Below are 262,476 nucleotides of genomic sequence, written 5' to 3' on the forward strand. Positions count from 1 at the left end.
AAGTTGCCCTATCAATATGTGCGATTATATATTTAGTAAGATTTTTATTTTTTTTATTTATTAGTGGCTTAATTCTCATGTTCACATTCAAATTTAATGAATTGGATATACATCTAATGTAGTAACTTGTTCCCAAAACACACTAATCAGATAATAGTGCAAATTTAGAATTACATGTATACATTTAATCCATTTTTGAAATCTTATTGAGATTTATAATTACTGTAATATTGTTTTGATTCTTTATTAAATACACAATAACTTGTTTTTATCACCAACCCCCATTAGAAACAAAGAGATGTAACTGGTATAAATGGCTGCTGTTTGAAACTCTGAAATTTTAAATAAATTTACTGATTTTAGTGAACTTTTTTTTTCATAAGAGGAAAAGTCAGAAGGTTTATAGTAAAACAGTGTTTCATTACTATCCTGCATTTAGAGGTTAAATTTGAAAACTTCTTTATGGACATTTCAGATAAAGATTATTTAATATAGAAATAAGTTTTAAAAAGGATGCTTAACACAAATACTGATTGATGTATATGACATTCTTTTATTCTGTAGATTTCTATTGCAGTTTTCTTGATTCAAAGATCTCAGGCAACAATGTCTTTGTTCATGGTACAAGTACAACTGTAGCTGTTGTAGGGCAGTGGCTTGGTAGAGTATCAAAGAGAAACTGCTATTTGAAGTAAAATTAGTTTGAATGAGTCTTATATTTGAGTGAAGTCTCAGGTGAAGTTAATTTAAATAACTTCCTTCACATAAAATCTAGTGATAACTATCTGTATCAGTCACACATATAAATGTATCACAGTACATGTAGAAATTGAAGTCTCAAAAATGACAGCTTCTTTTAAGTGAATTGAAAGATATTTTTTTTTAAATGTGAAAAAAAATTATACAAAATTATTTTATAAAATTGCCCAAATCTTTGAGGGTTATTTTTATAAAATAACCTTTGGTGGAAACTATGATCGACAATTTATTTTAATGATTTCAATTTATTTCATACGATAGATGTGGAATGTTGACGGTTTTAACAAATAGAAAAATTTTCTTAAAGCCAAATCAAAATACTTCTGACTTAATGAGAAATACTACCTTATATCAAATAATATGATGTCGGTATCAATGGAATCTTTCATATAAGAAATATAAAATTCCTATTAATACAGCAATGAAATTAGAATAATGAATATATGATTTTCATTTTGTATAAGTTTTAATAAACTACCTAGGTTTGTTATTTGAAATGGAGACAGTTCAATACAAAATTTATAATTTTTCTGTGACTGAAAACTTTCTCATTTTATCTTTTAATTAGTTACATCAAGCACAACGTGACCTCATTTTATGAAAATATTGTGGTCTCAAAGAAAAGTGGATTTTCAAAATAAATGAAGAATATATTTTCCTGGCTTAAACTTAATAGTGATCTCCTGAATCCTTGATATTTTAGTAAATATTTATTGATTGACTGATATGGTGTAATGTGGTTTAAACTTTAAACAATTCACGATATCATTTGCAGTGTTTTCTTTTTCATTAATTTTTTAATTCATGGATTTTGTTCAGTTAAATAATTTCTGATTTTCTTCTCTGTACCCTGGTAATATACATTTTATCTTTTATACCAAACCGAGTTTTTTCTTTTAATAAAGTACCTATCATGTGGTTCCTGAACTTACAATATGCCGAATGCTGGTAATAGAAAAATGATGGGTTCAGATCACTGATCATTACAAGGTACTTCCTCTGCAATTGGTATGAAAATGTATTTAATACTGTGGAACTGCATGTAAAAGAAGAATTGCATGTAGAAGAAAAGAAGAAGCATGTAAAAAGAAGAATACGTTAGGTAAAATAAAAGAAAATAAGATTAGATTATAAAAATAATTTATTTTGTTCTTCATATTAAACAAAGAACAAAACAAAGTTAAAAAGAAATATATTAATTTTTTTTTCATTTACAACATATAGGTTGCTGCATCCCTTATTTATAAGATTAACAGTGTGCACCGTATCAATAAATAATGCATTAAAGGGCGAGCATACATATAACAAATAGAATGTGGTCATGTTTAAGGCCAAACATATCAAATGTACCTCTGTGTTACAGCATTTCAAAGTTATATCTCTTTGAATGAGCTTACTTCTTTATTAATTTCACTTTGGAAAGAGAATACTATTTTTTCAAAAAATGTTTTATTCAGTTTAAGTTTTTTGTTTGTTTCTAGTAATTTTATGACAGAGGTGTATGTGTAAGAATATTACAATTTTATCAGAAATCTTAAATAAATTTGTTATTATAGACTTATCAACATATTTAACCTTAGAATGTCATGGTAATAACATATATCTGCACATAAATATCAGGAATAATTAGAATTGTTGTTGTTGAACACACAAAATTCTCATATTACTCAGTTTTAGTATTTTTTTTTTTAAATGCATCGTAAATGAGATCTTTTTTTCAACAAGAGAGGGTAGAACCCCAAAATAATTTACAAGAAGATATAACAAGAGTTTAATTTTCACCAAGATAATCTTCCCCAGCAGATTTTCTAAAAATGATTTAAAGACATTTTCTACCTAAATCAAGAAAACACAGATGGACAAGATCTTTAAAATTTATTAAAACTGTTTCTACATTACTGTAAGTATCTAACATTAAGTATGGATTCATATTTATACATTCAATGTGATTTTCAGACTGACATAAAACTGCTGATTATGCCGATAGTATTCCTATTATATGATTTTATTAGTATTTCCATTACCACAGAATATATTTTTGTAGGTAACCAAATTGATTTATTTGTAACAAGATTAAACCATTTTGTTTTTGTCATCATTAATAAATATTCAACATCCTTATGTACATTACAGCCTAATATATAATGCTACGGGCACTTCAAAACCATAATGAATTTAAAAGAAATAAAAACAGACTATAATATCTAGACTGAGGTACACCTAAATATCATTCTAGTTAAAAGAAAGCTTGTACAATCCTAAATAAGAGTAATTCTTACTTGTATCGAATCATATAATCAAACTATTTTGTTATATTATTACTACGCAGTATAAAAATTTGGTATAAGAGAAAAGACATCTCTTGAGTTTCTATTATTAAATAAATTATGCAACACTTGAAAAAAAATCTTCGACCAATTTATCTAAAAATAAATTTTCTTTTTTTACAAAAAATAACTAAACCTAATTTTCGGCCTACTGTTGTACTTAATATGTTTCTCAAATATTTACAACCTTCTAAACTATTATTTCATTCTATATCAGTTTAATTAATTTATTAGCTCCACATAGCAGGATCAGCATAATTTCATGCAAATATTGTGTTTATGAATTATAAAGACTAACTATTCTCTTATTCATGAATTAATTTTGTACTTTGTGATACTATTCTGATTAAGATTTTTCCAGAATTTTCCTTGTTACTTAATAGGCAAATCCTACAGCAACTCTTATTTGTTCTCCAAAGATTAACACAACTAACATTCTTGATATAAATTCTATATAATGTATGATTTAAATAAAATTTAATTTTTGATTACTAGCATATGTTTAGTATTTTGACAATACAGCAAATTAATTTCATTTAATACAGTATTTAAGTATTACATAAACAAAACTCCAGTAATATGAAAAATTTGTTCCCCCAAAATGATCAAAAATAATTTTTTTTTCAAACGTATCATTCATAATATAAATATTTTCCTATAAATTCACTTTTAAGGTTTTAAGGCTGAGACGAATACATTATCAAAAATGTTTCTGTTTGGACATTTGCCAAAAATTAGTGTTAATCACAACCATTTGCACTAAAATATTTTAATCTCTCCCACAACTGGATAGTAGCATACAGAAGAAATTTGTGATTTTTTTTTTCAAATACATATTCCAGTAGGTGGTTCCTTCAAAAGAAAATCTGCAAGTTTTTTAAAATGACAAAGGTGTGCAATGTAAATGACTTTAGTCTGTGAATTACAAATATGGCATGTTATGTTATTTTATTCCAAGGCTGCATAACAATATGTTAAATTAAATTTCAACTTCTAATTTTCTATCTCTTTTTATTATCACCTCTACAAATTAAAACAGTAAAAATTGATGCTGTTTCCAAAACAGAATATTACAACAGAAGCTTATAACAAAAAAAAATATTTGGAAAAAAAATTTTAATCTTGCAAGATATTTTTATACTAATAACAAACTCTTTCATTAAATAATCTTTCATATGTTATGATTTTTTTCCTACAATAAATAAAATTTCAAGTTTAAGAATGTTTTCTAAAAAACATAAATGTGTTAAAAGCAGAAATTTTGATTTTAGAGAAAAATAACTTTTTTAAATTATTATATTTTAGTAATATATGACTTTTATTATAGCTGTCATCAAAATTGTTTTTCTCTTGAAATAAAATTACAATGAGCAACAGAATATTATGAAATAATTATATTCAATTTGGAAGGTTAATTACATATAAAAATTTGAAAGATTTTGTAAACAAGTGTAAATGGTAACATAGCTACCAAACTATAGCCTCACTTTGCATGGTTATACGACCAGCTATGATATTTTTTTGCTAATGTTTTTTCTTATGTTCAATAATTGTTTTTTTTTTTTTTTTTTTTACATAGTAAATAGATAAGTTAAACTTACCACATTAATTCCAAGAATTGACTTTCGCAGGATCCCGCTTCTTCAGTTGTAAATTCTAAAAACACCTTAAAACATATTTATTTACAATTTTATTAATTTGTTGAAATTGTAATGAAATTGAGTGAATGAATTATTCATTCCAATACTGAACAGCAGAATTTGCATATTCGTCGGTAATAAATTTTTAAATTTTCAAAAAAGAAAACAGTCAATAAATTAACAAAATTATAAATAAATATGTTTTAATGTAATCAAATATATTTAATAACAACTGAAGATACAGAATCCTTCGAAAACAATTCTTGGAATTAATGTAGTAAGTTTAACTTTTATCTGTTAACTCTGTTTTGGTGGTTTATATTTAATTTAATATTAAATTGTATTAGCACAGCGATCAATATGTTAATGAATTATTTGAATTTAAAAAAATATATATATAAATTTACACAACATTTAAACCTCCTTAACCTTTCAATATTTATGATGAATGTTTCCTGTAGATATTATGGTATTAATAATTTAAAAAGTAAGTTATGCTTAAAAGAAGACATTGTGACCTAACTGAAGGTTAATACTGCTGCATTACATTGTTATAGTAAGGGGAAAATGAGATTAATAGCATAATAATGGATCTACATCCATAATTTTCATTCGCTTAAATGTTCTAAAACTTAAGTCATCTGTACTGAAGATGTTAAGATATATATATATATATATATATATATATATATATAAACAGATAAAAGTGATGATGCTACAACTTATTTTTAGTATAAAAATGAAAAATGTGTGGCTTATAAAATAAAAAACCACCTCATCAATTAACAAGGAAAATAAATACATTTGACTTTTATCACTAACAAGAAGCTATTTATAATAATATATATTCAGTGTACTGATTACATTTTATGCATTTATTATCTCATATCGTTAAGGTATAATGTGGCCTCAAATCTAATTAAAAATAGTCTTATTGTTTTGTAATTAAATATTGATAAAAATAATAAAATAATTATAAGTTTAAAATTCATTATGATTGGTCTGGTAGAAAAACTCTAAGAATTAAAAACTAGTTTTATAGGCTTTATAACTTAGAGAAAACTTTTATTTGTTCACCAAGGTGTACAATAATTTTTCACAAGCATCATTTCTAACTTGCTGACTCACATTTGTCTGATATAATAACATTTGATTCTTAATTTGTTTTAAATTTTCTTGAAAATGTTTAATAAAAGAATTCAGTAAATTTAAGTTATAGAACTGGGAATTTTGTAGTCTTCTCTATTCCTCTGCTTTTTTAAAAATAATAATTTATAAAAATTTAACTTGGACACCTATTGAAATCATATTTAAATCCCAAACACATAGCACTAAATTAGGTGGATAAACATAACATGTAGCATCCAATGCAATGGAATCAGGATCAGAGTTATTATCAGTCATGTTGTATTCAAACAAGTTTGCTCAGAAATAGTTAAAATTGTAACTAGTTTTATTTAAATTTTCCGCAAACTATTTTTTTAATAAAAATTGAGACCAAAATAATCTAAAAGTAGTCATCTGTGGTATTTTCATACATCATTTCTGTTATTCACAAAAATTACCATGAAACTGGAATTTCTAGTCTTGAAAGAGTTTTAATGAAACAGTGAAATTCTTGAAAATACAGACATAACTATGTCTACATAAGTAGACATAACTATACCAGAAATAATGTAGAAATTTTACATTTGTTTAATTTCTCAGTAATACACATAGTTTTAAAAAAAGTAAAAAATTTGGTTCCACACAAAAAGATTCTAGTTTTTTCAGTATTGTTAACAGTAAACAAAATAAGTTTTTTTTTTGAAAAATGTATTATCATATATTTTTAATCCTTCACTTAACTCACAATTGCACACCATAAATTAACTAATAAATTTTATTCAGGATTTGTATCTGATTCTGCCAGACTAAGTCATAGATTTTTTCCAAAAAGGATTTATAAATAAAATAAAAACATTACAAAATATGTTATATTATAAAAATAAAAGTGTTGTCTATCTTATAACACTACTCCTTATGTACAGTATTGTTATAAGTAAACTATTTTATAATAAGATAATTATATTTTTTATAATCGATGATCAAAATCTTCTTTTACAAATAATATCTAATGTTCATTCCCATTTTTTATATTGTTATAATATTATTAAGTATTCATTACTATTAATAACCTATTAATTACAATCATTTATTGCATTTAATAGTAGCATATTTACAATATTAAATTTAAACTTAAGAAATAACGCATTGAAATTTGTAATGATTTTCAAATTGTTCAATATAAAAGTTTGGAAGATTTTCTACTCTTAATGAAAAAAAAGTACAGTAAATAGAAACAAAATAATGTATAAGAAAATATAAATTCTGACTTATAGTATGAAAAATAAAATTCTACCCAAAAATGTTTCTCACACTACAATTTATTAAATATTAAATAACTACAAAATAATAATAATCTGGTACCGATTATAGACTGTAAATCGGATTCCTTAAAACTAGAAATCTGAGGCACTCTTCCAATCTCACAAATTCCAAATATGTATTAATTTGTAAAGTCTACTTAACCCTACTTCATCTCTCATCATAAAAATGTCTATCAAACTCTGATCTTAGCATCAAGAGTTTCTTATGAAATCTTATTTTATTTAAAAATTAAATCATTAATTTTTTTACCACATCTCTTCTTGTTTTTTCCTTCTTATGAATTGCTAACCATCTTCTCTCTCAGAATAAAAGTAATCTTTCATTCGAACAAACTTGATATCCTCAGTTTCATTTTCCTAATATCTTTTTCATTTAAATGCTACATCTACTTTCTCTAAAATTAATTAATTTTCTAGTTCTTAACCAACTGATCTATCTTCTTTTATTCAAACAGCATATTGTTGAGATTTTGCAGGAGAAAAAAATTTATCAACAAAATCACTTTGTTTTAAACCATTCACTGCCAATAAAAATAAGACTGATTTTACTCCATGCCGACTGAAAAAATTTCTTTTTATTTATCTTTTTTTTTACAAAATTCCTTGCCTATAATCTTTATAAACTAGCCTTTTATAAAGTAATTATTAGTTTCTGCAACTATTTTTCAAAATTATTTTGTTTAAAAAGGAATTTTAAATCTCATAATTAAAACAAAATTTAGTCAAATAAAATAAAATTTATAAAATAAATTATATTTACTAAATAAAATTTAGAAAATAGTTTGGTCAATAAACAGAAATAGTTTCAAATTAAATAAATTATTTTCTATATTTTCCCATTAAATTTTTCATTTAGTGTTTACCAACTTCAGGTTTCTCAGAACAAATATGAGTAATGAAAGTCACTAACATTTGAAGCGCACACCATTATATTCAACTCTCTTTCTCTCTCTCTCTCTATCTTAGTTTACTAATATAGAACAGAATAATGTAGCATATATTTAAAATAGGGTGAGAAATCTGCTGCTTTATTCTGTAGAATTTAATTTGATGTGTTACATGAAAGTAATTAATAAAACAACTACGACATAACACGATGCTGAAGTTTGAAATTATACATGAAATTATCAAATGAAAAATTTATTTCATGTAATTATTACATGAAAAAAATGATTTTTGCATATCAGTAGCAGTGAATGGGTTTCTATTTCTTGCAAACAATGAAAAACAGAAATAGGGTTTTATATATAAAAAAAACAGCAAGGGCAATCAATTAGTAAATATTCCAAAACAAAAGTATAATAGTAAATAAAATAAAAAAATCTGATAAATAGTCATTTCGATATTAAATTTCAGAAAACAAAATTTACTGCAAATGATAAGTTTGCTTTACCTGCAAAAAAATGGAGATGAATTCTGAAAAAGCCAATAACCATAAATTATCACACATGTTCATGTTTCCTTTAACCTAACTTAATGTTGTATTTTTATATATTACTAAGTGGTCAGTAAACATTTTTTCTCCAAAAAATAAACATTTTATTAGTATCCAATTACCACTTAAAAGTGTAACATAATACATATTATATATGTACCTACTAATAAATATATATATATATATATATATATATATACATAAATACTTTGTAAATAAACATAAGATTATAATACTATGTTACATTGTTACTCGATAAATATATATTACATTGTTGAAAAAAATATTATTGTTAAAAATATATACTGTTGTACACCGAATGTTACATGTATGTTTTATTTTATTTATTTATTTATTCTGTTGTAATAGTGTTAATTGTAATTAAAGAATAAAAATGCCCTTATTATATAAATATAACATTATTATATCACTATTTTTATTAATAATACAACAAATTAATTATTTAAAACAATATACTGAATTTTTTTGCCTCGTACTATTATTTGTTCGTACTGATTATGTGTAGAGCTAAATATAATTAATAATAATAATAATAATTAATGTAATTATTTTTTGTCAAATCAGAAATAAACAGTTTTAATAAAACCTTATAATTAGTTTTTTTCTCATTGGATTATAGTAATTTGTTACACTGCAAATTTCAATTTGTATGATACAATGTAAGCCATTTCAAGGCTTACATCTACATCATCGTCATTTCTTATTAGCTTTGAACTCTAAACATAAAGTTAAATGGCAAACATAACCCACCAAATTTTGTAAATTAGTAGTAAAAATACATTAATATTATAAATTGAGTAGAATACAGGCCCCATAGGATTAAAATCTTATAATCAACAAAAAAAATAAATAAAAAGCTCAGGAAATTGGTGCACTGTGTCCATATCTGTATTCTATAAGTCTTCTATTTAAAACATACAAGGGTGAATCAAATATAAATGGTAATTTTTTTTTTTTTAATAAATTTATTGATTAATAATATACACAATTCATACCTTCATCATTTCTCTATATAGTCTCCTGCATGACGTGCCAATGATTTGTTCATAAAACGTTTGAGGATGAGTCGTCAACCAATTGTGTGGGCACTCCTTGACGTCTTCATTGTTTTTTAATTGTTCCCCTCCAAGCAATTCTTTCAACGGTGCAAACAAAAAATAATCAGAGAGAGACAAATCTGGACTGCAGGGAAGGTGGTTATGGGTTTCCAAGTGTATTTTTCCCTTGTCAAAATTGCAGTGTGTGGCATTGTCATGGAGAAAAAATGACATTTATGATGGGTATACCCTCCTGTCTTTTGTTGACTACAGCAGCTGGAAAAAGTAGCTGCATTCGCCGTTCACTGATGGTGAAAAAAATCAGTGAGTAAAACTCCCCTTGAGTTATAAAAAAATCATTACAAGAACTTTTCTGGATGACAAACTGTGGTTTTGGCTTTCACTGGGCAGCTCTCATCCTTCCTTCACCACTCCTTACTCTCCATTTTTGACTCTGGAGAGTAATGATGGATCCATGTTTCATCACATGTGATGATGCACCTCAAAAAATCGTCCCCTTCTTGCTGAAATTGATTCAGAAGTCTCTCACAGATCTCCAACCTGATCTGTTTTTAATTTTTGGCCAATAACCTCAGAACCCAATGAACACTAATTTTACTAAACCCAACATGATCAGTGATAATGGATTGAGCACTCCCGTAGCTGAACCCACTTCTGACACGATTTCTTCAACAGTGAACTAGCAATCACCTTCAATAAGCTCTCAAACAGCATGGATGTGGTCAACTGTGAGACTTAACCTTAGTTGTTGACCGTGAATTTCGTTTTCTAAACTTTCTTGCCTACCCTTAAATTGTCTGACCCACGTATACACTCAGTTTTGGGACAATGTAGCGTCCCCAAATTGTACCTATAAATGAGTTAAAATTTCCACAAATTTATCTTCATTAATTAAAATATTTATGATTATACATTGTGTAACAGCCACCATACCTCTTGATCACTATGGCTTTACAGAACAGAGTGGAGAAGCTAACCAAGCTGGTTCCCCCCCTCTCACACACCGAACATTAACCCCCCACTCCGCCATCAAGCTTGGAACTGCTTGCTGTGTAGAACAGTAAAATTACTGTTTAAATTTGATTCATCCTCATAGTATCAGTAGATGAATCCATAAACCAATCTCATGATGACATATTCCATAAAAATAATCACCATTACAATGTTGGTAATGTATTGCTGTTAAAAGAGATAAAATAAATTGTCAAACATTTCTCAGAATCTTTAACTAATTACACCCCAATTTACATTTCACTTCAGAATATAAACATTATTCCTTCACCGTACCTTAACCAAAATAAATAACAAGAATACTTTAATGTATAAGAATATGTACCATAACTGGCATTAATCAACAGCACATATAAACACACAAAGTGCAACCATTCAACATCTTCAAACTCATATATGTTTATTTTATTCCATAGTTTACATATGTGATTAGTTATGATTGAACTCATCTAAGCAATCAGATGAGGTGAAGATACTCTAACATTATTAATTCATTCTCATTTTGCATGGCATAACAAATTTTCAGAAGTATCTTCCTCATTAGTATTTTTATTGAAAAAAATGAAATTTTTTCTAATAAATTAATTATTAAAAATAATATCTCATTCTATTTTTTTTTTTTTTTTTAGAAACTTTAGGGCAGGTAATTTTAGAGTAAGTAATTAACTCAGCGTCAAATAATGGGCAGGCAGGAGTAGGTTTCGTGATGAACAAGAAGATAGGGAGGAGAGTGGAGATTTCAAGACGCATAGAGATAGAGTCATTGTAATAAGGATAAAATTAAAACCTAAACCGACAACGATTGTTAACGTCTATATGCCTACAAGCGCCCATGATGATGATGATGAGGTAGAGTGTGTATACGAAGAGATTGATGAAGCAATTAAACACGTAAAAGGAGATGAAAATTTAATAATAGTTGGAGATTAGAATGCAAGCATTGGAAAAGGCAAGGAAGGAGATATAGTGGGTGAATACGGGCTGGGCAAAAGGAATGAAAGAGGGGACCGACTTATAGAGTTTTGCACGAAGTATAATTTAGTAACTGCCAACACCCAATTTAAAAATCATAATAGAAGAATATACACTTGGAAAAAGCCAGGCGATACTGCAAGGTATCAGATAGATTATATCATGGTTAAGCAAAGATTTAGAAATCAACTCGTTGACTGCAAAACTTACCCTGGAGCAGACATTGATAGCGACCATAATTTGGTGATAATGAAATGTAGATTGGAGTTTAAAAACCTGAAGAAAAGGTATCAGATGAATCGGTGGAATTTAGAGAAGCTTGATGAAGAGGAGGTAAAGAAGATTTTTGAGGAGGACATTGCAAGAGGTCTGAGTAAAAAAGATAAGGTAGAAAATGTAGAAGAAGAATGGGAGAATGTTAAAAAGGAAATTCTTAAATCAGCAGAAGCAAACTTAGGCGGAATAAAGAGAACTGGTAGAAAACCTTGGGTTTCAGACGATATATTGCAGCTGATGGATGAACGTAGAAAATATAAGAATGCTAGTGATGAAGAAAGTAAAAGGAACTATCGGCAATTAAGAAATGCTATAAACAGGAAGTGCAAACTGGCGAAAGAAGAGTGGATTAAAGAAAAGTGTCAGAAGTGGAAAGAGAAATGAACATTGGTAAAATAGACGGAGCATACAGGAAAGTTAGGGAAAATTTTGGGGTACATAAATTAAAATCTAATAATGTGTTAAACAAAGATGGTACACCAATATATAATACGAAAGGTAAAGTCGATAGATGGGTGGAATATATTGAAGAGTTATACGGAGGAAATGAATTAGAAAATGATGTTATAGAGGAAGAAGAGGAAGTTGAGGAGAGGAAAAAATTCCTGTTAACAAGGCAGTCAAGTTAAATGCTTCAAAAGTTGCTTCTCATTTTGTACTGTTTAGCTAATTTATTGTTAATAGAAAAGGAATCAAAAAGGTTAGGTAAAAAACTGACGGGCAGATTATGAAAAATTTTATAAAGGATCAAGCACGTAAAGAATTAAGAATTTTTTATTTTAAATCATTCCAGCCAATTTTTTTTAAAGTTGTTTAAGACACCCAAAGTATGAAAAGAAGTCTGTAATTTTATTTATTTTTTTATAGAGATCTATACCTCCAGGACAGAAGAGCTATTTTAATAATAACCAGTACATATTTTAAACTAACATTTTCAACAAGATAAATAAATATGGAAATTTTATATTTACAAATTTTAAAATGGGAACCATTTTAATTTTTTCCCCTCAAAGAATACATCAAGAGTTACTGATTGTTAGGAAGTAATTGTCCATTAAATTAAAATTCATTGTAAACAAAGAAACATAATTACTTTCCAAATTGGGCTTCAAATAGCTAAGTTGTAACAGAAAATGTTAATATGAGCAAATGCACAGAATTATAGAATAACTTCTTGCCAGTTCTGATGTACGAGGGTCATTCAATAATTAAAAAGACAAACATTTTTTGTGAAGGAAACACTTAATATAGGCAACTGAAACTTTTCTAAGTGTTAGTTGGCAACCTTGCGAAGAGTGTTAGTAAATATTAATCAAACAGTGCAACACGCTGTTCAATTAATATTTATGTAAAGATAACCTCTAAAGTCTTAGTTACAATGCTGTGTCTGCTCGAACATTTGAAGAACAGCATTCTGTGATCCAATTTTTACTTTTGGGAAGTGTACAACTGTCAGAAATATTCTCTCAGATGAACAAACAATATGGCAGTAGTTATATGAACCGTGTGAGTTTTTACACATAAGTGGAAAAGTCTGATAATAGTGTAGACCTCAGCGTTAGATTCTCGTATTGATTAACTTATCCAAGAAGACCAATTACCTACAGTTGAACAAATTGCTGAAAAATATCGAATAAGTGTTGGCACAACTCATTCCATCATTCAAAACAATCTGAACTGCTATAAGACTTGTACAAGGTGGGTTCCCAGAGAGTTTACTGTTCATCACAAAGCCGAGAGATTATGTATTTGCACTGAACTCAAAAATCAATTCAATAATGAAGGTGACACATTTTTGGACAGAGTTTTAATCTGTGATAAGACTTGGATACATCATTTTGAGCTGGAGTCCAATCATCAGACCATGCAGTGGAAACACCCTGAATTGTCTATCCATAAGAAATTCAAAACACAACCATTGGCTGGTAAGGTCATGCAAACCATCTTTTGGAGTGCTCTGATTCTCTGTGATTATTTGGAGGAGCAATGCACTATCAACAGTCTGTACTTCTCAGCTATGACTGAGAACAAAGTCAAGCATTGAAGAGGAAATGTCCAGGATGGAAGAGGAAAGGCGTGCTTCTTCATGACTGTCGACCTCATGAGGCACAACTGATGCTGGAAACTATTGGCAAAGTGGGTTGGGAGCTCCTACCTCATACTCTTTATAGCCCTGACCTTGCCCCTTTGGATATTTATTTGTGGTCTAATGAAAGAAGCTTTGCATGACATCAAGTTCAATGACAACGACAGGGTAAAGAAAAAAGTACAAAACTGTTTTCTTATCCCCAATTCACAGAGGGGATAAGATGACTCGTAAAAAGATGGGACAACTGCAGAGTAGTTGCAAAAATTGTATTTATTTAATAAACCATAATCACTGTACAGCTATTTGTCTGTTTAATTATTGAATTACCTTGGTATCCTTTATATGATAATGTTAGTGAATACCACTCAAACTACTGATAATGCTTAACACTTTAAACAACATGTGCATCACTTTGATAAACAAAAAACCTTTCGATTAGTTCATTTTATAACAATAAACTGATAAATATAGGATGTTCTAGTATTTTTTATCCTTAATGGAAATTTTAATGTCAAGTTGATAATGATAATGATATTTCCTGTATATATTGCGTTTGGTATTAATGAGTATTGGTCTTTAAGACCAATTTCATATTTTGATAAATTATGAGGTTTTTTAATTGGATAAGATATAGTGCTAACAGAATTTTGATGGAATTCTGTTTGTACAATAAAGTTAATTTAAATAAATTTAATTTCAATGATAATGAAAATATAAATGAAAACGACCAGTTACACAAAATTAGTCAATTACTTACTATTGTAAATAAAACATGTCAACATGCATTTACACCTGGGGGAATCTGTTTGCATAGTAGAATCTATTATGCCTCAAGAAAGGCTGATCATTGAACAGTTTGTTCCAAATAAACAACTTAAGTATGGTGTAAAAATCAATAAACTTTGTGCTCCTGGAGATTATACTTAGAATATTAAAGTTTACAGAAGAAAATGGGTGGCTGGAAGAGATATAACATTTAATACAGCGCTAGAAGTTATGAGATCACTATTAAATTAAAATTCCATAATGTACAATGATAATTTTTATATAAGTGTACAACTCACACATCATTTAATCAACCCATCTTTTGGAAATATTGGGTACCCATAGGAAATACAATTCAAAAGCCACTGTGTAAACTTAAAAAGGGCGAACTGTATGCTTTGCAAAGCAATTAAAATGTAATAGTAGACAAGTGGAGAAACAAAATGGATGTTTTGTTTTTGTCAACAAAACATACACCTGAACTTCATAATGCTGTTACTAGAAAAAAAACAATAAAAAAAACAAATATAATTATATTATGTAATAATACTAAATAATTTATCTGATCAGAAAAAAATCATATCTATCACCATTCAAAAAATTATCTAATGGTACCAAAAAGTATGCCTAGAACTGATATTTAACATGACAATCACCAATGCACACTTTTTTTTTTTAAAAAGTCTCAAATAGTAAAATGAGTATCAAATTCTGCAAATCTATAACAATTGCTTTACTAAAAGTTGGTGATAATCTCTTACAAAACATTTAGTAATTTTTTCAGCATGAGACCACCACAACCTCAAATGAAAAAGGTAGGATTGTGACAGATCATTTTGAAGTTCATAAAAAAAAAAATATCTTATGCCCCCTGATGTAAAGAACAACAAGGGTGAACCAAATACAAACAGTAATTATTTTTAAAAATGTATTAACTAATAATATACACAATTCATACCTTCATTTCTCTGTATAGTCTCCCGCATGAACTACACATTTTTGCCAACGATTTTGGAAGCTTGAATATTCCTAAAAGGTTTTAGGGCGAATCATCAACCAATTGCACACGCACTCCTCGACTCTCCACCGTTCCCCTCAAGCGATATTTTTATGGGCGCAAACAAAAATAGTCACAGGGGGACAAATCTGGACCGTCTGATTTAAGGGTGTTCAAGAGTTTCCCAGTGCATTTTTTCCAATTTATCCCTTGTCAAAATCGCAGTGTGCGGCCTGATATTGTTATGGAGAAGGATGACATTTCTGATGGGCATACCCCATCTTTTGTTTTAGTAGGAGGCTTTTGTTGACTGCAGCAGCTGGCAATAGTAAGCTGCATGCACCATTCATCGATTGTGGAGAAAATCAATGAGAAAAACTCCACTAGAATCAAACTTTTCCAATTGATACACGGGTTTTGGCCTTACTGAGCAGCCCTCATCTTTCCTTCACCATTCCTTATTCGCCATTTTTGACTACAGAGTGTAATGGTGAACCCATGACTCATCACATGTGACAATGCATCTCAAAAAATTGTCCCCTTCTTGCCGAAATCGATTCAGAAGTCTCTCACAGATTTCCAACCTGACCTGTTTTTTATTTTCGGTCAACCCTTAGAACCCATCGAGCACTAATTTTTCTAAAGCCAAGATGATCAGAGGTAATGGATTAGGCACTCCCATAGCTGATACCCACTTCTGACATGATTTCTTCAACAGTGAACCGACGATCACCTTCAATAAGCTCTTGAAACAGTACGGATGTTGTCAGCTGTGAGATATGACCTTGGGCATTGATACATTTCATTTTCTACACTTTCTCTCTCACCCTTAAATTGTTTAGCCCAAGTATACACTTGGTTCTTTAACATGGATTTAATATGACAGGTATTTGTTTAAATTGAAAGGATTTTTGAAATAATGTAAAAATACAAGTGTTAAAAGTCTAAATATTTTATAAAACAAATCGTATATGAAGTTATACAAAAGTTTTCTGCTAATTATATACATAAGTTTTGTTTCATTAGATTTTACATGAAACATGGTCTTCAAAAATCTGAATTGATACTTACAATCCATTAATTATTTTGAATTAATAAATGCAATTAATTGGAAATATTAACATATAATTATGCGATTCACAGCGCAAGAATCAACATATGCTCAAAATAAAAATAATTACTCTTTCCTTAAATACTTTAGGATAAATTATTAAAATATAATTTTATTATTATTCCATACAACTTGGAGCTAAAGAAAAAAACACAATTGCAATTATGACATAATTTTTCACTGCTAACTCCAAATATTAGGGAACTTAATTAATTTTTTTTCACTCCCAAACAGATGCACATGAAAGTAAATAAGTTTGTTTGAAAAAAAGTTTGCTTTTCAGCAATTACTTTTCAATGATTTAATACTGCTTTCAAATAAATATATACAATAAAGAAAAAGTAAACAAAAATAATTTATTAAAAAACTATACATTTTGAAAAAACATATCTAAAATCATGACTAACTAATCAACTGAAATTGAAATTATCTAATTTCACTTTTTTTTTGTCAAACCCAGAGAGTCAAGTTGTGACTTCAGCTCATCCAGCTCATAAGCTGGTACATATCTAATGTCTTCATGTTCATCAGTGTGAGCATGCAAAGTCACAGTCAGTCCCTGTGGTAAACAGCTATGTAATAATTCTACCAATACTGCAGCTGTTGATGATGGCAAATCAAGCACCTACAAATAAATCACTTCCATTAATTATATTAATGTAACACGGATAACCCATTTACTACTACTAACTACAAATTTTGTTTCATTGACATAATTATTGCACTTCATAGAAAAAAATCAAGTAATTATAGAAAACGGTAATTTTTAAAAATAAAAAATAACTTCATATAGTCCCAAAACTCCCTTGGACATTCAATATCAAGTTTGTACGTGTTAAACTTACACATATTCAATTCTTTTAAACTAATTTTATATTTTTCTTTTGAATGGGTAGTTTTAATTTTAACATAGCTTCAGAATGAATTCCTTTTGACTAATAGTTAGAAAATAGCAGTCAATAAATGTACACCAATTTAATTTGAAAAAGTTAATTTTTTAAATAATTTCATTAGAATTACCTGCGCTGCTAAAAATAAATGACATTAAAAGATGAAACAAGCCTAAAAATAAAAATTTCCTAAAAATTAAAAAATAATGCTTCTTCATTTCTTTAAATTCATTTCAATCTTTAAATTTCATTTGAAATCTGAACCAAATTATAAACAAACGATCGAAAACTTGCTGCCCAAAATTTAGCACCAAATTACATAAAAAGCTGAATTTAAAAAAGAATATTTCTTTAAATACTAGCACAGTGTTTTAACATGTTTCTTTTCTTTAACTTTTTTTTTTGTTTTTATTTAAAATCAGAATACACAAACAAAGAATGCTCCTATATGAAAAAAGCTTCTTATAAGAAAATAAGGTCAGGAATGAATTCTCTTCATAAAAATAAGAATAGGTAAGGAAAAGAGCAATTTTGAAAAGAAAATTACTATATGTGAGTTACATCTCTCTCTTGAATGCAGAATATGAATTGTTTTTTGTATGTTTCTCTATTAGTTTTCTGGAATTTTCATGTAAAAATAATCTGAATATCAAAATAGAATTATATCAGGATCCCATCAACTTAATTTTTTTTTTCCCAGACATTTACAAGACTCTTTAGACAGCATGTGAGCATGTGACCTAGCAAACTTTCAGTACCTCCCTTTAAAAATATCAGTTAGCAGATAACACAGGTAAAATTATATTCCATGTTCTACACAGTAACATTTATTATACATAAACAAAAAGCAACAATTTCAACATTAAGATATTTTATTACAACTATATTAATTTTAATAATGCAAGCACTTAACTCTTCTACACTTATTCCAATGTAAGGGATTTATGTATAATCTAATCTTAACCTAACACCTAAAAATCAGATGCAGTAACGGTTTAAAACCTGTCTGGAATGCATATATCTGTCTATAGATTAAAGGCAATATAAAGAAGAATAATTCAACTTTCTCACTATATACTGTCATAGGATGAAAATGAATGGCCAAGTATAATTATGGAAGTTTCGAAGTTAACATTACTAGGGTCAAATAAAGGGACCAGACATGTGTTTTTCCAAAAATTTATCGATATTAACATTATTTTGTACATATTAACATTATTATCGTTAAAAATTATATTGCAGATTAATACAATCATAAAAAGTCACGTGTACTGTAAATTATGTATGCTATATATTCATAAACTTTACAATAAATATCTACAAGTAATCAATTAAAAATAAATGCGTTTTGATCAAAAATGATTCATGAAAAAATATTTTGAGTGAATTTTTGTTTGAACTTCATTATTGTTACATAACATCTTTATCCCTTTAGCCAAACATTATAGTTAATTTAGTGTAATGAAATCCACAAATTTGAATAGATGCATTAAGTTGCATGAAATAAGTGATTTTTATGATTTATGTTACAAAAAAACTCAAATCAAAGAAGCAGTACACTATGAAGGTACAGTTTATAAAATGTTTTAGACTATTTTCGGAAATCTGGTTGTAAGAAAAAATTTTATATATGATAAAAAAGAACATTAAACCAAACACCTAAAAAAAATATGCTCAGCCTGATGAAAATTCCTGATGGGAAATAGGAATTCTCTACCACTTTCTACAGTATTCCTAGGTCGTGCGTTCCCAAAACTGATTCATTTATTCAATCATAATAAATCTTTACAGTTCTAAAAAAAAATATGATATTCCAACAATGAATTCACAACAGAGACCTATAATATGCTACAAAAATAATAACCTACAAAAACCAAATTATATTGTAATAATATGAGGGTTATTTTTTTTTCAAGGCCCGATCGGTCACGAAATTAAAACCACAGTGAAAATAAAAAATTTTTTATTTGTATTAAATACTTACATAGTTACGCTATTTCTCTACGTAGTCACCACTCCGAATTAGACATTTGTCGTAGTGTGGTACCAACTTTCCAATACCCTCGTCACAGAACGGAGCCGCCTGTGTTTTCAGCCATGTTTTTATATTGGTCTGCAACTCAATGTCTGTGCCAAAATGTTGTCCTCCTAGCTAGCGTTTCATGTGAGCAAAGAGGTGAAAATCGGATGGAGTCAAGTCCAGGCTGTATGGTGGGTGATCAAATACTTCCCACAACGAAAACACTGCAGGAGCTTCTTTGTTATAGCTGCAGTGTTCGGCCGAGCATTGTCATGGAGAAAGACAATCCCTGATGACAAAATTCCTCTCCGCTTATTCTGAATTGCCCTTCGTAGACGTTGAAGAGTCACGCAGTATGAGGCTGCAGTGATGGTCTTGCCACGTTCCATGAATTCCACAAAGAGAACCCTATTCCAGTCCCAGAACACAGTAGCCGTACACTTTCTGTTGGAGAAGGTTCGCTTGAACTTCTTTGGTTAACTGGGAGAATGAGAATGCATCCACCGTTTGGATTATTATTTTGTTTCTTCAATTTTGAAATGGACCCATGTCTCATCCCCTGTGACAATTTTGTTCAAAAAAATCTTCTCCTTCATTGTGGTAGCGCTGGAGAAACGTTAGGGAGGCGTCCATTCTCATTGTTTTGTGATGGTCGGACAGCATCTTGGGAACCCATCTCGTACACGGTTTCCGGTACTGAAGTATCTCACTCACAATGGTGTAGAGAGCTGACCTTGAAATTTCAGGAAACGAATCACTCAATACAGAAATTGTGAACCGATGATTTTCTCGAATTGCCTCATGGACTCGCTCAACAAGATCATCAGTTGACACTCGCTTCCTTCCCTGACCGCCTGCATCATGAACATCTGTACGTCCTGCTTTAAAGTTCCTGCATCATTGTCGCACTTTGCTGTCACTAATTGAAGTTTCACCATACGCATTACTTATTCGTTGATGAATTTCAGCTGCATTACACCCTTCAGCCTGAAGAAATCAAATTACCACATGCACTTCACACTTGGCGGGAGATGCTATTGTTGTAGATATGTTTACGTGCTAGCTGCGTGATCAGAATTAAACGAAGTGACGCGGAGTGATTGAAGGCCTTACTAGAGACACTGCACAACCCATATGCGCAAAGGTTCATCCGATTTTTGCATGGGTTTTATTTCGTGACCAATCAGACCTTGAAAAAAAATAACTCTATATTACATTAAGATATGATACAAGAGTTATTTGGCATATTTTCTCAAAATTACAGTAGATACTACACAACACAATGCAGAAAAATGAGAATTACAAACAAAATCTATCCGTTTTCTTTCTCAGACTTTTAGTTGATCACCCTTACACCTATTCAACCACCAAATTGTGGAAGCTTTATTTTCGGTATACATTTCACTAGAAAATTACCTTTCTTAAAAAAACAGTTTCGAAAAAAGAAAAATTTTACAACATTTCTAGAGTACTAATAACAATTCAAGGGCAAATGAACAAACAAAAGATTCCTTGACATTTTCAATACTGCAAAATGTTTTTTTCAAATTCCAGGTTTTCCAGGACATGTGGGAATCCCGTATATGCATGATATACAATATATACTGTATGACAATGCACAATTATGACAAAAAGGAAGATATCTTTAAATCATATGTGTAGAAAATGTAATTTTTTTTATTAAAATTTACAAAAAAACCCCTAAAGGAATTTCCTTAACATTAGAAAAACAAGGTAAATCAAAACATACAAAAAAAATATGTACGGGTTGATCTGGAGCCTCTTACTTCTATTGAAGTTAGCCAAACAAGTAGTACTGCACAAAATAATATTCAAATTCATAAAAAAACAAAATCATCATATAACAGAATAGTAAATATCAAGATCATAAAAATTATTTTTTGAGAAAATCACAATTGAGATTTTGCACTTATCAGAGTTATCATGTGAAAATAATAACTTTAAAACAATTAGGTTAAATTGAAATAAATTACTCTGGAAACAAACAAAATTTTCATATTTTTTTTATCTACTTCTAGTTAGGAACTACTTTCTTCAGAGTACACAAATAAAGTTGAAAATGGAGTTAACTTTTAAGTAATTTACTATAAACTGAACTAGTAGTTGAAAATTACTTCATTAATTAATTACAGTGTTACACCTAATCTAACAATAATTAATATTTTCATTGGTTTTTCAAAAAATAAACCTAAAAAAGCGGTGGAATATATTTTTTTTAAAGATACTATATCTGTCAAACTGATATGTTTCATCACATATTATCAAGACACACAATTCACTTTGTCTTTATTTCAAATTATCTCTTGTTTAATATACTCAAAAAGAAAATAGATTACTTTTAATAAATTTTATCGTAATTAGATATATCATGTATCAGAGTGTAAGATTTATTTCTATAATTATTTTAAGGTTTACCAAAAGGCAGACTTTGGAAAAATTAAAATACAAAATTGAGTCAGATTGTCATCACTAACTGTATGATAATAATACACTAGTCACCAACAGACTTGTATATAGAGGATACATTTAATTTCATTTTTAATTCATGCATTAAGGATACAACCTGACTAGAGCATTACAAGAGTCAAGACTTCATTTACAGAGCACATACAAAAATTTATGGACATCATTTATTAGAATAACTCTTATCTAATAATTACCTGTACATTCCGTTCATAAAGAGTCAAGTTGAATTCAGAATCTACCACAGTGCTTAAGGGTTTAAATTTGTTTACTTTAGTCGTAGTAGCTGGAGTTGCCCAACTTAAACAGAAAAGATTTCACGTAAATAAAATTAAAACCTATAATAAACCAAATTATGTTTCTACTACTAATACTACCACTCCTATTGCTAGCACTATAGTAATGGTAACTTGGCATTACTTAAAATTAATCTATAAACTTAAAGTAAGATTTTACGTAACAATAACTTATACACAAATATGTACAAAAACACATCATGTTAAGAGTCCTTAAAAAAAAAATTTTTTTTAAATAAGTAAATTTTGTTTCTCTAAAAAAGAAAAAATTATTTCAGTATATAAGTGTACCCATACACCTGGCTTCATCCAGGTCCTAAAACAGCAAAGCATTGTAAAATATTTCAATGAAACCTTGCAGAAGACTGAACCAAATTCATGTTGAAAATGAACTAGTTCCACCTAAGAAACACTGTATAAGTAGCAGCCAACAATCTATAACCTCATCATACACCCATTCTGTTCAGCGCTGATACCAACAAACAACTTGATGAACCACACAACTTATTGTCTCGATAGATATGCACAATTACAAGGAAAAGGCATTACTCAATTGTGACTGATGAACTAAATAAAAAACCTGAACAAATTTTGTATTAACAATAAATGACTGAAATATCCACAGATTTTTCTTGAACCTTTCGAGCAGGGAATTTTCAACAAAGCCGAAAACAAATCAATTCATTCAGATAAAAAAGTAGTAAATAAATGATCAGCTGTTATTTCCAAACTATGGACAAAATTATTTATTTCATGCTATTACATTTTTTTTTCACAATTCAGTCTGTTTTGTTTTTTAATAAAATTAAATCTCAATATCCTGTATTCAATTTTTTTCTACAGTAATTTACATGAATATTTTTGTAATTAAATTTGGGTTTTTGATCTTAACAGTATTTCTAGTCTTGTCCCTATAACTATAGTCAGGGACAACCGATGATTATTTACGCCAAAGAATATCTCAGGAGCATTAAAGACAAAGTACATCCAAACAATAAAATTTTACAAGTTAAGAAAATGGGGAATGATTCAACCTATTCTTATGCTTTCAGTTACATTTGCACAAAATACTTGCAAATATATCCAAGTAAAGTAAACATGGCTATGAAAACAAATTAAATTAAGACCAACCTTCTTTAATGAAATCAGTTAATTATTGGAAGGGTTATATTTTAAGCAACAGAATTCAGTAAGGTTTTTAAATTCTTCTCAAACTCGATAAGTTTTTTAGCGTATTCAATATTACAAGTAAATAATAAATACAAAATATAAAACCTTTACCTATCTGCCACATCCAACTCCATAGTTTTGGCAATATTATGTACCAAACTCTGATAAGACTCCACCAAAGCAAAATCATAACCTTTTATTTGGACATTAATTACTTCATAGACCGGTACCTTAGGTCTCATTGCATCCAAATACGGTGGATCAAACTTTGTAGAATAAGATTTCAACTGTCGACCAGACATTAAGTCTTTGGAAACGCTGCATCTCTTCATCATGTATTTTGAAACCTGAAAATATTAAAATGTACAAAATTACACACCTATGAAGTTAAATAAATTAACACCTGAAATGAAAGAAGGCATCAGCACTGATCACATACCATTTGGTAGATGCCTAAAACATAGGGATGAAATAACAGCAGAAAATCATTTTATTGTCATGAAATTAAAAAACTAATATATATTTAGGTTGAATTTCAAACTTATACAAATTGTAACAAATCTCATTAATGACAGCAAAGAACAGATCAATGCCAACCATACTCATAGTAAATATTATAGAGAAGTGCAAATGCTGCTCTCATCATTAGAAAATCAATATCCAAAAGACTGCATATAAGCAAGCAATAGGCAATTGAAAGAAATAATCTCATGACAGGAAGAACATTATTTCATGTGCATCATGAAGGTGAAATTATTTGGGGAATACTGAATTATCCTGGGCTTCTCCTAAAACTAGCAAAAAAAAAAAAAAAAGACTAAAACTAACAAGTTCTTTAGGATAAAACTAGCAGCAAAATATTTAGGATAAATTCTCAAGAATGCAACTATAACTCTCACTGACTGTAGAAACAGAAAAGTAATGTTGGTTATAAAAACAAAACACAATTACACACCTGGAAAAGAAATGAAAGTTTATTCCAACAATGTTTCATTCAAAAGTCTACTAAAACTTTATTGAGACAGAGTAACGGCAAAATGGTAAACATAGAAGTACATGCACGCATAGTAGAGGCAACTTCATAAAAATGCTAGAGTACATTTTTGTAAATAATTTGACATTCCCATACTACTTCAGATCTAAATAATATTACCATCTGATTTACTGAAATCAATATCTGTGTTATGCATCCAAACTTTTATTTTTACCTGCACTGCAAGTGTTTAATCATTTTATCAATCTACAAATTTACATCATTACTATTATTCATTCACCCATCTCATCAACCCTTATCATTGCTTGCAACAGGAAGATCACAAATAATCCAATATGATCCTGATAAAAATATATGTATAAAGCACAACTATATGGGCATCGTAAAATAAATTAACTTAGAATTAGCCATAATTTTAAGCAGAATCAACAAAGGAAACATACACTGTTGATAGTTTATAAAAAAATGTAACTTTTATATTTAAGGATAGTAACTAATACGCATTTAAGGGAAATGGTTTTTTACAGGAAAAGGTGGTAAAACATTTATAATAAATGTCAATATTGATTATTGTGTTGCATAACCAGTCTGAGAAGATGGCTGCTACTCCTGTGCAGAAAGATTTTTGCTTGCTTGAATTAGCCAAAATAAACTTCATTAGTATCATACAGTGTTGTTTCTGAACAAAATATGATACACAACCATCAACAAGGCAATCCATTTAGGACAGGAAAAAAAATTGGAAAATACAGCATTTCTGTGTAAAACGAAGTTTTTTTAAGTCCCCTGTGTCAGTAGAACAAGTTTTAGAGTTCATGCTAAGTACCAACAAAACCTGGGTAAATCAACTAGATCACAAAGTTTAGAAATGGAAATTCCACAATGATCATGTGGAAAATTTGGCAAACTGTTGAAAATGGCTTTAGAAAAGCCATTGAAACCTGAAAATATTAAAATGTACAAAATTACACACCTATGAAGTTAAATAAATTAACACCTGAAATGAAAGAACGCACCAGCACTGCATCTATAACATATGTAAGTCTTATTAACTAAACGTACAAATAGGTAAGTGATTACATATCATGTGGTAGATGCCTAAAACATAGGGATGAAATAACAGCAGAAAATCATTTTATTGTCAAGAAATTAAAAAACTAATATATATTTAGGTTGAATTTCACACTTATACAAATTGTAACAAAATTTTTAAGTGACGATGACAAAGTATTACGTAAAACTTTCTGTGTGGGTATGTAGGAATGTATTGATCAAGAAGTTTTTTCTTTCATTACCTAATTTTTAATACAAAGTGTAAATTTCACAATCGTGAAAAAGTCAACGAACACAACCAATGAATATGGGAACAAAAAACACTAGAGAAACTGTACAGTATACATGTGATTCACCTAAAGTGAACTTGTTCTCTGGCATTTCCTAAGAAATGGAGGGTCAAAATTTTTGTTCCTTCCCTTCCTGTTGATGCAGATGACTTAAAAAATTACACAAACACTGATTATAGTGTTCAGTAGGATCTGATTTCATGAGTTCAGGACAAATTGAACAACAGTGTTGATCTGTCCAGTGGCTCATGGTGCACACATAAAATAAATGTACTTAAAAATTTAAAAAATTAAGAAGAAAAAAAAATTTTTTTTAATTAAAATAAGAAATTTAAAATTTTTAAGAAATTTCCCGTAAAATCATGATGTAATAATCTAAAGTAGCATGGAAATTAATCCAAACATAGATGTTATTTAATAGAAATAACTTCATTTAGAAAAAAGTCATACCTGTACAATTTGTGAATACCTAGTAATTAATACCGTAACGTCCTTTATTCTTAATCACTTAATACACAAAATGTGCATCGATTCAACAAGTGCACTTCACATTTTTTTTATTAATCCATCATGAAATCATACCATTATTATTGCTTTAATGAAGTTCATTTTTGTTGTACAACCCATTTCTTAGTCGTTTTTTTAACTACTGCCCAAAGATTTTAAATTGGGTTTAAATTTGGGGAGTTGTCTGGCCAAGAGAGCACTTAATGTTGTTCTTCAAAAAACTTTTTCACTCTTTTGGAAATATAGCATAGCACCAAATGCTTTTGGAACAATCTGTTGCCTTGTGGGAATTTGTTTTGAAATTGTGTCACAACCCTTTCCCTCACATCTTGATATATCCATCACTTTTCAATATACTGGAAGTATTGAACTTCAAATGTTAAACAACCTAAAAACATTTTTTTCTTAGATGCTTAAAAATTAATTATTAAATATGAGCCAACAATGTATTTTCATCTAATATTTTTCTAATGTATAGATCCCTTTGCCCCTAAATATAAATTTGTGACTCATCAAAAAGTATAACATTTTTTCAGTTTTCTTTGCTCCAGTCAGTATGTGCTTTGGCCCACAAGAGCCTTTTTTTGCACATTGCTGGTGTTAAAAGATGGTTTTTATCTGGCTGACAAGCTTTCAGTCCAGCTGCAACAAGTCTGTATCTACAGTTGTCATGTGTAAATCTGTTGACTAGCAACTAATTCTCAATTTAAGTCCCAGCAGATAATTTTGAATCAAATTTACTTTTTATCACTAATAACCAATACTGTGCTGGAATAGTTTTTCTTTTACAGTCACATTTGCCTTTCCTTTGAGGTGAAAAGGAACCAATTTCTTTAAATTGTTTTAATAGCTTTCACTGTCCCTAGTCCAACACCACAGTCTGAAGTTATCTATCACTGTATAATACTGGTATGCTCAGAAAGAGAAACAATTTTCAAACATTCCTTGGAATTATGTCCATTATTTTATATTCAAGATACTCCAAAATATAAAGTATGATTTTGTAATAAAATGAAATAAAACTTTCACAAAACATTATTTATAACATGAGAATTTGTAAATAACCAAAGAATAATAACCTCACTCATATTACATGGACAACTTAAAGAATGAATATGGTCAAATAGTGTAACCACAATTTGCAAGCTACTGTATACATTTGAAAAATAATTTTTTTACAAATCATTTAATCATTTAATTTTTAATCACCCAACATAATCTAAAACGATCATTATGTTAAATTATGTATGTAGTATGAAAAGCATATGAAACACCAAAGAAAGCAAAGTTAATTGCTTTCATCATTTTTAAGCAATTGCTTTACATTTTCGGAAAAACAGGACATTGCTACTTAAAATTGCTCATAAATATGCTAAATAATAATCTGTTCATAAATAGTTGCTAAATAACAAGATTTATACAATCCATATAATGTAAGAATCTCTTATAAAAAGTCAAAAGGCATTTTCAAATATGCATAATAAATAGCATATTGCATCTTGTTATTATCCGTAAACAAATATTCTCATGTCATGAGAACACTATATTACACATAACAGCTGATACTACAGTAACCAAAACAAAACAATCAAAATGAATTTTTCACACTGATAAATGCTTAAAGTTACTTATTTTTATTGTTAAATAAATACAAATTTAAATATATATATATATATATATATATATATATATATATATTTTAACCAATCAATCCTTTATTATAACTCAAAAGTCATTATTGTTAATTGCTAGTAAATCTGTGAATAAGCACAAGTTTAAAATAATTTTTTTATAATCTTTTTTTTTCTTCAATTGTTTTAGTTCATCAGTCACAAAAACGTTTCCTCAATTTGTCTGTTAATGCAGAAAGACATAATTACACAGTCACTATCAAAAATGTAATGATTATTTTATAAAAATTCATCAAAAAGAGTAATATTGTTTCTGTAAAAGAAAATCTTTTAAGTTTATTCTACATAAATAAGCGCAAAAAGTTTTTAAATGGTTTGGGAATTTATTAAAAATGGCAATGAAAGTATAATAAGGCTCTCTCTTCTAAGCCAAAATATTATACTGAGTTATATAAAAACAGTTTGTTGTCGGGCTTGTTAAAGGCGGATATTGTTATTTTTTTTTAATAACTAACTATTATCTTTATAGCAGAGGTTACATATTCAAAAAAGTAATATAAAAAAACACATAGATAAATTAACATAGGTAATTTTCTAAATATCAGTCTACACGATTCATATTTATGAACGCCAAACAATGATTTGGCAGCACATTTGTATATCTTTAAATCTTGTTCCGATAGTTTAGGAAGCCTAAGAGATTATTTATATTTCAGACGGGAATAAAAACAGAATAAATAATTAATAACGATGGCAAGATTTGAGTTTTATCGAGGCGCTTTAAATGAAACTAAGATTTCATTCTGTTGCAAACTAAATCAATTCAATCATCTCAAGATATTTTGTCACCTAATAAAAAAACTGGAACTTATTAACTCACTTTATCATACACTGCCCTTAAATTAAAAATACATGGACATAAAAATACAAATTTGTCGTGTTTTTATTACAATATACGGAAAGTATAACAAAGATTTGATAACCTTAATCAAACATCTTGAATTGTAAACAAAAAACGTACTTTTTTGCGGCAAACTAAACAGGCTTTGGTAAAATGATAGAAATAAACATGGAATGTAATTTTCTTCTACGTATTAAAGTAAACAAAATAAATAAATACCAACTGACCGAGCTGAATAAAGTTTTGAACGCCATTTGAATGTTGTCGAAGCGATTAGCCAAACATAACCTACACGCTACTGATCAAAGAACTTGTATTATGCTAGTACTGAGTGCAAAAGATACCTATTTCAACTGAACGATAACTTGAACTTGTTTCATTTTCCTTTTGCTGAATCCTGTCTTTTGATAGGCTTTATCAGTGTGATAGTAGCTTGTCTACAATCCGCTATTTTTAAAAATAGAGAATGTATTTGACAATAATTAAAGTTTGCTTGCACGAGGTAGACAGTCGCGTGCAGGTCATTATATTTCTCTTTTCTCGAAACATTAGGCTCATTCAGAAACCGAGTATTCTTCAATACAGTGCGTTTAACTATTTTCATACATAACAAACCCCCTTTATCCACAACTTATTTTTTAGCCATCACACCCCTCAAGCACCGTAAGAGGTAACTCAAAAACTTTTAACATAGGATAGGGTTTATTTAATCATTCTGACTATTTTAGGGAAATACACCCGTCTTGAGATGATCCCTGTCGCCAAACCATCCCCGTTCCTAGCCCTGATGGACTTTTCCGGAGGTTATCTTTTAGACCCTTGTAAAACTAATAACACAACACTGTTATCAGTTTGGCCTATGTCAGGATGAGAATGTCTCGGCAAACAAATCCGTTAATGTATTTACACAACCTACTAACGCCTTCGTATGGTCCCTTCCAAACACGATCACTTACCATAACTTACTACCCTCAACTATCAAATTAACCGATTTGCAGAGGCGCGATACTCGCTCCTTCCCTGACATCGAAGGTTCACCCGAAATGTTTTTCTACATCTAACTTCAGTTAGGCAATGCACATACCAATAAAACAAGTGTTGACCGCATCAACTATAATTTACTCAAAGTTTTCTTGATTTACTTAAAAATCAAGAAACAGATTCAAAAATTTAACAAACCTGTAATAAAAACATAAAGTATCTATCTCTCTCTGCTCAGATCCGCTTTTGGGAGCGAGGTCAATGCCTACCCTCCAACACAGCAGCTCCATCGCAGAGTTCTCCACATTCATTCCCATCCTAATAGCAAATACATCAGTTAATTGGGTCTCGATGCTAAAACCCCTCACCAAATGGAAAAATTTAGACCCCTGCCTTTGATAGTCATCTACCAAAACCACTCTCCTGCTGAGCAGTTCTCCTGAGATGGTTCAAGGGCTGTTTCATCAAAGTCAACTCTTTAGTCTACCAAGGAACAATTCTCTCTCAACATGAACTATGGGGAACTGAATTCTCAGCGGTCTTGATGAAAGTCAGAGAAAATCTTTCTTCCAGGTCTTCCAATTAAATACCATCCAGACTTCGGTCTAAGACATGCGTTCTAGTAGAGAGAATATTAACAAATTTAGACTAATCCGCCTTTATTTTATGCAGGAAGCATTCATGATGAACAGGAACATTACATCTATAAGTGTCTCACAACTCCCTAATCAACTCAAAGATAATTAATCAATGATCATTAGAATAATCATCCTTGGTAGGGCATCAACCCTACCAAGGATATTCCTACCAACAGTAATATTAATATTCATTTCTGTAATCTCCTACTATCTGCCATTCCAGCATATGTTGGTAAGTCACCAAAAACAGTAAAGACCACCTCTAAATCCATGCACAACAATGCCTTCCCACTATCATTAGTGACTCAACTATACCAAAGAAGCGAATTAGCATTTACATCAGCAACTAGCTCTAAAGTTAAAACAAGACCAAAAATGGTATCTCATTTTTCTAAATGTTCCTTAGTGGAATCTTTATATTGAAAATACAAACTAACAACACAAAAATCAAGACCATCAATAACAAGTTTAACATGATGAGCATCAGAAACTTGTCTCAAAAAGACACAATCCAATGTCCTCCTACACAGAACTGTAGACATATGTTACTGCCAGTATAAAATTTTTGTCAACCAATAAAACCTGGCAGATCGCCCTATACCATACATGAACGTTGCAGAAGAATTATACCACAGGACCTCCTGCTCAACAATTTCACCTAACTCAATCTGAGCAATGTAACACCTTGAGAACTTATCTGTCCAAATATAACCATACACGAATACATCTCAACAGCTCTCAAATAACAACCATATTCAATAGTACTTCATCACCTCAAATTATAATGGACAGATTTACAGACTGAATACTTAAAAATGTTTGGTGACCAAATCACTTGTAGTATCAGATTGAAACATGAAACTCATATTAATAATTCTTTAGACTACCTAGTCAGAATTATCCAAGGTGCAGCAATAATACTCAACACCCAACAAAACCTTTCCTAATATAGTAACACATATTCCCAGTGAACATTACAATTTCATCCACTGAAAAATGGAGGGCAAGGAGAGACTGGCAGTTTTAACAAAGTCCTTTAGACAAAAGAAACTACAGCAGTGCTGCTTGTAAATTTATAACAATGTTAACAATAAATTGTTACAGGAATATCTGGGTCAACTGTCTCCAAACAACAATATCAACTTAATGTTTTAGTTTCATCTAGTTAAAAGATGAAATGTATTAAATGCACTATTTTACCCTTCAGACTTCCATATGGAGATTTAGCAAGAAGTTAAAAAGAAAAGAACGAGGGATTGCACATACTTACTCAGATATTTTTTCTACATTTCCTTCTAATAAAAATAATGAAGGTGAGATCTTTTGTTTATTTTGTCTCCATTTCAAATGTCCAGTAAAACCTTCCTTAACAAAATTATGAATATCATTAATAAAATCTTAAAAAATCTCTGGATTAGGACTTAATTACTTTAACTATATTTAAAGTATTACTACAAAAATAATTTGCAGTAATTAATTTGACTTTTAAAACAGAATTAAATTTTTCCCAGATATATAGAAAATGGTAGAAATCATTGTAATTAGCAAACTAGGTGAACCATTTAATGATATTACTTCGGTCAGTTAAGTTACTGCCTGTACTTTCAGAAGTTTTTGATAAACTTCTGCTTAAAACATATTTACAAATAAAACAAACTAGTACCGGTTACCAATTTAGCTTTCGAGAACCACCAAGTAGATTCACAGTCGTTGCTTTTCAACTTAGAAAAAGTCTGCCTGCCGCTTGTTTGACATCTACCTAGAGTTCCATAAGGCTGCCATACCAGCCTTATTTTTAAGATCAAACAGCGATTACCTTATCAATATTTAGTATCTTAAATTCTTTTAAATAGATACTTCATGGTTAAATTCTACACTGAAACATTAGAATTGTTATCCATAAATACAGGTATTCCTAAAGGTAGTAACGGTACTGACGTATTAACGCCACCGCAGCTACAGCTTTATTTAAAAACAAAGTAGTCAATCAGATTTCGGTGGAAAATGAAGTCTCTTTATTAATTTTAATAAATGGTTATTTATAATAAATATAATTTAACCAAACTTAACCTACGCTCGCTAACCTTGACTAATTAACACCGTAATTTTTTTGAGTATTTATTTAATAAATTCAGCAATTATTTAAATAATCAAAACACTCCTGTTAATTAGTCAAGGTTAGCGAGCGTAGGTTAAATTATATTTATTATAAATAACCATTTATTAAAATTAATAGACTGTTTTGAATCTATGTTAAACTCTATATCGGCCCATTTTCCACCCAAATCCGATTGACTACTTTGTTTTTAAATAAAGCTGTAGCTACGGTGGCGTTAATACGTAAGTACCGAAGTGACTTATACGCGATCTTGAACTCTATATACATTTTCGGAACGTATATTTTTCCAAATAATATACAGCTTCTTTTTCCTGGTTTTAGCCTTCGAAAATTACCGTTCAGATATTACTTCAGGGAATGATATGTGTGGATGTAAATGAACTGTATTCTTGTACGGTCTCAATTCGACCATTCCTGAGATGTGTGGTTAATTGAAACCCAACCACCAAAGAACACCGATATCCGCGATCTAGAATTCAAATCCGTATAAACGTAACTGCCTTAAATAGCACTAGAACGCTGGAACTCTTGACTTCCAAATCAGCTGATTTGGGAAGACACGTTCACCACTAGACCAAACCGGAGGGGTAAAATACTAAATAGCTGCTTTCACTGATGGGGCATTGCAGTGCAAGCAATTCACGAGTCATAAGACACTGAATCTAAACATCTTTAAAAACAACCTTGATGAATGGCAGAAATTGTGGGGTATAAAGTAATGAAAATAAACATTTACATTAATAACATTCAGCTACATAATGTATACCAAAATACCTGGGTATGCACCTGGACAACAGCCTCACATGAAAAACTCACATTTAGACAAAAAGAAAATAATAAGTTTAGTAAAAACAAAATTTTGTATACTAAATTTTGTCAAATGTAGTGGATTCTAAATAGAAACTCAAAATTATCTCTGAATACGTTAATAATTTACAAACCCATCCTTAAATCGATTTGGAGCTGTAGTATCAAGTTATGGGAGAACATCAGAAAAAACAAATATGAGTTTATTCCAGAGTTTTTCGCTACATTGCAGATTAACTTTCCCACATTACAAATAATACTATACACTGAGATCTCAACATCTGCAGTCTCAGAAGACGTCTCAAAGTTTGATTCAATGTATCATTCTGAAAAGTGGGACCCTCTTATAGTCTCCATCTAATTTACAACGATTTAATTACTTTATTTTAGTTTTCTTGACAAAGACATTATGACTGAAACGTAATTCACGTAAAAACTAGATGTTTAAAGTGCTGATCGTTGTGGCATAAGAAATGATCAACAGCTGTAGATTCACAAGATTCAGTCATTAGAAGAGGATTATATACGATTACGTTTAAATGAAGCTGTGAACTGTTACCGGCGGTTATTATTTTGAATGAATAGTTCAATACTTCGCTTTTGGGACTCAAAAGGTTCCATCAGCTTGTAAACTAACTAACCTATTTGTTATGTTTTTTACATTATACGGTTTTAGAATTCGTTACTAAACTTATTTTGCAGCAGTATAAACGTATGTATTTTGATTCACATTTTCTTTTAGATAGTTATAATTAAGTTCATTGCTGGTACCACAATTTTTATTGTAATGTTGCGAAATGAAGTTTCTTCATATTTAAATCTCTCACAAGTTGCTGCCAAGCGTTATATTTTTCGTATGATTGCTACCTCTCTTAATTTATTACTATATTTTTATTGGTTATAGGTTTACTTTATTCTGTATAATTAAATTGCATTCAACAGTTGTATGGTCGTTTACTTATATTACCAAAGTAATATATTCAAAATATGTGTGCATCCAGACAAAATGCTCCATTATATTGATTTGAAACTAGTGGAGCTTCATTGAATAGCTCACCCACTTAATAGGTTAGGTCACACTTTTACTCATTACTGCAATGAGTAAATAAACCCATTATTATTTTAATTTTGTGTATAGAAAATATGATTTTTTTCATCATTGTGTAAAACTGTGTTGTTTTTTTGTTTTTTCATTAAATTTAAGACAGATTGAACTTTTTATTTGGTTAGTAATATTACAAATAAATATTGTAATATAATTACAATATGTTGTTATTTCATATTATGGAGTAGTAGGCTTATTATCTATCTAGAAGATGCATTGTGAATGTACATTTCTCATTTTATCAGTGACCTTTCACATTTGTTTTCAGAGATAATGTTACAGGTTGGTCACCATAAAATTTTTACCCATATAAAGAAGTAAATACAAATTGTTTATTATTAGTTATTTAATATTTTTGCACATAAAACTTGCTTGAAGTTAACAGATGTATCTGTTCCCGTATTGTTTGCACACAGTTTTATCAATCACAAAGTTTAAATATTCTCTTCCATGTTGACATAACAACAGTCTCTGATAGTGGTTTTTAACTCTCAACATTCCTCAGTCATAAGTGGGAGGTTTTTCCTTGATTATTTGATTATGCCCCTGTGATTGAATTATCACAGGTTGTTAAGTCTGGACTTACAGGCTGACACTGAATTTTGGAGTTCCTTCATATCCCTTAAAAATGTTCAGAATCCTTCAAAATGATGGTTTAGAAAGTCTGTAATTGACTGAATACAATAAGCTGGAGCTCTATTTTGCTGTAAAATGGCAATTCCTTACCAATCAATTGAATAATTTTATAAACTGAATAATAAAAAAATTGGTACTTGTGCATTAATTAGCACATATACTTTTTGTTACATATATATTATTATTTGTACTATTATTACATATTATTTTTGTTGTGATGCTATTATCATAGTTACTTTATTTCTCGTTATTTGCTTGACTAAAATAACAACTCTGCTATAAGCAGTAATTCCTGAATTTATTATTAAAATAATCAAAATATTACAGTTAATTAGTTGAGGTTAGCAAGCGAAGCGATTATAGGTTTTGTTTGGTTAGATTATGTTGATTGTGTGTACTGTCAAATCGTATGTATATCAACATAACCTATGTTCGCTTCGCATGGTAACTTCATATAATTAATGTTAAATATACAAATTGGGAACTTGTGCTTATATTAGATAAATAAAAAATACATAATAATTAGAAAATTATGCATATTAGTTGATGCACAATACCAAACGCATGTTAAGCGTATGAAATTCTGAAATACTTCCTTTAAAAAAGTATGGCCCCTATCAGATGCACCTCAGATATCACTTCCCACATCATTGCATGTAGTGGGTATCATACCATGTGTAAAAAATGGAGATTTTCATTATATTAAAAATACATGTCAGAGATCTATTATACAGGTGAATAGCGCACTTGAAGAAGAAAACTGTTAGCATGTTTGATTGTTCAGAAAATGCCTTAGAAGAGTTTTGCAACAAGTTTCTCTTAAAACCATGTCCACCACCAAGTTCCATGACCATGTCCATTCACCAAGTTCATTAACATGGGCTGACTTAAAGACTTTAAACCCAAGATCTCTTTTCATTATTTTTGGGGAATAATTAACTCTGAAGGCCTTCTCCTGGTTGACTTACAATGAGTTTGTAAACAGAATTTTTTTAAACTGACCTGGTGAAAAATAATTTTTCCCCCACTTTCTGAGTGTTACACCTGATAGAACTTTCTTACCAAAATGCTAAATGAATCTGTCTCTTATGTTTTCATTTTACCAAACATTTGTTTGTTGTGTTTTTTTTGTTTGTTTTTACACGCATGCACACACACACCAACATACACACACACACACACACACAACATACACACAACACACACACACTATATGTCTAGTGTTTGGTTACATGAAATATATTCCATATTAACTAGTCTTTTTTCAATTAAATACTCACTTGTGTCTGTCATTTTAATTGCACAAATTAAATTTCCCACTGAACATATGAAAATAACATCAACTTTTAACAAACCTGGAACTTTATTATGCAGATGATGGCAGATTTAAATTACTTGATAAACATAGTGTTACCAGTTTGCATATTATTTCATGGAAATTTTGTGCCCTATGTTTTAAGTTCATTGTCTTGTTTTGATCAGTATTTACATCTTAATTTTTACTAATGATACTAAATATATTTTCTCTTTATTTCAGCATCATCATGTGTTTCTACATTTTTAAAAATAAAGGATTTGCTTTTATCACTTAATAATCACAGTGAAAATAATCCACAAACACATACAAAATAAACAAACTGTTTCATAATAATAAACTGATACAGAATATTGATGAGTTAAAAATTACTGTCAGAGACTGTTTTTATGACTGATCCTTCAGATCAGAAGAACATCAGATTTTAACAAAATCAGAAGTTCCTACCAACACAGGTAGTAATTTAAACAAATTTGTAAAAATAGTTATTACTAGCAATTATAAAAAATGAAAGTCAGTTTATATTATGTTATTACTTTATATGATTATAAATTACTACCACAAAAGAAATGTTTGCTGTCCCTGTTGGTGATTTCTTTACTCTTTGATCATTGCTAATTAAACATATATTTTCTTTTCGTGGTAAATGATTTAAAATTATTAACAGACATAGTTAGTAATTAGTTTGATGCTTCAGTCTTTAATGTTATTTGATTGCTAAAAGTTTTTGATTTATTATACTTTTATTCATAGCATGCAATGTAATTTAAACTTTTTTTTGTATTTAATTGCAGATTATCTTAAATACTGAGCAAAGTACAACTTTTGGTAAAGGAGGTGTTATTAAATAAATATATTATCAGCTTTAGATTTATTATTCATGATTAAATAAAAACAGTGTATGTTTAATTCATGAAGTCATATTCATTTTAAATATGACTTCTAATGAAACAGAAGTAGTAGAAAAACATGATGATATCAGAAGTAGTCCAAACACTGGAACATTTGATGAATCTAATGTAACTTATGAAGGGGATAAATGTATATATGTTGACCCACAAACAAAGTACAGGTACGTTTGGGATGAAAATAAGAAAGAATGGGTATCAGAACAGCAGTCATTACCTGGACCGGCAAATGATTACAATTTTGATGGAACAACATATACATACACTGATAAAAACACAAGTGAGTATTCATTTAAATTAATATTTTGAGTATTGTATCTACAGGTATTAACATATATTAAAAATAAATTTTATCAGTTAGATGTGATGCAAACATTTTCTTTTAATTGATTGATTTAAATAATTATTGCTAGACTTAATATTTATTGAAATACTTAGAGATTATTTTGAGTTAAAATGGTTTTTCAGCTTTACACATACAGTGCTTCATGCTTTTGAAATTACTTATCTGGCATCCATTTGGAGGTTGTTAAGAAGCCCCTTGAGTCGAGGCATTAAGTTATTTTTTGGATATTTCATATTTTTTCCATTTTAATATTTTTAGTAATATCTAATTTTGTGCTTATTTTACAAAGTGAGCCAAAAGATACACAACCCTTAATTCAAAAACATATTGCAAGGAAATTTAGTTTTGTTCCAATGGGAATGTATGTGTTTGCAACGGGTGCCCTTGTAGTAGATTTTTTCTGGGTAAAAAATGCTTTAATGTTATTTTTGCTTGAACACAATATGTTGTAAAAAGTAAATGTTAAAAACTAAAATCCCGGAAATGCAAAAATACTTCTTCAAAGTAAAAATCCTGTAACGCATCCTAAAAGCGAAATAAAAATACAAAGATATATTACAATAAAATTACCATCTATTTATGGCAAATGGCATGAATAGTTATAATATAAACAGACAGCCCTAAGAAATTGTAAAACATAAGGTAACATTCCATTATCCTCTAGAATAGTTTGCATGTTAGCCCCTAGTTTAAACTTGGTGTATACATATAAAGCCTCTAGTTATATAATTCATTTAATTATTTTACATATAAAAGCTCTCCACTACTTAAGCATTATTCCTTTTTTCTTCTAAAAAGAATCTGGTGTTAAAATGATTATTTATTTTTCCATATTAATAGCTCTGCATTGTGATATTTTATGAGAATTTTTCAATATATCTAAAATATATATATTTATATATATATGTTTAATTGTGTGAATCATGAGCTGCTGTTCCAGAAGCTTGAGTACTGTGGTGCTTGTGGAGTTGCATGTACTCTGCTTAAGTCTCCTATTTAAAAGACTAGGCAGAGTGTTCATGTCAGGTTATTAAACAGTAGTAGCACCTATGAGTTGGTACCTGATGATGTTCCTCAAGATCTATTCTCAACCCAGTATTATTCCTGATTTATTAAATGACTTACAAAACTTGATGTGTCTGTCAAGGCCAGTTATGTTTGCTAATGATTACATGTTGACTTGTATAAATTTAAATTAATTTAGTGAGTAAATTAATTAATTTAGTTGTAATTAATTAGTTGTAAATTAATTAATTTAGTGTAATTTTTCTAATTTAGTGAGTAGTGATCTTATCAGAATTAATGAATGGTTTGTTGTCTAATGGCTTGCTGCTTAATTCCAATAAAACACAAACAGTAAGGTTCCATTTGAATTGTGGAACAGTTACTCTATTTATGGATGCTCTAAAATTGTCAAGCTCTGCTGATTTTCTGGGTCTCACAATTGATGATACCCTTAGTTGGAAAAACCAAGTTCAATCTGTCATCTAAATTAAACTGTGCTTTTTTTGTTCTACTTATACTATTGAGTATAATCAACAGGAAAACTCTGTGACAGTGTATCATGCATATGTATATTCCCTTTTAAATTACAGAGTTATTTTTTGGGGTAATTCTGTTGATAGCAAAAAAATATTTACTATTCAAAAGCATCATTCAGATGATTTGTCAACTGAAACCTACTGATTCATGCAAGAGTTCTTTTAGATATTTTAGGATCCTCACTCTTCCATCCATTTATTTTTCCAGACTACTGTTTATTAAAGATTAGCAATCGGAATTGAAACATAACTCCGACTTTCATACTAGTGACACTCAGCATAAAATGTCCTCTTCTATTCAAAGCATAGGACACAGGACATTCACCTATGAACATGTACCAAATTATGCTCATTTATATCTTTATTATCTTTATAATAAGCTATTACCACTTTAGAAGGGATTTAGGGAGGTTTTTGCGGCTTTTTGGTGGACAGATGCTATTATTTGGTAAGCGAATATCTGTCTGATGAGTAGTAGTTCTCCATCTTCCATCATTTTCTTGATATTCAAGCAAGGATAATAAATGTAAAATGAGCTTTAACTTATGGAAATTATTTTCAGTTGTTTTTGTTTGTAATATGCTATTAGAGTATGTTTCGAAATAGTATGCGTTATAACTGTAATTTTGGTATTAAATTGTGACATTGTTGTGTCGTGTTATTTTATGTATATTTTGTGACTATCTGCCATACAGATTTATTATTTCTTCATATGTGGTGTTACACAATAGTGATCTAAAATAAAAAATTAAAAAAAAAAACATTTTTTCTGATTATGATTTAATTAAGTCACTTTAAGAGCTATTTTGTTAACTTATTGCCTAAAGTTATATGTTTTTATATCATTTCAGATAAAGAATACAAATGGAATACTGATAAGAACTCATGGTTACCAGTAGAACCTAGCACTGGTGGATCTAGTGAAAATGAATCTAGTTCGGTAAAAAGTGGTAATGGTGATGATGATGATAATAATAGAAAGCAGAATGAAGTTAGTAGTAATATTACTGGTGCTCCTAATTTTGGCAAGGGAGTTTATGGCTACGAAAATGATACACACACATACACCGATCCGACTGACAACACTGTCTATGTTTGGGATCGTGATAAAAATGCATGGTTTCCAAAGGTAAAGTCAAATTTTTGTATTGTCTGCTTTATGTTTAAAAGTTTTTTCTTCACATTGTGTATAATTTCTCATATATTTAACCTTTTGAAGTCATGTACATGTATTTAAAAAAATTAATAATAAAGATTTTGATAAATATTTTAAAGAAATATAATTGACATAAATTAAAAATGATTGAATCTAATTTCTGTTCTGTTAAAAGAAATATTTTAATATAAAAACAAGATTTTAGGTTTCTTTATGTGATTTTATTAATAAAGCAACTTAAAAAATCGATTAAAAAAACCTGAATTATATCCAGTCTGTGAAACACATGTAAAATACATATATATTATTGTTTTGTTTATTTTTTTGCTCTGTGTATCATAATTTATCTATTTATCTGTGTTTGCAATCACAGGTTGTTACCCAGTTATGGTTGGTATTATTTTTTTTTGGGGGGGGGATGAGAAGAATTTTGTTAACTATGATAAGTGCTAATCCTGACTGTAATTCGAACCCAGAACTTTCTTTATGAAAAGCAGACACTACTACTTTTTCATGACACAAGATTCTGTTTTACTGTAACTTATTACAATGTATTATTAGAAACAATCTTTTTCTCCTTTTTACTTGTTTTAATAACCAAAGAGATATGAAACCACACACCTAACTGATCAGTGATACCAGCATCTGATAATGAAGAATTATATTTTTTATGAAAATTGAGTATGTACTGTATTCTAGGGTTTTCCCTTTGTACTTGTAATTGTTGCATTAGTTAATGATATATCTTCTTAAAAAAGTGTATTTTAAAATTTAAATAACCTAATTATCGTCTATTGCTCTTTAAAGTTATAATAGTTTTTGTTATTTTCACGAGGCACATTAACCATAAAAGCTGATCAAACATATCTTATTTAAAATAAAGTTGACAAATTCCTCAGAAATTTTACTGAATCTTTATTTTGATTTCATGAAGATTCCTCAATTATTTATTTTAGTGTCTGAAAGATTCTTCATCTTTCTTTACACTTGAATACAGTCTTTATCAGCTGTACAATTTCCAACTTCTGGGACCTTAACTTTTTATCTCTTATGAACAAATGCACACGTAAACCTTCAATAAACATTATAAAAACCAACTGGATTGTTTATTATTTGATGATTGCTGCATGTGACATAACATAAAGTCATCTAGCAATCCTTGAAAAATTGTTAAGCATATTGGTCAAAGTTTTTAACCTCCCGTTGGGTCCTTAAGATGGATTGAAAAAGTTGCTGAAAGTATGTTTTCACATATTAATAATTAAATATGGCCATTAAAAGTAGTTTTGTATGGTCATAACTATAAAAATGAGTTTTAATTACAAATAAATTTGATAATTGTTACAGAATTAGAAAGTTTATTTAATTTTCTTTCTATAAGTAAGATTGATTTGTTTTTATTTCCATTTCTAAAGGTTGTAAAAATAATTTCATACCTTATGAAAGTTTTAGTCAGATGGAATCATGTGATAAACTATATCTTAAAAAACTGTTTTTTTTTAATGTTTGTATGTTTACTCTTACTGGTTTCAGGTATAATGTATTTTTTTTTTTAAAAAGAGGTACACTAATTTGTTGCTTTGAAATATCAAAATTCTGTCCATTCGATGATGTGCACTTGTCCCAATGGTTTTTCCACTGTTTTTATATTCTATTGAATTAATGCTGTTAAGTACCTCCAGCAATGTTTTTTTTCTTAACCTCTTCTATGTCCTGAAAATGCTTTCCCATTAAGCTTTTCTTCATTCTTGGGAGTAAGAAAAAGTCGCAGGGGGTTAGGTTGGACAAGTAAGGTGGGTTGAGAAACCATTGTCATGACATTTTTCATAAAAAAATAGCTGATTGTCATTGCTGTATGGGCAGGCGCATTATCATAATAAGGGAGCCAGTCCCCCGATTGCCATAATTTTTTTTCTTGCTGCCTCACACAATCGCTTCAGTGCTTGCAGATAGTAATGTTTGATAGTAATTTATCTGTGTTTGCAGATAGATCATGACTACACTTCATTTGCATTCATACATATCATCCTCTGAAATATTACCTTACAGTGGTTCCGGCGGCTAAACAGAAAAAACAAAAAAGAGAGATATTAATGTTGGTGAGGTGCCCAGAGAAACAGATTCATTGTGAATGTCTTGTTTGATATCAAAAAACAAACCATGATTGACTTTACATTTGATTTCACTTGCTGCTTTCTTTGGTCTGGATGATGACGCTGTCTCACTGGCTGGACTGCTGTTTTGTTTCAGGGTTATAGTCATAACACCAAGATTTATCAGTGTTGTAACTGATAAAAATCTGGTTCAGTTTGTGCCTATTCTTTTATTCTTGGCACACTCTCAGATTGTTCTTCCTCTGGTCATTAGGAAGCAGTTGTGGAACAAACTTTGCCGTAATGCTTCTCATGTTCAAATTTTCAAATAGATTCAGATAGTATAATTTCCTGGCATTCATGCCAGGAAATTACACTTATTTCATCTAATTTGTCGATTGTTTTGCAGCAATCAAACATGATGGCATCTCCTATTTTTTGAACATTTCATCTGTTCTGGACGTTCAGCAGCAACCTGAATGGGATTCATCTTCAAATAGCATTTGACCACTTCTGAACTGGATAGACCACTCCTGAATTCATGCCTGGCTAAGAGTTTCTTTCCTATAAGCTTTCTGAAGCATTGAAACTCTTTTTGCCACTGTTTTCTTTAACAGTATACAGAATTTGATGTTAGTGCGTTGCTCTTTAAAGTTTGCCATCACAAGATCACTGAGAGTGTTGGGAGGGGCTTAAGAAAACAATCAGTCTGTTCCCCGTGATTGTATTTCATGAATGCTACCTTGTCAACTGAATAGGAAGAGTGTCTAGTTAACGTATCTTGGGGGAAAGGGCAGCACTGCCTACAAAAATAATTCTTATTTTTCTTTGGGTACACCCCCCTCCCACGATTGTACTGATCTAAATAAAATATTTGTTTAGCATTTTAACCTTGACTGCTGTTGGTCAGAACATGCTTTTATAGTAAATAAACTGAGTTAACATTTCCTTAAAACTTGATGGTTATTATTGTTTTATCAACATATAACATTTTTTATTAATTTTATTTCATTCAGTATTAGATGTTTAAAAATAAACTGAATCTTTGCTGAAGTAGATTCCTATCAACTATCAACAAATGTAGACTTTGGAATTCAAATAAGAAAGTTAATGTTCTTGCCTGAGATTATCATGGATAATCTGATAAGGTAATCTGATTATCCTGACTGTTATGCTAATTGGCTTATAATATGTCAATAATATAATCAGATGAATAATCAAAATGTACATTTCTTGTGTATGAAAAATATGTGTGTTTTCACATTAACAGTTTCATGTGTTTAGTGATTTAATTGTAATTTAGTAATAAAGGTAAAAATATTGGTGTGAAAACAAACCTTATTTTATTTAAAACAAATTTTATTATATTTTGGATAAAATATTAAACTGTGGTTTAGTGTTCAATATTATCAAGCCTTATCGTTCCTCACATGATCTGTATAATAATTACGTACTGATCTGAATAAAATATTATTCTATTTATTTATAATTTGTTTATAAAATAAAGATTTTTTCATAAAGTTAAAGTAAAAATGATTTACTTTTTAGAAGAATAAAAAACAGGAAAGGGTGTTTTTCTGTTAGAATTTTCATATGTTTTTTTCTGGAGGCAGGTTGATGAAGACTTTCTGGCACAGTATCAGATGAATTATGGTTTTGTTGATCCCAATAAGGATTCATCTCCTGATGGGAAGAAGAGTGAAAAAACCACACCAGATGAAGCTGAGGATAAAGATATGAAAGACATTAGACCAGAGAAAAGAAAGGCTCAACAGCAACCACCAAGTAAGCACATCATAATTTTTGGATAGAATACTTTTTGTAATGGTTATAAATTAATATATCGTTACTAGCAGACTCTCTGCAGGAGAGTCTGCTGTTATATGGGAGGTAACACATATTTGAACAGATCAGGAGGTTCAATTTTGCCTAATAAACATTTCAGCTCCATATCAGGTTGTTCATACAGTCACCAGATAGGAAACAAGAGTACCCAGGTGGCAAAGGCACAACTGCCAGCTTCAAAACTATAGTTCAGTAGCTGCTCCACATCATTCTATACCCGTAAAACAGATAGGATGGGGATCTAGCCAATACCAACCAAACACTTCTGAAGAATTAGAGATCAAGGATAGTGGAAAGTAGTGTATGGTAAGAAAGGGCAATCTGTTCACTAAGTGATCATGAAATGAGACAAATGGATCCTCCTAAAGATAGAAAGCGCTTCAAGGTTCTTGAAGTATAGTACTGTAAGTATCTGAGTGTGATTTTCACAATTAAGAAGATCAAGGTTTCTTTAAACATACAGAAGCAACAAATTACTGTTTAATGATCTTGTATTGACCAACAGGTATATGCTTCAATAAAAAACTCACCTGACTTTTCTTAAGAAAAACCTCTATTTATCTCCAAAATTATGTGGTATGAGGAATGATTCAGCTGTATTGTGAACCCACTTTGGTCTTCCTTTTAATATGTCTGATCAAAGTTGTTGCTGTGACTTGAGTCTGTTTTGGTATTTATTTGAACCCGTGGTCAAGTGTGTACCTTCTGCCAGTGTTGAATTCTTTATCAATTAAGGCTTTAACAGTATCTGTATCAAAAGCTTAGAGCTTTTCCTCAACAGGAAACCTGTTGAGATCCTTCTTGGTATCTGGTGTTTGATTTAGACATGCAGCCGCCTCATAGAGGGCCTTGTAAAGCAATTGAGTTTTTGTTCTATGAGGCACGTGGTGATGAAGAGGTAATAACTGCTGGTGTAAGTACCCTGTAACAAGCAAGGGTTCGCCCTAGTCCTGCTTTCGCTCTTTTGAAAGCTTGAGCAATAATTAGTGTTTTCATAATTGCTTGCACTTGTGTAAATGATCGAGCAGCAGCTAAGAGGTGCGAAGAATGACAGGAGGACAGTCAAGCCTCTGGCTGCCTGAATTTTACAGCGGGCAGGTGTCATATTTGTGGACTTTTCCTATGAAGTAGTAGTAAAGCTATTAAGTAGAAGTTTTCATCATGGTTCCACTGCTTGTGCTTATTATGGCGGAATAGAAATGCTACATTGAGGTGCTTAAAGGCAAGTGGGAGGCCAGCTTAGCCCGCAAGCAACCAGAAATCATTTTTCTAAATAGGAAGGAGAGATCTAAAAAAACAATTAAGGAAATTATAGAGGAATTCAGGCTACTCTTCAGAGAAAGAGGTCAAATTTGAATATTAGGAACATAAAGGACTGTAGGGTCTGGTTTTCATAGTGGATGACAAAGAGACAGAGTCATTTCAAAATCTGTTGTCAGTGAAAAGTTTATAGTCAAGGTAGATCAGAAACATAAAAGGATGCCTCAAGTCATTGTCTATGATACAGATGTCGCCTGTCCAAGGAGGAGGTTGTATCTCTTGTATGGGAGCAATACACCACCTTGGATGAGATGACATTCAAGTCTGAGTGTAGGTTTTTTTTGTTCGAAGTTGGTAGACAAGATGCTGAAAGGTATCATAGTGTATTTGAAGTTGGGCCTAGTCTGTTTAACAAGTTTGTTGCTGAGGGTAGGTTGTTTGTGGATTTCTATTCTTGTAGAGTCAAGGAGTACTTTGATGTTTTAAGTGTTATAGATCTGGTCATAGAGCTAAATTCTGTCAATATTGTTCACTTTGTGCGCTTTGGGGTGATGAGTGGCAAGCTTAAAGTGTATCATAAAAAATCTGAAGCTTCTACTTGTGTAAATTGCAGAAGGTTATGCAAGGATTTCAAGCTCTCTTTCAATAGTAAGGACTGTGGTTGTTATTTGATAGCTGTTGAGATGTATTCTAATTTATCATATAGTTAAGTTTGGACGGATAAATTCTCAAGGTCTCATTGCTCAGATCGAGTTAGGTGAAATTGTTGAAAGGAGGTCCCTCGTTATAATTCTTCTACAACTTCCATGTATGGTACAGGGCGATCTGCCAGGATTTATTGGTTGGCAAAAATTTTATACTGGAAGTAACAGTATGTCTGCAGTTCTGTATAGGATGACATTGGATTGTATCTTTTTGGGGCAAATTTCTGATAATCATCATGCCATTGTTAAACTTGTTATTGATGATCCTCATTTCTGTGGTATTAGTTTGTATTTTCAATATAGAGATCCCACTGAAGAACATTTAGAAAGGTGGGATAGAATTCTTGGTCTTGTTGGTAACTGTCCTATAGAGCTAGACGTTGATCTAAAAGCTAAGTCGCTTCTTTGGCATAGTTGAGTTTCAGATGATAGTGGTGAATTAGTTGAAGGCTTTGTTGTGCAGTATGGATTAGAGGTCTTCAATGGTTTTGACGAGTTACCAACATATGTGGAATAATACATGGAAGGAGATTATTTGCTGGAATGAATGTTGATATTACTATTGGTAGGAATATTCCTGATAGATTTAAAGCTTGTTCTAATCCTCATTGATTAATTATTTTTTGAGTTGGTTAGGGAGTTGCAAGACACTCATAAATGCAATGTCCCTGTTCATCAGGAGTGCTTCCTGCAAATTTTGGCTAGTCCACTTTTGGACTAGCCTAAAATTGTTAACATTCTTTCTGCTAGACTGTGTTTTAGAGTGAAGTCTGGGTGATATTCAGTTGGAAGACCTGGCAGAAAGATTTTCTCTAGCTTTCATCGATATTGCTGAGAATTCAATTCCCCTTAGTTCCAGTTGGTGCTTGTTTATGAACTAGACAGTTGTCTTTGTTGAAACAGTCAATGCACCATCTCAGGAGAGTTGCTCAGCAGAAGAATGATCCTGAATGGCAAGCAGTTTTGGTAAATTGACTATCAAAGGCAGTGGTTTGAATATTTACATTTGATCAGAGCATCAAAAAGCGATTCTTGGTGTTCTTTTGTTGGAGAGCCATGAAATAAGGATCCTTGGGGTAGGGCATAAGAATAAGAAAAATATTCTTTTGTCGACCCTCAACTCAGCATGGTGTTGTTTCTAATAAAGCTGAGATTTTAAATATTCTATTGAATGATTTATTACCGAATGATGGAATGTCATTTCATCTGTGAGTCTGAGAGGAAGTTGCTACTTTTTTCTCTGATGTTTTATACATAGAAATTAGAGGCAGAGGTATGTCAGGTAATTTGCATTTTTGGTAGGAATAAAGCTCTGGGTTTTGATGGAATCACAGTGGAGCTCCTTGTCTGTTCTGTCAGAATTTGTGTTGGTACTTTGACTAGAATTTTTAATAGAAGGATCTTTTCGGGCTATTTCCCTGTTTGTTGTAAAAAAGGTGTTCTGAACTTGTTGTTTAAAGGTCATGACAAAGACCGCACTGTGAGCACCTCTTTTATGCCTTTAATACTCCTGTCAGTTATTGGGAAGGTTTTTGAGGTTTTTCTATCTTCATATTATTGATAGATTGTTTTCTAGAATGTTGTTGATGGATGATCAAGTGATGGTTTTGCGTGGAGGGACATGGAAGATGCTATTCTAAGTTTATGAACATTGCTTCTTCTAGCGAGTCTGAGTTTGTCTTAGGTATCTTTTGTACATATCAGGAGCTTTTAATAATTTGTGGTGGCCCTCTACCCTATTTCACCTGCAGAAGTGTGATTGTGTGCATAATGTGCTGAGTGTGTTATATAGTTTTCAACAGTCGAGATGGCGTCTCAGAAGTAGGAAAAACACTATCTAAAGGTTGTCTGGAGTATAGTGAGAGTATAAGTTTTATGACCCTTGCTCCAGGTTTTTGATGTGGTTAAGGTTTCCCAGTGGATGCCACATCGCCACATCATTGCACATGTGGATGATGGGCTTTTGCTGGTTAGATTCAAAGAATGAGATCGAATTCAGAGCAGCCCAGGTTTGCAAGTACTCCACTTGCAGAGTTTGCAACATAAGATGGTGTTTAGCTCAGAGAAAACAACAATGAAGTTGCTCAAGGGCAGACTAGCTGTTACACTACAACCTTGTATGTCAATGGCAGCTCATCAAATTAAGTATGTCCTGCTGCAGAAGTATCTAGGTGTTTTCCTTGTTGAGAATTTTCAATTCAAGAAGCACTTTCAATATGCTGCCAAAAAAAAAGCTTGTTCTGCTTTCTTCAGTGTTCATAAAGCAGCTCACTCCATTTGGGGGCTTAATTTGAGAACCATGCATTTTCTATGTAAGGATGTATGCGAAGCTATAATGCTGTAAGCTGCACCTGTCTGGGCTCATCGAATGAGGTATAAATTTTACAGGAATATTTTCCAGCAGAGTCCAGCATCTCTTATTGTTATTTGTGATTGGTGCCTCGAGATACAGTCCTTGTTATTTCTGGTATTAAGCTCATTGATATCCTTGTGACTGAGCACCAGTTATGTTCTGATGCCAAAAAGATAGATCAATTTACCTCTGAGTGCATAAAAGAAATAGATGACCAAGGTTTCCATTTATGTCAGGTCAGGTGGACTGAATCGTCTGATGGCCATTGTACACATGGTATTTTTCCTTATGTGAGAAGTATGCTAGTGAGGTGGATTTCCCCCAACTGGCATATTACACAGTTTCTTTCTGGACTTGGTGGTTTTTAGACAGTTGCTGGCTTCCTTAGATTCTTAGCTCTGCAGAGGATGGCTGAGGGGATCTGATGCTGTTGTTGATGAGTAGATAGAATAGCAACCCAGGTGGTTAGGGACTTACCTGGGACTTACCTTATTTTTACTTCGTAAAAATAAGCATTTTGGCATTGGCCCTGGTTAGCTGAGATATTCACTGTTAGGATGAGAATAGATGTGTGGAGAGCTTTTAATGGAGCTATGGTGAGGGAAAGTGTAAGCATTGACCTCCTCCTGAAAGCGGACCTGAGCAGAGAGAAATAGGATATGTTTTCCATTAGAGGCTTATTAGATTTGTGAATCTGTTTCTTGATTTTTAAGTAAGTCAGGAAGACTTGGAGTAAATTGAAATGGCTATTCATTATTTTGAAAATCCTTCTATTTTTTATCAGTGAAAATTCTTATAAATTTAACAGTAAAGAAAACACGATCTATTATTTCTATTGGTAAGTTTTTTGGATCTTTTAAAGTGGTGTTGTTAGGTTATTAACACACTTTTTTTATTAGATGTCATTTTAATTTGTCGTTTATTATTTTCAGCATGGTTTGAGATCGATGATCAGAATAATACTAAAGTATATGTCAGTAATTTACCACTAGATATAACGGAGAAGGAATTTGTTGATCTAATGCAAAAATGTGGTCTCGTAATGAAAGATTTAGATAAAAATAAAATGAAAGTTAAATTATACTCTGAACCTGGTACTAATCAGTTGAAAGGAGATGGACTGTGCACTTACATTAAGGTATGTCCTCAATTCAGTTCATTTTTTTAATATTGGTATTTTTTGTTAGAAAGAAACATTAAACATCTAATGGTTTGTATTATACTTATTTTTTGATGTCTGATTTTACATTAATTTTTTTGTTAATGCAATTACTGTTGGAGGAGAGTAGTGTAATCAGGTGGTTTGTTTGTTTGCCTCTCTGACTTCATACTGTCTACACTAGTGTGTATGATTATTTTTTACCAAAGCCATTAATTAAAATACATTTAAAGAATATGTAATAAATGATTAAATATTAAAATTACTATGAACTTGATATGCAACTTAAATTTACACTGAATTTGTAAATATCTTCCTTAGAATTGAGATTAGTACAATGAAAAACTAAATGGAGCATGTTATAAGTAAATTACTAATGTGGTTTGAATATAAAATTAAAAAAAGTTTGAATTTAAGTCGCCTAATTCTTTACTTATTTCCTGTTTTTAACTGACAGGTGGTGCATCCAATTTAAAAAAAAAACATTGTCTGAAAAGTGTGTATAGCCAGCCACTTTTACTATAGAGAAATTCACCATTTCTTCTTTCATAATAAAAATAACTAATAGTATTATTACTCTACTGTAATTTAATAAAACATGCTTATAATTTTTTTTAAAATACAGATATAAAATAAATGAATTTAAAATATGACATTTTAGCGCCATGGAGGTCGGCTATTCTATTTTATTTAGATTTATTTATTTCAATTTTATTGATGTTAATTTTTTTTTTTTGTTTATTATTATTAGTGTTGTTTTTTCAAGTTTGACTTACATTAAATTTTTAATTTATAACCTTTAATTTTGAAGGTAGTCTTTTATATTAAATATTTAAATTTTAGTGTTATATTTTGTGTCAGTTTGAAATTTTAATATCGACAAGCACTGGGATATTATTCTAATAATTTAATTTAATTTTAATCTTTAATTTAATGTTTCATGGATTTTGCTGGATTGTCCTGGCCTTGATTTGTTCTAGGCGCAAGATTTGTTTCATGTATTAGCTCCCTGGTGTTGGCTGCTGGTTGTCTGCTTGATTCAGTAACAAAAAATTATGGCTTTTGTCTTGACATCATAAGGATGCTTTAAAGGATTTTATTTATATATATATATATATATATATAAACCTATATATACTACCTCCCCATTGCAGCTTCACCTACGGTATACTGTTACTTGCGTTTCCCTGTAGAGATCAATTCTTTTATTTTATGTTCTTTAGTCAAGTAACTGGAGATAGGTGCAGCCAGTCACACATACACTTACGGTGGCGTGGCTGTGTTGGTTGTTGAGCCACAGTGGTACAATTTGCACCTCTTAAAAAATCGGAATTAAAAAACCCTAATATGGTTTTTTAATATTTATCTGAAGAGTATTTGCAAGCTCAAATCTACTGAATATTATCTATTTTACTATAGTCGGGATTGGGTAAATTTACAATCATTATTCAAAATTTTGTTTATTTTTTTCATCCTCTCTCAAGGTCGAATTTCAAACATCTAGAAATTGGTTTATTGACGTAAAGATTATACACTCACCAAAAATTAGGTTGATTCTTCATTTATTACTAAGAAATTAAAAAAATAACAAGGTCAAAATAAAAAACCATTTTAAAATTTTTAATCTCAAAATTTCAAAAAAATTATAAACCAATTTTTAGATATTCATATTAAGATTACACACACCAAAAATTAAGTTGATATCTATATCTGTTACTGAGAAATCAAAAAAAAAAAATTTCATTGTTACTCCATTTTAACCTATTAAACTCGGAATTTGAAAGTGGATTTTAATAGTTTGCATTTATACCATAAAGAGAAAGTTTATACAAATTTTCATCAATTTATCTTCAGTAGTTTTTGCTGGGCGTTGATCACTCATGACAAATTATTTTATATATATATATATATATAGCATACCCCATCTCGGCTTTGCTGTAGCCAACCCATTTTTAACAGTATTAAATTGATAGAACTTTTGGGTATATATGATACTTTTTGCAGTGTTTTGATTTTCTGGTAGCAGAATGTATTGACTTTCCAAATTACCAGTTCTGGAAAAGTCCAGAGCTGGAAAACTGCAGGATTAAGAGAATTCAAAAATTCTGTGGACTGCATCTTCACTGTTGATTACAGATTCTACAGATCGATATTTCTTGCTTTGCCCTTCAATTTTTTCCAAACATATTATTAATTTCAAATGCAGAAATATTTCGAGGATTTATGATAGATCTTTCGCAAAGCCACTCACACGCTTACTAATTTCTGGAAATATTGGAAATGAGATTATCCATTGAATGCACAATGGTACCAATATTTTCAGAGACAGAAATGTGTAACCATCATTGTGAGGAAGAGTTCCATTTCCAATGTTTAGTAGTTGTAAAGGAAAGTTAACATTGCCATTGCCACCCCCAAGATGAACTCTCATATTAGTTCTTAAGTTATTAATGAAATCAAATTTCCATAAGGGTGATGATTTATCGCATGCCTGAACAAAATCAGCCATAGTTCCTCTATTGACAGGCATTGTTTGCTGAAAGTCTCCAGCAAACATGAAAGTTATACCAGCCATTAATTTACTGCATGATCTAATATCTTGAAGGGTTTGATCAATGGCTACAATATGAGCTCGATGACTCATTGTGCATTTATCCCACAGTATAAGTTTAGCATCTTGTAAAATTTGTCCGAGTGGACCATTTTTACGAATAGAACAAACAGATTCTTCCCCACACGCAACATTTAATGGTAACTTAGAAGTGGAATGTGCACTTCTCCCACCAATTATAAGTGTTGCAGTTATTCCTAATGATGCTACACAGATTGCAATGTTTTTAATTGAGCAAACAAGAAGCAAGAAGCAGATTGACTAAGAAAGTTTTCACAGTGCCTCTTGGAGCATCTAAGAAAAATATTTTTGGGTTGTTGCTAGCAAGAATCTCATTTATTTCATCAAACGCCTGACCTTGATCTGATACTAATTTAGGAAGATTAATACTTACAAATTCTTTCTGTTCATCAACGTCGAAAGAAAGTCTTGACATTGTATCATAAGCATTAATAACTTCTTGATTATCACGTATTGGTGTTGGTAAACCGAAATCGCATAAGTATTTCTCACTTAACATGATGACAATATCTTCAGTGTCAATGAGACCTCTATTCAATATTTCTTCTGAAACAGTAATCTCAACATTATTGGTTTGATGTCAGATTTGATATAAAATATCTATACAAAACTCTTTATGGAACATTTCCCACAATACATTCAATTAGACAGGATGATAAAAAACTAATATAGTTGCAAATGTATATTTCTCTCAATTTAGGCGAAGATTAACAGATAGAAGCATCAGCAAGCATATCTTTCCAGTGATTATCATTTTCCAATAAGTCAAGTGCAGCACAAGCAGCTTTATATGTTTTTTGTTTTTCCTGTTTAGCCTCCGGTAACTACCGATTAGATAATACTTCAGAGGATGAATGAGGATGATATGTATGAGTGTAAATGAAGTGTAGTCTTGTACATTCTCAGTTCGACCATTTCTGAGATGTGTGGTTAATTGAAACCCAACCACCAAAAAACACCGGTATCCATGATCTAGTATTCAAATCCGTGTAAAAATAACTGGCTTTACTAGGACTTAAACGCTGGAACTCTTGAAGACGCGTTCACCACTAGACCAACCCGGTGGTTTTAGTTTTATATGTTTGGTGTCCTTTTACATTACGCAATAACATATACAGATGAAAGCATTCATTTTGATTTGGATGAATTGTATATACTCTACCCAGAGCAGCGTCCTTTTTGAGTCCAAGAAATCCTTTGATGCAATGTTCTGCACTTTCTTCTGTTAAACTTATTATTATAGGTATATTAGTTAAGAACATCAGGATATAACAGTTCATAGCGAAGTCATTGGACTGACAAAGCTTAAAAAGTGCAATAAGAGTGGACTTCTGTGGGCTTTCAAGAACTTGTTGGAGGTTTTGTTCACTGAAATAAATATATTGATATTTTTCTAAGTGAACAATAGTGGGATAATGTAGATGTATTGGAAACTGGCCTAACGTCATTCTGGTATTAAAGTGTTTCCATGTAAAAAATAAAGAGAATGAATAAAAAAATTTTTTATTTTTATGGAACTTAGTCACGCCATTTATCAAAAACCAAACACAATTTCTGTTTATTTTAAAAATCATTTTTTTTCTAAACTTTTTCTCCCATCACTTCTATAAGGCCATACATTTACTACTTATCAGACCATCTTCTTTCCACAGAACTCAACTGAACTACTTTTTAAGCCATCAATCTCCAACCATCTAACACAAACGACCATAACATTTTACCTTTTTTCCTTCAATTTCCTCCACTGTTTCATTCATTCATTCATCCTTCTTCAACCTAGAGACATGAGCAATTCTTAATAAATCCATCTGAATAGCTAAGATCCTATTTTTATTTATTTCTGTTAGCACCCGTATCTCAGTACCATTTTTAGCACAATCTCTGGATAAAATTTCCAATTCTTTTTAGTCTCATTCTGAAATTCTCTTAGACCACAAAATTAAATACATTATATATATAAATATTTTTTGTTTTTAACTTATTTTATTTTCATTGGTTAAGTACGTAAGACTTGTAGCAATTTTTTTTTTGTTATATTGCTTCATTAATTCTTATTGTAGACAGTGCCAAGTTCCTTATTTTTGCTTTCTTATGTATTTTGTTGACTTTGAAAAGACAGAATAGCTGGATTCAATCTTATGACTGATTATTTTTAAGAAGTAGTGGATCAAACTTATTGTAAGTTTTAGCAAATCCATATAAAATTTAAGAAATTTTTTAGCTGCAATTGCTTTAAAAGTTATTTTTAATAAGATAAAAAGTAAAATTATACATAGGTAGACTGCTTAAAATAATTTTATAGTTTTAAAAGCTAAAATTTCATAGTTTCAAAAAAAATATTTGCTTGATTTAAACAGTGTAATCATAAAGGTAATTTTTTCATTAAGAGGTGAGAAATAAACATTTTCTTTTATTTAATGGAACTAGTATTAGATAAAGTTTCACATAACTAAATAAATGTAAAGCAAGTATCTGTTTGTTGTTTAGTATTTGTTCTTTTGAAGTATGGAAATATATATTTATCTTATACAAAATAAACAATCATTTTTTACTGACTTTAAACGAATAAAAGCAGGATCTGGATTCTTTGCTTTTTATTTCACAATTTCTGTTAGTATATTTAATTTTGAAATCGATTATGTTCTTTTTGTGTTATCCATCCATTACGGAATAAAATTATCTTTAAAAACAAAAAACTAATTAAATAATACTACACTGAAATCTATCATTTTTCCAATTCTTTATTTATCAATCAATTTATCTTGGAAGTTAGTGTATTCTTCCAAGAATGTACAAGCTTTTTTTGTGACTTCAAAGAGTCTAAATTAAAAAAAAAAATAATTGTAAAAGTAATTTTTTTTTTTTCAAGTTAGTTTTTATTAAGTAGTTGTATTTATTTTTCTAATTTTATCTGATTTTACATTTTTAATTTGTGTAATTCTATAAAAAAATGCATATTTATGAAAAAAAAATTAAAGACATGCAAATGTAAAAAAATTTATGTCTTAATAAAAATTATAAAAGTACTGCAAAGTAACAGTATATTATTACTCGAGCTGAGAGCTTCATGCTGACACCCAGTACAGTGTACAGACTGCTACTGGGTGTGATCTAAGGACATGTGCAATGCAGAAATATGAGGATTATTTTTTTTTCAAGGTCTGATCGGTCAGAAAATTAAAACCACCGTGAAAATGAAAAATCTTTTATTTGTAACAAGTACTTACATAGTTACACTTCTCTACATAGTCGCCACTCCGATTTAGACATTTGTCATAGCGTGGTACCAACTTTCCAATACCCTCATCATAGAATGAAGCCGCCTGTGTTTTTACCCATGTTTCTACGCTGGTCTGCTGCTCGATGTCTGTGCCAAAATGTTGTCCTCCTTGCCAGCGTTTCATGTGAACAAGGAGGTGAAAATCAGATGGAGCCAAGTTCGCAGATGGAGCCAAGTCCGGGCTGTATGGTGGGTGATCAAACACTTCCCAATGAAAACACTGCAGGAGCTTCTTTGTTACAGCTGCGGTGTGCAGCCAAGCATTGTCATGGAGAAAGACAATGCCTGATGACAACATTCCTCTCTGCTTATTCTGAATTGCCCTTCGTAGACGTTGAAGAGTTAGGCAGTATGAGGCTGCAGTGATGGTCATGCCACGTTCCATGAATTCCACCAAGAGAACTTCATTCCGGTCCCAGAACACAGTAGCCATACACTTTCTGTTGGAGAAGGTTTGCTTGAACTTCCTTCTTTGTTTTACTGGGAGAATGAGAATGCATCCACTGTTTGGATTATTCTTTTGTTTCTTCAGTTTTGAAATGGACCCATGTCTCGTCCCCTGTGACAATTTTGTTCAAAAAATCTTCTCCTTCATTGTGGTAGCACTGGAGAAACGTTAGGGAGGCGTCCATTCTCATTGTTTTGTGATGGTCGGACAGCATCTTGGGAACCCATCTCGCACACAGTTTGCGGTACTGAAGTCTCTCACTCACAATAGTGCAGAGTGCTGACCTTGAAATTTCAGGAAACGAATCACTCAATACAAAAATTGTGAACTGATGATTTTCTCGAATTGCCTCATCCACTCGCTCAACAAGATCATCGGTTGACACTCGCTTCCATCCCTGACCGCCTGCATCATGAACATCTGTACGTCCTGCTTTAAAGTTCCTGCACCATTGTCGCACTTTGCTGTCACTCATTGAAGTTTCACCGTACACATTACTTATTCGTCAATGAATTTCAGTTGCATTACACACCTCAGCCTGAAGAAATCGAATTACCGCACGCACTTCACACTTGGCGGGAGATGCTATTGTTCTAGATATGTTTAGGTGCTAGCTGCGTGTTCAGAACTAGATGAAGTGGCGTGATTGAAGGCCATACTAGAAATGCTGTGCGACACATATGCACAAAGGTTCATCCGATTTTTGCACAGGTTTTTATTTTGCGACCGATCAGACTTTGAAAAAAAAATAACCCTCGTATGTATTATTTTTTTATCTTATGTTTTGTTTAATCTGTTAAAAATAAATTGGAACAGATGGTAAATATCACTGAAGAGCGTAGTGGTTTTACTGCCAGACAGTCATATTGTGACAACAGCTTGTATAGAAAAATTCAAAAAGAAATAGCAATGAATTTTGACCGACAGTTAATACTGGCTTAATAAATAAGCTTTTTGAAATATTAGGTGGCCAAAACTGTATCTATAAATCATGGAATAAATTTTCTGATTCCTTTGAAATATCTTAAGGTCTTAATGATGATAATTTATTAAACTTTTCATTTGCAGATGATCAAGTTTTTATAGCATCTGATAAATGTTATATAGAGGGTGTTATAAGGAAATTAATGTCTTACATTGGGGACTAACTGTAAATTTTAACAAAACAAAATATTAAGTAATAAAAGTGCTAGTACAAAATCTAGAAATAGAAGGCAAAACAATGCCAAAGATATAAATATTTAACTGTGATTTTAAGAGTAGAAGGTCAAATAAAATAGGGGACAGGATTTGCACTAGGAAGAATTACCATGATGTATTTAATTTTGTGGTCTAAGAGAATTTCAGAATGAGACTAAAAAGAATTGGAAATTTTGTCCAGAGATTGTGCTAAAAATGGTACTGATATACGGGTGCTAAAAGAAATAAATAAAAATAGGATCCACCCAGAGGTCCTGAGTTCGAATCCCGGTCAGGCATGGCATTTTCACACACGCTACAAATCATTCATCTCATCCTCTGAAGTAATGCTTAACTGTGGACTCGGAGGTTAAAAAAAAAAAGAAAAAAAAAAATAGGATCTTAGCTATTCAGATGGATTTGTTGAGAAATGTTCATGTTTCCAGGCTGAAGAAGGATGAATGAATGAATGAATGAAACAGTGGAGAAAATTGAAGGAAAAAAGGTAAAGTGTTAGATGGTTGGAGATTGATGGCTTAATAAGTAGTTCTGTGAAAAGAAGATTGTCTGATAAGCAATAAATGTATGGCCTTATAGAGGTGATGGGGAAATAAAAGGTTTAGAAGAAAATGATTTTTAAAATAAACAGAAATTGTGTTTGGTTTGTGAAAAATGGCGTGACTAAGCTCTATACAGCTAAAAAAATAGGCTCTATATCATTTTACTGTAATAATCAAATTCTAAGCAATGATGATCAAGATGCTGATGATAAAAACAGTCTTCAAATTCAAATTGTCAAAATAAATGATATATTATTTTGCCAAAGATTTTTTGGGTTAAGGTGTGGGGTAAAACTTACAAAAAAAAATTCAAAACTTAAATGGATTGAATTGTGAATCTCCACCTGTTTTGAAATCATTAAATATGAGGTTAGGTATTATTTAAAAATTAATAAGCGCTATCTTTTCTTTAAAATTTAGAGCTATCTAGTTGTTTTTTCTTCATTTTAGTTTCTTTGAATGTATTTTTACATCTTGTACATAAGTAGAGAAGCTGTGATGTGGTCCTTAGACCCAAAGGAAATTTTTCTACCATGAGATCATAAAGTTTGGTTGATTTACTTAGTACTAAAATAAAAAAAAAATACATTGTACTGTATTGAATTTATTAGTGAATATTGGGTGTTCTTGGATTCTTTTAATTGGTTTTTGACTGCTATTAATTTGAGCTTATATACCCAATGAACTGGTAGTAGACTCGCTGGACACTGGCAGATCCCTTACCAGATCTAATATACTCATAAATGACAAGGAAACATTAGCTTCTCATATCTACATCATATCACATCACCAAAGAACCCAATGGGATAAAAGGAATCAAAGATTGGGAGATAGGCTGGACATTTGAAAGATATCCTTAAAAAACTAGTCACCTTTGTGAACAGGCTCAGGCGCTGTTAAGGAACACTAATTTTTTCTTGTGTTTGTGCTCAGTATTTAAACTATATATGTCTTAACTATAGATGTCTTCATTTGTAATTAGTGTACTCAGCAACTTCTAATTGATGTACCGTAACTCTAAAGACTTAATTTTGAGGTAATTTTTTCACTTTTTTAAAAATTATCGTTTTTCACTTTTGAAAAGAAGGATTGGTTAAAAAAATCGATTTCGTATATTCTTGTCATTGAGTTATGCCTTTACAAAATTTTATTCACTTGGCTTTCAAAATTTTATTTTATTGCACTTGATTGCAGGATACTCTAATTTATTATGAAACAAAACAAGCCATTGCATCTCATTGAAATAAAATAGGGAAACTACAGGACTTTATTTTTGGGTTAATTAAATTATTCAAATGTAGAAAGCTTAAAGAGAAGTTAGGCTATAAAATTAAGTTGCAAAAAAAAATAGTATGCATTTTAAATAAAAGAACCATTAAATTAATTTGAACGCTAGCCAGATCATTAAATTTTAATGCATGTTGCCAAGCTGCATCAGATTGTTTGAATGATCCAAAATATTTTTGGATATAAAGAGAGAAATTAATTTTTCTCTCATAAACAATTGTTTAGAATTTATATATTTTGGGGAAATATTTTCACAAGGATAATAAATTACTTTTTTACCTTTTTTTAAATCATTTAATTAATTTATGTTGATAGTTTTATTATTTGGCTATGGTTTGTTACATATTTTATATTTGGGATGCAATGAAATTACTATGGAATGCATTTTAAACTGAATGCACTATAAATATAAAATTTCTATCACATACTGTTTTAAGTGTATAAGTAATGAATGTTTATCTGTCAAATGAAGGTGTAAAATATACAGTTTTTAATTGGATAGATAATGTGGAAGTTTCTCAAAAAAATAATGTGGCTTTTAAAAATTTCACCATTACATACTGCAGTAAGAGTGTAGGCACTGAGTTTTGTTTGTTTATGAAAATTGTGAGGTTATAGTTTGGTGATAAAAGAAAACATGATTTTTAGCTTTAATAAGTTTGCTAAATTTTAAAGACTTTTAAAAAGTCATTTTATGTACCCGTATTAAAATCAATTATTTTGATTCATTTTAATTAATTTAGCAAAACTGTATTTATATAATTAAAAAAAATTTTAATGCAAAATATATTACTTTTATAAAGTTTGTCTATATTCTTAAAAAAAAAAAAAATGTTCTGTTGGACATCTTGCACACATTAAATTTCAGGATGTTGTTTTTGCCATTATTTTAGCATTGGTAAACCTTTAAACAAACTGAAATCTTATTTCTCATCTACTATGTCCAAATAACCTTTAAACAGTGTTAACAAATTTAATAGCAGAGATTTTAAAATTAAAAAACATATTTATTAAGAAAATTGAAAATAATAGTTGTGTCATTGAAATCAAGTATAAATTTTATTCCAGTGACATTCAGGTATGTTTGTTAAACATGAAAATATGATGATAGTTCTAATGCTCCATGATGGTTATTTCAATCCCATTTCAATATCCATTAGAATGATGCAGGCCCGTTAAATTTTAAGTGAAAAATTTTAAAGAAATTGGTTCAGTGTTAAGCAAAAACCATTTAACAAGCCTTCTGTTAAATGAAGTTTTTGTACCTGAAAACCTGATGCTGTAAGAGCTATGATTTTATGAAGCCAATATAATAATATGTATTTTTAAAGTAATACATATACCGATTGTCTTCAGTAAATGTATTGTTAAATTATAACAGGCCAGTATTGATTTGATAACAAACAAAATGTGCTTTCAAAATCTTTTCCTGTGTTAACAAGGAATATTATGATGTAAGGATCATGAGAAAAACTTATTCAAAAATCTTCAGGATTGGCCTATTTGGTGTAGAGTGAAGCTTAAAAAAAATGAACTGTACGTCAAATTTAGAACCTCCTCCATTTTTGAAGTCATTTAAAAAATATAAGGGTTTTCAAAAAAAAAAAATTACATTGTTTTTTGGATCTAAGAAGTTTCTTTCAAAAATTCAGGAAATGTTAAATTTTGTAAGCTGTGTTAATAAAATTCTATATGAGTATTTGTAATACTGCATTTATTAAAATAATCTTACTATCTTTCTTGGAGTGATCATAACATCAGTAGTTTTCACTACGTTTTTACACAAGTGTCTGAATCACAATATTTTTCTGAGCAATGTTAATTGAATGGTCTTCAGAAAAAATGTAACACAGTAAGATCTGGGAGTCCTCTAATTATTGAGGAAATTTCTAACCCCTTTGCTAAAATTTGGTGATACTCTATCCTATTTATATGCAGCCAGGATCATAAACTTTATAAATTTCATCTGTTTACAGGAAAGCAGATTGTTGCCAGTAATATCTATCTGTAGTTTTAATGTTTGGTAGTTGTGATAATTTTTTCTGTGAAGAAAAACAGTCCTGTAATGTTTGTGTAACTCAGTTCTCACCAGACTTGCATTTCAGATAATTTTTGGAACTTTCTCATTCAGTTACCTTAATTCCCAAATTTAACAGGTATGCAGATTTATGCTGTGTGTGACACAAAAGTCACATCATCTGTAAACGTAACATGTTTTAAGAAATTTTCATCACCTGACTTGTCTAGAACTGAAATTGACATATTTTGTATGGTCCTTTGGTTTAATTTTATGTCTTGGTTGACATTTCTATACTTATAATTGCAATCTCCAATGTGTAATGTTATTTAAAAAGGATTTAGGATTACCAAGCTTCAAACAACAGGTAATTGATGACTGCAGATAGCTAATAGAAGACCATTGAACACACTCAACATGTTTTTTGACAGTGCTTGGTTTTCAGGAGATTTATCCTTTTCTACTGTTCTTGGCTCTTTAAAATTTTTAAACCATGAGTTATCAAGTGATGTTGAAACTATTGTACTGTATATTTCCCTAAGTTTACACTGAACAATAACAACAAATTAAAATGTCATGACCTGTGAGATGTGCTCTACTATTTCTTATGCATACACTTGTTATCATTAAACAAGCAAAATGCTGCTTGTGTAAGATTCAGCATCGCTAATTATATATAACTTAATTTCTTTTTAATATAATCAAACAATTACCTTTGTTGGTCCATTGAATGAAAGGTTACAGGCAGTTGAATGTTGTGTTTCTTTTTTTGGAAACCCTTTATTTCATTAATCATGAATAAATTAGGATATATGGATTGCTGTAATGCAGTGATTCTCAATCTTTTTAGCTCCTTAAACCCCAAAAAATAAAAAAATATATATAATGAATATTTCATGACCCCCCACCATGAAATGTTTTGGGGGTCCCCCCACCATGAAACATATGTTATATATCCATGAAACTTATGTTTTATGGTTTCTTAGGGCTGTCTGTTTGTATTCAATATTTGAATTACTATAGTGTGTGTGTGCTTCAGCTATTCATGCCAATTGCCATAAAGCAGATTGTAATTTTATTATTTTAATTGATTATATAATGTGATATATCTTTGTTTATTACAACAATTATATTGTGCCCAGGCAATGATTTCATGGAAACAATTTTCACCCCCCCCCCAAAAAAAAATCCTACAACCCAATAAAATCTAGTTAAGACTGTTTAGATGTGTTGATAGCGACAGGTATAGACATGCATTTATGAGCAATTTACAGATTTGAACTTGTGTGTGTGTATGTGTGTGTGTGTGTGTGTGTGTGTGTGTGTGTGTGTGTGTGTGTGTGTGTGTGTGTGTGTGTGCTCCTTGTAATTTGATCTGCTTGCATAATATTCTCTGTGAGACCATCATGTTCGAACATGCATACATGTTTGAACATGTCGTGCTCTGAACAGTATTAAAAAAGGTATAAGGGATTGCAGAATGTTAATTCGGTTTCAAATGCAAAGTGTGCATTTTTAAAAGTATAGTTTCATTGAAAATAGTAATAATAATTGAGGTTTCAGTTTTTTGGGTGTGTGCAGTTAAACATCATAACTGGTTTTTTTTTCAATTAGATTCTTATGCAAAATGGCTAAATTTGTGAAAAAACGAAGTGAGCCATCTACATCCACTGAATCTGTTGGTAAAAGAACAATATTTACACTAACAGTTATTTAAATTAGGCTTTATCTCATTGAATGGAAAGCCACATTGTGTTGTTTGCTTTCAAGTCCTCTTTGATGACAACATCCGAATCATAAAAGCAAACCCTTGGAATCTTTTGAAAAAAAATTACTCACCACAACAAGCTTCTATTTGTAAATCAAGCCATACTGATAAAAGTACATTTGAAGTATCTCATAGCATTAAGAGTATGGCTTATATACCCATATGCAATTGATAGGATTAGTGATTTAATATGCATAGGAGAAGCAAAAAAATTGAAAAAAAAATTCTACTTTCTAATGACACAGTATCAAGATGATGTGACTGCCGTTGTTCATGATTAGATAATTAAGCAAGTAGTTTCAAGTGAAGTTTTTAGTATTCAGTTTGATAAATCAACAGATGTGGCCAATATTTCTTTCAGTTCTTTTCTTTTTGTTAGATATGAATGCGATAGGGACAGACGAAATGATTTTGCAAATCAATACCCGGTCATGCAACAGGACAATGTCTTTTTGATGTTTTTTATGAAATTACTAAAAACCATAACATAGATTGGACAAAATGTATTGCAGTTTATAGTGATGGTGCGAAGGCGATAACAGGAAAGAACAGTAAATTTCTGGAAAAAATCAAAAAATCCTCTTATATCAAGGGGAAATGGACGCACTGCTTCCTTTACAGACATGCTCTTGTCACAAAAATATATGCCAGAAAACCTCAAACAAATTCTTTGTAAAGATGTAAAAATGGTTAATTTTATTAAAAGTCAACCAGTACAGAATAGACTGTTTGTTAAACTATGTGAAGAAATGGGCGAAAAGAAAAGTTTTCTTCTTTTCCATACAGAAATTAGATGGTTATCGTGAGGGAAAGTGTTAACCATTGGAAGTTCGAGATGAATTAATAATATTTTTCCAGAATAAACAAACATCATTCTCAATGCTTTTAGAGAATAATGAGTATGTATTGCTGTTGGCTTACTTAGCTGATGTATTTTCACATTTAAAAGACTTGAATATGAATTTACAAGGACATGATAAAAATATTTTCTTTATGACATAAAGTTCATACTTTCATTAAGAAGCTTGATATCTGGATTATTTTCCTTCAAACTAAAAATTTTGATATGTTTCCACTCAATTTCGATTAACTTATATTGAGAAAAATTTGGAGAAATTAAGACATTATTTTTCATCTCATTTTGGATAGCATGAAGATGCAGTTGCTGCATGAGCTGAAAATTCAATTGGCGGAGTATTTCCCAGAAGATAAAAATGATTTCTTGAAGAGATGGATACTGAATCCATTTATTGAAAAGTTTGCGAAGTTACCAGTTCAGATACATGACTCACTCATCGAAATGTGTGCCGATAAACTAATACAACTGCAATTTACATCTGAATATTTATGTATGTTTTGGCTTGCTCATCAAACTGAATGTGGAAATTTTGTCATAGAAGCATTGAAAATATTAATCCCTATTGTCACTTCTTACCTCTGTGAAAAGGGTTTTTCATCTGTGCTAAAAACTAAACATAGGAATCGTCTTTTATCACTTGAAAACAATTTGCTTTTGTGTGTTTCTGACATAGATCCATGTATGGAAAAACTTTTAAATGAAAAACAAATGCAACCATCTCGTTAATTTATTTTCTTTACATGTGCACTTATAAATGTAAGCAAAATAGTTGTAATAATTTTTTTCTCATAGAATGATCTCATTATTAAATTTTAGCAACATGGCACCATTAGTTTTTATATAAAAATATAAATAATGAAAATACAACTTACCAACAATTATAAGTGTTAAATTTATTGAAGCACTTTCAGACCATCGTCCATCTTTAGGAATATGAACCGGATTAAGTTTAAAAATGTTAAAATATTTAAATGTTTTATATCATAACATTTGGTTATCACTGTGTAAAAACATAAGTGCCAAAAGTATAGTAACAGTCAAAGTAAAACATGTCATATCATTAAAGGAATCTCAATTGTTGTGTTGTAACAATTGAGATTCCTTTAATGGCATTACATATTTTTACTTTGACTGTTACTATATTTTTAGTACAGAAGTTTTTATACAATGACAATCAATTGTTGGGATATAAAACATTTTTAAACTTATTCAATTGCATATTCCTGATAATGGACGAAGATCCAAAAACACTTGAATAAATTTTATCAAAAGTGATAATTGTTGGTAAGTTGTATTTTCATTATTATTTATGTGTAAAGTTTAGGTGAATTTTGCAACCCCCCCTTTCATATCACCAGGGACCCTCAGGTTGAAAAATGCTACCATAATGGAATATATTTTTAATGATGAGAGTTATAACAAAAGTTTTAGTGAATAATTTTTTTTATTTATCAATAAATTAACTATTGAACATCGGTTTCTATCATTTAATTCTGTATTAACAAGGTTAACTGTAATCATGAACACGGGGTTCATTCTGAGCATCCTCACATTTACAATAATAAAAGATGAAATGTAGTTTCTAAAAGTATTTTCTTATAAGAAGAATAGATAAAGTACCAATTAAGACAACAGAAAACATACCAACATATATTAAAAATAACCAACATATTTTAAAAATAATGCCAACTGTAATGAAATAATATATTTATTGTAGTTTGTTATGCAAACATTTCAAATTGATATGTTAAAAGTATGACGTGACTCATTAATAATAATTATTGTTATGACTTATTATATTTTAACTTCTCATTAGATGTTAGGTTATATGTTCTTTAGAATTACTATTTATTTATGAGGACTTCAACAACATAATATATGATTCTGTAGCAAGCAATATAATTCTTGTTTTTATAACACTGCTGCTGTTAATTTTACACTAGATTAATTAAGTGTATCAATTTTTATGAAATAACTATGTATAAACCTTCGATATCTAAAAAAATGCATTTATTTTTTGTTGTTTAGAACTGCTAGATTGTTTTAATTTTTTTTTTTAATCTGTTTTCAAGTAAAACAGGTTTTTATATAAACTTAATTAAATATTAAATTTGTGCAATGAAATAATTTATAATAAATCACTGTTAAACTTGAAAAGTATGTTGTTATTCAGTAACAAATAAATATTATAATAAACCTAATACAATAATATATACATATTTGTATATCAAATTTATACCTAATACAAATTTATATCATTAATGATAAATTGCTAAATCTTTTAATTCCTGTTGTTACCTGTTTATTATTATAAATTATTTTGATAGTTGTTATTATTATAATTATTACTGGGGACAGGTAAAAATTACTTTTATTAAAAATGAAGGAAATTAAAGAGAGTATATATTTCAAATACAAAAATAAAGTGTGCAGTCATCCTTTACATTGAGTATGAAAATATAGTAGTAGAAATACCTTAACTATAGCCATTATTTTCATAATATATTTTTTCTTATATCTTTTGTTGAAAACCAAATGTAAGGTTAATGTCCATATATATGATAGTAATTTGCTGTGGAAATGGGTAGGCCATTTAACCAGATGGAAGATGGTTGGCTCCCAAGATAATATGTATGTTTCCGGACCCATACATACATATATATATATATATATATATACATGTGTGCTTTTCTGTAGTTCTTGCTACAGAACTAAGAGATGCAAATTGATACAGCCACAAATTCAACAAAGTTGAACAAGATTTGTGGTAATTTCCGAGCCAATCAATTTACTGAAACCTGTGCACATGGCAGTTATTGTAGCTGGGAATTATTGTTGCCATTTAAGTTATAAAAGAGGGTATGTGCAAATGATTCCTGACATATAGCCAGTTAGGTTAGTAAAAACAGCAATTATAATATATCGAAAACTGACAAATAAGTCATGGAAATATGTTTTCTTTGTCGATTAACATCATTGCTTGAACTTAATGAGATTGTTCATTGCGAATTTGAATTCAGTCATATGATGGAAGAAGGGTTTAAAACCAACTCTCTACTACATCATTATTAATGTAAAAAAAATTAATAAATATTTATTATAATACTTGTTAGAATATATATTAAACAAACATGTTTATGTAAATTTAATTCAAAAGTATAACAGTAAAAAAACACAGGATGTAAAAAAGGATTAATTTTTTTAAATTTATACTGTATTGTTGTTTGTTATACTTTGTTTACGATTCTTTTGTTTCTTGCCTTTACCTTTGTTTTTTCCTTTTTTTTTTTGTTTTTTAACTTTTTTCAATATATCTTCTGGTTTTGAACCGATGTTTCGTAATGGTGTCTCGCATATATAATGTTTACTTTCTAAACAACTCGCCGATTTCCACCTGTATAGTACCATTGGATCCATCGCTATGCAGTGCCATTCGTTGTTTCCATTTTTTCTTGATTTTCGGGTGAAACCTTGATATTTCAGCCGTTTACCGGTTTCTCCCCAGACCCAACATTTTTGTTCCCAGTCCCAGATTCCTCCAATCCATCTCTCCAGTCGTGCTGAAATCAATTATTTTACATATTAAAATTAATAATTATAAATAGACTAGTTAACTTATTAATTTGTCTCATAAAAATGTATGTTTCTTTAATCTCTTGGGTTTTAATTTACAATGGACATTTAAATTCCAGATCATTAATTTATTACTCTTATTTGAAGCAAAAATAAAAACAAGGAAATATATTAATAAATTTATAGTTACAGTGGTCACTAACAGTTGTGGATGTATGAAATAATTATTTTTATTAATCTGTGACTTTGAAAAGACAGTCAGATATCGATGAATGTTATAATTGAAATAAGATGTAAGTTATTTGTATTGACTTATGTAATATAATTACAATATATATAAAATCTATTTCCATGGAATAAAGGAGCTATTTGAAAAAAAATTAATCTAGTGTAAAAATAAATGCATAAATGCACGAGTAATAATGAAAATAATTTCGAAAGATTCTTATACTTAGCAATCTGGAATAATGTTTCTTGTAGTCGTTTACGTTTTTGCCATACTAACAGAGTATTGGCATACATTTGCCCATATTAGAGCAGTACATTAGAATATTATTATCATATATTAGAATATTAGGCCAGTTTAGTTTTGAAAACCTGTAATGTCTAGGCCAGGCAGATATTTAAAGCAAATATTAAAATCATTAAATTTGAGAGTATTATGTATATTTTGGGTTGTTGGAATGAGCTATCCATGAAATTGAGTTTCAATAAAATTTTGATACTAGCTTTTTTCGTGGGTACTATACTAAAAGAAAATTTGGTGTTTATTACCTGCTTCAGGCTTCTTTAATAACGATCTCATGTTCCTATCTTCCCATTTTCTTTCAAGTGTTGCCAGTTGGCTCGCCATATCTGCACATGCGAAATGTGCATCACGCCAAGAAGCCATGTTGGCACTTAAATAATAACAGCTGTTACCGACACGTACAAACCGTGCTGGACATTCATATCTTCTTTTGTCCATCCCATCCACTCTTGTACCTATAACAACAACAACCAATTATTGTTAAAAAGCCTTCAAATTTGTATGTATGGTACGTGGATTTTATATCCCTGCTTGTTGTATTATGTAGTAGTTAGAAAATATTTAATATCATTAAAAAACACCTAACTTAATGCTGATTAATTCTTGGCAATTTTTTTTAAGTCCAGAAACACTAAAAATCTTGTTTAGAAAGTTCTGTATGTAAGCATTTCTATGTATGTTAAGCTCTAGTTTTATAACTCGGATACAGTTTAACTTACAGAAATTTAATATATAATAGCATGATTGATTCTATTAAATTTCTGAAAAACTGGATGAGGAAATGGGTAGAAATACTGAAAACACAGATATCAGTCAGGTCAGATTTTATGAAGTTTTTATTTATGCACACGATATAGAACTTCAAAAATAATATCATTGGAAATATAATTGAAAAGTTATCAATTGTTTTCATTAAAAGCTGTCCCACCCATAAAAATATGAGTTTTAACAAGTTTTTTCCAAGTCAGATTTTTTCAGAGATAATTGTACAAGAAAAAATTGATTTTTAAAAACAAGGATGAAGTTATTATTAATTCAAATTTACTTATAAGATGAAAGCATATGATTAATTGAGCTGGAATCTGCTTTATTTACTTTTTTAAGTAATGTTTTTGGCAGTTACTTAAAAATAAGTATTTAAAACGTTTTACAGATAAAATAATGAATGAAAGAAATTTTGATAACTTCACACGAAATATTTTTGTTTATATCACATACAAGTGTCTTGATGAAAAGGCAGAGATATAAAACTGTAAGTGGTGTAGTTTGTTTTACTTACAATATTAATAAATATTTACAGCCATTTCATTAACACATTCTTAATTTCAATTTATAGATTTATCTGATCGTTGCACAAAATCTTGTATTATATTTTTTATGAAAAGTATTATTACTTCATTTAATGCACAAAATTTTCTCATCTGTTTTTATTCTTTAGTGGTTTTATAGTTAAAGTACTACGTAATGAAACATGAATGCAATAATTCATACTCAAGTCAGATTGACTGTTTTTGTTTTATTTTGTGTCTATATGTTAATTTTATATTATTAGATAGGTAATTTTGAATCGGTTGTCATACATTCTATTGTTACCATATCGTTGACCTTTGAAGGATGACTAGCATTAGATTTGGTAGCCACCATTCTTTACATTCACTTGTTACATTGTGAAATTACTATTGTTACCGTTATATTGTTTTTTATTATTATTGTGTATTGTGTTGCCTGGAGTTTGTCTGTTTCAATTAAAGATGCAATTATCATCATTGTTTTGTGTTAAACAATAGGATTAGGGATGGAAGAATTTAGAATACATCTGAACGCTTGAAGGAGTTCGAATACTTTCTCCCTTACATTTCCTTTTCAACTTTTAATTTGAAAATAATAATATTTTGTAAGTGAATGAATTATTATTTCCTGTGAGCAATTTGTAATGACTTCTTTTAAAAAAATGTATCATCCGTTAAGAGGGAAAATAATAATATTGATATTTATAATTTTTATTAGGCTTTATATCATTGAAACAAACATTTTTATGACTCTTCACAGTTTTCTGATTTTAAAATATTTTAATCATTCAACGTATGCTTTTATTTACGTAACTTAATTATGTAAATACGTACAATGTACGTACTTAACTTAAATACGTACAACGTATGCTTAATTTTTTCGTAAGATTTCTGTGTTGAGAAAAGATAAGTTTTAATATAGAAAGGAATGAGACAAGAATTTTGTTTATCTCTGTTTGTTTTTAAATTATACATAGAAGAACTAACTGAATGAGTTTGAGGAAAGATTTGAGTAGAGTAACAATCCAAGAATAAAAAAGTGCTAGATTGTAATATTTTGAAACAGAAAGTGAATTTTGAAGAATATTGAACAGTATTGATGTGTTGAAAATTAAATTTTAAAATACAATAATAGAATGTAAGGAATTTAAACTAATTTGGATTAGGTCGGTTAAAGTTTTTATTTGTTCACATTTTCTAACATAAGCTGTCAAAGTGGAGAGAATAATAGAACATTTAAATTAATTGTGGTAAAGCAGTAAATACAAGGTTATATTTAAATATCTTTATTGCTATGAGAATGAAACTTGCAACTTTTTTTTTATAAGCAGCATAATGTACTGATGCTTGAAACCAAAGGCCAAAGACGAGTTAATATAATATTGCCGGACTCAAAATTGAACAAAAGAAATCAGAAATGATATTTGCCACTTTGGCAAGTTATTTTCATTTTCCCCCAATTATTATTTCAATATTATAAATTTTGCTGTATACATTATCAGCATCATCGTCATCGTTGTCAAAATGATTATTATTATTATTATTGTAATTTCCAGATTTACAAAAATGAATTTGTTAAAATATTTTTATCTGTATATCATCATTTAATTCTTAAAATATTAGGATACCTACAAAATGCCTTATGTTGTTATATAAATTAAACAAACCATCATTACAATTTAATTGTAAAAAATTTAAAGTAAAAAATTGTTTATTTTAGATTAGAAAATTAATTTAATTTTATTAAATGTAGTTTTGGATAAAAAGTACATAGAATTAACTGGAAATATATATATATTTATTTATTTATGTATTGAAATAACAATTAAATTCACACAAATCATAATAAAGTATATTTTTACTGACGAGTTTTAAAAAAAAATAATGAAGCCTTGACTCCATGAAATTTATACCTCAGCCAAGATATTTACCCACCTTATGTAGGTAATATATTTATGATCCGATAAATGAAATATTAAATTTTCTAATAGTTTCATGGTAATCATTTATTAATAGCGAAGGTGTTGTATTCTTATTATGTAGTTAAAAATTAAAGTAAAACAATAATGATGCAATCAAAGAAAATTAGCGTATTTGGTCTGTGAAAAGAGGTGGTAAAAAAAAAAACAAGATAAAGAAATGGATGGAAATGTTAAGGTTCAGTGACCATGGAAGATGACTGTACATCTACATAGAAAACTGCTTCAGTGACATGAAAAAAATTCAAGGTTACTGAAGAGAGTTTAAAAACATTTTTAATATTAGGCTACTGAAAATTCTTCTTTTTTTTCTACAAAAGAAAGTTGTTTGGCATAATTGCCAATCTTTTTATTGCAGCATCATAAAAACAAGATTCAGGTTGATGTTTATACACAGGGAGCAAAGTCTTGACACTATGAATGAAAGCTTCACTATGAATAAGTCTAATATTGATGTCATCTACTTCATAAGCTTCATTAAAATCACTCTCTAGCACAAGTTTCTTTACTCAGTTGCACAACGTATTCATCATTATTTAAAAGTAGGAACCCTGCTGCGTCAGCATCTTTTTATTACTTATATTTTTCATCTTCCTCATCATCATAACTGGCTATTCAAATATTTGACAATTTGATTTCTGAAACGTTATTGTTAAAATAAAATGAAATTAGTCAAGTTTAATGGAAAGGAAGGTAGTATGAATCAAATATTGATTGTATTAGAACATATTACATCAGAAATTAAATAAATTTGTTATTAAAAAATGAAAACGGCAAAGATTGGACAAAATAAGGTAAACTTCTGAAATAAAAAGTATGTTAAATATCTGTAAGTTATTTTAAAAGAAGTTCTACTTTAAAGTAAGTAATTAAAAAGAAATTCTAAAAAGTATTTGTGTTAATTGTACGTGTCAAAAAAACTGTTTGTTATATAATCAAGGTGTTTTATTTTTATTGTTTTTGTTTTCATTCATAATAGAAATTTTTCTTGTTTTAATAATTTTATGATGTTAAATATTTTTCATATGGGAGTTCTCTGGTTTATCACTGGTTAATGTTGGGCTATTTACGTGCTTGTAGTTATTAACATTAGAAAAATACATGATGGATGTATTGATGATATGTGGAACTGAAATAATATTCTGTTCAGTGTAAGTAGTTGATGTAAAACAAAAGCAGTAAAATTATTTTCCAGGGATTTTTTAAAAATATGTTTGCTTTTTTTTCTTTTATGATGTCATAACAATTACAGACGGTTTATATTTAGATGTATTTTTTTTACTTTCAAGAAAGATTATGCTGAAATCATGCCAGATTCTATTGTGTCATATTACTCTCTTCCAATATCGGCGACAGTTACGTTATTCCGTTACTAAAGAGAAAAATGACATAAGAGGTCTGTTCAGAAAATAACTGAACTTTATTTTTTTAATCTTTATTATTAATATTACAGAATATTTGTCCTTGTTCCCTTCAAAGTACTCCACTCCTCTATTCACATACTTTTCCCACCAGTGATTGCATTTCACGAAGTATTCCTGGATAGCTTCATTTGAAATGGCCTTTAAGGTCTGTGACAAATTTGCTTTAATGTCATCAATAGTCTTAAAACAGCATCCTTTCATCAATGATTTTAATTTCAAAATCAAGAAAAAATTGCAAGGACCAAGGTCTGATGAATAGGCAGGCGGAGGGAAGACAGTCATCTAATTTTTGGCACGAAAAGAATTGACAAAGTTGAGCGTGCGGGTGCATTGTCATGTTGAAGGTACTATGAATTGTCTCCCCACAACTCTGGTTTCTTTTTGAGAATTTTTTCATGTAACCATTGATTGTAAAACACCTTGTTAGTATGCATGATTCAATGATTCACCTTGAGGCAAGAACTCAGAATGCACAATTCCATTAAAATTTAAAAAAAACACACAGAGAATCACTTTGACATTGCATCGTGACTGACGTGTTTTCTTGGGATGTGGAGATCCTTTCCCAATCCGTTGTGGTAATTGAACTTTTGTCTCAATGTCATAACTGTAAACCCAGCTTTCATCTCCTGTTATTATCCTTTGCATGAATGTTTCTTCATCGTTGGCTTGTTCAAGAAGTTGCCAATAAACGTCCACTTGATGTTCTTTTTGCTGTTCTGTCATCAAACAAGAAACAAACTTTGCTGCAATTTGATACATGTTCAATTTTTCAGTCAAAATATCACAGCATGATCCAATTGAGATGCTAACCTCTTCTGCAAATTCTCTTTCAGTCGATTGCCGATTTGCATGCACCAGGTCGTTGATTTTTTGATTGTGGTTGTAATCCAAGACCTTCCTGGTTGAGGGTCATCTTCAATCAAATGATGACAACTTTTAAATTGTTAAAACCATTTGTAACATTATGTATTACCCAGATTATCATCTCTGTAAACTTGATTCAAAAGCTGAAAAATTTCTGTGATAGTTTTCCTCAGTCTCGAGCAAAATTTTACATTGTATTATTGCTTCTAAAAATCACACATTACAAAAATCACTAGTGACACTTAGAGTTATACACAACAATCCAAGAACATGTGGTTACAGAGGAGGTTATGTGGAACACAATGCCAACTGCACTTCATTAAATATCTCCATTGGTGTGTAATTGAAAATGTTCAGTTATTTTCTGAACAGAATTTGTAATAATTAATCACTAATTTTGGTATTTATAACTAGTTTAACTGAGTTAAAGATGTCCGTAGAGTTCAGATGTAAATAGGGGATGGTTTTCCCATTTACAGGGCATGGCAGAATTGAATTAAACAATTAAAATTTCAAAATAAATAACTTTTTGTTTGATTTAAATATTAATGCATACATAATTTGAAAGCCTATAGAAACACATTTTATTTGACTGCTACGTTTTAAAAGTCTCATCGCTAAGACGGGCTCCATCGTTCAGCACAAGTCTCTGCATGTTGTTTGAATGAGATCATAGTTTTTCTCAACATTTCTGTTGGATTGTGTTGTGAATCACACTCTTCATCGATTCTTTTAACTCATCTATTTTATGAGGTCGAGTCATAGACTTTATACTTTAAATGTCCTCATAACGAGTAATTGCTTGGTGGTAAATCGAGTGAATTTGAAGGCCTAGTTACATCACCATTATTAAAGTTGACATACTCTGAAAACATTCATGGAGTAGGATATGCATTGTTGTGCCATGAGGTAATTGCACTATATCTTTCAAACCATAACAAGCATAAATCAGCAGTGTTATCTTTAGTTTTGTTAAGAGAAAATTATCCTTCGTCACATATCACTTGCATATTATTGTAAGTATATTGTATATGTACATATTATTGTTACTGTTCTTCATTGTCATTTTAAAAAAATTCAGTCCAAAAATCCCAAATGAATTCACTCCACATCAAACTTTTCTCATTATGTAAAAGAGGTTGTTGCAGTAGTTGCAGATTTTTCTGTACATCTGAAAATTCTGTTTATTGTCACACTTGCTTAAATGAAAGTGGTTCTCATCTGACACAGGGAAAATGTATAAAAGTTCTGGTTATTTGTCAATAATTTCTAGAACTTTGTGAAAAATTCTACTCAGTAATGTAAATGTCAAGGCAGTAATTCTTGAACTTTGTGAATTTTTAATTGATAAAATGCAAATCCATATTGTTTTTACAATCCAATCTGGTATGCATAGTGTTACACAGAATGTTGTGCAGCAGAACATTGTGGAGTGTTCTGTAGAGCTGCTCTCATTCTCCATATTCTCTGGGGTGCGAACTGTTCATGGTCATATCTCATGATACATATAAATTACATAGATGATGTTCATGCTACAAAACAAATTTTTTTAAAAAAAAAAGATCACAGCAGTTTTTAAAAATGTTTTTATTATTTTCAATCCTTATAGAGATCTTGGTATAGTGAAAACCAAGATAATGTGATTTCGTTATGTTTCATGTCACTCAGTACTCGGAGTAGATTCACATACAGTAATCAAATAAGATGTTCCAGACAAAATTTGGAGTGAAAATTAGTTTATTGAACAAAAGGCTGACTAAGGATCATTTTTATTTAGTTTTTAAATATACTGTAAATGTCATCTGATGTATTCCATCAGAATACAAATTTATATATTTAAATTTGATTGTTTGCTAATTCAAAGTAAGAAATATACATATATAGACATTTAAACAATTTTTTTTTCTTTTCTACTTTATTTTTAGTTGAAATGAGTTAACCAAAGTAAGTTAAAAGACAAAGATATATCCTTTTAGTGATCTATATTATTGTTGTGTTAGCTTAAAAATCACCGAGAGTGTTGTGGCCTATTTACATTAGGAAACATGCCATTTAGGCTCATGAGACTAGTGTTGTAACTCTAGCAGTGTCAGATACATTTAGCAGCAGTATACATTAAGTTAAGAACTGTTCATGAATATATTTAGCCTATTGAAATTATTTATGTTCCGTGTGTGTGTGTGTGCGTGTGCGTGCATACTTTCTCTCTCTCTTGTTTGTTTGTTTTTTGTGAATGTATGCGCGCGCACACACACACACACACACACACACACACACATCATTTTATTAGTCTTTCAACAATTAAGTTGTTAACTGTTCATTTTGCTTTATTTATTATATACTGATTGCAGTATTCCTTTTAAATTATAAAATAATTATTAGTCCTTAATTCATTTTTTTGTTTGGTTCTCTCTGTCTCTATTTCACACACGAGCGCGCGCATACACACACACACACACACACTTTTGTTTGGTTGTGTCACTTGCTTTTATGTGATAAAGTTCATTTAATTAGGCAATATATTTGTTTTTAAAAATTATGAAATAAATTATACTATTTCATTAACCTAAATTGAAAATATTTTTAATTTGAACTGATATTGTACATTTTTTAATATTTTCTATATTGATATAGATAAGAAACTTAACTCCTCAAAATTTAAAATATTATATAATATTTCTTATAAAACCTGTACACATATTCTTATGAGTTTCAGTATTTTATCTACATTAATTTATTGTTCTACATTTGGACCGGTTTAACATCTGGTTTTGAGATTTGGTGCCGTAGTATTTGTGTTAATAAAATATATTCTATTTCTTTCCTTTAATTGGGTCAAGACAATTGGAAAAGTAAGAGGAGGTGCTGCATCTTGAAGTTGAAGATGTAAAAAATTCGTTTTCTTTTTTTTTTCAGCTAGAACATAAGAGATAATCTTTTACAAATGTTATAAAAGCACATATTCCACAAAAATGTCAGATTTGAAAATATGTCTACTTTTTTTTAATGTTTTGATCTAGCAACTGAGTTTCTTTGGGTCATTAACTGCAGTATCATAAGTAACTTTGGTGAAAGAGCCATATAATTAGGTTCAGGTTTTTTTGTGGAAAATTCAAATTTCTTGCATAATTTGAGAACGGATCATAAATCATTTTTTTAATATCTAAAAAAAGTAGAATATTTTATTATAAGATTCGGCATTCTACGCATTGTTGTTATTCGAAACAAATCCTCTTTACTGAAGTTTCTATGAACAACCATCCGATTGACTTAATCTATATTAATAAATATAAACTATTATTAATTTTATTCGATTCTTTAATTTTTTTATTTTATTCGAGAGATATTAACCTTTTTTTAAGGTCAAGTAATAGAAATAAATTGAAAAACGTTTACTATATTCAAAAGTTACATACATATATTACTAATATTACTATTTTACTATTAAGTATTACTTTTACTATTAAAATTTAGGCGGGACTATATCCCCGCCTAAATTTAAACACTTGTATCGTAACAAGCTGATTTTATAACCTCTTTAAAAAAGGAGCCGCCGAAGTACACTCATCCATTTGTTGACTCCATCCATAAGTTCATCATTGTTTTTGAAGTGTTGATTAGCTAGCCAATTTTTCTTGTGAGCAGGTGAAAATCAGGACTAAGGGATATGGTAAAAAATCTGCCGCTTAAACTTGTTTAGTGTATCCTCATTGGTAGTGGCTGTGTAGGTCGTACATTTTCATGTAAAATCGAACTCCTTTAACGTTCCTCACCGCTTATGCCGTATGGATTCCCCTAAGCTTTTGTTAAAGTTTCATAATAAAGTCTGTGGTTATGGTTTACCCTTCGTAACTGCGCATCAATATTTATTTCTTTACGATCCCAAAACGCGGTAACCATCATTCTTTTGTTTGAATTTTTTGGGCTTGTTCGGTTTGTGTGTATGTGTGCACGCGCGCGCGCGCATACACTGTTTACACTGTTCTTTTATCTAATCACAAATGAACTGAATTAATATCCCGGTAACAATATTGTCAAGAAATTCACTGTCCTATTACGGTATTGATGAAGAAAATTCAATATTACTCCCACTCTCTCCGTTTTGTGGGGATTTGTAAATCTCTTCGGTACCCGTCTTGCAAATTGCTTACGAAAAAACACTATCCCTCTGTAACAATTCCATAAAAAATAAATCTTGAAATTTGAGGAACATTTTCACGAAGTTCAGTAATCGTTAAACGGCGTTTATCCCGAACGGCAAGTTCAATTTTTTCAACGAATCTTCCCTCACAATGGAATTTCGCCCTCTTCTTTCTTCGTCGTCCACGTTAGTTGCCCCCTTCCCTAAATTTCCTGTATAATTCTCTCGCAGAACCATTACTCAATTATAGTAAACTACGCACCGTCAACGGTGAACCTCGGCTACAGATTTTCCTTTTGTTTGCAAAAAGCGAATGACGCTACTTTCATTCTATCTGTCGAGGGTTGCATCAATCGCCTGTATATTTCACAACGTACTGCTTAAGCGGTGCAGAACAAAATGGCGACTGCTGATTGTGTGATGAGTTAAGCTTAGCGGATGTCTACTTACCCACCAGGTTGGTCTAGTAGTGATCGCGTCTTCCCAAATAAGCTGATTTGGAAGTCGACAGTTTCAGCGTTCAAGTCCTAGTAAAGGCAGTTATTTTTATACGATTTGAATACTAGATCGTGGATACCGGTGTTATTTCGCGGTTGGGTTTCAATTAACCACACATCTCAGTAATGCTCGAACTGAGACTGTACAAACCTATACTTCATTTACACTCATACATATTGTCCTCATTCATCCTCTAAAGTATTATCCGAACGGTAATTACCGGAGGCTAAACAGGAAAAAGAAAGAAGCTAATGTCTGCTGCACATGCGTTATGTTTTTGTGAAGATCGGTTAGCGTTTAACGTCCGGCCGCAGGTTAATTTATAACTAGCGTAGTACGTATTATCGTCTTAATATATATATCTTGTTCTTTTTGTGGTATTCTGACTCGATGAACGTAAAAATATTTTATTTTTATAACTAATTTACAGTCTTATTTGTTAAGGATCTTTTGCTTAAAACGAGTTGGAAAAACATTTTGAATTGTAACCGACATTTAGTTTAAAGTGAATAGCATTACTACTGTTTGCGCGCGCGCGCGCGTGTGTGAATCAGAAATAGGAAGTTTGGCTTTACTGGTTAAGCAACTTTCTTAGATCGTTCACCCGAGAAACTTCCTTAGGAAAATTCTTGCTCGCACACAGGATTTTTAGACGGATGAAGTATCCGACAAAATAAAAACGCATTCAAACAGATCTCTTTTGATGATATGTCTCCTTTTGCCTGCTTTTACTATGAATAGCACTTGGAGTTGAATGACGTGTATAGAAAATTAAACGATAAAGTCTTGCGTAAATTATTTAAATTTATTTTTGTTGCCGTAATTTTATTCTCGGCTGTTGTTTGTGAAAAGTATATTAAAATTTCGGGTTACCGACTTCATTAAAAACGGAATATCTTCTCAAATCAACTGTTATGTGTGTTTAAACCTAACGTTTCATCAAATGAGCCAATTTCGATGATTATCATTACTCTGGCGGGGTCCCCTTGTTGTAAGTATTTTAAAAAAAGCAATAGACTTTGAAACGAAAAATACATCGTTTACACAGAGATTTGAGGATATACTTCATATTTTGCCGTCGATGTACCTTATTGGTGGATTATTACAGTTTATTGATGTATAGCCTTTCTTTTCTTTCTTTTTATTGTTTAGCCTCCGGGGATTACCGTTCAGGTATTACTTCAGAGGATGATAAAGTATGAGTTAGTCTTGTACAGTCTCAGTTCAACCGTTCCTGAAATGTGTGTTTAATTGAAACCCAACCACCAAAGAGAACACCGGTATTCACGATCTAGTATTCAAATCCGTGTAAAAATAACTGGCTTTACTAGGATTTGAACGCTGGAACTTTCGACTTCCAAATCAGCTGATTTGGAAAGACGCGTTCACCACTAGACCAACCCGGTGGATTATTGATGTACAGCCTGGTTTTGATATTCATTTTATTGCGATAATTCAAGAAAAAAATTTATCAAGATTCTGTTAAAAAAGTAACATTTATTTCAGCATCATAATGATTTTTACCTCACTCGTGGTATTAATTACATTTACATCTTTTTTTTGCAATTCTTTTCTTATTTTTATCAAAATGCAGTTATAAAAATATAAAGATTACCTTATTTCAGGGATCCGTAATTGTGCGCGGTAATGGATCCACGCCGTTTATTTAAATGTTCTTTTATTATTTTTATTAAGATGCTTGTTTTTGTTGCGTTTTTTATTTTTCGCGATCGGTATATTTTCATGCGACACAGTTTTTCTAAACCTGTAGAAATTTAAAAGAAAAGTAAAAAGTAGAAAATGTAATAATGTTAAATAAAATAATAATAACCGGCTTGAAGAAAAAAAATTTGCGCTGTAAATTTAAAGAAATAATAGTTGAATCTTTTTCTAATATTCCCTTTTTTGAAAATTCGAGATTAAAGATTTCGGATCGTTGCTAGTTTTTTGGTTTTTCTTTTGGCTAATTTTTACTGTAAGTCGATATTTAAAGAAGAATTAAAAATTATTGGTTTTTAGCGCAAAACTGTGTTATTTTTTAACAAATCTTTTTTTTCATGTGCAATGCGAAAGAATCGAAAAGAAAACGTTTTATCAAAAGACATCAGTAACAGGATTTAAATAAAAAAGATATTTACATAAAAGTTATAAAATGTATGAACTTTTTTACTTTAAAAATTTTTGCAGATTGTGAAATAAGCTGAGAAAACAAATCAGCATTTTATTTACGTGGTGGCATTTGTCCTAACATATTTTTTAAATGCTATATAATGTCATCTTATAATTATACATTTTCGATGAAAATTTCACTAAAATCGGTTCTACGGTTCTAAAGCTGTAGAGTAGTAAACGTATAGGAAATTCTTTTTAAAAAAAATGGTGATAGAATTATTTTCTTGAGATAAGATTATAAAAGGAAAAGCTTTAAAAGTCTAAGAAACGTCAGTCTATAGAACATTAGAATTTGTTTTATTTGTATGAATTATTGAAGATGTAACTTGGTTTTACGTAGTAGATTAGCGAAGGTTAGGAGAAATGAGAAATGCATCGAACCGATAATAAAAAAAAATCTTTTAAGTGTCCTGTATCGTTTGCTTTATGAGTGGGTCATGTAAAGTTTACCGTAACGGACTGAACTGTGTAGGTGGATGATATTCCTGTCCAGCAGACGGTATTTATTTGTTATTATAATAAAAATAAACATTTTGACAATGTTTTATTTTTGTTGCAAAAAATTCGGTTTAGAATTTTTTATATTTCTATTAACGGTAAATTGTTGACACCATTTTTGTGTAATGTTAAAAAATTGTTAATCGCAAAACTTTTATTCCGTTCACATCGTCGTATTGTTATTGTCGGTCGAGTGAAAGTATAAGTGAATGTGCGCATTTTCATACCAGTTGTTATTGAGCGAAAGCAGCGCGTGATGATTTACGTACCATTTAACGATTTAATAATACTGTATAAAAAGTTCCGTAATAAAGATTTTTTTCTCAGTCTGTAAACAACGATTCGTTATTTTTAATTAATATTCAATCTTTTAATAGATATGGAAAGATATTTACGCGTATTTAGATGATGAGGGTCAAAACAAATTTATTTCTTTTTTTTACGTACGTGCGATTCCTTCCGTCGGCTGTGTACGTATATATATATATATATATATATATATATGTATATATATATATATATGTATATATATATATATATATGTATATCTTCGATTACAGAATAAAGAACGCCAGTCTACTAGACAGACTAAACAGATATTGTGATGATACAACTAGAGCATTCGTTCTGAAAGTGGGCGATAACGCCCCGTTGTGGGCGCTGAAGCCTTCAAGGCGACAGCTGATATAAAAAGGCAAAAATTATGTTTTTCTGATATTTCAAACTAAAATAAAATACCTACTACACTAGTACAAAAAATTAAAGGACACTTATATTTTGTGATAAAGAATGATTGTACTCAAACTACTATATCTTTGCAACCAAGAGGCCTAAAGGGACGAATAAAAAAATATTAAAGCTTGAATACTCTACTTTTTGACAGTATACTTCAGATTTTAAAAATCATCAAATTAAAAAAAAATCAATGGAAATAATTTTTTTTTAAATTTGAACGGTTTTCTTCGTGTTTGATCGAGCGCATGGGGGAAACGAAATTTTTTCAATAAACTGCATTGAAATCGTTTAAAAGCTTAAGACTTTAGCTTTGTTTTGTTTTTCTGTACGTCTCTCTACTATTTCTCTGAACCGAAATATTCCACTTTAAATATGATTAAATATGCGTTTTAATTGCTCTCATTTAAAATGTAAGTTTCAACTCAGAAATAGGATATGCCATGTTTAAAAACAATAATTGTAATTGCTGTTATTAAGAGCGCATCTTAAAAACGGCAGTTGAAATTATTTTTAACATATGTTAAGTTTAAACATTTTGGGGGCGCTAGAAAAGTTTTGATTCTTAACGTGGGCGGTGGGCGAAAAAGTTTGAGATTCAACGAACTCGAGAATGAAATTTAAATAGAAATTAATTTTTTTTTGGTTCTTTATTAAAAGTTTTTTTTTTTATTGGGAACTTCTTAATTCAGTATATACGAGCGCATAGAATGTCCTCGACTAAATGAACATTAATTTACATCGGTTATAAAAATTGATTATTTATACATTTTAGAATTACGTTATTCCTAATATATAAACTATGTATGCGTGTGATAAATACGACTCATTATTACGTAATTTGTAAACATTTTTGAATATTTCTTATCGATTAACTTTTACGGCTTTCTTTGTGTATCGAAATGTAGATAACACACTCCATAATAAAAAGCAGTGTTCCTAATTATAGAATTAATGAATTATTGTCTGCCCAAATATAAAATAAAACATCTTTATTAAAACATACTGTTATTATTTCTGCGTATAAACTAGAATGTTATTTTGACGGCCATAGTAAAGATAAATAAGTATTTAATGTGTCATAGGGTTAGTAACGCATTACTGTTTTAGGTTTGTGTGCTCTTTTTTAATACAGAGTCCGGCATATAAACCTGACGATTTTTGAAGGATAATAATTAAACTGTTTCGTACTATTAAAACATTTAATATACAAATTAAAGATCAATTTTTGCAATTTATAGTGAATTACTTACATAGATTTTTTTTTATTTGAATATTATGTCGTCCAAATGTTTTCATTACTCCTCACACACTCGCTTAACCTCTTTCTAAAATTTGACATTGCTCGCTCAATCATCACTTGTGGAACCGGTTCAATTTCTCGTTGAATGGCCTCCTTGAGTTCTGCAATCGACTGTGGTCGACTATTGAAGACTGTATGTTCGAGATACCCCCACAGAAAAAAATCACAAACAGCCAGATCAGGTGAACGCGCTGGCCAAGGAATGTCGCCAAATCGGGAAATTAAACGTCCAGGAATGGTTTCTGGCAGAACATCCATTGCGATTCTCGCCGTGTGGGCGGTGGCACCATCCTGTTGAAACCTAATTTCATGTACTTGAAAATCATTCAGTTTCGGTCGCAGAAATTCATTCAAAATGTTTACGTATCGATGAGATGTTAGTTACTCTGCGATTTAACTCCTCAAAAAAGTACGGGCCAATTATGCCGAACTTTGAAACCGCACACCACACTGTAGTATATTGACTGTGAAGTGGTTTTTCAAGAATTTGCCGTGAATTATGCGAAGCCCAATAACGGTATTTTTGTTTATTCACAAATCCTGACAGATGAAAATGCGCCTCGTCACTTAAAAGAATAATGGCATCCTGGTGGACATTTTCGAGGATGACATCGCAAGCTGCTTTGCGAGACACCCAATCATTTGCCTTTCCGGGACGCCCAATCATTTGCATTAAGTTGCTGCATTAACATCAGCTTATACGGATGGAATTTCAGGTCGGCATGAAGAATTCGTCGTACACTTCGATCAGAAATGGCTAGCGCAGCAGCATGTCTCGCTGCTGAACGTCGTGGAGACCGCGTGACAGCTAACCTTACAGCGTTAATGTTTTCAGGCGTTCTCACAGTCCGTTTTCGTCCTGTTGGTTTCATTTTTAAAGCAGACGTGTTCCTAAAAATCTTCACCCACAACAATATCGTATTCCTACTAGGAACAGACGCGTGTCGATTTAAATTGAAATGTCTGCGAAATAAACGCTGTGTTACAATAACCGAGTCATTATTTTTAAAATAGGCTTCAATCACACTCGTTGTTCACCCGACCACGACATACTGGCTACTGAAATAGCATGAATAGACCTGTCGATGTACAACGCTCCCGCCTTCTCATTGACAGTGGTGCCAACATAACAATTACTACAAAATCGTCAGATTTATATGCCGGACCCTGTACTTCAGGGAATGTATTGAATAAACTGTGGTTCACTTGAGAACCTTTTCTTTTTCATGTTTAGCCACCGGAAATTACCTTTCAGATAATACTTCAGAGGATGAATGAGGATGATATGTATGAGTGTAGTCTTGTACAGTCTCAGTTCGACCATTCCTGAGATGTGTGGTTAATTGAAATTCAACCACCAAACAACATCGGTATCCACAATCTAGTATTCAAATCAGTGTAAAAATAACTGGCTTTACTAAGACTTGAACGCTGGAACTCTCGCCTTCCAAATCAGCTGATTTGGGACGTTCACCACTAGACCAACCCGGTGGGTTGGTTCACTTAAGAACCAATCACATACAAGCTTACGAGTAGGCTTCTATTTTCCAAGCTCATGATTGTAATTGTACTATGAATAATAACGGATGTGATTTAAAATTTTGTAAAATGTAGTGGAATTAAGTTATTTAGGAATTTTTTAAGATAGTAAATTAAAATGGAAAAGTCATATAACAAATCTAATAAATAAAATTCATACTTAGTAGAAAACTTTACTATCTCAGCGGTATATTATCTTAAAAAAATGAGTTTGTTATATAAATCAATGTTAGAATCATTAATTAAGTATGGAGTTGAAGTATGGATTGCAACAGCAAATTATGTAACTGAAAATATTAAAAAGGTTCAAAAAATAATAATTCTGAGTAAAGACCGTCGGACGATAGGAAGGAGAAACTGTTTTAATAGCGTTTTAATCAATGCTATCATTGCTTATACCTTCAGTTAATAATCAATGCTATCACCTTCAGTTAAGATTGATTTGTATGTTCCATATAAAAAATGAATTTAAAACGAAAAAAATTATTCATCAAACTAGGTATAAAGATATATATTAGTTGTTTCTAAAATAATTTATATGGTAGAAAGAAAGTCATTGAAAGTTATTGTTCTTAGTTTATATAATATGTTACCACAAGAAATAAAAGATATGATAACTTATAATTTGTTTAAGAAAGAAGTATTTCGATTGTTAGCCTATTAAATTGAAACTGTAAATATCTGGAATATCTTTTAATGTTAAAGCAACAAACAGTTAAATCCTTTTAATATTTTGTTACGATCGATATATTTTTCATTTTTACCGGGACCGCTTTACGAGGCCGTCAAATAGTTTTCATAATTAATAGTACTACGGTGATTACAAATTAAATATACACTTTCGATAGCTAATTAAGAATTTATTTTTTAAGAGTTGAAATGATTACTTACATGATTATATAGAAGAATTGTTTAAGTTTCTATTTATAAATGTTCAACGTATGTACCGTTTGTAACACGACAGATATAAATACGGTAGCCGAATTCGTCCCAAACACGTGCGGGCATATGTCGGTCAACGGTAGCAACAGAATTTGTGATGCCTTGTTTTAAGTCGTCTATATCAGCAGGAAGGTGCGGTAAAAAAACGTTGTCTTTTACATAACCCCGTAAAAAGTAGTGGCAAGGCGTTAAGTCGGGACTACGTGGTGGCCAACGCTTAAACGCTATGTTTTTTTTCCTCAGTTGAATCGCTAATCCATCGTCTGGGAAGGCGTTCATCCAGATAATTTCAGATCTGTAAGTGCCAGTGAGGCGGAGCTCCATCTTGTACAAAAAAGAAGTTGTCACTCGCTATCTTCCTCGAGTTGAGGCATTTACCTTTCACTAAACATCTCCAGATAAACTACAACGATTACTGTCACTTAGTGAAAAAAGAACGGCCCGTACACCTTTTCACAAGATTCAGCGCAAACCACGTTCACTTTAGGAGGATCGCGTGTATATTGTAAACTTTCTCTTGGATTTTCTCTACCCTAAATTCTTACATTATGTTTATTAACTTTTCCACTAATCTGAAACGTACATTCATCACCGAGAATTAGACGATGAAAAAAGCCATCGTCATTTTCAACAAATTTCCGCAACCCCTCGCAAAAATATTTACGTAAGATTTTATCGTCGACATTTAAATTTTGTACCTAACTGTAATTTATAAGGCGTCATTTTCAAACGTTTCCGTAGAATTTTCCACACAGTCGGCTGAGGAATTTGTATTTATAAATTTGCCGATCTAGTCGATTTGCCTGGGCTAAGTTGATACACATCACGAACGCGATCGATTTGCTCTTCTGAGAGGCGATCTTCCAGCGCTTTTCTTTTTACACAGATACCTTGTGTTTTGAAACTGTTTATTCCAGTCATAGATTGATTTTCTTGTCGTCGATGATTTACCATATTTTGTTCTGAAACGTCGCTGCACGATAGTAACCGAGTTTGTTTTGGCTAATTCGAGCATACAACACGCTTTCTTTACAGGAGTAGCGGCCATCTTGGCAAATTGGTATCATGACACATCAATCAGTGACATTAGCAGCAAAGCAGGTATACCAATATAAAAGTTAAAAAATTCCCTGTGAAACCATACAAAAAGTTACTTACAAAAGTAAGCTTAAGTTACTTTTAAAGTTACTTAAAGTAAAGTTACTTAAAGTTAAAGTTACTTAAAGTAAACTTAAGTAACTTTTAGTTACAAAAGTACTGTTTTTATAAGCTATCAAAATTTTTAATTTTTTATAAGCTATCGAAAGTGTGTATTTCATCTGTAATCACTCTGTATTTTTATTTTGTTCTGTAATTGTATTTTTCATTGATAATGTATTTGTACTGTGTTGAAATGGGCACTTGCTGATAAGGCTTAGAGCCTTGGCGAGACCGAAATACATATATTGAGGAATAAATTTTTTCTGTTCTGTTCAAAACTATTGAATAGAGTGTATAAATAAGTACTGACGGTACCGAATAACTACTGTTAATAAACTATTCGCATACACATTCATGCGAATAGTTTGAGTGCGCATACTCTTGAGTACCGCTTTTATAAATTTGGTCGACCTGTACTTTGCAAGATATGACAGATGGAGGCGTGGTTTTAATCGCTACCCAGGTCGTCGGTGAAAATTAATAAAAAACCTTTAGATATATACCGTTTTGAAAGGTTACAGTATGTAACCTTTCAAAAGTCTTTATAGGTCACTGTGTATCCAGAAAACCTGTAAACCTGTATCGTATTTATTCGGTATTGTGCTCTTTATAAAAGTTAATTGTTGACTTTAATGCTGTTAATAAGAAAACGTAGCCATTTTTAATCCATTTTGAAATATAGGTTGGCTTTAATATTTACTTGCACGTGTAATTTCTTATTTATCTATATGCTCGAAAATGTGTACACACACGGACATGTGTATTTAATTCTTGTAGAAAACACATAGACATACATACAAGTGATGCACACACAGAACATTAATAAATCAACTTCGATTCAACAAATACGAGTACATTATCATCACTTACTTATCTATACGAGTTGTTTAACATTACAATATGAAACAACGTTTCTATTTATTAATATTAAAAGAAGCATTTATTAAAAATAAAAAGACAAAGAACAACCTCCTTGCTGTTATGAAACTAGGCCTCGATTTCTATACAAAAAAGAAACGCTTTGAATGGAATTCAATAAAAACATTTAATAACTCAAGACAGATTCAGAGTAGTTTGATGAATAAGATAAACGTTTAAGGAAAAAGTTAGAGTAATGACTCATTAAATTAAATTTGTTAATAGAGATAATATAATTGTACGGCTTATCATTACAACTAATAAACGTTGCAGTAAGTAGTAATTTATTATTGATTTCCATGTATTTTGTACAGCAAGTTTATCGTTACTTTTTAAATCTTGAAAAGTATTTTTTTTTATTGCTGTTCCGATCGCATTTTTCTTTGACGATGAATTTCAAGTTGACCGACTTGATTTTATTTCATCGTCGAAAAACGGAGTTTTTTTTTTAAGACTAATATTTTGTTTATTGAAGTAATTCTTTATTCGATTAATTTTTAACTCAAGCTTAACATCACTAAGCTTGCGTAAAAATATTGAAATATTTCGTATTGATTGCTTATAATCAGTTATCGCTTCTTGTTTTCCTTATAAGAAAATTTGAGCTTTTTTTTAGACTAAATAGTTTACAGTAAATAAAATTATAACTACAAAATTATTACGTTAATAAAATTGTCTTATTATTGTTTTTTTAATGTAAATACCATTTTTAGATGAAATAATTATTACTTGAAAAATAATCGTTAATTTGATTGAATACCTCACATTTTGCTAGGACGATTTGAAGAAATTTGTTAACAGAGAATATTCTTTAAGCTTTTTAATTAGGTTTCTTTTACGACGAAATTCAGTAATGAAGTGAAGTTTCTTAGTTTGAGAAAGTGATCGATTGATTTTTCGAATACTTAACTCGAGCTGTACAGTAGTGTGCACAGATTCATCGGTCCCAATAAGTCACACACACACATTATTATATACGTATATATATATTTATGCGCGCGCATGTGTGTGTATAAAAGAATTTGGGTTTTTGTTTACATTAATTAAGTGCTTTTAGGCAAATTTAGTAATGTACTGTTCTTGAATATAATTCGAATTTTTCAAACTTTTCTTTGTTTTATTCAACTTATTTTTAACCATTTTGTTCAGAATTAAATTCTCTTCGAGTTTTGTTTAAAAGTTTTATGTGTTTATTTCCCATATAACAAAGTTATTGTACGTCAAAAATAAAAAAAAAAAAAACACCGTTTTTTACTCCAGCCCACCGGGTTGGTCTAGTGGTGAACGTGTCTTCCTAAATCACGTTATTTGGAAGTCGAGAGTTCCAGCGTTCAAGTCCTAGTAAAGTCATTTATTTTTACACGGATTTGAATTCTAGATCGTGGATACCGGTGTTCTTTGGTGGTTGGGTTTCAATTAACCACACATCTCAGGAATGGTCGAACTGAGACTATACAAGACTACACTTCATTTACACTCATACATATCATCCTCTGAAGTATTATCTGAACGGTAATTACTGGAGGCTAAATAGGAAAAAGAAAGAAGAAAGGTTTTTTTTAATAAAATTTATTGGTTTTCACCCCAGATTTCTGAAAACCTACTACAGATACGATTCTGGGATATATTTTATTGGATTTTTCATGTGAAAAACCATAGGGAATTGCTAATTATGCCCCTTAACTACCTTTCTAAAAATTTCAGTACGACCTCATTTCACCACCGGCGTAGGTGAAATCCGAGTGACATCTTTTACTAATCGTAACTCGCAAACGAAGCATTTTAGATCATATGTTTATATGAATTTTTACCATTATATTCACGAGCAAAATAGGTTATGAAATTCCTGGGAGAACTTTTTGATATACTCTGGATAAATATTATTCCATAATATATAGCCTATTTTTAGTAAGTAATTAATGATAATGATTATTAAACACGCTTCATTTTTTACGAGGTTTTCCGATTTTGGATATGCTATCTTTCACTCACAAAAATAATGATACGAAAGCATAAGTTAAAAAGTACAAGAACTTTGTATACGACTAAATCTAGAAACGATTGATTTAAAGACAGAACACGATAACCGCTTTACTGATTGACATAGTTAATTTACTGTTTAGATTACGGTAAATATCTTGTGGTGTTGGCGATAACCATTTTCTATTAATTTTCGTAAAATTATTTTTAACACGATTTAAATTATTAATCAGCTAGCAGATAAACAGATGCGATCATATTTTTTTTACAGTTGCTTGTTATATAGCCTTCTGAAATCTTTTTACAAAATATTGTTTTCTACGTTTTATTGCTAATAGTATACTGTGGTATAAATATCATCGAGTTCAGAAGTTATGATTCAGTGGCAGAGATGTAATAGAAAGAAGGTTTTTTTTTGTCGTCTTAGTACATCGTAAAACTGCTTCGAGCCGTCCTTGAAAAAACCAATGATTGACGCCCGTTTCTTGTCTTTTTTTTCGCTTTTACTACTCTACAAGTATATCTGTAATCTGTTTTTGAATTACATTTTTCATACGTGAAAAGATTCGATATTTTATTTTAAAATGGTCCTGTAGAACAATAAAGGTTTACAATTATTTTTTTTTCTATTCATTATACGCTTAACGTTTCCGTTTTATTGAAATAAATAATAAATTTTGTTATTATTATTATTGTCAAAGATTTTGCCTTTGTCTCATCGGATCGTTTTAGCAGTTGCCGGCCTGAAACCAGTACTCTGATAAACGATTTATTTTATTTAATCATTAAATAAAATAGTCTATCAAAGAATATAATCTTAAGAATTTTGATAACGTCTTTTTTTTATAACGTTTTAAAATGTCTGCTTTTATTTCAGTAATTCGGCTGCTCTGTACTTGTAAGACTGAAATTTTTCTACGCATTCGATAAAGATTCTAAAATCTTATTTGTCAAAAATTTATTGCATAATTCTTAAAAGCGAAAGGTCCGATTATATATTCTGAACAGAATCGGTCAAATAGTGTTGCGGTCTACAGTATTTAAACTACGGTCATAACAGACAAGGGTCCATGACCTCCGCAACAAGCCTCCTGCAGTTCGATCGGTCCTGTACCTTGTACACAGATCTTCTGACCTCTCGTTCTCCTTCCCTCGTAGATCTTATTCGTTGTACTTCTGGTGTTTTTTTTCCGTTACCGCTCACCTGTATGTTCGACCCGTATAATCATTCTTTCCCCTACCGTTGATACTTTTTTTGGGTACTCGTAAAGCTCTTCTAGTAGATCGTCTTCCTTATCCCGTTATCTGGTAATCCCGTACCGGTATATATAATTTACGCAGGACCTATTTCTGTTTCGATCGCGAACCTTCCTACCGCTCTCTTTGGTGATGGTTCTACACTCATAACCATAAAAACGGTAGAAATAAATGTTTCCAGTGTTATCTTAGAAAATAGTATATTGTTTAGTACGTAGACTTTAAATATGCAGTATATCGACTCGCTTATTCAATTTTTGAGAAAGCCATCTAGCGGTATATGTTTCCTCTGTATATACGATTCCTTATTATTATTGTTGTTTAGAAAATTAATACATACCATAAATTCTTAGCTCGTGTTGCGTATGAAGAATGCCAAACTTTGTGGTGATTTGAATCTAGGACCTTCTGAATGGAAGGCTTGGTCCGAGGTCGGCAGATTAATTTTTTTATTAGTTTCCTTCTGTAAGAATTGTGTTTAAGCAACGTAACTTTCTGAACTTTTTTTAAAATTTTTACCGTTCCCTCTCTGTACATATGTTATTAAAACTTTTCCAGTTACAACCGTGTATACAATTTTATCTTTATCTTCGAAAGGTTACACTTTGGGTACCTCTCAAAATACTGTATTAATTTATCGTCTCATCTTTATTTGTTCTTATCTGTAAAATGTCATTTGCTTAACGTGTAATCAACATTTCTTAATCTGTTTTCCCTGTAGCGTCTTTCCAATATTCGTTCTGTAGGTAGGGGATACAGCTCTTAAAGAATTTCAACCGTGTATGTTTTTTCTTTCTTCCCGATCAGTTTCAGTAATGTTGTATTCTTTCTCTATTCAGTTATTTTCTTTTATATATCTCCCTAATGATGAAAATATGACCGTTAAGCGATTTTTTTTGAACGTGTGTGATGTTCTCGGATAATCTTCATCGCAAAGCGTTTCAATTTATTCTAAACAAACAGCAATTTATAGGTCCTGTTCGTGAAGATAATTCCTTGATTTTGAGGTGTTTCAAATGGCTTTCTCCTCTTCATTACAGGCAAAATTAAATAAATGAAAAAAATTACTGAAATTGTCTCTTTCTAGTAAGATTGTGAAAGACTGTTCAAAACGGTATCATAACAATTCAGGAAAGTTTATTTGAGCCTAGTCCATATTTCTTGGCAGGCTTACAGATTATGTACAGGTTTGATTTTTTTATTTACAGAGCCCTTTTTTATTTAAATTGTTTTTACATAATAATATATATTACATTATAAAGGTAACACTTTATTTTGCCTATTTGAACGATACCAAAATTTAAGCTGCAGGCCGGCGCAGTACGATTGTAAAATATCGGATTAATTTGAATATTCTATCGTAAAATTTAATTCATGATTTGTCAATTGTTTACCGTTAACAATACCGTAACGTGGGTCGTAGTACAGAAGATAAACTCATTCCATCACCTAACACCGTATAATACTATGTGCTGCGTATACTTATTAAAATACGTAGCTGTCTGCTACGTATCAACTATCGCAAAACTTGTGAATTCTTTCTTATCTTCTTGTTTGTTGTATAAGCAACTATTCAGTTGCTATCTCGAATGAGTTTTTTCTTTTTTCAGAAAAAAGGGTCTTCCGATTAAAATTGGCTTTCGGAACTTCTTTTACCATTACCGATCGAAACATTAGCATTTTAATTTTTTTTTGTATTCTGTATCACGTAAGTAAATAAGTACGAGTAAATACTTCATTCAGATTATGACATAATTATGCGTTGCATAGATCACGTCAGGAACGACAGGTTTCCTATTTGGTTTATAGTAAAAATTAATTACTCCATTACTCGCCTGGAAGGTTCAAGTGGCATTTTGATACGGGCAATATTACAGAGTAAAAAATTATAAATAAAAACAGTTGTAGTCATTATTAATGCTGTACATAAAAATAATAACGACAAGGTGAAGTATGAGGGCTGTTTATATAGTAAACATTCGGTCGAGTAATAAAAATAAATTAAAAAAATTAATATATACAAAGATTTACATTCAAGTACTTAAATTACTTCTCGCAATAGTCCGCCCGAATTCAAGTACTTATCATATGACATCGACTTATGTATTCCCTCTTCAAAGACCGGCGCCGCCAAATTATCCAGCAATTCGTCGACTCCATTTATGAGTTCATGATTTCTTTTGAAACGTTGAGTAGTCAACCAATTCTTCAATTTTATTGACATATGAATGAAAATCAAGGCTGTTAGGGATGGTTAAAAATCTACCACCTAAACTTGTTTAGTACACTTAGTGCTGGCGGTGGCGTGAGGTCGTACGTTTCATGCAAAAAAATCCCCTTCGTTAGCATCCCTCGCCGTTTGTTCTATATAGCTTTTCTACGCTTTATTAATGCTTCACAATAGACCGCTGCAGATTGGCGTAAGCGGCTTCGTAGATTCTGCTAAAAAAATTTCTTTACGCTCCCAAAACACGTTAACCAGCATTTTTTTGTCCGAGTTGGTTTGCTTGAATTTTTTGGGCTTGTTCGGCGAATTTGTGTGCGTCCACTGTTCGGATTTTTCTTTTGTCTCAATATCTATGATCCGAATTCATGCCTCGCCCCCTATAACATAATTCTGCCAAGCAGTTCATTGCCTTGATTCTGGTATTGATGAAGAAAAGTCAATGCTCCCATTCTGTTTCGTTTTGTTGGCATCTGTGAATCGTTTCGGTACCCATCTTTCGCATTACTTATGAGAACGTAAAGATTCCGATAAAGAGATCTTGAAATTTGAGGAAATTTTTCTCTAAGTTCCGTAGTTGGGAAAACGGCGTTTTTCATGAACGGCATGTTCAGTTTTTTCAACGAATTCGTCACTTACAATGAAATATCGCCCTCTTCCTTCCTCGTTGTTGACATTACTTCGCTCTTCCCTGAATTCCTTGCACATATAATCACAGATTCATTACTTATTACAATATTACCGTAAAATACGCACTGTCGATGGTAATTTTCTGCTGCAGATATTCCTTCGTTTGCAAAAAGCGAATGACGCTACTACGTACATCCCATCTGTCGGGGGTCCAAACAATCGCTTCTATATTTTGCCACATACTAGTTCAGCGGTAGAAAAAGAAATAGCGGCTCCTGTATGTGTGACGATAAGCTTACGTCTACTGCGCATGCGTTACGTTGTTATGGAAACCAGTAATTTGTAACGCCCGATTGGAGGTTTTTTTTACCCTACCCCCCGGGCCGGATCCACAACAAAGCAAAGCACAGCCCAGGTGGTTGTCTACTCAAACGGGCCTCCCCGTCCGCCGAGCATAAATCTAGTCCGACAGGCCAGCCCGCCGGTTAGATCTTTTCATTGCCTGCCTCTAACCCCTAGGGCGGGTTATCCAAGCCCGACTACGTCGTTCCTGGATCCCACCCCAGAAGCCGGGACTCGATCTTGACGCCAATGCCTCTAGTGAGAGCATTCTGTGTAGGGCACTCACACCGGGTCTCGGTCTTTTTCGCTAAGGGATGAGAGTCCCAGTGCTCATCACTGCCGCCTATCTGTGCAAGCATAGACGAACGGCAGTTCCGCAGGGGGCTGTACCTCAACCCCTCGCCGCCCCATCCTCCATGGCTTTGTGCTGGAGTGTCCGTGTTATAAAGTCAGTTACCGCATGAAACCTCTCTACCTCTGATAGGCCGATTGAAGGTTAATTTATAAGTAGCCTACCTAATAATGATGCAAATGTAAGAACATAACAAATAAATAAAAGTTGACATTGATCAGTAAACGTTTATAAGAATACCGGTATACGTTATGTGATTGTTTAAAATATTCCTTTTTTTTATTTTTTATAATTTAATAGTTTTTGGGCAGGGTAATATTGTTTCTTAGAAAGGAAATATTTTAATTAAATCTTTTGTGAATTGATCGAAATATCTTTTAAATCGTCAAGTAATTTATTACAAATAAAAAGTCCGGCATGGTCCTGTCTGGTAGTCGGAAGTTTTATATTTTGTACTCGAATACTCGTAGTCGTGGCCCGTATTTGTTCCCTGAAAAAGCTTCCCGACCCCTTCAATCAGTACCAATGGTATTACATTTATAATTATTGTAATTTTACATGCGAGAATAATAAATATTTTTATAATGTTAAACTTAGAAATCGATACGAAGCGGAATAATACGCTTTGATCTTAATGGAAACAATTATTATTAATTTGGTTATTTTACGAAAATGTATAATGTAACAAGATGCACAAAAATTTTACGATTGTGGCAATAAAAATAGAGCTGTTATCATTTATGTGCGAATACTTATTTACGTAGAGATGGATATCCCGAAAAGGATATCATACTAGTTATTCGTATATAATATTAGATTAATAATTTACATTCTATCCGATAACTGATATTTTTTTTTTTTTTTTGTAACTACATCTCTCTTAACGAAGGATTTTCCTGTTCAGTAATTAAAATCGGATATGGATGAGTTGTATCGTTTTGCAGTAGGGATAACTGCGAGTAATGTGATATTTTGAGAGGGAAAAATTATTGTCGTAAACACCTGTTTCTTTCTCATAGTAAAGATTGATCTTTTTGTCTTATTCGAAAAGTATTTTATGAAACTACGTACAGCCCCAGTATAACGCGATAAATTTGCCCGTTTATTCGATAACAATCCACCAGTGCTTTGAACTCTGTTAAATGTTCGTAAAAATGAATGTTTCACATTTATTTTAATAAAACAATAATAGTATCACATAAATATGGTTTTGTATAACATTTTTATATTTCTGTTTGTTATTTTGTAACTTAAGAACCGTTGAACGGATTTGTATGAAGCATTCGTTCTTGGAAATAAACGATTCGAAAAGTACAGGCTTTACAGAGTTTTTGCCGGTAAAATTTTTTTTTCTCTAAATTTCTTACATGTTTCTGTCTAAACACTTCAAAAAAAATTTAATAGAAATATTGATTTAAGGTTTCTCTATTTTCTTCGACTGTTTTTTAGATCAGGTATTTAATTTCTGTTTTACTGTTTTCAATTTATCCTCGCTTATGCATCGTAGTGAAGTTTTGGGTAAAATTTATCATTCCATTAGAGAATTTTTCAGCGATGGAAAAGTTTTAAATAAATGTAATCGTTTTATTTTTTTCGTGATAACGAAAAACAGTAGCCTTAAAAACTAAGTAATTATCTTACTGTTGAAATTGTCTTAAAGGGTTTGCCTATTTTAACCGTGTTTCTCGAACTTAACGTTACAACAGATTATTTTATAAAGATGTAAATACAGATTTATGCGTTCACTTACTTCAGAAATTGTTTTTCTTAACCGTATTAATAGAAATAACACCTATTGTTAAAAAATAACCTTTATAACATTTCGAATATGTTTTAATTTGAAATTAATATCTGAACTTCTCTTTTGTTTTTTTTTTTTTTTTTCACTGGTTTTATGTTACAGAGATTTCTTAGAGATAATTAAATGTTATGTAATGGATTTGATTGTATTGCAGTGTTGTTCGGTCGATTAGATCTTGTTTAGTTAAGTTGTAATTTTATAATACCTATTCATACAGATATTATGAAATTACGTAATACAATATGATAGTTGATTAAGAGAACTACGTTAGTTGTGAACGGCTGAACCGGTTTCTCTGTAATAGTTTTCATACGTTTCGTCTTAATCACAAGAGTGACATTATATTTATTTGATTTTTGGAGAACTAAACGGCGGACCCGGTTGTTCTTTCAAGTACCATAATTTTTTTTATTAACCGGAACAGAATCCACAACCAAAATATTTCTTATGAAAATTGCTGAAATTGTCTTTTATTCTACTCCCCTAAAAATCTCGTGTTATAATAAATTACGTGAAACTTGTACAATTCAGTTTTTTAGAACTTTTTCCACAGTTAAAGAAAGTTTTGTTATATATGTCTGTGGTTGCTAAACCCTTCCGAGTCGCGGTGCTCTTTTTCAATTGAAATTTTTCCACGTCGTCCTACCCTAATTAAAAGTACGACTACTCGTAAGTAAGAGATAAAAATAAATAAAACTCTTGTATCGTCATTATATTTTTACTTTATTAACATTAAATTAGTAATTATAAATATCTTGGTTGAATTAATTATTAAGCTTTTACAATATTTCGCGGGTCCCCTGTGAAGAGACCTCGGCACCCCGGGGCGCCGCGGCGAACAGTTTGGGAATCACTGATATATATCATTTATTCGAAATATTCATGTATATACTTAAACAAGTTACTAAAACGAATTTGAAAATTTCTTTTTAATATATCCTGTTTCAGAACACAACATATACACGATAGATGTATCGATCTCGTTATCCTCAGCGCGATCCTGTTCGATTACTACCTGTAGAACCCGAAACGAGGAGAAGTTGTAAAAGATAAAGAAAAGGGATGGATTGTAATAAAAAAACGCATTTACTCCCGGAGCAATCCTTACTAGAAAAAAACAACCCGATTCAGAGGAACGCTCAAGGCGTCATTTCTTCAGGAAATGCACGCAATTTTACCCGCACGTTAACAGCTGATAAACTATTACGCGTTGATCGAATTAAATAAATACTCGCTTCCGTGAAAATCCCGTTTCTTTAAACAAATTACGATTCATCCGAGAGTGATACATGATTTATGAAGGACAATCTTGTCCATCCTGTGAATTGTGCGCCGATTATAGGAGTATATAGAATAAAACCATATCCCCATTGGATATAAAAATTTGTGGTAAAAATTTTTATTGTATCCTAATAGCAAATACAGGTTTTTTCGTATCCGTTTGAATTTTTTTATTTTGTTCACTAATTTTGGATGGTTTAATGATGTTCCTGTGAAATTTTTATGATAAAAATGCATCTGTAAAGTGTTTTTTTTTCTTATCATATGTTATATTGTTTATAATTAATATTCTTATTGCAAAAAAAAATTCCTTGTTATCTTTGTATAAACTTTCAGTTTCCTCTTCTGAATGCAAGGGTTTATAATTCATATTAACTAAAAGGGGTACTTTAACCTTTTGTTTTATTCATAAATGATGTAATTTTTATTGTACCTGTAACTAATTTAAGGTAACCAGTTACTATCGTTTACTGTAAATAAGCCGTAAATATAATCCGGACTAATGTCATTTTTCCTGTTTAGCCTCCGGGAATCACCGTCAGGTATTACTTTAGAGGATGAATGAGGATGATATGTATGAGTGTAAGTGAAGTGTAGTTTTGTACAGTCTCAGGTCGGCCATTTATGACATGTATGGTTAATTGAAACGCAACCACCAAAGAACATCGGTATCCGCGATCTAGTATTCAAATCCGTATAAACGTAACTGCCTTTACTAGGATTTGAACGTTGGAACTCTCGATTTCCAAATCAGCTGATTTGCGAAAACGCGTTCAACACTAGACCAACCCGGTGAGTTCCTGTATAATATCTGTGTTATTTTTTCTGATATCAATGACATGTGTTATAGAATTTCTCCCGTGAAATGAGTGACGGTGTTACTGAAAAAAAAATCGTTTTTACGGACTTAGCGTGCTGATATGCGACCTTGTAACCCATATTTTTCTTGTAAGCCAGACATTGTATGCTTATGATTCTTAGGAATTGGTGTGCCGTTTTCGTGTGATTGGTGTTTCGTTCAAGTCGCTTACGATTCTAAATTTGTCTCGTCTACTAATATATATAATTATATTTGTATAATATGCAATTAAACGGCGAAGTTTTATATTTGTTTATTTGTATTTGTTTCAGGTAAGCAGACTGTTACTCGATGGTATTCTAATTTAAAAACTACTGCCGTATAATGTAAGTTCTTTAGAGTATTTATAATAGTAATAGTATAACCGTTGGTAGTGTAAATGAGCTGGCAGCAGTATTCAACTTCGGTTGGATCCCTGATAGCGGTTTGTGTTAGTATCAGCACCTAATCGTGGTAATTAATTTTCCCACAAATGAAGTACTGTGTAACACGTAGATTATATCTACAGGAGGACACGTTCACCACTAGCCCAACCCGGTGGGTTTGGCATGAAGTATCTGGGATGTCATATTTAACTCCCTAGAATCGAAAAGAAAATAATAAGAGTTAGGGTAATATTCCTACGGAAGAAATGTAGTATGAGGCAAATAATCCTCAGAGAAGGCAAATAATCCTCAGAGAAGGCAAATAATCCTCTAGAAAAGGAACCGGGCGCTGATCTTGTTCACAATCGTTCAAGATTGGATAATAATTAGAGATTAGGATATTTTTACTCAGAGCCGTAATACTGACGTATACATATCAAGAATGATCTTACGTGTGTTAAAAACATATTGCAACAAAAATTGCTTTTGCTCGAGATGAGCCACAGGGCTCCTAGAGAACGATCTCGCCCAGCTCCAACCGTTTAATATGTACAAGTTTACAGTTGAACTATAAACCGTTCAGTTAGATCACTGTTGGAGATTGTCCGTGAAAATAGAATTTTCAGCGTAAATATCGCTGTATTTAAATTTTTTCCGATTAAGAAAGTATAGGAAATTAAGAGGACGGGTGTGAGGACTTCAAGCTTTCGTTTCTTACCGTATACGGTACTTGTTTAAAAAAGAAAGGGTATAAAATCGTAATGTTATTTTTTTCTTTAATTAAAGGATCAACACGGATCGAAATTTTTGGTATACTTTAGGGTTTTGCCCAAATATAGTTTGAAAGAAATGTTTTGTAAGTCGGGATGGTAACGAGCTCATAATATTTTTTCGGGGTACTGCGAAGTAACTAGAAGATGAAAAAAAAAATTCTCAGTCGCTCAAATTGTTTATGAGCTAATGTGGAGAATAAAAGCTTAAAAGCAGATTGGTGTACAATTTGATTCGTGAAATTGCTTATGAACTGTAGTAAAATTAATATCGTTTGTGTATTTTATGGTTTTTTGATCGTTTTGAGTGAGTATGTCTTCAGATTTGTTTTATAATACATTCGTATTTAAAATAAATCTATTTATACCACCTTTTTTAGGGAAGTTCAACCACTATCTAGAAGAATTACGACGATTCCTGACCATCCTTACCCCGTAGGGGAGGAGACCTTCCATGTGGCAGTTTCGGTCGCCACGCATCCCTCTCCTTATCTAGCCCTTACGGACTTTACCGGAGGTCATCTTCAGAACCCCGGCAAAAGGCATATCTGAGCCTTGTTCTTACCTCAGTCAGGATGCCGCCTATGCGAATACCATATGTGATATTTCCGTCGGTGTCTACTAGGAAATTCGTTAAAACAAAACACATCTATTTCAAGTCTTTAACAAGACTGAGGTACATGAATGAACTGAAATTAAAAACGTAACTACCTACCCGATAGGTTGGAAGTTGAGTTCAACACGCAACCGTAACATAATACAAGACAAAAAATAAAAATGATTTAAAAATAAAACTAAATAAACAAAATACTGCAAAAACGTCAAACCTCATAACACCAAAATAACGAAACCACATCACAAGAAAGACCAGACGAAACCCTAAATTCCATCGGCAATCGTTCTCTTGTCAGATACCCGATGAAACTTTTAACGATCACCCATTCGGCCCGGATTTTCCAATTTTCACGGAGATCTAATGTCGAGCCGACAAATAGTCTCCGTGTGCAAAAGTTTGTATTTCGCGCATTCGTAAATTACATGGTATCCGTCATCTAGTTGTTCTCAATCTGGACATACACCTGAATCCAGGTCAAATCGTTGGGGGTCTGTCTCGCAAGGCGCCATGACCAAACAGAAATTGCGTCACATACTTGTTAGGGTGGACCCAAAGGACGTCCCGCAAACCAAAAACGTCTGGGAAGAGATCATGCGTATAACGCCCACCCGCTGCCTCATTTCATCTGGCTTGCCATAAAGCATTACCATGCCGTTCTATCTCGCGAATTTTTTCTGAAGTCAATTCACCTGACTTCTTAGCAACGTAACGCTGCTGCTTTTCTGACGCAATTAAATCTATCGGTTTCACGCCTGCAATCATCAACATTGCCTCCCGAGAAATAATACGGTACTGTTACCATTATTAATATAAGGCATTGAGGTTTAATAATTCATCCCGATAGCTTTTAAATTTCAGTCTATCCGCCCAAACAGGCGCCGCATACAGCATAATTGCCTCGCACACGCCCTCCTTATACAGGATGCTCGTAGTCTTAAAATTAAGACCCCAATCGTGACCACCGTGTAAGTGTACTTAATCTTATATCGATTAGGATGATAATCCAGAAATCCTAGTGAGTCGTGTATAGCTTTGTTGAATCGGAGCCCGGTTGGTACGATCGCCTTGTTATTGTAGCGAGTGGTGTACTTGTCTTCCGGAATCGGCGGGCTGGAACGTGTCCCAAAAGAAATACAGCCGACACAGTATAGTGATCGGGAATCAGTATCGAGAAATCGACACCGTTAAAATATTTCTTGCCTAGTTTGTCCTCGGACTGCCAATTTTTCACACAGGAAAATAAGCAATAACTTCAATATGTGCTAATAGCGTTTCGTCCCGAAAAAGTTTTGAATCTCAGTTTGTACTTTGTACTCAATCTTAATCTTTTTTTCAAAATCAATTTCATTATTATTTGACAGCCACATAAATATTATTATAAATATTAAAAAAAAACATTTTTGTATAATTTGTTTGTATAGACTCTTAATTACTGTTAAGTGTTTATTGTGAATGAGTAAATAATAGTTGTGAGTATACATTACTTTGAATAGTTTTTAAATTTGTTCGATTAGCGGCTTCGGATGTAAAAGGAAAAGATTGGTTCTTCCTTTCTTGCTCGCTACCGACCTAAATTTAAAAGTACAGTTGAATATTGGACTCGCCCACCTAAATTTTCCGTCCCTATTGAATGATGATATCGACTTATGTTTATTAAATGCCGCGCCTCTTCATCTCACGACCAGGTTTCAGTCAAACAAAAGACGACTAAATGAATACGGCTTACAAAAATTTCATTTTATGTGAATACTAGCTTCATCACCTTGCTTTTTACATTATAATTTAGTATGTTAAGCGAACCGGAACGACCCAGTCGAGCTGACGTCGCCCCTCTTGTCCGTAATTACTGTTCGTCTTTAAATCTCTGTCGATTGACTCGACGTTGTCCTGTAATGACGTGATTTGTATATGAATTTAGTCGTCCTACAGACCGTTTAACTAATCTTTATTCTGTGCATTCATGCGTAATCCGTGTGAAGTAGATCTCATTTTCCATCTAATGTATTTTATTTACCTTCAAATTTCCGTCTTGTTCTACAACATTGTATGCATACTGATTTTTTCATTAGTTAATTAAATTTATTTCCTGAATATGTAAATAGATTGTTCTCAATTACATAATTGGTGAATGCATAAAACTATTTTTATCGTTGTATCGTATTTGCATATACGGCTGTTACAATTTGTGTTCGATTGTCGTTAAATTAGGAATTTAGGTTATACTTTAAATGTTTAGGGATAAAATTAATCGACCATACTTCCGTTGGTAAATGATTTTACAATCATATATATATTGTCGCCAGTTTGTCAGTTACCTTTTATACGCTTTTTTTTGTTATTATTATTACTGCTATTGTTAATAATGCTGTAGTTTAAAAATGATCGTCAGTTTAGATTCTCAAATTCTGTAGTATAAAGTATATTTTAACTACGCGTAGACTTTAAAAAGTCCTCCTTTGCCGCCTGTTTGGCGTACGATGCTTTGTCGTTACTGGGGGTTTTGAAAACCGCTTTTAACACGGACCACCGAGAATACAGGTTGAACGGCTATCGAAACCGATTCGTCAAGAAAGGTTCGACGTTGGACACGGATACTTGTCGGCAGATTGTAAATTTACAATCGTTCGAATCTGAATCGTATTCAACGTTTGGTTAGTTTTTTTTTTTTAACAAATGGTACTAAATATTTTGTTCCCCTAATAATTTCCCGTATGTCCCTTCTTACATTTTGTAACCGATGGTTTCTGTACAGAAGATGTTCTGTGATGTCTCAGGACGCCGGTTCATAACAGATTTAATGTTTAATTGCTTTTAACCTGAATCGAGCGCCTACGATAACGATTTGTTTGGCGGTTGGGGTTCAGTTAACGGTAGCATTTAAAAAATGTTCTGTTTCGGTTCGGGCAAAACCGAACATCCATTGGTAATCGGGCTAAACATTCCTGTATGAGGCTGCACAGTCGCGGCAAGGAATAGATTTAAAAAAACATTATATTTTGTATATTTTAGGCGTGAGTGTAAATACTGAGTTTGTATTTGACGTTAGCTTGCGAATACGTTTAATACTAAAATTGGAAATTTTGTATTCGTGGGGAATCGTTTGTTTCCAAACAGATAAAAATTTAGTTATTTGAATAATTGTTTTCATTTTGATTGCGGAGAGGCCAGAAGGCCGAGGTATTTGGGATGCGGTTTCCGGCCGGGCCAGTACCGGAACCGAACGGTGATCACAGTGCACCGGATCTAAATTTCGTTCAGTTGCCCAACTCCCGCCTGCGGAAGAGGGTGCAGAGCCTCGCGATGGAAGCATGACAACTGGAATGGGACACCACGACCAGGGGAAGATTCTGTACAAGTTTATACGGGATCTGGGAGGATGGTATGCCTCGAGTTCGTTTTTAAGGACAACGGGTGCCCGGGTGCTCACCAACCATGTTAATTTGAACCAATATCTCTTTCGGTTCCGCCTGGCAGCTGATGAGCTGCGTCTGCGGGGAGATTCAGTCAAACGAACACCTGATGTTTGACTGCCCTGCTCTTGGGGGGGAGGGCCAGAGACCGGGCCACCTTGGAACTTAGAGGTCAAGGGGAAAATTGGCCATTCACAAGCGGCGAGTCAGTGTGGCGAGAGATGCATTGTCGGACCGTGTGGGAGTTCCTTCATGCAGTTGGTATATTCAACCGATATTAGCAGTTTACTTAAGAGAAAGATTCCTACCGCACTGCTGTGGGAAGCTAACCTAGAGATATATGGCTGACCACCAGCCAATGAAGACTCTAAGCGCTTACGGTGGACAGTTAGTTGCTGGCATTCAGCGACCTAGGCGTGGCAACGAATTGCTGCCTAAAAGAAGTAAATTTTAATTTATGGATGTCATGTATGTTTTTAATAGTTGACGGAGTGCGCCTACCCATTTTAGTAGATATATGACAAGTGAGCGGTTGGGACATGTAAGCCGGGGGTGTATGGCGCCGCGCTTAGTCCGCTCACGCTGTGGGTAAGCTCGATGAGCTGTTTAGGGCACTGGTCGCTAAACTGTTTCGTGGCTCATTAGCCGTTTGCGGCACAGACATCTGGTCTTATGCTTTAGGGCGACCGAAATTGAAATGGGAGAAATGCCAAGCAAACCAAATTGTTTTCCTCGTTGCGGCAGTAGTTTTACGATGTACGGAAACAATTTTGGTTCGATAACGGGAACCGTTTTCAAAGTTTACTGTAAGCGTGTTAGAAATTATACTTCTTTGATCGGCGTATAAGCGTACCATTTTTTTAACACTCGAACGAAACGGAGTTTGATTTATCTTGATCTCATTTTTGCTACCTGAATCACCTTTCGTCTAATGAATGTATAACTTAAGTGTAAAGCGTGTATTTTATTAATATATATTTTACGATTTCAGTTATAATAAAAATGTTAATTTACCTAGCGAGATTTCTTAATTCAGCCTAACAGTTAGGAAATACTTCTAACCGAACATGTTGCACGCAGTTATAAAATGTGTTGTCGAAATCAAAATTTGAAGTTTAATCTTTTAATATTTAAATTTTAGAAAAAAAAAAACCTTATTAGACACTGGAGAAGCCTATTGTCATGTATCAGAATTTCAGAAAATGTTTTAAATAAAAGTCTGGCAAATTTTTAGGCTTCGTAAATATAAATAGCTTAAAAACATTGAGCTGGAATTCGGAAAACTGTATACAAAAAAAAAAAAAAAATACATATCGAAACTGGTGTAACTTTTTTTTTTATTCCGCGAATCACTTTTAAACCGGGTCGTTCATTTTAGTCGATATAGAACGGACGAACGCCAGCTACGAACGAAAATTATTTAGAAAAGTTTCGTAACTTATTTTACCAAAGCACAACACAGAAAAATGTGTTTTTAAATAAGATAGGTTTCTTTTATTTTACTAATAATTAATCTTTTCTGCCAAAAATAAAATTAAGGTAGAATTTAAATAATAAACGCGTGTATTTGGATGGGGCTTTACATAACTATTTAAACATCAGCCGCGTGTGCTGTACTCGTTATATTAATCGAGCGATTGTGAATATTCGTTCTGTGGTATGCTAGTGCTGCGATTACGTGACGGTATATGAAACCGGGCGTGACGTAATGTTAACGAAGCGTAATATTTGCTTATAAACTTTGTAGCAGGATGAGTTGCGGGCCGTCATAAAATTTAATCCTTTTCTTTACTCTATCTGTTTTTTTGATATCTTTCTATGATTACTCTCCCATTCTTTGACTGTGCACCTGTGTTTTTTCAATTTTTTATCGCGTTTTACGATACGTACAGAGAGAAATTACTAGTGTTTTCTTGTTTACTTCGACACTTATCACATTTAACTACTGTGAATTCACACGCTGCATTTCCATCGTTGATGGAATTTTATTCGTATATAATCGTTGTACGTGTGCTGCGCCCTGTTCTTCAACGGGTTCGTCTTCTATGCCCATCGATTTGTATCGCCGAATTATTTCGGCTGTCTTTATATATATTCTCTTTTAAAAATTTACCGATTAGATTCTTAAAATTTTGTATGTAACACGATCGGCTTTATAAAATCGATATAAAAACTAAATTAATAAATATTCTACGAAACGAGATGGAGACGTTAATTTTGTTTTATCCGCTGCTCAGTTTGTGTGTGTATTTTTAGTCGACTTTCGTAGCTTGTCGCAACAACGGCTCATATTTTAATTCTGACGACATCGATTAAGTAGGGAACAGTGGATACGTGATAAAATAATTGACCGAGTTCTTATTGTATTAAGTTGTAAATAGGTTTTCTTTTATATTTCAAATTAGGGGCGATAAACGGTTAGAGAGGGAGTGTATCTTCCGCATACGCGCATAAAAATGAAAGTGGTTATGATTGGGTGATTACTGTGATCGCAAGCGGTAAAGAAGTTCGTACGAATTGTAAAAACGAAAAAATTGAACGGTTTTTAAAATGATTTATAGGAATATGTCGCTACGCTAGCTCAGTAAGATCTCAAGACGCAGGTTGTTAAGCAGATTATTTACCTACTAGTAAGAAAAGATGGTCAGACTTCGCTTTCTTTCGATCGCTTTGAGTAAATTAAATCGGTCTTGCCGATTTCTTTGATATTTTCCTTATGCTTGTTAAATTTTTCTATTTTTTCTTTTTGTTTGATAAATAGTTAGAGACTGCGTACTCTCTAATCTTGTCCGTGGGAATTTAGAAATTTTCCAATATAGCGATTGGAAGTTAGAAATGGACGAGATGCAAGCATTTCCATTTTTATTTATGACGAAAATAATTAAAGAAAGAGCGTTAGGTATATGAGTGAAACGAAAAGCACTAGAGAACTGGTACATTCGATTTTACCTCCTTTAATAAATAATAAATATTTTCCAACAAAATGAATTATTTATGTAACAATAATAATATGTAGACAATTGAACGACTTGTATGCGTATACGAAATATGTATTCGTTTATGACGTCAACTTTAATTATTTTAGACTATAAATCCAGCACAGTACATTAATTCATATTGTGCGAGGCATTTTTGCAGTCAGAAAATCATTTAATTATTCAGATTAATTTTTTCTTATTTGCTTCTTTTATTTTTCTTCATGTCTATCCTTTCATTGTGATCATTAGTATTTTTGTGTTAATTAAAAATATAATTTAAAATTATATGGATGCGTGTTTACCATCTTAGTCATCGATATAAAACGAACTAATTTGCTGCTTTTACAGTCTGTTGGTAATTCTTTTTTGTATTATAATAATTTGAATATTTAATAAATGGAATGTATACTATTTTTCGTAAATCCTTCATCGTGTCCAGATTCTACTTATTCATAAATCGTATTTTCGAGATTCTATATTTTATTTAGTGAATATTTTGATGTGTAGTAAGGGTTTCTGAAATTTTTGTTTTTATACCTATAAAAAAAGCCTTCAGGAAATCCGAGCATATAAATAACCTAAACAACAATCTAATCATGTTTTTCACATTACGGACAATAAACGCTTATTTTCAAGTAGAAAAAAAAAATCTAATTTGAGATCAGGAGCAAAAATTTTAATTTCTTATTCTTGAGACCCACGTTTCAACACTCATTTGCTTAAATTCATTCCTAATTCACTGAATTGCAGGCGGTGTTTAGCCCTAGAAATATCATCTTCATTTCTTTCACGAAAAAGACCGGTCGTGCGATTGAAATTGATTTGAGAAAACAACTCTAATAGATGTCGAATATAAAGTATCCGGTGCTTTACAGAGGTAGTAGTCATAAGAAAGCCTCGGTATGAAAATATGTATATTTAAACGAAATCATTTATGTACACCGTTTGGGAAGATGCATTTATTATACGTAGATTTCTGCTCGATTTAGGTTTTATCCGTTAAATGACAGGAGACTGAAAAATTAAAAAATTAAATCTATCGTTAATTTCGATTACTTCGCGTAAGAGCTGAAACTTTCAAATTAATTGAGTTATACGGCTTTTGCACTTTTTTTTGTGATGAACGAGCATTTTTCAGAGGGATCTAGGTTTTATAATCGTAGCGTTTACTAACAAAGTTGGCAAAGTATTGAATGACTTTCCCGGCTACTAATAATTACCCACCGGGTTGATCTAGTGGTGAACGCGTCTTCGCAAATCAGCTGATTTCGAAGTCGAGACTTCCAGCATTCAAGTCATAGTAAAGTCAGTTATTTTTATACGGATTTGAATACTAGATCGTGGATACCGTTGTTCTTTGATGGTTAGGTTTCAATTAACCACACATCTCGGAAATGGTCGACTTGAGACTGTACAAGACTACAATTCCCTTACATTCATACATATCATCCTCTGAAGTAATACCTGACAGTAATTCCCGGATGCTAAACAGGAAAAAGAAGGCTATTAATAATTAAAAATAAAAGTGTTAGAGCCAAAAAACAAAATGTACATTTTTTAGATATGGGAAATAAGTTAAAAAAGTTTTGTTTTTAAATATTCATATATAATTAAGCGTAATAAATTTGCTTAACTAAAGTTTCTCTAAATATTAACACCCCGTTCAATAAAGGTTAAAATAATTACGTTTTCAAAAAAAAACTTTTCTATATTTAGGGTCTATAATTTAAATGTACACATTTTTTAATAACTCTATAAATGAAGTATAATAAACTTCTTTCAAAAAACTTTTGAAACATATTTAAACGAGGAGAGGTAGAGCAAAAGAACAAAAAACACATATTTCAGTTTTTAGGATGGGGGTTGATTTTTTTGAAAATCTTTTTGAATTACTTATATACAAGTATAGGTAGGTAACAGATTTGCTATAATAAAGTGTTCTCTAAAGTGTCTCTGAAGAAAATCAAAATCGATTTTTTCGCGATATCTCCCACCTTCTTGAAGAATTAAAAAAAAAGAAAAAGTAATATGATAAATGCTCTATTTATAGAAATATCGGAGCCTGATTTGAAGAAAATCGTTTCCGTGAATCCTAAGATATACGAACAAAAACAGACGCACGTACGTAGGCACATGCATACTTATGTTTTTATTTTTGGTCTAGAGAAGTAGTTGGCTCTTAAAACATAAAGATTTGCAAAAAATCTGATACCTAATTTTTGACATGATCACCATACTTTCTCCTTTAATATAGATACTAAATTCACCGGGAAAGTAAAAGAAAATATATTTGTCCAGCTGCTAGCGGCCAGCGGGTAGGACATAGGACATTTGTTTTTAATCGAAGCCTTCTCGAACCTTTTGTCCGTGGATTTTTACCTGTAGGTTTTCTTACCCGTTTTGCAAAAAAAGGATTTATGTAACGCTCAGCCGTTCTGATCAGCAGAACTAATAATTAATCTGCTGTATATTTTTAATTATTTAATTGATAATTTGCTATTATTTTTTTGCAGTTTATTTATAAACGGTTTTTAATGTTATATAGATCACAGTTTATAGAACAGTAATTACGATCGATCATTAAATTGCCGTTTAGACCCTGGAATTACCGTTTTTGGTTATTTCTGCTGCTGCGGGTTTTTATTATTAGTCGATTATAATCTGTTTATTAAAGGTTTGCAAGAGTGATAATGACATAATGATTCTAATATTATATATAATTGTGTAAAAAAATTAATCTCCGACAATTTAATTTAATAAGAAAATTAAATGAATACCCGCCGCGAGGTAATGTTTATGCGTACTCTCTTCTAATATGAATATTTAAAGGTTGCGTTTGGCATTCGATTATCCTTAACCCTGTTTAATCTATTATAATCTTATTAGTAGGCCTGTAATATCTTTCTATAATCTTAGTAAACTGCGTATTGTTATTTTATAATTTTATTTATAAATGTACTCGTTTACTACAAATTACGAATACTGAATATGTGGAAACATTTATTCTTATTATTTATTGTTTTTTAAGCCTTGACATGAATATTGATGTTTTTGTATTTCTTTTTTTTTTAAATTGGACACACGAACAGGTAGGCTATTCGAAATCGTGCATTTAATTTCGACTAGTGTTGCTATCTTTGAAAGCGATTGAAAATTATCCTGACATCACTTCTGGTACTGTTTGAGTAAATTTAAGTCTGTCATTGAATGTTTTATTTCGATTTCAATTGTGTATCTTGAAGATAAGGAAAGGATATGAATAATGGACTTAACCGCATAACAGCCGCGAAACGAAACAGGTTTTACTGTTTTAAGACTCCTTCCGGACACTGGATATCTCGGGCGCTGTTGCTCTGGAGATATTTGGAAGTAGTCTTCCCGGTACGGGACCAGAACGTTTCCGATCGACGAGTTTAAATGAGAAAATTAAGGACTTGTCGTGAGAAATGGTTAAAATATGTTCAGAATATTCCAGAATGAAAGATTACCGAAAGAAATAATAGAATAAATTCCTAAGGGAGGTCTTTAAAACTTTGATACGATCGATGAAATGAATTATTATGCTAGCTTCAGGCCAGAAGGTCTAATTCCTGAACAATAAATTATATTTTAGGTGATGATGTAGATGAAATGAAAGATTATTTAAATTCTTACGTTAGACCGGTTAGATAAAAAAGAATGTTTCCTTCATTCGTCGTTATTGTTGTCTTTGATATGTACGAAGTGTGTGAGAAAATTATTGAGATTGGTAACACTGCGAGTGATCTGGCAACGCTGTTTTTACCGGTCTGTGCTAGACCGGTTTGTTCATCCCTTCCACATGCTCAGTACGAGTTTCAACTCCGTTCAGCCAACACATTATTTTCGACAGCGCCATCAGTGAAGCTGTGATTTTCTAGTGTGTTACGAAAATGGAGCATTGGAATTTAGAGCGAGGTTGTGCAATGAAGTTTTGTGTTAAACTTGGGGAATCCGCGAGTGTGACCTTTGAAAAGTTGAAACAGGCCTATGGGGAACATTGCTTATCAAGAGCACAAGTTTTCCGCTGACAAAAATAATTTTTAGAAGGCCGAGAACACGTTGAAGATCAACCTCGCTCAGAGAGACCTTCAACTTCAAAATCTGACGAAAACGTTGAGCGCGTGAGGGTTCTTGTGAGATCAGACCGTCGTTTAACAATAAGGATAATGAGTGAACAGAAAAATTTAAACACTTTCACAGTACATCAAATTTTGACAGACGATTTGGACATGCGAAAGGTTTGTGCGAAATCGGTGCCGCAAAAACCTCACACCGGAACAGAAGGACAATCGAAGAAACGTGTGCGTTGATCTTCTTGAGAGGATTGACAGTGACCCAGAATTCTTCAATCGTGTGATCACAGATGATGAATCCTGGATATTTGAGTACGATCCTGAAACAAATCGGAAAAGCGAAGAGTGGCACACTCCGTCATCTCCTCGACCGAAAAAATGTCGAATGAGAAAATCAAAGATCAAAACCATGTTGATTTGCTTTTTTGACAGTAGGGGTATCGTGCATAAAGAATTTGTTCCTCCAGGACAAACTGTAAACCAAGTGTTTCACAAAGTTGTCTTTGAAAGGCTCAGGGAAAGAGTGATTCGCGTGAGACCAGACATTGCAAGCAAATGGATGTTTCATCATGTCAATGTCCCGTGTCGCACGGCCATTTCCATCAGGGAATTTTTGACCTTCTGAATGCAAATGCAGTCCTACGGTTCCTCAACCCCCCTACTCACCTGATTTGAGTCCTGGTGAATTTTCCCGAAATTGAAACATGTATTAAAAGGACGTCATTTTGGAACTCTAGAGAACATTCAAAACACTGTGACCGACCAGTTAAAAGCCCTACCAGTTGAAGCCTTCCAGCGCTGCTGCCAGAGGTGGGAACAACGACTCCGCCGGTGTATAACTACCTAAGGGAACTGCTTTGAATATTGTCGTTTGAAAAAAATAAAAACTTTGGTAATTAAAAAGCCAGTCTCATTACTTTTCTCACACACCTCGTATGTAGAATAGTCTAAATATTTTGATGTAGGCCGTCAAAGTGAATCGTGTTCGTTGTTAGATTCATTCGCAACAAATAATCACGGTCGTCAGTCGTGAATGTGCATTATGTAATAAAAATTTTTTTTTTTGTGAAAATTGTATTTGCTTTGATGACAGTTATAAAAAAAATATCACGTCGGTCTAATTGTCAAAAAAGAATATTGTTTTAATGTCTAAAGAAGGCCGCTCTATGTCAGTTTTATGACATCCGAATAGAGTGAATTCATTCGGCGCGATGGCAAACGACATACAGTTTGGAGCGTTTCTGAAGTAATAAATATTGTCGTCGTTAACGTTAAGTTTATAATTATAACTAACACATTAGATACATAAAGATTCGATTCTTTATTAGTAGTGGACCGTGTAATAAGAAACAACATTAGTAGACTAGAAATTAACAACGCCTACTGCTTTTAATAATGTTTTTGATATATGGTGGTTACGCGGCAGATGATATCGGTAAAAATGCAAATCTTAACATTAAGGAAGTTCTTTTCAAAAGAACGCTGTTATTAGTGACGATGTCTGTCGTTCTCGTTTTAAAAACGGTCTAAGTTGGTATAGAAGAAATTTTTTTAAACTAAATTAATCTACGGTAATAATCAATCGAACGTGCTTTGTAAGGATGATTTATCGTACACGGTAAAGGCGAATGATTCTCTTTGGATAAATTTTTAAAAGTGGAATTTTAATTATGATTGTATTGTCGATAGACGATGAAATTAAAATTAATGTATCCGTTACGAGAAATATTTAATAAAACACTCTGCTCTACAATAGGGTCGAATTGCTACTTCAAACCGAGTATTGATTTTAAACTAAAATTTTTTTATTGGAGTTCATTTAACCGCCTTGTAATTCTATCTTAGACGGAGGAAATTGGTCATAATAAAGTAGAAAAACCTTATGCGATGATGTTGTAATTCAGTTATAAAGTAATCCTTGTTACGTACACCCATCTTTCTAGGAAGTAATGTAGTCGATAGAGATCGTGTATACGAGGTGTGTGAGAAAAGTAATGAGACTGACTTTTTACTTACCAAAGTTTTTATTTTTTTCAAACAACAATATTATCGCCTTCAAAGTAGTTCCTTTGGGCAGAGAGTCGTTGTTGCCGGCGGAGTCGTTGTTCCCATTCCTGGTAGCTGGAAGGCTTCAACTGGCAGGGCTTTTAAGTGGCCGGTCACAGTCTTTTGAATGTTCTCAAGAGTTCCAAAATGACGTCTTTTTAAGACATGTTTCAATTTCGGGAAAAGGAAATAGTTACAAGGACACAAATCAGGTGAATAGCAGGGTTGAGGAACCCTAGGAATGTGTTTTGAGGTCAAAAGTTCCCTGATGGAAATGGCCGTGCGACACGGGGCATTGTCATGATGAAGCATCCACTTGCAATGTCTAATCTCACGCAAATCAGTCTTTTCCTGAGCCTTTCAAGGACATCTTTGTAAAACACTTGGTTTACAGTTTGTGCTGGAGGAACAAATTCTTTATGCACGATACACCTACTGTCAAAAAAGCAAATCACCACGGTTTTGATCACGGATTTGCTCATTCGACATTTTTTCGGTCGAGGAGATGACGGAGTGTGCCATTCTTCGCTTTGCCGATTTGTTTCAGAATCGTACTCAAATATCCAGGATTCATCACCTATTATCACACGATTGAAGAATTCTTGGTCATTGTCAATCCTCTCAAGAAGATCAACGCACACGTTTCTTCGATTGTCCTGTTCCGTTATGAGGTTTTTCGGCACCCATCTCGCACAAACCTTTCGCATGTCCAAATCGTCTGTCAAAATTTGATGTGAAAGCGTTTAAATTTAACTGTTCACTCATTATCCTTGTTGTTAAACGACGGTCTGATCACAAGAACCCTCACGCGCTCAACGTTTTCGTCAGATTTTGAAGTTGAACGTCTCTCTGAGCGAGGTTGATCTTCAACGTGTTCTCGGCCTTCTAAAAATGATTTGTGCCAGCGGAAAAGTTATGCTCTTGATAAGCAATGTTCCCCCATAGGCCTGTTTTAACTTTTCAAAGGTCACACTTGCGGATTCCCCAAGTTTAACACAAAACTTGATTGCACAACGTCGCTCTAAATTCCGATGCTCCATTTTCGTAACACACAAGAAAAACACAACTTCACTGATGGCGCTGTCAAAAATAATGTGTTGGATGAACGGTGTTGAAACTGGTTCTGAGCAAGTGGAAGGGATGAACAAACCGGTCTAGCACAGACAGGTAGAAACAGCGTTGCCAGATCGCTCGCAGTGTTACCAATCTCATTACTTTTCACACACACCTCTTAATAAAAGAAATAATACGTGTACAAAAAATAATATCGTGGTATTAATATCTCTTTTAAGTTTTACTTATTGTAATTGACCATAAATAAAATGAAACTGTATATCTTACAGTTGTTCCCGTTCAAGAGTTAAGTGTGAGCACCTTTTGTTACGCGGCGCACATTTAACCAGTGAGAGAGATCGTCTCGTACTCTAACCGGCAATATTTGGGAGTAATGGTAGCGACAGCTGCTTTAAATCGGGTAGATCAGTAAGTAGCGGAGATGCGTATTCAAGATCGTATGTAAATCTATAAAGAAAAAAAATCATATCCTTGGAGGCCACCAAAAAACAAGCTCTGTCATAAGAGTCCGTGCCGACCGATCCGGCGGTCGGGGAAAACGTGATTCAACCGATCCCGTACAGAATTATGCCGGTGAGGAGGCGCATCATCTTGTCGTCAAATAAAAGTCTCATCTTGCAATCGAGAAGGTATGCAGCATATCCAAATAAACGACTCCTGCTCACGGTTGCTTATGCGAAAAAAGAACGGGTGTAAACTTGCCGTCGGAATATCGCACAGAAAACATTTAATTTTGAGTAGTCCCTTTCTCATTGTAAGAGTTCATCAGGATTTTCTGACTCCCAGATAGGACTTGCGTATTTTTTCCATTAAAATGAAATGTGAAGAACTTTTTTTCGCTTTCAAATAACCGTAGATAATCTTGTTAGGTATCACGGGTGTAGAGGATTTAATCGAAGAAAACCATGTAACTGAAATCTGTCAAGCGTGTTTAAAAAGAGGGTTATTACAATTATTAGAGAGTGTAATTTAATCGATTTATATTCGACGTAATTCTCTAGTATACAATTTTTTTTTTCTAAAAAGAAACAAAAATTACAGCTTTTGTAGCGAAAGTTTTACAATCTTATTCCTACTCTTAAGATATTTTTCTTATCTTAAAATTTATACAAATTTATTTTTTTCGATCTTGGTATTTATTATATCGATGAAGATTTTTTTAAATAATAATAATTTAAAAAAAATGAAAAATCCTGCATTTTTTGCATCTCCGTCTGTCTAACGAGTACATAATTACGTACACAAGCGATTTTTATTAATGTTTTCTTAATTTTATTTATCATTAAGTTATTTTATATATTCACGTACTTAACTTACTGATATGTAATGTAATTTATGTTTTAAATTGTTAATAGACAGTTCTTTTAATTGCTTCGATGAAGATCTTAGAAATTCCATTGAATTATTCCTGCGATTAGTGGAGCAGTCCTTTTTTTTCTGCGCGGAGTAATATATCTGTCCATTTCTGTCGCGATCTTATTATTGTATTGTTATGAACCGATCAGAGTAAAGGATTTATTTTTAAAATGCAGAAATTTTACATACGGAACCGTATTACAAATCGAAATGAAAAACTGTCACAATCAAATTTCAAAATTAAGCACGGATATAGATCGAAGAATAAAGAATCGGTTGGTTTTACAAAAATAATAACTAAGTATATTATTTATACTTAGTAAGAGTATTATATATATATATATATATATATATATTTGGTAACTACGGCGAGTTAATTCAGTTGTAAAAACATTATAAAATATAAAAGCTATATGGGGGTTATTAAGACGGCATAAATAAAATAAATTATTAAAGATGTATGGAATATTTTTAAATTAAAAGATTTGCGTGCAGTAGAAATTAATGAATAAGTTCATCAAACCAGAGCGATGACTCTAAGAAAAATCTTGTTGAAATTATTACCGGTCCGTGCGCGTAATTTCGTGGAATCTCTGTTCTAAAACGGATATAATTGATACTGAAATCGGTTATAGCGAATAAAATAAAGCTGGCTTTACTATTTTAGTGTCGTATTTAATCTAGCGAGTACATATTAGTCTATTTCTAGTATAAACTAGTCTCTTATTACTTTTACTATTAAAATTATCACGATACTAACTCAAGGTCATTAAATATACGATGCCACACACTCCTAGTTTATTCAAATAATATTTAATTTAAAGAGATATAATATACCATTAGCGGGGTTTAGAAGAGTATTTAAAGACTCATTGGCCTATATTTAGATTCTTCGAATTATCTGGCTGTGTACTCCCTTTGATTATTATCGTTTACATTACTAAGTACGGCATATTGTACTATTCGTTGAGCGCATAGTTTCTTCGCTATAAATTTATCCAGTTACATACCCGCATATATCTAAACAGCCTCCATTAAATCTGTTATTGTAGTACATAAATGTATCCTCCTCATTATGACAGAAAAGGGTACATGAATTTGTCGCGGCACACTACCTTTTCTTTCTTTTTCCTGTTTAGGCTCCGGGAATAACCATTCAGGTATTACTTCAGAGGATGAGTGAGGATGATGTGTATGAGTGTAAATGAAGTGTAGTCTTGTACAGTCTCAGTTCAACCATTTCTGAGATGTGTGGTTAATTGAAACCCAACCACGAAAGAATATCGATATCCACGATCTAGTATTCAAACCCGTATAAAAGTAACTGCCTTTACGAGGACTTGAACGCTGGAACTCGCGATTTCCAAATCAGCTGATTTGCGAAGATGCGTTCACCACTAGACCAACCCGGCGGGTTACGGTACATTACCTGTTGTAAATTTAATCAACCCAGAAACATCCGTGGTGTCTTGTACAATGATAATGAAATTTTAAACGGAATGTTTCTATTTTAGTACTGGGTTAATACAAAAAAATTTATATTATCGTTTATATTTTTTATGCTAGAAGAGTTTTTAATAAGTTTGTTTTTTAATTTTTATTTTTTTTGTTCTGTGTTTTTGATTTTGTTATCCGAGTAGGGAGCCTTTTACATTCCCCATCGGAATATGTTAAATTTTATATAGTTTCTTTTTTTATTATTTTATCTTTTATGTTTTAAAGACTCCGTCTGCGATATTAAAGTTTTATTTCACTTTTTTAATTTTTGTTTTTAACTTAGTTTTAATTTTTTATTATATGCTTTATATTAGTTTTACATTTTATTTAATTTTGTTATTGTAGTTTTTAACCTAGTTTTAAGTTATATGTTAGATCTTTTATGGTTTTTAGTTTTCTTTTTAGTCCTTTTGTTTTCCGAGAATTTACACCCATCTCGTACTTTGTTAAATTCTATTCACTTTTGGTTTTATTTTAGATTAGTTTTATTTTCTTCTTTTTTTTTATTAAAAAAAATTCCGTGCGATGATAACGCGCAGGCGTTTTTCGCCCCCCCCCAAAAAAAATAAAAAAAAACACTGCCTGTTGTGGTTTTTTTACGCCTAACGCATGTTAACCACTGTAAATATTCGAATTTGAGCCGTAAAAAATATGTGTAAAAAATAATGTGTAAAAATGTTATGCAACAATATGTGATAAAACATTATCCTATAATTTTATCGTTGAAAATGTTCACGTTTACTTTATTCATTATATTTGTCTTAAATTTTTTTTTAATAGGTTACCTTATAGTAAAATTTGGGGCTCATTATTAGTATCAGTATTTGGTTTTTAATTATATCTCGTATTTTTGCCTATTATGTAGTAGATGCGTGTGGTTTTTTAACCGTATTCACAAAAAGAAGCTGGTATTTTATTTTTTAAGTTTTCAGAAGAATAAGTTTATTTCAATAGAACCGAATTGAAAATTTTATTTAATACTAATTCAATTAACCCACCGGGTTGGTCTAGTGGTGAACCCATCTTCGCAAATCAGTCGAGAGTTCCAGCGTTCAAGTTCTAGTAAAGGCAGTTACTTTTGTACGGATTTGAATACTAGATCGTGGATACCGGTGTTCTTTGGTGGTGGTTGGAATTCAATTACCCACACATCTCTGGAATGGTCGATTTGAGACTGTACAAAACTATACTACATTTATACTCATACATATCATCCTCATTCATCCTCTGAAGTAATATCTGAACGGTAATTCCCGTAGGCTAAACAGGAAAAGAAAGAAAAATACTAACTGAATTGCTCTTTCAATTTTAAAGTCGGCGCCAAATTAAAGACTACTAACAATTGACTAGCCCTCAGTTTGGCGCCTACGTAAGAAAGTTGATATAATTGAAAAAGCATATTTTTAATACCTTTTTGAAGTTTGTTTTTCGCAAGAAACGTTAAGGCGAGAAAGTTGGGTTTTGAAAATTTTAAAGGAAACGATGTGGACATTACTTATTCGACATAAGCTGTGGTTTTCTGGAATGCGGAGGTGTATATATTATTTATTTCCCTAAATTTTCCGAATAATTTTCTTGAATTTGCCCGTGAAATTACTCTCGTTATCAGAATGATATTGGGTTATGTATATTTACGCTATAATAATTTAAGATTTTAATTACAACGACAAATATATTTGAAATATATTTCTCTGTAGACGGTGCATCGCTGACAGAATGACAAGACGAACAACTTTAAACGTAATCTTCAGAATCCGTATATTTAGGCTGTTCATAAATAAACGAACATACGAGACGATTGAGAACCTTTTCTTTTTAATGAAATCTGTTTAAAAATGAAATTAATCATCGTTCAAACGATAAAAATAAAAAAACTTACAAAGAAGTAAAGAATAGTAATTTTAAATTATTCGTTAATAATTGTAATAATAAATCTTTATTTTCTGTTATAACAATTGTTATGAGAAAGGTTTTTGAATTTTGACAGATTCATCTTATTACATGAGCTACATAATTAGTAATAAAATTTATATTTGTAATATTACAAATATTTACATAAAAACATATCAAAAATTAAAAAATAAACACCGGCCAAACATAGTAAGGTGTACAAAAATTAGTAATTAGAATTACGGTGAACATTTCCAGCAAAATGATACTGTAAGGAGAGTGATTTAATTATCCATCCCCACGTGGTGTTCAACTTAACCGGACTTAGCAAAAAAATAAAAAATAAATAAACCCACCGGGTTGGTCTAGTGGTGAATGAGTCTTCGCAAATCAGTTGATTTGGAACTCGAGAGTTCCAGCGTTCAAGTCCTAGTAAAGTCAGTTATTTTTACACGGATTTGAATACTAGATCGAGGATACCGGTGTTCTTTGGTGGTTGGGTTTCAATTAATCACACATCTCAGGAATGGTCGAACTGAGACAGTACAAGACTACAGTTCATTTACACTTATACATATCATCCTCATTCATCCTCTGAAGTATTACCTGAAAGGTATTATTACCGGAGCCTAAACAGGAAAAAGAAAAAAGGACTTAGGAAAAATAAAATAACAATTAACTATAACTTTGTGAAGTCTTCGCTCATGTATACTTTCACAACTTTAAAAAGTAATTGAAATATAATTACTTTTTAAGTAATTATATTTTTATCTTTTAGTACATTTTTTATAAAAACGTTTTATTTTTAAAAGTTTATTTTTTTAAAAATAAAAATCATCCTTTCGTTTCTGTAAAATCAAAGGATTGAAACGACAGAAACGCGTATTAAGTCGCTAGTAAAAAGAAGCCGGCCAAGAGTTACATAACTTTTCCGGTTTCTCCCGTTGCAAATTTTTTTTCATAATAATAATGTTTCCTTCATTAATTTTTCTTTAAATGAAACATTTATGTAAAAATAATTTGGGTATATCGTTTGATCCACTTGATATGAGTTAAGTTCAAAGCGTTTTACCTCCTTTTCCCTGATCAGGCTCCAGAATCCGTATTAAAAACTCGTACGGTAGCTTTAAGGAAACATTTTAATTAGATTTCGCGGTTTAATATAAGTTCTGTTTAATATTAGAAAAATAAAAAAGAATTAAATATGAAATCGGATACCGCTTTACCCAATTATCTATAGCGGCGTGCAACTTTATGCGATTAAGATTTCACGCGTAGAACTACTTTGATCTAATTCGGTGCTTAATGGTTTAGCAGGTTTAGAAACAATCCAAAAAATAATTATTTTGGATTCGGCTTTGTCGAATTGGGGCCAAATTTTAACCAGAATTTAGAACTTATGTAGATTTATATTTTTCCAAGATTCATACGTATTTAGTTACCAGTTTTGGAAATATATAACAAATATCTCTAACGGTGAAGCTAGTTATATATCCTCCAGCCTTAAATCCGATGGACTTAAAATTTCAATTCTGTAAATGACTCCAACTCGTAATTGACTGCGTCAAATTATATAGCATTACTGGGCAAATTTGAACATCCCACGTTGCCCCTGTAAAAGGTTTTAATTTTAAAATAGTTTGACTAATTACATTCAAATATTTACGGCAACCTAACTCGTATACAGAAATATTGGAGTTAAATTTCGCGATTTATCGTTGAAGCTGTCCGAAGATAGTTTTTAAGATATAGGCAATATATATACACATACAGCCTTCCGGAATTTTTAAAAGTTTAAAATTATTTTATCATTTAGTTTTTTAATGTTTTTTTAGTTAATTTTATTTAAAGTAAAAACAGCCCTTTCAGTACTGTGAAGTCAAAAGGGTTCATGTTTCGGCCATCATGATTGCCGTATGTAAACCAATTGAAATGATAGAATGTCTTACGTCACTCATTCGTTCGGTCGATGTTATTTTATGTATGAAATTTTGGTTTGATCTTCTAAAACTTAGTGTACATTAAGCGAGTTGTACGCGGCCTGATAACCATTTCCGGTATCCTAACCCTCATCTGGCTTTATGTATGATGTCTTCCTCGTGCAAATTTTCCTCCGCGAAACGATGTGCTACAATTCTACAACGCGTTTTGGAGCAAAATCTTTTTTTACACCTGACCAAAACAAAATAATATTCTTTCAAGGAAAGTTTTTCATCAACCATTCTCCTCAGGCGGTCGTACCACTCTTCTTTTTTTACTAAGGCTTTCTGTAACTAAATCTCTCATTCCGAATCTTGACGCTCGAAGTAGTATTTTCTTCGTACATGGGTTATTTCATTTTTCCTCCGTGTGCTTTGTCGTTATTCAAACCTCTGAATCGTACAGACCGCACTTTCTATCATTCTTCTTTTAGTACGTTTCTGTAATTTATTCTCGATTCTACCGCACCGAATGAAGTAAACGTGTGAAACACTTGCCTTTCATTACTTTAAGTATATCGATATCGTCTCGGTCGTGGGAACGAAAAGTCGCTCCAGAATGTTCGAATTCATTACGCATCCTGATTGTATCCATTTCTCTGCAATTTCCCTTTCTTCTCTGACAACCACCTTTTATTTTCAAGATTTAACTTCCCTCTACTATTTGTAGTTTTCCACCGGCTTTCTTATCGTGTTAATTTTACCGTTTTTTCCTTCAAAAACGACCGGTCGTCAGCAAACCGATCTTGCATGTTTTGTTTCTCGTGGACTTTTCTTTAAGGTCAGTCCGTACAGTCGAGTAATCGTCGCAGTTATTTTTGTATTGCGGTTGTTTGCGTTTTCTTCTTTCTTATTTTCATATTTAAAAGATTAAGGCCGGTATATCCATTCCCCGGATGGATCGTTCTCATCGAAACTACTGTTGGAGACAGATTTCAATTCATTTATCATCTTCTAAGGGCTGTACTTGACGAAGGAGAGGATTGCTGAGGGGATCTAGAGCCCTGCTTGGATTTCTCTTATATTCTGTTTTTGTTGCATAAATTATGATTTTGTCGTTTTTGTACTTTGTTGTAATCTTACTGTGTTGTTATTGTTCCGCGATATATTTTTACGTTTCGTGTTGTGTGTTTAACTCACTTTTATCTTCTACGGATAGGTAGTTCAGTTCCTTTGTTTCGTTAAGCCCTTTCAGTCTAACTTAAGACTCTGTAAGACGTGTTTCCCCTATTGGGGTCAGGATGTACTTCGTTACTTCGATCGGCAATCCTACCGGATCGGGTGTTGTTCTTTCCATATCGTTCCAGTTGACGATTTCCAAGCGTAATTTTCTCAACGGTCCGGTTTAAATTTCACATATTACATCCTCCTTTGAATAACGTAAACTTTGATAACGGATACTGTAGTTGATAACCGCTCAAGTAATCGTCACCGAACGATAGAGAAAATACAGAAGATGAGCGTTCTAGGGATCGGTTCGTAACGTACTAAGGACTCAGATCTGACCGAGATATTAGGGCGGCTTCAGTTGTCAACATTTTGTCGTTACTTTATAAACTTCAATTTTCAATTTGATATCGTTCCAAATATTGGATTGGAGCTGTCCTATGTAAGGAGCAGTTTAACTTTAAGTTGTCGAAGTCTGAGTAAAATTTTCGGAGTCAAGTAGACTCAGGATCCAATAAGTTCTTTATTATTTACTGTTATTGTACTTTTATAGTAACAAATCGTTTTATTTATTTATTATTTTTTTTCTAGTTAAAATGTTGGAATTTTATTATACTTTTTTTGTGTACGTTTGTGTAAAATAAACGAGAATAGCTTAAGTAAATATACAACTTCTGACATTTTCCAGTTTAATGCCATCTTGTTTTAATAATATTTTTCCATGAACGATTAAAAATTCGATGTGAGATTGAACCCGATTCCGATCCTGTTTTAATTTTTGTGATACTTTTTTGTCATCCCCCCTCTACGGCTTTTTTCGATGGTATTTTTTCAGTTCCGCGTCCACATTTCCAGTTTTACGCGGATAAAAGTTGCGGAACTCAGATTATAAAAAAAGCAATAAATTCAAGTTTTATTGAAGTTTCATAGATTTATTTAACTCGTAAATGTAATCGGTCGACACCGGTCGGAAAGCAGCTGTCGGTAGTATTTTTACTCTAAAAGGTTACAGTAGTATACATACACATGCACACGACATCGCTGACTTCTGATAATACTGAAATATGAAATGTATAATTTCATCGAACGGGTTCTAAACGTGTCGGCAGAGTTCAACAGTACCTAAATGATACTATTTCATCAGATTTATTCGTGAACTGATGTGAATAAACAGATGGGAAGCAGAAACAGTTAGTGTTTGGATTTTTGCATATTTAAGCACTGATTCGAGTTTGGGTGTGTGAGTGAGAGCGCTGTGTCTGGCGAAGAATGCATTGCTCCGTTTGAACTAATCGTCGTCAAATTTGTTAATTTTATATAATTATTAAATACAAATAATCTTGTTATTTTTTTTATAACGTTTTCGCTTAATTTTTTCAATTTCTTTGAAAAGCATGATTTTATATATACTAGTTACAGAAATCTACTCTTTCTCTCTCTCTCTCTCTCTCTCTTTTGTGACCATGAGATTTGATGAAACTTGATATAACGGAAAACATATATGAAACGCCTTCTACTAGTCGCATTATATCTTTGCGACGAATTTGAAGGGTAATAAAGACAAAACGTCAAGTTGTTCTTTTTTTATTTTTTGTACTCCCTGATTATTTATCTTTTCACTTATCCAATCTCATTTCTATACCAAAAAGTCTTTTAAAAAAATTAAGAAAATTTTTTTTGATTAATTTTAATTACCTCGACTTAACGATAATAATGGTTTATCTGAAGATTATAAAAAAAAGCTGAGTATACAATTATTATCTTAAAATATTAATATTATTATAAATCATTTTATTTTCAATTTATCTATTTTTATTTTTAATTTTCGACTTATTTATCTTCCAATAATGCCCTTCGCCGTTTAATAATATTCCACTTGAATTTATAAATCTTCTTTCATTTTCCTCCATTATTATAAATTACCAGTAAAAAAAATTTGTATCATAAAAATTAATTTGACTAAACGACCACGAAATACCTTGCCGTGTATATATATATATATATATATATACACACGAGTTTAACATAGTCGAACTGTCTTTTATCATTTATCTCAACAACTGTGTCTATTTCCTTTAGAATTCTACTCTTCTTTCCAAAAGACAGAATATATCTTGATCACAGCGGGGGAATAAACCCAACATTCCAAGTAGTTCGGAAATCTTAGTTCTTCGGGGTCCTGCGTATTATAGATTCTACAATTTTCGTCATCTTCGTATTTCTATAATTCTCTTAAAATAAATTTGAAGTCTACGTGTCTTTGTCTCATTACCGAAGCCGACCATAGAAATGTTTTTTTGAGACCAAAAGCACCCTTAATCTTAGGTAATTTTCCCCGATTCCAAGAGAATTCCATTTAACAACTTACGCCCTTGAAATATACATGTAAAATCATAGTAAATCATATAGTAAAAAATATTTTCCATGTAAAATCATAGTAAATCATATAGTAAAAAATATTTTCCCACTTTTTTTTGTAATAACCTTTAAAATGAAGGAAATACCATAACGGATGCTTTATAAATGTTAATGTACTTTGTTACTTATAAGACATAATAATTTTCTTGTGAATTATGTTTATCACTCGAATCGGCAAGAAGAATATTTAATCGCGTTTTTATTTACGTATGTAGACTTATCTGTCGTGTAATAACAGTCGTTTATTATTATAAAATCTTTTTTCACTCGGCTTATCGAAACTAACAGTTGTATCAAGAAGGAAAATTTCACGTTATTCATAAACGAGTTAAGTGTTCTTAAAGAATGTAATATATGTTCACGCATGAATTGCAGTACTTGTAAATTATCCGGGTGTTACTGGAAAATTTATGTTGGTATTTGTTTTCTTATTTTATATATACAGTTTGTAAGATTGTTATGTTGACGTCATAGGGGTTAAATATCCGTGTCGATTACTATCCTCTAGTTAATTTATTATTAGTTGTAAGTCACCGTACCTGAAAATTCTTCGCTTAATACTCTGAATTTACGTATAACTCGAAGGAGAAAACGCCCGATTTACCGCTGAACTCTAGTTGTAATCCTTATCTAATACACAAAATTTAGTAAATTTTATAAAAAAATTAATTACACCTTGGTGAGTAGTTAATCATTTCATTTGAAGGAAAATTAGTTCATAACTTTTTAAACACCGTAAGAGGGTTGCATAATATTCCCTTTTTTGCCCTTAATAGATTGTTTCAAATAAGCCATACGTTTTTTTAATATTAATGGCTTAATTATGCAATATTTAGTGTACAATTACGAAAGAAATCAAAGTTTTTAGAAAAAAACTTTGATTGACCCACTTGATCAAATTAAATTTTTACCTTAAAAATTACACAGTATTAAGTATAATTAAGAAAAAAATTATTAAAATATTTTTTCACCAGTTGAGCCCTTACAACATTTGACATTTTTATCATCAAATTTATACTACTGTGTATTCTTATGATTTCTAAGAAAAAAAAAAATTGTAGTAAAACAATTTGTCCCATTAATTTGTTCGAGAGCTGTCTCGTATATTTTTAACAACGGGCACCATCATTATTAAAAATTAAAAACATTTTTAAAATTCCTAAGTCGGGTCCCATGAATTCCCTTTTTTAAAAGAGGTGGTTCCCATATCGTTTACATTAGGGCTACAGGTGGATTTTCGTTCTTGAAAATTGAAATTAAATTATTATTTTAAGTTTGGGTTCCATTCAGTCTCATTTTAGGCTTAAAGTTTATTTATCGGAGTAATTTAATAAAGTCGATCCGATTTGTTGCAACGTTATTCAACAATGCTAAAACAATGCGGGTACCGTGAGGGTTCCTTATCCGATTTGACCTAAAATCAGGCAAGACGGGAGTTATGTTGGGGGCATACTCGGACCCCGACTAGGAGTAACGACGGGGAGCCCTCCTGAGGAGAGGCATCACAGCATCCAGAAGCGGAGGAGGGACCCCGTTGGGTAGGTCCAATGGATGGACAGCGCTGAGGTGGTGGCTAGACATGCCGCGTCACATTAAGGTTAACCGAGGCAACGTCTTCTAGGCGGTTACCGGTTGGCCTTGTGTGGTTAAAAAAAAAAAGACGGGATATGTATAGCCGTACATTTATGCCGCCAAATTTGAAGGTTTTTAATCAACGAGTTTTCGAGATATGAAGCGGAAACTGTTTAGAAATAACGTTGACTATCCCTCAACTCCTAAATCCGATCGTCTTAAAACTTTGCCGTTCACAAATAGGGCACTCTAATCTCACTCATGGATATCTGATGACGCGAACAGATGTACTTCTTTGTGCTTGCTGCGACTGCCAACTAACAGTGCCACCACATCCTTGTAGATTGTATCTGTTATGACGCATTGCGTCTCAAGTTTCATTTAGGGGCTAACGTACGAACTATTTTAGGGGATAATGAAATGTTGCTATTTTATGTCTTACGATTTCCTTACATTCAGCTTTTTAAATTACTGTAGTGTGTTTCAGTTATTCATGCCGTTTGCCGTAAAGTAGTGGTAATTTTATTTTCTTAATTTAGATAAATCTTTTTTTATTACAACAATTATATCGTGTCCGGGCGATGATAATGAAAGCGTTTTTCTGCTGTAGCAAAAAGATAGCTACAATCGGGAAAGCAATAAAATACTAAATTAATGTAAACCGTCCGCTTGTCAATTAGAAACTAATCGAGCCTAGACAGGTTACACTTGCAGATTTAATTTTTTTTTAAACTTAGACTTTCTATTTATATATCAAAATATTACTTCTTTTAAATGATGTATAAAAAACAAAATACTATAATGTTAACAGGTTTAAAAGATTGAATAAATCGATACCCCTTACCAAGCAACGAGGAAATTTAGGAAAAAGCGGCGCTTGGTGTTGTCCCCTAATCGAAAAATTTGAAGGTTTCATTTGCAAGTCTCATCACGTTTACTTTAAATAAATCATTATTTTAGTATTCTCCGACTGACCTTTATTATTCTTTTTTTTTTACCTTTTACTTTACAAATAATGTTTAGTAGAAAGGAAAGTCATACGTGTAGAACGAAAGTGTCTTGACGGCAAATGGCCAACTTAGCCTGCCGTTGTTGGCTTTAACTTAATTACTGATAAACAGTTTTGCCTGAAATTAGTTTTCTTGATAGAGTCTAAACTTAGCTGAATGAAATGTTAGAATCATTTCTTCTTTCGTATTTAATCAACAGGAATACTCGTAATAGCTGTTGCTTCCAGTTGTACTGCCTCACTACTCCCCATGTCTATCTTCTCTGAAACCGAAAGTACTTTGTTATTGACCAATTACAATACAATTTGTATTGGTAAAATTTTTATATGGAGATTTAACAGATTTATTTTTTTTGAAAAAATTCAAATTTCAGTTAATCATTTTTTTTTCTATAATTGCCTCGATCACATATTTTTTTTGTACTTTAATAAATGTTTTTTTAATTATTTTTATTTTTTGGTTGATGAAATTACACAGAAGCTTTGAATTGAAGTTTATACGTAGAATATGGAAATGAAATTTTGTACCGAATGAAAAATGCCATGCCTGACCGGGATTCGAATGCGTGACCTCTTGGAGTTCGGCAGTTGTTTCCTTCAGTTAATCAGCTTTTATGTAGTAAAGAATAGAAAAGAAATTGATTGGTTGCCAGTTATATTGTTCCGTTTCTTTAATTTTTTCGTGTAAAAAATTACGTGACATATTTTACGCGCAAATTAAACAAACTGTATTGGTCGCTTAGTGTTATCCCGGACTTTGGTGGTTGGGTTTCAATTAACCACACATCTCAAGAATGATCGAACTGAGACTGTACAAGACTACACTTCATTTACTCATACATATCATCCTCATTCATCCTCTGAAGTATTATCTGAACGGTAATTACCGGAGGTTAAACAGGAAAAAGAAAGTTTTATCCCGGAAATGACGTATTATCGTAGCCTTTTTTGAATAGCCTATTATTGAAACTATTCATTTGATTAACTTTATTACATTGTTTTTAGGGCAATTTTTTCTCAACAACAAAACTGGTAACTTTATTGAGGGAATCAATTGTATTTCAAAAGTTGTAAATAATCTAACAAGCTAAAGTTTTGATAAGTTAACGCATTTTAAAAGAAAGGACGAATTATCGTTTACATTTTTGAAAATATATATTTTCAAAATTTACTGGCTATATGGATCGTGTTACCGAATGACAGATTATCATTAGCTGAGTCAATAGAGATTTTAACCTCGAATAAATTTACTGCAGCAAATAAATTGTTGGAATGGATTCGGAAAAATTTGTAGAATAAAAGTGATATGAGCGATGAACTATTTAACTTCTTAATTAAAAAATTAAGGACAGGTTTTTCGCTCGTAGCTGTGTTATTTTTTAATCGCATGTAAAAATAAAATTTTATTTAGTTTTTCTACGAGCAAATCTAAGGGCGTTGGCAAATTTTACAATAAATACCAAAATTGCGTTATAGCTATCATAAATATTGTAGGTAGCGTAACTCGAAGGCGCGCAATAAAGTTTCATAATTCTGTCCCAATTAAAGATACTTAAAAAATTCAAAAAGGTACCGATTCATAAGATCCAAGGCCATAAATTAGTTAAATTTTCGAAGTATTTTCAATTTATGATCGCCCGTTAATTCGGATCTCCTGTGAACATTTGGAAGTTGTTGATAAAACGCCTATAAAAATAAGCAAATTGCAAAAAATAAAAAAGCCAACACGGCATTCTGTTCTCAGCATACTGTTTACTGATTCGATAAGGGATACCTTTATATCTTATTTGTTTATTTATCAGCATTTGAAAATTGCATTTTTTAGAAAACGCTTGATTTGGTACCTTGGCTAACGTTCAAAACTAATCGTTATTAATTCTCTTTTTTCAAATATAAAAATATTTTAATCGTTATTTGCAAGATAAAATATGCCCTTTAAGATGCCAGAGATGGTTTTTCAAAAACTAATTTTTCAATGACTTTTAGAAAGTAAATGTTAGTATACGAGGGTAAGTCAGTTATTATCCGCAATTTATTTATATTTTTGTTTATGTTGGTAGTACTGTCGTATTGCGTAGATGACGCGTGCGTGGTTTAATTGTTATGTCTGTGCAGGTTTGAAGCTGGTAGGTTAGTTCCATTATCGCTGCCCTGTCGTTAATCATGGCTGTCCGCTTTCTGTTTAAACCAAAGAAGTGCAACGTTCAGCGATCCGTTTTTTGTGGCCGGAAGGTGTATCAGGGGCCGAAATTCATCGAAGACTTTCGGTACAGCACGGGAACAGTGTGTTGCCGCAACGGAGTGTCTACGAACGGATTGAAAAATTTAAAAACGGTCGCACAAGTGTTACGCACAACGAAGGAACCGGACGACCGTTTACCGCCACAAATGAGGAAAACATTGAGCGTGCACGTGGCACGGTTTTCTTAGACAGACGAGTAACTATCGATGAAGTGGCACATCTTCTGCAAATTAGTCACGGTTCTGCCTACGAAATCATCCGCAACAGACTTGGGTTTCATAAAGTCTGTGCAAGATGGATCCCAAGACAACTCGCACAGTCGCAAAAACAAACGCGCTTGGACATCTGCCGAAAACATTTGGATCGCTACGGTAACGAACGGCACATCTTCTTAGACAGAATCATCACCGGCGACGAAACACGGATCCATCATTACGAGCCGGAGAGTAAAAGCCAGAGTATAGAATGGAAACGTCCAAATTCGCCCTGCAAAAAAAGCTTCAACACTCAACCGTCCACAGGAAAACTGATGCTTACGGTTTTTTGGGATTCACAAGGCCCAGTACTAGGACATTATGAGGGAAGGGGCACGACAATAAACAGTGCGCGTTACAGTGAGATGCTGAAGCCTGCGATTCGAAGCAAACGCCGAGGACTGCTGTCGAAAGGTGTTGTGTTGATGCACGACAATGCGCACACTGCTGAAACGCTCCAGAAACTCGACTTTGAAGTACCGGCTCATCCTCCGTATATTCCTGATCTTGTCCCTTCTGACTACCACTTGTTTGATCCACTCAAAGAGGCCGTCGACTTACCTCGGACGAATCAGTGAAAGAAGCGGTGCATTTGTGGCTCGCAGCTCAACCGAAAACCTTCTTTTATGAGGGTTTCAGGAAGCTTGTGCAACGATGGACCAAGTGCGTTGAAATGCAAGGGGACTATGTTGAAAAATGATGTACATGTAAGTTTCCTATTTATATTGCAATAAAATGTATAACTACATTGCGGATAATAATTGACTTACCCTCGTACTTCGTAAACACATGAAATTTACACTGTAATCAAATTGTTATATAAAATTATTGAAAGCAGACACTTTTATGTAACTTTGTAGATTTATGTAAAAATACGTCATTCATCTTAGATTTGATTGATTTTGCAAACTTTTTGCTGTTAATGGAAAAACGTAATTTTTGTGAAAAACTATTTAGTTTTTCGTCAGTATGTTGTTTATTATTAATCTTATGGAAAAGTAGATACTGCCAGTAGAAAACTAAGACAATTTTGCATAAAAAAGCTCCGAAACACGTTTTTGTAAAAAAAAAAAAAAACATGGAAAAATTATAAATTTATTCATTTAGTACCACTGTACGAGAAGGTATGTATAGTAATCGGTTTCCAAGCTACTCGATTTTGGTACTTATTGTAAAATTCGCTAGCGCCCTTAGTTTTGCTTGCAGAAAAACGTACGCGAGAGGTTATTTATGCAAAATTTCCTCAAATATCTATTGGTGCTTTTTACTTTTACGTGTGATTAAAAATAAGCCGCTATCGGCGAAAAATAAAAAAAAATCCTTAATTTGCTAATTAGTAAACAAATTAAATAATTATTCGCTCGTGTTCGCTAGGGCACACTGTTATTCTACTTAGTATTGCGTACCCTTTCCAATAATTTATTTGTTGTAGTGAATCGTTTCGAGGTTAAGGCCTTTTTGAGTCTTTGTTGACTCAGCTACATTGCCCGTATTGAAAAAGTTTAAATTTGACAATACCTTTGTAATTGAATTACAGTATAAAAGATTTACATAATAAATTATTTATTATGTTGTAGTGGGACAATATTTAAGGGAATTAAAATTAGAAGATCTGTGTGCTTGTTTACTTCTGCGGGCCCTTTTGTTTCCGTAGAAAGATTAGTCGATGAATCAGTTGTTTCATAATTAACGGGTCTTTTTTTACGATCCTGCTCAAAAGTTACGTTCTTCGTTGAAAATTGCGTATAACTTCATTTCCACTGTGATCGCTTAAATGTGACCAGGATGATATGTATCTGGTCTAATTCTGGTTATAATTTGTGGGCTCTGATTTTTTTTCTTTCTTTTTTCCTAATGCTCGACCTAAGTGTGTTCTGGCGAATTTAATTTGTAATGTAAACTAGAGGTTGTTAAAAGGTTTATAGTTTATGTTTAAAAGATTTTTTCTTTTATTTTTAGTTAAAAGCGTGACGTTTTAGTCTCTTGATCGCTATTTTTATGAAATTTATTAGTTTTATTTTCGTATATCGTTTAATTTCTACAATACCTTGTTTTGTTTCGATCGATTAACGAGTTCTACGGAACCTTCAAATAAGAATTAGTTCGATACTGCAGTTTATTAATAAAAATGATATTATTTAACGGGTATCCGAGAAAAGTTTATAGATATTATGCAGTTTCATCATTCTAGTTAAATTTTTGCTCTCTTTTACAGCATACGTCATCCATCCTGCTATAAATTTTTAATGTGCTCTGTTAACGATTTAATCGTTGTATCTCAGTGATGTCGCATCGGCTGTAAACGTATTTTGCCTTATTGATCTATTTTTTTTTATAACGTTATTAAATGTGGAATAAATTCTTGCCGGTTAACATCATCACTATTTTATATATATATATTTATATAATCTATTATATATTTATTTTATATTTTAATTATATATATATATATATATATATATATATATATATATATATATATATATATATATACGTATTTATTTGTTTTTTTAATCTATATATAAACTCTACAGGATTTTTATTCATTACCATTTACATGATAAAAGTCCAGTTAATTATTTCTATAATAATCTAAATTACACAATAACTACCTGTACTAGTCGTATTAATTTAAATTATTTTGTATTCCTTTTTTGAATCTATTCATTTTCTAACTGTTTTATGAAAGTATATATAAATGTTAATATTATTTTTAGCATTTTGATCTCGATAAATCGTTAAATTAGCTATAAACTCGACGAATGGTTAAATTCTAATGCTGGACATCCGTAAGGTGTAATGTTCAGAACTTAGTTTTTTTTTAAGTACAGTTAAATTTTTTAAAATAAACTGCCGATTTGTAATAGAAGTTCGTTTTTAAATGTATAAATAAATAATTATTAATTTTATTATACTGTAAATCTAAAAAAAAAAACAAATAAAAACGATATTGATGTTTTTGCATCCTTCAATTACATCAGTGTTTCGTTAAACTTATTATATTTTAACGGTTATGGTAAATGAAAACGATTACCATATTAAAGGCTGCATTCCAATATGCAGAAATAAATGATTAATGATAAGTAAAATGTGGGCTGTATGGATTGTGGTAATTATAGGTTTTAATAAACACTTTACTCGATGAGAATAATGAGCGATGTCGTCCGGGTTTACCCGTCCGTATGTTATTAAACATTATTGAAAGCTAATACAAAGTGTGATAGCAGATTCCGCCCGCTGTAAATTTATCGTCGAAGGTGAAATATTCATAGGCCATCTGGTGACCTATTGTTATATGATTAATCTAATTTCGATCGCAAAAAGGTGATTTAAATAAGTCCTTTCCGTAGGCGGACTGTACGCTTTTCCTGTATAAATTAATTAGTAAAATTTGCTCAAGAGAAAGTACGAACATTTAGCGTCTTGAAAAATGATAATTTAAATCGAACGTGTAAAAATGTTTAATTAAATTAAACTATTAAAAATAAATTGTTCGCAGTTACTTGCGTTACATAAAAATATTCTTCCAATCGAGCGATGTATTCTTTCAAATCTACGTACCATAAATGAAAGATCTATACATTCACAATTCCAATTATAGATTCGTTATGAAAAACTGCACGTTAAACTTCGATAAATCGTTTGTATTCTGTTTGTAATGATGCTAAAACATCAGCTTTAAACGTGACAAGAACTTAAAAATCATTTCGGATAATTAAATAATACAGTAATTCATCGTATGCAATTAAAAAAATTACATTTACTCTCAGATCGATTTCAGCCGAATACATGTATAATGTGTCAGCTTTCCTTGATAGGTGCGGTCTTTATTTTGAGAACTTGAAAGATAAATTTTTCAAAAAAATGTCATATGATTTTTAATAAAGTAATATCTGCCGGATTTACGATTGGGTCCGACTTCCGTGCGATTCTTAGAATAGACAAGAGTTTTCCTTAAGGAAGACTAAACCTGACCTCGAAGACTGTTAAATATTTAAAAGAAAAACAATTTATTATAGCTCGTGAACAAAATTCATCGATCAGTAATTTTCTGCTCACATACTGCGTAAATATCTCCGTAGAATTAATTTGCGGACTGCAACCGACTATCTAAAACATGACGTTTAAATACTGTTTGGGTGAATAAGTTTATTTCTTTTTGCGATCCCTATAACGATTTATCGACCGTTTTTCATTGCCCATCCTTTTCCTTTAATGTTGTTTCCTTTTTCCACATGGTTTCTAATTTTTAAAATTAGGTATTAGGATTGGTTTTAATTAAATAAACCGTCGGATTCGTGTTAAATATTTGTGTATCTATAAAACTAATGATTTTTTGTTATTTCTATGGATCCTAATTATCCGTGAACTCTTATATGTATTATCCGGGTTGGTATAAAAAAATTCGTCTTAAGATCGAGTTAATTATCGGGTAAGCTCGGCAAATCCGTTCAAAAAATACACGCATATAAATTAATAATACTTGACAAGTAACTGATAAATCAGACGATTGTATTACTAAACTTGGTTGTAATGAATCTGACATCACTTTAGAAAATCTCATCATAAATAGACTACTACAAAAATTGAAGAAATTTGAAAAAATCAGTTTAATTATTACTGGTATTGTGATTTTAAGAAACATCTCGTTTGTCAACTATAAAATGTTATCTGATTTGTATAAAAACAAATATATTTCAGCCGAGAAATTTCACTACATTTGTTTTTAATATTAATTTATAGGTTCAACTAGTACAGATATTATTACGAAATTAATATTTTGCTGCATTAAATATTTTCGTTTGAATCGTTTTCTGTGAATATCGGGTTCCATAATATAAGGTTGTAAACGAGTAGTTTACAACTTGTGATGACCCATAACTTACTTTAAAAAATCTATAACCGTCCTTACAGATAGCGAACACTTCATGGAAAACGTATTAGGAAAAGAGGAGTGAAGTAGTTTCTCGTTTCCTTCTTCACCGAGCGGAATATATCTAAGTATATTAAGCCCTTCTAATCGTTGTTACGTTCAACTCTACAAGTGACAATTTTACTTCACATTAGAGAGCGACGTATAATTAAACCAATACCCTCAGAGAAGACCGAGTCCCGGCGGGGATGCCCCATTCGGGGTGTCCCCGTTAGTGGCATTGGCATACTGAGTGGGGACCCAGGGACGGGATAGCCGGGCCTGATGGATCCTACTCTGGGGGTTTGAGGCGGGCGCAAAGTGAGATCCGACCGGCGGGTCGAGACGTGGAGGCCCGTTAGAGTAAAGGGTATTCAATTCACCACGGATGATGAGATAAAATATGAAGTGAGGTCGTAGATCTCATCATACCCACCGGGTTGGTCTAGCGGTGAACTCGTCATGGCAAATCAGCGAAGTTGAGAGTTGTAAGGTTCAAATCCTAGTAGAGATAGTTACTTTTATACAGATTTGGATACTAGATCGTGGATATCGGTGTTCTTTGGTGGTTTGGTTTCAATTAACCACATATTTCAGGAACAGTCGACCTGAGACTGTACAAGACTACACTTCATTTACATTCATACATATCATCCTCTGAAGTAATGCCTTACGGTGGTTCCAGAGGCTAAATAGAAAAAAAGAAAGAGGACTTTACCCCTTCTTTTTATCCTGTTTAGTCTCCAGGAAGATGTATGAGTGTAAACGAAGTGTTGTCTTGTACAGTCTCAGTTCGACCATTCCTGGGATGTGTTGTTGATTGAAGCTCAACCTCCAAAGAACACCGGTATCCACGATCTAGTATTCAAATCCGTGTAAAAATAACTGACTTTACTAGGACTTGAACGCCGGAACTTTCGACTTCCAAATCAGTTGATTTGGGAAGACGCGTTCACCACTAGACCAAGCTGGTGGGTTAAAGGAAAGGACACTCCCTTGGGCTGTGTAATACTTAACTGGAGGATCCGGCCCGGGGAGAAGAAGAAATGAAAAAGATACCCTCAGAGAAATCGATTCTGGGTCGTGCCGTTTGTACCTAAGAGAGTTTATTTGGTCAACGATAAGATAAATCGAGACAGATAGTGTACGGCAACAAATTAATGTATCCCTTTCTATGAAAATATTACACCGTAGGCGTTGTCTCCATTCGATAAATGAAGTATAATAACTTACATATGTGATCGATGTTACAACTTACGGATGATCGATTGATTTAGGTAGAAACGGACATTTTAATATAGAATTTTTATTATTGTAATTTTGCATTTTGTGGTAGATACGAGGGGTGGCTCAATTGTAATAAGACCGTCGTTCGTAGCTCTCAAATGAAAAGATTTAGTCAAATTAAACAAATGCGACCTAAAAATATATTTTATCTGCTAATAAATCTTACATTAATTTTTCCACGTAGTCGCCATTTGCAACTGCCCGTTTCTCCAGACGGTGAACTACTTTTCTCATACCAGTCGATGAAGAATGCCAGCGGTCTTTCCTTGATCTACGACCCCTCTCTCTTTTCTTTCTGTTTAGCCTCCAGAACCACCGTAAGGTATTACTTAAGAGGATATGTATGAATGTAAATGAAGTGTAGTCTTGTACAGTCTCAGGTCGACTGTTCCTGAAATATGTGGTTAATTGAAACCAAACCACCAAAGAACACCGGTGTCCACGATCTAGTATCCAAATCCGTATAAAAGTAACTGCCGTTACTAGGACTTGAACTTACAACTCTTGACTTCGCTGATTTGTCATGAGGAGTTCACCACTAGATCAAACCGGTGGGTTTAGTGAGATCTACGACCTCACTTCATCTTTTAGTTCATAATCCGTGGTGAATTGAATACCTTTAATACCCATCTTTAATTGCTGAAAGAACTGAAAATTGCGGACGCCAAATCTGGTAAATTTGGAGGTTGTGAAATACGTTCAAATTTCAACTTCACAAGTGCCTCGGCAGTTGCATGCGATGTGTGTGGCCGAGTATTATCGTGTTACAGAATTATCGATTCCGAGGATTGTCGAACACGAAACGCACACGTCTTCTAAGACGTTGTTGTGTAGTAAGACGGTCATTTGAATCGATTCATCCTCCTCCTTTTCCTGCTTGTCGTCAGTCACAGAAGTAGGTCGAAGTTCATCCTCATTTTTCGTTTTACCGGATTCTGACGCACGACATTTTATTGCCGAACTGCTCACAGTTCTTAAATCGACAGTTTCATCTCCGTAAACGGCTTTTAGAGGACGGTGAAAGTCACTGGCGTTCACCTTTTCCGCTGTTAAAAATTCAGTTGTTATATGTTGTTTTAGACAAGTTGACGTAGTTTGCGTATTCGACTCCATAAAAGTCGCGACTGACAGAAAATGTGAGAGCAGGTTAACGAGTTTTGGAATGTAAGTAGATGGAAAATGAAAGTGTAAGATGGTATAATCCGTCACTTTATGGGGACATGTTCTCTTATCAGTTCCATTGTGCGTTACACTTCAGCCGCCCCTCGTAATAACGATTAAAATATAACTTAATCGTAAACAGAACCGATACCACTCCCTCGCTTGTATATTGATGCAGGCAAGGAAGTTTGTCAAGTAATACTTACGTAACGTTTCAACCGGGACCATTTTCTTAATATTATTGAATAATATTGTTTTCAGTGTGAAGCATTACTTTTTATTTTATTTTTTATAAATAGTAATCGGTTACCGGCCTCCGTGGCGCGAGTTCTTAAGATAGTAAGTTCTTATATATATATATATTTTTTTTTTTGTTCATGTAGCTTAATTTTTAAAGCTTAAGATTGAAAATGTTTTTATGTTATGATTTATTTTCTCTGGACATTTATAACATTTTCTTGGTAGCCTCGGCTTTTCATTAGGAGAACCCGGGTTCGAATCCCGGTCAGGCATGGCATTTTCACACGTTACAAAAATTGTCATTCATCTCATTCTCTGAAGCAATACCTAACGGTGGTCCCGGAGGTTAGAAAAAAAGTAATCTGTATATTTAGTACGAATGTGATGTGATTGAATCCTCAGTTACACATTAAAAGAAAAAAATATCTTTTTGGACCAAAATATCGGTCCATAAAGTAGTACACGAACTCACATGTAGTCAAAAGGTACTGTTTTTGTCTACGGATTTAAAGTTACTTCTCATTGTCATCCGTATACGTATCAAAGGTCTGAAAATAAACTTTTTTTTCTTTTTTTTTTTTAACAGAAAGTAGATGGATGCTGCAGATTTATAAACGATCTGCCTTTGGGGAAAATGCACTATAATAAACATTAAACATTTTTAACTTATCTCTTAATATATATTTCTATTTATTAATGCATAAGATTCCAAGGGCGTACTAAATAAAACGACTAGTATAAATGGTGTTGAATGTTAAAATAAAGGTCCGAATACGTACGTTGTTGTGTGTAGGGCATGTAATGAGTGGTGACGACCATTACTTATTGTGTGTGTATATATATATATATATATATATACATACACATTCATATATATTAGTGTGTTAAATTTAATGAATTATTCATATTTGTATTAACATATAGTTATAATAATAATGATATTTGTAACACAATTCAGAATAAATTTTGCTCCAGTCGTGTCAATGCAACATCTCCGACCCTAGTTATTGTAATCGTAGTTTAATAATAAGATTTCATCTCGATGGCTGAAAATAATATATTAGTTGCTAAGTAAAAATTGCCCGTAGATTGTAAACGATGTTTTTAAAAATAAAATTGTCACGTTTAATAATGTATGTCCTAAATATAAAACACTTATTTTCTTTTAAGCCCTTTAAAAAACATAAAAGGTAAGAAATCATTCAGCGCGTTGAAAAAAACAACTTATTGTTATCGTACTGATTAGTTTTTGAATCGATATAAAAAAGTTTCTTTCTTAAAAATGTTAAATTATTAAAATGAAAGTATCGATTGACGTAGCGCGTCGCTTGTGTACTCTTTAAGAATTGTCCGCCTTTATGTCTGCTGTGAATCTAGTCATTGGTATTGCAGTTATTATCTCTGACTGGTACTATTATTTGAAAGCGTTTTAATAGGAACTCGTCGTTACAACTATATTATAAAGGCCTTTCGAACAATTTTATATAAAATATTGCGGGTAGTATAATGCATTTAAAACAAAAAAAAAAAAAAAAACTTTAATTAATATTATGAACATTGGTTGCAAATTATAGAAATGCATGCACCTTTCAGTATTCCTTAAAATACCAATTATATAATTATTTTATCAAAATTCAATTAATATGTTTGAGAATTTTTATGACGATTCTGTTAGTAAAAATAGCTAAATCATAATGGAAATAATAAATATAGTATGAACGTAAAACGATACTTAACCAAGAAGCACTAAAGAGTACCGTAAAGATGAAAACAAACGATTAGCTGAAAATTAATTGTTCACTATAAAAATTTTCGATCAGATAGGCCCCTAAATATGATTGAAAATAGAAATAAAATGATTAAAAATGTTGAATAGAATATATTTAAAAATATCTTAAAGGGTAAAGAAAAAAATTTCTCATTCTTTAAATTTTAGTTTTCTGAAGTCAAATTAAAACTACCCGTAACTAATAGCATCTTTAATTTGACATCTACTTTACAAATTCGAAATTTAAACAATAATTTAAAAATCATTATTTATAGTTTTTTTCATTGACATTTAAAACAAGAATAAATGTACAGATAGGCGGTAAAAAATTAAATAAATTTTTCGGTGAACTGAGGGATTCGCCCTTGACAAACTACTAATTAGGAAGCTGGCGGAATACTGAAGTATGCAACTAAAGAATTGTTCAAAAAAAATATTATTATAAATTATATAATCATCCTATAAAATTTCATAAATATTGTTGTATCCAACTTGAAGCTATTAAACAAAATGACAACTTAAAAAAAAGAAGCTTTTAAAATCCCTAACCTTGAATGAAATTGCTCAAATACATAACCAAAGTTTTAGTCGTCGCTCTTTTACACGGGTACAAATAAAATCAAACGCCATTAGAAAATCAAAAGTATATTAATTACTAAAGGAATAAATTGTTCTACCCTTTTGAGTAAATTGTTAAGTGTTACGGGAACCGTAAGGTCGCTGCCCCCATGATCGATTGTGATCAAAATTAAATTGTGTCGGTGCTTCAAATATACAAATATTTTTGTATAAATTGGTCCATCCGGTCTGGACAGGATAAGCAAGAAAAAATCAGGTCAATACACTACATCTGGAATTTTTCAATGCTGCTGAAAACTTTGACGTGCAAATGTAACTGAATTAGCGTAGTTTTTGTTATAAAAGTGCAACTTGTATGAGAAAAAGCCGTCTGGAAATAAAACAAAATGGAGAGAAATATGCGAGTCGATAAACACAAGATAAAGGGCATAATAAACGACAAAAATATTACTGATCTCGAACTATTATATTTCTTTGGAATGCAATACGTAATATACATTATTTTTTTAAATTACAGTTTCCGAATAATTTTTTTGAATTTTCGCGAAAAAATATTTTGTGAGTATCCGTATGAAGTGTAAAAAAAATCAAAAAATTAAAAGAAAAAACAAATTAACAATATTACATTATAAAAGTCCAATACAAAGCATTGACTACAAACAGATTATAAAAAAATCGTCTACGTGGATGTATTGTGTATTATTAAAAAAATAATACATCATCACTTATCTCTCCTAAAAATAAATAAATAATAATACTGTGTTCATTACAGGTGCTTTCTATACAACAAAAAAAAAAATCCTTACGGCTGGAATTAAGAATTCCTCCTTTTGTCGAAGCCTTTTATTAAATAAAAAAATAAATATCTCTTAATAATAAAGATATTGAAATTTTATAGACCATTTTTTCTTCTTGAAGAATTTCGTACGACACTGCTGCCCGAAGAATCTCGTTAAACTTAAACGAAACTTAAACACTTCAAAAAAAAACTTTTCTTTTTTTTTTTGCCTTTTGGTTGGTAATGTGTTCGTTTGTGGTGTTTTGTTTGATTAGGTTAATTACTTTTTGGCGACCTCCGTGGCGCAAGTAGTAGCGTCTAGGCCTTTCATCCGGAGGTCCTGGGTTCGAATCCCGGTCAGGCATGGCATTTTTACACGCTAAAAATCATACATCTCATCCTTTGAAGCAATACCTAACGGTCGTCCCGAAGGTCAAAAAATTAATTCTGATTGATATATCTAATTATTCGCTAAGCGACTGCAGTTAACGACAGATTACTTTTTTCTTTTTAGATACGTAAATTTTTTTTAATTTAACGGACCGGGTTTCGAAACCGAATTCTATCATATTGAAATATATTAATGCGTTCTGTTAATTATAAACGGTAAACTATTTGCACTATTGGATATTCGATTAAGTTTAAAAAATTCTCTTAACATTTTTTTCCTTTAATTTCTATTAAAATATTTAAATTTTCTGTTAATCTAATTTTAAACGGTTGAATATTCAGGTAACTAAAACGACACGTGATTATGATTTACGTACGGTGTATTTATCTAGACGTTCGCTTTTCTGATTGAAGTCAAGATGTTTGTATGTACAATAAGATACGCGGGTTCATTTTACGTCTAAAGATACATTTATCTATTTTACAGATTTTATCCTTAATTCTGTTTTTATACATTTCACATTCTCTCTGTTTCTCTTCCAGTAGTCGTTTCGCTTCCTTATTTCTATTCTAATTCTATTCTGAATATTTATTATTACTTTACTCCGTTACAGGATACATTCCTGTGATTCCCCTTTCCGTATTCCTTTGATCGTCCTCTGCTGCTGCGGATTTGAAAAGACTTTTGCACCTAATAATAATAAATTATGTAGGACGTACGCCGAGATTAATCTCGTTTCGTAAATCTAGACGAGTGTCAACGACCTAGCTGAAAATATTATGTAATTAGGCGGGGTCTACTGTTTTTTTTTGAAAAAAAAACACACTTTTTTTGTTTAAATATTCATTATTTATCCGGTTAACAGCGGCTGTTTAAACATGCATTTTAAGGTTAAAATCTATCCGTGGCTGTTTGTTATTTGTGTTCGTAAACGATCGATCTGGATAACTTATTAAGTTATTAACGAACCTTTTTTTGGAGTCTTTTTATGTTTACAAACTGAATGAAATTACTCTGAATATTTTGTAATTTAATTTAAACAAATAATTGTAAAAATAGTGAAGTTCTTTATTTTTTTCTAGGTGAAAAGTTGTTTCTGATGAATGTTGTTATATTAAGAAAGATTTTAAAAAATTACAGTCCCCTAAAACATTTATTTATTTGTTTGTTTTCAGAATTTTTCAGTTCCGTATTAATTCAACTCATTCATGTAAGTTGGATTTCTTCAAGTGATGAAATTTTACTCTTTTTTTGGTTTTTTAATGGAATTGTATTTTCGGAATATTTCATTATTTTGGTTATTGTTTTAAAAAGTTTTCTTTTTTTTCATCTTAAAAGGTTTAAAACGCTTTAAAATCAGTGCTCCCTGATCTGTCAATCTCGTTGTTCTAGTTAATAGATGCAAAATAATACACACATTGATAAAATATTCGATCATCTGTCGTTCTGCCTATCTGTACTATAAGCACTGATCTTTATACAGAGTGTCCCATATAAAACGCAATCCAACCTTATATTGGTAGGTATTGAAATAATAAAAAGGTATGTGTAAATGTAAATGTAATTTTTATTATTACCATCTATTACCTTACATTTAGAGTAAATGTTGGAAGTGGCCGCCATATTCTTGAATACAAGCTTCAATTCTCTTTACAGCGTTTCTTGCAACTTTTTTCAAAGTTTGTGGCTGGATATTTAATACAGGTTGTTCAATATTGACTTTCAATCGTTCAAGTGTTCGTGGTTTGTTGCTGTAAGCTTTTTCTTTGAGGTAACCCAGTAGAAAAAACCAGTAGTTTCTCTAATCACATGTCCTAACCAGTTTCCGTTTTTTTATGCACTTCCCGCATAAGTGATCTTTTTACTCTAATCCTGTTCATTACTTTTTTTTTATCCTCACTTTATCCGTCTATCTTACTTTCTCCATACATCTCAAAAGTCTCAGTCAGTTCCTTGCCCTCTTCCTTATCGTCCATCCTTCAATTTCAGACAAGACACTGTATTCGATAACATAGAAATTAATAATTTTCGTTAAAAAAATTAAGTTGGCCGCCATATTAAAAGATTTCAAACATGCCAGTAGGGTATTTTAATGCTTTTGAGGAGGAAGGCGTTTAAAGTATCTTTTCTTGTTAAAGAGATACCCTCGCGTTAACCATTTAAAATGAACACACCTGTGTACCGTTGTAACCATTATTATCTTTTGTTTCGGATTCCAAATGATACTACTGTGCATACTATATTTTACGTGATTTTTTTTTTATCGGCGGGAAATTAAGTAAAAATTAAAATTTTATTTATTTTTCTATAATTTAAGTCCGTTATTTCTTTTTTTCTGAATTAATTTATTGGTATACTGGTATATTATAACCGGTAATTGATTGATTGCTATTCTAGTATTTACACGTTTTCCTTAACTTCCCGGTTGTTTGTCGGAGTTGTTACCAATAATTTGGTGTCGATTCTTTTTTCTCATTATACTTCCAGTCCGTTATACGATTTAGCAAATGGAAGTCTTATCTAAGAAAATAAGTGGCATGTGGCTCTGTAAAGATCGGTTTGGTTGAATACTTTATGTAGTAATTGATTTTGTTTACGAATTATCAAAAATTATGAAAGTTACTGAAATAAGTAACTAAAAAATTAATTGACCATTAAAAATGTGTAAAATTACTGTTGTAATATTTTTTTTTTTATGTAATACCCTGCAGTTTTCGGTAAGATTTTAAATCTTATCTGTCGTTTTGTGTTGTTTCTGATAATATATTTTTAAGAGCAAAAGAAGTGTAGTGTGTGTGTGTTATATATATATATATAGATATCTTAAAATCGACAAAAATAATCTTAATTTTAAATAAATTCACACCCGCATCATCGACAATATGTATTCATAGAGTCTGTAAATACTACATTTTATCGTAAATTAGATTTTTATTAAGTAGATAATATATTACCATCTTCAGTAAAATCTCCCTTCGACTAATAGATTTATTGGCGAGTAGTTTTCGTTTAGGAAGCGGCTATTCCGAATTGATGAAGGGATTATGGTGAGTATTTTTAAATAAATTTTTTTTCGTTAATTTCTTAAAATTGTGAGCAATAAATAGTCATTTTTCTAACAAATTTACCTTGATCGGTATTCTTTGTAATAAAGGCTACGATTTTAATATTTTTGTGTTTTGTTTTCCAATGATATGTTGTACATTTTAACTTCGTTTCTGTTATTTCTCCTCCGGTTAGCCTCTTTACCTATGATCCGGAAGAAAACCGACGATCACAATGTAAAAATATTTTGTGCAAGTTGTTTAAATTTTTAATCGATTTTATTCTCGGCTTCTTGAAATTTGTTATTTTAATAGGAAAAATTACTAAAATGGCAGTGGAGGAATGAAACCTCAAAACGGAAATCACAAACTTTATTTCAAATTTCACGGGTTGTAATTTTACAAACTCTGCCATCTTCAATAAACGTATACTTATAACCTTTGAATCACAAGAAATGCAAATCTTTTACATCGGTATGAAGTAGTTTCTAGGAAGTCTAGTCTCCATTCGATATTTCACGGAAGTACAAGTATGCATATGCACATGTGAGTGTACGGATATTTTCGTGTATCAATATATTCTCGTAATACCGTCTTGATAATCGTTCCTTTAAGTGGGTTGTTGTAGAGAAATCAAAATATTTAAGAACAGTAAATATTTAAAATTCTTTATAATAATTTTATGAATATTTTTTGCCGGTTTTAATAATAAATAACGGCAAAAACCCAAAGCGTTCTACTTTAAAATAAATAAAATTTTATCAAACTTGTAGGAACTATTTTTTGAAAATTCGGCTGTCAGTATTATCTATTAATTTTAATTCTGTAAGCGTTTGTTAAAATTGCCGGACAATGATAAAGATGCACCTTGCTAATCGAGCTGTTTGTTTGCCGATGTGTTTGGAAACTTAATTATTCGCTTCATAATAATTAAAAACTCATATCGGTCTTATTTTATTACGCTGTAAGTACTGAATTGTTTTGATTAAGCGTCTACTTCCGTTCATTTTCTTTCTCTGTTCAGTACATCATTAAATTTTCTCTGAGCTCTTCCATGTTCACATTTCAATCGCATCTAAGCTTTCTATTTGTTGCTAAGCTTTTTTTTTTGTTTTTAATACCAGATGGCATCGAGATAGGGTAAACGTTTTGCATCCAGAGTTATTATACCTTTATGACATTCTTATAGTCTAGAGATATTTCAAGAAAATTATTTAGAAAACTTATACATAATTAATATTTTTCTATACCGGGAGTATTATATCCGCTATGTTCTATTTATTTTCTTTTATCTCGTTTTTTGGGGTTTACAATGATACTTTTATTTAAAATTTGAGTTTTTGAAGTCGGCGCAAAATGTAAGAGTCTGTTTTTTTGTAATTGTGTTCTATTTGGTGCCGACTACTTGAACGATTGAAAAAGTATAATTTTTGAGAAATTCAGCCGTGAAATTTTCAAAATCGTAGTGGTAACTGACGTACAAAAGTGACGATTACACTTTTGCGTTCGGCTTAGGACCATTTTCGTACTGTACTTATTTATTTTTATTTTTTTGGTGAATTAATGAGTTAGTATGTCACGAATAATGCATTTTTTCGTCTACAGCAGAGATAAGATTTTATGAATATTTTGATCTCAAATTTCGATTTTTATCGTGGTTAAAGTAGATTAATTCTTTTTTCTTCGTTATTTATGCGGCGGCCGTCCGCTGTGTACTGCAATTAGAAGTTTTTTCGCGCAAATTCAATTACGGCAACAATAATTCCGTTTTTTTATTGTTATATAGATACATTCTTTTCAATACTACAAATAAGGTGGTATTATATTGCTGTAGTCGTCTGTTGCGGCCTCAAATCAAAATAAAACTTTTACCTTCTCTCTACATCTCATTAAAATTATTCTAATTTTATTTTTACCTGTAATTTTTTGTGCATTAATAATAATAATTATAATATATTGAAGGCCGATGCTTTAAATTTTCTGAACGATCGACCCTTCATCAATCAATGTCAGCAGAGTACAACGTTAATCTCAAATGCATCAATGAAGCCATACAATTTTTATATTGTAATTTTCATTATTAATAATAATATTAGGACAGTATTACCTTTGGCTGTATGCAGGTGGTGTGTTTAAAAAGCATATATAATAAAACAATAAAGGGCACTTACGCTTTATTTATCAGTTATTCTAATCATAGCCATAAAACATTTTTTTTTTTAATTCCACATGAATAAAATATAATTATTTGTAGGAAGCGATTAAAATAGATTACTTTGTATTTTTTATTGTCACGTGATGTGTAAATAATAATTCATCCGATCCGATAAAACTTTTGCTACGGCTTTTTTAGTTGGTTATCTCAGCATCTAAGTTTAAATCCATCTTTGTAATTTTAATTCTTAAATAGTTTGCAATTCCTTTATTACCGATTTACTTCGATAGTCGAGGTTAAACTGACGTACAACCGAAGAGTAATAAGAGTTAAGACGGTCTGCGGTGATGCGGTTCTGTCTAGCTTGTAAAAGGCTACGAACGTCGAACGGTATCATCTGTCGAGTTTGACGTGCACTTCAGCAGCAGTTCGTGATCGAAATTAGAAATTAGAGCGGTCTTGTTCGTTTATTAATTGTATCGATATTACACAACTTGTCGGGGTGTTAACACGACAAATTCCATTGGCAAAAGAATAATCGTGTATATTACTGTTGCAAACCGATCGTCTAAAATGTAATAAACTACAGTTGTTAATTTCAGTTTATTTTATAAGTAAATAAACCAACAGATTTTCAGGGTATATTAATCATTCAACAAGATAGCCCGGTTTAAATGTCTTAAATGTTGGGAGTTAAATGAATATATATTTCGATACTTTATTCTCTCTTCGACCTCCAAAAATCGGAGTTTGTACTATATATACAATTCGTGTTGCCGGTAAACAGTTTTTCATAATCGTAATCGCATTATTACTTTCCCGTTTAGATAGTTCTATAGAGAGCTATAGCTCTGGAAGTGAAAGTATTGTAATCGGTCCAATTTGGGCATATGCGGTTTTCATCTTTGGGATCTTGACGTTTTGACGTCTAAGGAATCCAAAAATCCAAAAAACCGGATGGAAATTTTCTGAATGTTACTGTTCGTACGTACGTGTCTGTGTTCGGTGTTAGCCTCTAAATCACCTTATATCACCAGAACTACTGATCCGATTTTTATCAAACATGGTCAGATTACTTCTATATATGGGTATTGCCATTCAGTTTTCAACTTAAAAGATCAAGGAGGTGCGGCTATAGAGCGAGGTCACCCTTAGTATCTCGAAATTTCCCCAAATTAAGGTCATATGTTTCTTAGGCGCATTTGTTGACGATTAAAAAATAACAATATTTGCAAAAAGTTATTTTTGAAAATTGCACCCCCAACCAAAAAATGCTTTAAACTTGAGGCTAAGAGGGCTTACTGCGTCAATAATAACCTCTGTCACCCGAAGGAGCGCTAGTGTCGCAGTCTGCCATCTTGCAATTTCACTTTATCCCTGTAGGAATGTCCCTTTTCCTTCGTCCTTTTGGACCGGGAAATTTGAAATTCCACAGGGTTGCCAACCAAATATTTTTACATTAAATTTGAATTATTTATTTAGTTTAATTAAGTTAATATTTGAAAGGTCGGTATCATTGACGTACAACTGTTGTAGTCGACTGCTATGTTGGGACGTCACAGGTGAGCGGTAGAATTAAATAAATGAATAATATGTAAATTGTAAAAGAGTAACTCGGTCTGGCTGGGTCTCGAACTCGATCGTCCGGTTGATTCGGTATTTGGTGCGTTAAGCCCCGCGTCTACACCAGTCTGCCGACCGTACAAGCGAAATTGTTCTATGTAAATTATGAAATTACATTAGCTTAGTTAGTGCCGACCTTCGCCGCTAGTACCGCCTCACCCGCGCGAATTAAATACGATATGCGCAGACGTGCTTTAGTTAGAATCGTCGAATTAAACGAAAAAATATTATATTTAAATAAAATGATAAATATTTTAAAGTAAGTTGTGTGTATAAGCCGTGCGTCAGAAACAACGCACAGTTGTAGGACTTTTCCGTCACACGGTTAAAGCCGCGTTCTGGGAAAGTCCTACAACTGTGTTGTCAGCTTTTTATCTTTGCTGATGATTTTCTTAATAAATAATTCGCTTCATAATAAGATTAAAAAAAATCGAAGTCGATCTTATTTTATTTACTTATCTTTTCCTGTTATCCTTTGCAATTTAATTTCATTACTTTTTATTTATTATTTTTTTCAACAAAACTTATTTCAAAAAACTAAAGAAACTTATTTTTTATCCTAATTCGACCTAACAGCCGTGCAAATTGTTAACTGATAATCTTTTTTTTTTACAATTGTAAAGCAACTGAAGTATAATTTATGCTCATCAGTGTTGCTTTCTCTGAAAGTAATAATGTCATTCCCGGAAGTGAACGTAGTGAAGGTGTAACTTGTAAGTCTGCTTATATCCGTACTTCGATAAGCTTGGCGTGTAAATTTGGGACAGTACACGTTCGGTTCGGTGAAGAAACCGACTGGAAACCGCTTTTCGTTAGTTTTCGGTAAATGTTTGTTAACTTTTGCACGGTTATACCGACTTCAGTCGTGTCCTTTATCTCGCATCGAGTAACCTGTGATTTTTTTAATGGTAATTGGCATATATTCATAACTAATTTATTTTGATTGTATTCGCCCGCTCCGGCGTTTGTTAGATCATCAGTTTTCCCATTTGGCCATTTTCTAAGCTTTTTACAACTGTCGTTTTAAAAGTTAATGTTACTTTTATTTGTTTTGATTCTGATAAGCCTAGTAGGAAACTACAGTTGTTAATTACCACCGTATTACCGTATGTTTGTAAATAAAAATGTACTTAAATATCTCGCGGCAGAGCGTTTGATGTTCAGTAATTTTCTCAACAAAATTATTAGTCGGCGGCTTGCCTTACGCGAGCAGCCACCCACAAAATTATGAAATGATATAAAACGATTGATTCAGTACTTTCATCTCCGCAGCCATTAATATAAAAATTATTAATATTTTTTTCCAAATACGACTATTAATGTGTATTTTTAACTACCATACTCTTTTTTTTTTTTATTCACCGTGTAAAAATAAAGGTAGGCCTAGAAATTTTATTTAATTTTTATAAATTTTGAAAAATATTTGTAATCGGATAAGATTAGGTCTAAAAATCGCTAACATTTAGGGAGGGCAATGGTGTAAGCATATTAATTAGATAGCTGATAAGTTGAATCAAAAAAAAGGAGTAGGCGTAATGGAGTTAAAGGTCGGTTACTTTTCTGCAGTTCATTTAACAAAATCTGATGTGGGCATCACATGACTTCCTTGTACGCCTATTAAATTACATATACACATTCTTTTACAATCATAGGTTAATAAATCAATATATTTAAATAAAAAAATAAAAAAAAAGTTAAAAAAAGGAGATGAATTCGGATTCGAACCGATGGACCCCTTTCCTTTCTAAGATCCAAATATTTCATTAATTAAAATTTAATTTGGCTATAACTCTGGAACCGATGAAAATAAGTATCACATGATATATTGTTAGAAAGCTTTCAATCAGGGCGTATTACTGCAGTTAAGAAAAAGTCCAAAATCCAATTTTTTTTGGGGGGCTTTTTTGGACATTTTTGGTTCAGTTGATTGCAATCAAAAGGGGAGGTGCACAATTAGATGTTACAACAGTCCTAAATCCTAAATTTCAACATCCTGCGGCTAATCGTTTTGAGTTATGCGAGATACATATGTACGTACGTACGTACATACATACATACATACAGACGTCACGTCGAAACTAGTCAAAATGGTTATTTCCGTTGAAATCTGAAAACCTACATTTTTCACGATCACAATACTTCCTTTACTTCGTAAAAGGAAGTAAAAATTTTCGTTTACGAAGTAAAATTGTGCAGTCGAATAGAAAAGTGGTCGGGAAATATAAGGCTATCCACAATTTTTTTTTTATTGTTACTATAAACCTATTTATTAAGTTTGTATAAACTCGTAGATAAATACATAACGCAAGTTCAATTATAGGTGCCACAAACAATATTTTTCTTTGAAATGCTAAAGAGAGCTGCTTTAAAACAGGTTCGGCCTTAATAAAAAAACTTCTCTCGCTCGCCCCTGGAACTGCAAAAAAATATCCGCCTGAAATATTCTCACCGATTTATAAATTACTGACTAGTCGATAAAGTTTTATCGATTACTAATTATATTTTTATATCGTATAACTACTTTTATTAGAAAGGATTTTATAAGATAATTATAATTTACTTTGTCATTCGTTAAGTTTCACAAATTTGTATTCAGTTTATTCACGGTTTTATTAAATCTGTAAACATTATAAATCAGACTACGAATACATCCGTATAATTTAGAAAATGAGATTCAGTTAAAGCCAAATAAAAATACAGGGAAATGAAAAGGAGAGAGAGGAGGAGAGAGATAGGACAGGTGGACTGCTCGATGTCGAAGGGTCACGGTCGGTTTTGTCTAGACCCTAATTGTGTATCCCGTGCTTCTGTGATAAATTATGCGTGTTCGGGCGTTCGTTATCAATGGACTTTGTAATAACGCAATACGTTTCTTTTGTTTTGTTTTTTAAAGGTTGCTTATTTAGCTTTTATTATTGTTTTGACGAAGTATCGTGTGTAGGCAGAATTGTTGTCGCTCCTGGCCGGTTATGACACGAAGGCGAATACTGTATAGCCGTGTCGTAAGCATAATTTGTGGAACTACCAAACCCGCAACCGTTATTAACGCTACTGCTTATGGTAGTGACTACACTACCTTTACCTAAATTCTTGTGTCGGGATTTATTTTAATTTACGTACGACAATATTAAATAACATATTTAATTTTTCTCGTTTATTAAAAAGTTAATTTGAGAGTGCTGCAGTCGTATCGATTTAGGACGCATTGTTTTACCGTTCGTTGACAGATATGCTTATTATCATGCGGGTAATTCTACGCGAACGATATGTCTTCAATATTATACAAATGTATTTTACTACACGGTAAATCGCCTGTTCCATTACAGTGCTGAGCGACCGTATTTGTATAGTTGTAAACCATCTGAAATGAGATTTCGATGCACATCGAAAACGATAGGTATTTTCAGGAATAATATTGTTCAATGCCAGGCTTATTAAGGAAAGTGAGAAGTGTAATGGATAAAAGTGATTTACGTACTTAAAATATCAGTATTCCAAGCCGACGCTGCTGATATTGGTTCCTTGAGCGATGGATAACTTTAATCGTGTCATCGCATAGAATGGTCGTGCAGTGAGTGTCGTTAATACAGAGTAGGCAACTCTTGATTTTAAACCCATCGGGTTGGTCTATTGGGTAACGCGTCTTCCCAAATCAGCTGATTTGGAAAGTCGAGAGTTACAGCGTTCAAGTCCTAGTAAAGCCAGTTATTTTTACACAGATTTGAATACTAGATCGTGGATACCGGTGTTCTTTGGTGGTTGGGTTTCAATTAACCACACATCTCAGGAACGGTCGAACTGAGAATGTACAAGACTACACTTCATTTACACTCATACATATCATCCTCATTCATCCTCTGAAGAATTATCGAAACGGTTGTTACCGGAGGCTAAACAGGAAAAAAAAGAGAGGCAACTCTTGATTAGTGCCGTTTGTATCTTTAAATGTTTCAAAGCCAAAAGGAAAACTGAGACTGTAAATTTAAACCGTCGTTTTTGGTCAACGGGTTTTAGACATGAGGCAAAAACCGTTTAAAAATATTATTGTTGTCATCCGTTCAGTCGTGTCCGACCCGTGGCGATTCTGAAGACAAGTTTCCTCCATCCGTTTCTGTCATTGGCTGTTTTTTTCAGTTGTGTCATGGCCATGCCTGTGTCAGCTTTGATGATATCAATCCAACGTGTCCTTGGAGGGCCAGGTCTCTTTTTGCCGCTGGTCATGCCAAGCATCATTAACTTTTCTAATAAATTTAACCGCACGACGATTTGACGAAAGCTTGAGCCGAATTAGTTTGCCTTCAAGGGACGTGGCTGGTTTTACCCGTTCCAAAACTGTCCTGTTGGTAATCTTGCCTGACCGTGATATCCGCAGCATTCTTCTCCAGCACCATAGTTCGAAAGCATCAATCCTTCTTCTAACTTCCCTTTTCAGGGTCCAAATTTCACATCCATACATGGTTATAGGGAAGATGATGGCATGGATTTGCCGGCACTTAGTGCCAAAGCTAGTATCTTTATTTTTCCAGATTCGGTTCATGCTTAACATTCCCTTCCGGTTCAATGTTATTCGCGGTCTGATCTCTGGGCTGCACCCACCATTTCGAGTGATCATGGATCCAAGAAAGATGAAACCATCAATGCACTTGATGTGCTAATCATCAATCGTGATTTTGATGTTTTTACCAGTAGTAGTCATGATTTTGATCTTTTTGACATTGAAGCGTAGTCCCATTCCTCACCTTCCTCCTTCAATCTTGTTTAGATAATGTTGATTATCCTCCCACCAGTAAATCGGATTGACTTGAATGCCATAATTTTATTTCAAATAACTTAATAAGTACTTACAATAATACTAGTTACGGGTGGATTTTCACTCTTGAAAATTAAATTAAAAAAAAAAAAAATTAAAAGTACGGGATCCCATTCAGACCCTTTTTTTCTGCGGCCTTAAAAGTTTATTTATGGGACTATTTGTTTAATAGACGACCCGATTTTCTTTAGATGGATGTTATTCAACACGGCTAAAAAATATTACAGCTTGCTAGAAAAAAAAAAGAAGAAATCCATGAGTATCGTGCAATGAATGATCTCTTCCCGGTAGGGTTTTCGAGATATGGGGCCAAGACTGTTTAAAATTAATATCGTTTATCCCTAAATCCGATAACTTAAAATATTGGAATTTCAAACATCGTATAAAGCTTCTACGGCCACTCTACAAAATGTTAAAGAGTAAAATTGGCGAGGAATACCCCTCTTCCATTTTAATTTTTTCCCCAAAAGTAATTTCATTAATGCCCAATACATAGAAATAGTTCCACAACGCGTACGTAGGCACATGTATTCTGAAAATTTATATTATTTTTTTTACTAAGAGGATTTTTTAACGTTGACATTTACAAAAACCTTAATAGTCAAAATTATGACCGATCGTTATATTTTCCCTTTATACCTATCCTGCTGCTGTAGCAATAGAATTGTAGCCGGGAAAATAAAAATACAGCAACAGTAGTTCGTGAGGACGGTTATAAAGATCAACGAACCTATTTTGAAGTAAATTTTTTAAATTGTAAAAGTTTATATTTTAAATTAATATTTGTAAACTATTCACTCAGTAAGGGAGGATAGTATTGTACCTGAAGATGTAAACAGCAGTAACCGATCGCTATTATAAAAATTTTAATTACAATTTTTTATTTGTAGTTATGGATTAAAAAATGTATGATTTTGTTCGCTGACCAATACTAATTTGTATAGTTTTTCCACCCAACCCCCCGGGCCGGATCCCTAACAAAGTAAAGCACGGCCCACGGGGTTGTCTACTCAAACGGGCTCCCCGTCTGCCGGCCATAACTCTAGTCCGACTGGTCAGCCCTCCGGTGAGATCTTTGTGATAATTAATTAATTTGTGATACTTAAGTAACTCTTAACACAACAATAATAATATAATTATTATTATATTAATAAATTTTGTAAATATGTTTTACAAAAACATATTTGAAGTTGTGTTAAGAGTTACACAACTTCAAACTGCTGCTGTTTTGCGGATTTATACGGCAATCTCTGATTTTTTTTTTCCATTTATAAAATAATAGTTCCTTTATTTTCCCGTTTTATTTTGTATATTAAATCGCCTTTAAAAAAGAATAATAATTAAATCCAGAGTTTCAATGATACTGAAATGTTATCAATTTATTTAAAATGAAATTAAATTCTCGTAATAATCGGGTAGAAATAGTAATGATTATAATAATAAAATTAAACACAGCATAGCATACAATTCTACACTGCTCTAATACGTGTGTTGCCGAATGAAAGAGAAACGCATAGTTTGGAGGTCGTAAATCTTGGAACAACATTTCGCTTTTTAAATCCTTCCACCGTCGGATTATGCACGTGCAAAAAACATATTTTTCTTTTAATTCGTTGGTGGCGAACAATTGATTTAGTTCTAACGTATTTACTACTTACAAAAGAAAAAAAGAAAAAAGAAATAACGACGACTGAGAATTTATTTTTTAGAAATAAATTTATAGAAGTCTTCCCTTCATTATAAGAACATTTAATAAAGGGTGGTTGCAGTCATGTAAAGGGACGTTTTTTTTTATTCACTGTTACACGATATCTTTGAAAAGTTTTATTATTTATCTTCTGATTACTTTTTCCGGTTACATTACGACCGAATTCGGTTAAAACGACTGAAGTACTTACATGTAATGTATCTTCCGATTTTTAATGTTATTGGATCATAAAGCCAATCTAATCGAAGTAATTATACTGGCCGATGAGTTTTTAATTTTAATAACGCTGAAAATGTAATTTCCTTCTTATTTTATTCCGTAATTATTTTATTGTCACTCCTCTAATTTAATTTCGTTACTGAAATTTTTGTTTGAAAAAATAAATATAAATAAAAACAACCAGTTTGATAAGTATACTTTTCTTTGACATGTGTATATATATATATATATATATATACGTCAAAGAACATGTATATATAAAAACATGTGTGTATATATATATATATATACGTCAAAGAAAAGTATACTTATCAAACCGGTTTTTTTTTTTTTTTACTTTCTCGGCGAATATAGCTAGAATAGCTATAATAAAAGGGAAAGTATGGTGATCATATAAAAAATGGAGTATCTGGTTTTTTTTTTTTTTTGCAAATCTTTACGTTTTAAGTCTCCGGAACCACCGTAAGGTATTACTTGAGAGGATGAATGAAGATGATATGTATGAATGTAAATGAAGTGTAGTTTTGTACACTCTCAGGACGACCATTCCTAGGCGTGTGGTTAATTGAAACCAACCAAAGAAGTCTAACCCACCGGGTTGGTCTAGTGGTGAACGCGTCTTCCCAAATCAGCTGATTTGGAAGTTGAGAGTTCCAGCGTTCAAGTCCTAGTAAAGCCAGTTATTTTTACACGGATTTGAATACTAGATCGTGGATACCGGTGTTCTGTGGTGGTTGGGTTTCAATTAACCACACGTCTCAGGAACGGTCGAACTGAGAATGTACAAGACTACACTTCATTTACACTCATACATATCATCCTCATTCATCCTCTGAAGAATTATCTAAACGGTAGTTACCGAAGGCTAAACAGGAAAAAGAAACCAAAGAAGTCTCGGCCTCTCATCTGGAGGTCCTTAATTTGAATTCCGGTCAGGCATGGCATTTTCATACACGCTACAAAACATTCATTTCATCTTCTGAAGTAATACCTAACGGTGGTCCCGGAGAACACCAAAAAACACCGGTGTCTACGTTCTAGTATTCAAATCCATATAAAAGTAACTGCCTTCACTAGGATTTGAACCTTAGAACTCTCGATTTCGAAACAGCAGATTTGCGATGACGAGTTCACCACTAGACCAGCCCAGTGGGTTACTGCTTTTGGCCCTTTATCTCGCTCAGGATTGACTGAATCGATTTTCTTCAAATATGGCTGAAATATTTCTTTATATAGGGCATACATAATTTTTTTTTAATTCGTTAGGGGGTGGATATCGCGAAAATACAAATTTCGATTTTCTTCAGAGATATTTTAGAGAAAACTATTCACAAAATAGAAAAAGTATTCGAATTAGAAAAACCTTTTTCAAAAAATTAACCCCCACCTTGTAAAACCAAAATATGGTTTTTTTTCTTTCGCTCTATCTTCCTTTCGTTTTAAATATTTTTCAAACATTTTTTGAATTTTTATACTTCATGTATAGAGCAATTAAGAAATGTCTATATCTTTTTAAAAAATGATAGACCTCGAATGTAAAATGCATTAAAGTTTTTTGAAAATGTTCTACTAAAGTAGAACATTTATTGTTCTATATAGCCTTTATTGAGGGGGTGTCAGATTTAGAGAAAAATTTACTAAAGTAAATTTTTTAATCTAAATATTAATATTTTTATAAAAATTTCTTAAAATTTTTTCCTCACCTCTAAAAAGTTAATATTCTGTTTTTTTTTTTTTGTTTTTTTTTGGATCTTAACTCCGTGTAATTTTTATTATTAAAAAATTTGTATTTTTTTCATTACATTCATAAAATGTATACTTTTTATGTTATAAAAGTTATACTTTTATTAGGTAGCCGGGCTCGATTGAACGTGTAAAAAAATCTGAAAGTTTCCTTTTTTGATAACCGCTTAATAACTAATCTTCTTTCTTTCCTCTCGCCAAGTTTAGACTTTTTTAACCAACGTGTTTTTCTGAATTTCCGTCTTAACTATATCAGTAAAGAATGATTGTATAAAATTAAAAAAAAAAAAAAGTTTGCGGTATTGAAAAACAACATTATTACGTAGCAGATGAATTTATATTTTTGTAAATAAAACCGAAACTTCGCGCCGCTCAATAAATATTTAGCAATAAAATGATTTGCCGGAAAAATGATTTTTATGAGCTCCATTCAAACAGCAATTTATAATAACGGTTACTTTTTAATTGCATTATACATTTTCGTATTCGGCTAATTACGTTTTGTAAAAAATGTTTGTTTTAAGATATCGACGATTTTTTTTTGCCGATATTTGTAAAAATTATTTATTTAACGAACGTCAAAATTGGGCAATGACGTAGAAAAACTTAGTTATTAGGTGATTAATAGGTTATTACAATTTTTTTTTCAGCACGTAGATTAAGTCGTGTCCGATTAAAAATTTTTCATAGAAAGATTCATCGGATTTTTAAGGTAGATTTTTAATTAATAAACGGAAATTGCATAGTTAACATTGAGAGATAAAACAATCTTGAGGTTTTTTCTATCCGTTGCGAGTTTATAGGCGTCAAAATTATCGGAAATTTTAAAGCACTATTATTATTTTAGAATAATTACCGTTCTGTAAAAGAATCCGGTTAAAGTAATCGTAAACAAAAGAGGGTTGTTTTTTGATCGGCTATCTAAGATACATTTAAACGGTAGTATAATTTTGTTATTACTATTATTATTATTATTAATTGAATTTAATATTTTACAATCTGGTTAGACTATCTATTAAATAGTGGATCATTAAAATGAAACGATTAATCGGTACCACTTTACCTATGTTTTTTATGTTCACTGTAAGTTTAATCGGGCTACATTATAGAAGCCTGAAGACCTTAATGTGCCCTGTCGTCAAACAAAAATCTGCCAATCAGTTGGCGGAATGTGCTTTCTCTTTAAATGTGGGAAATTATTTTTCTCTTTTTTCTCTTAGCCATTAAAAATAGTTTGAAAAATTATGAATTTTTTTTAGTAAATTTGTGGCGTTTTTCTCGCTTTTGTGGGCAGTTAACGAACCGTGCATAATAATTTTCTGTTTAACATTTCCTAATCTAATAAATTCGATGTAAGAGAACATATATATTTATATATATATATATAGAAATATAATTGGGCATGGATCGGGTCCCATCTAATATTTTACCGGAATTACCCGTAAAAAATAAAGTACTTGCCTTTTACCCCGCTTCGCGTGATTTACCCGATTTTCTTCATTAAATTTTTCTAATGAAATTTAACGTGGAAATTTAAACCACGGCTATCGTAACTGCATCGGCGAATTTGTTATTATCATAATATACTATTCGTACATGAAATTCATGCGAGTAGTGACAGACTTTCAGTCGGTTAAATAGGTAGGAAAAAAATTATTTTACTTATACTTAAGCCCGTTACAAACTGTACCAGCGCCTTCCCACAGTCGCTTCCCGATCGGGTAGTAAGGATGTATTTTTACGCGACTGCGTAACTAGGGTAATGTGTTTGGCAGTCTAGTATGCGTATTCGTTTGCATGTATTAAAAATTATTTTTAAGCTATATAAAACATCAGCTATGAATCTGCTTCATAATTCAGTTTGAAAATGTTTACCTTTTTCGTGATTTATAAACAATTATATAATCTTTTTCTTACCAAATAATACTAAAAAAAAAATCTTTTTGTTTTATACACACATATATATATATATATGTAGACAATATTAGACATTAGACATATAGTTCAGATAATACGGAAATTTCATTATAGCATATTAAAATCATAATTAATGTTAAGTTTAAAATACAAAAACGTTTTTTGAAACTATTTGATATGAATAACGTACAGATTTACTTATAATGAAATCAATTTTGAAGAAAATAGACCTAAAAAATAGGCAACAGACGTATAATAAAATCCCTGTCACTTGAATTTTCTTTTTTGACTATTAATAAGTGAATTCAGCGTGCTATTATGTCTATGGCTCCTTACTATTATTTTTTTAATGTAAACAGACGCATACAACTGATTAATCTTTTAAACTCTGATGTACTTAGAGTAAAATCAGAAATCGTCAGTAATATCATCAACCTTTTGATTATAATTTAAATTAATTAAATTAATTTACACATATAATAAAATGTTAACTGCCGATCTCCGTGGCGAAGTGGTAGCGTCTCGGTCTTTCATCCGGAAGTCCCGGGTTCGAATCCCGGTTGGGCCCGGCATTTTTCATACTCTATAAATTTCCAATTGGGCTAATGACCATAGCAGTTGAATCCGTAATCACATTATTAAAAAAAATAATTATTACTAGAATTATTATTATTGATGCGTCGCTGTGCGCGCATCACATAAAAACTACCGGAAAGATTTTAATTAAAGTTTTCATATTTATACCTTACAAGCTTTGATCATTATCTCCAATTAAAATTACCATTATATTTCTAATGGGACGGGAGGGGGGGGTTTAAATATTATTCATTAAAGAAATGGATTTAATTATTTTACTTCATTATATTTCTGTTATCATGATAAAATGAAGTAAAATATATAATATTTTATTATTACAATTATTATTATTGAAGTTAGTTTAAATTAGCATATGTAGCGAACTTTTACGGGTTTTGATTGTTTATTTTGGCTTGTCGTTATTGGATTATCAGAGGTTAAAAAAGTTGCCTTCAAAAAAAAAAGGTGACCTTTCTTATTAATCAAAGTCCGCTAAAGGAATGAGAGTATCTCGGTCCTCTGAAACAAATGTGAAATGCGTGATTCTCGGTTAGCTGTTGACCGAGAGTGCTACGGCCAGATTAGAGTTGTATTTTTGTCTACAGCAGAAGCGTATCAGAGCTTCTGCGTCAAGAACGAGGAAAACGTTAAAGGAAAGATAGCTTTTCAGGGTTAATTTCTATTTATCAGTATTATTCTCATAACAATGAAGATAACGAACTCAATGGGAATCCAGGGGGCGGATCCCCTAGCTAAACGGGACCGTCTAGTTTTATAATAAGTTGGATTGAATTAAGTTAATCCAACTGTACTCCTTATACATTATGAATGTATTTACAGTAAAAATCTAACAAAAAATTACCAGAGAATGGCAGTCCCATAAAAAAAAAACTGTATATTTAAAATATAGCTTAAACAATACTGAAAAACATTATATATATATATATGTTGTGTGTGTGTGTGTGTGTGTGCGCGCGCGCGCGCGCGCTATTCCATAGTCGAAATTGTCATAAAAAATAAATATACCGTAACTATATATATATATATATATATATATAAAATGAAAAATCGATATATTTAGGTTACGCTTTCATGGGCGTAATATAAAAATCAAGTCATTGTTAATTCTTTGAAAAATTATAGTTTGGTACAGGCTCTGAGAAAAAAAACCCCAAAAAACAGATTTTATGACTGAAAAAATAGAAACAGCAAAATTATCATTGAAGAGATTGTTGGTTTACATAAAGATTTTTAATTACAATATTTTCGTGAAAATTTTATATTATTATTTAACCATGTAGTGATGCTTGCATTTTTAATAACCGAAAAATATCAAATATAGTTTAAAAAATGTAACCAAAATTTAAGTACTTTAATGATAAAATCGTATAATCATTAATTGTTTAATGTAATTTAATTCTATCAAAAATATAGTTAAGAAAAGCTTCAATAGTAAAAGACTAGTAGAAGACGGATGTATGCGAAAAGAAACAGTATATATATATATATATATATATGTTAGACATCATTTTGAGGAATAACCAGTGAATTATATCGGCTTTCAGTTAAAAAAAAAAAAAAAAAAGGTTTAATTTCGATGGATTTTGATTATGAGATGCAAATCTGTCCATTGACTTGCAGAAGATCGGCTATGTCCCTAAGTTTTCCTGGAGATCTCTGGTACCCACGCGTTAGATACTACAATCAAAATTAATTAGCTAATAGCATCGCTTATAAATAAATAACTCCAGTAGTAAATAAATGCACATCATTATGGCAATAAAGTAAATAACGATATATGTAGCTTATTATAATCTTATATTAAAATTCTCTTAATTCGTGATTAAAATTCTCGGAATAGTTACTATAAAAAATTGCTATTTATAAAAAGGCTTAAATAATTATTTAATAGGAAAATTATGTTTTTATTCTATTGAATCTTAATTAATTTTATCGGTTGTTCATTAAGGAATTAACAGGATTATATTTAACTTTTTGGAAAGACCTGCTTTGTAAGAAAGTGCAAGGTAACATCTTATATATTCATAAAGTGTATTTTTTGGGGTAAAGGGTAACACACATTCATACAACACACAGACACACTATTGCTTTGATGATGTAACGTACTGCGGTGCGCAGCGGCGCGCCGTTAAAAAAATAAAAATAAAAAATAAATTATTTATTACTGACCCTGGCTTGCCGTAAGTTTTAGATTGTTAACCATTAACAATAACACAACAGTATTTATACCTAACATGTCCATTGTTTTTAAGTATTTTTTCCTTAATCCTTGATTCATTCAAATAAAATCTCCCAGTTAAAGTAATTTTTTGCAATTACTTCAACGATCAGAATTTATTTTCAGTAAATTACAGTGTAATTTAAAAAATAATTCCACACGTATATTTATCCGATAAAAGAACCCTTGCCACTCGTAAATGTGCGCTTATGACGTTCTGTGTTTATAATGTTCACATCGTGCTGAATTTCGTATTACATGCATTTACTCGTTTACCGCGTTGAATTTCACTATGTTTACGGTAAGACGGCGAACCGGCGACTGATCTTGCATCTCGCCATACCGAACGCTAAACACGCCGCTGTCGTTCCTGTTTCTAACTTCTTTCTCCTTCTAACTAACGCCCTCTCACTCGTCTGTATGATCTGCGATTGCACGGCAACGTACAGTCTCCTGATATCTGTAATGCTGTTATGTACTATAATGTATATATGTATCGTTCCAGCGCCGTCTACGATTTTGTCTGGGCATACATCACCGGTTTCGTTATGTATTATTATTATTCTTGTAATAGCTGCCGCATTTTATACCCGCCGATTTTAATATACCGCCTCGGAATTGTGAATATTTTCATTTGGTTTACGTATTTTTGAATTTTTCTTGATACGTATCGTTTATCTTCTTGTGTTTCGATGTAATAAAAATATTTTATTATCCGTCTGTTTATTAACTTTTCATTTACGTACACGTTAAATAATTTCATGTTTATTTGTTTATTTACGCCTCGATAAATTCTGCCATCCAACCATCGGTGATAAAATAAATAAGTTTTAAAGACTCTCACGTTTCAAGGACACTAATATATATATATATATATATATATATATATATATATACGTACACCACATTTATATTTCTTTTTAACAACGATAAAGAATACGCTTTTTTGAATATTTAAGTTTATTATTTTTGTAATTCTGATAATTTTTAAGTGCGATAAATATTGACATATAACTTAACTTGTCAGTCTGTTCTCTAGTACTGAAAATTCATTGTCCAACTTCGATAGCGAAAAGGCAAAATATTGCTACATTTCATTTACATAGACAAGTTAATTTGTAGGCATGTTTAAAAAGGATTTTAGAATTTATATTACGTAACGACATACAACAAAAAAATTGTAATTTAAAAAAAAAATTTGGTTTGGAGATTTTTCATACGAGTAGATTTTTAAGTTTCTCCTAAAATGCAATAATTTTCATATTAGGCAACCTTTGGTATCAAATATAAATTAATAAAAAAATTGATGTGGACGTCACATGACTTCCTTGTACTCCTACTAAATTATATATGCACATTTTTAAAAGTACGTAATTTTATTTAACTAATAACTTCTGACTTTTTCATATATTTTTTATTTTTTTATTGTTATTATTAAATTATTATTTATTGTAAAATCTTTTTTTACAATCAGAGGTTAGTAATTATTAATTATTCAATGTATTTAAATTAAAAAAAATATATATTAAAAAGAAAGGAAATGTAGTCGAATTTGAACTAATGTGCCTTCCCCTTGTAAGATCCAAATATTTCATTAATTAAAATTTTATTTGGCTTTAATTCTGGAACTAATCAAAATAAGAACCTTTTATGATATATCGTTGAAAAGCTCTCAATGAGAGCTTATTACTGCAGCTAAGAAAGGTCCAAAATCCAAATTTCTGGATTTTAGACTTTTTTGGACACTTTTGGATTAGTTGATTGCAATCAAAAGGGGGCGGTGTAAAACTAGATGTTACAACAGTCCTAAATCCAAAATTTCAACATTCTACGGCTAATCGTTTTTGAGTTATTCAAGATACATACGTACGTACGTACGTACAGATGTCACGCTGAAACTAGTCAAAATGGATATTTCTGTTGAAATCTGAAAACAGAAATCTTTCGCGATTATAATATTTCCTTCAAGGAAGTAAAAATGTTTACATACATACATACAATGATGTTTTAATGCAAATAAAATGAATATTTATTAAAATTGTATTTTTTTTTAAACGCTCAAAAGCCAAAACTTGTTAAATAAATTTGATACATATCTACCGTTTAAGCGATAATCAGATAAACTCATAATAAACAGGAAAAAATAATAATAAACTTACTGGTAAATAAATTTAATTTATTTACCAGTCGGATACATAATCGGATGAAGTCTACTTAACAATTCATGTTCTAAATGATCATCGTTCATTACGGGATTGACTATAAAAAATCTCTTCTACAATTTTTCATAGCTTTTTCCGCGATCGTATTCTAGTTAACATCATCATTATTCCCGTAATCATTTAAATCGGTAACTGAATCCTGAGAATGGATTTTTAATATCAGTCATCGGCGCTTAATTTCTTTCGCATCAGGATTTCCTTCGAAGGTTTTTATGATTTTCTTGCAAATTATCTTTGTGACATCTTTTGATTTCACCGAACTCCTTTGACGCTTATAGGTAAACCGTTTATTTATTTTGAATCGCTTTTATTACTCGTACCATAGCCTTCTTGCATCTATTTCCTCTTCTCAAAGAGCATCTCCCTAAAGGAGGAAAGAAGTGTTGTTTAATTTCAATAAAAATAATTGAAAAAAAAATCTGACGTGTACACCTGATGACTTCCTTGTATTCCTACTAAATTACATATACTCATTTTTAAAAGTACATAAAATTTTATTTCACTGTTAACTTCTGATTTTTTTCATATTTTCTTTTTTTATTGTTATTATTTGTTGTAAATATTTTTACAATCAGATGTTAATAATTATTAATAAATGAATACATTTAAATAAAAAAAAAAAGATGAAGTCGGATTTGAACCGATGTACCTTCCCCTTGTAAGATCCAAATATTTAATTTGGCTATAATTCTGGAACCAATGGAAATAAGTACCACTTATGATATATTGTTGAAAAGCTCTCAATAAGGGTTTATTATTGCAATTAAGAAGTCCAAAATACAAAAATTTGGATTTTGGACGTTTTGGACACGTCTGGTCCAGTCGATTGCAACATAATGGGAGGTGCACAATTAGATGTTACAATAATCCTAAATCCAAAATTTCAACTTTCTACGGCTAATCGTTTTTGAGTTATTCAAGATACATACGTACGTACGTACAAACGTCACACCGAAACTAGTCAAAATGGATTCAGGGATGGTCAAAATGGATATTTCTGTTGAAATCAGAAAACCGAAATTTTTCGCCTTAATAAGTATAATACTTATTATAAGCAACGAGTAATACATCATACGCAAGTTTTTCATGTTATTTAATTGGTATTTTTTTATTATATATTATATTTTATTACTATATTTATTATTAAAACTGATAGCTAGTTAATCAAACGTTTGAAAAACGTATGCAAGCTACAAACAAGAGTGATTTAAAGTAAAAGCCTAACCCTTTTTTAAAATATACTGGAAATGTATTAATCACACTAGCATGTTTGTGTATGTAATTCTGAATAATTTTTCATTTAAAAAAATAAAAATTAATTCAGTTCGTTCGTTATACAATGTAAATAAAGTATAGGAATTCGTAAATAACTTTTCGACCATTAAACTTGGAAAAATGAAATTTAACAGATTTACTTACCTCGAAACGTTATTTTTTTAGGCAATAGACTGACATATCCGAAACACCCAGGAAGGTGAACACAAAAATTTTAATGGTAAAAAAAATTATCCGTCACAACCCCTACTCTTTTTGAGTAGGGGAGTACTCTGAAGAGTAGAGGTTGTGACCGATAATTTTAAAGGGCATTAAAAAATAACAGTTTTTAAAATTTCTGCCATTTATTGTTTTTACAGGTAAGAGTTATTACTCTTACTAGTTTACTCTTAAGTGAATGCTCAACAGTAAAAGACTAAAAACAAAAAAAAATGTAGCAAACGCTGGTACTTTAGAATATTTTTTTATGTATGAGACCAATACTTGGAGTGTATTGTTGGTGAGTTTGAAACTAGCAGTGAAAAACATTAAAAATTGCCGCTATTTTTACTTCCTTGTACGAAGTAAAGGAAGTATTGTGATCGGGGAAGGTTTCGGTTTTCAGATTTCAACGGAAATATCCATTTTGACCATCCTTGAATCCATTTTGACTGGTTTTCGGCGTGACGTCTGTACTTACGCACGTATGTATACTGCATAACCCAAAAACGATTAGCCGTAGCATGTTGAAATGTTGGATTTAGGACTGTTGTAACATCTAGTTGTGCACCTACCCTTTTGATTGCAATCGACTGAACCAAACGTTTCCAAAAAGCCCAAAACTTTTGATTTTGAACTTTTTTGTTAACTGCAGTAATAAGCCCTTACTGAGAGCCTATCAACAATGTATCTTAATGGTTCTTATTTTTATCGGTTCCAGAGTTATAACCAAATGAAAATTTAATTAATGAAATATTTGAATCTTACAAGGGCAAGGCACATCAGTTCTAATCTAACTTCATCTCGTTTTTTTTTACCTTTTTTTTTAATTTAAATGTATTGATTTATTAATAATAATTAACCTCTGATTGTAAAAAAGCAATTACAATAAATAATAATTCAATAATAACTATTAAAAAAAAAAAAAATTAAAAAATATCAGAAGTTAATGAAATAAAAGTTTATGTCTAGTTTACTAAGCATTTGTCACCGTTGGTATTAATACAATTATATAAATTAAATTTCCACTTACCAACAATTTAAAAAGTGTAAATCTTGGAACTGTTACTCTATTTTCACGGATGTTAATTTAAATTCAAATCAATAATCGTATTTAAAAGTAAACTGTTATGCTTGACATATCATTTGGTATGCACATCAAATTTTTGGTTAGAATTGTTGTAATCGAACTTCTTTACGTCAAAACTTTTCTAATGCTCTTTAAAATGATCTGTCACAACCTTAGTCTTTCTATTTTAAATTTTTTAGTTGCTCCCTCAAACTAAAGGTCGTGGTTTTCTACTGAAAAATTAGGTAGTTTCGAAGTAGGACAATTTTCTATATTTATTTTCTTAGTGTTGGCTGGTGAACAATCTTTTAAAAGGTATCGCTTTTACTCATTTTTTTTTTAACTGTTGAAAAGTTATATAAGGGTTTTCATTGTTTAAAAACTTTTTTTTATATAAATAATAAACTTATGTACCGTAATAAGTTTGAATTTGTTAAAATATGATTATGTGTAGAAGTACCTTTGTATAAAAAAAATTGTTTAAAATTAAAAGTGTTCCTAAAACTATGTGGGAAAATTGAATGAAATATTCAAATTTTGTTCTCTTACCGGAAGTACGGTGCGGTTTTTTCCTTTGATTACCGAACTGATTATCGATATGAATAAGAAACAGCGCTACGAGAAAAAATCAGCGCGTTCAAGAACTAATGAGCAAGTCTCTCTCACTCTGTCTCTCTGTATTTTTTAGTGACGTCGTTGTCTGGCTATAATTGAGAGTTTCTTTGAAACTGAAGATATGTGAGTGCGTGTGCTTTCTTTTTATCGGAAACTGCTAATATTCAGTTGATTTTATTTGTTCGTGTCAATAAAACATGCGACCGCCCGATTAAACCGGATTACTAGACCTGGACTCTTAAACAAAACCACTTATAAGATTTCTAAATGAGATACCTCATAGTAATATGTCAACTGAAACCTTAAGAATTTGCGCGAATTATTTTATTACGTTTAAGTTGAGAGAAATTCCGGGATGTTTAGAATTTCCAAAACTATTTCCTCGTTTTACTTTCGCGCTGCAAACTGTAATGTATCGGTTTACTAGAAATAACGTGTTTGTCGCTGAAAAACTACTGCTTGGTTTGTGTAATTTTTGTGGGTTTTGCAGAATTGATTTTCGTGATATATAGTCCGTCCTACGAATAATTATCTCTCTTCATACCTTCGTTACCGTAAACTAGGTTTACCGTTAAACCTCGGGTGGAAAGTAATATTTGTTGATTCAATTGCGACACAAGAATATTTGCACTTCTGTCTCACAACTGTGGAGTATACATAGCGGTGATCATGTCGGAACTTTGTTCATCGAATAAATTGTTTTTATTAAAAAACGATGATATTTTTGTCTGTAGCACATAATAAGATAATATGGTGTGGATTTTTTTTTCTTTATTCGATTTTGTTAGTTATTTGAATACGGTAAATTACGAAAAAAATAAATTTATGTTTTACGATCAACATCCTAATGAATCAGATTTTTTAACCGTAACGAAGTAAACATTTTGAATTTATTTTAAAATAATAATATTCTTTTTAACAATATTTTACAGATTAGAGTAAAATCAGTTATCAAATAACTGAAGGTAATTTCGAAATTTACACATCTAATTATGATAAAGCGCGTCAAGTTTCTTAGGTATAAGAGACATTAGTCTTTCTTTTTCGGCCAGAATCTGTGATGTATGGAGTGAAGGTGTCGCTTTGTAGATGTGCGGTTTCGGTGAACTCGGTTTGTCGATGCATCCGGTTCGTTTACGGCACTCGACATACATATAATGTAGAATAGCTGAATTACCCACAAGACCTGAAGCGTGCAACATTCTTGCATTGTTTTCCGTGAGAATTAAATAATTCTCTCGGAAAATTAAAAAAGAAGTAAATCATCCGTAATAATAACTCTTTGATGTAATATTTTGATGTCGGCTTGGAGAAGGCTAATTTTATACGAGTTAATTATAATTTATAGTAAAAATTCATTCGTTAAGGGTCCGATTAAATTTTCATTCGTCGATTAGAAACTAATCGATTCGAACTACCTTTGAAACCGATACCTATAAAAATATTAAAATTAAGATACTATTTAATAATTTTATCGTGTTGTCCAGGTTTTGTTCGATTGTTTGAAACGGATTACGTGAAGATTAATTGAGCGAGATGTTCTGCAGAAAGACCCGTTCTATTACGAGTGACATGTACGAATACAATATATATTATACCACAATTCCCTTAATTGAAAAGGAATCCTGGACCGATAGTTTTATTATTTGCTTTTATATTAGTGAGTGATAAAGATTAATATTTTATTATATTCTATTTATAAAAACGTTGAGGGTAGATTATTTTGCATCTGAAATCAAAATTAAAATTTGTTGTACATCGATTATAAAAATTTATGTTACCGCAAAAACGGCTAGAACCGATGGTATTCTTGTTGTCAGGAATTAGTCTTTCGATGAGAGCAACTTTATGTTGATTTTGCTGTGGAAAATTTAGCTATAAAATCAATCAGTATAAAATCAATATGCAATCATCGTGTCGAATTGTATGTAAGAAGAAGAGAATGTACAAGAATCGAAGCGACAAACTTATAAAACGAAATGGCTGCTTTCGACCGACCGCCAAGTCTGTTTTCTGTTTGACGGAAGGTGTAGTAGACGTAACTCGATGAGAATTGTGAGGAACGTTCGGAACGCCTGTAAGAAATATTATTTTTTGTGTATTATTTATCTGTTGTAATATTTTGTAAGTAATTTTATTTCAATAATTACTTCGTAAATCGTACGGAATTTTTCATAAGTTTTTAACAACAGTTAAAGTTTCGTATTCGTTGATGGAATTCGATTCGGATAACGAGATTTGAGTTAGGTGAAAAATCATTATAGTATATTTTTTGTGACACTCGGTCTGTAGCGCGCCCCTTACGTTCTCCGATGCAGAAGCGGTAGATTTTCGCTTCCTGGATGTTTTGTTCAGTTCACTATCGTAAATTCATACTGAATTAACTACCTCCGCGCTAATTCAGTTTCGTTTAGTCGAGTGGTAGCGTGTTAAATCACAGGATTATGATCCTTAAACATACTGGAGCTATCAACAGTCACGCCGGAAAATCGCATCTTTCTTCGGACGTTCTCATACTTAATATGATAATAATTTTTATCGTCCGATATTTTTATGCGAACGACTGTAACCGAAAATCATAATGTAACATCATACTGTGCGAGGAGCGACGGTTTTAGTCGTTGAATATATTTTGGTCATCGGCATTGAGAGATGACCTAGAAATGTTACCGAATTAACAGACTAATGATTCGTTATATTAAATATGACTTGGAACATTTCTCTTTCATTTTAATGAGTATGAATCACGATCCGCTCGGCTACCCGAAATTTAACAGATCTGCAAAGTTATCTTATAGTTGCGTATAGTGTAATATGTATATATATGCGTGTAAATGTGCGGTTAAAAGCTATATGGCCGTTATATTCGTTTATATCTGGTACAATTTTAAATAGCCGGTTATCGTGGCTGTTTAGTTTCATTTACATTTTGATGACCGCGTATTACGTTTCACTTGTGTCATTATTTAACTTTTTTATTATTTATTTATGTATCTTTTAATGGATCGTATTTATTTTTGTTTCTTTGATATTCATTTATATATTGTTCGTTGTAGTTAACCGTATTTATAAAAAGTTCTGGTTTAATGTTACATCTTTAATCTTTTTGGTTATATTGCGATTATGCTTTATGTAACAAATTATTCTTAAAATACTCTTGTACATCGTTGGTAATATTATTATTATAAATTCGCTACGATATAAATAGTTTTCGACCACCATTATGTCTTATCCGACATTCGAGAGAACGGATGTAACTATGTTGTTCTTTCAGCTGTCTGCTATTATAACTGAATACAGCAACTTATACACCCTATCGTTAACCATTGAGACGCTGTATTTAATGCATTATTTCAAGATTCTCCTCGACCCCCCCCCCCCCCAAAAAAAAAAAAATTCGATACATTCATTTGTTACTTTATACGGGTTTACGGCTGTGGCACGTTTAAAGCATCTGAGATCCGAAAAGAATTTGTCGCTTTCTCTGATAGTAATGATTTTCACTACATATTAAATCTCTGCAGTGAACGTGTTACTTCCTAAAGCTAACACGGCTTACATTTGGGGCTTGACATGGTGTTGTGCGACAGTATATTCGAGCAAGTGAAGAAGACGACGGAAACCCGCTTCATTTCTAACTGTTCATAAGCTTTCGTGGGATGCTTGTTATTCTTAGAAGCGTCTTGCTGTTCTGGCAAGCGACTACATCTCCTATCAGACTTCTTACTACTACGTTATGTTTGTGCCACTTCATGCACTCTCAAATAAAAATATGTAAATTCCTTACGGCCATCGGACAATGGAACCATATTGCGATCTTCTAATCCGTTTGATGCATCTTAGCCGTTAAGCCACAGATTTATGGAAGTTATTTTTAAAGCGTGAATTATCTGCATATATTAACAACAGTAATTGAATCTGGAATCTGACTCTGTAACATGTCTGTTAGGTTTTCGGTTAACTTTAAATTCTGTAGCGTATCAGATATTATTTTTCATCAGCATTTAACTGATCATGTCTATCTTAAATCCCGCCGATTGCGAGCAGGGATAAAAGATTCATTTTTTAAATGCGAAATTCACTCGGCCGGTCGAAACGCTCTGATTTTTTATTTGAAGTGAACGTAAAAGGTATGATGAACGAAACAAATTTACGGAAACGATGTCTTCGATTATTCATCGAAAGGAAAACGAACCTGCACGATAAAGCAAAATATGGACCTCCATCAGTCATCACCGAAAAAGATTTTGGTATCGGAAAGTCATTCGTTTGATTATTATGTCGGTGAGAAGAAACCACCATCGCAGGTAGGTACTACAAAACTTTTTAAAATTGTTATTTAAAACGCTATTAAGAACCGTAGGTTTGGCGTGCTGACCAAGGAGTAGCGTCTTTCCCACTGTAACGCTTGGCTTGTCCTCATGTCTCTTAAATCATGACAAAATAGTTACAAAAGTTTCGATAGATACTTTTGAAACTCTATCGAATCATCGATGCGGTCAGGATTTTCTTCTTTCATTTTTTCCTGTTTAGCCTCCGGTAATTACCGTTCACATAATACTTCAGAGGATGATATGTATGAGTGTAAGTGAAGTGTTCGACCGTTCCTTAGATGTGTGGTTAATTGAAACCCAACCACCAAAGAACACCGGTATCCACGATCAAGTATTCAAATCCGTGTAAAAATAATTGACTTGACTAGGACTTGAACGCTGGAACTCTCGACTTCCAAATCAGATGATTTAGGAAGACGCGTTCACCACTAGACTAACCCGGTGGGTTAAGCGGTCAGGATCTGGCGCCATCTAATCTTCATCATTTTTTTTAACTTGAATCATTGAGTGGTTTAATATCCCGAGCGATGAGTGTCCATCAAACTGTTGTCAACCGACTCAAGAAACAGGAAGCATAGCTCTTCACTGATCATCAAGCTCGTCTCCCGATCTCAAAAATGCTTAGATTTCGACTGTGTTGTAAAACACTTGGAGACATGTTTAATTGTAAAAACAGAGATTTTGAGTTACAATAAATACATCGAAAATCCAATTGTCTGTTACGTAACTGCTAGTTACGAAATTCTTGAAAATATGGTTTGGGTTGTGCAAAACCTGTTAGGAGATCAATTTGTGCACCGTTCTGTTTCAAAGGTAATAAAATTCGACCGGAAATTATCACAGGAATCTGTAATCTCTCTTTTTAATAAAATGACTTTTCTCCCTTAAGTCAAAAGTTTTTGAAGAGAGAATTTTTATTATATCCCTCTTTGAGGTCATCGTCATCTCGGTGGGGTCGTTTTAGTCGGTCGCTTACTCAAATAGAAAAATTATCTTAGCGTTTAGTAAGCTAATTCTGAAAAATTTAACTTGGAAATTACAGAAACCGGTTCAGTAAACGTTACTTGGCGGTCGGAATTTTACCCCACTACACGCGTTTCAGTTTTTCCGATTGTATGTTACCCTCTGAGACGTTCCAGGTGTCGTAGATCATCAGGTAGTAAAGGGTTCGGTTTTTTAATTTCATTTTGTATCGATTTGATTCTCGCTTTAATACGTTCATAAAATCGTAGATCAGTAATGTTCTGGTTTCAACCGGCCTGAAAAATTTGCCGAAGTATCGAAGTATTTGCTCGGGTATTAACTACTCCTTCGGGTAAGGCTGATCTCATTTCGCTACATCTCTTGGGTAGATCACCTCTTTTTGTCTATCTCTTTTTTTAACAGTTTCGTTAACGTAGTTATTTGTCAATGCCGCATACATTACAACACTTTTCCCAAGCGCGCTCCTTCCATGTTGGTGATCTTTCTTACCGAATTTGACCCACTTATTGGATTAAATAATTGTTTCGATAAATAAACTTTTAAGCCCCAAAATACAAGAGGACTGAATTGGACATGTACTTAAAATTATCTACTGAGCGGTTGGTTTTAAAATGGTACCCAATGTTGTTTTTTTCTAAAGATTTTGATTTTTTTTTAATTTATTTTTTTTGCAATTAAACTACAGTTATAATAAAAATTTCTTTAGTTAAGGGACTCAAATTGGACTCAAAATGTTTTACTATGAATTTTGATTTTTTTCTCAGTTATTGTTTTAAGGTAAAAACGTAATTTGATCAAGTGGGAGCAAACCGTTGCCAAAGTTTTTCACTAAACATTTTGATATTTTTCCTAATTATACTCTTAATTATCGCATAATTAAATGATTCATATTTTAAAACCGTCTAGCACATTTGAAATAAGAATCTGTCAACGGCGCAGCAGGAAAGTTATACAATCCTTTGCCGAATCTTTTTAAATTATATATTCTTACTGTCGTGTTTAAATGGTTGGTCGATTTTCCCAAATCAGCATATTACACGTTTGTTTCTGGATATGGTGTTTTTAGGGATAAGTCGGCCAGGTTTGCCTTGATCGACTCTGGTGTTTGTCCGGAATGTAGATTTGGTGACAATGCATACCACGTCCTGTGTACGATACGCCCAAAGTACGAAGCTGAATGTAATGGTATAGTTAAAGAACTTGTGAGAATCAATTAAAGGGAATGGAATACAGTTGCCGGCTTCCTTAGGTTTCTGGCCCTGTTGAGGGTGGCCGAAAGGGTTTGATAGAGTAGCAGCCCGGGTGGAAAGATGTCGAAAGTAGTTTTACAGTTTCAATAACCGATTAACACTATCTTCTACTCCATGTAAAAGAGCCTAGATACACGTCATTCGTGATTTAAAGAACCTTAACTGGAAAAATTGTATTCGAGATGGATCAGGTCTTAACGTAACAGTCGTACTATTATATAAATATTTAAAAGTATAATAAAAAATAAATTGTAAATAGAAACTAAAAAAGTTAAACTTGTTACGTCCACTAAGCCGGTTGGATAATTAGCCTGTACGTATTTGTCAGGCTACGGTTAAAATTTGCCTTTTTAAGCTACATTAATCTACATCTTATTTTTCATTGATACGACCGTGCGATACTCATATACATCCCGTTTTAAAACGTCTGAAAGAGAACTGTTGTTACTAATAATAGTTATTTTTATTATTAGTTGTTTTAGTTAAAAAATGTCTGTATCCTCTATATTCACAATGGAATATAGTGATAAATATTTATTACAGTATTAATTTTCACTATTTAAAGATGTCCGCGGTAACTACATTAGCTTGCTAGAGCTTCTTTAGTATTTCATGCTCGCATCGGATATCGAGTGTGCAGTTGTTTGTGTCTTAAATCTCATAATTACTTTTCCCCTCTCTTTTAAATCAATACAAAGAGGACGAGGAGAAGGAGAAGTAGTTGTAGTTACGTCGGAAATAGTCTGCTGGTTCAAGTATATGCAAGTATGCAAGTCTAAGCGCACTTGCAATTTTTGTAGTCTAAAGTAAATTCAGTGTGCATCGTACGAGTTAGTATTTGTCACTCGCTGTCCGGCTGTGTCGCCTGAAAACATAAACGTTGCCAAATCGCCTGGCGATGATCTCCGCTCCCGCCCCTGTCTTAATCAACTCGAAAATGAACCCGACTGAACCGTAACACCGAGTTAAAATCTCATTCTTTATTGTATGTCGCGTGTGTTCAGCACGATTATTATGGGACCACAGTTACGTCACCGCTGTTACCCTACCGCGAACTATAATCTATGTTGATGTACGCCGTGCCACTTATTAAATAGTATAAAGCGAGACTCGTTCTTCGTTTTATTACTCGACTGCTTACGATGAAAAGAACGGGTAATGAGAATTCTTTCCTAATTTAATAATTTATTTTCAAGTGTTACGAGTACACGCATAAGTACAAATGTGTGTGTATGTGGGTGTGGGCGAGCTCGCCTACTCATACCTGTGTACAAGCATTTCAGAGAGGACAATAAACCTTTGCAGTTTAATGTTGTACGGAGTATTTTAAATGTTAAAAATTTACATAAAAACTAGACCTTTTCTTGGGACTACCGTAAATGGAATTTTTGTTTTTTAATGTCATATAATGAAATTGCATTTTTAAAGAGGTGATCGATCTACGGAGTGTATGTATCTGTTCGTGAAGTAACTTTCTTTTGTTGATTTCAGTTATTGATTTTTTTTCCCAACATGAAATCCCTTCTTATTGTTATTTAAAAAATATTCACTGATAATCTTTCCGTAATTTTAATAAAATTGTCTGTTTGTAAGTTGTAAAAATATATGCAGTAACTTAAATTTCACATAGCAATAAAAAAGATGTGTCTACAAATATATTATAACGGTATGAAACTTGTTATTAATATAATTATTGTTAAATTACTGATGAATATTATCGAATTCGAGGTAAAAATTTAAAATCTCAGCATTCCAATATCGGTTGTTATGGCTATTTACACAACCACTTTAGATGAAACTACCCCTCGTTAGTAAAGAAAATGTTATTAAAGATATGAATATTGCCGCGAACAAAACGAATAAGCCGTATCCAATAACCGAGTCTTTTCTATTATCGGATTCTCGTAAAGCCTCTACGACGTGAATACGGTACGGACGTAATTATTTCGCAGACATTCCCGTATAACTTAATCTTATCTGGCGAGATAAATCGAGGTAATCGTTCAAAGGAAGCACGATTCGTCATTGTTGGTCTGCCGGACCGTTTTCGTACTTCTACAGTAACGGTTTCTCCAAAACGTGCGATCTATACGTGAAATTGTTGATTTATTAGGTTCGTTTGTTCGAGGGAAAGTTGCAGCAAAGCCTTCCTGGCATTTAAAAAACGATTTTCATTTAAAATATATTAGAAAAAATATATGCACGTCGAGACTGTGTAAAACGTGCGATAGGCTTTTTATAGCACACCTACCACTGACACTAAAATATGGAGAAATTACTTGATTGTTGTGCGTTATTGCTACGTGTTAGTCTTGACCTAAAAGTGAATTTCCCGTTTTAGTGGATTAATGAATTCAGGGTTGCGTAACTTTTCGCTCTCCTGTAGTTTCCTTATTTTGTTATCGGATTAAGTGCTTAAAGCTGTGAATCTATTTTCGTATTATTTTATCTCCACAAATGAAAAAAATTAGATGTAATATGAAAATTTTCCGCGTTGACTTTTTATGTGATTTATGGCATGCATTTTGATCATAAAAAAAAATCAGCGCATTAGTACGTACAATTCTGTTGAATTAGATTTAATACTGTCCATACGTAGAATTCAATGCGATTCTGAATTCAGGTGTGTATTATGTTATTACACGACAAAATTTTGCAGAGTAGAAATGAATTGCGGTGAAATCTTGGATGAAATCTTCTTAACACAGTCGTTTACATGGAACTACTAATGTAAATGAAACGTATACATTTATACAACATACATACCTATACGTATGCATTTATAAAATATATTTTTATTTTCTTTTCATAAGAAAAGTTTTATATAACGTATACTGAATTTGTTAAAATTGATGAAAGATTCGACCGGTGGTAACCGACATCAACTAGCAGAAGATCTGTTGGAAGTAAGCGGTAGAGGATCGACATATTTGAATTTGTAAACGGTTTGGAAAAAATAAACTTACCACTTCTTTTATCACTATTATTTTAGACTAAACTACTGTGAATTTTTTTTGTAACATATTTATTTATAATTACGGGAAGTCCTTGCGTAACCCTGTTTATTGATTGTTAACTTAATTGTGCGGGTAAACATAATCTTAAGCCTGGAGAAGCTTGTCGTTGTATATAAATGTAAATTAATATTGGTTATACCACAGTTTCTTTTTACCAGAAACTGGAATAGGTATGTTTTATTTTACGCATATTCTGTATATATTTGCATAATTTTAATTATATCGTATATTCTGATACGTGAATTCACTTTGTTAAAAAGAATATTATGCTGTGCGTGTAATTTTATTGACTTTTATGTAAATTTTGTTTGTATAGTCGTTTATTATTATTTAATAACTAATTGTTTTAATTTTTTTTTAGTTTAAATTTATTTTTAATAAGCCTATTATTCATATTATATCGATTCGTATTGATACACCCGCTTGTTGAAGTGAATTCCTCCTACTTTTTTTATCGAATATTTCGAATTCGATTACATTTAAAAAATTCCGAACCGCTGTTTGACTAACATAGTCCGTAAAAAATAATTTTTATGTAAATTTCACGGCTTTAGTCGCTTGGTTATGTCGAACACATAAATCAAAACAAGTTTTTGAAATTTTCTTAAATATGGATAAAATTAAAGTCCGAGCTGTTTTAAAGTATTTTGCTTTAAAAGGTTTAACCCCGACGGATATACAAAAAGAGTTAGATTTCGCTTTAAAGGATTTTTACTCTTCATTTTCGACGATAAAAAAATGGGCTGCTGAATTTAACCGTGGTCGTAATTCATTGAAGATGATGATCGCTTGGGACGACCAAAAACGATGATTTTGACCGGGCAAACGAAATAAACACAAAAATTCACAACGTTCTATTTAATAATCACCGATTTAAGGTATGCGAACTTGCCGACATCGCAAACATACCGATAGACGGTGGTAGATTTTTGTGGTTTGTGGTACATTATACAGTATGTTTTGGACATGAAAAAACTTACCGCTCGACGGGTTCCGCGTTTGTTAATAGTCGATCAAACACTCATTCGACTGAACGTTTGTAGAGAGAGTTTACATTTATTTATACGTGAAGGTGAAAGTGCGTCATAGAAAGCGAAAATGGTTCCATCTGCTGAAAAAGTCATAGCTGATTCTCGTCGTGTGGTGCTCATAAATTGCCTGGAAAAGTGTACGACCATCATCGGTTCAGTAGTTTTCACTACTGGACCGGGCGCTATTCAGGCTAAACGTCCACATCTGGTAAAAGAATATTCTTTCACACGATAATGTGTCCCGATACACGTCTGCTGGTTGTTTCTTTAAAACTCCATGACCTGAACTCGAACTGCTTCCACATGTGCCTTATTCCCCGGATTCGGCTCATAGCGATTACTTCCTTTTACCAAATCCGAAGAGATGGCTCGCTGATCGAAGGTTCACTTCAAATAATTAGATCAAAGCTGATACAGCAGTTTATTTTGCAGAGTGTAGTATTATATTGAGAGTATTAAAAAGTTGGAAGTCGTTGGTCTAAATGTATGAAACGTGTATCGAATTGGAAGTTGACTGCTTTAAAAAAGAAACATTAAATTTCTGAAAAATGAGTTACTTTGGTAGGATCTTTGCCGAGCTTTCCGAACGATCCTCATATTACATTATTCAGACTTTTTTTGGGTTTTACGTAGGAGGAGGCTTCTACTCTCAGATACTACAACCCGAAGGTTTGTGGTTATGTCGGGCTCCGGCCAGACCGACCCGAGTCGATCAATCTAGGACCGACTGAAAAACCCGCTCCCTGTCAGGGATATGCCCGATACCAACCTTTCGGCATCATTGGGAACATGCCGCCCCGTTGCGTCACCAGACGTCAGGAGAACGGATGACGAGCCGCACACAAGGGAAACCACAATGATCCCTAACCCCGACGACTAGGCCATCCACTATCCAGACGCAACATAAGGCAACTCTACAGAGACTAGATGCCTTAACAGCAAGACTTGAATAAGCCCACCTACCATTACCGAGGCAAAACTTAAGCAGTCCAAAGCCTCACGCAGCTTAGTACGGGCTTAAAAAAGCCTGTTTACTGGAAAAAAAACGACCAGAAGTAAAGTAACATCTGAGAAGGAGAAACTAGCCCTATAAAGCCTTAAAATCTCAGTTACGCCAAGCAACAACAGAAACATAAGGGCACAGTTAACGGAACCGAGTTGCCAGAACCAAGTTACTACATCAATTAACAAGTGATTGAAGAGAACTTGGATACCTCAAGGATCCACTTATCGGGAGCAGAAACATAACAGGTAAGGTTTGATAAAGCCTGAGCGCTTCGCTCGTATCATCTTCAGAACGGAACAAGGAGGTAAGACTAAAGACATCTATATACCTCAGCCTCCCACGACGAATAATCACACACACACACACACACACACACACACACACACACACACACACACACACACACACACACACACACACACACACTCACTCACTCACTCACTCACTCACTCACACACACACTCACACACTCACTCACTCACTCACTCACACACACACTCACACACTCATACACACGTAGATGTCTTCTGCCCGAGTTCAGGGTAATCTCAGACATCTAATATCTTTTTTTTTCTTATAAATTCTTACGCATATCGATATTTATTTAATTATTTATATATCAGGCTTTCAAATTATATATAGCCTGAATTCATTTTAATATTTATTACATATCACGGGAATTTTCTAGAAAATTAGTTGAAAAACTAAGATGAAATATACTCCCCGCATTCCGTGCAACCTTGATCCAAACTCGTACATACGTTGTTTTTTTTATCACGATGCAGGCTTTCGTGTTACGTGGATAATAGATGGAGAGGAGTGTGAAATAGGTGAGATGAGATGTTTTGGCCTTTGATTACTAATTGGTTGAAGTCGTTTGATTATATATATTTACGGTTAAGCTGATTTACCTTTATAGAAATTTTCGGAAAACTAATACATGGATTAATCGTTTTAACTTATTAATGTCAGGGGGTAGTTGAATTATCAGATTATTGAAATTTTCAAAAATTTTGTTTCGAGTATAATATAAAAACAAAAGTAATAATTGTAAGATTCCTTGAATTGCCCCTAGCGTCGCTGAGTTTGTGTATTGCTTAAGGTAATAGGATTAACTGTTGTGAGTAAGCTATTTGATTTCCTTGCAATTGATTGAGTAAATATAAAAATATTTAAAAAAATTCTGTTAAAAGTTTTACGATTTCTTTCTGTCCTATTGTTACTTCTTTAACGATTGCGAAATGTGTTTCTCTTTAATTTAATCTGGCTACTCTTATTGTCTTTCTATTATCTAATATTGTTCTATGTTTTGTCAAAATTTCTAATAGAAACATAATTATTTATACACTTTTTTTTGTACAGTATATGCTCCACACGGGAAAAAATTATCCTGTAATGACGCTATTGTGCTGTAGCAGTTTTTTTCATATTATTTTTTTTTCTCACGTCTGTTTCTATAAAACATCACATAGGTGTTTCTTTTGTTTCCTTCTTCTCTTTACCCACTCTAATTGACGTATTTAGTGATTCAAAAGAAATGCTGTGATGATGCACGGCAGGGACTACGCCTTCGTAGGAAGAGGTATATAAGTAAGTCTCTGAATATTGTTCCTTGCTTCCACTAATTAAATACTCTGTATAATTGGAAAAAAGATTACATTTTACTTTATGAAATAGATTAATAAAATTTTAAGTACCGTAATAAAATACGATATACTGTATTTACCTATAAATTGTTATTTATTTACGTAGGATATACGGTGTATATCACGAGGTTCTTCCGGAATTTTCATAACCTAATCTACTTGTGATAATAATGGAAAATGTTCTTATAAATATGTCTTAAAATGCTTCGTGTGTGAGATACGGCTAGTAAAAGATATCGCACGGAATTCAGCTACCCCGGTGAAATGAAGTCGTACTGAAATTTTTAGGACGTTTATTTAAAGCCAGTTAGTGATTTCTTATGGTTTCTGACCTGAAAAATCGAATAAAATAAGTCCCAAAACATATCTGCAGTAGTTTTTGAGAAATCTGGTGTGAAAACGAATAAATTGGGGTAAAGAAAAACCCTATTTTTTATGTTTGACGTACAATAACTTTGTTAAATGGGTAATAATCGCATAAAACGTTTAAACAAAACTTGTAGAGAATTTAATTCTGAACAAAACAAACAAAGAAAAGTTAGATGTAAATTATTACATTTGTCAGAAAATTACTTATTGCAAATAAAAACCAAATTCTTTTTTGGTGATATGAGAATTTGTAAAAACAAAATTTACTGTTAAAACATTTTTTGAATCTGAAAATTACACCGCAATTGTAAAATTAAAATTACTTAAATAATAACTTTTTTACATTAAATTATTTGAAAAATTATTATTTCAAAGTTGGCAATAAAATAACAAAAGCTGATCAAAAATGCGCAATAATGTATTAGCGTTTAAATCATTCTCTAAGGTATATCGGGAACTGTGAACTGTGCTGTCCTTAGCGAAGGTTTTTTGTGAATTTTGTTTTAACGTGATCCATTTGCCATTGAAGTACTTATTTACAACAGAAGAATTCGCTGATATGGTATTCATTTTGTTTGTGTATAATGGAAATGCTACGGCTGATGCAGTAGGATATGAAATAGAATATAAATCCAGAAACTATCTTCAGGAAACTGGTTCATTACGTAGTTTCGTACCAGCTACGAACGATCTGTCCATCACGACGCTGTTATTGATGAAATTATTATCGATACAGTTCAGCGCAGTCCAGGCGTCACTACTCGACGTCTTTCTATGCGAATCGGAGCTTTCCCATGGTTTGGAGGTTACTTAAACAAAACAAGTTTTATCCTTCTTTTAAACAGCCAGTTCAATATCTACACCCAGGAGACGGTTCGCTTCGCTTGGTGTTCTGCAACTGTCGGAATACAAATCGACAACTCTATAAATATGTTTTGTTTACCGACGTGGCACATTTCACTCGAGATGGCGTCAACAACTTACGCAATGAACATACATGGACAGAAGTAAATCCTCATGAAACGGTGGAAGGCAATTTTCTACATCGATTTAACGGCCATGTATGATACGGCCTTCCTTACAATCAGCTATTTGAATCGTTTATGGTATCGTTTACCTGGCCGCTTAAATGCTGAAGTCTACTTGCTCTTTCTTCAAGAAGAATTGCCGTAGCTGCTTGAAGAGGTTCCTCTAGGGTTGAAACGCTAAGTACACTTTTGGTGGCGCATATCCCCATTTCTCTCGTGCACTTTCCACCCACTTAAATCATAATTTCTCTGAGAAATGGATCGATCGTTGAGGTCCACATTCTTGGCCACCAAGATCGCCTGATCTAACAGCTTTAGATTTTTGCGTCTGGGGATGGATGAAAAATATTGTATACAAAACAAAAATACATTCTCGTGAGGAATTAATTGTCCGCGTTATGGATCCGGCTGAACAACTTAAGGATATCCTGAAAGACTAAAAAAGAACAACAAAATCAGTACAGAAGCGTGCCAAGAAATGTGTTGAAATTGGCGGGCTCATTTTTGAACATTTTTATAAATTGGTAAATGTAACGCACTTTGGTCTAGTGTACCGTTTCTAAATAAAATTCGAATTTTTCTAACTTCTTTGTTTCATTCTGCCTATCTTAACACCATTTTATTCAGAAATAAATTCTCTACAAGTTTTGTTTACTAGTTTTATGTGTTTATTACCATTTACAAAAGCTATTATAAACATAAACGGTGTTTTTTTACCCCAGTTTATTGGTTTTCACCCTAGATTACTTAAAAACTATTGCATATACGGTTCTGGGACCTATTTTGTTCGATTTTTAAGGTAAAAAGCCAAAATAAATCACCAATTCTGCTCCTTAATTAACATCCTAAAAATATCAGTATGACTTTCACCGGGGTAACTGAAATCCAACGAAATCTTTCACTAGCCATGTCTCGCAAACAAAGCATTTTAGGACATATGTTTCATGAACTTTTTCCATTACCTTCACGACTAGAATAGGTTATGAAACTCCGAGGAGAACTTAGTGATTCACCTGTATGTGTTAAAATTACGTTTATGTTTACTTTTCCTTAAACACGTCGTTAATGAAATCATTATCGCATTAATCCGTTAACAAGGCTTTCAGCTGGGGTCGAACCGAATTTATTGTATCGTAACATATGAACTCAATGACAATCCTGTACGGAGTAACTGTGGTTAGACATTGTTTGCAGGGTTTACAGAATTTTTTCAGGGTAAATTTCTGATGTGGCTTTTTGTTTCTTAATTTTCATTACTTTTAAAAGTTAATATCTACGTAATAACGGAATAGATTCTTTTTTTATAAATTTATATAATATTTGTAACCAAAGTTAATCCTCTTTTCATATATCTATTATGGTTATACGACTGTTGAGGAAAACAAAAAATTCCGCATAAACTGATGCTATTATAATTCCGCACACATCAGATTTGATACAAATAGATATGAGAGAGGTTTGACCTTACTCCGTCATTAAAATAAGTAGATCAAGTATCTTTATATTTTAAGAATATAATTATTGTAATTAAAAAATTTGTAAATTAAAAAAGAATTCCCTATAAGCAAAGACTAGAATATAAATCTTGTAGAACTGGTAAGCTGGCTAGCCGTACTGGATAATTAAATTGCGCGGAATCATTAAATAAAATCGTGGTTTTGGATGAGTGTTTTCCATTAGGAATCCTCTCTCATTCTCAGGTGGCTCTGTAATGTTTGCTGGAAAAATAATTTCTTTCAGTCGAATAATTTGGTCGGTTGACGCCATATCTTTCGATCGATAATTTTTAGCCCTCATTATGAATAAAGATAACGTAGATACTGCGGCCCACGGATAATCCTTATACATCCTCTGTAAAAAGTAAAGCCTCTTTGACCGTAAGTAAACAAAAACGAAGAGGAGGCTGAGTCTCAATTAATGTAATGAATTTAAAATGCACTATAGCACAGCGCAATTGGTCGAACAAATAGACCAGTTTTATGCTCTGAAAGCGAAATATTTTTTCTATTATTGACGTAATTTGATGTTTTATATTTGTTTACATTGTGTATTCAGTAATCAAACACGAAGGCAGAAAATTGTTACGTAGTAGTTACAGATGAGAATATGGAACAGAAACCGTTCAATAAGCCACCTTAGCGGTATTATGTTACATTGATTATGTTTGTTGTTATTTGATTCTTATTTAACATTTCTCGCTTCTATTAATCGATATTACAAATCAGATGATTCGACAGTATTTGAATCGAAATAGTTTTAAGGAAGAAGAAAAAAAAAACAAATTCCCTTTAGATGTCGATTAATAGATTCATCTATGTTCGGAGTTCGGTGGATGAGGCGATCTGGAGAAGCGTTGCGACTTCAAGAACCTGTGGCGTGGCGGATACTGTAAGAAGTATCTGCATATAAACGATAAACAAGCACGACTTTTGTATACCGATTGTATATGTTTTTTTTATTACATTTTAACAAACTGTGTCATCAGATATTTATCTAAACCGGTTTACTGTAATGGGAGTTTAATGCGTACGCTTTACTAGCTATCGCGAACCGAATCTATTATTATGTGATGGCTGGACGTTAAATTTTGATTAAGTAACGGTTTAAGCCTTTCTGATAAGGATAATTTTTCCGGCCGACTGGAAAAGTATATAAGATTAAAATAATCGCCTTTGTCAGATTTATAAGGTAAGAGCTTTAATGGTAGTCGGAAAGTTACGGTTTAATACGTCTGACCTCTTACGGTTACATATTAGTCTAAATCGCCGCCGATTCCCATTTACAAGCTGCATCTTAAAAACAGCATTTCCTGTTTTAAATTGCTGACCGACCCGTTGTAGTTGTAGTGCTTATCTTATCAGCTATCAGTCGTTCTGATCTATTTACATTTGTTCGCCGGTATCTACTTAATTTAGTTTTTATATTAAGTAATTATTTAATTATTCCTGTAATTTAAATATATAAATATCCGTTTTTATATCCACCGATGCAATCGGATTAAAGTCATTATCTTTATCGCTAATATATTAAATTTTGAAACGATATTTCAACAAGTCATTAGTTACTCTATGGTTTGATTCTATTTCCCATAATTTTTGTTCTATATGTACCTTTTAACCTCGACATTACATCCTACGAAGAGTTGCCTGTTTCGTAGATTCCTGTCTTTGTCTTCCTCTGCAGTTTTCACCTTCTGTAAGTCGTTACATTGCCAAATAAACTAACCTGGACGTCTTAACACAGGTCCTGACCTTGTTGTCTTACTACACGTTTCTGCACGAATTTCTGTCCTCTTCTGTTCGTCTTGTGACTTATTCAGTTGGATTTTTGTCGACCCACCTAATTTTGAACTTCATATATAACATTACTTTCTTTTCTGTTTTAGTCTGTGTTTCAATACCGTAAAGCGGTAAATTCCAGCAAATGTTCATAAGTATTTCTATTTAATTAATTAGATGCATAATCGGTGGTAGCGTACTTATTTTTTACATGAAATGCTGTTCTCGGCTTTTTCCAATCTGCTTTTGATATCTGTTTATCTCTTCCACCTTTCACAGTTTTACTATCTAATAACAAAATTCTCCTAATTCTACCATAATAACATTTAATTTCCTCATTATATTTTTCAGCCTGAAAATATGTTCTATAATACCTAAAAATATACCCGTGCGGAATAACTAATCTTTTATCACTGTTCGTCCTTACAGACATTTTTTGATAATTGATTTTCCATTTTTTCCACGAAATAATTACTTCAACAAAGAATGGCTATTTTTAAAAATTGACAACAAAGTTATAATATTTTCTTGGCATTGGTTATTTATTCATATATGGTATTCTCGTTTATTCTTTTAAATTGTAATTAAAAATTTAAATAATAAATTTTTTAAATAATAATTTTTTAATACAGTATTAAAAATTTATTTAAACTTTGTTTAAAGCAAAGAAAGTTTTAAAAATTTTAAAAAACGATATTTTTAAATTTAACCCCCCAAAGTATATCTTGGGGTCACTTGCACTATAAATTTGGCTAGGAATACATTAAAAAAAAATCTGTTAATAATATGCAGTAAATAAAAAGATAGCATTTTCGATTTTTGGCGAAGGGGAGAATTTTGGGGAAATTTTTTTTTTTATATGCTAAGATAAACGTATACGCGTGTACTGAGTTTAATATAAAGTGGGGATTATGTTTGCAAAATTTTGAAAAAATTGACCCCAAAAATCTATCTACCCACCCCTTGGGCAATGAAATATTACCATTCCAACCCCGTAGGGGGAAAACCTTGTGACGTTACCGGTCGCCAAACCACCCCCTCCGTTCCGTGCCGGGAGGGGTTTTACTGGAGGTCGTCTTCGCACCTTTTAACTGATTACATCTCACAGTCATCATCATCATCCAGGCCTCGGTCGGGATGCTACCGATGTAAATACCTCGGCAGACAAATATTACCGACAAATTTCTCCATATAAACGAAATCTTTTGCCAAATTTCTTAAAAATCGCTTTATAGAGTCAAAATTGATTTAACTTCGGACATGCCTAGATACGAATGTACGTACGAATATTACCCCCGGCCTTTTTAATTTTCTTGTTTTGTAGGTCTTGAATCGTCGAGAAATGAAAAAAAAACACCATACCCCATTTTTTGACTGATTACACCACAGTTTCCTTCTAGCAGCGTAGCTACGCTGCAAAAAGAGTATTGATTCTCAAACTTTTTCGCTCACCGCCTACAAAAGATTTCTAGCGCCCCTAAAATTTTTAAACTTACCATCTGTTAAAAATAATAATTGGAATTGCTATTTTTAAGATGCGATCATAAAAACAGCAATTGCAATTATTGTCTTTAAGTGTAGCATATCCTATTTTTGAGTTAAAACTTACATTTTAAATGAGAGCAATTAAAACGCATATTTAATCATATTTGGAAGTATTTTTATTAAAATTCCTTTCAAAAAAATTAAATTTAAATTGTATCTGAATAGTTATACAACAGTAGTGATAGCATATTCAATTTAACAATACAATAATTAAAATAAAGTTTTCAATTGAAACTAGTATAGTGGTATTTAATTGTTTGATATTTCAGGAAGACATATTTTTTTCATATTTTTTTCTTTTATTTTTTTTAATCACCCATCGCCTTCCTAGACTGCCTGAACGCCCCCAATATTCTGTGGGCCTTCTACCGCTCCCCTGAAGGCCTTCAGCGCCCACATGGGAGTGTTATCACCCAGAGAACGAATACTCTAAAGCTATGATACCACGGAAGTAAAAATAAATAATGTTGCTGTGTTCGCTATAATAAATGGAATAAAAAAACCGATTATAGTTATTAAAAACAATCATTATTAACGTCGTCTTCCCGGATGATTCTTAATAAAAATAAAATTAAAATGTTTCGCGCGAATGCAATTCGATGTACAGGTAATAGGACGGGTTCACATCGACACAGCGGTACGAATGGTACGTGTCTAAACTTTCTTAATTATTTGTTGAGGTATAACAAAACAACGAAAAGGTATACATCAGTAGAGATGTGGCCGATTGTTTGATGAAGGTAGAGAAATGCCACAAGTGTGAGCCGGTGGTTCCACAAATTTAACTCGAAAAAGTTGTAACCGCAAAACGAAGTGTTATGTGAACCGTTCACTCTTTTTGCCATATATATTTTTATGTATGTATGAGTTTATAGTACCATTTCGGTACAATTGATGCAACAAAAGCTGTGATACGATAACACACCGGGTTGGTGTAGTAGTTAACGTGTCTTCCCAAATCAGCTTATTTGGAAGTCGAGAATTCTAGTGTTAAAGTCCTAGTAAAGGCAATTACTTTTATAAGGATTTGAATTCTAGATCGTGGATACCGGTGTTCTTTGGTGGTTGGGTTTCGATTAACCACACATCTCAGAAATGATCGACTTGAGACTGTACAAGATTACACTTTATTTACACTCATACTTATCCTCCTCATTCATCCTCTGAAGTAATCCTGACGGTGGTTCCGGAGGCTAAACAGAAAAGAAAGACTGTGTACGATAGTGGTCGATATGAAACCGGTCTTCCGGAATATAATCACGAACAGCATATCACAACAGCAGCTTATTATCAGTGTTATTGCAAGATATTTAAAATGATTTTTAATCTCCGTAGAACTTTATGTAATAGTTACTTAAAAAAGAAAATAAGTAATAATAAGACAATAAATAGGCTGATGATAAATAGCAGTTTACCAATTGATAATAATGAATTTAATATAATAACGTGTGAGTAGTATCCTTGAACCCTGAACCTTCGGATGAAAGAGAGAAACGCCACAACTCTGCCATGAAGATCGGTAGAGGACTAATAATTACTAAACGCATTTTTATTTTCAATTTATCAGAATTGTTTTTAAAACTAACCGTTTCTGACTGACGTAGCTATTACTTGGAAGAAAACTGATGACTTGAAAATCATTTTAGTTAGCTAATTGGTCGAAGAAAGTGAGAAAAGATCGGTTAATATTGGTCTGGTATATACTTTGAATATTTTTAACGAACGTAAATTTTTTTGCTTAAAAAGATTGATTAAAAAATACTTTTTTAAGAATAATAAAACTCATTTGTTTTTTTTATTTTACTAAGTTAATTGGTGAAATGAAAATTGGTAGATTAACGAACACTACTCTGGGCATAAATTAAGAAAGATTACCCTATTATTTTTTTAACGTTATTATGAAGTTTTAAACTTATCGCCTATATCACCGATAGAGACTAATATAGTTTAATTAACATTTACAGCGCTTTTTTTGCTTTTTTGTTAAGAATGCACAGGGATTTGAAATATGTGCTGGTAGAATATTAAAAGTAAATATTTTACTTTATAAGGTTTTTTTTGCATTAAGATATACGATTAAGCGTTTCTACATAAATATGAATTTTTCATTACGTTGAGTTATTAAGTAACTTTCTTGCAATTCATTAGTATTTTATTTAAATCCGTAAATACATTTCATTGGTGTTCAGTTCATAAAACAAAACTATACATATTAATTCATTTTAACCGTGTTTAAAGAATTTCGTATAATTCAGAAATATTAAGTAAATATTGCAAATATATATTCGAGTTCGATCGGCACTCGACTGTACTTTTTTTATTAATATTTCCTTAACTGATAACGACTTATTGTAGTTACTGTTATGGTAAAAGGAATTACAGATCTTTATCCGGTCGAAAACCGCTTATAAAATTTAGTGTATATCCCGTAAACCTTAAAATTTTGAATTAAGTTTCATTCTTAAGAATTATAGAAATTTTAATATTTTAGAAGAATTATCTGTAGAGCATATACAGTAAAATTAAAAAAATAGGCGCATAATCCCTGTTAAGGGGAACGGAAGTAACTTATATATTTTAAAGGGTAAATAAATTTTAATAAACATTATTACGTATATTATATTAGTTTGAAAAATATTGAGCGTAAATTTTGCAAGAAAACTTTGTAATCGATCGAATACTCAGACCCAATATTATATCATATTTTATTGTAATTTTTGTTTATCGATATATTAGTGGCCTACTATATTATATTTTGTTGTAAAAACTCTACGTTATCCGCGACTAAAATTTAGAAGAAAGTATGAGTTTTCTTTTGGTTTTTCATTTATTATAATCCGGTTATTCATTCTGTAATGTCAGAAGTAAAACAAAAAGTTTTATCGCTTAGGTAAGCTGATGAAGTTATTATAGTGTTTTTTGCAGCAGGGGCCATCTATAAACTATATAAATACAGGTGTTTAACTGTATAGAGTCCCCATCAGTCATTAGTTTATACTAAATGTATATATTGGTGTGAGATGGGTAAAATAATGTGGAAGATGTTGGTACGACTGGAGCTAGAATGGGGAGGACTGTTTATTGCTTGCACGTTTGAGTGTTGCTAGTCTGTGTCGAGCATTAGCTTTTGAACAAAGTTGCATAATCGTGTATTGTTGTTTGTTAAAATGCGGTTAACTGTTGAAGAACGTGTTTCCGTGATGGAAACTTATTTAGAGACGAAATCTAATGTTGTGTGTCGGCAAAAGTTCAGGGAGAAATTTGAAAAGGAAGCACCAGTGAAAAGTGTAATTCTGAAATTAGTTAAAAAACTTCGTGAAACAGATTCTGTGTTAGACCTGAAACGTGCCCGACACAGGTAATTTTTAACAACGCAGGTCGATCGCATCATAAATCTTGACGGAGATTAAGCCGGGAAAAGAATGTTTCACTAGGTTCAGCCCGCACTGCAGTGAGAATTTGAAATTTTATCCGTATCGAATGCAGATTTCCCAAGAGGTAACTAATGCTGATGATGATGCTAAAGGAATTCGATGTAGTCAATGATTCAAGAGCATCTACATTAGAGGCAACATTGGCATTTTAAATCAAGTGTTTTTCACATATGAGCGTAATTTCAACTTGGTGGGTTGTTAATTATCAGAACTGCCGGATCTGGGGCACTGAAAACCTGCGCCATTTCTTTGAATCTCCTCTAAACTCACAAAAAATAGGCGAATGGTGTACGATTTCAAGGTGGCAAATAATAGGACACTTTTTTTGAAAAAAAAAACGAGATGCTTCCATCTACCAGAAGTTATCCAACAATTCATAAATAACCTTACTGCAAGAGGATCAGGGTGACTGCTAGTTGCAAGAAGACAGTGCCATTTGTCATAAAGCTAGCTCCCCCTTATATGTAGTTGTTTCAGGATTTTTTCAGTGAAAGAATCATTTTTCAAGGATCGTGGTCACCAAGATCCCCTGATCTGACTATTCCTAATTTCTTTCTTTGGGGTTACTTAAAAGAAATTGTTTATAGGAGCAATCTATCCACCCTGCTGGAATTGAAGACAAACATCACCGATGCCGTCCAGGAAATACGCAGAGTACATTTCATAAGAGTAGCCAGGAACATGTCAAACATGTTGATAAGTGCATAGAAATAAATGGATGGACATAATTTTCAATACCTTCTGTAAATTATTATGTAAGTGTTTGCCAATAATGTATTATTTATAGACTAAACTAAGTGATGGGACCTCTTTTAAGCTGAACATTCTGTATAATGAAAGTTCTGTTCGTAAGTTTCTAAGAACGATTTTTATTTTTTTTGCTTTCTCTCTTTTAAACAAAACCGAATCAAAAGCCTGATTGACAAACTAGGTCCCGTCCGTTTTCTCGATTCGTGTTTGTTTTTCTGTTTGTTCAGAATACGTAAAACAGCAATATCTAATAAAAATGTTATGATATAATCGTTTCATTGACCGAATATAAAAATTGGCACGATTAAAATTTTAGCGTTATCCGTCGAAATATTTACCGATGCGGTTTCTTTCTGCAAAAAAAAAAAAAAATAAATAAATATAAGGTTCTTCAAATGTTTCTAGGATGTAAAAAAAAAAAAAAGTGAAAAATCAAATACACTTCCGTTTCGGTGAAACTATTTTTTAAGCTCTGGATGTATTCTGTAGTTTAGAAAAAAACCGTCTAGTAAAAGCAAATAGAATTTTGAGCAAGTTTCACATTTCAAACGATGATTCCTTACCTTACTCCACCTTCCATACAAAGATTTATTTTTTTACTCGCTGGGAATGTATTTTAATAAAAGATTTCAAGCGGACACAAATTAATCTAAATAAAATGCCGAACATTTTACGGTACAAAATATATTTTTGAATTTTGATCGATGGTTCCCTTCCAGATAAACTTGAACCTGGAGGAACACAAGTTATTTTAACCTATAGCTCAATTTTATTTTTCGTTTTTTCATTAACTTTGATCGAAGGAGGCTATAATTTTGTATCCGAGTTTTTTATATTTTATTAACGTATAAAAAGATTGTATGAATATGAAATGCGATTTAATGATTTGCGACTGTGTTTTAAAATACTACCTCGTTCCCTGTATATGTAATGAATTTAATAAATTTTACATTTACTTGCAAACTGTACTTCTGTTTGACGTAGGCTACCGTTCGCTGTACTTACTTGTTCATTCTTTTATTGTAATACAGGAATAATAGCCTACATTATAATAATTGATTGACAACGTCTGATTTTACTTAAACTGGATACCATTCGTGGTGCTGTCGATAAGGTTTATTCATATCGATTTATCAAATAATGAGCTTATTATTTTATATAATAAAACTTATAAATTATGTTTATTTATTCGTTTATTTATAACGATTTTCTTATTCCTGGTACTTATTAGAAAGTATAAATAGAAATGTCAGAAAATATATCTCATAAAATAATAAAGGACAAAGTAATATCTACCTGCTCCCCGTTTATAGTTAATTAATACATTACAGGCTACAGGGTGTCCCATAAGTTTCCGTAAATACTAAAAATAAACTTTTTTTGTATGAAAGCCATAGTGTATCGGGTAAAGATACAAAATATAGATCATCTCAAGGAAGGTATCACCAACGCGCTATTAGAAGTCCATTCATTACAAATCCAGCTGTGCTTAAGCACAGCTGGAGTATGCTTGTAATGGCGTTGATGATACGTTCCTTGAGAAGATTTATATTTTGTATCTTTTTCCCGATAAGATAAATCATATAGCCTTCATAAAAAATGTTTATTTTTATCATAAAAATTTATTCTTATTTTTTATCTTTTACTTCTCTCTTCCACCTTCCTCCCAACCCTATAAAGATCATCCTATCTTGCAGGATTCTCTAGAATCTTATAAAAAAAATTGAAATTAAACATATAAGATTAATAATAACAATAAATTAGATAAAATATTGTTGAATAATTTTGCATAATATTAAAATAATGTATTCCCGGAAAAATATTTGTTAAAAAGAAATTATGGTTTTGTTATGTATATAGTTTGGATTTTTATTAAAAGATTCTGCTTTTTCATTCTGTTTTTAATGTGTTCCCTCTTAACATTTTATTATTTATTTTATGAGCAAATCCGAAGTAATAATATTCCTCCTTTATTTTGAACCGAGTGATCGGTTAAAAAGAAAACATGTGAAGAATCGATTGCATATTTATGTTTTTAATGTAAATCAAAACAAATTTAAAAGAAATACTGAACTCCCTGGATTCATCGATATTGAAGAAATTTAATTGAAAATAAATGAGGGTAAAAAAAGACCAATAAAGGGTTGCATAAATTTCCCGGCTACGCCCTTGATAGACTTTTATTTCAAATACGGTTTTTAAACGTAGGATTAAAAGTAACCCTAAATAGCGATATTAATAGGGGTTTAAATTAACATCTCAGGAATAGTCGACCTGAGATTGTACAAGACTACACTTCATTTACATTTATCATCCTCTGAAATAATAATACCTTACGGTGATTCCGGAGGCTAAACGGAAAAAGAAAGAAAAAACAGAAAAGGGTCTTTAATTATTGAAAACAATATTATTATTATCATTATAAAATAGAAAATAGAAAACTATTTTTGAAATAGATTTTAGATATCGAATAATAGTAAACAATTTTATAAAACGACTTTCTACGGTATTTCTAAAGGTCTAGAAAAAACGAATAAAATATTAATTTGGATACCGCGTAACCCTCTTGTCTGTAGAAGCTTAACACTTAATACGATTAAGGTCTCATGCACAGAAATACTTTGGCTTAATTTGGTTCTTAATGGTTAAGCAGGTTTAGAAATATTAAGTAAAAAAAAATATTTTGGGTAAGGCCCTCTATACCCCCTTACCACATATGGACCAACATTTAACAGAAGTTAGAACTTATGTTGACGAATATTTCTGTCCAAGTTTCATGAGTTTTTTTACAATCCGTTTTGGAAATGCAGAACTTTCGAAAAGTTGCTGTGCACTGGAATTATGGAAGTGTAATGATGAAACTTTCTTAATTAATATTTGATATTTTTATTTAATTACTTTATAGAAATGGATATTACAATAACTGGAGTAGTTTATAAAAGGTTGTGAAAATGATCTTCTCCATCAATACAACACTACACACGTTTCAGCATTGTTTTCAAAACTTTAACCGGCTAATATACTGGAATGTCTTGTACGTATACCGTTATTGCGGTTTATAGTTCCTCAATTGAGCGTGGTCTGTTACGATACACTGCTTGTTTCACTGACCCCCATAGAAGATAATCTGGCGGAATCAGATCGGGCAATCGTGTAGGCGGTAAACCCCTAGCAGTAGTCGTTCACCAAAGACATTTCGTAAAAACGTCGTTGACCTGTTAAGTATGTGCGCTGTGGCGCCATCTTACTGGAACCAACCGTAATTAATTTCCACCTCTGTTAACTGACTAATGAAATTTGTTAAAACAGCACAATAACAATCACAATTAACTGAATTTTTAAAAAAAGATTGCACCCACAGTGCGCGTTCTACTCACACCGACCCAGATTCCAATTTTTGCTTCGCGTAATTCTTGGAGGTTAGTTGTCGACCACAGTCGTGTATTTTTGTGGATTAACGTACCCTCCCAGATGAAATCACGCTTCATCTGTAAAAAAACATATTATCGAGGATACGTACGGAATTTTAGTCAATAAAACGTTTAAACCGTTGACAATAATTTAGTCTTTTGGCATGATCTGTAGTTTTCAGTTCTTGAACACACATTACTTTGTGTGGGAAACGTTTCAGTTCCTTCGGACACCTTTATGCGCGGTAGCAGGTCTTGCTGCTCTGCTAACTTACGCGTTAACTTTGATACACTTTCGGGCATAGCATCCGAAATATCAAACAGCTTCTGTTCGTTTAGTTTAGGTCAGTGTCTTGAACAGAATCTGTTGCCCGAAACTTTTCGATTAAGAGTTCGAACTGCATTGCGATGGGAAATATGAGTTTTTAGTTATGTATGAGTATTTGGAAACTTTTAAGAAAACTTGCGCTTCACAAAATCATATTTGTTCACTTCAACGAAAAACGTGTTAAGTGAGATAAATGCGTTCCGCTACCTAAAGAATCATGACGTTTCTCGCAACTATTGATTTTGATAAACGAAACAACACGAGACGAAACGAAGCACGTTCAATCATTACTCAACAACTGATCTCTTGGTTTATTACTGAGAAACACCCGACAAAACCGCAGGGCATTCGATGTAACCCCGGAAGAACGGACTGCACCTCATAATTCTAAAGCATACTGCACTGCGAATTTCCGAACGCTCTATATATAACAAAAACTAAAAAAAAAAACTAATTAATTATACCTCCATCCCCAAGTCAGATCGACTTAAAATACCAGCACTGTAAACACCCATACAGTACTATCTCTGTACTGAATTTCAAATTCCTATGATGCCTCCACAAGTTGAAATTTTTAAATGTTGGGTAATATTTCACCCCCTTGTCTGACATTTTCAGAATTTAATGATACCAGTGCTCCATACGTAGAAACTATTAAAGTTCAAGATTTAATGTTTAGGCGGTGCAGAGATATTTACCAAAACATACGTACGTATGTTTTGTACGCATATATATGTACGAGGTGTGGCTATTAAATAACAAGACTAATGCTGCTACAGAAGAACTGCGCATGCGCCAAATTCGTACGAACAATAACTGTGTAGCGTGAAGTTTCTCTTTCGATTGTTGCCACTCCAGTTCCTGTAGACATATTAGTCTGGCCGTGGCCTTCGTTTGAATATAATCTGTTTTTTGTTTTGCCAAAAAAATAAGTTTTATTAGAGCAAAGAATTGTTGTGAAATGTCATATGAAACTTGGAAACCGCTGCTGAAACTTATCTTTTACTAAAAAAAAATATATGGCAATGAATGTTTATCACGTGCGCGGGTTTTTTGAGTGGTTTAAGTGTTTACAGTATGGCCAAGAAGACGTTGAAGATGATGTTCGCCCGGGTCGCTCTTCCACCAAAAACTGATAAAAATATTGAAAAATTGGTAATCTGATCCGATCTGACCGTCGGTTAACTATTCTTGCTTTATTCAAGGTCGTTGCTCAACTCCGTGAAAAAAATAAGAAAAAAACGGCCCGAATTGTGGAATAACAAGTCATCAGGACAACGTACGCCCACACTGCGTTATCTGTCAAGACGTTTCTAGCCAAATATAACATCCCAGTGTTAGAACATCCGCCTTATTCGCCTGACCTGGAACCGTGTGACTTTTATCTATTCCCCAAGGTCAAATCTGCATTAAAAGGAACAAGATTTCAGACCGTTGAAACTTGAAAGAAAAAGCGGCACGCGTCATGAAAGAGGTCACAGAAGAAGAATTCCAGTATTGTTTCGAACAATTGAAAATTCGCATGGAGCGTTGTAGTGATAGAGAAGGGATGTATATTGAAGGGAATAATAACTAAACATGTATAAATTTAAAATAAAATATTTTACAGCATTAGTGTCGTTATTTAATAGCCACACCTCCTGTGTATCCTTCTGGTATTTCCTATAGTTTTTTTAATGTTTTTCGGTTATAGGGAGTCATTTTGTGATATTGTTCTTGCTATAACTTCTCTTTTATTCCCAGTTCCTGTATTTTTTCCGTGGAGCAGTAGAATACCTTCCTGTTCGTGACGTGATCTATATAAAAGAGAAAAAAAAGATTAATAGAGCATGAATAAATTTTATTATGTATTGCAATAGGAGGAGGCTCTAATGTGGTACTAACGAGGTGTATTGTTCTTACGTGTGCTTTATTTAATACCTGATATTTTTCCTGCACGGTTTCTATAAATGAAAATGTTGTCAATTCAATTAATTCTATTTATTTGAAATACAACGTAAAAATCTATATGACTAATAGGCATTTACATGTCGATCGTAATTTAGGTGACACGCCCTTATGCGTGTAGTTTACTCATTTAAACATTTAAATTGTAGTTTACCACATTAATGCATGTTTGTTAGATTAATAATTATAAATAAAATCGTTTAGTTTATTTACCAAGTACAAAAACATAAATAATATTATATGACTGTTTTTTCCATATTCTGTTTGTTTATGGTTATTACCCACATGGTTGCAGGTATGATTTCATTTTTATTTCAAATGTTTCGTTAACGTTCTATTTTTGTTCAACTCGATGATGACCGATGTCACCCTACAGATTTCTAAGAAAATTATATCTTATGAACAGTTATATATTCATTTTTGATTTATCGTTCGAGAAAAATCAATGCTAATAGAAGTTAAAGATTAAATATTTGCTGGTTTTTGTTTTGTAAAAGTTTAACTGCGAATTACAGCTTCCTTGGAAAATCTTTTTTTTTCTTTACATTACTTAAACTGGAATGTATTTTGTGAAAATAATTCACAGCAATAAAAATTTGAGATTAATAACTCTTTTTAATTTTTTAGTTTTCTAGCTGTCTTCGTTCTTGTATTGTCTATTTATTAATTATCTATGTACATTTATTCTAATGACTTTGATTGTAATTTTTATAATCTGATAAAAATACATAACATCATTATTTTTGAATTCGTCTTTTACGGTTAGAGGGAACGGTGTTTTTAGCGGTTTTTTTTGGCCTCATTACTCGTCAACCCCTTTGAATAACAAAATAAATTATATGTGGTTTTAAAGTACATAAAAGGTACTTACTGCTGTAAACATTTCAGATTTTTTCCTCCTGTCACACATGTGGTTTTTGGCACCCAAAAATGAGACATTTTCAAAATCTTACGATTTAGCGGCCATTCTTCTTAATGAAGGGCACTCGGCAACAGTCCAATTTTTTTTTTATAATTACTACTAGTATCTTAGAGTTAAAAGGTAAAAAACAGGCCTGTTACCCTAAGCCCTTCATTATTTATTTTGGGCCCAAAATTTGAAAAAACAACTATGTAAACGTAACGTCAGTAGACATTACAAGATATAGTTATGTAACATAATGAATTTTGAGTACACTACGATGAATTCCATCTTTATTCTTTCCAATAAGCTTTTTTGACCTCTTCCCGATATAAAATAAGAATGCTAGAGCTTATGGAAAAAGTGACAAAAATGGCTGTTTTTTACCTGTTGGCGAGTTAGAAAATAGTTTATTACTCAAGAAAAACTTTTTTTTAAATACGTGGCCAGTTCAGAAAGGAACTTACGTTTGTACCTAGCATGGAGATAGGTGAGAATAGAGCCGCCATCTTGGCGTCAAAACGTTCCTACGCTAAGTACTCGTTAAGCTGCCGTAGCGTATGGACTGTGATTTTTCTACTTCGTCCGTTGCGAATTATTGAAATGTGCGATTCAATAGAAAATTCCGCGAGTTGTAAGGTGCGTTCGGCGATTACGTTTTTACTGTCAAAAAGCCTCAAACCAATTGAAATTCATCGGCAACTTTGTGAGGGGTACGGAAATGAAATAATGAGTGAAGGTGGAATGAGGCAGTGGTGCATTCAGTTTAAAAATGGCCGCATCGATCTTCATGATGAGGACGCAGTGGTCGGCCTAGCCTTGAGACTGATGAACTGACGATAAAAATCATCGATAAAATTCGTGTAAATCCCCGCATTACGATTACGCAACTCTCGCTTCATTTCACGAAGTTTACTGCATGAAATTGTGTCGGGGAAGCTTGGTTATCACAAGTTGTGTGCCAAAAAACTAAGGAGGCAGATTTCTCAGAGAAGGAAGAAGCGCCTCAATTTAAATGGCGACCTTGTAAAAAAATAGTTTTAAGATTTTCCCTTTCAAATGTATATAATAAAATTTCTTTATTTTATATGGTTGTTTTTTTTTATTTCTAAACTTAAGTTACTTTCTGGACAGCCCTCGTATAAAAAAATATTTTTTGGCCATTATAAGGTGGGTAGTTATATACCAAATATCATCAAAATCAAAATTAGTGATGCACCGATCATTTTTTGTATTTGATAATCAGGACACTGTATCTGCTACGTAGTAAAAAATCGTTAACATCAGAGAAAGTAACTCGCCTAACGGATGCCTTCTGTTACGACCGTAAAATAAACCGGGACAGATAGTGTAGAACATGAAAGTTAAGTTTTTGTCAAAATTTATTTCGCAAACAGTTACGGAACAGAGTGGGCTTTTCTGAAACATTGTTTTGTCGCAGTCTAAAAATTATTTCTGTATGAAAAACTACGAATTAAATTTTAAAACAACTAAAGGAGTTGAATAAATTCCTTAAGTTATTAGTGAATACGAGAAATGAATAAAAAATAAACTGGATAATTCGATTTCGATAATAAACGGTTGAGAAATAACGAATTACTTTTTGGAGTTAAAAAATGAATTTTGGGAAGATCGCGGCTTTGAGAAATATTTTTTTTTTATGGGGGAATAACTTAAAGATGTATTTAAAAAAAAGATATTTAGATGCGATTTTTGGGAAAATTTTATTTATGTTAAACTGTAAATCCAAAACAGAATTGTTTTCTTTAGTCGTACGACACACCCGATTTCCGTTATTTCAGTTACAATAGTAACATTCTTACGGATTAATAGGTATATTATGTATATATAAAAAACAATAACAAATACTGAAGGTGAATTTTGATTAAAAAGTCGGGTCACAGGGTCACCTAAAACCCGTACAGCCTATCCGAATGTACTCGACACACCCATCGTTAGTCATAAAGATTTCAAAATAAAATAAGAAAAAAAACAATGCCCTATCTAAACGACAGGCGAACATAAAATATTATTAAAATGTTATAAAGTCGAAGGCTATCTCGTAAACAATGCGTAAAAGAAACTTAACGAAAAGCGGTAGATCTATACATTACTATGATTCTAATTTACAGTATCGTGTAATTACGTCACAATTAATTATTATCGTTAAAGAGAAGGAGGTATGAAGTCATGAGAGTAATAAAGAGTTATGTAATAACAAAAACAGCTTCGCTATATAAATAAAAAGTATAGAAAAAACACAATAATCAACACATTTTATTATTAACTAAATTACCTTGAGTGTACGGAATTATTTATTATTAATAAAAAAAAAAATTGGCAATTAGTCTTGCCAGTGAGTTTTAGTTTGAAGCTTAATAATTCACTTCATAATAATGAGGGTTGAAGATCCGAGAAGGTCCAATTTTACTTTCTAATCACTTTTCTGAAAACCTACGCCATTTCACTTTACTGTGGAAATCGTTTAATTAAAAACTGAAGAGAATTACTTGTCACATCTTTCCGCCCGATTGAAATACGTAAAAAAAAATTTCTAAAAATATATTTTAAAAACTCCAGAAAAACCAGTTTTTTCTTATTATTCTTGCCAGATTTGGACGTTATAAGGCAAATTTCAATAAAATAACAAGATCTCATAGGGTATCAGATAAATTATAAAGCCTAACAGCGGTGTACGGCACGCTATAATGTACCAGACGCTTACTGTACTAAGATGTAAATAGGTAAAAACAGACGGCGATTCAGAGTACCGCGGTACCGAATTCTGTCGCTCTAGTATAACTCTCCCCCCCTAGAAGAGCAACAAATGAAATTCCACAACAGCATTCAACAAGAACCGACATACTGTACACTTGCAGCGCGCCACAATCTCATTTTTTGTTTTATTCATTTCATGCGTACTTAGTCTTTTAAATTACTACTTATAAAGCTTAATTTCCTTCAGTATTTATCTTATTTATAATATTGTTGTCGTATTCATATTGGTACACATTTTAAAAAATATGACACGAACATTTTGATACAAGGCCATCTCGAAGTGATTCGCGATCGAATAATAAAATAATTTAAAAAGTTATTTTCATCACTTCCGGATTTAAGTTGTAAAACGCTCTTTTCTGTAGCCTGTAATAAGTAATTGGATATAAGCATCATTTTTCTTATGTTCGTTTTTGATAACGCCCAGATAAATAATTTCTTGTGGTCCCGAATATTTTTAAAAATACCTAATCCTAATTCTTTAGTAATTACACAATGAATCAAACCACAAAAAACGTACAAAAATGACTGGAAGAAAGGCAGACTGACAATTCATTATGGGAACTATAAAAACCGAGTTTTTGAGGATAAATAGTTGTCTGTGATGTGAAAGATAATGGTGATTCTGAATTCTTCAGAAGGCTACCGGATCCGATACCGACCGCTATCAGTGAACTATACGCCTGTGTCTGTTAACCTAAGAAATAAAATATAAAACGAATTTTTAGGGATGTAAGGGGTATACCAAAATGAAACTACTGGCACTAGATAGGGAATTTTTGAGAGCTGCATCAAACCAGTCAAATGACCAAAGACAAAAAAAAAATATCTACTACATTCTAAATTATCTATTTTATACGGAGTTGTATCATGAAGTTCTCCCACGACTTTTATAACCTATTTTACTCGTGAAAATAAAGGAAAAAGTTCATATAAATATATTTCCTAAAATGTTTCGTTTGCGCGTTACGGCTAGTAAAAGATTACGCTCGGATTTCAGCTACCGCGGTGAAACGAGGTCGTACGGAAATTTTTAGGACGTTAGTTAATTAAGGGCTCTTAATTAACGTCCTAAAGAGAGAATCAGTGATTTCTTATGGATTTTGATCCGAAAAATTGAATAAAGTAGGTCCCAGAACCATATATGCAGTAGTTTTGAGAAATGTGGGGTAAAAACCAATAAATTGCGCCAAAAACCCTTTTTTTTATCTTTGACGTACAATAACTTTTTTAATGGGTAATAAACATACAAAACATTTAAACAAGACTTTCAGAAAATTGTGTAAGATAATTAAATAAAACAAAATAAAGTTAGAAAAATTCGAATTTTATTTAGAAACAGTACATTACTACAATTGCCAGAAAAGTATTTATTTAATTTAAACAAAAACCAAATTCTTTTTTGGTGATGTGAAAAATTTGTAAAATCAAAATTTACTTTTAAAAATTCCTGAAAAAATAAAAATAATTTAAAAATTGGAAATTTTACAATTGTAAAATAAAAATTACTTTGATAATAATATTTTTATTGACAGAAATACAATAAACTATATGAAAAATTATTATTTCTAAGTTGGCATAAAATAGCAATAGCTGATCAACAATGCGCAATACTGTATTAGTGTTTAAATAATTGTGTAAGATACATTAAATATATCAGGTACTGTGAAATGTCTGTCATTTGCAAAAGTTTTCTATGAATTTTAGTTACAACGTGATCGGTTTGCCGATCATACGGTTTGCTTATTTACTTACATTTCATTTTAATAAATGTTCAAAACCTCTTCCTTCTGTTCTTTGACAGTGTGCCAGTCGGTTGTAAAAGGATGATACTGTATTATTAAATGATTTCCTAGTGATATTTTGTGCTGATTCTCAAATTCTATTTTGTAAATCACTTATCATCTATTGGAATTTATTATGATAAATAATACTTTTTAAGCGACTCCATAGAAAGTAATCTGATGGTGACAGAACGGGTGATCTTGCTGACCATTCTATTTGACCCCTTCAGCCATTATGTGTTTAACGCCCTCGTCGGTTACTATGGTAACAATATAATCTGAACAAGAAAGTCGATAAAAATTAGACTAATCAACAAGACTTTTCTTCTTTTGTATTTCAGATTACAGTTATCATTTAACGCCCTCATCGGTTACTATGGTAACAATATAATCTGAACAAGAAAGCCGATAAAAATTAGACTAATCAACAAGACTTTTCTTCTTTTGTATTTCAGATTACAGTTATCATTTAAGGTGAGATTTGATGAAGGGAGAATTCTGATATTGATCTCCCCATTGGAGATTGGGCAAGGATTGTACATATTAACTGCTAGTGTATACAAGTGACTAAGGGAATGAAGGGATCATGTTCTACTATATAATGGTATAACGATATAAGGAATTACTTTCCTCCAAGTGCCAAAGGCCTCCTCAGTGGGAAGTTAAGCAGAGATGGTTACAGTGCACTTATTGGCTTAGGGGTGGAAAATGCTCCCAAACGCAGAGGAAGTTCTAAGGAAGTCAACGGTGTTAGAATTCAGAAGGCAACAGAAAACCAGTTTAATAAATAGATTTAATAACTAAGATCCTAGTGATAATTACTTGGATTATGCTACAATGGTGGCTTCTTCTATTAAATTTTACAGTTAAAATACCTTCTCATTCGGTTCTTACGATGAAGCAACAAAAGTAGTTAAATGATCAATTGCGTTTAAGAACTTACAATGACAAATCATTTTTACAGAATGGATAGTTAGAAAATCACAATGGTGGCTTCTTCTATTAAATTTTCCAGTTAAAATATCTTCTCATTCGGTTCTTACGATGAAGCAACAAAAGTAGTTAAATGATCAATTGCGTTTAAGAACTTACAATGACAAATCATTTTTACAGAATGGATAGTTAGAAAATCTCAAGAAGAAAATGAAGATAAATAAAATGGATACATTAGGACTAGTAAAGTAAGGGTGGGAAAGACGGGTGAAATGAAGAGACGAGAAGTTACTGTATTCTATTCTGGAAGGTAGAAAGGAAAAAATGGAGCAGGAATAATTATAAGAAAAAAGTAGAAAAAGAGGAACAGAAAGTACGTTATATAAATAAGAGATTAAAATCGTTAAGGATTAGGATGTTACCAGAAGATTTAGTTATAGTAAGTATACTTGCAACATCAAATTATGAAGAAGATAATGAAGAGTTATACAAGAGTATTGAAGATAAAATAAAATCGGAAAAGGACTGCTTTAAGTTACTGATGGAGGTCTGGAATGCTGTGGAAGGAAAAGTTGAAGAAGGAAGTGCAGTAGGAAAATTTGCCTTATGAGAAAGGAATGGAAGGGGAAAAAGATTAGTAAAATTTTCCCAAGAAAATGAATTCTTTATATGTAATCAACACTTGCTTTAGAAACTATAGAAGGGACTTTTCTTCTTCTTCTCCTTCTTCTTCTCCTTCTCCTTCTCCTTCTCCTTCTCCTTCTCCTTCTCCTCCTTCTTCTCCTCCTCCTTCTCCTTCTCCTTCTTCTCCTTCTCCTTCTTCTCCTTCTCCTTCTTCTCCTTCTCCTTCTCCTTCTCCTTCTCCTTCTTCTCCCTCTTCTTCTCCTTCTTCTTCTTCTTCTTCTTCTTTTTCTTTTTTCTTCTTTTTTTTTTTCTTCTTTTTCTTTTTTTCTTTTTCATGAAAAACCCATTATTAAATGATATTTCTCTTTGAAGGCTGTGTACAATTCTTACATAATACAAGTTACATAATATAAGCTTTTTTGAATGTTAATTTTCTTCCCGTCAGCTAATCTTACATAGATGCAATACTTCTTGCCTGGCACCATTCGACCGCGCTCATCATTCTGGTAAAAATCTTGGACTCATTTAATAACCTTTCTGTCAGTTACGTGACTGGGTTTTTTTTTTTGCCGATCTGTTGCAAAATTCCACTTGTTTTAACTAATTGTTTGGATTGACGGGCTCAATACTGACCAACACTAAACTCATTTTGAATTTTTTGAATGCTCTCAGCTGCTTGGTTGTAAACGTAAAATATTAATTTTTTTCTTGGTTGATGTAACTGTTTTTATTTTATCCTTTATTTTAATGATTAATTCTTCATATTCCCTACCTCTTTCTTTACTGTTTAGCCTCCGGTAACTACCGTTTAGATAATTCTTCAGAGGATGAATGAGGATGATATGTATGAGTGTAAATGAAGTGTAGTCTTGTACATTCTCAGTTCGACCATTCATGAGATGTGTGGTTAATTGAAACCCAACCACCAAAGAACACCTATATCCACGATCAAGTATTCAAATCCGTGTAAAAATAACTGGCTTTACTAGGACTTGAACGCTGGAACTCTCGACTTCCAAATCAGCTGATTTGGGAAGACGCATTCACCACTAGACCAACCCGGTGACATATTCCCTACCTAAATCAGCATAATTCTACAGTACTAAACTGGTTTCTTCTGTAGAAATATTTAAATCAAAGAAATCGATTAACTTACTGGTAACTGACTTGGCAATTTTTGTGACTTTATTTTTTAAAATCGGTACCTTTGCGCTGCTCGATAATTTTTTTTAACCTTAACGGGGGAATGCGAAGTACTGAACAGGCTTTATTCACCGACTCGACTATAACACATTGAGGCTCAAATATATCCTGACGTTCCGATTTGCTTTCTGTATCATCTTGTGGTTTTTGTATTTTGTTTAAGAATTTTGTCACAATGCTCTACCTTGAATTAATATTAAATTCGGGTTGCTTGTTGAAAGTTTCAATGATATTTCTAAATATTCAGTTATATGAAACAGATATTTTTTTTGTTTCAGTACATCTACTTCTTAAAAATATCAATGTTATTTGTTGTTCAGTAAACTGTAAAATATCGTGCAATACTGAAGATCTATTGTAAGTGAATTTGTGACATTTTGTTTCAATGTAAATGCCAATTGAACACTCCATAATCCGTTTTTATAAAATGCAAGGGTTCTGCAATAATAATACAGTTTGTTTTATCCCAGTTATTCTATGAGTAAAATAAAAATTTCTCCAATTAATAAAATTAAAAATTAAAGATATCGCATAAACGAGAAGTTCACTGCTAATAAGATTACTTTATAAACAAGTGTACATATCCTAACCAGATTCTTAACACTTGCAACAATATAACATATCATGTCGAAATTAAAACAGTAACTTAGCCTTCTACAATATTTACATTAAGGATTACATAAACATTCATGACCATGCATGTCTATTCACTTTCGTGTTTTAAACCTGAGTTTGTGTGTACGAGTCATACTTCACGTTACAAACTAACTACTATATAAGCTATCGTATTATAGACATCAAAATATTTTGTGGAGTGATCCTACACATTATTATTTGAAAAAATACATGCTGTGAATTTTTTGGATAAATTGTTTACAGTTTTAAGGAATGGTGTTTTTAGCGGTTTGCTAAGATATTCGTAAATAGAAAAGGCTTGAAAATCACGGTTCTAATATCTTTATCTGGGGATTTATATATATATATATATATATATATATATACACACCCACATACATACATATAAACTAATGTATATGTACATATATTTGACTTTTGTTCGATTTTTATTTACGAGTTTATTTCGAGTCCTAAAATTAATGGGGTAGCAATTACATGTAATACAGCCAGAGAAATAAACGATATGATGTAAATTGCAAACATAAATTAACTTCTTGTCTTATAAGAAACTTTAGAAAATCCTTGCATAACTCCGCCGTCCTGTAATAACAAAGTACTGTATTTTCTTCGTGTCTAAAACAACATAAATAGTTTTTTTTTATCTTTCTTTTATATGCGAGTTTGATAATGTTTTAGACGTATGAAAAATAAACAAAACAAAAAAAAAATGTTTCTGCGGTTTTTGTTTCATCGCTTATGCAAAATTAATTACGTTGACTTATTTTCACGAAATAAGAACTAAAATATTGAAGTATTGTTCTGATTAACCCCAGATCATCTGAATTTCAATGTGGAAAAAATCATTTTTGTTACCCAAATGATTTTTTTATGTGGGTAGGAAACAAAAAAAAGTAATTACTGATGTCTATGAAAAATAACTTTTGGAAATAAGAAATCGAAAATTTTCTGCAAGTAACTATGAGTCAGGTACTTTAGTTGTTGGAAAGTTAAAAGTTTTGTCTTGTTGTTTTTAAATATTAATAAAGTAATTTAAAACAGAAAATCTCTGTAACCTATTTTTTTTTTTATTTGTGAAAGAGAGAGAGAGAGAGAGTGTGTGTGTGTGTGTGTGTGTGTATCTTACAACAATTTTTAATTAATTTCTATGAATTATTCAATAGATTGAAAATAGGGATTGCATTTTGTATGTAAAACTTAAAGAGATTAAAGGATTATATGATAAGGCAAAGTAACTTGCATTCTAAGCTAGTAATTTTGCTTTGTAAATGTTAATAAAGTTTATTTATGTAATCTGTTCATAGCCTTAATATACAAAAAAAATAATTATATCAATGACTTATTACCGTACACGGTTCACTTAATGCAACCTGTTCTTTGAAATCTACCTGTCACTGTCGACGAATGTTCAATACGCGTATATGGAAAAAGCCCTGAATAATTACGCTTTATGCGCTAAACAACATAAAAATAGTGGACTTGAAATTCTTAAATAACCTTCCACACCGATGCAAATCAATTGGGGACAGACGGTTGGTAGAGCTTGACAAACTGTTTCGAAGCTTGTACCAAAGTCCGTTTTACTTTTTTTTATTGAAAGCTATAATTATTGTATTCTGTAATACAAAGCTGATTGATAATTTTTAATTTCCTGACATTATAGCTCTAGAACTAAGCTGCAAGAAGTAAAGTATTATGGTAATCGTTCAAAAAATGGGGTGTGGGTTTGTTTTGCATTTCTCGACATTTTATGACCCAGAAACTCCAAAAAACAAAAGAAAAGAAACGGAGGTAATGTTTGTGTGTTGGCGTGTTTGAAACTTAATAACTTTTGAGTGGATGAACCAGTTTTAATGAAATTTGGCACAGAGACTAGTATATGTGGGGCAATTTGTTGGTAAAGTTCAGGTTCAATGTTCTCATAATTTTGCAAACATAACTTTATATTAAGTACAGTACATGCATACCATATGCTTGCTTATCTTATCATTTTTTTAAAAAATCTTGCCTCCAAATTCTCCTCCTTCCCCAATAATCGAAAAAACAATCGTTTTATTTATTGCTTAGTTTGTAACAGTTTTTTTAAATCTCTTTCTAAGAATAGTAGTAGTGCAAGTGGCCCGATACAGAATACTTCTTGGGTGTTCAAAATACTTTTTGGGAGTAATATTTGGTGTGGGGAAGCTGGTCAAAATGTAAAAATATCGATTTTTTTTTATTTTAAACAAATTTTTTTGTCTATTTAACTTTTCAGTAATAATATTACAATAAAATTCCATCATAATTCACCCCCACCCCCAAAAAATAAATCTTTGATAACTTTTTATTAGTTGTACATTTTTTAGTTTAATTTCTTTCATTTAACATAGTAAATGTAAAGAAATCAAAAATTTTTTCTCAAGGGAAGGCAGAAAAAGTAAAAAAATATTAATTTCTTGAATTTCTTAAACTTTTTTCATGTATTATTTTTCCACTATATAAGAATAAATAACAAATACCAGGAAAGTATTACAACTTTGTTGTCAGATTTTAAAAATGCATCCAGTGTGCTTAACGATTATTTTTTATTTTAGTAGATAATCTTATATAAATAAATTTATACTTATGTATTAATAATGAAATAAAATAGTACAGATAAAAAATGTCCAGCATTTTTTGAACGCGGAATCTTCATGTCCTTTATATTTATAATTCATTATATATTTTTTTTTTTATACACAATTATCAATCCCACATCCTATGTCCACTATCTTTCTGTATGATGACTGCTTTATATAGATTGAAAGATTTGATACATAACAACTGTTTAATGGTGCATTAAAAAGTCTGGGTTTACTTATCAAAAAAATTTTACCATTAACTTGGATGTTGCATTTCTTTAGTCAAAGGATATTTAGAATTTACTAACCTTTTTACATTATACAGTATTTTATAATCTACTTCTATATCATCAAGCCATTTGTGTCAATTTATACTTATGTATTTTATAAAATATATTATAAAATACCCCTAAATTCTCTTTGTTAAATCCTTCTAACTGTTATATGAAAATATAATATCTATTTGACATTGTTAAGGAATCATGAAGGAGAAACCAAACCTGATACATGTATCTTACTTATAATATTAAAAATATTAATTTTAATAGTAATAAAAAAAAATATGTTTTGCCACTACAAGATGGGTAGTTAAAAACAAAGATAGTGATGCACTGATCATTTGTTGAATTAAAAGGAAATACCCCAACAACCAAAATTTTTATTGGTAGAATTAAGTACAGTTTAATTTTTAAACCAAGATTCTGTATGTAACGTATAATTTCTTACTGAAACAAGAGTAGAGTGCTAACAAAATTTTAAAAAGTTTTCCTTTAAATGGACAAATTTATTTTATGATCTTTGTTATTTTTTTCTTGTTTTATTTATATAAATTCTATTTGTTAAGAATATGAATTGAGAAATTGTAATTGTAAGTATATTTGGCCATTCATTTACAAAAATTTAGAAATTTAGGAGTAGAAAATGAAGATAAATGAAAAGATTTGTTACTTTAACTGTCAGTTATAACCAACATACTTAATCATACCATACCAAAAATAACACAAAAAAAAAAAATAGTAGGAATGATGCACCAAAAGAGTATGTTCACTCAAAATTTGAAATACATTTTCTAAAACGTATAAAAATTCAAGGCATAATTTTTGTTTTTCAAGGCATAATTTTTTCTCCGTTGCAATATGTATGATTTTTCTACTTATAAAAACATCTATTTCCAAATTTGAAAGACTTGTACAATATTACTAGAATATATATTATTTTACATGTCATCTGCTATAAGTAACCAGTTATAATTAATTACAGTATTAAAAAAAATATTCTGTTACAATATTAATGTTATTAATAAATATAAACATACAATTAAAAAGTATCACCCGGTCAGAAAAGTTATGAGATTACCTCACAAGAGGTTCTGTTACCATTTGAATATACAAGTATGTATTAATTAAAAGGCTGCACATTACTTACTATTCACTTGAGTCTCAGGTTGGGTTTTTGTATATCCAACTTCTAACATAAAAAAATTCTATTTCTAGTTTATTACAGACTTCTTTGGTACGACCATAGGCTGAGCTGTTGCTATTAAACCACACCAATACTGATGATATAATATTTTTAAAGATCACAGGTTCTTGATACTTATTCAACAACCATTTTAAGAGAACCTGAAAAAGATACTGAGAAATGCTAGTCTACAGAAAGTGGCTGTGAAATAAGATAATTCCATCAAAAGGGTACTTCACACTTCAGGATATCAAATATCAATTCTGTTTGCAATCCTTAGAAGATCACTGTATTTCACTCGGTACAGTAACAGCATGTTATAGATTTTATATTGATCCGCACAAATATACGCTGCATTAAATTATTTTTCCTCTTAATATACGTAAAGAAACTCCTGTAAATGTATCAGCCATTTTTTTTACAGCATCTACAAGCTAAGGTTGTTCAGATTATCTAACTTGTGGATTTTGTAATCTGTGAATGTTGATTTAGAAAATGACATTACTTAGCCTATTGATTGCTTTGTTTTTACTTTAATTTATTAGTTACCTCTATAATTGTTTTGTATATCTTTCATTGTTACTATCTTTGAGATAAAATGATTATCACAAAATCATGAAACCGAGTAAAGTAAAGTTTCTTACAATCAATTTTTTAAACCTACAAATAATAAATTATTTATTTAATTTTTCTTTATTGATTGTGTTTTTTTTTTTACAGAAAGAGTCTGTGGAATTAGCATTAAATCTTATTGATGGCTGTGATTACCGGGGTCATAAATTACATGTAGAGAGAGCTCGATTCACTATGAAAGGTAATACGTATGATCCAAGTCTTAAACCAAAGAAGAAAAAGAAAAAGGATTTAGAGAAAATGAAGAAAATACAAGAAAAGTAAAAGATGTATTTATGTAGATCAGTTCATAGTTATACAGTTTTATTTATTAATTTTTTTTTACATATTTTCCTAATAAATGATATACAGTATTTGTTATAATAAATTCGACATTTAAGACAAATGCTAACAAAGTCAAATGCCGGTTGAATTCAAAAAAAATATTTACAGATTATTATTTTGAACACTGGTTTTTTTTTAGAAAACTTTTTAAAAATTTGTTATTCTATACAAAAAATAACTTTTATCGGAAAAATGTTTTATCATCCATCCTTTTTTTAGACATTTAAGGATTTAACAATAATATTATTTTTTTCTTTAATATTGATAGTTAACTCTTTACATGTTTTCGGTTTATTATTTATCTTTTTAGTTTATAAAACCACAAATAATTCAGTGTGGTATGATTAATATTAGTGTTAAAATTTTAAAAGTAGTATACAAATGATTTAATTCACGATTTTCATTTGCATTTACATTGTTGTGAAAATTGATGGAATCATTTATAGATTTTAATAAATTTTTATAGTTTGCTTACTTGAATTTACACTAAAACTTTGTTAGTAATATATTACTACATTTAGTAATAAAAGTATTACTACTAGTAATACTTAGTAGTTTTCTATTTCTGTCACTTATTCCCTTTCTTCATGACTCGCCAGAACTTGTCTCTATTTTCAGGCGAATAATCGCATCGACAGCTTTTAAACTCATCTCCCATCATGCTGCAATTTGTTGTTGAGACATTAAAGACTGCTCATAGGAATTATGATTTTTGTTTATTTTTTTTGTTTAAAATCCTTTTAAAAAATTAAATCGATTGGTCACAAAAATAATTACACAATATATAGCAAAAAACAAACTTGCCAACTAAAAAAATTAAACATACAGTTACATTACATATGTAACTTAAGACTAGATTATAAAAAATAAACTACTGTGAGCACAGTTGCTTGCAAAATAATCAAAAAAGGTAGCCTTTTAAAGAGCGGTGACCAACTGAAATTTCTCTTTAGAGTGTAATGTTTCCATTAATTGGGATGACACCATAGAATGACAGAGTTAGCCGGTTTAGATACATTATACAAGTAATATCTTAATTTTGGATATTTTATAATGTACGATCATATTTGTCTGGCCTTGGAAAACTAACAGTTCTATGATCATTATGACCGCCTGGAGTAAATTCAGTCTCCAATTGGAGAAGTTACAGACACCTCATTTCCTAGTGAAATGCAGTTCAGTGTGATATTGCGTCTTAAGGAAATTTTGTTTTCTACTTAGTGTTGTGGGTTAGAGTAGTATCCCCAACGGATTTCCAACTGATGTTCAACAAAACATTTTTGTTTTTTTAGTTATCAGTCATTTGAACAGTTTAAGCTGACTTTCTATTCCTTTTTAACTTAAAGTACATCCTACATCTCAGTTATATATTTTATAACATCTTATTTTTCTCTTGCTCAGTAGTTTTTACAAGCTACATGTCCCTCCATCAAAAATTTACCAAGAAATTCTTGCACAAATTTCTTTACTTTTCTGTTTTAATTAAGGTCTCTTTTACTGTTACTTATAACACCATGTTATTTCAACATCTTGCTGTAATAATAACATTTTAAAGGCATCAGTTTTTTCTCCTTTCAGGGTTTCCTAATGTAGATGTATTGTTAATACATCTGCATCAATGGTTTATTCAGTTACAATCTATTAATTTTTATTCTAGCAATAAATTCATGGTGGTCAAAGTTTCATGTAACTTACTATTGGTTACTGTAAAAATATTACAGGTAAACTTCAAGTTTTTATCCTTTCTCCTCATGTAAATTACTCATTCTCCTACAGAACAATACAGTCTTTTTCGCCTATGTTTCAATTTCATTTTCTTTAAATTTTTTTGTGAATTTTCCAAATTCTGAATTTTGGTGGTGTCTGTGAATGCCATGTAGTAGGCTGTATTCTTTGTAAGCTTGCCTTGTGAGGTTAGTCTGTGGCCAGAATGATCTCCTGTGTACCCTCGCTCTTTCTTAAACTGATTTTCATCTAATATACTTTTTGTATACTTTATACATTTTGTTCACCTTTAAAATAATCTAGTAAGTATTTATGAAATATTAGTTAGACTTTTGGTTTGATAGTTATATCATTTTTACTTAATTCTCTTGTTTTCTCTGATAACAGTTACTCTTTTGCTAAAAATCAAAATTTAGTTTGATATTGAAGACATATTATTACTTACAACAGTACTCTTCCATTCCACTCTACTTTTCTTATGATAAATATGTACATAAACTACCTCTATAATAATCAAGGATGAATACCATTTAAAAATATCCACTCTTTCCTGTTATTAGCAGAAATTAAAAGCAAATATGGCTTTTAAAGAATAAATACAAACCATTCAAGCTCTTTGGAGTTATTTATACTAATACATTGACTGAAAATGATCTCCAGTATTTTATGATAATTATTAATAAAGATAAATTGTCATATATAGATCAATGAGTGATGAAGTTTTTTTTAATAGTGTAAGAGAATGAAAACAACAGCAACTTCATTGTGTTGTTCTGGCTTTTATTATTACATTAATAAGTATAATGATTTGTATCTTAGAAGCTTTTATTAATTGAGAATCTTGTATCCATTTATAAAAATTTTCCTCTTCTATTATTTTTTTTTCTCAAAAAAAAAGATTAGTGCGTGAGTGTTTTTAATTGTTAAAATGTTTAATTCTTTTGTATTTAGATTATTTGATTGGCGTCCTGATAAATTGAGGGGTGAGAGATCAAGAAATGAATCTGTCGTAATTGTTAAAAATTTATTTGATCCAGTCATATTCGAGAGGGATGTTAAACTTATACTGGAGTTCCAGCAGGAATTACGTGACGAATGCATAAAATGTGGTGCAGTTAAACGTGTGATAATATATGATGTATGTATTATACAACTGATAATTTATAAGATTCTTCTATGTTTTTTTTTTCAGCTATGAAGTTAGTGTTTTTTATAAAACAAATTATAAGTTTGATAGAAATATAAGTATCTTAACTCATATTATTTTATTTAGCTTGCTTAATTTATTTGTATTTTCTGCATTTTAGTATTAATTTAACAATTTGTGCCCTTTCTTTTACATAACATGGTATAAATAGGTAGGAATACTATACCTTAAAATTGAGTAGGAATACTATACCTTAAAATTGAGTCAGATTGGTAAAATCCTAATTAGACTGTACGATAAATGAACTGCATTTAAGGTTTGATGCTGCATTTAAGGAAATGTGTGGTCAACTTTATTGTGTAAACTAGGTCATAATCACCTCTCAATTTTTTTCTTTTGCTACCCTAATTTTAAATATGTATGAGGTAGCTTCAAAAACTTTATAAAATATTTTTGTTTTACAAAAGAATTCTGTATGAATAAATATGCTTACAGTTTTCATCAGTCTAATTTGGAAGTTGCTTACTTTTGCCAGCATTTCAAAATTTGTTGACATATTCTTTGACTCTGAGAAGCTTCCTTTTATTGCTTTGTCACATTAGTGATCCCATGGTTGGCATCCTTATAACACATAACTTTCAAAGTCAGTTTCAAGCAAGGAAAGAAGTAGAAATTAATTGATATCAAATCAAAGAGTGCAGTGAGTGCTTCAGGGGAAATAAATTGAGCTGTGTAAGGTAGTCCCTTGACTGGCGTGGATAAATATCCTGGTATATGACATGAAAAAAAGCTAATTGTGTGCATGTCACTTTTCAGGATATTTCCTTTTGATCGCACTACACAGTTGATGAAGAATATTGGTATGTATTCCCTTGTTCACTGTTTGGCCTTATAGAATGAATTTATGGTTGACATTAACCATGTAAAAATAACTAAATTACTGTTTCTGTTTCCATTCTGATGACGTGAGAGACAATGCAAATCAAATCATATTAAAAATGATATAGCTTATCTTCCGGTATTGTATAGTATAGAAAATGATCTTTTTCACCCAAAACTATAAGGTCTCTATTACAAGTCATTTGTGATTTTTGATAGAATTTTTTGACAAACAGTGCATTTTCATATAATTTTATTATATTATATTGAATACTGTGCTGACATTCTGACTTCAGATACTGATTTCCTCAACAGATTTTCTTCTATCGCTTTGAACACATTAATATTTTTATTACTTGTTGCATGCAGTATTTGGGAATTCACTACGTACAAACGCAGCTGTTGCTATCGTCAGAGAAAAAAGATTGCAACACTGATCAAGTTATGATTTCATTAAAGCTACTGGCTTATGAAGCAATAATTTTGTTGTTTTTCTTTTTTCAAACAGAATGTTACTGGAAAAATTTTAAAGCCAGCTGATATATTTCTAATTTACATGACTGCAGTAATCAAGATCTTATTATTGTAATTTTACAATGTTACAGAGGCATCCGCAAGGTGTAGCTCAGGTTAATTTCAAGGAACCAGAAGCGGCTGATGCTTGTATACAGTTACTGAATGGTAGGTGGTTTAACAAAAGAAGAATAACAGCTGAAACATGGGATGGAAAGACCAAATACAAGTGAGTATATGATAATTATTAGTCATCATGGAGAGAGTATACTTCACAAAATTGTTCCTTTGTTATCAAATATACAATCTGTACTTTAAGCATAATCATATGTTCTAAAGAACTAACAGTTATACTCAGTAATACTATGGTATGTTTCTCAAAGGTGTTTTCATCTTTAATTGATTAGAGATTATTTACTGATCGATCAATATAAAGTCACCACTGAAGAAAAAACAAAATGATGTAATGTAAAATATATCACTTTCTTTTGTTACACAAAAGAATCATATTGTAATCTTTCAAAATAAAATTTCAGTTCACAAAATTAATTAATATTTAATTTCAACTATTTGGGCAAAATCAGAGGTCCTGCATAGGCTATCATTTGGTGAATCTTTTAGAGGCAGTATTACTGTGTTGGAATGTATCTACAATTACTTTTCTTTTGAGCAATATGTAACAATTAAATTTTCTTCAAAACAAGTACGAGTATATAGCTGTAGTAATTTTAGTTTAATTATAGTTAAATAATAATTCTAATACAAACTACAAATTCAAATTGATAAAAGTTTTAATGAAATTATACTTCTGTAAATTAAGCAAGATGCCCATGGAACAGTTTGTGTTGTTTATACCAGAAATAAAATTGAAAAAGAATACATCTATAGCTTCATTTGTATTAAAATTAAGAAAAAAGAAATGACAGTAATATCAAAATTATGCTACCTGTGAATTAAGGTGAATTTACATTTCCAGTTTTATAAAAGTTTTAATACAAAGCTACAAAGCTAAATTAAAACTTAACTTTGAAGATTCATTATTCTTTAAGGTGGAAATCATTTTTATTCCTTACTGAGCACCGGTGAAATTTACCTCAGCCTTTCGGCATGCCGAAAGGGATTTTTTTTAGTTAGGAAACAAGTGATAGTCACTGGGAGTCAGATCAGTCTTGTCAACTGTCATAAATTGATATGACAATCCTCTGGATTGTGCTGAAAGAGCTGGAGACAATTGCTTGAAGTGTTTTTCGACACTTGTTTTTTGTCAGGTGTGAGCAAACAAAGTACCCATCTAGCACACAGCATGTTCATACCCAAATATTCATGCAAAATATTGCACGCTTGAGTTCTGTTGACACGCCTACAGACTCTGCTAACTCGTTCATTGTCAGTCGTTGATCTGGCAAAACAGTTTTATGCTTTTTTTCTATCATTTCTGGCATAGTCATTTGGGAAGGACATCCAGTGCATAGTTCATCACTAATGCGTGTTCAACCCAAATAAAATTCTTCGACTCAGTGTTTTACTATTGTATTTAAAAGATCTTCCAATGATGTATCAAGCTCTTCTTTAGTTTCCTTTGCACTTAATCCTTTCAGAAAAAAGAATTTAATCGCTACATGAATCTCCAGTTTTTTCATTTTCCAGAAAATGCCCTAATTCTCCACTTTGACAGACTGTAAATACTGCACTAAGTGATGCAGCGACTTGAAACTTTTATAGTAAACTAATTAAATGGATTCATGCAATGCCATTGAGAAATTAAGCGTACTAATGCTATCTCTGTGTGAGGCCTGGAACTTTTCGCCCCGCTCTCATTGTATGAACCAACCAAAGGTTAATTAATATTGATGTAACACAAGTTATAATGTTGTAGCATAAAATAGATATAAATGCCTTAACAGCAGTTGAATGTTTGAAAATTTTAAAAAATAAAATTTGTTTCTGTTTTAGAATTATTGAAACTGAAGAAGAAATAAAAAAGAGAATAGAAAAATGGGATCAGTTTTTACATACTGAAGAGTCAGATGGTAATCTTAAGAGCGACAATTTTAATGAAAAAGAGAAAAGAAGTGAAAAAGAGGAAAGTGAAAAAGAGCAAACAGAGGTCGATATAGAAAGAGATTCTGATCAAGAAACAAGAAGCAGCTTCGAGAGTGATTATACTACAGATGAAGAGAAATAAATGAATATACTGAATTTTTAATGTATTTATAGGAATATTTACACAAACTAAAAGTAAATGTATACATTTTTATTAACAGTTTTGTTTTGCCACCAGTTTTATTTTTATCATTATAACCTATTTATTTGTCATTTACATTAATGAATTGAAAAATATATATCACAGTATATTCCATCGCCATAAGTGATCCTATGTTTGTATCACATCACATAATACAATAGTATCATAACATACTGAGTTATTATGATACATCAGTCATTTGGTCAGGTGTTGTTATACACCTGATGTGTTATGTATGATACATTGGTCATAACATTAATATTGACCACTTAATTTAACATATATATTGGTCACTTAACTACAAAGTTAGGTTAAGTTTACATTCCCAGTAGATTCACTCTGGAGAATGAACAACTATCTCTAGATTGACTGATATTAAATAAAATAAACATTATGTCATAAACCTTCAAACTGGTAATTGTAGATTTTGCATTGATGTTTGTTCGCTATAACTAAATCAGATTTGCCATATTTTTTTGTTATATTGTCACTTTACTTTTATTTTTAAATAAAGATCATGTTCCTGAAATAAAGTAAATAAATTTTTTGAAGGTACATCATGATAAATTTTATAGATCACATCAGGAATGAACAATACACTACTTTACAGATAAGAGAAAAAAGGAATTGCCCTAGCATTTACCTTGATGGGTTGAACGAAACCGTGGTAAAACATTGATCAGAGTAGCATAAAAAATATAAAATTAATTAAAAAATAAAAAAATTGATGTGATTAAAGCTAAAGAATTGAAGTTACTATTAGATAAAAGAAGATTAAAAAATAAATTTTCAGAAGGTGTTAATGATAATTATTTGTGCACGTACTTTTGTAGATATTCAGTAGGGTGCCAGAAATTCAGGATTTTTGTTAAATTTTTTAATTATTATTATTATTTAAAGATTCAGTGACAGAGTAATATTATTTCTATAAAAAAAATCTTTTAACTTTGTAAAAAGTAAAGGATATTGCTTTTGAAAAGATGATACTTTTTATAAATAAAATAAGATTTCAAATTGTTGGAGGTAAATTTTTTTTATTAAGAATAGCAAATGAACCGTAATAAGCTGAAAGATTGTGTTGAGTTACATGAAACACAAGTTTGTTAGTAGTGTGGTTTGTAGTTGTTTAAAAAAATAAGGATGAGTACTCTGTTAAAAATCAAATTTATCAATAATTATTTTTCTTAAAGATGAACATTTTGAATTTTGCACATAACTTTATATTCTAATTTCTTCTATTCATATTCTTCATGTACTTTATTTAATGTTGGTTCTGATTTGTTAATAATTTAACATTTTATTAATCAGGGTTATTTAACCACTTTTATTATCTAGTAATTTTATTCAAAACTTTACCCAACTTTTATAAAAAAGTTATGATCGCAATACAATTTTATAATCATTGTCCACTAAGTTTATTTTTTTAGCTATCGTATGACATACTTAAAATAAAAAGATTATTCTTGTTAAGGTCTTTTACTATTTATTAACAAAGCTGTTGAAAATGCATTGACAGTTTGGAAAATTGTAGTTACCAGTTCAAGGGTTAAGTAAATGGAAATATTGGCTCCAAATTTCTACGGATTGCATTGAAAAATATTTATCACTAATTTAATATAAATATACAATTTTCACATACTTTTTTCTATCCATTCAGTGACTTTGACAAACTTTTTTTTGACATTATTTCAGAAGATATGTTCCATCATCAGATATTGTCGGAATATTACTTGACAATATTAATACTAAAAACAATAAAATACATTGAAATTATAAACACGATGTTCAATTGAACATTATAAAGTACATTGGTGATGTCATAGTAAGGCACTTGATAAGTCTAAAGTCCACATTTATAACACTTTAAAAACACACCTACGCACTTTATTAAGAATATCGTGGTATAAGTTGATTAACATTTGGTGGCATTTATTGATTTACTTTAACAACAAAAACAACAGGCTAATGCCCTATAACAATTGACGAATGAAAATGAATTTTCTAGTGTGATACAAACCCAAAAATTTTGAATGAAAGACAGAGACACTACTGTTCCGCCACAGAGAGTGGTAGTGATAACTGTTGTTGGATTGTATTCTGAAATGTAAATTCATTAGTGACTAGAAAAATTAAATAAAATTGATGTAAAAAGTTCCTAACATGATTTGAATACCATAAACAAAAAAATGAAAATTATTTTTATTAGAAAATAAAGTTTTTAATAAATGACTGCGGTGAAAACCATGAGGAGGTATTTTGTGGTTATCTACTATGTTATTTACTATCAGTAATCAATATGCATATATAGTAAAATGATTTTATTTGAATTCTTATTAGAGAAGTTTCTGTAAACAGGATTTCAATTTCAAACACGGGTCCTATACATATTTAAATTAAGTAGGATTATTATTTGACCCACATATATACTGAAAAAACCGAGTTACTTAGATATTAATTATAATATGTAATTTCAGCCAGGCAAGGCAAATTTCTTTTTTAACTATTTCTGGGATTCTCCAATATAAGATGAATCAAAAGGTTTGAACTTCTAATTCTTACAACCGCCTACTTACTTTTAACTGGAAAGAGAAAGAAGTCCTTCAGTGGGATGAAAACATTTTCAACTAAAAACTGATTTTGCTCTTTATAAGGAAATGTTAATCCTACAGGTATCAATAGTATATTGCAATTTCTCCTTAACTTTTGACCCTATTTAAAGTGATTTACATTAAAATAATTTTGTAATTTGTTGTAAATAGTGTTCATAGATATACAATCCATTTGCAAGAAAAACCATATTTATATAATGACAAGTGTAATTTAATTATAAGATAGGAAAATATGCAATATATATTTTTAATCTTTTTTTATGTACGTGTCACATAGATTTAAAAAAATGTTTTTTTACATTAAAGATTCATTTCTTCATGATCGGTGCAACTTTCCATAAAGTTGTTGCATTGATGTTAGAAATGTTGTCTTCAATACTTTCTTTTAATCTGTCCCAAGTATACAGGTTCTCGAAAACAGTACCTTTCAGATGACCTCATAAATTAAATCCAGTACTGAAAGATTCAGGAATTGTGGAGGCCATAGTTCAATGGAAATTACAAAGTCATTGAAAAATTCAACAACTATGAAGTTGAATCGGCAGTGTGGCATATAGCACTATCTTACTATAAGCCACCTCTATTTTTCTTCAGTTTTAAGCTAGGCCTAAGAAATTTTTAACAACTTCTTAATAACTCTGCAGTTAATCATTTCTGTGAAAAAATGGTTCTGACCACTCTTCATTTTCAAAATCACGCACCAAACCCCAGCTATTTCAGAATTCATTAGGCTTTCTTAATAAATGTGAGGATTCTCAGAACTCCATACTCTTATTTTGTTTTTGGTTAATGTATCTAGAAAAATGAAATTATGCTTAATCTTATCAAAAAACTGTCAAAAATGCATACATCACCTCAAATGAAAAATTTGTAGCATCTGCAGTACTGAAGTTTGCTGTTAACTCAGGTTTTCCAAGTCCTTGGACTACTCAAATTCAATGCGGACATAACTAAGCTTTTTCCAGGTTTGTGAATAACCCTGACTGAAAGTCCAGTTTATCAAGAAAGTTTCCAGAGTGACTTTTCTGAGGACATAAATGCGACCGATGAATGTCATCCAAACTGTCATCACATAACAGTGAAGTATTACAATATCTTTAATACCGTTATTACAGTTTGATAATGTATATTTAAGATCACTCCTACATTTCCTGTTTTATGAAATCTAGTTTTGGAACAAAAAATAATCTAATTATTTGGCACCACACTATCAAGAAAATTAGCCATAAAAACATTCTGGCATTCTGAGTGAATGAGGGATTAAATAATTATCTACAATATATATAAGCTGGGCTTGTAAAAGCTGCATTCTTATTGTACTCTTTAAGACTATTGACACAGACAGAGGGAATTCCCATGTTGTATGATTTTTACCTTGATTAGTACAATCTCAGCAAAATATATTCCTCACCAGAATCCTATTTTGTGTTGTGTGATTTTGAACACAATATAACTGATGATGAGCAAAGCCATACTCATAAATGTTCTCATATGGATACGTAATTATATTCACCTTAAAAATAAATAACTAAAGAACTCTAGAAAATGATAATTTATTGCATAAATCATTTCCACATGAAATATCCGATCGACAATAGCATTCAGTGACAAAGGAGTATGTGAGATGCAGTAAAAATTAAAGACACTCAGAATGATCTGGCTAATTGATATCAATATAAAATAATTGTTACATGGTCACATCTCTAGACTTTTGTTTGCTAATATGTCAGTTGTTCGATGTGCCAACTAACTCCATTGAATAATTTATTAACATTATTTTCATACTGGGTTGTACTAACAAAATGGACCTGAATTTAGAATAAGTGTTAACTCTTTTGTTTAATTTAGATTATTGCATATCTCTGGTCACGAGGCAAATATGTTTCTTACTTTTGTGTAGTTACCTTAGAAATTAGTGTTCATAAGAATTTTTAACATTTATTTAAAAATGTAAAAATTATGTTTGAAACAGCCTCATGGGTGATGACAATGCTGTGGAAATTGCATTCAACAAGTGTACCGTTTCTTGTTTTACAGGCCGTATTAGTCTTATATTGAAGAGAAGAGAACATAGCACTCTAGCATTTTAATATTATAAATATTGTTATATTTTCATTAAATGATGAATAAATTTCCAAATCACTTTAAAAAATAAATCAAATGACATTATTAGCATTAGTATGTATTTATGCGCACTTAAAATTAGTTTTTAAAATTGTTTTCTTTTCTGGGTGTATTAAAACAATCCTCTGACTACTGCCTCTTGCAACTCTTATCATCCTTCAAACCAGTAAAATAAAAAAAAATTAAAGGATCATATAAATATTATTCTCCATAATACTTTATAATAAATGGATGTGCATATTCTTTTATATACATACTTCTCAGACAATCCATATTTTAAAGAACAAGAGTTAATTATTACATAGCACTTTCAAGTATGTGATTTCACATTTTATCAATGAAAAATTAATAAAATTTCAAAATTTATTTTGATATTGAATCAAGAGGACAAGTTTTATTTATTTATTTATATATATATTTTTTTTTTATAATAAAGAGTTCTAGAAGAAATTTTATATAGTGAGATATCTAAACAGTAATTTGTTTTCAACAAATATAATGTTAGTAAAAAATATTCCATTTTCTTTGATAGTTATGAATACAAACTACTAAATATAATAATATAATCTGGAATGAAATAGTGCACAAATTATATAATTTGAAATAAATAACTTATACATTTTATGCTAAAAGTTATTGTTTATGATAATAAAGAAATTATAAAGAAGGTTATTATTAAGAACCTTCTAGTAAAACAAAGTATTATTGTGAAAGATTAGAATAATATAAAATAAATAAACAAGTATATTATATATGGCTTATTTTTGTAATTCACCTTTCAGAGAACTTTACATAATCATAAAAGTGCAGCAAAATTTAAACAGACAAGAATTTTTTAGCCATATTAACTAAATGTTGCTGAGTGAGATTACACACACCAGCCAGAATACCATAATTTTTCTCTTTTTATAGGTTATTATAATAGTAGAAAAAATATTTTTATTAGCGGTGAAAATTATGAAAATAAGTAAAAATTTGTAAAATAGACATGTAAAAGCTTAAGAGTATCATGTTAAACTGAAGAAATTACCGTCTTTAAAAATTCAGTAGATAACACTAGGAAAATCTTTTGGAAGCTAGGATAAAGCACCAATGCTATTAAATAAAGTTATAAAAAATGCCAGCATGTTAGTAATCTCTACATTTGTTTTGTAAGTTTGAGTTGGTTGCATATACACAGGTAACCAGTGTCTTAATACAACTGAGAAAAATTTTGACAGTCTGTCGGATTCCTGACTATTTTCCTCTTCACTTCCCTTGAAATGTGTGGCATAATATGGGTTTTTGTTACTCAAATATTTAAATTTTAAAATCCTGTCCATAAAAGCTAAAATATTTTTTAATTTTGAGGATCATAAAATAGAAACCGAACTTTTGTCTTCACGACTGGCATATAAACATGAATGATGTGGCATGGAGGTATATTGACAGTAGAGATGTAGGGAAGGATTGAATGCTCCAGCTGCCTCGGCATTCATGTCTCTGATCAGTAATTTTGTGTCGGATCAAGAAGTTCCATCATTGGTTACATAGCATATTATCATGAAATTTCTCACAAGTGAGGGTGTCAAACCCTCCAAAATTTTAACTTAATTTTGCATGCAGTTTAGGGATATGACTTCTCACGTACCCATGTGTACAACTGGGCCAGAAAATTTAAAGGAGAGCATGAAACTGTAGAAAATGAGTGTCACAGTAGATGTTTGAAGGACAAGTGTGATTGATGACAAATTTAATTGATTCATGGCCCCATTGAGAGCAATCAGCACCTTACTGTTGATGAAATTGCTTCAGAAGTGAGTTTTAGTAATGGAAGTGCACATATCATTGTCACAAAGTATTTAGGTTCTGGAAGATGGATTCCAAGACTTTTGACCATAAATCAGAATCAGGCGAGACAAGAAATTTTCCAAAGGCTTCTGTATCGATTTTGACAAGAGGGAAATCAATTTTTACATTGAATAGTCACATGTGATGAGATATCACAGCATTCCCGAATCAAAATCAGTGAGTGTGAAGGGGTGTAGAATGGGAGAGGCCTTTGGCCTGTAGAGAAGAAAGCATGTTTGTCAGCTGGAAAAGTCCTCACAACTGTCTTTTTGGACAACATCACACAGTGATGTTGTCTGCTGCATACTACTGTAAGATCTTTGACAAAGTGAAAGTTGCCTAAAGAGAAAAAAGGGCTATCAGCCAATCAGAGATGTGATCTCCATTTTACACAGCTGTGAGCACTTAGGATAAGCTGGACAAAATGTAATGAAAAACCTTAGAACATCGCCTGTACACTTCAGATTTTTCCTTTGGCTACAAAAAAGATACAAAATATCTGTTACGGCCACTGAAGGAGACACTAAGAGAACATTAATTCCAGAGCAACAACGAAGTACAGGAGTATATGTACAATTAGCTCTTGATGTCCGCAAAGTTTTACCCTCCACTTCAGGGAGACTACATAGAAAAACAATATGTTTTTGTTTAAGTGTTTGGTGTACTAAATTTTGTAATCCTCTGAAAACAAACAGATACGTGAAAATAAGCTTTAAAGTAATGTTAAAAAACCTTCCCAAGCATCAAAGAAAATTACCAAAATTTCATTTTATAAAATTTATTTTTTTTTAATATTTGAACAGCCTATTGTACAGGGGTCTGTAAATTATTTATACATTGAGCTCAAAAATGTGTAGTAGTAAATATTTCTCTGAAAGAATACTTTCATCAATAACTCAAACTATTATTTGATACTGATAAGTTGCATACAACACTGTTATTTGTGCTGATATATCGTCTAGTTCTCAGTCCCTGTGAATCTGTAAGAACAAGCATCATGAAATAATTTATCAGATCAAAATAATATATTTAAATGCAAGCATTACTTTTGTGGTATTTGATATACAAGACCACTTCCACTCATATAACAATTTGTGCTTGGTATGACAAGTTGAAAGCAACAACAGGAAGCATGCACAAAAAAGTAGCTGATAGGCGGTACCTCTAATGATGTTGAACGTACATGCACCTTATATGCAAAGCCAGGTAAATCTGCTGAAATAGTTAATTGTGAGTAACATTTCACAAAGTTTTATAGAAATATTTGAAATAGTTTCCTTATTGCTGCAAATTTTGCAATAAATTACAAATGGTAAAACAGCTTTTACAGAGTTCGCTACCAACAAGCTAGAGTTGAAAAAAATTCATTTTTAGAAATTGTCTTTTTTCTCAATGATGCAGCATTTCATATATGTGGGAAAGTCAACAAACAAAGTAAATTTATGTAAGGGCCAGAAAACTTTACATTCTCTAAATAAAATATAAGGATATTTCAAAATCAATATGCATCATTGATTTACTCCACAAATGTGTATTTAGACTTTTTCTTTCAAAAATTGAAAACTGTTAGGCCTAATAAAGTACCTTTACATGTTTTTGAGTATGTTTTCTGCAGCTAAAAAATCTCCAATGAGACACTCTCTCCCAACAAGATGGTGGTCCACCAAGCACTTGATAAGTTCCCTGGCGATTGTAATGGCCCATCTAGATTGCCAGACTCACTCCTTGTGACTACTTTCTTTAGGGCTTACATTCTTGTCTATAATATTAGAATTTTAGATAATGAACAGTGGGTAACATTTCAAACTTCAATTCTAAATATATATATATATGTTTTACCATACCTGGGTAGAGTTGGATTATCATTTCTGTATACTACAAAAAGGCTTTCACATGAATATGTTTGTGATTAAAGTAAAGTTTTGTTGTGATTTTCTGTAAAATGTAATCTAGTAATAAAAATTTTATATTGATTAAATTTTTACATGTTTATGTAAAACATCTGTAGTATTTTTGGCGAGTTTTGAACATAGAATACAAATAATGAAACTGTCAAATAACTGTTTTAATTTGATGTAGCTGCAAGCTGGAGAATGTTTATCTCCTGACTTACAACATGAAAGAGTTAACATATTTTCAAGTCTGCAGTTTTAAATATTCCTTTAAATTATAAAAATATTTCTGAACAAGTCACTTCTTTACTAAAAATTAAATTTAACTAAAAGTTAAATTTGTTACAAATTGAAATATAACAGTTTTCACTTAAAACATTCCTAAGTGTTTAATTCATAAATAAGAATACTTTTGTAGAGGTTCAAAATATAAAAAATGAAATAATTGTATACTGCTTAAGATAGTCATCAAGAAAGCATTTGAGATTCACATGAAGCAATGGGATCAGTAATCAGATGTAGAGAGATTATGTGGAATTGAAATCAGATTTAATTAGTTAAGTAATAAATAAGTTTTTACAATGTAAGAATGGCTTCTTTTTGATAGACCTTGTATTGATAAATTACTACAAAAAATTGAAATAATGAATTACTTTTTATAAAAAATTAACCTTTCCAAAATTAATAAAATTCAAAAGTTTATTTTTATGTTATTAAAAAATGTCTGCAATGAATTCCATAACTTCCTGGTTATGCAATTCATTTTTGGAAAAATCTTTTGACTGTCGTGAAGTATTTTTTTAAAGCTATTTCAAGGCTTATGAATCAGGGAGCTTTTTTAATGATTAAAATATTCACTAAAATTGATTTAAAAAAAAAAATTAGTTCCCCCATCAGGGGTGCTGTATGAAGTTACTTTAGTGACTTTATTGTTTAACAAAATACATTTTGGGCAATAAAAATTTTAAATTGGAAAAAAAATTAAATTTTGGGGGCTCCCATACTGAAGGAGAAGCATTTGGGTAAAATTAAGAAAATAATCCCTATGTGGCAATAATAAATTTAAAAAAAAAATAATTTAAATAGTTTAAAAAATACAAAGATACAGCCATAATTTTAAATGAAGTTTCATTTGTTAGGAAGGTATGAAAATTTTTGGCTAATTTTTTCAGGAAATAAAACAGTAACTTAAGTGCTAGTAAAGAATTAAGATGTTTACATTTTAAATGCAATGGGTGGGTAACTTGCGAGATGGATTAAAATTTTTAATTAATTTTTTAAAAGTAAAGAATTTTTTTATAATAGTTTGAAGTTCTGTCAATCTAGGATATATAGATTCAAATTACCTGCTTTTTTGAAGCAAGATATAGCTACAATATAGTTATTTTTTGGGAGAGGGAATGAATAGTAAATAAAAATTTTTGGTAATTTGTGACCTTGATAAAAAAACTGCTTTGTAAGAAAAATCTTTTGCTGAAGTGTCTCAGTAAAGATTTGAAATTTTATTTTGGTTAAAACACCCCAACCCCTTTTTCCAATTTTTGCAAAAATGTAATATATTCTTTCCCTTTAAGGTGGTCTACAGAATTTGAGGAAAATCGGTCGATAGGATCCACGGTTATGACTAAATCTTCTTTTTTGATCCCTAGTTGGGAACTGGAGGGGACAGCTGGCCATGCAACCATACGCTGCTGTGGATGCCGCAGGATTCTGAACTTTGCTCACCTTGCTTTATGGTCTACAGTGATGATCCTGGCCTGGTTGAAGTCTATTTGCTGATTCCTCGGGTCATCTGTAACTCGTTTTATCCGAGTTTTCTTTGGCATAGATCTTTGAGTCTTGCACTGAGTAGGACGTAGCCTACAGAGGAGTCTGTGCAGCAAGCATTCTGGGTCCATTTTGCATACATCTCAGCCCTCTGCATTTGGATCGGCTCTACAAGACTAAATATTAGCTAATATACATCCATACATAAGCACAATCATTCTTCTGACAAAAATAGATTTTTTGGACTTGGTTTTAAATAGAAATTATTTAAATCTATTTTTTTTTTAAAGTCTACATAAGGCACAAAACTTAAAAAGCCCAATCTTCTTTTACCATTTATATACTTTCCTGTTATTGCTGTAGCAACATATATTGCTGTAGCCAGGAAAGTAAAAGCTAATAAGTAAAATAATAGTTACTTTTTTAATAAGAATTACATTTTACCTTTTAATTACCATACATTTGATTAAATAAACTTAATAAAAAACTTATCTGAAAAAAAATAATATTCACATATTAATAAGCTATAACAAAATAATTTGTTAATGAATTTTCTTTAGATCACTGTCTTATCTAATTTATTTTTATTTTGCTTCTATATAACTTCAACCATAAGTTTTATAATGCTTATCGCATTTGTTCATTTGTAGCATTTATTTAAACAAGTATTAATTTTAATTTTTACAAGTTTATATTATTTATTTTACTAATTTCCTCTTCTGCGTAATATCTGGTCTCATGACTTATAATATTCCGTTTTTGCATTCGTTTATTTTTTTGTTGAAAATTTGTTATCTATTTTTGTATATAAATTATACAGACAATTATACGGTCGAATGCTCTGATGTACAGCATCACAGCTGTTGTTATTTGGTAAAAGCTCATTTTCATAGAAAAGACTGAGGAAAGCATTCCATGATTTTTCTAATCTTATAATTTCATCCCATTCTTCAATTTCAAATTCATTTTTTATTAATTTATAATGTTTACAGTTACTTATAGGCATATAAGTTGTAGATAAATAATCCAATTCTTTGTTTATGGTATCAAAACTCCATATTTTGTTATAATTTTCTGCATAATTTGTCAAAGGTGTTTCCATTAATTTTGTTAAGGGTGCTTTACATCTTTTACTATTCCATTTAAAACACTGAAATCCTGTATTAATATCCCCATTTTTTATATTATCCAGGCATTTATTAGATATTTTTGATGCCGTGTAATACTTTGGTACCAGGTTTGTATTACATTTTACAGAACTTTTTTTATTCTTTTCTTCATTGCTATTATTGATTTTATCAGTTTGTGTGTTTGTCGGTGTGTTCATAATATCAGCTAGCATACCTCTCCACTCGCTTTCTATATGTACATATATACCAGCAAGTGGTATGTGCGAGTTCCAAACTGATGTAGTGCGTGAATGGAGTACTCTCACTTCACTATTTAGAGTACTACAGTACGAAGAAACAGAGTTATCTGACAAGGAATCTGTTGAAACGACTGAAGAATCTGATAATGAACTCACATTTGCTATATCTTCTTCATTGTTATCTGTTGAAGAAAGGCCACATTTTAAGTAATCGGATACAACTTTTTCATCAGTTAAAGCATTAGCACATACAATTCTCATAGCAAGCAGAGAATTTATATGAAGGAACCTTAAAATGTCACGTTCCCTTTGTTTGTCTATATTATATCTCATAGAAAAATTTTTTACCCAGTGTTTTTTTTGTAAACCACACCTTGTCTTTTTATGTTTGCAAGTTCTCTTGGTGTACTGAATCGGTTTATCAAAATATCTATCGTCTAAATTGATTTCTTGCATTGGTAGGCAGCAGCCATCATTATATAACAGTTCAATTAATTCTTTTTGTGAAAAATCTTTGTCACAATAGTAATCATCTGTGTAATAATGTGACATCATAGAATAATTGTTTCTGCTATCAGGAGATTTAATTTTTTCATACTGTACTGCAGTACTGATCGGTGCATTTTTTACTCTTTTACTTAAATTTTTGTTTAGTAATATGTTATCAGACTTTGTTTTTGCTATTGCTTTGTCATCACAACTATTTTGTATATTATTCATTCGGCTGGATTCAGAGAAACTTTCATGTGTGTAATTTCCTTGCATATTTAGTACAGCATATATTTTATTTAATCCTGTTTCTATAAGACCTATCTTACAGTCATTCTTTTTACTATAAAATTGAGCTCCTAGCCATAATTCTCTCTTATTTCTTGTGTATTTATTCTTTAAGTAGTTTTCTTCTGTTTGTTTAGTTTTGTTGTGATATATTTCATTTTTATGTGCTTTGTACGGTTTAGTTGTCTCTCTGTTGCATATTAATAGTTTGTGGGACTGAAATATTTTGTTAATATTCATTTCATTATCTGTACTGTTTGTTAATAATGGTATATGATCCTTCACTCTGCAACCACTGTTTGGTGATAAGATGCATTCATATTTGTACTCCTTTGTATCGCAACATTTATGTCGCCCTATGGGAAAAATTTTATTGAAATTTTCTTCCTCATCGATGCAATGGAACTCAGGAGTTTCAGGATGATAGTAACATTTATCATGATCAAACAGAGAATAATATTGATTGCATGCGGTGCAGAAAAGGTAATGACACTTTGACCAAAGATGCCAGTATATGCGTCTCCAGTCACACTTAAATTCATTTTTCATATTTTCTATTTGTTTGTTTAAATTCCATTCATTATCTACATTGTGTGATTGTATGATTTCACCCTTAAAATTTATTATTACATTATCATCGAGACATTGAATTTTATGTGATATTTGTGGTAATATTAATTTTTTACAGTCTCCACATTCATATACATATGATAAGGATGAATAATGTCCTTTCCACGTTTCTGGTTCAGGTAAAATGAGTGATTCTATCAATTTACAATATAACCATGACTTAATATAGTCTTGTTCATCATTACCATCGGAACAAATAGATTCTACATCAGTGTTACTAAATTTACTTGCCACCTTCATCAGTAAACCATTGTTAAGACGAGAAAATACATTTTCTGTTTTTATTATATAATTAATATTGTTTTTAAAACACTGTAGACAAATTTCTTCCAGAGAGTTCATTTACAAAAAAAGGTGTTGATTATACCCTTTTTTCCTGTAAAAGTTAAATATTTAATATTGTATAAATTCATTTACTCATAGTTCATTATTTCATAAATAAAAGAAAACAATTAGTATTAATAATACTGCTCTTAAATCAGCATTATCTGTAGACAATAATTACCCGTAGAAAAAATTATAAATTTTTAGTATCTTATATGATTTAATACAAAAGTTATTTTTATTGTGAAGACTTGACAGAGATTAAATTTAATGAATGGTATAGGTATATGTTAGGAGACACAAAATTACCAGAAACATATCTTAATCACAGGTGTATCTTTTTTTTATATCAACCACCAGACCGGAAATAAAACCTGTCTATGAACAAATTAATATGTAGAGCTTCTCTTACTGCAACAGAAAAATATCAAGGATACAGTTTCCTCTACAAATAATCATATCTTAACAAGTGATCCAGTAGTTGTCCTGGTAAAATCTTAATTGTTCTTCCCAAGAGGAAGAAGGGGTAAAAGGTTTAAGAGGAATGGTTGGGCATTCTATTGATCCCTGGAGAAGGACTGTGAAATGAAATAAGATAAATCCATTAAAAAATTGCTAAGGCCCATCTACAGTTTGAGTGCTTATTTTGTCTTCACTGGAAGGGAATTGTGAACTAACAATTTGGCATCAACTTACTAAAATATCTGTTGCAAGAGATTAGTTTTTCACAAGATAAAAAAGAGATACCAAGAGCAGGCTCAGACTTTCATAAGGGAAATCTTTCCGTAAATATATGACCTTATGTTCAGATATGTTTTCTTGTGAACAGGAAATCAAAATTGGCAGTTATTGTGTTGGTGCTCTGTAGCTTATCTCCATAATGAATTACGATACTCTGTCTGCTTATTACTGCTTTGAGCAGTAATTCGCTACTGTACACTCAACTTTCTGTTTTTCATATATTGAAACTTTCTTCAATTTCCTCATAACCCTTACTCATTTGAATCTGTTAAATTATTATGATAAACTCAGCATTATAAAAATTAATAGCACAGAACAATGGATGTACAATCAATTTAGATGATCTACATAGAGTTGTGAAATTTGTTTCACGCCGCATTTTTTCTTAAGAAGCAGCTATTGTTCAGAGACTGAATTTAAAACAGTGCTGCAGTTAATCTTGACATGTGTGCATTATTTTCCACATCCACATAAATGCTGTCACTGTCATCTTTGAGTATAATTATATTATATTTATTTATTGTTTGTGTCATTTTGTACACTATTAATGTATGTTCTAAATAATAACAACACTTAAAAAACTTTGGAAAATTTTTATTATCAAGCAGTTCTGCATTGTTTCTCAGTCCTGGAAGAATTTTTTAACTAAAGCTCCACGACATTACTCCTACTGATTCCTATCTCTCACCTCCATGTTAGAACTTTTAAACTAAATATTTAATACTCTGGGTTCATCAGGTAACTCACTCTACATATGATTGTCTTATTGCCTTTGATTTCTGTTCTTCCCCTAATAGGAAAATGTTGTTTTCATGACTGGAAATCAATATATTTTATGAAAAAAACAAAAAAAAAACAATACAGCACAAAACAAGGACTTCCAGATATATTTTAAACAGAAGAAAATATTGAAGTATCTGTGTAGAATATGATTACAGATATTTTTGTTTCAGTTTCCTAAGGTAAAAATCCTGACCATGAATATTTTAAACATAAAAATGCATTATCTTATGATATTATGTACACATAACATAGAACATGGAAAATTTTTCTTAGATATTAAATAGTTATTCCAGTCTCATAAGTTAGGCTCACAGACTAGAATTCAACTTCAATGCTGTTATCTGCATATCTGTATGCTTGCTGTTATCTGTCTCCATTTTAACAGTGCTTCACCATATTAATATGAATTGTAACAGACAAAAAGCAGTACTCTGATTACTTTATATAACTTTGTGTTGAATTAATTTATTGTTATTGTTCAGTCTACACAAAACATATCTCATCTTATAAATCTGAATGTATTCATTAGAATTCCAGTTGTAAATGAACTCTTACATTCCTGATGTAAATTTTTATTTTAAAAATATTAACAAAGCCTTCTGGATACAATTAACACATTATATCTAACTACTGCAAGAAAATATGTGCATCATCACTACCAATCATAATATTAAATAAACTGCATTATGCTAATTTGTATGATGGTCTGTTATTGTTTCTGCCTTTCATCCAGAAAGCTTTGTGTTTGAATCCCAGTCAGACCTGGCATAAATTAGAAATGATTTAAAATCTATTATTTTTAAATGTAATGTAGTATTTAAATGAAAAATTCTGCCACACATATTTTGTTTTAATGTTTATTTATAAATTATAATGAAAAAAGTCAAGTTGAAGGTTGTGTAAATAAATAAATGGCACCCCTCAACTGTGATTTTTCTTGACAATTTTAGTTTTTATACAACTAGTTACATAAAATCTCAAATTTCATTAATAATGATATAAACTCAGTATATTACTGACTTCAGTTTATTACCATTTCACTCAACCAACACTTTTTTCTTTAAAAAAATTGTTGCTTTCAAATTTAATTCTACGATGAAATTTTAGTATATTGAATACTTGTTTATACTTTTTGAAACATTGACATAAAAGTTAAGTTAAATTTTTTTACAAAATAAAATGTTATTTGATTTTTTACAAATCTGGCAGAGAAATATACAGTAATATTTTTTCTCACCTTAAAAAAAAGAGTACAGTTCAATTTAATGATTGACAATTTATTTACTTTAACTACTGTTATAAATTCGTTTCAAACTTTAGAGAAGTCTAGTTGCATTAGCAAATTTTTTTTTGCATTATTACTCAAAGATCCTTTTCGTTGAAAAAATTTGAATATCATTAAACTCACGAAGTCACTTTTATTTTTTATAAATTATGCAATTTTTTTTTTTTTTTTTTTTACTTATAAATTCAATTAAATTAGTATATTCCAAGTAGGCTATTGATAATAAAAGTAACTGACAAAATATATATATTTACTTCATATTATTTAAGATATTATATAACTAATTACAATCCGAAATAAATTAAACACTGGCACAAACTAATAACATTCTTGTAGTAAACGATATTTTTAATTTCGCGCATAAACCTCATGGAAACAGCTGTAAACATATAATGCTGTCACCAAAGAACTCCGTTCTGTTATTACAAACGATTAATACAAAAGGCAGTGAGGCTGAGAATATTGCAGTACATGTAAAATATCCTCTATAATACAGTTGTAGATATAGTCATTCTTTGAATTGTACAATATGATTTAGTTGTCCACTAAGTTGCTTCGACTGTAGTTTTGTTCTATTTTGAAATTCTGTCTCAAATGCTAACAAAAAATTAAAAACTTGCCTACCTTGTAGATTACGTTTTCACATTTTTTTTACATTTCACGAGATTTTACGTGCACAGTTTTTAATGTAAAATAATTTTTTTTCTGAAAATCGCAACTGTATTGATGATTTTGATTATTCTATTACATTCGTTTGACGATTAGATCTTACGTAAATTTTTTAAAATTATTTTTCAGGTGATTTAATTTATATGTAAAATAAAAGAAATGTAAATAAAATGATAATTTAAAAAAAATAAAAAATATGCCCAATTTAAATGATTGTTGGGACAATAACTTCTAAGAAGTTTAAAACCGTTATTTTTGCACTGTTCATTTTTTTTTTTTTGTCTTCAGTCATTTGACTGGTTTGATGCAGCTCTCCAAGATTCCCTATCTAGTGCTAGTCGTTTCATTTCAGTATACCCTCTACATCCTACATCCCTAACAATTTGTTTTACATATTCCAAACGTGGCCTGCCCACACAATTTTTCCCTTCTACCTGTCCTTCCAATATTAAAGCGACTATTCCAGGATGCCTTAGTATGTGGCCTATAAGTCTGTCTCTTCTTTTAACTATATTTTTCCAAATGCTTCTTTCTTCATCTATTTGCCGCAATACCTCTTCATTTGTCACTTTATCCACCCATCTGATTTTTAACATTCTCCTATAGCACCACATTTCAAAAGCTTCTAATCTTTTCTTCTCAGATACTCCGATTGTCCAAGTTTCACTTCCATATAAAGCGACACTCCAAACATACACTTTCAAAAATCTTTTCCTGACATTTAAATTCATTTTTGATGTAAACAAATTATATTTCTTACTGAAGGCTCGTTTAGCTTGTGCTATTCGGCATATTATATCGCTCCTGCTTCGTCCATCTTTAGTAATTTTACTTCCCAAATAACAAAATTCTTCTACCTCCATAATCTTTTCTCCTCCTATTTTCACATTCAGTGGTCCATCTTTGTTATTTCTACTACATTTCATTACTTTTGTTTTGTTCTTGTTTATTTTCATGCGATAGTTTTTGCGTAGGACTTCATGTATGCCGTTCATTGTTTCTTCTAAATCCTTTTTACTCTCGGCTAGAATTACTATATCATCAGCAAATCGTAGCATCTTTATCTTTTCACCTTGTACTGTTACTCCGAATCTAAATTGTTCTTTAACATCATTAACTGCTAGTTCCATGTAAAGATTAAAAAGTAACGGAGATAGGGAACATCCTTGTCGGACTCCCTTTCTTATTAGGGCTTCTTTCTTATGTTCTTCAATTGTTATTGTTGCTGTTTGGTTCCTGTACATGTTAGCAATTGTTCTTCTATCTCTGTATTTGAACCCTAATTTTTTTAAAATGCTGAACATTTTATTCCAGTCTATGTTATCGAAAGCCTTTTCTAGCTCTATAAACACCAAGTATGTTGGTTTGTTTTTCTTTAATCTTCCTTCTACTATTAATCTGAGGCCTAAAATTGCTTCCCTTGTCCCTATACTTTTCCTGAAACCAAATTGGTCTTCTCCTAACACTTCTTCCACTCTCCCAATTCTTCTGTATAAAATTCTAGTTAAGATTTTTGATGCATGACTAGTTAAACTAATTGTTCTGTATTCTTCACATTTATCTGCCCCCGCTTTCTTTGGTATCATAACTATAACACTTTTTTTGAAGTCTGATGGAAATTCCCCATTTTCATAAATATTACACACCAGTTTGTATAATCTATCAATCGCTTCCTCACCTGCACTGCGCAGTAATTCTACAGGTATTCCGTCTATTCCAGGAGCCTTTCTGCCATTTAAATCTTTTAATGCTCTCTTAAATTCAGATCTCAGTATTGTTTCTCCCATTTCATCCTCCTCAACTTCCTCTTCTTCCTCTATAACACCATTTTCTAATTCATTTCCTCCGTATAACTCTTCAATATATTCCACCCATCTATCGACTTTACCTTTCGTATTATATATTGGTGTACCATCTTTATTTAACACATTATTAGATTTTAATTATGTACCCCAAAATTTTCCTTAACTTTCCTGTATGCTCCGTCTATTTTACCAATGTTCATTTCTCTTTCCACTTCTGAACACTTTTCTTTAATCCACTCTTCTTTCACCAGTTTGCACTTCCTATTTATAGCATTTCTTAATTGCCGATAGTTCCTTTTACTTTCTTCATCACTAGCATTCTTATATTTTCTACGTTCATCCATCAGCTGCAATATATCATCTGAAACCCAAGGTTTTCTACCAGTTCTCTTTATTCCGCCTAAGTTTGCTTCTGCTGATTTAAGAATTTCCTTTTTAACATTCTCCCATTCTTCTTCTACATTTTCTACCTTATCTTTTTTACTCAGACCTCTTGCGATGTCCTCCTCAAAAATCTTCTTTACCTCCTCTTCCTCAAGCTTCTCTAAATTCCACCGATTCATCTGACACCTTTTCTTCAGGTTTTTAAACCCCAATCTACATTTCATGATCACCCAATTATGGTCGCTATCAATGTCTGCTCCAGGGTAAGTTTTGCAGTCAACGAATTGATTTCTAAATCTTTGCTTAACCATGATATAATCTATCTGATACCTTGCAGTATCGCCTGGCTTTTTCCAAGTGTATATTCTTCTATTATGATTTTTAAATTGGGTGTTGGCAATTACTAAATTATACTTCGTGCAAAACTCTATAAGTCGGTCCCCTCTTTCATTCCTTTTGCCCAGCCCGTATTCACCCACTATATTTCCTTCCTTGCCTTCTCCAATGCTTGCATTCCAATCTCCAACTATTATTAAATTTTCATCTCCTTTTACGTGTTTAATTGCTTCATCAATCTCTTCGTATACACACTCTACCTCATCATCATCATGGGCGCTTGTAGGCATATACACGTTAACAATCGTTGTCGGTTTAGGTTTTGATTTTATCCTTATTACAATGATTCTATCGCTATGCGTTTTGAAATACTCCACTCTCCTCCCTATCTTCTTGTTCATCACGAAACCTACTCCTGCCTGCCCATTATTTGACGCTGAGTTAATTACTCTAAAATCACCTGACCAAAAGTCGCCTTCCTCTTCCCACCGAACCTCACTAATTCCTACTATATCCACATTTGTCCTACCCATTTCCCTTTTTAAATTTTCTAGCCTATCAACCTTTTTTAAGCTTCTAACATTCCACGCTCCGACTCGTAGAATGTTATTTTTTAATTTTCTGGTGACCCCTTCCTTAGTAGTCCCCACCCGGAGATCCGAACGGGGGACTATTTTACCTCCGGAATATTTTACCAAGGAAGGCAACTGTTCATTTGGTTTGAATATATTTTTTAAACTCGTCTAAAATTTTTGTAATATTTGTTACGTATTTCACACCTAGCAGTAATGTAATATCGCTACGAAAGTATGTATAGTAATAACAATAAAAATTAAAATACTCTAATAAAAAAAAACTCTTTTTGCAATGTATAATTACCAAAATGCGTTCAAGAATAAACCCAATGTGCTCAAAATTAGCCATTTAATTAAATTCATATGTACACAAAACATATAACCACATACGCACACACACACACACACACAACTTCTTTGTCGTTTTGACAAATCACAATATTTTATCGACTCAAACGGCTACTATATTTTTATTGTATTATTTATGTATTATTCATATAAATAAATTATGAAAAAAAAAATGTTTAAAGCCTATATTTATTATTTAAATAAAAACCAATGATATAATTAATATTAAGTTGTATATATATTAAATATAAAAAATTACTCCAAATTAATTCAGAATCTAGAAGGCGCTGTTGAAAATTATGTTAACACATATTTATGTACTCCATGAACGGGATATAGTAAATCGTGTTATTATTTATTTTTAATTAGTATTATTTATAAAAATTCATGAACAGAAGAAATATTGTTTTAGTAAAAGTTTATTTATTTATTGTCTTTTTTTTAATAAATTGGCGGAACTATTTTTCAAATGGTTTAAAATTTAATAAAAATAGGAACGAAAGCGGTAATAAGGGTCTTTATTGTAGGCTGAAGTATTGTGTTGAGTTATTCCAAAATAGGTTCCGTTGTGGTCGACATGAGACTGTACAAAACTACACTGCATTTTCATTCATTCACATCATCCTCATACATCCTCTAAAGTAATAACTTACGGTGGTGCTGAAGGATAAATAGAAAAAGAAAGAAAATTCCATTATCTGGTTTCAAAAGTCGGTGGATATTATTAAATTCTTAGGAAGAAGCCACCATTCTTTTTAGCAAAGGTTGCTAAAAAGATGTCTCATTACACATTGGGGTCTTTATGGAAACTTTAATTATTATGAGCGGTAATATTATATTTCGATTCATCTGGATTCGAGTTTAATCTTTTAAGTTGTTAATTTGTTAGTAACTGTAAAAAAATAAATTTTAATAAAAACTGAAATGTTGATAATTCGGTTAAAAGCAAGAAAGTGTAGGCTAAAACGTGTACACATTATCATGATAAGTAAAAGAACTACTTAAAATTTTTAGTTTCAAAATTTTGTGTAAGCAAAAATACGCATAATATTAATAATGTTAAGGCAATTAGCCAATTAATGTTTTAAAAACGTAAATTTCAATAAAATATTGATAATATTGCCTGTTATTCTTTGTTAGACTATGAGACGGGAGTCTTACTCTTTAAGACTTAGAGGGTTGGCGTCCCCACGGCCCTAGACTATGCAGCTTTTCTTCCAACTTCAGCCCAAGCTGCTGAACTCTTTACACACTAAACACATAAACAACGCCAAGAAAATTACACAAAGTACAACATATACCATTATACAACTGTAAATCATCGTAGACTGTTAGTTTTTACACTTACACTTGGTGTTGTTGTGACTTACGAAACGCAAACCTAATCGAAGGTGGAAATTATCGTGCCGATGGGTGGGTGGCTCTACGTAGAGTCTTAAACGATGTCCTCTAGGCACCAGGGTGAACCCAGTTGTATGCACTCCTAGTTCCAGTACGCGCGCGCTCTGCTGGAGTGGTCCGCTATATTGCCGGTACTCGTGGAACCGTGTGTCAGTCCCAATCTGTAAACCTTCGGTGGTTGTTGGTGCACTTGAAAAAACCAACAAAGCCGGGAGTTGAAAAAGGCTTCGGCCGACTTTGTCAGCCGAAGATTTGACGAATGATAAAGTAACAAACCAAGATGTAACGGAGAAGTAAAATATTTAGAGTGCGTTTCCTTGTGGTTAGGTATAAAGAGGGAACCCACCGGGTTGGTCTAGTGGTGAACGCGTCTTCCCAAATCAGCTGATTTGGAAGTCGAGAGTTCCAACGTTCAAGTCCTAGTAAAGCCAGATATTTTTACAAGGATTTGAATACTAGATCGTGGATACCGGTGTTCTTTGGTGGTTGGGTTTCAATTAACCACACATCTCAGAAATGGTCGAACTGAGAATGTACAAGACTACACTTCATTTACACTCATACATATCATCCTTATTCATCCTCTGAAGTATTATCTGAACGGTAGTTACCGGAGGCTAAACAGGAAAAAGAAAAAGAGGTATAAAGAGGGATACCGGTTGTGGCTAGGTGTACTAGTTCGTGGATACCGGTATTCTTCGGTGGTTGGATTTCAATTAACCACACATCTCAGGAATGGTCGAACTGAGAGTGTACAAGCCTACACTTCATTTAAAGTCATACACGTCACCCTCATTCATCCTGAGAAGTAATACCTAAACGGTAATTCCCGGAGGCTAAACAAGAAAAAGAAAGGTATAAAGAGGTAACCCACCGGGTTGGTTTAGTGGTGAACGCGACTTCCCAAATTAGCTGATTTGAAAGTCAAGAGTTCCAGCGTTCAAGTCCTAGTAAAGTCAGTTATTTTTACACGGCGGGTTTGTTGAATATGAATACTAGATCGCGGATACCGGTGTTCTTTGGTGGTTGGGTTTCAATTAAACACACATTTCAGAAATGGTAGATCTGAGACTTTACAAGACTACACTTCACTTACACTCATACATATCATCCTCTGAAGTAATTTGTGTTTTCTTCAGGGTTTTGACTTATATGAGTTGGTAGAGGATGAAATGCGATTCTTTTGATGGCTAAAAGTAAAATAAGGCAAGACCAGTTAGATGGAAATTAGTCGCCTATAGTTAGTGTGACAAACGCTGTGTTTAGTTTCGTCTATTAATAAGGATTTAAAATATATTAGATAAATATAGTTGAAGTGAGGAGAATTGATCTCAAATTTGTGTATATATATATATATATATATAGACTCATGTATATATATATATATATATATATATATATATATATATATATAGACTCGTATAAATATCATGAGAATGGAATGGAATTAATGAAATTTGTAATTTATCTGACCCTAAATCCAAATTCTCATGAAGAAGGTTTCTTCACTATCATCTTTCTAATCTTAATATGGTCACCAGTCAATGGATCTTTGAAAAACACTGAATAATTGAATGCATGATCGAATTCTTTGAACGTTTCATTTAGAAAGGTTTGGAAATATGTAACTATTAATTTATAAACGGAAGATTGTAGAAGAACATTGCATAAACAATTTTTTATAAAAAATGTATACAACAGCGAACATCAGTATATAAAAATTGCAGTACATCACTTCAAGTAGACCTCTGTAATCTCTAATTGTACATCTTTTGGTGTCACATATAATCGCAATCTTCCATACATACGAATATATACGTACCCGGCTGCAGCACAAAACGTTTCATTTTGCCGATTTCTGGTGCAAATTATTATCTATTATGTTTTGCTAATTCATTTTAATGTTAAAAATCTAAAAATTACTACAAAAAGTAGAAATTCCGAACATGACTAAAAATTCAAACAAGAGAATTTGTTCTACTTTCTGTTTTATTTAACACTTGTTGAAAGTTGAGTATTCTTTTACGTTAATTAATTATCGAAACATTTTCGTATTCAAAATATATAAAAGATTATAAAATCGATGAAATTGTATAAATTTCCTAAAAATTTTTAGATTAGATTTAAGTGATGTCTGACGTTTAGTAAACATTTTACGTATGAAAAACAAAAAATATAAATTTTTATCCTAATCATTAATTACTGGCTTCAATTACATTTAACACACAAGGTAACACTCTTTCACGAAACACTTAATTTTACATAAGTAATACATGTTTACAAAACTGCTAAGACGTTTGTCTTTAAAAAATAATAAAGATATGAACAAATGATTTACCGTTACAAATAATTCTATACAATATGTTTGATTCGAGTATAACAAATAGAATTTGTTATAATTATTAACGTGTTTGAGAAATTACGTTTTGTTACAAATGTATATAAGAAATAAGTGTTGTTGAATGTATAAAGGAACAAACAATATACTTTAATATTGAGTATTTACTTTTACAAAGAGTCTTGGACTACAAACTGAGATATGTGCGCGCTCGCGCGCGCACATATCAAATATAAATATGTATGAAAATACATAAAACATTCTACGGAATATATGAAGCCCTTTAATTTTTTTTTTTTTCTATAACTATCAGGTTAGTATTTTGTTAACTAGTAATTGTTAACTAGTCAAGAATACGTTAGAAGCACATCTGTGTACGAATATAATGTTTCTAAAATTAAGCGAAGAAAAAACATGAATGAACAGAATAACGTGACGATAAATTTAAAAAGTTTAATATTTGTTGTTAATCGATACATAGAGGAATTATGAACTAAAAATGCAGTGGTTTAAATTTTAAATAGTAAACAAATCACAAGGAACAAATTCGCTATCTCTTTTCTGCTTTTGCTATGATAAGGAAAACGTATACGTCAGCAATTTTTAATATCAAAAACATTTCTGAAATTTGGTCGTTTACCGAAACAAGCTATAAGACCTTCTAAACTAATTGTCATTAACATGTTAGGAGAATGATTTTTTTAGAATTTTTAATAAATAGGTTACTTTATTTAAATGAAAAAAAAATAATTTTATTAATGTTTATTCTATAATTTCGAAAAGGTTACCATGCAATCTAGATACATTGTTACAACTCAAATTACATTCCTCTCCTAATATATTTTATTGAAAACACAATTTAAATTGTAAATAAAAAAATAAATCATGATGATATATTAAAAACAATTTTTGCATCAAAAATCAATATTATTGGAAAATATGTATAATTCCAAATACAGCGCAACATATACGTCTGATTAAAGAGTAGATCCTATAACAAGCAACTCACCACTACCACTTGAATCGTTGCATAAGCGCGTGTGAAAAATACCCCACTACACAGTCATTATAACCTTTTTTTTTCCTGTTTATTCTCCGGGAATTACCGTTCAGGTATTACTTCACAGGATGAATGAGAATGATATGTATGAGTGTAAATGAAGTATAGTCTTGTACATTCTCAGTTCGACCATTCCTGAGACGTGTGGTTAATTGAAACCCAACCACCAAAGAACACCGGTATCCACGATCTAGTATTCAAATCCTTAAAAATAACTGACTTTACTAGGACTTGAACGCTGGAACTCTCGACTTTCCAAATCAGCTGATTTGGGAAGACGCGTTCACCACTAGAACAACCCGGTGGGTTCTCTCTGGATGGCCTAATGATATTTATTTTAAGATGTAGCGTTGTAAAAAAAGTCGTGACTGTTATCATTCCTTTCTTTTTTCGGTCTAACTATGCGGGCTAAGCTACGGCAAAAGCTATGTTTGCGTACCCTGATAAAAGATTACTTATAGGATTATTGGTATGAGACTGGAATATCAGATAATACAATTAACTGTTGGTATCGTTAGTGATGTGAAGTTTATATCGCCTGTAAACTTCATTGAAGCGATAAATGGAATCAACCGCAATAAAATCGGATGTCTGTTGATTCATCGCTATTGACGCGTTGTCAATTTTTATTAAAATTTCTATACCACTGTCACACTGCTGAAACACTTTCATGAAATTCTTTAATACCGATGAATGCGGTAACGTGTTTTGTTCCGAAAGAAATGAAGTCAAGAGTTCCAGTCTTGACTTCCAAATCAGTTGGTTTGGGAAGACGTATTTTCGTAATCCTCATACCTCACAACGTAAAGACAATCCATTTTTATTACCCACTATGCGACCGAAAAAATACCTGAAATTGAAGTTATGTTGTCATTATTGACTCTAAATTGAACGTAACTGAGGGAAAATTCAACCAATTTTCATCACGAATTTTCACCCTCCATGACACCGTACTTTTAATACCGTAATTTTCTTCAACATGTCAGTAAGAAAAGCGGTTTGTAGGAATTATGAAATATAAATAATCTTAAATTTTTTTAAATGTATTTGTATATGAAAACTGATAATTCGTTATAAAGAAAAAGTATGCTCTCAATATTACTTATGTATACTATTGCATTAAAACCTGACCGGAAGATAAAAGGAAGCATTTATTTTAATTATTGGGATCAGACAAATGTAATCACACATCTGGATTTTAGAGTTTGGTTTAGTGTTGATATCTTTTTTTTTGTTTAATAAGGTATTTTTTCGAAAAAAAAATTATAAATATTTTTTGAAAGAAAAATTTTCTCAAGAGATTTTTCTTAAACTAAAGCGATCGAAATATAGTTAGGCATACGTTTATGAATTTTTAGAATATCGTACATTGTTTCGGAGGTATATGTACAATTATATCAAGATTGTTAATAAATTATTATTAATTATCATTCAAAGCTGATTATTTCTCGTCTTCAAAAAATTTGAAGAAAATCTCTGACGCGTGTTAAGAGTGAAGTGTGAAACACCCGAAGGAATAAAGAAACAGAATTAGACGGAAATTATAGAGGAAGAATGATATAAACATGAATCAGATAATACAACCACATAATTGTCGGGTAATATTTGTTTTATTCTTTTTTTTTATATATCACAAAATTTTACAATATTTTTTAAAAATTAATTACAGATAATTACATAATTTACAGTTCACTATTTTATTACTTACATTTAATTTATAATCCGAGGCGCACATTACCACATCCTGAAGTTAAATAATTCTTTCTCGTTTAAATAAACCTAGAAATGTACACTGTTGATCAACGTAAGACAAACGTTGTGCCAGCTTTTTGTACCGATGCTTAACAATTAATTAAAAGAAAGCAATAGTAGCCAACAAAACGTATCTTACAATACTACTTTTACAACAGAAATTCTCTAAGAATCCAGTAAATGTTATGTTTATGTAAAATTAAGAAATTTTTCAAAAACTGTATTAAGTTAATAATAAAAAAAAACTAAAACAAAAAAAACAGATGCTCTTTCTTAATAATTAATTACTTATTATCAACTTGGAGTATTCGTGTTCATGTTTTAGATTACTTTAAAGTCCGGATCAAATTGAAGTAAGAATAAGATGCCTTTAATACCTGTCACAAAATAATATAATATTATTTTTATTATAAGTTTTATCACATAATTAAATAAATTGATGTACGCTATTTTATATCGTTATAGAAGTAAAAGAACTTTGTCCGTACGACGAGTAATAACTTTGTATGAGTATTCAACAAAACGAGGAGTGCTAATTGTCCATTATATCTGGTAAAGAATCTCAGCAAAATGTGATCCAGGATTAAAACTGTCATTCGAAAACTCGTATTTCTTGCGAAATACGAGGGTTATTTTTTTTCAAGGTCCGATCGGTCATGAAATTAAAACCACAGTGAAAATAAAAAAAAATTTATTTGTATCAAGTACTTACATAGTTAAACTATTTCTCTACATAGTCGCCACTCCGATTTAGACATTTGTCGTAGCGTGGTACCAACTTTCCAATACCCTCGTCATAGAACGGAGCCGCCTGTGTTTTCAGCCATGTTTCTACGCTGCAGGAGCTTCTTTTTTACAGCTGCAGTGTGCGGCCGAGCATTGTCATGGAGAAAGACAATGCCTGATGACAACATTCCTCTCCGCTTATTCTGAATTGCCCTTCGTAGACATTGAAGAGTCACGCAGTATGAGGCTGCAGTGATGGTCGTGCCACGTTCCATGAATTCCACCAAGAGAACTCCATTCCAGTCCCAGAACACAGTAGCCATACACTTTCTGTTGGAGAAGGTTCGCTTGAACTTCTTTGGTTTACTGGGAGAATGAGAATGCATCCACTGTTTGGATTGTTTTTTTGTTTCTTCAGTTTCGAAATGGACCCATGTCTCGTCCCCTGTGACAATTTTGTTCAAAAAATCTTCTCCTTCATTGTGGTAGCGCTGTAGAAACGTTAGGGAGGCATCCATTCTCATTGTTTTGTGATGGTCGGACAGCATCTTGGGAACCTAAATCGCACACAGTTTGCGGTACTGAAGTCTCTCACTCACAACGGTGTAGAGAACTGACCTTGAAATTTCAGGAAACGAATCACTCAATACAGAAATTGTGAACCGACGATTTTCTCGAATTGTCTCATCCACTCGCTCAAGGAGATCATCGGTTGACACTCGGTTCCTTCCCTGACCGCCTGCATATGAATATCTGTACATCCTGCTTTAAAGTTCCTGCACCATTGTCGCACTTTGCTGTCGCTCATTGAAGTTTTACCGTACACATTACTTTTTCGTCGATGAATTTCACCTGCATTACACCCCTCAGCCTGAAGAAATCGAATTACCGCACGCACTTCACACTTGGCGGGAGATGCTATTGTTGTAGACATGTTTACCTGCTAGTTGCGTGTTCAGATCTAAACGAAGTGACGCGGCGTGATTGAAGGCCATACTAGAGACGCTGCGCGACACATATGCACAAAGTTTCATCCGATTTTTGCCCGGGTTTTTATTTCGCGACCGATCGGACCTTGAAAAAAATAACCCTCGTAGAACAATTACAATGAAAAGATAATTTTGTGAATAATCCAAGAGAAAAGCAAAGTTAAGTTTAAAAATTATTCTGAAAATTCATTGATTAATTAATATTATTTAACATATTTTGTAACGTTTATAAATCAAATGGGCGATCTTTATACACCCTAAGTATAATATGTATCTTCACTATTGATGTGAAAAATATTATTATGCCCATAAAAAAATCATTATTCTAAACTTTACACGGAATTTATTATTACGGTTCCCGTGATTCTTGAGAATGGGAACCATTCTCAAGAATGACGGGAATTATTCGACATTCTTGAGAATGTTGAATAATTCTCGATGGAAGTACGCCAGTGAAATCAGAAATCCCTTACAGAATTCTTTAAGACTGAAGTTTCAAACACATTGTATAACACTAAATGAGAATTAACCTTAATAAATTAAGTGTTATCGTTTTTAGATTTATGCAAGTAAACTAATTTGTAAAATAATTCATAAAGATTATCCATTTACGAATTCTGACATCCGACAGAATCGTTTAACTTTTTTTTCGGTCGTATCGAATAGGCTTTATTTTGTTTATTACAGGATGACAATCTTTTGAATGCCTGCAATAAATGGTTAATGATTGCATTAGGGTATTAGGCGCTGATCCGCAAAATCCAAATTTTCAGATACACATTTAATACCAGTATAACGATTTATATTTCACACGTGTTTTAATAACAAAAATAATTAATCAAAGATGTGATGTATTCACCAATACTCCTTAAAGTGAATCCTTTTTTTTATAATCTTCATTCTTCTTATCTCTTTTGTAACGTGCAGGAAAATAGAATGAAAATAACAAAATTGGTATTTTAAATACCAATAATATTTTTATTATAATATAATTAATTATAATATATTATATTATATTATTATAATTATAATATAATAATAGAATTTTTAATATAATATTATATTTAGTATATATATATATATAAATACATATATTTAATATTTTTTTGTAAAAATTAAAAAAAAAAAAGGAATTTTTTTTTTGAAAAGAAAATTTTCAGTATTTATTTTTTACCCAGTCAAATCGTTTTATAACAAAAACAGCTGATGAAGTTTTACATAAACTAGCTGAAATTAAAAATTTCAGGAAATTTGGTTTTAACAAAATATCACTGATATATTATTGGACAGATTTCATTAATTCTATGTCCGTATTCGCGACCTGATATGAACTAATAAAAACTGCTTAATCTGATAAGGATGTGATAGTAAGAAGAAATTATATAAATGTACAAATCTAGATAAATTTACTGCAATCATTTTGTAAATTTTTTTTATTTTCTTAATTTTTCAACAATTTGATTATATAAATTTAGAACGTTATAAAACAAATAGTTTTTACTTACATTTACGAAGTTTTCTAAATTAACTATGTATAATCCAAAAGGTTTTATGTGAAACGGTGCAGTCGACCTTATCATCATTGTAAGTAACATCTTTTTAAACCATTGCGGTTTATCCACCCATGAACACTCTGCCAAACACCTTCGCAGTTCATCGTACTGAAAAATACTTTACATTTTTCAAGGGAATCATTGTATCATTCAAAGTGTAATTTTAATGAATATTGTGAAATCTGGTACAGCCACATGAATTGAAATATATATATAAAATTCAATTATATGGTTAGAAAACAACTCTACTACAAAGTTTACTTTGTCAAAATATTAATACGACTTTAGATTTTCTACTGAATCTTTAAGTGCGTACACGTATTTGAAGGCTTAGCAAGATGGACGACTGTAGTTAATTAGTGAATTAGAATCAATTAAACTTCCAATCTAATCTTTTTTCTGTTTTCCTTGTTATTTTTTTAAATTGCGTTATTTATGTAGAATGGCTTTTTTTATTTCGATTTTATTCCAAAAGTGTTACTCCTTAAATGTTAGAAAATTGTTGACACTAATCATCTAATTGTTAATATTTTTACTGTTAACAGATTTTACTAACAGATCTCATTATATTTGGCTGCAAAAAATTCTTAAAAACCTAGTAACATTTCTTGTTTGTCTTCTTATATGTTCATATGAGATTTATGTTGACATTTTTTCTCACAGTTATATGATTTCTTTGATGGCAATTAAAATGAACATATCGCTGTCCTAAGCGGTATTGGGATTGGGCAGATTCTACTTCTAAAAAGCCGGAAAACTGTACAAGTAGATTTTTTAAACTAAAGAATCCGATAAACAGTAACGCATAAAGTGGGATGCGTAAGTCAATTACTGTGTATGTTGTTGCAATATTTATCTCTAAGAAAGTTTTTTTTTTGTCTTCAGTCATTTGACTGGTTTGATGCAGCTCTCCAAGATTCCCTATCTAGTGCTAGTCGTTTCATTTCGGTATACCCCCTACATCCTACATCCCTAACCATTTGGTTTACATATTCCAAACGTGGCCTGCCTGCACAATTTTTTCCTTCTACCTGTCCTTCCAACATTAAAGCGACTATTCCAGGATGCCTTAATATGTGGCCTATAAGTCTGTCTCTTCGTTTAACTATATTTTTCCAAATGCTTCTTTCTTCATCTATTTGCCGCAACACCTCTTCATTTGTCACTTTATCTACCCATCTGATTTTTAACATTCTCCTATAGCACCACGTTTCAAAAGCTTCTAATCTTTTCTTCTCAGATACTCCGATTGTCCAAGTTTCACTTCCATTTAAAGCGACGCTCCAAACATATACTTTCAAAAATCTTTTCCTGACGTTTAAATTAATTTTTGATGTAAACAAATTATATTTCTGACTGAAGGCTCGTTTCGCCTGTGCTATTCGGCATTTTATATCGCTCCTGCTTCGTCCATCCTTAGTAATTCTACTTCCCAAATAACAAAATTCTTCTTCCTCCATAATCTTTTCTCCTACTATTTTCACATTCAGTGGTCCATCTTTGTTATTTCTACTACATTTCATTTACTTTCGTTTTGTTCTTGCTTATATTCATGCGATAGTTCTTGCGCAGGAAATCATCCATGCCATTCACTGTTTCTTCTAAATCCTTTTTACTCTCAGCTAGAATTACTATATCATCGGCAAATCGTAGCACCTTTAGTAGCGTCTGCGTTATCGAATGCGTTTTCTAGGTCTATAAATGCCAAGTATATTGGTTTGTTTTTCTTTAATAAAGATAGTTTCTTTTCTTTAAGAAAGTTTTAAATTCGTCATATTGTTTATTTATAATCAGTTTGTCTCTGCAACTAAGTATTTTTTTAAGAATGTAATTTATCCATCTTATTTAAACCATATGCTTTTCAGAGATCAACGATAAATGTAAACGTAATGCACTCGTAAAAGAATGCCATCCGACTTCATTAGATGAATGTAATGGTGAGTTTAAACTGCATTAAACTGAGGCGTGGGTTAAATTTGCATGTGAAAATAAATTATGATAGATTCCTAATTAAATAAATAAATTCCTAAATGATCTTTCCTAATACTTACAACTGGTTATAAAGAAGAAAGATTAATAAAATTTATTTAAACTTTTCTTATAAACATAATTAATAGACATATAAATATTACAATTTTAATATTGAAACTTACTTCTTCGATTATTTTTTGTCCATCAGAGCAATAAAAATATAACACATTACAGAAGATTAAAACTAGACATATGCATCCAATTTGTATTAAATTATTGTTACTCTGAAAAAAAATTACAAATCAATTACTACGAATTTAAAAATATTAAAAATTTATAAATTCGTTTGCTTTAAAAGTACACTATCTGAAAATTTAAAGCCAGATAGTTCTAACTGACATTAATATATTTTAAAACCGTTATCCAGGTTTAATCATTTCAATTTTTTTCTCAGATAAATAATTATGTAAATGCAAAGTAAAATATATTTTTTCTACATACGCAAGCGTTACTTCTTCCCTCTTGGACCGATATCTATGATTCATATGGAAAAAAATATTTTTTGTTTGATGCGTTTATGTTTCTTCCAGGTGTTTAGAGATTTACTGAGCAAAAATCTCCTTTCCTCCAAAAACGTTTTGAACAGTTTTGTCACTATTAATTACCGGTTAATTTTTTAAAACACGTCCATGTGTTATTCTGATAATGTACCCATTTTCTCATAAATGTTAAAGGAAATTCTTTCAAAAATTTGTAGGAAATAAATCTCAGATATTCCTAAGTCCTTCATTCTCTTTTGTCTCATTATTCACTTCCGTTAGTCATTTCCCTGAATTTTCTTCAATGCTTACTCTCACAAATTAAATTAAATTATCATTATTATCATTATCACCAATTAAATTATCATATTTTTTAATTGGTTTTTAATTTGGCATGGACATTAAGTAATCAAAATAAATTCTAAAAATGCCCTATTTTTATTTTGTTACAGTTTTAAAGTTTGTAATATTATTTTTTGCTTCCGGTTATTTCTTATTATTATTACTAATATGATCGTGGAGATTGATTATTGTTTAGGTCCATTAGTCTCATCAGCCGACTGGTTTGTATAGTGTAATTTTTGTATTACAATACTAACACTTGTTAATTTTATTGGTTATATACACATTTAATGTGATGTGGTGAACTTATGTGTCGTAAAAGAAAGGTTTTTTAAACTTTTTATCAATTTTTATGTTACATAAAAACAAAAAGTTTTTTCTTTCGCTCATATTTTATGATATAAATTTAATTTATGATTTTGTATTTAGTTTATTGTACACTAATAACGGATATAGTAAACTTCAATATCCTTAGAAAAAGAGAAGAGTATAGATAAATATTTAAATAATTTTTTCAAAAATTAGTTTATAATATACTATCAAATGTTACATAAAAATATATGAAGAAATGTATATATTTACTTAAAATTTACATTTTTTTTCCAATTAAAATCTTTTTTCTAAAATAAATCTTATGAAGTTCCATATAATTAGCTTGTAAATATTCAAAAATAAAAAAAAACTGCCCTACATAAATGTAAGATTTGATTCTTGAATTTATTTAATATAATTTTAAAGTACTTGATATTTGTAAATTTAGTGAATGCATAAATATTTATTAAGAATTACTTTAATGACAATTTCAATCTTTATATTAAGACGTTTGTTTACCGAAATTGACAGGAATTTTAAATCTCAATTTTTTGAAAGGGTTCGCTTGAACTTACTTAATATTTTGGATTTGACATTAATCTTTTGTGTCTGTTAAATAATTCCATTCCAATTATTTACAGTCTTAAAAGTATTTATATTTTCAATTTTCCGTATGTGACTTTGTTGATAATGTTCATGGGAATTTTGATTTTTTCCAGAAACAATTTGTTGTATGGTAATGCGGAAAACATTGATATACTCATATTTTCTGAATGAAAATACCAGTACCGTAATAATAATAATAATAATAATAATAACGTCCGTGCATTAACATCTATGCACACATCCGGGGCGGCAACGTTGAGCTGATGTGAGCAAAATTCACGAATATGGGGCTCTGAAAATCCACACACAATTATTGAGAAACAACGCGATTCGCCTAAAGTTAATGTTTAGTGTGGTGTGATGAAAAATCGTGTAACAGGGCCTTTCTTCTTTGCTGAAAAAACAATTAATGTAGTTTTGTATCTTGATATGTTAACGGATTATTGCTTTCCTCAGCTGAATGAACTCGAAAACATTCATCGACTTCATTTCCAACAAGATGGTGGTCCCCCGCGCTTCAATGCATTGGTCATGAACGCTTTGAACGAAAAGTTTGGAGATCGATGGATAGGCCGGCAAGGCCCATACTTTGGCCTCCAAGGAGTCCAGACCGGACACCTTGTGATATTATCTTGTGGGGGTACATCAAATGCGTTGTTTATACACAAAAAATTCGCAACCACTTAAAAAACAGGATTAATGAAGCAATGACAACCATTAACGTAGAAATGTTGTTAACTAATGTTTGGAGAGAAGTTGAGTATCGTTTGGACATTTGTCGAGCGACTAAGGGCGCACATATTGAAATTTATTAATTATGTAAAATAATGTTTGAGACGACAAATTTGAAAAATAAAAAACATAAACTGTAAGTAATTCTGTTTTAATTTAAACCATGTTCAAAACCGCACCATTCTTTTATGATAACTTTTCGAACGAATTATCATTAAGCATCATTAAGTGTGAGGTTTTTAAGAATTGCGAGATTATTACATCCGTTTTAGCAGATGTTAATTTTATTGAAATGGAAGTGTAATTTTAAGTGGCACTGGCCCTATACACTCATGACTTCTTGTGTGCTCTTGGGATTTTAATGTTCTAAAATGAAAAGTCTATTACTGGATGATCTGTCTGATAAGACAGTCTTCAGACATGTTTTCTCGCTATTATACAAGCGAGAGAAAGAGTTGTTTTTTCCTTTTTGTTTGGAAAAAAGACTAATAACTGTAACAGTCAATACCCGTAACACGGAAAAAATATAATAAAGTTAGTATGAAGGAACAAATTTTATTACATAATATCTTTTCTTTTTCCTGTTTAGCCTCCGGTAACTACCGTTTAGATAATTCTTCAGAGGATGAATGGGGATGATATGTAAATGAAGTATAGACGTCTTGTACATTCTCAGTTCGACCATTCCTGAGATGTGTGGTTAATTAAAACCCAACCACCAAAGAACACCGGTATCCACGATCTAGTATTCAAATCCGTGTAAAAATAACTGGCTTTACTAGAACTTCAACGCTGTAACTCTCGACTTCCAAATCAGCTGATTTGGGAAGACGCATTAACCACTAGACCAACCCGGTGGGTTTATTACATAATATCTGGAATCACGTACTTAAGTGTATCGTGATCCGTTTAAGTCCAAGTAATGATGAGCAATGTTAATTAAAATTTTGCTTTTTCAACGAAAACTTTTCCTTTTGCCGGTACATGCGGCCTATCTAAATGTATTTAAATTATACAATAATACACTTTAAAAATGATGTTATCTAATATTATTGATATTTTAAAATTTATTACCTCAATGCTTAAATATAAGGAGATGCACACCAGGAAGAACAAGCATTGGTTCGCACTTGTTATGCTCAGCTGCATATATTTATTTACATTTACCATATTCCTTTAATAAAAAAAAAATACACATTTACAAAAAACTCAAAAATAGTAATTTTACTGATTTTAATAATCATATACACTATGCGGGATGTTAATGGAAGTTACATTTCCAAGACTTCAAAAATGAAAATAAAAAGTGGTATTTACCTCGTATGTGAATATTAGAGGTAATAAAGCAACCTATCTGTTAACCGAGTTTTCATATAATGATTTCAGTTATTTATTGCATTTAATTATTCGTTTCTTATTTCCAGAAAGAGTTAACAGATTTCTTTGCTCATATGTTTAATTCGGTCCTATTAATTAAATTTTATTATAAAAATTTCACTTACCTGCAGATTTGGTCGTGTTGAATTATTAAGTATTTAATGTATGATTTTAATTTTTTTGAATCAGTCTTACTTTTAACAAAATTTAATTTAAAATAAGGCCATCTTTCTCCATTATCCGAACCGAAATTTTCATCACTATTAAATTTATCATTATTAAAATGGTTATATATACAATATTTATTAATTTCTTTCAGTGCAACGTGATATAATTTTAAATCTATAATAACTGATCGCGTCGTTGCACTAAAGCCACCGACAATATTAAAACCATAACAGAATGTTCCTACAAAGTGTAATGAAATGAAAAAATGGATTGTAAGAAATATAATTATGGAATGATTGAAGTTTTCCGGAATCCAAAACTCCATGGGTAACGGTACTTCTTGATAGTTTATGTAATCTCCATCCCTTTTTGAGATATATAAGTAAATAATTATAAAGTACGGTACAGTTACTGGCACGATTATCATCGATAACAGCGTGTAAAATATAATTTTTAAATAAAAATTTTGTAAGTTTTTGTTATGTCTTATTATATTAATTTTTTCATTTGACAAATTTATTTTTAATCTATTATCAATGATTTCTGTTTTACAAAAATCTTTGTCAATTATTTTCATGATTGACCACATGTTTTGAGGTTTGAATACCATTTCCAAATGTAACAAAAAACATGTTACGACAAAATCGAAATCTTTTATCGCAGTAAATCGTTTGATTAGATCAACATACCACGATTTATAAATTTTCATTATCGTTCCGCAAATCATTACGATTGAGGTTATTTTGAAAAATATTGTTCTGGAACAAGCCTTTCCTTCTTTAAATCCATTTAAATATAAGACACGCTTTAATAAATTAATTTTCGTCATAGTAATTTTGTTTATATTTGTTTACCTGGAATATAGAAGAAAGTAATAATTAAAAATGAGTTTATAGTTTTTTTTACTTACTTTATATCTAAAGTTTTACGATTGACGGGCTGTCAAAAAAAAAATTTCTCTCAATTAGGATCCGCCTTTAAGAAGACAAGTCCCAAGGAAAACCTGATCATTCATTAAAAAGTACGAGAAAAGCGTCATTAAATAATAAGGAGCCATTAAAGCGTCATTAAATAATAAGGAGACCATTAAAGCGTCGTTAAATAATATGAGGAGCGTCATTAAATAATATGTATAATCTCGGATATATCTAAAATTAAAAATATCCTACGGTTTCATATAAAACCTGGTGTTTCACTTATCATGCTGTGCTTTTTAAAAGAACACTTTGCTATTGGTTTATACATTTTACCTTTACCCGCATCGTAGTAATTCTTTGTACTACTTTTTTATTAACATTTTTTATTTGACTTAGAAAAAAAACTTGTTTCTGCGTCGAGAAATAGTACTATTTCTACATTGTAACTCTTAATAAACTAACAATGCAGCAACTACATCTATTTTGTTATTAGATCGACTGTGTAGTTTGATATAATGGTTTATTCTGGGTTGACACGTATTCTACTAATCCATCATAGTAGATGCCGGGGCAGTTCCTTTTTTTTTTCTATAGAGTAGAAAATTCCTTTCCTTCCTCCAGGTTCTGATATGATCTACATAACGTATTATTAGTACTTTTTACCAGAAACTCTCAATTGTATTTTTGTGAGAACTTATCATACGATTTTTGGGACTCATCTTTGTTTCATAAAATACATAGTACTGCTGTAAGTACTGGAAACGGGAATAATGAGTTTGTTTATGAATTTCAAGGGTGTATATATCGTTCTATCGGGAACTGCCTGGACCTTTAAGTTTACATTTAAACTGCATTAACATATTATCTAATCTATTTAAATAAAATTAAATGACATATTTTCTTTAATGCATGAACTGTTCTGAGAGGATCTGATGATCTGGATTGGGTAGTAATTACGAAAGGGAGAAAAAACAAATAAAAGGACATCAACATTATTTGAAGTTTGTTTAATTTATAATTATACCAGAAACGCAAGAAGAGTTTATGCATCAACTGTAATAAAGAAAACAATACGGTAAATAACATTTGTGTTACAAGAACAGAAGACTTAACCGAGAATAATTGAATAAACATTACATTCACAATTTAAAAAAAAAAAAACAACAAAAAACAGGAATTCAGACACATAATTAACTTAGAGTACGAAAACACATAGCACGACGAGCCTTACGGAGCACAACATTTCACTTAAAAAATAATCTAATTTTAGCTTTTCCGACTATACAGAAACAGCCGTGAACAGAAAGTAAAAATTAAATAAAATCTTTTCATAATTAAAATGTTGTTAAGAGCTTGACGCGACGATTTATTGACAACAAAAGAACAAAGACAACAAACTGACAAACAGCTGACATCGGCATTCGCACACAGGTCAGAATTGTAATAATACTTGGGTTATGTTGTTTATAACACCAATCACTGATTTGTTGACAAACCCTAGTCCGTTTAATGCGAAATCGGCAAAACTGTGGTTTCTCGAACAACGTTGTGTCTGCGAGCTTGACCAAAAACTGAGCAATGAACCCTATTACCGACTAGATATATAGAATAGCCATATATATTTTTTTTAATTTTCACATGGAAAAGAACCATTTTATATGGACTTTTTGTCAAAAAAATGTCTGGTCATACAGCAGTGTCAAAAAATAACAAACTGAACTTTAAACAATTTTAAACAAATATCTTTAATTCCTGTAGCAATGGAAGAATATTTTTGTATTAAAATTGTATTAACGTGTAGTCCGTAAATATTTTTATGCGTTTTAGAAAGAATTTAACGTGAAATCCCAGACAAAAAAAGTTCCATAAATATGTTTATTTAGAAAATTACGTTTTTAGATTTTAAATCTTTGTACAATTCTAAGTGGGAGTCCATGGAACAATATCATATGTCTGTCGGGTAATTTATTATCCGCACAATTTTTCTTGGACTACGTTTTTTAATCGCATCTATTTTGATAGTGTTTGGTTGCCTGAATTATTTCAGATTAATAGATTATTGTATATTTCAACTTTATTATAATACAAGATGGTACACCATCAAAGATGGTACACCAATATATAATACGAAAGGTAAAGTCGATAGATGGGTGGAATATATTGAAGAGTTATACGGAGGAAATGAATTAGAAAATGGTGTTATAGAGGAAGAAGAGAAAGTTGAGGAGGATGAAATGGGAGAAACAATACTAAGATCTGAATTTAAGAGAGCATTAAAAGATTTAAATGGCAGAAAGGCTCGTGGAATAGACGGAATACCTGTAGAATTACTGCGCAGTGCAGGTGAGGAAGCGATTGATAGATTATACAAACTGGTGTGTAATATTTATGAAAATGGGGAATTTCCATCAGACTTCAAAAAAAGTGTTATAGTTATGATACCAAAGAAAGCAGGGGCAGATAAATGTGAAGAATACAGAACAATTAGTTTAACTAGTCATGCATCAAAAATCTTAACTAGAATTTTATACAGAAGAATTGAGAGGAGAGTGGAAGAAGTGTTAGGAGAAGACCAATTTGGTTTCAGGAAAAATATAGGGACAAGGGAAGCAATTTTAGGCCTCAGATTAATAGTAGAAGGAAGATTAAAGAAAAACAAACCGACATACTTGGCGTTTATAGACCTAGAAAAGGCTTTCGATAACGTAGACTGGAATAAAATGTTCAGCATTTTAAAAAAATTAGGGTTCAAATACAGAGATAGAAGAACAATTGCTAACATGTACAGGAACCAAACAGCAACAATAACAATTGAAGAACATAAGAAAGAAGCCCTAATAAGAAAGGGAGTCCGACAAGGATGTTCCCTATCTCCATTACTTTTTAATCTTTACATGGAACTAGCAGTTAATGATGTTAAAGAACAATTTAGATTCGGAATAACAGTACAAGGTGAAAAGATAAAGATGCTACGATTTGGTGATGATATAGTAATTCTAGCCGAGAGTAAAAAGTATTTAGAAGAAACAATGAACGGCATAGATGAAGTCCTACGCAAGAACTATCGCATGAAAATAAACAAGAACAAAACAAAAGTAATGAAATGTGTAGAAATAACAAAGATGGACCGCTGAATGTGAAAATAGGAGGAGAAAAGATTATGGAGGTAGAAGAATTTTGTTATTTGGGAAGTAAAATTACTAAAGATGGACGAAGCAGGAGCGATATAAAATGCCGAATAGCACAAGCTAAACGAGCCTTCAGTAAGAAATATAATATGTTTACATCAAAAATGAATTTAAATGTCAGGAAAAGATTTTTGAAAGTGTATGTTTGGAGTGTCGCTTTATATGGAAGTGAAACTTGGACGATCGGAGTATCTGAGAAGAAAAGATTAGAAGCTTTTGAAATGTGGTGCTATAGGAGAATGTTAAAAATCAGACGGGTGGATAAAGTGACAAATGAAGAGGTATTGCGGCAAATAGATGAAGAAAGAAGCATTTGGAAAAATATAGTTAAAAGAAGAGACAGACTTATAGGCCACATACTAAGGCATCCTGGAATAGTCGCTTTAATATTGGAAGGACAGGTAGAAGGGAAAAATTGTGTAGGCAGGCCACGTTTGGAGTATGTAAAACAAATTGTTGGGGATGTAGGATGTAGAGGGTATACTGAAATGAAACGACTAGCACTAGATAGGGAATCTTGGAGAGCTGCATCAAACCAGTCAAATGACTGAAGACAAAAAAAAAATAATACAATTGTTATTTTATAAAAAAAAAAATAATTTTATAACTTGCATTTCTTGTCCCAAATTCGCATTAGGACTAGTTTTGAATACATTCTTATAACCTTCCGTTTAATTGAGTATTAAAGAGGTATTATTATAGAGTATTAGTTATTATTTAGGTATTTATAGGAAACTCAATTACTGTTCATCGAATTACTTTTTTTAAATGAATGATGTAACAGAAATGATAAAACCATAAAAAGTGTAAATAAGAAATTACTATTTCTGAGGTCCTAAACATTCGATGAAATTTACAACGGTTTAGTACGTTATTTTTCTGTACTGCCTTTTTCATTTTGGTACAATTTCTATGTTATATATAAATAATGTATGTTACAATGAGACTGGATTAAAAAAAGCTAATTTAGTTCCGTAATTATCATACGCAGATTATAATCTGTTTTAATAGCTAATCTAAAACTTCACCTTTTAATGGAGTTGCTTTTAATTTTGCGATGTTTTAAATTTTAGGAGTCAATGAAGAACACCTTTTAAATACTCTGAAAGTTGAAAGCTACCCAAATTTCGAAAAGAAACTTACAGATTTTCAGGATGACTATAAAATATTTTTATTAAAATGTAATATAAATAGCGACAAAAAATTTACCTGTAAAAGTTCTCTTATTCTCGTTTTTGAAAAGTTTTTTTCGATTTTAATTTGTTAATATTTTCTGTTAATCTTGTGACAATTTGCATGTTTCATTTTGGTAATTGCAGCTTTAAATTCTAAGTTGTAATATTCCGTGAATATATCTTAAACTTTTGTCTTGTACCTTTAAAAAAAATAAATGGGATACGTACTGGAATTTTTTCATGTCTTGAACGTACAATGGTACGATAGAAAAAAATTTTACATCACATATATCTGAGTATATAATACTTATATATATAAAACATCTATTAAAATCTATTTTCAGTATGTGATTTCCTGCATTGCTGGAATAAAAAGAAATAGTCGTCAATATATAAAATTTTTATTACTCCACGAATATACATTTTGGTGAAATGGAATCGTTTGAAAAAAGAAAAATAGAGTCGCTTGACGAAACACGGAAAATAGTTTAATATATAATGTTAGTGAATTCAGTCGATATCATACTGAAAATACTCAGCTAGCAATAGAATACTCAGAATAAAATACTCAGAAATGAATACTGAAAATTCTCTTCTATCTTTATAGCTTCATAAGTTTGCTTAAAGTAAAGGATTCGTTTGACATTTCGTTTCCTTTCATTATCCGGTTACCTTTGACCCTATGAAGTATATGTTCTCTAAAAAGAATTAATGTAAAACTGTGATTATTACTTACATAAAAATTATTCGTTGAAAATAATTAAGGATTCTTTAAGGAATATTTGAGTTACTGAAAATTATAAAAATTAATTTGCATATACTAAGAGTATTTAGTTTGCTTGGCATTTCTTCTCCTATTTCTAAGCGCGGTGCCATACACCACCACCGGCTTGTTGTCATATATTTGCTAAAATGGGTATTCGCACCCCGTCAACTACTAAAAAAATATATATATATATATATATATATATATATATATATATATATGATATCCATAAATTAAAATTCATTTCGTCTAGACAGCAATTCGCAGCCACGCCACGTCGATGAATGCCAGCAAGTACGTGTCCACCATATTAAAGTGTTTGGAGCCCTAATTGGCTGGTGGTCAGTCATATATCTCCAGGTTAGCTTCCCGTAGCAGTGTGTTAAGAGTCTTTCCCTTAAGTAACCTACTGATGTCGGTTGAACATAGCAACCGCATCAAGGAACTCCCACACGGTCCGACAATGCGGTTCTAACCACATTGACTCGCTGCTTGGGAGTGGCCAATTTTCCCCTTGATCTCTAGGTTTCAGGATGGCCCGGTGTCTCCCCCACCCCCAAGAGCAGGGCAGTGAAACATCAGATGTTCATTTGACTGGACCTCCCCACAGACGCACAGCTCATCAGCTGCCAGGCGAAACCGAAACAGATATTGGTTTAAATTAACATGGTTGGTGAGCAGCTGGGCATCCGTTGCCCTTAGAAACGAACTAGAGGCATACCGTCCCCCCAGATCCCATTTAAACTTGTACAAGGATCTTCCCTTAGTCATGCTGTCCCATTCTAGCTGCCATGCTGCCATCGTGAGGCTCTGCAGCCACTTCCGCAGGCGGGAGTTGGGCAACTGAAGGAAATATAGATCCGGTACATTGAGATCACCATTCCGTTCCGGTACTGGCCCGGCCGGAAACCGCATCCCAAATACCTCGTCCTCCCACCACTTGGAAATCTCCACTTGGCTGCCCGAACTTTCACCACTAAATCGATTGGAAGAGCCTTTCCCAATACTGTGGTAGCCTCGTAGGAGGTCGTTATAAAAACACCAGTGCATACAATTAAGGCTCTGCGCTGGGCACTAATTAAATTTTGAATAAATCCAACCTATGCGCCCAAACGGGCGCCGCGTAAGAAGTCAAGCCTTCAAAGACACCTCGGTACAAAATTACATTGGTATAGACATTTTAATGCAAATTGATAATACGTAAATACGATGAATCAACAGACATTCGATATTAATTGCGTTTGATTCCATTTATCGCTTCAATGAAGTTTGCAGGCGATATAGACTTCACATCACTAATGATACCAACATTTGTATTATCTGATATTCCAGTCTCGCACCAATAATTCTACAAGTGGTGTATTATCAGCGTACGCAAACATCTGTGCTAGGTTTTGAACGCGTAGTTAACCCAAAAAGAGAAAGGAATGGTGACCGGCACGACCTTTTTTACAACGCTACATTTTAAAGAGATATCATTAGGCCATCTAGAGAAGAATACGGACATGGTGATCGCATTTACTCTTTCATTCATTCAATCATAATGTTCTGACGTTAGGGTAGATTGTGTCACAGCTGCTGCTCTCCACCTTGTACTACCCTTTGCTTTTTTTCGTTAAAGAAATTTACACAGTTTATTTAAGATGTACAATTGAGATTCATCGTTCAAGATTTTCGAATATTTTAAAGATCATACGCTATTTTTATGAATGAACTGACCCGAGTCGTATGAAAGAAGGGTAAACAATAGCTTATACATAGTGGCACGAATATTGACTTAAATATTCTTAATTTTACTTGGAAAAATAATTTAAGATATATTAAGCAAATGGGTTTTTGAGAATTTCTCATAGGTTAGTTTATTAAAATGTACAAAAAACTAGCAATAATAAACATTTATTATCCAAATTCAAAAAAATTACCGTGGAAAGTACATATATTATTATTTCTTAATACAATCTTTACCTAGAATTTTTTAGTAAACATTATAAATTATAGGAATTTAACACGTATAAATAATATTAATAAAAAAAGAAAAGAATATATATATATATGACAATATTTGAAACAAGAATCAATATTACTGGAAAATTATGAATAACAATAATAATACTCGTAATAATAATAAAAATAATAGGCATATATAATACCAAATTCTTTCAAGTATAAATCCAATGTGCTCAAAATTAGCAGATTTAAATTCATTTTTACACAAAGCATTCACACACTTTAAGCACAAAATTTAGCACGGTCCTTTTTCAGCTTTGCTTAATTTAAACAAAGTTAAATTTACAATTCCTGTTCAAATGATTCCTTGATTATTTAATATTATTTAACACAATTTGCAACCGTTTACAAATCACGTAAGCGATCTGTTTGTAAGATTTACTGCTCCGAGGATTATATATATTTTCATTATTTTTGTGAAAAGATCATTATATCTAAAAAAAAAAATCTAAACATTACAGAGAATTTATTGTGACGTTCCCCGTGATTCTTGAGAATTTTAAATAATTAAACCAGAACTAAACCACTGAGATCAGAAATCACTGCAAACTATTCTTCAATATTGAAGTGTTAAACACACTGTACAACGGTAAATTTAATAAAATGAATGTTATCGGTTGCAAACTTATCCTAGTAAAAAAAAAAAAATTATCCAGAATTCTGATATCACATCGTTTAACTATTTCTAGTCGTATCGAAGAAGGTTATTAGGCGAATAGACAAAGCGCGATTTTACATTTTACCAATGATATTATTCTGTCTATTATGTAGGATCACTAGTTTATGATTGCCTGCAATAAATGGTTCATGATTGTACTAGGGTAAGTCAATTATTATCCGCAATGTAGTTATAAATTTTATTGCAATATAAGTAGGAAACTTACATGTATATATAGTCCCCTTGCATTTCAACGCCCTTGGTCCATCGTTGCACAAGCTTTCTGGTACCCTCATAAAAGAAGGTTTTCGGTTGAGCTACGAGCCAGGAACGCACCGCTTCTTTCACTGTTTCGTCCGAGGTAAATCGACGGCCCCTTAATGCCTCTGAGTGGAACAAACAAGTGGTAGTCAGAAGGGACAAGATCAGGACTATACGGAGGATGAGCCAGTACTTAAAAATTGAGTTTCTGGAGCTTTTCAGCAATGTGGGCAGCAGTATGTGGACGGGCATTGTCATGCAACAACACACCTTTCGACAGCAGTACTCGGAGTTTGCTTCGAATTGCAGGCTTCATCTTGGCAGTAAGCATGTCACTGTAACGCCCACTGTTTATTGTCGTGCTCCTTTCCTCATAATGTTCCAGTACTGGGCCTTGTGAGTCCCAAAAAACCGTAAGCATTAGTTTTCCTGCGGATGGTGGGTCTTGAACTTTTTTGTGCAGGGCGAATTTGGATGTTTCCATTTCATACTCTGCCGTTTACTCTCCGGCTCGTAATGATGGATCCGTGTCTCGTCACCAGTGATGATTCTGTCTAAGATGTCCCGTTCGTTACCATAGCGACCCAAATGTTTTTGGCAGATGTCCAACCGCGTTTGTTTATGGGACTGTGTGAGTTTTTTTGGGACCTTGCACATACTTTATGACACAGTGTGGATAATTTCGTTGGCAGAACCGTGACTAATTTGCAGACGATGTCCCATTTCATCGATAGTCTGTTTAAGAAAACCGTGTCGCGTGAACGCTCAATATTTTCCTCATTTGTGGCGGTAAACGGTCGTCCGGCTCCTTCGTCGTGCCTAACACTTATGCGACCATTTTTGAATTTTTCAATCTATTCGTAGACACTCCATTGCGGCAACACACTGTTCCACCCCGACGGGGAGTCTTATTCTTTAAGACTTTGGGGGTTGGCGTCCCCACGGGCCTAGCCTCTGCAGCTATTCTTCCCATTATACAGTGAGCTGCAGAACACTTTACATTATACACATATACTACACCAAGAACACTACATAAATTACAACATACACACTCACACAATTACACAACAACATCCTGCACTTATATCTCTTACATTAACACTCGGTGGTGTTGCGACATCTTACGAAATGCAACCGTAACCCAAGGTGGGAACAAATCGTGCCGATGGGTGAATGGATCTACGTAGTGAGTCTTGAACGATGTCCTCTGGGCACCAGGGCGAACCCAGTTGTACTTAGCTCTAGCTCCAGTACGCGTGCGCTCTGCTGGAGTGGTTCATTTTTCGCCGGTACTCGTGGGACCAAAATTTCTGATCCTATATTAAATCCCAAGATGGTTGGTGGTCCATCTGAAAAAAACCACCAAATTAAGTCTTGCGAAGAGACCTCGGTCAACTTTGTCTGACGAGGATAAAAGCCCTACTGAAGAGAACTACTTAGAATCGAAATACAAAAATATTAGATTCGTTGTTCTCAAAAATAGTCAGGAAGGTGGCTCCCTTCAAAAGGTTTCACCGTTCTTAATAAACAAAACCATAACAGGTGCAAGTGGCTCCCCGAAGAATATCAGGAAATTACGCGACGGATCGATTCTGGTTGAAACATTCAACGATGAACAGAGTCGATCTATCTTACGTCTCCGTAATATGGGTGGTATAAATATAAGTGCAGAATCCCACAAAACGTTAAATACGAGCCGGGGTGTAATTTTTTGTAGCGACCTTCTAGATATAGATATCTCTGAAATAGTTGATGAGCTTTGCCACCAAGATGTTGTTGAAGTAAAACGTATAATGAAACGGCAGTACGGAACAGAAGAACCGACACCGTCTCTTATATTAACATTCAATCTCCCTGTTCCACCAGAGAAGATTAAAGTGGGTTACCTCTCGGTTCGGGTACGACCATTCATACCCAACCCACGGCGAT

General features: G+C 31.5%; 4 protein-coding genes across 5 annotated transcripts; 1 reads left to right on the forward strand and 3 right to left on the reverse strand.

Moving 5' to 3' along the window:
- Positions 1 to 17,225: 17,225 nt before the first annotated feature.
- Positions 17,226 to 29,505, reverse strand: mRpL48 (mitochondrial ribosomal protein L48). The gene is made up of 4 exons (XM_075377430.1): positions 29,354 to 29,505; positions 23,862 to 24,097; positions 22,482 to 22,584; positions 17,226 to 17,515 (listed from the first exon to the last, which is right to left on the reverse strand). The coding sequence occupies exons 1-4, from the start codon at positions 29,378 to 29,380 to the stop codon at positions 17,327 to 17,329; spliced, it is 555 nt and encodes a 184-aa protein (XP_075233545.1). The 5' UTR covers positions 29,381 to 29,505; the 3' UTR covers positions 17,226 to 17,326.
- Positions 29,506 to 34,075: 4,570 nt separating this feature from the next.
- Positions 34,076 to 215,496, forward strand: barc (RRM1_TatSF1_like and RRM2_TatSF1_like domain-containing protein barc). 2 transcript variants are annotated; one of them, XM_075376757.1, is made up of 9 exons: positions 34,076 to 34,383; positions 37,522 to 37,915; positions 40,374 to 40,651; positions 44,385 to 44,556; positions 49,866 to 50,071; positions 208,716 to 208,888; positions 211,629 to 211,815; positions 213,309 to 213,445; positions 215,170 to 215,496. In XM_075376757.1, exons 2-9 carry the CDS (start codon positions 37,663 to 37,665, stop codon positions 215,399 to 215,401), a joined length of 1,638 nt encoding a protein of 545 aa, XP_075232872.1. In that variant the 5' UTR covers positions 34,076 to 34,383; positions 37,522 to 37,662; the 3' UTR covers positions 215,402 to 215,496. The 2 variants fall into 2 exon arrangements, with proteins under 2 accessions (XP_075232872.1, XP_075232873.1); XM_075376758.1 differs by lacking the exon at positions 34,076 to 34,383 and adding an exon at positions 37,030 to 37,182.
- On the reverse strand, positions 65,548 to 160,681 carry LOC142331494 (galactose-specific lectin nattectin-like). The gene is made up of 3 exons (XM_075377441.1): positions 160,291 to 160,681; positions 68,470 to 68,679; positions 65,548 to 67,682 (listed from the first exon to the last, which is right to left on the reverse strand). Exons 1-3 carry the CDS (start codon positions 160,397 to 160,399, stop codon positions 67,330 to 67,332), a joined length of 672 nt encoding a protein of 223 aa, XP_075233556.1. The 5' UTR covers positions 160,400 to 160,681; the 3' UTR covers positions 65,548 to 67,329.
- A 26,868-nt stretch (positions 215,497 to 242,364) lies between the features above and the next one.
- LOC142331155 (odorant receptor 56a-like) lies at positions 242,365 to 251,204 on the reverse strand. Its single transcript, XM_075376862.1, has 4 exons — positions 251,105 to 251,204; positions 247,682 to 247,783; positions 245,481 to 245,636; positions 242,365 to 242,637 (listed from the first exon to the last, which is right to left on the reverse strand). The coding sequence occupies exons 1-4, from the start codon at positions 251,198 to 251,200 to the stop codon at positions 242,587 to 242,589; spliced, it is 405 nt and encodes a 134-aa protein (XP_075232977.1). The 5' UTR covers positions 251,201 to 251,204; the 3' UTR covers positions 242,365 to 242,586.
- Positions 251,205 to 262,476: the final 11,272 nt, after the last annotated feature.

Source organism: Lycorma delicatula, chromosome 10, assembly GCF_047948215.1.
Source record: "Lycorma delicatula isolate Av1 chromosome 10, ASM4794821v1, whole genome shotgun sequence".
In the NCBI taxonomy this organism is placed as follows: domain Eukaryota; kingdom Metazoa; phylum Arthropoda; class Insecta; order Hemiptera; family Fulgoridae; genus Lycorma; species Lycorma delicatula.

Coding starts and splice junctions, on each gene's coding strand:
- LOC142331494 (XM_075377441.1), bottom strand. CDS start 160,399: ATGAATCAAGGATTAAGGAAAAAATACTTAAAAACAATGGACATGTTA. Junction 68,680..160,290: donor AAAACTTACGGCAAGCCAGG/GTCAGTAATAAA, acceptor TTGTTGTTATAG/GTACAAGAGTGGATGGGATG. Junction 67,683..68,469: donor ATTAAAGAAGCCTGAAGCAG/GTAATAAACACC, acceptor AATTGATTTCAG/CACGACTGGAGAGATGGATT.
- mRpL48 (XM_075377430.1), bottom strand. CDS start 29,380: ATGGCGTTCAAAACTTTATTCAGCTCG. Junction 22,585..23,861: donor GAGTTGGATGTGGCAGATAG/GTAAAGGTTTTA, acceptor TTTCTGTTTAAG/TTGGGCAACTCCAGCTACTA. Junction 17,516..22,481: donor TTTATGAACGGAATGTACAG/GTAATTATTAGA, acceptor ATTTATTTGTAG/GTGCTTGATTTGCCATCATC.
- LOC142331155 (XM_075376862.1), bottom strand. CDS start 251,200: ATGGTAAATGTAAATAAATATATGCAGCTGAGCATAACAAGTGCGAAC. Junction 247,784..251,104: donor CCTTATATTTAAGCATTGAG/GTAATAAATTTT, acceptor ATTTTTTTTCAG/AGTAACAATAATTTAATACA. Junction 242,638..245,480: donor ATTTAGAAAACTTCGTAAAT/GTAAGTAAAAAC, acceptor ATTTTGTGACAG/GTATTAAAGGCATCTTATTC.
- barc (XM_075376757.1), top strand. CDS start 37,663: ATGACTTCTAATGAAACAGAAGTAGTAGAAAAACATGATGATATCAGA. Junction 40,652..44,384: donor AAAATGCATGGTTTCCAAAG/GTAAAGTCAAAT, acceptor TTCTGGAGGCAG/GTTGATGAAGACTTTCTGGC. Junction 208,889..211,628: donor ATGAAGAAAATACAAGAAAA/GTAAAAGATGTA, acceptor TTTTGTATTTAG/ATTATTTGATTGGCGTCCTG.